Here is a 288,358-nt window from a genome sequence, read left to right on the forward strand (position 1 = left end):
TTTTAAGATTTATACTGGCTTATTTTTGTGAATAAATCAAGTACATCGCTTACTTGTAATAATTCGATGGTACTTTTCAATTATTTGTACCCAAATAAAGAAATTGGTATGTCAACCTCAAATTCTGGTTAAAGCAAGAAATAAGTTTGGACAATAGCACCACCAAAGCCGGGGACACCGCGACCAACGGCTCCTGATGAAGTAACACAATGTAACCACGGTACAAAAACGGTATGTATGTGTTACAAGCTGCCACTCTAGCGTCGCCAGCGCGAAGTCGGCGACGGGAATGGCAGCAGGTTAGGTCGTTCCGTACGTAAGCAGAGACAGTGAAGAGATCAGAGACGTGTGTGGGGAAAAACAAAACTCTAGTGATATTGCAGCACGAGGAATCTAGTACAACACTTAATACCAACTAACAAAAATACATATAAAATCAATAAATCAGCTTACAAGAGAGAAGTATTACAAACTACACAAAACTAACCAACAATAAAACTACAGATGAGAAAGTCCGAAGGTATAAACAGGTGAAGGGATACCTGTGATGACCGGCAGCGTTGAGTCCACGACGATCGGATGCAAGAAGTCAGAGAGAGTTCTGGCACAACTGCGATGTCGGCGGTGTTGCAGCGCTGGTGTTTCCGGTAGGCTAGTGCTTGAAGCCGATCTCGGGCAGGTTGAACTTACTCGAGATTCAAGTACCGATGCCTACGTTACAGACGTTAATTTCGCGTCACAACTAGACGAATAGCTAAGTTTAGGTGGCCAGCCGATACGGAGCCACAACCACTTAAGGGATACTTCTTGATCTCCTTCTACACCATGTTGGTCAGCAACTAGACTGCTTAGCAAGGCGAAATCCTGCGCTTAAATCGACCTCCGTGTCCCCTCATTCTCGCCCTGGGGGAAAAGAGACCTCTACATGGGTCCAATCATGCACGTTTCATTGTTAGAAACTCCACCCTAAAAATATATTGACCGCGTCCCTTTTTAATTAGGAGAGGGTCCTCAACTGAGCGAGAGTGACAACCTGTTGGGGTTCTCTCATACGGCTTGTCCACAAGCAGTTTTGCCCGTGGGAATGGTCAGTTTCCTTGGTTTCAGCCGGTGCGTCTTGCAGTCTACAGCTGGTTCGGGGTGCATCGCGGCCTTTGACGACCCTGCCGACGCCGCCGTAGGTACAAAGGATCAAACATCGGCGACTAACGTTTGAAGAAGAACACCCCGTTCAGTACTTCCCTGCACTAAAGACCAGTCTTTTCATGAGCGAACGGTTCCACCGGTCAGCGGGGGAGTGCGGCGCCCGTTAATTTGCCGTTACGCCGGGTCGCAAAAATGGCAGTCCGTGACAGTATGTATGCAAGCAAACAAACAAGTCGCCCGACATTCCGATCTTCTTGTTACCGTTCGCACATTCTGCTTGCTGGATAGTTTCCTCGTAATTGCGAAAGTATAGAAGGGTTGAAGCTTGGGCTAGCTGGGTTTAGCTTTTAATCGACTCTTGAAACATAGAGGGAAGTTTAAACGAGGAAGTTTTTCCTTCTCGGCAACTTGCAAAATTCTGTGAGGACTTGTTCTGGGGTCACTTGAAGTTCTCGATGGATGCTGAGCAGTGCTAGTCCGGTCAATCTGTCGTTGTTCATATGATTTCGAAGGTAGCTCTTCAGCCTTCTCAGTGTGGAAAAAGTCCGTTCCGGGGTCGACGTCGACACGGGTAAAGTCGCCAGGATAGAAAGTAGGCTGTGGATGTTCGGAAAAAAGTCGCGGTTGCACATCTCTAAGGCCTGTAAAGCACAAGCTGGGCGATTCTTTTCTTCGATCTGGCAGCATTTGTTCACCCACAGTGTGAACTCTGCTTCGATGACATTAGCGGAAGGAATGTCGCCAAGGTAAAACTGCACTGCATCATCAATATCAGAAAGGCTAGCCGATGCGCAGAATTTCGGCAGCAGCATGTTAAGGCCAACCACGACCTTCTTATGGGCATCGAACCGGTCTCTTAATTGATTTTCGAAGTCAGCCAGCAAAGGCAAATACACATTCCTCCGGTAGTACTCTTCGGGAGTAGCAGAAGGTACGTTGCTTCTTTGCATCTGCCTTCCAGTGATGCGTGGTAGGGCCATCTCAACATTTGTGATCTTCAGCAAAGAGAGCGACTTCAGAAAAATCTTATTAAATTCCGTTTCCGCACTAGCCCTTTTTGTGGAAAGAACGTCTATAACATTCTTTACGTGATCGCACGCTTGAGCCAAGTCACAGTCAATTTTTTGAAGAAACTTGCAAAGTGGCAGTGTCAAAGAGAAGAGGTCGCTACAGATCTGAAGCGAAACGACAAACTCGGGCTTCGTAATGGCATTGAGCAGTTGAGAAGCTTTTGATGAAGTATCAGATGACGCGGCCTCTTCTTCCAAATATTCGAGGAATTGTACAATAGGCACGTACAGTTCAAGGAAACACTGAAGTGCATCGTGACTCTCTACCCACCTTGTTTGGCAAAAGGAGAGAACTGATTTTCTTTTTTCTTGTGTTAAATCTTCTACTTTGTCTCGCAGTTGGTTCGTCCTCTGTGGCGAAGCTCTCACAAACGTACAGGTTGAGGATACAGTTCCCAAACAGTTGCGGATGCTGGGGAGTTTGCATGCGTGAAGCAGAGCAAGGTTCAACGAGTGGGCGCTACAATGCACGTACAACGCTTTGGGCGCTGTTTGACGAATGAAGGCTTGAACACCGTTAAGGTGGCCGCTCATTGATGCCGCGCCGTCGTATCCTTGCCCGCAAAGTAGGTTCAGGTCAAAGCCATGACCTCTAAGGCTGTTCAGGATTGTGCTCGCCAGCGCCTTGCCAGTGAGATCGTACACGGGAACGAAATCTACAAAATCTTCTTTAAGTATGGGCACTCCCGACGTGTCGTGTCCAACGTACCTTACACGTAGGGAAATGTGGGCGGTGCGAGATATATCAGTGGCCTCGTCAGCTAGAACTGAAAAACACGAACCTGAGTTGACGTTTTCAACTATCTTTCTTTGTATGATTTTACCACAGAGGGTGATCAACTCATTTTGAATTTTTGGGCTCGTGTACAGCGCATTCGCCGGAGATGTTTCCATGTGAGCTCTCAAGGCGGCATCTCCACATTTTGCTCTCATCCTAAGCAGTGCGCGGAAATTTCCATCATTTTTCAATGGCAGCACTTCAGACATATTTATCGGACCAGAGTCGTCTGTGCCGCGAAGCGGTACTTCTTGCCTGCCACAGAAAAGGATTGTTTCTATTATTGGCAGCAAGTTCTTGCGGTTTTCTTCCGCCTGCTTTTTAAGACCGTGGTCAAGTTGTGTTAAGATGTCATGCTGTGAGCGGGACCGGACTGCTAAAAAGTTCTCCGATAGCGTTGTTGACATGGCGTGATAACTGCTGGATGCGTGGCTCTTAAAGGCGTCCATGGCTTTCTTGTAATTGGTGAACTCCTTAGTTACAAAACAGCCCAAGCGCTGGTGCTCCCCTTTTCCTGCACACTCGCTTGCGAAGACTACGCAATATTTGCATAATGCTCCTTGAAGCTTCTCTGAATAAACAAGCCATGGGTAACGATCTACCCAGTGAGGTTGGAACTTCAGATTCCTTTTCCCTGTGGCTGCATAATCATAGTTAGCCGGAGGGGTCCACGGATTGAGCAGCAGCTTCTCCGTCGTCTCTGGATCATTTACATTATTGCTTTTCGAGACAAACAGTCCCAAGTCCAAAATATTCGCACTCGTCGCACAGAGGGGAGGCGAACCAGAATGTGTAGGTGCCATGCCACTCACCTTCCTTGGGCATTGCCCAGTGGTAAAGGCGTCACTTTGCCCAGCGTTGACTGTAGAACAAAGGTCACTTGGAGTTGCACTGCGGCCACCATCATTTTCCGGCGGCGCATGGGTGTCCTGCTTGTGTTCGTTCTCAGGTGATTCACATAAACCGGTGCATTCTCCTGAGTCGCTACAGAAGTTCCAACGCGCTTGGCTTTCCACCAGTGCTGAGGAGGGCGAAGTTTTATCCTTCGAAGGAGGCGGTTCTTCTCCGTCCGCTTCATCGGTTCGAACTTTCTTGAAGTAAGACGCAAGACTCCTTTGCTTCGTTGTTGCAGAGTGTCTTTTCATTTTGCTGCCGCAATCCTGTGCACGCACACAGAAGTGGCCAGTGGCTCCAAAAAGACGTTTGCGACTGCTTCGACTGCCTGGCGTGAACGGCGGGCGATGTTTTCTTCCTCTCTTATCCACTTTACAGTGGCTAGAATGTAGAAGTGTGATGAACGCGCCGGCTCCCGCGTGGCGCATGTGTTTTCTGAACGCCGCTACAGCTGGTGTGCATGCAGGACCATTATTGTACTCCCGCTGCAGCAAACTGGATTAACGCTACTTAAAGACCTTTTCACAGAAGACTCCATGGGCACTCCATACTCCCCTTAATATACGTGAACCCCCCAAGAATGCACTGCCGAGACATTTGCACTCCCGTGGTACAGTCCAGAAAGCAGGTGTTGCTCCGTTCCTGTGAAAAAGTCACCTTTTCACAGACGGCTCCCTGGGCGCCTGCATAATTCTCTCTGGGCTGCGCTAATTAAATAGCCGTGACCCCCCAAAAATGCACTTTGTAGGCTGTGACGTCAGCCTCTGTACTCCCGCGCGCAGCCCAGCTTGGCGGCGTTTTTTCTCTCCTGTGAAAGTTGACCGCTGGTGCCGGATTGTGTGCCGGCTGTATCCTCGCTTTGTGTGCTTTGTAGGGAGGCGCATATACCTTGTGTGTACAGAAGAGGTAGATTTCCTTGCGTGTGGTTAAGGTTGTTCGAAGTTGCTCGGATATGCCAGTCTTTCAGTAGATGTCATCTTCGATGATTCGTTTCGGTGGCGAAGACTACAGTTTGAGAAAAGTTTACCCTGCAGCCTGCGTCCTCGGAATGCGCCGCTGAGTTTTTCCGCTTAGGGGTTTCGTTCCCTGGCAAATTTGCGCACGTCGTGTTGGTGTTGCCGTTGCTGTCGAACTGTTTACTTTCACAGAAGGAGACGCGCTTTTCGTAGAAACCCAAAGCCGACACGTGCGGTCCGCACAGACGGATAACTTCTCCAGCGGCAATGCACAAGGAAAGCATCTGGAATCAATAAAGGAGCTGCTACGGGGTGAAAGACGAAAAAGAAAAGACTCGAAGGAACGCGAGGGCGAAGTGCAAAGCTGTACAAATAGGGCAGGTGCGCGTGCGGGGGAGGGAGCGCTGAGGTGTTCTGGTAGGTTTGAAGAAAGGAAGAAGAGGGAAGCAATGCCAGGAAAGTTGCAGTGTAACTTTGGCAGCTGGGGGTCGCTGTGAAGGCGTGTAAATATTTTAGTATCACCCGAAAAGTTAAAGCATCAAAAAAATTTCGGGGGGGGTCAGAACCCCCTCAACCCCCCCTAGTTACGGGCCTGTTCGCAACGTCCTACGTTTTGTGGCGCAGACTTCAAACGACCACAGCCATGACTCCTTTCATTATCTCCCTTATACCGCACGGCGAAACCTTTCGTCACTGCAACTGGTGTCCTAGCACCAGAGCCGACTTTAACCACGTCTTGCTTGGGCCCGAACAAACCCAAGCCCCCGTGGCGACGGTCAGAACACCAGGAGTGATGGAAGGCTGCTCTGCGCAGCTCGCAACCGGAGCTACAGCTTCGGATAGGGATGTGCTTCGGTGACCAGAGCGGTCGCCGAAGCACAAGAAGCGTCCGGCTATCCAAGCAGCCTGAGAGCCCATCGTCGTCCTGCTTCCTCCCGCCTCCCTCGATTCCTTCGTGAGTCAAGAAAGTTTTGTAGCGTTAGCTACGCTTGCCTAGCCGGAGCCGATTTCGCGTGGAGGGTCATGAGCCGTGCTGCGCATGCGCGTGTGTCAGTGATGTCACACAGTTGGGTCACCGGAGCTGGCATCTCACGCGCTCTCCGTCACCGCCGCGCGCGGCTCGCCGCTGCTGGTCTGCGCGTTCGGGAGGATTGGCGTCGTAGGCGCGGCAGACACGCTGGCGCCGGCGCGCGCGCAGCTATTCGTCTTCGCTGTACAGTCACCGTCTGACACTGCGCTGGGGCCGCTTGATAGCGCCTCTGACTGGCGTTTGCAGGTGGGTAACGCCATGGAGAAGGAGAGCGCAAATGCTGCTCGACGGCGCAGAAGAGCCGAGAAGCTTATCTCATCGGATCCCGAAGTAGTTGCCTGGCAATTAGCGGTTCAGCGTACGAAGAATGAACAGAAGAAGGCTATTAATCCTAGACAATCCGGAAAGCTAAGAATAATCAGCTGAACCTTTGCTAACGTTACGTATGTCCTGGCATAGCTGAGCCGAGCCGCTGCAAATTGTTTGACCTAGATACCTCACGTCCTCTCACTACGAAACCCTCAGAGCCAGCTGAACTTTACGCTGTTCTAAGGAAAGTTACATGTACATACACGAATAATCCTATACGCAATCTTTTTTCTAAAAGATTAGATTGTAGAACAGGACACCAACACTTCAGGAGGACCTTAGACAATCTGAGACAAACACTGAGTACCTGGCCCCGATCACTTTCGATTGTACGCATGTTGATCTTGCAGGTGCTCGTCAGTAGGGGTAAGCTGCACAGCAGACACCCAAGAAATGACGTCCTGTGGAGCTGCAGTACCGCTTGCAGTGACGTGTAGTCACGTTTTCTCCTTCAAGGAATATTAATTCATGCGAGATGGCCGTTCGGCGCTTCTTTATACCGACCACATGAAGACTCCAGCAGTGGTCTCGAGATATGACGACACCTATCGGTGCGCCCTGGTCTACCAGACAATTTGCCCAGCGATGGATATAGCGTATAGTGTTTCACGCACGCGTTTCCCTTTTGCTGTTGCGGTTTGTTGTACGATAAAACCTGGCCACTTTCTGTAATAAACTTTAGTTTGAAGTGAGCGCTCGTCTCGTCCAGTTCTTCTTGTGTATTTTGTGTGTTTTGCGCTTCTAAGTGCCTTCATGAATAGCGTATTACGTCGCTGGCTTCCGCGTGAACACCGCCACCGCAGATATTTGGGATAAAATATCGAGCCCTTGCGCGACTCTCGACGCCCCGAGCGAAGTTTAGAGGCCGTGCATTAACCATGTCACCGTAATCGCATTAAGCCTAGCTCGAATTAGGCTTAAAGGGGCTTCCCATTTAACCCACCGGCGCGGTTACGTCATAACTTCCCGCTTTTTGCAGGAACTGAATGCACTGTGATGAAGTCAGGCAAAAGTTGACCTTAGATGAGGCCTGTAGCCTAGGGGGCGGGGGCAACCTAGCCCCCCCCCCTTCCGAAATTTTGGTGAAGCAGGTGCTTTTACCAAAAATAAATAATGAAAATAGGTGCTTTTCTCAAATAGTCAAGGTTTTCAGCAAGTGTCCCCCCCCCCTTCCCCCCGAAAAAGATTCCTGGCTACGGGCCTGCCTTAGATGGACAGCGTTTGAATAACTGCCGTGGAGCGCCCCTGCATTTTCGAGCATTCAACTTTTAGCGTCATCTTTTTTTCGCCCTTTAGTGCAGGAGACAGGAAGAAATGATTTTTGAATTAATTTTTGCGGGCTACAAGAACGCCGAGCGATACACTGGCGCGAGCAAAAGCCCGAGGACCGTGGTACCAGCGAAAACAAACAAACAAAAAAAAAGATCTCCTAGAACGGCGCTGTTGGGGTCGAACTTCGTACGTTCGCCGAATACCTCCATATTGTTACCCGCCCCGCGGCCGGCGTGCCTGCGCCAACACGGAGGCGGTGGTACCGGATGGTGGAACGACGACTGTCTGCTGGTCACAAAGGACGCGAAGACCCACGTCTCCCGAAGGGGTCAATTATGGTGCCTTACGGGAGACCGTGGCCTAGCCGGGCTACAGGGACGGAAGGTACACTTGCGCCATCGCTGTGACAGCCAAAGGCGGCGGCAATGATGCACGGCCAATTGTATTGATGGCCCGTCAGCCCAGCATGGCAAGTACGTACCCGGAGGTGCTTTCCTACGACCCGTCAACGCATGAGGCCGAACATTCCGGAAACCGGGTTGAAAGGGAGCTGAGCAGCGGCGGCGAATCGACGAGTGGGCGAGAGGCGGTGGTTCCTGCGAGGAGGTGGCGAGGAGGAATCCGGGCCTGGTGTTTTCAGCGGCAGCCGACCGGGAGACAAGGAGAGAGTTACTCCTGCTTTCCGATTGGACTGTAAGAGTGTTTGAATGGGGAGACAGGGAATAAAAGCAGGGGTGCAGTGACAGGAGAGAGAAGAGAAACGAATAAACGTCTCTATCCAGATGATGCCGGAGCGGTCGTTTCCTCAAGGTGCCAGCAGATGAAAAGTTCTCGTCTTCAGCTTCCTTGGCGGCAGCAGCAAATGTCGCGCAACCAGCGAGGCGAGTAGAACAAACAAGAAGAACCTAACTGGCGCAGTCGAGCAGGATCTGCATGGCTGAACTGAGGAGGACAGCGGGGAGCGACATCGGCCGAGACTGACGACAACCACCTTCAACTGACTACCGCGCTGCGGGACCAACGAAGCAAGGCTAGTCCACCGGATTCCGAGGAGGAAGAGCGCACCGCAAGGCTACTTCAGGCAGGTACCTCTTGATTTTCTGTTGGGCGCAGGCGATGATAAAGCATTACAACTTGCGAAACAGAGAAAGGGACAACTCGGAAATGAACGGGGACGGGGCAGGAAACTTGCAGGCGTTGGGAGTCGCCGACAGCGGCACGGGGGGTCAGGGTAGTGGCACGTCAGATACGGCGTCGGAACAGCAGCTAGCGCTGCTACAGCTTCAACTGAAAATTGCTGAGGCGGAAACTGAGAAGCAGCGCTTGATGCTGGAAAGCCAGCGGCTACGAGCCCGTGATCGGGCGGAGTCCAACGAGGGCGATGACAGCCTATCGCTCGGCGGAAGGTTGGAGGAAGACAGGCGACTAAAATTCGCAAGTTTGTTAAAGGGTGTACTGGCACCAATGCCGAACCAAGAGGCACTTGCGCCAATGTGGTTCGAGGACGTCGAGGCAACGCTCGAGTCGTATGAAGTTCCGAGCGAATGGTGGGCCGGGCTAGTTTTGCCACAGTTAAGCGAAAGGGCGCGTGGGCTGCTGTGCAGGCTGACAGCAGAGGAGCGAAAAGCTTACGTTAAGCTTAAGTCAAGCATTTTGGAGGGTCTCAGGCTTTCGGCGGCGGAGTACAAGAGGCTATTTGCGGGATCGAAAAAGGGAGAAAAGGAATCCTGGGATCAGTTTGCCGTGCGCCTTGAGAATTACTTCGACTATTATGTCCAAAGTTCAAAGGTAGGCACGTTCGAGGAACTCAAGCAGCTAGTGGTCGCGGATCGCTTGAAAGAATGTTTGAGCCCGGAAGCGAGAGCGCACGTCGTTTGTAATCAACAGGAGGCCTTTTTGCTACCCAGTGGTGTGGCTAGGCTCGCGGAGAGATTCGAGGAGAGTGAAAAGTGCAAGGTAGCACAAAAGCAGGCGAATGTCGAGGAATGGCAAAAGAAAGCTAAAACATCTGTAGATACACCCACGGACGGAAAGTGGAAAAGGCGATGTTTTGAGTGCAAGGGAACCGACCACATTGCCAGGAATTGCCCCAATAAGGGCTTAGGTGCAAGGCAAGGCACTAGGCCAGCAGGACGACAACAAAACGGTCCAGTGGTCGCGAGAGTGACGGCTTCTGCATTCGGGTTAGGAATAACAACGACAGACAGGTTGTGGCAGCGTAAAGAGCAGAAACAACCCTCACTGGAGACCGTAACGCTTAAGAGCTCGGGTCGTTCATTAAACGCCGTGGTAGACTCAGGAGCAGAAGTGAGCGTCATTAGAAAGGCAGTGGTACCTCAGTACAACGGTACGGGTTCGCAGATAAAGTTGACGGGAGCGTTCGGGCAACAGGTGACCGCTGAGTTGGCTTACGTGCCGCTCATAGCTACTGAAGGAAATCCTTACGTGATGTCCGAGGCGGTGCAGTCTGCCGTGCTTTGTGCAATCACAGATAAGCTGCTAGACGGCACGGACGCGCTGATCACTCCCAACGATTACGCACAACTTCTCGAGGAAAGGGTTAAACGTGACATAGTGTCAGACGAGTGTTCAGCAGTCGAGGAGACCGAAGCCATGGTAGAGCTGTCAGAGGAGGCATGCGAGGAGCAACGGGCGATTGTGGGCGTCATAACCGCGGAGAGTGACAGCGAAGGTTCCGAGCCGGTCAAAAGCAAACGACAGGAGTTTCGTGAGGCTCAGGAAGCAGACCCGGCTTTGCGAGACGCTTGGGCGCAGGCAAAGGCCGGAACGCATGGTATGCTTGTTCAGGACGAGCTATTATATCATCAGGAACACCTCGCGGGTCGCATGTGCAAACAGCTAGTGCTACCATCGCACAGGCACAAAGAATCGCTGAAAATGGCTCACGATTCACCATGGGCAGGTCATTTAGGAGAGCGGAAAACACTACAACGGGTGAAAAGCTCATTTTACTGGCCGCAGATGTCGCGAGACGTAAAGGAGTACTGTAGATCGTGTCATGGATGTCAGGTGAAATCTCCGACGAGGCAGATAGATAGGGTACCGATAACGCCACTGGCCAGGCCCAGCGCGCCGTTTCAGACAGTAAACATGGACTGCATCGGTCCTATGGAACCCCCTTCGGCTAGAGGTCACCGCTATGCTCTTTGTGTCGTAGACTTACATACCAGATGGCCAGAAGTGGTATGCCTCCGTTCACTAACGGCAAAGGCTGCATGTGACGCGCTACTGCAGATATTTTCTCAACACGGGGTGCCAGAGACAATTTGCTCAGATCAGGGCACCAACTTTACGTCAAGGTTGACACAGGAGATGTTGCAAAGACTGGGGGCAACACCGAGGTTTTCCACACCTGATCACCCGCAAAGCAACGGCTTAGTGGAGCGCTGGAACGGCACATTCAAAAGAATGCTTTCTCACATAGCCAGTGAACACGGGCGCGAGTGGGATAGGATGATTCCGTTTTTGTTATGGGCATATCGTGAGGTTCCACACGCGACTACAGGGCGGTCACCGTTCGAGCTCATGTACGGGCGGGTGCCGAACGGGCCCCTATCCATTCTCAAAAGGACTTGGTCAGGAGACTGGGAAGTTCCGGAGTCTCTGGGTATGCCAGCAGCGGAATATCTTGCGAAGCTCCGAAGTAGTTTGGAAGAAGCTAGCGAAGGAGCCGCCCGTCAAAGTGAAGTCAGTCAGAAGGAGTACGTAGGACGCTATAACTTGAGGGCCACAGACAAACAGTTTGTCACAGTGGACCAAGTATTATGGCTCGAGAAGGAAGGAGAGGGGAAGCTAGTGGCAAAATGGAAGGGACCGATCACTGTAGTCGGAAAACTGCGACCGTACAGTTATTTAGTTGAGCTCGATGACGGTTCACGCAGAACCATTCACGCTAACAAGCTTCGCGCATATCACACCCGAGTAACTGCAGTAGGAGTGATATTCGAGGGCGATCAGGAATTTGGAGAGGTTCCGGTCCCACCATGCGGGCTAGAGGCGCAGGCGACGCTGCAGCCTGATGAAATAGCACATCTTGAGCCCACACAGAGAGAACAGCTGCGAGACTTAATCGCGAGGCATCCAAGGGTATTCGCAAACAAGCCCGGCACCTGCAAAGTGGGAACACACAAAATACAAATCAAAGCAGGAGAGCAACCGAGACGTGCATACCCCTACAGGGTGCCGGTGGCGCTGGTGCACGAGGTAGAGAGGCAGGTAAATGAGCTCCAGCAGTGGGGATTGATATACCCGGTTGAAAGTCCGCACGCGTATCCACTGGTCTGCGTATCAAAGAAGGATGGTGGCATCCGCATCTGTTGCGATTACAGGAGACTGAACGAAATAACAGAGACAGACGCATTTCCCATGAGCGTGGCGACTGATCTGTTATACCAGGTGGCCAAGGCCAAGTACATAACTCTGCTAGACATGTTTAGGGGTTACTGGCAAATACCTCTCGACAAGGACGCGCAGGTTTGTACTGCTTTTGCTACTCCCTCAGGCCAGTACGCATGGAAAGTGATGCCCTTTGGGTTAAAGAATGCCGCCAGCACCTATCAGAGGGTCATCAACGGTGTACTGGCCCCACATAGACATTACGCTTGCGCTTACATTGACGATGTAGCGATATACTCTGAGAACTGGAACGAGCACCTGGAACATTTGGACAAGGTGCTTGCGTCTCTGGCGAAGGCAGGGTTGACGCTAAACGTAAGCAAATGTCGGTTTGCACAACAAGAAGTGAAATTCTTGGGGCATATTGTGGGATCAGGCAGGCACGGGGCCGATCCAGAGAAGGTCAGGGCGATAAAGGAGATCCCGGCTCCCGAAACGAAGGGACAACTTCGGAGTTTCTTAGGGCTAGCCAACTATTATAGGGACTACGTGCCCGAGTACTCTAAAGTCGTTATGCCTCTGACCAACTTAACTGGCCGACGTATTCCGCAGAAATTACCTTGGAATACAGAGGCGCAGGAAGCTTTTGACAAGGTGAAAAACTGTCTAGTGCAGGCGTCGGCGTTGCAAGCCCCAGATCCGAGGAAAGAATTTATCCTCGCCACAGATGCGTCCGATTACGCGGTTGGTGCGTGCCTGGCACAGCAGGATCTGGAGGGCAAGGAGCGCCCTATCGCTTTTCTGAGCAAGAAGCTTAGCCCGACTCAGACCCGATGGGCCACCATAGAAAAGGAAGCTTATGCAATCATTTGGGCACTGGGGAAGTTGGACGCTTGGCTTTTTGGCGCTAAAATCAAGGTGATTACCGATCACAACCCACTCAAATTTCTGACTCTAACCACTCCGCAGAGCGCGAGGCTGACACGCTGGGCGTTGGCGTTACAGAAGTATAACCTGGAAATTGAACACAAAAAGGGGTGTCTAAACGCTAATGCTGACGCGATGTCGCGGTTGGTGACTCCTAACGATGATGCATAAAAGGGACAGCGAGTTAAGGGGGGGTACATGCTTTGTCAGCGCGTGCGCTGGGCAGAGTCAATGAGGTACGAGTGACAGTGGTGCCTCACGTGTCGAGTCAGTGAACATGTGTGAATATGCGGTTGTGTGTGTGTCGCATGTCATAGATACAGTGCAACACAGTTGGAGGGGAGGTGTTGGGGTCGAACTTCGTGCGTTCGCCGAATACCTCCATATTGTTACCCGCCCCGCGGCCGGCGTGCCTGCGCCAACACGGAGGCGGTGGTACCGGATGGTGGAACGACGACTGTCTGCTGGTCACAAAGGACGCGAAGACCCACGTCTCCCGAAGGGGTCAATTATGGTGCCTTACGGGAGACCGTGGCCTAGCCGGGCTACAGGGACGGAAGGTACACTTGCGCCTTCGCTGTGACAGCCAAAGGCGGCGGCAATGATGCACGGCCAATTGTATTGATGGCCCGTCAGCCCAGCATGGCAAGTACGTACCCGGAGGTGCTTTCCTACGACCCGTCAACGCATGAGGCCGAACATTCCGGAAACCGGGTTGAAAGGGAGCTGAGCAGCGGCGGCGAATCGACGAGTGGACGAGAGGCGGTGGTTCCTGCGAGGAGGTGGCGAGGAGGAATCCGGGCCTGGTGTTTTCAGCGGCAGCCGACCGGGAGACAAGGAGAGAGTTACTCCTGCTTTCCGATTGCACTGTAAGGGTGTTTGAATGGGGAGACAGGGAATAAAAGCAGGGGTGCAGTGACAGGAGAGAGAAGAGAAACGAATAAACGTCTCTATCCAGATGATGCCGGAGCGGTCGTTTCCTCAAGGTGCCAGCAGATGAAAAGTTCTCGTCTTCAGCTTCCTTGGCGGCAGCAGCAAATGTCGCGCAACCAGCGAGGCGAGTAGAACAAACAAGAAGAACCTAACTGGCGCCATGGCGTAGAATTGCTTCAATTAATTTTACTGGTCTGACTCGCGCACCCAGGCTTGACAACTCAATTTCTGACAACGTGCTCCAGGTGAAAAAAAAAAATGCGCATTTGGCGGTACCTATTGGTTCCCAAACTTTCGCTCGTGGCTGTGCGAATGTGTGAAAATATTCTGACCGGCGATAACGCTATGGCTGCCTTGGGCTTGGGATAAACAAAATCTGCGGAAATCGATCGGAGCGTCCCGAAATCTTTGTCGTCGCCGCTGCTTTAGGTACAGCCGTCACGTTGTTGGCGACAACTGGTGATGCCTTTAGCGCATGAAGGCCAGTGAGGTCCAATAAATGACAGCTCTTTAAGCTCATCTAGGACTGGCTGAACGATCCCATCTGACCAGCTCGTGCACTGGTGGCTGACTTTCTAAGAATAAAAAAAATAGTCCATTGACTTAAAATAACAGAGAGCTGAGCTAGTTGGTAAGTATTCATTCTAAAAAGACAGGGTGTGCAAATAAGGACACAAGAAAGAAGTCAGGACATCACAAACGCCGTGGTGTCCTGACTTCTTTCTTGTGTCCTTGTTTGCACGCCCTGACTTCTTAGAACGTCTATTGACTCTTTCTTGTGAGTGTAAACTTGTCACGTATATGACTCTCTTTAAAGAGACATGCGAACTCTCTTTGGAGATCATTATACCTTCGTCAGAGAGTCTTAGGATACAGTAGAGAGTTAGCTTGACTCTTTAAAGAGAGTAATATGCGTGGCGAATCAGGACTCATGGAAAAGAGTAACACATGCTCTTTTTTTTCTTAGAGTGTACTTTTACCTTACTCAGTATAAGTCAATTTTATATGTCTCTGTGACACGCTTGGGACCACGACAACAACGTCAACAACAACAACACCTACAACAACAACAAAAACAACAACAACAACAAGAACAAGAACAACAACAACAACAACAACAACAAAAAAAAAAACGCCAGGCCTGCGCTGAAACCGCAGCACAGTCACAGCGAAAGCTGGAAGAGCGGCATTTCTAGAGTCCGTTGTAAGCTCTGTTGGGGCTACAATACAAGTACACTAGGAAGGTACCCACTACGCCATAAATCACAATTTTTGTTAAGTTGGGAAGCACGTACTAAGCCATTATTTGTCATTCTGCGGAGAAGCGAGGCACCAGCTACACGTCTGTAGGCATTATGTGCACTTTGTTGACGCGACGACTGATGACGATGAAGAATTATGGCTCAGCCCTTTGTAATGAGTTGGAAGCTTTAAACGGCCCACTAGTTATGTAATTTGCATTGGGTGACGCCCGGTCTCTATTTCCCTATCCCGTCATGCTGTATAACATACGTTGACGTGGGAGAGAGACGGGGGGGGGTGGGGCGAAGAACTTTACTGAAACCCCAAGGAAATAGATCATGCGCTTATGGGCTTCCTTGGCAACCAATACAAGTGCACTTGCGAGGAAACCACTACGCTATAAATCATTGTACTTTTACTGAGACCCCGAGGAAATGGATCATGCGCTTATGGGCTTCCTTGGCAACCAATACAAGTGCACTTGCGAGGAACCCACTACGCTCTAAATTATTGTAATTTTACTGAGACCCCGAGGAAATGGATCATGCGCTTATGGGCTTCCTTGGCAACCAATACAAGTGCACTTGCGAGGAACCCACTACGCTATAAATTATTGTAATTTCTGAGAAGTAGGGCAGCATGCACTGTGCCATTTTTCGTCATTCTACGGAGAGCCGTAAACGCATGTAAGGCATTATGCGCACTTTGTTGATGCTGTGCCTGATGACGACGAAGAATTATGGCAGAGCCCTGTAATGGGTTGGAAGCAAGGAGGTTTAAACCTCCTTGGTTGGAAGCATTCAACAACCTACTCGTTGCGCAATTCGCATTGTGTGACGCCTGGTTACAGAATTCGCGTTGTGCGACGCTTGGTGCTTATTTTACTCTTCTACCACGCTATATTGCATATGCTAATGTGGTTCCTTCCCGACATGAAGCCTGTATAGGACCTTTTTGCAAAGCAGTTTCAAGCACCGGCATGGCTCAGAGGTTGAATACTTGGCTCCCACGCAGAGGGCCCAGGTTCGAACCTCGTTCCATCCTGGAATTTTTTAGGGACGAAGCTCCTTAAGGCGGCACCCGTTCGTCCCTCGTAGTCATCGTAGTAGTCCGTAACAAGTCTTACGCTTTGACCTCCAAGGTGGTGCCGGTGGGAGATTTCTCCTGTGCGTTGATGAACAATAAAAAATTCGCAGCGTGCGCGTTAGCTAAAAGCCGACTTCTTCTGTCTCTCATTCCCATTAGCAGCCATTGTTTACCTCCAAGGTAGTGCCTGGTGAGATTTCTCCTGTGCGTGATTAAACAATAAAAATTTTGTTCAAAACGCCGTTGATTGATGAAATAAACCAACGAAAGACGCCAGATGTTTTGTAAAAGCAGAACGAAAGAACGCCAGATGTTTTTCTTAAAGTGTAGTAGTAGTAGTTGTATTTAGCCACCTCGCCCGATCGTCAATGGGCGAGGTGGACCGGCAACGGCGCGAGGACCCTGCCGTACGAGAGTTAAATCACACTAAAAGACATACTTTGCGGGCGATACACTCTAGTGAGCTTTCAACTTTTCGTCTTAATGTACATGATAAAGAAATTATTTCTACGAAAAACGCAAGGCACACCTTGAGCAATATATTTGGTTTTGGGACGCTAAATGGAACCATGAGGCGATGCGAAGCCGGAGCACTTGCACGATCGCGTTCCGTTGGCTTTCGTTGGGCATGCTACCGACCTCGCGTCGTGGAACGCGCGTCCTGTCTTCCCTCTAGCCTTGCCTTTAATTCGCACAGGGCGAGCGGGGAATGCGGTCGCTCTTGGCGCTCTTTCGCTCGGGAGCGGACTTCTTCCTTGCATTTCACCGATCACAAGTGATAATGAAGGGACCACGTAAACCAACAGTACAATAAAAGTTTGATGTTTAATATATACACGATGTTTCACACTCTTTATATTATGTACTGGGCGCATTTCACGGAAGAGTTTCACGGTTTACAGATGATTCCCTCCGTAGCTTCGCCCCACTCATCATCATTCACCCCGTGGATATGCTGTGATTTTTTTTCTTATTTCGTTTTTTTTTCTTATTTCGAGCGATACTGGTTACGGACACCGGCGGCGGCGGCGGCGGCGGCGGCGGCGGACAACTACGGCACCAAAAACGGCCGGTGAATTGATCTCATAACAGCTTTCGCTGGAACATACATATGTACTAGAAGAGAAACTTCGACGAGTTGGTGATAATTCATCACTCATAAGCTGCACCGCTAACTATCGACGAAGACAGATGAGATATCTGTCCTCGATTAATCAGCCGCAGCTTGTGAATGATAGCGTACATAGCTTCCATTACCGACTGCTACGGCGTACAGGTGTGTTGCAAATATATTCGTACTTCGGTTAACGCTTTGGGCGTCCGCTAAGGAAGAAAATAAAACACTAGATGGCACGCTCACGAATTCGGCGTACCAATGTGTCCTTCGGTTGACATTTGTCCCTGACGAAGGGCTTGTACGACCAGCAGTACGCCGTGACGTATGTGTACGTCAGCTCATACGTTTTCTTCTTCCCGTCTTCCTGCCAAATTGAAGAAGATAATTAGCGTAAGACCACAGCAGCAGAATATGCTGGACGATTTAAGTTACAAGGGGTGTTCAAATGAAAAGGTACGAAACGTCGTAACAACATGACCGCTTACATAGGTGCTTATGCCGCTATAGGAGAATGTAACGAGATATTTATAGGAATGCGATTGGAGTCTCTGCCGTGGATCGCAGCATGCGCGGGCGCCCGCATGCGCAGTAGAGAGCAGAGGCTCTTATAAAGAGCGCCGTCCAGTTGACGCGGCAGTGCGTGTGAGGACAGGATTGCATTCCCATTGCAAAATTCGATGACTGAGGAGTAGCGGAGCATTAAACGATTTCTGACAGCGGAGGGTGTTAAACCGGCCACCATTCATCGCCTGGGATTTCCACGTGTTTGGTCCCCTGAAAAAAAAAAAAAAAGAAAACACCTGAAAGGGAAGCACTTCAACTATAGGACGACGAACTGAAGGACGCTGCGAAGGACTGAGTCTCGTAACGGCCACATGTATTCTGGGAGCAAGAAATCCTTCGGCTCGTTCATCAATGGGATCGTTGTGATCAGTAACATAGCGTCCACTTTGAATCACTTCTTCATTTATACCCACAGTGTCGTTTCGTACCTTTGCATTTGAACACCCCTTGTAGTAGATTGTTACCTCCATTGCTCCACGTGACGTCATATGGCAAAGAAAAACTCACATGGTCTTTTGTGCATTTGTCTAAGACGACCCGGAGGTTAAAGCCACCTCCTTCAAGGCTTCTCAATCGATTGTCGATAGCTTTCTGAACTGAACGTGGTTTCGAAGTGCCTCCGTGGTGGGCCTACGCTGAACAAGTGGCGATATCATGGGATAACCTCATCCTGCGACGTCACGTTATGGGACTTCATAGCGACGTCAAGATAAGGTCAGCAGTTTTCGTGACGTGTGACGTCACGATTACGTCGTAGGGTAACGTCATCAAACGATGATGATTATTTGCATCACTCGTGTTGACTCTGCCGACGGTTACTTTTCGCGTTCGATGAGGCATCTAAGGCCTTCAAAAATATTGCGCATTCACTGCCGGAGCTATCCACAGCCTGGCGCTGGCTAACACTCCGGGGGTTGCAGATACAGAAATACCTACGAAAGTTCATGGGTGAATGACCGCCGCCGTGCCTCAATCGGTAAATCATCGCAGGCGTAATGGCGAGAAGGTTGTGGTTTCGCTCCGCGTCGATGGCAAGTTGTGTTTTCATCCACTTCCCTCTATTTTCACAATCGTTACAATTCGTTTCATTCATTACAATCGCTTCATTCTCTGTTGATATCAAGTGGTTCGGAAGTTTTCTTGCAAATTTGAGCCGGGTAATTGGTTTACGCCGCTAACCTTGGGATATGATTTTTACGTGCCATGCTGAGCATATATATATATATATATATATATATATATATATATATATATATATATATATATATATATATATATATATATATATATATATATATATATATTCGAACATATGTCGTTTTAGAGAACGACATATGTTCACCAACCATACGCCATAGAAGGAAGTGATTACATGTGCGTGATCCCACGGAGGATCACGCACACCGATCACCAAAGGGTAGAAAGTACAGTAAAAAAACACCATAAAAAATAATCCTCTCCCGCTAAAGGGGACCATGAGGCGAAGCGAAGCCGGAGCACTTGCACGATCGCGTTCCGTTGGCGTTCCTTGGGCATGCTTCCGACCTCGCGTCGTGGAACGCGAAGAGGGACGCTACGCGCGTCGTATCTTCCATCTAGCCTAGCCGTTAATTCTCACAGGGCGAGCGGGGAACGCGGTCGACAGGCGGGCGAGAGGGGGGCAGCGTAGGAGAGGAGAGAGAAGGGGAGGGGACGCGCATGTGCTCGAGCTTATCGCGGCGTTGTGCAGGAGAGAATTTCGGCATGTCTAGCCCGTGTTTCAGAGGAAGAGTGGAAAGGGGGAGGGGAGAGGCGAAGTGGAGAGTGGAAGTGGAGAGGGGAAGGGGAGAGGGGTAGAGGGCATGGGGAATGGTGAGAGGGAGTGGAGAGGAGGTGTGTGCAGTAAGGGTGGAGGAGATGCGCAGTAAGGGTGGTCACGCCGCACACCACCACCACCACCACGACCACCGGATTGAGCTGCGCCTTAAGATACTTCGCATCTAAAATATAAAATAAATAATGAATAAGCAATGAATAACATAAATATTCACGAAGGTAAAATGTGACCTCCCGATTCCAGTTTCTTGAATCCCACCACGCTAAAGTCAGGGACGTACATTCACCAGCAAAGACAGCAGTTGCGCAAGCTCAAAGTGCACCACGTGCGGTATACATATCACTTCTATGTACATACATTCGCATCTGGGGCGGATGCTTAAAATTCCGTAGAATAAACGCTGGAGGATCCTGCACATCGGTCACACAGTTATCGAGGGCATTGCTTTCTTCAGGTACGTGGCAAGGCAAGCATGAAAGTCGGCCTGTTCTTTCAGTCATGCCACCAGAGACACCGAATCTTGTGCATCCGGTACGGTGCACGAATCTCGCGGTTATAATGTGTTTTGATGTTGAACTGAAGTACCACAGCTGCGAATGCATGGAAAGGGTGGCCAAAATTATGCACACGTCACAGCGGTGACACTCCAGTCCGAAACATCTTACTTGAGGCTTCTCTCCGCTCAGTAATATTTAATGCGATCCCTCTTGAGATACCTTTCTGGCCGTAATTAGTATTTGTAAATTAACTAATTTTTAATACGTGTTGGCTATTTACACGTGCAGCAAGCACTAATAGGACGCATAATAATTAAAGACACAAATAGAGAAAAAATATGCTGGGCGGTATTGCACTCTCTAACGTGTAGTTAACGTTGCCCTTGAAATGAATAAGATAGGAACCCGTGCTAATTATCTGCGAAGGTGACTAAGACACGAAAATAAAAAAAAGCTCACCATATACTTTGCGCTCAGCACACTCAAGACGTAGTAGTACTCAAGGCCTTGGTTGCTGACAAAATCCATTGCCTGTTGCGCTACCAACACCGTTGCATTGTCCTTTGGGTCCATTGTCTTCCACGTAACGTTTGAGGCGTCTTGAGCGGCCGAGCAAGGTAGTGTCCAATACACCACGACCAATGCCGGTAGAGTCACCACCATCTCGCTGACCAGTTACTCTTCCAGCGTAGCACACACCCTAAACGCAGAACCATTGAGACGTACTTAAAACTTTTCATTTTGTCGATGTAGGTGCATTTGATGTTTTTTTCTTTTTTTCATGTGTGTGTGTTTGTGTGTGTGGACGCAATGATCTCGGGAATTGTGGTCTAGTGATTGTTATATGCGCGGATGGTGTGTGCCCTCCGGCGGAAGCGCGCAGATCACGTTGGGCTTTTAAGCAAACGTTTTTTTCAAAAATAAATCAGTTGTTAGATTGCGCTTGTCCGTGTGTCTCCTTTCTACATCTCCGTTTGGTTTCGCGCAAGTACTACAATGAAAACTGGCCGAGCTGGTTCATTCTGTTGTCGTTCATTCGTTCTGCCTGTTGCGCGCAGAACACAGGAACGAAAGAGAAGAAGTCAACGACACATGCGCGACCCGCCACGGCGTGTAGTGGTTATGTTGCTCGACCGCTGACCCGAAGGTCGCGGGTACGAATCCTGGCCGCGGCGGCCGCATTTCGATGCAGGAAAAATGCTAGATGCCCGTGTACTTAGGTGCACTTTAAAGAACTCCATGTGGTCGAAATTTCCGGAGCCCTGCAATACGGCGTCCCTCATAATCATATGGTGGTTTTGGGACGTAAAACAACAACAATTATTACATGATTGACATTAGTGCGAGCTCTCAGCCGTGTTGTTCGTGCTGAAGAAACTTATAAAATTCTGAAAGGGCCATCTGGAAGCGGAAGCTGCTTTATAAGAAAAAAAAGTATGAGGAGCGCAGATCCTAGTTTGCACCGTGTGGAAGGTTCAAACGCATCACTTGCAGTAACCAGCGAGGTCTGAACGCTGTCTAAAGGGATGACTTTGACTGCAGTTGATGTTAATGTCAAAGTGCGCCAAGACGGACCGCGACGGCATACATTTTAGCGAACATTTAGGTACATTTGGTGGGCGTGAACTCGCTGCGCAGGCAGTAGCTTTTTAGGCGGGAAAAACGCTCTCGGGAAAGCGCCAGAGGCATAGAAGGTAGAGAGCCCTTAGCGTGGGAAAAGACAAAACGCTGAACTTATTGACGCTTTTCCTGCTCCTCGCAAATGACGCCTCAGAATACAGATATCATAATTTGTTACATAATCATGCAGGTTGGTATACAGACGAAGAAGTGACAAAAAATTTGAAACGCCGCATAATGACGAAGTGATTATGCGGCTCAAACTACTGCGCCAGGGTAACACATGCAGGATGCTTCGCGAACGCGCCTTTTATCTGTCACACTTTCCTCTCGCAGTGCTCTTGGTTCGCGGGATGTGCCGCCATCTGGGAGCAGTAGAGTGAAGTAATGCATGGCCTCCGCGATTAGATCCGGCAACCAGTCGTTGCACCACTGCTACGACCGTACCTTTCGGCGCGTTTCCAAAAGAAGTGTAATTTTTTCAACGCCTTACACCGTGAGGTGGACGATGTAGCCGAAGCCTCGCTCATAGCATCTATCCATATTAAAAAAAATAGCTCTGCAACGCTTGTCTGGCTGTCACACCGCATTCCCCGCTCGAACCTTGAGAAGTTATTGTCACACTAGAGTGGAGACACGACGCGCGTCGCGTTTCCCGTCAGGTTTCTAGCCTGGCCGTAGTGTGATCTTTCTGTTGACTCTAACATTTCGCGGGATGGCCTTAGCTAAAGCTCAGTAAAGAAGCTCAGCGTCCAATAACCGACGTTGTCACGCCGCTTTCTATGATTACGCTCTCCCCATGCGAATGGAACTTCCTGAGCAACACCAATACCTCTCGTACGTCAGTGTATATTAAACCTTCAACTGCTTCTACGAGGACACGTTTTACTTACGTGTTATACGGATTCGTATGACGGAGAAACCAACCATGTTCTTTTGGTTTCTCCGTCATACGAATCCGTATAACACGTAAATGTTATACGGATTTGTGTTGGTTGGTTTTGTGTTGGTTGGTTTGACAAGTCGTGTCACGACCTTTCAGTAATGCTCGTCATGCCCTCCTAAGGCAATTTTGGTACATACCAAGTAAAGGAGGCGACCACGAGAGCACCCAGACGCTGGTGGCTATATATATATATATATATATATATATATTATATATATATATCTATATATATATATATATATATATATATATATATATATATATATATATATAACAACTGTTTATTTTGTCTACGTTTCGACGGGAGCCCCGTCTTCTTCAGGACATATATATATATATATATATATATATATATATATATATATATATATATATATATATAGATTATGGGCATAAAGTATTGTCATTGGCTGAGGTGGACACAAAGTTCAAGGGCATATGAGCTGAATAAAATAAGTTAAGCACTGTCGTCTTGAAGACCACAAGTTCTCGTTATATGTATATATATATATATATATATATATATATATATATATATATATATATATATCTATATATATATATATATTACTATCATACATATATACATATCATATATATATAATAATATATATATTATATATAATATATATATATATATATATATATATATATATATATATATATATAGTCGAGAAAGTCGAGAAAGGAAGACAAAACGTACGAAACAACTTTACTAACGTTTCGGCAGGAGGGCTGCCTTCGTCAGAGTGAATGGTTAGAGATGCCACGCAGGGCATGTATACAAGGCGCTTGCGTCCGTATCGCAAGACTAAGTGATTTTCACTTTTTGGACAAGCGATATTACAAATCAAGATATATACGTGGTTTATACACAATGCACGTGGCAATGTACAATAATAGTATGGCACATCTTAGATTAGATAGAAACTTGTGTGCATTGAACAAAGTATACAAAACAGCAAACAAACTGCAAACTGCGCACAACCAAAAGAGAAGCGCGAAATTCGTACAGTAGTTTATATGGACATAAAGGCAGCAGGATAATCTCGGTCAAACAGGGATGAAAATAATACAAATAAATAAATAGATACAAGAAGCGCGCAAAGCATGTACGTTCAAAATAATGAGTGACACAGGCCGCAGGCGTTGCGTACGCGATGATAGCCAATAGTGAACCGCGCGCAAGCAACATACGTTGTCATAAAATAGTGATTAACAAGGCAAAATACAAGCAAGTGCACCGAGCTCTCGTTCATTCCGTCAGACAAAGTTTTGAATTTATGAATTAGGAATGATTCTCTAACCTCGCGTTCATGATGTGATTTAAAACCTGATTCAAGTATTGTGGCTCTTATATTACTAAGGAATGGCCTACGTCGGTGACATGCCTCGAAACTGGTAAGTGAGGAAGGGCATGCACATGAGCTTTATGATTGTTAAAACGGTACCTAAAGGCAGTTTTCAGTTTGACCTATATACTGTATATGACAGATGGAGCATTCAAGCATATTAAACCACATTCGCTGAGTCACAATTGAAATCGCCCTGATTTTCAACTTGAAGTTAGTCGCTGTGCTGGTTGCCAGGGTAGCCGTTGTCATGTGAGCGCACACTTTGCAACGGGGCTTTTTACAAGGATGGCAACCAACCATGTGGGTGTTGTCATTGCCTTTGGTTTTAGAGGAAGTTAACTAGAGCCCGTTGTAAGCTAGCTAGCTCTCTTGGGGCTACAATACAAGTACACTAGAAAGGTACCCACTACACCATAAATCACAATTTTTGTGAAGCTGGGAAGCACCTACTAAGCCATTATTCGTCATTCTGGGGAGAAGCGAGGCACCCGCTATACGTTTGTAAGGCATTAAGTGCACTTTGTTGACGCGACGACTGATGACGATGAAGAATTATGGCTCAGCCCTTTGTAATGGGTTGGAAGCTTTAAACGGCCCACCAGTTATGTAATTTGCATTGGGTGACGCCCGGTCGCTATTTCCTTCTCCCGTCATGCTGTATACGTTGACGTGGAAGAGAGACGGGGGGGGGGGGCGAAGAACTTCATTGAGGCCCCGAGGTAATGGATCATGCGCTTATGAGCTTCCTTGGCAACCAATACAAGTGCACTTGCGAGGAACCCACTACGATCTGAATCATTGTAATTTTACTGAGACCCCGAGAAATGGATCATGCGCTTATGAGCTTCCTTGGCAACCAATACTAGTGCACGTGCGAGGAACCCACTGTTCTATAAATCATTGTAATTTTTGAGAAGTAGGGCAGCAGGCACTTTGCCATTTTTCGTCATTCTACGGAGAGCCGTGGTACCTGCTAAACGCATGTAAGGCATTATGCGCACTTTGTTGATGCTGTGCCTGATGACGATGAAGAATTATGGCAGAGCCCTTTGCAATGGGTTGGAAGCATTCACCTACTCGTTGCGCAATTCGCATTGTGCGACGCCTGGTTACAGAATTCGCGTTGTGCGACGCTTGGTGCTTATTTTACTCTTCTACCACGTCATATTGCATATGCTAATGTGGTTCCTTCCCGACATGAAGCCTGTATAGGACCTTTTTGCGAAGCAGTTTCAAGCACCGGCATGGCTCAGAGGTTGAATACTGGGCTCCCACGCAGAGGACCCAGGTTCGAACCTCGTTCCATCCTGGAATTTCTTATTTCGTTTTTTTCTTATTTCGAGCCATACTGGTTACGGACACCGGCGGCGGCGGCGGACAACTACGGCGCCAAAAACGGCCGGTGAAATGATCTCATAACAGCTTTCGCTGTAAAACTGTGGTACATGTGAAAGGTGGGTATAAAGTATTGTCATTGGCTCAGGTGGAAACAAAGTTCAAGGGCATACGAGCTGAATAAAATAAGTTAAGCACTGTCGTCTTGAGGACCGGTTACGAAAACACGCCATGCCACAGCGTTTTAGCAATGGCTGCCATGCCATTTTTAAATGAAATGGTGCGTGTGCTGTAGAAGCACGCAGCAGTTATGTCATTTTGAATCGGGGTACTCAATGAGAATAAATATCTACTTACCTTATTTCAGAACTCCGGTGTTCGATGTGGTTCTTTTACTCACACATAAAATATTTTGGATGTTTGTTCTTTGCGCACTAAGTTGTCTTTGGTGTCAATTCAAGCGTAGGGGAAGCTATGACGCCTTAACAGCGATTGAGACCATAACGTGTTTTTCTTTTTTTGCTTCGAATATTAGGATATTCACATGTGCAGTTTCGTTTGAATAGATTTCGCCATATCTTTACTACCAGCTCAGTTTTATGAGAACGATGAAACAGAAGGTTTCATATAAACGAGGAAAAACATTTTTCGCAGCTGTTCGCGAGACGTAATAAAGTCTCTTCGGTGTGGCGTCCTTGCATAGGCTGTTCTTTGAAGTACAACGAGCCGCTATATTTCTAGCGGTTCACGAAAGTACTAGATGTCGTTCCTTCTTGAGAATTGACGTGCATTTTGACCCCATGCATACTGGCCCCAGAGATCATGTCGTGTGAGAACACTGGTTCATGATGGTTCCTCAGCTCCTGTTGGTGTGATAACCTACGCAAGATTATGAATTCGTACCAGATGTTCATAATCACCGGTCTACAATATCTATTGCAGGTAGAAAACGCCTAGACAGTTTTGTAAGAGGAGAATCAGAGGAGAGGTTTGAAGTATTCACTTTCTGCTTCTGAACATGTAAATGATTGTTAAGCAGCTATAAATAAAACGAGAAAAGATTTGTAGAATTTAGAACATTCAAGCCTGCTTGAGCCTCAGGTAAAAAAGAAACGATGTAAAAGTCAAACGCACTCCTACTCTAAGGGTATTCAGGCTACCTTTTAACTTCCATAACAATTCTTCCGTCGACTTTTATCTGAGCCTTGCATCGGCTAAGGCCCCATCGTAATGCGGCCACTGTGGCGGGAACCGAACCAATGCCACCGAGCTTAGCAGTACGACACCTTACGTGCTAACCACCACGGTGGTGACCCACGTATTTTAGTGGAAGTTAATTTCATTGCCCCATAATTTTCACTTTCTGAACTATGTTCTAGCACATGTGGTAATCTCTAGCAGCGAAGTCGAAGAAAAAAAAAAGAGAAACTGTGCTTAAGTAAGAAGAGGAGTTTTTGGCTTTGATTTAACAATGATCATGAAGAATAAGGGGAATAAAAGCGCTGAATATTTTTGTCCGAACAGTATCAAAACAGCAATCAGTGAATCCATGAACGTTAAACTTAATTGTGCGCTTTCAAATGTTCTATATCGTTATGCGTGCTTCGTGGTCTTCCAGTGGCCGACACTGAGATGAGCAGCATATATACATACGAGTCATGACTGAGTGTAGCAAGTGGTGTGGTGAAAGTTGGCCTTCACTCTTGTCTCAGCAGGTTTAGTTGTGTCTATAGTCACATAAAACTTTAGAAATCCGTGGCATATTTTTTCCCTCAAAGGTGCATGCACACAAGCCAGCACCAATGGGCGCGCACTGTAGACTGACGTCATGGGACGGACGGCCGGTGACTCCGCCTTCGGAGGACATTGCCGAGGGCATGATCGAGAATGTCTTTACCCGCCAGGTGGTCTAGTGGCTTTGGTGCTCGACTGCCGACTCGAAGGTCGCGGGATCGAATCCCGGCCGCGGCGGCCGCATTCTCGATGGCGACGAAAATGCTTGAGGCCCCTGCACTTAGATTTAGGTGCACGTTAAAGAACCCCAGGGGGTCAAAATTTCGGGAGCCCTTCACTACGGCGGTCCTCATTATCATATCGTGGTTTTGTGACGTTAAAGCCCAACAAGTAATATTACGGGACTATTTCTTTAGTCGTGGAGGCGATCGGCTGCCGCGCTTCAGTCATTTGGGCGAGGCTTCTCCGGACTTGTTACGTTGTATTCGTTTATAGGAAACACAAGAATAAAAACAAATTACTGCAATTCAAAACACCATGCCTTGTATACTTACGAGACTTCTTTCCCTTTGCAATTTACAACTAAGATTCCCTCAGGAAATTATACGCGATTTCCTAGGCTACAAGACGCGGAAAAATTACTACATTAACATGCTGTGCAGTAGTGGCACATTAAGCGCCACACTGAGGCAGACGCCGCACACCCGCAGGCTCTGTGATGACACATGCTGACGGGAGATGCAAGGACAAACGTGCGATTGCGTCTACCGTGGTGCCCGGATACCCCGCCACAGGCGCCAATTATCAGTATCATCTGTCGACACTAGCTCCATCGGTCGGTGCCGTAACGTTGGCGTTACGAGACGCAGTGCTCCACCGGTTATGTATACGTGGTGACGAAACCTCGATCCCTGGACCATTCGGAGGTACTTGCCCCCTTTCTGGTTTCAAGAATCCTCAGCTAGAGTTAAACAACTCTTGTGAACTTGTCCTGACCTAAACCCTATCCGGCGACGCAACTAGCGAACATTGAGCCTTCATCATATGAGATCACCAGACAATGGCTCTTGTCTCCATGGGCACAACCATCCAGTCCCATTCATCGGTAACCTGCTTCTTCTTCTATGTATACTTGCTTATGCCGATGGGCAGACGCTCGAAAAAACTTCACACGCTCCCTTTTGCATTCGCCTAAGACGACTCAAAGGCGAAATCCATCGTCTTCTTTTTCTTTTCAGTCTATTGTATTAATAGCCTCCGAGAGCTTTCTGCACCTTACGTGGTTTTGCACTGCCTCCGGGATCGCAGACAGTGCAACCTTTCCGCAGTTCACGGAGTTTTGTAGTGCCTCCGGGATCGGCCCAGCTTTGTCCAGACGATGATGCGAGGAGGACTTCTTGCACCACTCTTATTGACGCCGCCGCCGGTCACTTCCCGAGTTTGATGAGGCATCTAAGGCATTGTCCTTAATAAAACAAAATCAAAGAAAATACGCATACGCGGTGAGACAGGAAGTTATTAGAACAGGAAGATTAGGCGCAAAGTTGGCGACTGACACGTGCAGCCACTATTGCCTCACAAATACTATAAAGGAAAAAAAAAAATGTTCATTATACATGGCCACGTGTGCTTTTTCAATATTTCTATCCTTTTTCCCGAGAACAGGCTGTTTTTCAAGAGAAAATGTGTAAATAACTCGAATCGCGGCTCAGAGCATAGAGATTCGAGCGAAACAGCTTCTTCTCTTTTTTCAAAGAGCGAAGCACATTCGTGAATGCTATATTCTTCTGTGAATTGCGACTTGTGGTTTATCTATCTTGAAATAGAAAAAAAGCGTGTCGCAGCCTCTTAGGTGCACATCTCCGGCTGAATGCCCCCAAGATGGGTGTTCCTCAAACAAAGCCTCCGCGAACCCGCGCGAATATAGTACACTCATACCTGTGTTTTCAAATGTCCATCTCAGCGGAGCACGAACGCTGGAAAGGACCATTTATTGCGTCGAGAGTCGGATATTCATTCGAAAAAAAAAAAGTGAGCTTTCTTACACCCAGAATTCAAATTCATCTACCCCGTAGTCGTCGAGATTATAGCGAACATCAGGCTCATACAACTGCGCACATTCACACCGCCCGAAGCTGGACGAAACAAGATCGCTCGTGCCTGAGGTCGCTTGTGACGAAGTGTACGCGTCACGGGCTAGCGCTGCCTCGTTGAAAGGGTCGGTATATACAGCAATATAGGAGTGACATTTGGCCAGTATGCACCATTTCGTTTTAGCGCTCTCTGGGCTGGAATGCTCTGGGTAAGGAACACTTTGAGGTGATTAACGAATGATTAGAAGCGTTTGAGCGTATTCTCGGCTGATACTTTCAATCTGTGGGAAGTGTTCGTTTAGTACCAATGCGATAATAATGAAAAAAAAAAACGCCAGGCCTGCGCGGTAAGCGCAGCACAGTCGCAGCAAAAGCTGGAAGAGCGGCGTTTCTAGAGCCCGTTATAAACAATCTTGTGGCTACTAATACAAGTACATTAGCAACGTACCCACTACGCCACAAATCATAATTTTTGAGAAGTTGGGAAGCACCCATTACGACGTTATTCGTTATTCTGCGGAGAAGCGAGGTACCATCTGTGAGGCATTGAGTGCACGTTGCTATTGCGGTGGTTGATGACGATGAAGAATTATGGCTGAGCCTTTTAATGGGCTGGAAGCTTTAAACGACCAACTAGTTACGTAATTCATATTGTGTGACGCCCACCCCGCTTTATAACATAACTGGAGAAACGGAGAGCGAGAGAGAGAGGGAATGAACTTTATTGAGACCCTGAGGAAATGGATCATAGGTGCCTTTCGGGCTTCCTTGGCAACCAATAGAAGTGCACTTGCGAGGAACCAACTACGCTATAAATCGTCATAATTTTTGTGAAGTAGAGAAGCAGCCACTATTTCATTTTTTCTTCATTCTGCAGAGAACCGTGGTACTCGCAAAACACCTGCAAGGTATTATGTGAACATTGTTGATGCTGTGGCTGATGACGACGAAGAATTATCGCAGAGGCCTTTGTAATGAATTGGAAGCATTCAACAACCCACTCGTTGCGCAATTCGCATTGCGTTACGCCCGGTAACAGAATTCGCGTTTTTGTGACGCCTGGTTGTTATTTTATTCTTTTACCAGACTACATTACATATGTTAATGGCGTTCCTTCCCGGCATGAAGCCTGTATAGGGTCTTTTTGCAACGCAGTTTCAAGCGGCATGGCTCTGAGGTAGAACACTGGGCTCCCACGCAGAGGGCCTAGGTTCGAACCTCGTTTCGTCCTGGAAATTTTTTTCTTATTTCCTTTTTTTTTTCCTTATTTCGTGCGATAGCCGTTACGGACACCGGCGGCGGCGGCAGCGGTGGACCACTACGGCGCCAAAAACGGCCGTTGAAATGATCTCATAACAGGTTTCGCTGTAAAATAGCTTGCGGGCATGTTCACTTTGTACTTGCATTCTTATTCTAATTGATCCTGATATTTCTGCTATGAATTTCAGCGTTCACGTAAAGATTTACGTCGGGTGGATGTGTATACACATTGCGAGAATATCGGCAGTACCTTAAAACAACTCGCGAAACTTCGCCGTTCTAAGCGCGCGTGAGTTGGAGGTGACGGGGAAGGTAATTCTTGCAAACAGGCCGAAAGAAACATTATTCGCGTAACCTTTGCGTCGGAGGTATCATTAGATACGTATAATTATGCAGAATGATAATACTCAAAGCTACTTTTATATACTGCTATATGACGTCATATCCCTGTGCGGCAAAAGTACGGGTACGTAGCTTGTATTGGAACCAACAGTTTGCAGTACTTTACTAATTTAATTAGATGCCTATTTGTTAGCGATGCTAGAGGTTGATAAATACCAATGTACTTCTTAGGTCACCTTTAGCATAAGTACTACAAAAGTACTTCTACTACTTCTTTATTAGAGTGTACGCTGTAGGAGTGCGCAGGCAATGTCGTACCAGCCGACGTTTCGACAAGGGGACTTGTCTTCGACAGGGCAGGAACATACCTCGCTTAGCGGCCTGTTCATGTACGCCTTGCTCACTGTCCCCCAGCATTCAAAATAAGCGTGCCGCACACAAACTCGCTGCTTAGGAAGGCAGTTGCTTTCCTGACGAAGTCCACTTGTCGAAACTTTGGCTCCAGCGACGTTACCTGTTCAGCGATGTTGTCACCACTTCAAGCCACATGTTGCCCGGAACTTTTCTCTTATACGTGTACCAGTACCTTGCGCCGCCAGCATATATACATATATTTCATGGATTGTAAGGTTCGCTCGTATGTCCGAAAAACTTTGTTTTTTTTTTGCATAAGGTTCTAAAGTATGTTTGGTGATTGTTTAGACAGGCGTACGCGTATTCGTATAATGCACACCTTTGTTTCTTACAGGAAGGCATGGGGAAGTACGAGGACCACAATGGTGCACTGCGGTGTCTGGCGCCACTGCTGCTCCTGCTGCTGACGCTGGATGCGGCTCTTTGTGTGGGCCCCAGTACCGATTCAGTCACGGGAGGGTGGGTGAGGCAGAACCCGAACGAGCCAGACTTTCTCGATGCAGCCCGGTTTGCCGAGCGGAAAACTGCTGCGCCGGGTGGCCCTCGATACCGCGTGCTCCGGGTCCTCTCCGCGTGGTCGAAGGTACGGCCGCGCCTTCATTACAGTCTTTTAGCAAGTTACGGAAATACGGTACGCAAATACGGTAAGGCAGTGCGGTAACGCTTTTCCTTTGCCGTTCGTTGGGCTTAACGCGCTCCAAGTTCCAGTGACAGCGCCCCCTCCCCCCCGAACGACAGGTTCCTCGTTAACATTGCGTAGGCTGACAGGCAACAATGAGGCGTGACCAACCTGACAGTAATTTTTGAAAAAAAGCTTTTGTGGTGTTGGGGTAGGGCGACTAGAATACCCCAGTTGTGGTGCCTTCACCGGCAAAAGCACAACGAGCGGGAAAGGAGAAGTGCTACCGTAAGGCCTTACCTTATTTGAGTACCGTATTTCCGTAAAAGACTCTATTGGCAACCTGCCATCGAGTTTTCTGATTGCGACAGCAGCGCTAAAGCGCCCAGCCCAGCGGGCGGAAGAAGCTGACGCACTCGTTGTGCTCGCCTTGCTCCCCGCACTTCGTAATTATCCACCAGATAATGTGCACCAGATAATGTCGCACATTTCCACCGGATAATGTGCGATACGCACTGTCTTCAACATTGGGCCATTGCACTAGAACGTCTGTCCGCTCACGCCCATCTGCCGTTTCAATAACATGGGCAATCGCGCCTTTCGTATATAAGAACCTCGGTATTCCCAATTGGTTTCACCTTGAGGCATTAAATTCCCCGAAGACGACCTTACTTGAAAATTTTAAGCTTAAGTTATGTCACCGAGGATACATTTCCATTATGGCACGTCGTTTTAAATTGTCAAGCCTGTAATCTTCACGATGAGGTAATTTTTTTTCTCTCTCTTGTAGCTCGTGAATGGCTTCAATTACAGAGTCGTCTACATAAGAGCGCTCACGTGCGGACCACGCCAAAACCGGAGGATGTGTATCCAGAATGGGTATAAGGTATGATGTGCATTGTCCTTTTTAACTCTGAGCAATGCAAGTATCGCCACAGGTATTCAGGACACTGGATATATGACCAAGAAGTGTGACCAAAAATGTGACCAGACGGCAAAAAGCAAAAACAAAGAGAAGAAGAGCCATAATTGCCGTAATGCCTTACTCTCCTAAGTTAGCGCATGGCATCAAGAATGTTGCCACGCGATATGGTGTAGATGTTGTGTTCTCCTCACCCAGAAAGCTATCTGGTCTGTGCGCAAAAATAAGTAAACGCCTAGGCACTGGCGCACGGGCTGCAGGATGCGGGGTGATGCATGTGTTTAAATTTGTTGAATGTGACGTGGGAATTGTGTATCAGATACCACTGTCCTGTGGCAAAACTTACATTGGGCAGAGCGGAAAGGGCATTAATATCAGATTAAAAGAACACAAACGATCACTCACCGAAGACCGACCATCTGCCATCGCTGACCGTTGTCATGAGTGCGGCTGTTCCCCCCATTTTGACGACACAATGATTCTAACGCCTCACAGACAGCAGGTCGCCAGAGAAATCGTCGAAGCTTTCCATATCAGAAGGAAAGGATACTCGTGTGTGAGCAGGCCATCGATCACCTTGAGTGACAATGAATTTGATTATCTCACTAACACTTGTAAAAAAATGATTCTATCGAAAGTGCGAGTTGTCTAGTCCTTCTCTGTATATTTATTTACTTATTTTATTCGGTGGTGTCGTTTTGCCGACATGTTTGCGATAATTCCAGATATTTATATTGTTTCTTTTCCAATAAAACTTCAGTTGATGGCCAGCGCCAGTCCTGTGCGGTTCTTCTCTTTCGGCCGTCGTTTGCCGCGCACGCTGCACTTTACGCATGATAAATTGAGGATATTCACGCACCGTCTCAAAGAAGAACCGTTATGCATCCTACGGCGCCTATCGCAATGTACGGCTAGAACGCTGCCGTCTCAGCCGTCTTGCATTTGTTTCTGTGCCCGCATTTTTCTATTACATTTCATATCTTGACCAAACGCCTCAGTTTCTTTTAGAGTACCCTTTTCTCTGTGAGGCTAGAAAGGTATAAATAAATGCGCAATTCATTACTTCATGAAGCAAACAATGCTGCTGGCGTATACACATTTTCCACGCTTCCTTGTTGCCTTGTTTCAGCGTACTCAACACTGCATGGCAGTTGTCCACGTACCGCACAGCACCGGTAGGAAGAACCTGGTTACGCATTCATGTGCCGAAGGTGAAGGACACACCAGGTTGCCAACACGAGGGCCACCACCGCAGTACCGGCCCTAAACAAGGAATAGTTCCGAATAAAGAAATCTTTATTGAAAGGGTGTAACCCTCGCCCATCGCTTGAATGACCTTCTCGTAGCGCTCATCCTCAGTCGACAGGCGAAAGTGGACTGTATGTTTCTAAAGACAACCTCCAAAGATGCAAAATTAAAGACAAAATTTCTCGGAGGTGAGCCGAGAGGGTGAGACCTGGTGCTTCCAGAGATCGTGTTCTGTCAGTTGCGTACTCGAATACACAACAGCTCCTTTCAAGTTTTACACGCTGTACAGAATAAGCTGCCAGCCCCGGCCGTTTACAGCTTTTAATTGAAAAAAGAACTCAAAGTTTATATCCTTTTGCAACCTCTTAGAGCACCGAGATATAGATATATGAAGTCGTGCCACCTCCACATGTGCGGCTTTTAAATTAGTCTTGGGTATAGTATATCTCACATGCTGCTTCATCTGATTTTGGAGTCGCAGCCGGACCACTATTGCGCTTTTGTGCTTACAACTGAACGCCTGCTTTTGCGGTTACGGAGATCACAGTTAGGGTTATGTGAAGTGCGCTCGCCCCAAGCTGCAATGGGCGAACACATTTGCAGCCTACTCACAAGTGACGCTTCTAAAATATGACGAACGCCTGAACGTATTACGCGCCCATGCTTATAGAAGCACTCAACTGTATTCTACTATCAAAGTGTGTCAAATGATAGCGCTAAGGTTACAATACCTTGCAAGATAAATATTAACAGTGTCGCGTGTGTTTGTCAACTGGATGGGTGTGAAAGCGAGCAATACATAAAACATGAGAAACAGAGATAACCTGACATGTTGGCCCGCACAGCCCTTGCGCTTGCACGTTTTAGGGCGTGATAGACAAGCGCAATAAAGTTGTTTTGATCGTTGTAATTTTTATAACGCCGCAAGGCTTTCAAGTATTCAAAATAGTGCTGGAATGCACAGATTCAGCAGTGATACCAAGTGCAATGTTGAATGTACCGGTTCGCACGTGACTGTTTTCTTTTCATTCGGGTTTCAATAAAGACAAAATGTTGTTTCCATAGTGAACATTAGAACATGTTTTTTGATACATGGATCACACATGCTCCTGGAGATGGTGGGCACTGATGAAGCACTGGGAGCATTTTGTTCCTTCACAGTTATCTCCGTAGCGCAGCAAAATAGCGGATGCAGCACTACTGCCCATGTTTGTTTGGTTGCACTCTTCGAGTACAAATTGTTGACTCCTTGTTATTGTCGTGAAGATGCAGCCGATGTGGCGCTCCCAGTGTGGTGCAATCAGGGGTCACAAAAGAAAAGTAATGTTTACACGTGCGGAATATAGCGTGTTTATTAGGACCGACCGTCTCAAGCGGCGCAAGCTCGACGCTGCTGAAGTCAACATAAAAACAGCGCTTGTCGGGGAGCCTATGATGAAGCACTGTCGTCAGCGAAAGAAAGCTGGGTGACTCCATCGTTTGTAACGGTAAGTGTCGCACTTATTTTTCATTACGTTACTTTAATGCTACGTCGAATGTGCAAGTCGCCCTGAGCCAGTTTTAGTTCCGTATGTGGCGATCTAGTTAAGACAACGGAAAATGAAACAGATGAAAAAATGACGGACATTTTATGTTGTTATTATTGGAGAGGTTCTAATTATGACATCAAAGGAAATGAGTTTGAGTGTACACGCACTGCCCGGAGGGCTGTCTTTTTTTCATCCGGTTAATTTCCCGTATGTCACACTACTACGCTATACATTAAAACTACAAATAATGCCCCTACTCTTTCCATATGGCTGCATCACATGTTGTCTTCATTATATCGTGTCTAACAAGGAAAAGACCCCTCGATCTATTTCGCTTTTTTTATTAATTTAGGTAGGTCACAGGCATTTTGAAATGCGAAGAAAATATTTCATGGCTATCTATCGTGATGGACAGAGCATCCACATGAAATTTATCTAGTCTACAAGCATTGCTGCACGTGAGACTATGAGAGCCAAGTTTTTCTTGTCCGGAGTGTAATGGAAACTCGGGGAGGTTCTTCAAAATGTAAGGTGATGTTTAAGAAATTGGGACTAATTGAATTGCGTCAGGTTGGGCCCTTTATAATGGGTGGGGGGAGTGTTTCACTTAAAACTGTTCTGTGAAATTTAAATATAGAAGAAGAGAGAAGACCAACTTGTGTGTATCATTATTTTCGTGTTACAGACCTTACGAGTAGTGTTGACACTTCCGAATTTCAACCGGCTTCAAACGCAGACGTGTATTTTTTGTCCCAAGTATTAATTAAAGTTGTATTAGTAGTTTTTGCTCCTCAGTAACAAATTCTGTTCTAGAATTCATATTAGCGCAATAAAATAATGTGGCATAACTTGCACAAGTACACTATTCGTAGGCTCTGTTTCAGTGAGCATTTTCTAAAATGCTTCAATACGTTTGCCGAGTATCATCAATGAGAAGGGCTCGCGGTATCAGCAGCACCTACTAACACGCAAAGAAATTTGTTTTCGAAGCAATACATACCACGTGCTCACCCTTTGAAAGCCCCAGCATATTTCAACATAATTTTTGATGAGAGATTCAGCTTCAAAGGAGCACTGACACAATATTTCACTGCTGAGATAGCCTGCATGATCGATTCTCGTGAACATACATATATAATCTACCAAATCTCAACAGCGTATATAGCTTGTAAAGCAATTTATATGAATTCTGCAGTTCGCGTGCGCAATCCAGCGCTATACGCCGCACCTCGCGACATTGACATCAGCTGAGGTGACCTGAAGGCGACCCCCAAACTCCCTCGAAGTCACCTCTGCAGCTTAGCTCCGAGCTGCGCAGGTAGTAATGATTACGTCATAGTCGCCATTTTGCTTTTCCTGCGCGTACGCCAGCAGACTACTATACGGGCGGCTGCTCGCGAGTGCGTGCCCGTGGCGAACGTGTGTGAAGTGTGGAAGCCTCAAAATATTCGTTCACACCAGACGACGATGATAACGACGACAATGACGGCAACGAAATCGCGCAGCGTAGGCGAAAGAACGCGAGCAGACGATGCAGGCAGCACGGAAGTGCGTCACAGTTCTGTGTGCCACGTGGTTGAGCTTGTTTATCGCGTTTCACACTCTAGATGGCATTGTCGTTCTCGTAGCTCTCCCAGACCGAAACTGAGACTAGTCGTTGGTAGACAGACGGCAATTAATTACATTTCGCACGCTACAGCAAGCAATGTGACGGGCTGTGACTAATAGGCACCTTGAAGTATATTGCACAGCATAAAAAAACAACAAAAAACAAGACCACATTTTTTTTGTAAATGCCTTAAAAAAGGATCAAGTTCGTGTAGGTCACCTTCGAAACCTATAACAGCGCGCTTTATTATGGTAGTTGTTTAAGGAGACATATACGCTTATTTCTCCAACCCATTAGGGAGCACGGCTCACCGTCATTGAGGCGAGGGCCAAATGGGAGAGAAAGAAGAGAGCGGAAAGGAGAGGCCACCTTTTTGAGGAATTATTACCCACAACACGACCAGTACATACGAGAGCTTTCCCCCCTTGGCCCTTCTCCCCTAGGGTGGCGGTGAAAATAACCATTGAACAGGGGATGCTGCTCGAGCCAACATTTCGACAAGTGGGCGTGTCTTCGTCATGGCGGCAATCCTGAGGAATACTAGTTCACTCGTTGAAGTATTGCCTCCAGCGATATTCCCTGTTGAATGATCCTTTTTAATCACTTCAATCCTCCAGCTTTCTCTCAGCTTCTGTACCCCAGGGCAGAGCAGCTTACTGGATGTGCCTAAAGCCCCTCCAACGCGTCTGCTGCCGCTTTTTTAAACAGCGCCGTCTATCGTTTTGTCGCCGCCGCCCATTTCCGGTTCCGGATCTTCTGGAAGGAAGTACTTGAGCCACTTCCTTCCGCTTTTTCTTTCCATCTTGTTTCTGCACACGCATGTGTACACGCGAGAAAGCAAATATTTCCTCCTCCGTTTCGCAAGTGTTGTTGTTTTGAGGTTCGTCCTAAACTGCCTGCCGCCGAGTGAGTTTTCGCTCGGTGCTTCTGTGTCGCTAGGGCACAAGCGGGCATGGGGCTGGTGCATCAACCGGAAAAGCAGCAGAAACGTCGTGGCGGCACGTCGACTTCGGCTGGGCAGGGAACCGGCGTAAAGGGAGAGGGGGGACCGAGTTGGCGTTACTTGACCTAGCCGGCATAAAACGCATGGAAGGGCTTTAGATGTGCCTACGGTTACTCTCCCGGCCTTTCCACGTTCCTCTGGCTCCCCTCTATTCACGATATGATAACAACTGCATATCCTCGAATGTGCATACAGTGCAAACAGCTATGTCCTCACCGTAGGAGACAAAGCATTAAGACAGGGTGCCTCAGAAACGAGTAGTCCCAAAGTTATTTTCTGAATAAAATGTCGGAAGTTTAATCATTTCACGTCTTCGCTTGTACTCTGCAATAGATAAATTTTGGAGAGATAAACAAGTGAGAAACGTGGAGACGCACAAAGAAATAAACGCTTATTGTTAAATTACAGAAGTGAGATTACCGGCCCGTCTGGTGTGCTCTTCTTAGATACGCAGAGCTTTCGGGCCTTATGTTGCCTACAGGTATCGGGGAGTTACTTCCGGATAGAACGTTCCGTATATACCGATGCGTTCGATGACCACAGCCGGTGTCTTGGAGGTTGCTTAGTACCACCTCACGTGCGCCATTTCCGAACGCATCTTTCAGATTAATAGCTAGGATTTAGTATCATTGCGATAGCAATTATATGGACGGTCTCGGCTGGTTTTTGCCGCAGCCGTCATGCACCATATATATATAATATAATATATATATATATATATATATATATATATATATATATATATATATATATATATATATATATATATTTAAGTCGAAAAAAATAAATTAATTCAGAAAAAATGGTTCCGAAGCGCGGAATCGAACCAGCGACCTCTCTCTACGCAGCGCGTGGCGCTAACCACTACGTCTCAAAGCGCAGATCCTTCAGGTAGCTAACGGCGAGCGTTATATACACACCCTTTACCGCTGGCAGGACTCAGAGACGGCAGGCGCTTATAAGCGTTTTTTCATTACCAGCGAGATGGCGCGAGGAGCGCAACGGGCGCATTTAAAAGTCGTCGGCCAGCTCGCTCGCTTCTTCTAATATTTGCGCAGGGAGAACCTTGCCCTTCCGCTGCCCGCTCGCGTGGTAGTTGCTGCCAGGGGGGCGATATTTTTTGCAGCGTAGCAGCGCGTCCATCACGGGCCGCTTTTCTTGCTATCGCATTCATTGCTTCGCCCTTGCGGCGAAACCGTCACTTTTGTGTAAGTTTGTTCCCTATGTAATCGAGGGAGCCCTACTTGTGTTGGAAAAACACACTTTGCGTTGAGAAATGTCTAAATTCGAACATGCTTGAAGTAACTTCAAGTTACTGTGCGCAACACCAGCTGCAGGTGCACTATTGTGCACCCATTTTCAGAAGAGCGCGTGCTGTCGTTGATGTCGTTTACACGTTATTATTCTAATATATTTTAATGTGCACCACTGTGACTGTTGGTACACAGAGGTGCATGATGTAGCAAACGCAGCAGTATGCACGCACATTTGCACGCGCATTTCGTACAATTTTACAAGTGCTCAATATAAGCCTTGACATTATGAAATTTGGCAGCACGTGGAATATTCATGGATGTGTTAGAAATTCGTGTATTGCAGCTGTTCTATAACAGTTGTCGCCAAATACCGTAAAAAATACACACTGGCCTTCTCGGCATGTATCTTCCCAGGCGGTGAGGGGATCATACCTAGGGCCAAATGACCAGTGGAACGTGAATGTTCTTTCACGTAATCCCCTATGGGATCGAGATAGGTTTTAAGCCTAATGCGGACGTCTTGCCTTATATTTCGCGTAAATGTCTAGTGTAATTTTTAGCTACAGTTTTGCAGGAGCAACAATTGCACTAAATAAAGAACGTTATGATGAAACCGTATAAGTCTTATTTCAATCCGTGAATATCAATGATACACTGTCGCCCACCCCGTCTGTCATAGACAATGTGTAGCTTCGCATCATTCCGATTCTTACTAAAGCAAGCAGCGGTTTCCACAGAACCTTTTCCGACACGCGCTTTCGATTACGGAAGGGGCCTTAAAGAGTTTCTTCCAAAAAAGAAAAAGAAGAAGTGCGTTTAAGGATCACCCAACAGCGGCTTATGGAATTGATGGTTTCTATTTTTAGATAAATAATAAGTATGTGGCTAGATAGATGAAGTGCTGGCGATCGCCTTCATATTGGTGCTACCTGAAGCGACGGCAGCAGAAAGCCTAGTAAGTAATTGTGCTTGTGATGCGAATGATGTCTACATGCACTAGCAATTAAAGAAAGAAGATAAATTCACATAAGACAGAATGAAGCTTAAAATTCACTATCCAACGATTAAATTTGTTTGCCCTTCAGAATGCAATTTTTCCATAATGTTTTCTAAAATCTTGTAGCCTTTATCAGCTCATTCATACCACTGAAAATAGCCAGCCGTATTTGCCACCATGTTGATTCAGAATTTTCTAGTTGCACTTGAGAAAATTATAGCAATAACTATATTCACCGCACTGTTATACAGTGTAAGTACAAAAACTGTGCCATAAAGGATCGAAAATTATTGTCAAAGTTAGCGATAGCTTTCTTGCGTTACATTATATCTATAATGAAACCTTACAGGCAATTAGGTAGACGCACGAAAAGGCAATCTCGCTGCCAGGAACGTTTCTAAATGACACCATGACTCAATGTACTGTGTTTCCCAGCTTGCCAGGGAAAAGCTAATTAAAACAACAGTCAAATCGATACAATGATAAGGCCAACGGTATTTTGTTAGCCTCCGGCTTACGCAATCTGATCACCTTTTTGTTGGCACACGCAATAACACCCGTGTACTTAGATTTAGTTGCAGGTTAAAGCGCCCCAAGTGGTAAAATTCATTCAGTGCTCCCACTGCGGCATGCCACATAATGAAACATTCATTTTAGCACAAAAAAACCCCACAATTGTTGATTATTTGTTCGCACAGTTCACATCATCAAATAAATATCTTGGCCTATATTACTAATTACTTGCTTAAAATAGTAACTCGCTTGTAAATTTAGGCATTACATAAAAAAAAACATCATGTCCAGTTCTTCCCAACTCGCTAGAACCTAAATGTTTCACATGGCCCGCACGGTGGTATAGTGGTTATGGTGCTCGACTGATTACCCGAAGGTTGCGGAATCGAATCTGGGCCGAGGCGGGAGCATTTTCGATGGATGCGTAAATGTTTGAGGCCCGAGTACTTAACTTTAGGTGCACGTTAAAGAACCCGAGTAGGTCGAAATTTCCGGAGTTCCCCACTACGGCATCCCTCATAATCAAATCATAGTTTTGGGACGTTAAACCCTAACAATTGTAAAAATTACATGTTTCACATGTTACGTCGCGAAACGTGCATAAAATATCAAAGAGAGTGCGCACCCACGCGTCGCTTGTACGTGACAGCGGTGCTCTTAAAATGTGCTTGACAGCGGTGCACCTCTGCTGAAAGCTACTTAGCAAAGTGCAATATTGCTAGCATCCGGGCTACATTTTCTCAACAAATAACAGCATCAAGTTTCGTTTGGGGCGTTATGATTGCCGCAATATCAACTATGTTTTCGTTTGACATTGTTGTTAGCAGAGAGATTGTAACATCACATGCCTGCTTTCCTGCCCATACGGCTTCGAGATTCGCGGATGACACGGGAGGCCAAAGAAAAAAAATATAAAAGAAAAAGAAAAAAACCTGAAAAAGGCACCGGGGGTATGGCGACCATCCTTGATGGCTTTGAGCCACAATATTATTGCGTGAGATAAGCTGGCTTCCATCACAAGTGAACGAAATGGAGCTAGAAAAACTTGTCGAACGGGAGCATCATACCGCTTGTGTCACTTTGAACCATCAGTTATCCTTGTATAGTGTTGCTCTGTAACCGAGTTCAAGCTGACTAAGAGTGCCAAAAAAGGAAACGTGTATACCAAAATCACACACGGATGGGCCAAAGCTGGCTGTAAGGTCACATAGCCTTTGGGAAGTGATCTAAGTGTCCCACTGTGCCAGACAGCAGTTTAGACGAATCAGCTCGCGCGCGTAACCAGTGGCGCGTGATGTCTGTCGGTAGGGCAGCCACCAGCACTAAATGGCCCACATTGACTCCTTTTGGTGTTTAATGTGAACATCTTCTGATGCCCTTCGAAAGAGGGTGTGGCCCCTAAAGATGGCTACCGCTCGAAATCACATGACTTCGCACGATGTTCGCGTGAGTGCTTTAAGCGTGCAAAATGATTAGTTAGACAGTCAATGTACTGTCATATTCATTTCTACACGCGGCTGAGTGGTACATATATCAAGTGTATCTCACATTCATGCCGTTTGTTAGAGCTGCACACATTATTATGATTGTAGCCATGACTTGTTTCCAGGTGCCTCGAACCGGATGACTAAAGGTAGGAGTTGCTTACGCTCATAATAAAGCAAAATATTTGGGAACGCATTTTCATGCAGTATTCATTAGCAAGCATACCGAAGTACCCTCGGCATACACCTGTGTGAGTGCAGAAACCAGAATAGGAGGTAACCATAGAAATGAACGAAATATTTGCATACAATATGGAATTGGTAATAAAGTCAAAAAATTGTTTTGGTCAAACTATCAAGCAAACGATGTCTATTTGCTGGGAACTTCGAATCCATCTTTTTACCAGCTGTTCTTTGCTTTCCACCAGAGTGAAATACCACAGGCGTCGATCTGTACGGTGCCGTCGATCGGTTCCTCACCCGGCTGCCCAAGCAGTACGCACTCCCTGCACCGCCGTACAGGCCACTTGTTGCGGGCATCATGACTGGCAAGGCCAAGGCAGCTGGCCTGAACTGGCTGCGTCAGTATGGTGCTCTGAAGTCGTATTGCCACACTGGAAAGCTGCTGATGCAAGCTGACGTCATCAACAAGGGAGATGTCGTCATCTCGGTGCCTTAGAAGACATGATCTGGTAACAGGGGCAGCATAAAGCTGCAGACTCCATTCTCGCTGTTCACTGTTGTGCTGCGCATCGAGGACTACGGATTTGGAAATCCCTTCCTATTTGCCGAAGAGGGGATGCACACCTCACACTCCGTGACCGTGGTGGAACCCTGTATAATAGTGGAGGGCACTGGAAAAACAGTGCAGGCAGTGAGCTCTGCATTAAGTCGCACTTTCTCGAAATGTGGAATGTGCACTTTTTCAATCTTTTCAACGAGGCTACCGGCTGCGTTGGAAATAATGTGATTTTATTTTGTATATAATCTGTTATCTATAAATGTATAGGTTTACTCTTTCGCTTTCTGTACTGCACCTGTTGCGAACCACGGGGGGCAGAGGCCACCCAGGCGACTAAAGCCTTTAGCCTCTGTCTCCTCAGGAAATACCTGAAATAAAGCTGAATTGAAATTGTATGCAATAAAATTACAACGTTTCACGCCCTCTAAGGTATGCCTCAGCACGAATTGTCGAATTGTGATACTTAGATAAAATTCTCTGAAGTTTTATTCAGCACGGGCGTATAATTGTTATATTTGGCCAGAGACCGTAAACCGGCAGCCTACTCCTTCATGAATCTACCGCAATCACCGTAGCATGGTACAATTAAGTATTGCATGTGCCTCTAGCCTGGGGGCGAAATCCGTGGCAACTCGACTGAATAAACACTTTATGCGCGGCGCGATGCATTGTTTGTTTCTTTCCATCAATATCTATCACAAACCAGAACTGTCCCGACTGTACTCAATGTTTCTCTTGGACAAACTCGCGAAGGGTGCGCATTCCTACGAAGCGTCACCGGGTCCCCTTAGCTAACGTTAGGGAGGTCTCAGGCGAAAATCTATGCCCTGCGATGTACTCTTGGTTCACTTGAAACGCCTACACACAATGAAAGCACAGAGAAAATTACTTAAACTTTACGTTATAGAGAAATGAACGCGCTGGAAAAACATAAATTGGCTGCAAGCTGGAGAAGAACCAACGTCTGTGCGTTCGATGTTCTCACCCTTGAGATACCGTGGCGCCGTTCTCCGGACATCTTACCTGGACATTTATGTGTGCTAGGAATAATCCTAAGAGGTTTTAAAGTTAAACCTCGATGCACTCGCTTTGCAGCGCTAAACCACACGTAAATCCTTGCTGATTTATCAGAAAGGAAAACTTCTTGCATGAGAGAGAGAAAGAAGGAATGTAGGAAAGGTAGAGAGGTTAACTAGACAATGCATCCAGTTTGATAACCTACACATGGGGAGGGGGAATGAGGGAGTAAATGAGAGAGAGAGAGAAGGATAGACACAATTCACATCACACACACAGAGCCGAATTTCACAGGCGGTCGCTCAATGAAGTTGCTTTCAAGTACCGCAGGAGGGCTCGTGTGACTTTCTGGGCTGATGTGCTGCGCGACCAGGCTCCTAAGATCTTTCCTTCATTAAAGGTCCGATCATCGAGTCTATTCAAGGCACACTGGAGAGTCCGGCAATCTTCATCAAACTGGGGACAGTGGCACAAGAGATGTTCAATAGTCTCTACACAGTTGCAGCTTTCGCGCATGGATGAATCTGCCATGTCAATGCAATGGCATTCATCGTGGTCTGAGGATGGAACCCTGAATCAACGCCTTGCCGGAGCGGTCAATCAACCAAGTGAGCTAACCAGGAGGCTAGCAATCGGCAGCGCGAGGGCGAATTATTTGACGACTCGGAGCGCTGCGGTACTGAATACGGCAAATCTCTGGAGGGGGAGGAGTGGTCGCCAAAGAGGAAAATCCAGCTGTTGTGTAGCAGAATTAGAGCTAGAAGGAAATCCATAAGAATTTCATAGAAAAGAAAGCTTCTCAGTTGACGAACCATTGGAACCGATTCGCCGTATTCCTAAGAGTGTTAGCCATGCTCTATCAGCAGCAACCGCGAAGGTGGATGCTAAACGTCCTGTGCACTGCACGCGTCACGTAGTCCATGAACGTTTTTCTGAGGGAAGGCTCCCGACTCACACTAGCTTTTATGCATTTGCCTAAGATGACTCGAAGGCGAAAGCCATCTTCTTTTGTTTCTTCTCAGTCGATTATATTCGTGTCTGTCAATAAAGTTGCCTGTTTCTGTACACGTTTTAGTAAGGAAAACAGGCGTCGCACTAGCGCCAGAGAGCAAGCGCATTCAGCCGCACTCACTTAAGTTACATTGTCAAAATCAACCATCAATGAGCTTTGCCGTTATATTTTCTTGTCTATCTGCACAGCAACAGCACGTCGATTACAAGAATGCATTAGGGGCCTCGGTCAGAGTTTATCAATGTGCATAGTACAGACGAGCCTGCCATAGTTACGAGGCTTTCCTCTCGAAAAAGCTTTGTATATCGTGCCTTATAGTGTCGCTATGAGGCACGATGTACTTTTGCTCTTAGATAAAGCATGACGAGTTGATTTCTGCGAGGAGCTGGAAACGCAAGACTGAAGCATTCTTACAGGAGCCTTATTGTTTCAGAACCCTCATTTTTCTCGCTACGATTATAAACGTGCTCAGCAAAAATGAAATTGCCAAAAATTTTGCGATGACGAAGCACCCAGGAAAGCCTACAATTATCAAAAAGGGCATTTCTTCGGCTATGTAACTCGCGATGTGATGACTGTACGAATATTCTTATGGTGTCTTTCTTGCCTTGCATTACAGTTTCGAATGAGAATCGTTTTTGGGGAACCATAGGCACGCTGACCGTACTTGGCCGCCTACGTCTCAAAGTGACTTCGTTATCTCCGTAAATACCAATATTTGCAAGGAACGGCGTAATGCATGTCTATACGCGATGATGTAACTGACGAGATGCCATCGTGATGCCGTGGTCGTCGCTTCGTCACCTTGGTATATGACAGAACGTGTACCGAACGTGTACGTGCACGTGTACGTGTACAGAAAGTGACAAACGCGAGTAGCCTGTCACGACTTGAATGACACCACATGCTGCGGTATTTGTGAGTGCACGAATTGCACAAAGGACGTGACGCATACCCCGTGAAGCCGCCGTGGTTGTTTTATTAACCTCATGTATACCAGAACGTACTACATACGCGTGCATTGGATATCTCAATGCGCATCACATAACAGTGTGTCCCAATTTTGGCCACTGGAGGGATAATGTCAAAAGCAATACGCAAGGTAAAGGGGATTGACACATGCAAGACGGCAGAGACGAGTGCACGACAACACTAAACACTGACCGTTTGTTGCAGGTGCTGAGCATTTATATACTTTGATACAACACGGACAAAAGACAACATGCTGATTGCATTCCATAAAAGCTATGTCAAAGGCAACTACATCAATGAAAAGGAGCTTTTTTCTTGCTTTTTTGTTTTTTGTAGACAGAAAGGATGAGTTCCTCTTAGCACAATGTCTGTATCGCACTTTCGTGTCCGACTCACACTTCACGTAATGCTGCACAAATTAGCCCAGCGCTCCCTATTTGTACCTGATCAAAGCGTGAATGCTCAAGCACCAGTGGCGATGGTTCCAAGTACCTCTTAGCTACGTCAAGGAAACATGAACATTACCTCAGCAATATTCTAAGTGAAAGAGCGTGCTTGTGCACACACAGCATTTGAAATTTAAGGAAACAGTAATTAGTGCTATATGCCAGGTTTGCAAGACCTGTGGTGGTGTAGAACATTATTTGCTTAAGTGTCGTGAACTTGAGAAAGATCGTCATTGTTTCTTTGAAGTACGCCAACGTTTAGGCTCGCCACAGGACAGTGTAAATGATATTGTGTTTCCGCGTAGTCACTGGACACTCAGGAAGGAGGTGTCGCGGCCACTCTTGAAGTTTTTAAATGTTAATGACCTCGCATGTGACTGGTGATGAGTGACAGTTATGTTGGGGTGTGGTGTGGTGACATAGGGGCCCGGTACAACACTGTATGCGGAATAGCTCATCGGCCACCGCTTGTGCGTGGTTGCGTCGCGCTGCGCGCGACTTCTTGGTAGCCTGTCCGCGCTTCGCTGTAAAATGGACATTAGTTCAATATAACCTGAAAGGAAGAGACCGGGCGGGGCATTTGCCTGCAGATTCCGCAAGGCTGGATCCGCCGGCAGCCTGCAACATCCTCATCCTCAATTTTTTTCATATGAAAAGTAGTATAAGTGGGCTGATTGAGTTCATTATACGAAAAGCACTCTAGCAGCGTCTATTCTGGTAGTGCAAATCAATCAATCAATCAATCAATCAATCAATCAATCAATCAATCAATCAATCAATCAATCAATCAATCAATCAATCAATCAATCAATCAATCAATCAATCAATCAATTAAGAGAACTAGCGGCTCAAATGCGCTCACGGCTTCACTCGCGTCGTCGTCTTAGTTCTTCAATAATTGTCACCAGGTTTCTACGTTTTGGTGGCAATTTAAATGCAAATGAACCGTGAAACACACATAGATATGCGCGCCACTTCTCCACTTTAGTGCGAGGCAATGATACTAGGCGATCATCTTAAACCGAACAGAGAACTTCAGCGATGCCTTGCTGCATGTTTTTGACACGTCTTTCTCCAGAGAACCCATCCGTAATGGGTGCGCATCGCAATCTATTCCTAAGAACAGCGAATCGTAACCTATTCTTAAGAACGGCGCTACATGAACTCATACAACAGAGGACTAAATGACGATTGCTGTTCATTCTGTCTTTCCTAATAGATTGCACACAAGGTCTACGGTGATCTTCCTTGTGTCCTTTGTTGTATGTGTTCCTGTAGGGCTGTTAGAATGTGACCAGTCCGTAAAAACTAGTTTGCGTCAGCTATGGATGTGTCCCTCTTGTATGTGTTGCTGTAGCGCTCTTGAAAAAAAAATCGGGGACGCTTAAGCTTCGCCTTTAAGAGTTGAACGCGATACCAATATCCTATGCCCCTAGTGCGCACTTCGAAGACTACGAGTGTTCAACAGAATGAGCGCAATAAGGTGTCTGCCTTATGTAATGGGTAGCATGCTTTAAACCAATAGCAATTATGCGCGAGAACTTTTTCGAAGCTGCGATGCACCCACTACGTGGTCTTAAGGGAATACGCGCAGTAATGTGTGTGCCTCGAAAATTAGCCGAGATGGGAGCTTTTCCAGCATATGAGCCCCTAAAACCCCCATGCCCCAATCATTTACTCCGTGGTAGCGGGGTGAAGTCGGCACATGTCGTCGTAAAACGCCCCTTGCTTAATGAGGGAGTTTATGAACGACATGACCTTGTTAAACTCCCCACGGAGTTTCAGATCACGTGGTTAGAAACTCCCTATGGGAGGTTTAAAAAGTATTTTTGGTCGTGACGTGCGTGCGTGTGTGAATGTGCGTGTGTGTACGGGCATCTGTTTGCAGCGACGATTTGCAGCGAGGATTTGCAACGGCCGGTTGGTTTGTGTAGACGTGTAGGACTATTTTCTCCACTGAACCGTTCTGGTCAGAGACAAGTTCAACTCGCGCCAGCGTCCGACCGCGAACACATCGAGCTGGCTGTCCCGTGTTTATTCTCCCGTCAAGCGGCAGTGCCCATGCACACGAGTGCAAGCCTCCGACACGCCACGGATACCTTGCTTCAACGTGCTGAGTTACGAAGAACTGCGAAGAATAATTTCATCGGCAACAAAAGTAAGCTGCTGCGACCGTCAGCGGGTTGTTTCTGAAGTTTCACCGGCTAAAACTTCGAAGCAGTAAGAAGTAGGCTTCGCTACGTCGTCGGCATCAAGCCGGCCGGCGGCCGGTGTGAGAGCTGCGCCGGCGACGCGCTCGCCCCGACCACCGGCAACGCTTGCTTCTCGGAGTGTCACCGAACCGATGTTTCACCGGCTGCAACTTCTAAGCGGTAAGAAAGCTTCGCTACGTCGTCGGTACCAAGCCGGCGGCGCGTAGCGAACTCGCACAGCCACACCGGTCGCCATGGCGAGCTCGCACCGGCCACCGGTGAAGCAAAGAATATGTTTCACAGAAAATAAAAGCTGCTGGAATGAGTAAGTTTAAATTGTCTCTTTGTCCCATGCAACCACCGTTGTCAAACGTATAGCGAGAAGGCGAGCGCCGATACGAGATAGATTGAACCAACATGCGGCCGCCGCTGCACTGCGAGCAACAGGAACCGCGACTATACGAGCCGTCTCGTTCGTTGTAAGTGCATCGCTCCGTAGCTTAACGCGGACAGCGGACACCTGTTCTTTTATTGTGTGTGTAAAATAACGGCGACGAAAACTGCATAGCAGCAAGCATTTTGTGATCGCGAGCTGCCGTTCGTCGTATAGCCGTGCCGTACTCCTGAGAGAGGCCTAGCGACGCCGTCGGCAACAACGCGGTATACCGGCGGGGCGGCGCGATTCTTCGCCGGTGTTGCTGAATGTGTGCTGTTGAAGCGTTTGTGCACGGCCGCTCGTGGTTCGTGTACGATTAGGTGCATTTTGCGGACTCACGCACTGTACTGCTAAGGCGGATACATCCCATGCGACAGAGTGCCAGCTGATAAACAAAATTCGCTAATTAAAAAGGCGTTGAATGTTAGGTGGGTTTATAGTAAAAGACGGGTGTACCTCAGTAGTATCTATAAGCCCACCGCAAATATACACGTACGCCATGAATGTTTGGTGCATAATTACGCGGAAAAGGAGTGTCCCATCCGAGCTACATTGGAGGTCAATATGTGGTGCCTATATATACTCGGTGACCAAAGTTTGGTTGTGAAGCGCGGGTGGCGAGCGGTTGTCAGTTTGAGTGTTGTATTACTTTGCGAATGTTGTGTGCATGTTTGTGTACGTGTGATCGAGTTTGCGTGTTTCGATGCTAATTTAATTAGATTCTCTGGTGCATGGTGCGACAGCGAAAAGCATTTTTTTTTCGATGGTTATAAAAATTTACTCCCATACGTACCTGGAAAAGCTCCCCTATGGATGTAAATATATACTCCCCTCAGTCCATCCAAAACCTCCGTCCTTAAGGGGGGTAAATTTTTTACTCCCCTGGACGGAGTATATAAAACCCCCATCGGGGCGTGCGCTAGAGGACAAGTCCATTTACTCCCATCTCGGCTCTTTTTTGCTTACAGAGTGGGTGGCTGTCTTTAAAACACCAAGTCGTTATGATATTGACGTGGTGTGACGCCCGATGGCAATGTACGCTTGTACCACGCAATATTACTACCATATTACATCTCGTACTGTGACACCTGTATACAGGACGCGTATTTTTGGGAAGCATGAAAGTTACTTTCAGTGCAGCTCCAAGCAGAGGCGTGGCTGTGTGGTAGAACACCTGCGTGCCACGCAGATGGCCTGGGTTCGATTCTCACTCGGACCCAACATTTTTATTATTTATTTTATTTGCAGCTTTTTCGATTTTTCGGTCACGGACAAGATGATGATTTTTCGCTCACAACCAACGGCGCCGACGCCGACGGCGGAATTTCTGCGATACGAGCTCTTTAACGCTATCGCGTTAAAATGAAAGCTCGCAGCAACTATAGCTCGCGTCAGCGTTAGTGCTTGTTCTCTCTCGCGCCTGTATTCCTGTAGTCAAGGGAGGCTCAGCAAAGGTGGCTGAGAGGGTGCCTGAAATTGTTCTAGCGACGCGGTTAGCACTGGCAGCAACGACAGCTAGTGTGCCTGCTCGACTGCGCAGACGTGCAGCCTACGTATTTAGGAGGTGATCTACCGCTTTGGATTTATCGTGTTATTCCGTGGTATTTTCGAGTATCTGCGCATTGCTCGCATGGTTGCCAGGGAATACCTCTTCAGCTGCGATTGTGTTTACTCTTGGCTAGATTTATAGCGACGGAACGGATACCAATAGATAAGAAATGTAGCCGAAGTTGGCAGCTTGGTATTCGGGTGACGAAATGAAGAGTTTGCATGCATAAGATGAAATCGGCTTGCGCAGTACAGGGCAAATTGCACATCGTTGGGAGATGACCTCGTACTGCAATGTACATAAAAAATTACACCGTCTCCCACTAAAGGGAACCATGTGGGGACACGAAGCAGCGCATGGGTCGGCTTAAAGTTCCGTTCATCACGGGCACGTTGCCCGATGTTAACGCGTCCTTGCAAGTGGAGCACACCATGAATTCACTGTAGCTGCTGTTGTTCGTCCCGAACTTGTTGGAGCACGTCACGCGGGTTCATCGCGCGTCTGCAGAATCTCGTTTCCCGACGCCATCACGTGATTGCTGAAGAAGTGTAAGGGGGAGAGGCCACAGCGTCTTACCCAGCGCCTTACACAGGCCCGAATGCGCTAGCGCGTGCCAGCGCGTTCTGACTAGGTCATCGCGCGTCTGCAGAATCTCGTTCCCCGACGTCATCACATAATTGCTGAGAGTCTAAGGGGGAGAGGCCGCAGCGTCTTCTCCAACCCCTTACACAGGCCCGAACGCACTAGCGCGTGCCAGCACACATGGTTCCCGAGCGGACGGTCGCCAATGGAAGGACGGACACAGCCCCGAGCAAAAGCTGCTTCGCATCTACAAAGGCTGATGAGTGGAGTAGGTTGGGCTGGGAAAATTTTGTGGAAAACATTCTGGATACCTTAAGCATGAGGGCGTTCTACGGTGTCAGCGCAGTGACATGATGCGACGCGCATTAGCAGAAGCGACTGAAATATTCTGAGCACCGGCTCTCTTTATGCTAACGACACGTGTTCGCTTATGCCTGTGCCAGGACAGCTCGCACGCAAGCGTTGCGAGTGACAGAGCACAGCCTGCGAGGTACACGAAGAAGAACAGCTCAACGGAGCTCTGCCCGCCGTCCTCTTCAACGTCGTCGTCCTCAGTTTTGCGGTGCAAACGTCTTCGATGAGGAGTAACCAGCCCAGCTTCCGAGAGGGTTCGAATGATCCGAGTATGGAAGTACCTAGAAGAGAAAGCAAAATGTGTGTTTAGGCTAATGATTACTGTTAGGGCTAATAACGAAGATGTGCTTGTTTTTTCTAACGGCGGATAACTCTTATAACTGATACTTACGTGCCATGTCTTCTGAAGCATTCGGCGTGTTGTTCGCTATTGAAAACCTGTGTAAGCAGAAAATTATATTGTTGAGTTTTTTTTAGCCAAAAGCGACGTTTGGTTATGAGCCAAGATGTTTAGCCGACTAAGGGATAATTTCTACTACTTCATAGCGGCCGTCGTACACAAAAAATTGGCCGCGTATCTGCGTGCTTCGCTGCAAATGTCGTCTAAAGACGATAGAAGAGGCGCTGCTTGAGATATGGACGCCATCTGGCAATACGTCGGGAAACATGAGTGCTGTGTTGCGGGCTGGTAGTCCCGGCGCAGCAGCAGGCGAAGACCGGCGGTGACCAACGCGACCGGCGGGGACGCCAGCCAGCCCGAACACGCGGTTTGGCGCGAAGCGCTGAGGCAGAAGAAGCGTCCGCACTCAACGAGTACTCTTCACACACTCTTTTATTTACACGTCACCTGGTTAAAACAGGAATGCCAGAGCGGCGCCCCATGGCATTCGTACAGTGCAATACAGAACCGAAACCGAAACACAACAATGAGCTCGCACAGAGGGCACGGAGGAAAGAAAGTTTCAGCGCAGTCGCATTTTCAGCACAGCTTAAGAAACTAGGGTCTTTAGAATTATGTATGTATGCATTTTCTATTAAAGAAACACACCACCTAATACTTACCTAGTGATGTTGCGCCTCAGATATGTGTAATATCTACTTTTTGATCGACAACATTCACAAGTATGAACAGCCCTACCAGTTCAAGCTGGGTGGGCGCTAAGCAAGTGGTTCAACTTTGGCCGGGTGGCTGAATCGAGTAACGTGCCGACAAACAGAAAGACAGACAGAAAGAGAGACCAAAATTTCTCCGTTTAAGTATCCCAAGAAAGACTATCGTCTTTAAAACATGGCACGCGCATTGTCTTCTTATTCTGCAGTAAGCTTCAACACATCTGCTCATTTCGGAAAAAAAAGGTATTAAATTCCCAGGTTCTAATCGCCAAAGTCTTTATGACGCACACCGTAATTGGGCGACTGCGGATTACTTAAAAAAACGCAAGGCCTGCGCGGAACGCGCAGTACAGTTAGAGCGAAAGCTGGATGAACAGCCTTTCAAGATGTAGACCGTTATATTCTCTTGGGATGACTACTGCAAGTATAGTTTCAAGGTACCCACTACGCCATAGGTCATCATAATTATGAGCAGTAGGGAAGCACCCGGTACGCTATTATTCATCGTTGCGCAGAGAAGCAAGGCCTCCGCTACGCGTCTGTAAGACAATATGCAGACAGTGTTGACGTTGTGGCTCAGTGCGATGAAGAATTAGGGCTGAGCCCTTTTTAATGGTTGCGAAGATTTAAACCACCCACTCTATACGCAATCCGCATCATTTGACGCTTGGTGTTATTTTGCTCTTCGATCACTCTATATTGCATCAGTTAACGCGATTGAAACTGCCTTGCAAAGAGACCCTGTACAGGCTTCATGTCGGGAAGGAAACACATTAACATAAATTATATAGCATACGTGGTAGAAGAGGAAAATAAGAACCAGGCGTCACACGACGCGAATTCTGTAACCAGGCGTCACACAATGCGAATTGCGCAACGAGTGGGTTGTTGAATGCTTCCAACCCATTACAATGGGCTCTGCCATAATTCTTCATCGTCAGCAGTCACAGCGTCAACAAAGTGCACATAATGCCTTACAGGTGTTTAGCAAGTACTACGGTTCTGCGCCGAATGAAGAAAAATTGCATAGTGGCTGCTTCCCTACTTCACGAGAATTATGATGATTTATAGCGTAATGGGTTCCTCGCAAGTGCACTTCTATTGGTTGCCAAGGAAGCCCATAAGGCTCCCAAGGTCCATTTCCTCAGGGTCTCAATAAAGTTAATTCCCTCTTTTATTCTCTCTCTTTCTATCGTTAGCGTATGTTATATAGCGTGGTGGGAGTGTAAATAACGACCGGGCGTTATACAATGCGAATTACGTTACTAGTGGGTCGTTTAAAGCTTCCAACCCATTACAAAGGGCTCAGCCATTATTCTTCATCGTCATCAACCATCGCATGAACAAAGTGCACATAATACCTTACAGATGGTACCTCGCTTCTCCACAGAATGACGAATAATATCGGCGTGGGTGCTTCCCAACTTTACAAAAATTATTTGTGGCGTAGTAGGTACGTTTCTAATGTACTTGTATTAGTAACCACAAGAGACTTTATAACGGGCCAGTCACAGCGCTGTGACTGTTCTGCGCTTTACGCGAAGGAATGGCGTGTTTTTTTTTTTCGAAGGAGTTTCAAGCACCGGCGTTGCTCTGTGGTAGAATACTCGACTGCTACACACAGTCTCTGGGTTTAAATCCCGCTAGAACCCTGTTTTTTTTCTTGCGCGCGATAGCTGTTACGGGCACCTACGGTGGGTGAGGACAACTTTATATGTAGATAAATATATAAGGACACATAAAGCACTTATCGCAGCATGAACATTGGCAACAAAAGCAGGCGAGCATCACTGTTGAGTAATATGTCTCAAAGAACAATTTACTGAAACTGCTTTTATTCATGTAAATATACAACGATAGCATGTGAAAAAGGGTCCTGAAGCATCGACGAGAGTCCGGTCAACAAAACCACTGACGTCGTGATTATGATAGCGGATTGATGACACCTTCACTTCGGCAACACTTGAGTTTTAAACAAAAACACCTTCATCCAGTGGTCAACATTGCATCGATAGTTCTGTACCACCTTGGCTGCATGAATCTTGGTAATCGAATGATTAAAGGACGAAAAAAAAAAAATCCGCCGCTCATCCAACGTTGCGTTCCTTTGGGGTATTTTTGTCCTAGGTACCGATTATTCAAGAAAATATTCGGTATTTATAACATGCACAGTCAGATTCGAGTGCCGAATCCAGTGAACACTACACTACAAAACGCACACTTGTGGAAAATATGCGTGGACTTTGGCTTATGATGCTTAACGTTTCAAAGTGACTTAGGCTATGGAAGATGCTGTTGTCGAGGGCTCCGAGTAATTGAAACCACCTGAGCTTCTCTAACGTGTACCTTAATTTAAGTATACAGGCATCTAGCATATTGCCTCTATAGAAATGAGACCGTCCCGACCGGGAACCCACGACTTTTGGCTCAGCAGCCGAGCATCGTAACTACTGTACCACCACGGCGGCACCTTCAAATCCGAAGGTATTGGTTTTGGTTTGCTATTATCAAGCGAAGAATTACAAGCAATACGATCGTACATCTGACTCACCTCCAAGGGTTGGTCTTCAGAACAAGTGCCATGCGATTAACGAGACCGCAGCCCTGACCGGGTACTAGGTTGGATCGCGTGGCGACTGAAACTTCGTCCTCTGTGCACAGAGAAAGGGCGATACGTGCAAGCAATACGTCACGAGAAACACCGAAACATTCCGATGGCCACCTAAAGGGGAATTTATTTTTCCTATGTCTAGCAATGGCTTCAACAATGAAGCGCTTATTCGGGAGAGTTCGACTGTGCACGGCATCCACTCCTCTCCAGTAGCCTGTAACGCAGAGTTCTACTTTCCGCTGCTCTACAAGTGTTCTCAGACTTGCTAGGTCTGGGACTCCGCTAGAAGCGACTTGAATGCTTCGAATTGCAATGAGCGTTGTCTGAATGTAGCCGCCGAGAATGGAGGCGCCCAGTGTCCAAAAGACGGTCGCAGCGGTGCGATGCGGTGCGGCATCACCAATCGAACCAGGTGGGCTGCTCCCAAGAAGAGCGGCGATCATGAACTACGAGATCGGCTCCACGGAATCGACAATGCTGAAAAAGCAGATTCGCACAGATTATTGTCAAAATATGCGTGGCTAAACACAACGACAGTAATGCAAGCAGAAAAAGACGTTAAAGAACCCCAGGTGGTCGAAATTTCCGGAGTCCTCCACTACGGCGTCTCTCATAATCATATCTTGGTTTTGGGACGTTAAACCCCAGATATTATTATTATTGAAAACCACGACTCGAGGAACAATACGCGCACAGTGTTGACAGGCAAACTAAATATGCAGAACTCGGCAGGTGGATGGATAACTTCCGTCGGCGAATAACTGCCTCTCGTTATTGAAAAGTGGAGGGAAACCTCGAAGAGTGATATCAGCGGTCTTATTTAGAATGTGGAGCCGAGCATCGAACGCATGAATCAGTTTGGTTGATATAGTCTTGGTCCTATAAACATCCACGGCTGCTATTCCTTCCGGGACATACGCATTGGTGGGGTCTCTTGGCGCGGCAAAAGTCATTCGGTCAATAATCGAGGTGTAAGCCCTTTCAGAGTTGGCCCGACTGAAAAGCTGGGCAGCGGACAGCAGGACTCGGCTGTGGCAGCTTTTGTGACGATCCGCGGGGGCATTCAATCCAGCATCAGTAATGAGCGTCACTTGACAAAGAGCCAAAGCGAAGTCTTCAAGACTTTCCTCGGGAGACGTTGAATAGATGGACAGCCGAACTTGCGGGTTTTCCACCGCACTCTGAAGTTTTCGCTTGGCTGCAACAGTCATGTCTGCGTACTATGGCACGAACACTATAGTCTTTCCGCCGCTTCGAAAGTCAGCGTGTCTCCGGCTGACCAAGAGCGTTTCAAACGTAAGTGTTGTTCCATATTGCCTAGAGAGTCATAGATAAGCTTTACGGGGATCGGTAAAGTCGACGCATGGGAACCCAATGTATGGAACATCGACCGTGGGTAGATAATGATTTGTCTCCCCCAGATGCGTTGGACGCAGCGTGCGCCGAAAGCACGTGCGAGTGAAGTGCAGCGTCAGACAGGGTAAGTAGAGTGAACGCTATCAGATATCCGAGAAAAGGTGACAAATGCTGACACACTGTATTTTCTTTGAAAAGAGCGACACAGAACGAAAATAAGTCGTGTCGTGTTCTTGAGGGTTTGCTAGCCCCACGTAGATAAGCAAGCTAGGAGAATACCAAAATATTTCAGCCGACAGACTAACAACTTATTCAGAAGATGGAAGTAAAAGCAAATGTTGGTTGCCGTCGCTAGCCTAAGTAACTAAGCAATGTAAACGCAGGTAACTTATAGCCAATTACGGTAGAACGCGTTATGGCGGAAGGCACAAAGTTAGCACACGAAGCTTCATAGGCGACACAAGGATATTGCGTTGCCAAACGCAGGCATAACGCCGAATGGCAAACTGTTTCGGAAGAAGTCTTTTCTACGTGTGAAAATGAACCGATAGTGCTTGCAAAATAGCGCCGAAATAAAACCAAGAACAGTACAGACTGCACGCGAGAGATCAATCTCGCCGGCTCATGAGGCACCCGCTTGTTGACGACAGAACGTCACCATTAGTGCGTTCGTCCCTTTGCGTTTTTTAGGAGCTTGGTCCTTATGCTCGCGCCTTGTCCGTTGTCGCCGGCTTGTGCACTTAGTTCTCATTGGTCCCGCCGGAGAGCCGCAGCTGCGCTCTCTCCGGTGATTTAAAGAATGCTCACTAGATGGCGCGCCGCCGCCCAAGGCGGTAAAACCCCTAGATGTTGGAAAGTAGCGGCGCTGTTTTATCCACGCCGCCGCACCCTCGTCGCGCCGTCAACCTCCTCTTTTTTCACCCTCTCTTTCGTGGAGCCGGCGCATCCGCAGCGCTGAGTGGCTGCGACGCGCGATACCTCCCAGTCAGGTGACCTTGACGTCACGAAAAGCGCGCGCAAGGAAACTTCGCGCGCTTTCAATTGCTCGCGCACGCCATGAACCCTCCAGGCGTGTGTGTGCGGGTGCACGCGTGTTTGTATGTGTGCATGTATGCGCTTGCGTGTGTAGGTGCGTATGCGCACGTGTTTTTGCGTGTGTGCGAGTGCATGTGCGCTCCTGCGTGTGCGTAGGTTTGTGTATGAGTGCGCCATGGTGTGTGTGCGCTTGTGTATGTCTCTTCGCGCCTGTGCGTGCGTGCGCGCACGTATGTGTGTGTGCATGTCTGTATTGGCGCGTGCGCATGTACGTGTGCGCGTATGTGTGTGTATGTGTGTGCCTGTGCGTGCGTGCGCGTGTGTATATTCACGCGTGTGTATGTGCGTGCGTGTCTATCGGGACTGTACCCGCGTGTAGATGTATGTGGGTGCGTGTATCGCGTGTGCTTGTATGTAAGGGCGTCCGTGCGTGCCTGTATCGCGAGCGTTTGTATATATGTGCGTGTCTGTATCGCGTGTGCATGTATATGCGTGCGTGTCTATCACTTGTATATGCGCGTGTGTATGTATGTGCGTGCGTGTCTGTATAGCGCGTGTGTGTGAATGTGCGTTGGTTCGTGTCTATATCGCGCGTGTATGCTCGTGTGTATGTGCGTGCGTGTCTGTATCACGTGTGTACGTGTGCGTGCATCGTGTGTGTATGCGCGTGCGTGCGTGCCTGTATTGCGTGTGTACCCGCATGTGTAGATATGTACGTGTCTGACAGCGGCATTGGCCCAAAAAGGCTTCCGGCCCACTCATTTCGACCAATTTAAATAAACCACCACATTTTTTCTTGGCTACCTTTTTGAGCTCATCAAGAGGACAATTAGGAATGAAATTCTCGACTATACTTTATGCTGCATACATTACATGCGCTTAATACAACTCCGCGTTACGGACAGCCGAAGCGGCGACGGAGAAGTAAACCCCCAGTTGGTATACTCATTCTTTTTTTCGAAACGCATGCGCTTGTATTTATCGAAGCGTCTTAAAAATATATATTTGTCAATATGTCACATCGGAAGCCCACTTTCATCACGACGGTTTTTAAGCGACAGATTCTCATTTAATGCTTCAAAGTGTCGAATAAACAAGCGCGCGCAGTGATTCTAATGCGGCTGCGGCGAGCCAGTGGAGGGGGGGGGTAGGTGATTCTTAAAAGGAAGAAGGAAATGAAAATGGAAATTGGGTGTGGAGTGCACGATAACTGTCTCTCAGGTGAGGACACCTCAACTGATGAGGTGTCGTCACCTGAGAGACAGTTATCGTGCACTAGCGTGCCGTGCGCACCGCGCCGGCCAGGGGAGGGGAGAAATCCAAGGAGATTTGAGGAGGAAAACACGCGCGCGGAGGAGAGTGTCGCTACTTTCAAAATGAAGGGGCTTTACAAGGCGGTGCACACCACGCGCGGCGCATGCGCTAGTTAGGTAGGTGATCGCTAGAGGGCCGCGCCTCTCGTTCGGTCGGGAGCACGGGCGCTGCGCCCGTGCTCCCGACCGGGCTGAAGAAATTAGGCGCCTTTTCCTCTTCAAACCACTACCACCACCACTCTTCGATACCGCTTCGCAGCATGAACACCCCAGCCAAGGCTGCAGCGCGGCTACAGTGCGCGGCGGCCTGGCAACGCAGCAGCAGGTCGGGCTCGCCACCAAGACCCTGCGCTGAGAGCCTAGGAGGCCGAAGCGAAGAGGGCTAATGTATATATAACAATGTTGTCGCGTCTATATATGATGGTAGAGGAATGTGTACGAAGGATTCGCGGGTTCCCCGATCATATGCGAGCAAGCTCCTCTAACGTCATTCATTTCGTGGACATTTATTTATTTTATTTATTTATTTATTTCACAATACTGTCAACTCTCTTGCGAGAGTCCTTACAGAGAGGGTAACGTAATAAAAACAGAAAAGAACATCATTCACAATACACAAATACCGGTTACATCAAGGTCAAGCGGTACACTCGCACAGATAGTCTTCCAAGGTCTGTTCAAATTTGGTGCTGACCCGAAGGTTGCGGGATCGAATCCCGGCCGCGGCTGCTGCATTTTCGGTGGAGGCGGAAATGTTTGAGGACCGTGTACTTAGATTTAGGTGCACGTTAAAGAACTCCAGGTGGTCGAAATTTCCGGAGCCCTCCACTACGGCGTCTCTCATAATCATATGGTGGTTTTGGGACGTTAAACCCCAGATATTATTATTATTATTATTATTATTATTATTATTATTATTATTATTGTTCAAATTTGGACAAATCGTTCTGTTCGACAACACACATCGGCAATTCATTCCATATTTCAATTACGTCCGGAAAGAAGGTGCATCTGAACCTATCGGTGTGAGTGATGTACGTTTGGATTGTCCTGTTGTGGTTCGTTCTGGAGCTCTATTTAGCTGGTGGCAGTAAGTATACTTCTTTGTTAATATTTAGTTGACCATTCATTATTTGAAATAATAGCTTCAGACGATTTTTCCGCCTGCGCGTTTCTAACAGATGCAGGTTAGACGAACGAAGCATTTCCGTGACTGACTGTCCCTCGATACCGGGAGCATATAAATCGCACGGCATACCTCTGAATTCTTTCTAATTGTTTCTTTAGATAATTTGATGAGGGCTCCACACCACCGACGCGTACTCAAGAACTGGCCTTACGAAGGTTTTGTACGCAGTAAGTTTCACATCGGGTGTTGCACCCTCGAGTTTTTTTCGCAGGAAACGTAGCCTCCCGTATGCCTTTGAACAGACATTGTTTATGTGTACGTTCCAGGATAAATTTTGCGATATCGTTAATCCTAGATATTTAAATTGAGCAGTATTTATTAAGCACTTATCTCCAATGGTATATGAAAACGAGAGACGGTACTTCTTTGTAGTAATATGTGTGTATGTAGATTTAAATAATTAATTTCTATATTCCATTTCTTGCACCATTCACTCAACGCCTGTAAAGATCTGTTAATTTTAACTTGGTCCTCCTTGTTTCGTACTGTAGAATAAAATACACAGTCATCCGCGAACAGTTTCAGTTTGACACCTGGCTCCATGATAGCAGAAATGTCATTGATATACAACAAAAATAAGAGTGGTCCCAGGACAGATCCCTGCGGTACTCCCGAGAGCACCACCAGTGAATCGGAGACATGACCATCCATTCTTACCTTCTGGTTGCGATCGATTAAGTATGCTTTAATCCCTTTTATAACAGTGGTATTAAGTCCAACTGTTTCCAGCTTGTAAATCAACTTATTGTGGGGCACCTTATCGAAGGCTTTGGCAAAATCTATGGCTATTACATCAACCTGCTCCCTAGTATCAATTGCCTTAGCGAAATCGTGAATTGTCTGTATGAGTTGTGTGATAGTAGAGAGGCCCGTTCTGAATCCATGCTGGTGGGGATAAAGAAAAGAGTTATTTTCCAAGTAGCAAATGATATGCTTAGCTATGATATGTTCCAAAAGTTTACAAGAAATGGATGTATGGGATATAGGCCGGTAATTATTCACCTTCGTCCGGATTCCTCCTTTAAACACTGGAATTACTACCGCACTGCGCCAGTCTTGTGGCAGGGAATGAGTTTTCAGTGATTTTTGAAATATAAGTGTCAAGTAATGCGACGCCCATTCAGCATATCTTTGAAGAAACTGGGTCGGTATATCATCTGGGCCGTTCGCTTTCTTCGCACCTAAATTTAATAACAGCTCAAATACGCCCTCTCGGGTGATCTCGACGTCATCCATTTGGCTACGCGCTGCACATTCTGAATTTACGTCGACGTCATCATGGTTCGCGGTGAATAAAGACTGAAAGAAGTGGTTGAAGTGATCTGCAATATCTTTTTTATTTATCAGTACTTGATTCTCTTTTCTTATTTCCTGTACCTCTTCCTTCCAATCAGCGAAGTATCGCCAAAACTTTTGCGGTGACGTTCTAAGGAAGCGACTAAGCGTGTCACCAAAGAACTTTTTTTTAGAAGAATGCAGTGCTTGCTTTAACTCAGCTCGAAGTCGCGACACCTGGGCAGACCTATTTTTCTGTTTACGCAGCCTTTTGATTTTTCTTTTCTTGTGAATTATATCCCTGGTTATCCAGGGGCTTCGGTGCTCTGTTTTTTTTTACGCGCGTCGGGATATAGCTGTCCACACAGTGCTGTACGATTAACTTAAAGTGTTGCCACAACTCTTCTACTGTTTTAGTATCCAAATCGACTACAAAGTCGTCAAGCGCCGACTCCAGATACTCAAGGATGGAAACGTCATCCGCGTCATAATCCTTAATTCGTACAGGAATGTAGGGCCTTAAACAATCATTGGCTATTACTGCAACAGTAACAACAACCATCTTATGGTCAGAAATACCATCTTCAACGTTAACAGTATGTGCGCTTATTTTATCTGACATAAACGCCAGATCCAACAATGACCGCGATGTTGGCGTTCTTCTTGTGTCTTCTTGCACAACTTGGTTTAGGTTATGCGTGAACATAACTTCCAATAATTTTCCTGCTCCAGACGCATCGGAGCCAACAGAACAAGAGTTTTGCCAATCTATGTAAAGAAGGTTAAAATCGCCGGTCATTATTAGTCTCGTGTTTGCTTTGACATTGGCACACAAAAAGGCGCAAATATTTTCAAGGAATTCAGGTGAGGCAGAAGGTGAGCGATACACTGCTCCGACAACGTAAACAACACCGTGAAAGTTAATCTTACACCAAACTGTTTCAGGAGTATCACAATCAATCAGCACAGCGGATACAGTATCTTTTACTACAATACCAACACCCCCACCACGTGTCTCCCTGTTTTTCCTAAATAGTCTATAGCCGAGAGGAATAATGCAGCCATGAGATATATTTTCATGCAACCACGTTTCTGTTATTACAAAAACATGTGGACTTTGTGACAGGAGCAGAAATTCTACTTGTGTAGTCTTATTCATGGCGGTGATTTTTTTTAACATCGTAGTTACTAGCACCCGGAGTTTTTCGTTTACAGCTGCCGACACACAGGCAGTACGCGTTACGGTATCCACAACATTGCTCTAGAACGCAACAGTGCATTACGGTGTCCACAACATTGCGTGGAAAGGTCTCCGTCGGCACTCATACTAATTCATGTTTGAAATGTGGGAAAGTCCAGACTTTATGATTAAGCCAATGGATCTCTTTAACACGTTTATTGCTTGGCACCACAAAAATGACTGAGAGCTTCGAAAAAAGCACCGTCGAGTCAATCTAGTCGGCGACGCATGCACCACCATGAATGGGCGCTGGACGAAAAGGGCGATTAAGGAGAGAAGGACGGCGTGCAGAAGAGAAATTCTCAAGGAAATCCACAGGCGTGCACACGAGGGGGGGGGGGAGGTGGTTGGGCGACCGCTGCCGCCGCTGTTTACTGAGCATGAGGACATACCGGCAAAAAACAACTCCGGGCCATTCACTGGTATGAAGACGCCGCCCTGGCCCAAGGACTGTTGGTCGCTGTTTAGGCAAGGGCCCTATTCCCTGCGAACTCCGGCGATTCTTCGATATTCACCAATTTCTATAAAATTTTCAACATATGTTCTCTTCGGTACCCTAATGATATGTGCCGAATTATACAACCGTAAGTCATTTAGTTTTTTAGAAAAGGAATTTATAAATTGGTTGCCAATTGCGCAATCACGCCTTTAAATGCGGGCCACCCTGTGTACCGTGACGCATCGCTTTTACCCATTTCCTACCCCGAATCGCGCAACAGACGGACGCAGCGCGCTCTTTCCTCTTCGTTTAACCGCGGCTCGATACCATCGATGCGGGGCACGTCAGCTGCTTCACGCGCCGGCGCATCGAAATCAAAAGACGATGCTTCCGCGCTCAGATAGCTGCACTCATCGCTGAACTCATCACTGGTAAGTTCAGACCAGTTCACGCAGCTTGATTCCGCGCCGGAAAACATCGCCAGCTTGCTTTTCGCGCGATAGAAGAGCCACGTGTGCTATGGCGTCGTGTAATGTATTTCGTGACGACATCGTCTACCCAGCATGAAGCAACTCCCTATTTCGGTTTCAGTTTTGACACATCGTTAACTGCTTATTTAAACTTATTGACGAGTCTCTCAGCAAAATGAAACACTCTAGCTCTTGCAGGACTGTTAATACTATTTGAAAGCGGCATTATATCAATATCATCGAAAATGCACCGGAGTTCCCCTTTAACACGTCTGGACTCTGAATAATGTGACCTGTCTCTCTCTCCAGCAGATGCCACGTGCTGTGGGAATTGACGTTATGCGAAGCCGTCTGGAAGAAGCTGGTTATGGTGCCATGTCTATAGTTGAACGAAGCGTTACGGGACGTCTTGATGTCTTGGTGCCGATTGAGTAGTAGTATGGGTGACGCGGCCTTGCTACATACCACAATGTGATCTACATATTGAGATATAGCAAGATATAATAGCACGACCCCTACGTGCTTAATTAATTTCAACGGCAGAGCTGTTTATGCTAGCCATTGGTCCGTGCGGCATTCGCGAAAACCCGGCATGGCTTTGCATTGCCTAGATAGTCTAACTCAATATTAGTTAAGCCTGGTTAATTCTGGCTGGACATGACTGAGACTAGTTAAGCTTAGTGTAGCAATCAATACCATGTGATAGCCAACCAATAATCAATCTATAGCTAATTGATAACTGATCAATTACCAATACATTCTACAAAATGCTTGGTTGAGCTTAGCCTAGCCCAAAATGCATGGCCAATACCTTATAATGGCCAATCGGTGGCCAATCAATAGTCAATCAATAGTTCATAAATAATCAATCAATAGCCAATAAATTCTACAAAATGCTTAGTTGAGCTCACCCTAGCTCAAAATGTATGACCAATACCTTGTAGTCGCCAATCGATAGCCGATCAATAATGGATAAGTAACCCTCAAGTTCTAGATAACGCTTGGTTACGCTTAGCCTAACCCGAAATGCCTAGCCTAGGGGTGGCTTCATAATGCCTTGCAAAAAAAGCATCAAATAAGCATCCCATCGCGAAATTGAGCAAAACCAAGCATCATCTCACGAAACTTAGCAAAACCAAGCATAACCTCATAAATGCCAGGACCAGCTAGATACCGTCAGCTAGATACACTCATGACATATGGCATTCCAGTTTTAGTATGTTACCCCGTGATCCTTTGGATTAGGTTTTCGCTCTGAATAGAACTGCGGCCGCGCGAGTCAGACAGCAGCCAAAAGACTGATGCTTGAGGGAGTGGGTTTTTCACCAGGGAGCTTGTAATTCTGCAAGAGCCCACGGATTGACCTTCATATATGAGCACTTGCAAATTGGGCACAGCTAAACTGGAATCGAACCGGGGCTAATTTTCAGCGCCGACTAACCATCGCTACCATTTAGCGCAAACGTAAATATGCAGTCTGGTCTCTGGACTCAATAAAATATAGCTATATTTCCAGGTTTAGCACACCGCATGAAGCTAAAGAGAAGTCACCGTACAACAGGTCAACTCAGCTCCCACCGCCTTCTACGGCACCAGAAATTAATACCGTTTGACGTAGCACGTGGTGTGAGAGCTGGCACCTGATCAGTAACAAACCTTCGCAGGCTACCAAAGGCATCAAAATTGTCGGATCAAGGCCCCCGGTATCACAATAACAAAGGAGGGGTATATATCCATCGGCTAGCCCATCCTCGGTAAGATGCAGCGATTTGAACCACAAGGCTGTGGGATCAACCCCACATTTTCTTTTTATGTCATAATTACTAGACTACAACAAAAACGACAAATAATGCCTGCCATGCTTTCGTTAGCTTCATTCTTTGTTGGCTTCGCTATGTTGTGTCTGACTAAGCATATGGAATATTTGAGGATGGGAGCAAGTAGACGAAGTTTCGCTATCAATAACTGATACATGTAGTGTCGAGAGAGCCAAGAACCGAAAGGTGTCGACCGTTTTGAACTGCTTTAAAAATTTAGCGTAGCTTGCACTAGAGGCGCAAGGCTAAAAAGACAACGGAGCTGATGGGCAGCTTCGCAGTAGTGGTGCCGAGCCTGAAGGAAGTGCGGAGCTGGGCGGCGTTCTTCGTTTCTGTTTTGTTTTCGCTTTCTTTCTACCCTCCTTTCTTTTTCTCTCTTCTTTCTGTTTTTCTGCCTTTTTTGTCCTTGTATATTTCTATTAATTTCCCGCTCTCGCTTTTTTAACACGAAGGTGTTTTATGCCGGGGTCCACCAAGACTTCACTGGCGTATTTCCGTCACGGATATGACGTTGATAAAATGCGCAGTAACAAATGATTAAAAAAAAGCTCCCTCACCGCGAATCGACCCCACGACCTCTCGGTCCACGACGATTGATGCCGGGCGTTTAACCCATTGCGCCATCGACGCACATGTGCTAAACTCTACGAACGCGCCCTATATCTCTCACACAATCTCTCTCGCATGGTGCTCTTGGTTTGCGAGGCGGTGTCGTCGTCTGTGAAAGGTGAAATGAAGTACTGCGTCATGACACTAACTAGCGCCGCCAATAGCGAGTGATTGGGCGACGACGAATTTAAAGCTTCCAGATGCCAGCGAGGAAGATGGCCGCGTTAGCATCGAGGAGTCGCCCCAGACGCAGTTGCAGTGGTTGCGTTCTTTGCCTCTCGCTTCGTGTTAGAGGGTGACGTCTCCTCGTCATACTAGGGCAGCTTCCACATGCAGCAACGGCGTTTCTCCGCCGCCTACTGCTTCGAGTGTGATAGCGCCGACTAATAAAACTTCTGCAACAAGCGTCGCAGAAAGGCTAATGCGTCGACGGGTGAATGTCGTGCCTTGGTGAAGCGAGATAGAGGCCAGCGGGACGTGGAACGCCGTCGCGCGTTCACGGCTCAAGCTACGAACCTCGGCCTTCACTGTTGCTGAAGCACAGTGTGGTAGTGTATGCATGAGCACAAGCTTAGGTTACCCTACTACTCGGGAGCATACACCTTGCCGTTGATCTCCCCAATTGAAGACGCTTTGAAGGAGTGCATATCGAGTACCAGTGTTTATTATATGCTTTTTGATACCATATTTGCACGGGATTCACGATATGCTGCGTCCAGGTATATGTCAACAGCTTTAGCTACCACATCGGTTAAATCATGATCATGGGCGTTATTCGTCGGGATAGAGGTGTGCCACTAGGCGCCAACGTGAGAGCATCCACTTCAAACGGTGCTATAGCTGCCGAACACCAGTAGACATAGTACAAGCTCTAATATATCAATGCACACTAAACAATCACTACTTACCTTTGCGGGTTCATCTTCAGCACAAGAGCCATGCGGTTCACCAACCCGCATTGTTCTCCGGGAACGAGATTCCACTGCTTCGCCACCGAAATCTCATCTTCAGTGCACAGAGAAAGAGCCACCTGCGACCCGTCACGAGCCATCTCGTAGCACTCCAAAGGCCACTTAAATGGGAATGCCTTTTTTCGAATTAGAGCGATGGCCTGAATGATAAATTCATTTTCTGGGACGCTTAGCCTATGCGAATGATGGACTGCGTCAACTCCTCTCCAGTAGCCGGTAACGCACAGTTCTACCTTGCCCTGCTCCACAAGATTTCTCAATGTCGCTAGGTCAGGGACACCGGTGGGACTGAGGGGAACGCTGCGAATTGCTATCAATGTCGTCTGAACGTAGTTACCGAGAAAGAAGGCGCCCATTGCCCAAGAGACGAGCGCAATGCTACGGTACGGCTCTGCACCCATCGAACTAGACGGGCTGCGCCCTAGAAGGGCGGCGATCTGGAACAGCACGACATCAGCACCGCGGAAGCGACGATGTTGGAAGAGTAGTTTCACACGGATGCCTATCAAGAAAAGCGTCGCTAATGCAAGTGAGATCAATATAAGGAAAAAGTAGGCCAGCGACAATGTCGACTCTACGAAGGACAATCGCACAGCGCTCACAGGCTTACTGAATATGCAGAGTTCAGCAGGTGGGTAGTGAGCGTCAATGAAGAACCGCCACTCATAGGTTACTAGGGCAGGAAAACCCAGACGGGTGATATCGGCACTCTTATTTAAAACGAGTAACCTATCATCAAACATATGAATGAGTTTTACTGATATATTCTTCGAAGAGTACGCGTCTATAATGGCCATTCTTTCAGGAATATTTATGACGAGGTTGCTGCTTGGGCCCGCCAAGGTCACATCATGAATTTTCGTCGTGGAGTTTCGTTCATAAAGAAAGTGGTTGAAAAGTTGTGTCGCTGAGACTAACTGTCTACTGTCGCAGCTGTCAAAGCGATTCACCGGGGCGTTGAAACCATCCGGCGTTACGATCGTGACTTGACAAAGACATGAAGCAAACTCTCGCAGTGTCTGGTCAGGCGATGATGAGTAAATGAACAGTCGCGTCAGCGGGGTCTTCGCAGCTATCTGAAGTCTTCGCTTGACGGATGCAGTCATGTCTGTGTACCACGGCACGGACACTAGCCTCTCGGTCGCTTCGAAAGTGATTGTATCACCGGGCGACCAAAAATTTTTGTAATTGAACTCTCGATCTATGACGTTTAAAGAGCCTTCAATCAGCTTGACAGGAACGGGAAGTGTTGACGCGTAGGAACTCAATTTCGGCAGCAGACTGTGTGGGTAGATTAGGATTTGTGAAGTTCCAGACGTGTTGGACTCTGACATCGCTGAAAGAAAATAACCAATAAGTTGAGCCGCTGAAGTTTTGAATAAAGGGAACGCAATGAGGTACGCACGAAGACCCACTAGAGCGATGTATAAGTCCAACAGAGTGCTAACGTTTTTTGCCATATTTCGTGGTATGATTGCCCTGAATTGGGTATTGCACTTCTGTGTAAGGATGTTACGTTGCAGGTGAAGGAAGATGCAGTAGCGGTTGGCTGCTTGTAAAACTTAATATCCTTGACTGTTTTTGGTTCAGTTTTGATATATAAGGGAAAAAAAGGGAAATTACTAATGTATCAATCGTGCCTACAATCAGTGGGAACAATCACGACGCTCGCGCATAAGAGGGCGAAAACCAAATGAGTAAATAGATGCCTCGAAAGTTGAGATTACCTTTGGTGAGTGCCTTCCTTTGAGAATGGAAATCGCTCATATATAAAGACGCTCGAACAAGAATCGATCAAGTGGAAAGGTTCTGCTCTAGGAACGCAACACGGAGTGCAGTAACTACTTTCTGTAATTAAAAAGAAATGGGCGAGAAGTATACACCTGTCTATATAGTAGACGAATGTTGTACTGCCTAGTATACAAACGTGGCCAACTCGTCTAGAAACACAGAAGGCTTACTTCGAGACGCCGAAATGACATGCAGCAGCGAAGATATCCTAACCGCTTGCCTGCCACGAGGAAGCAGGGTGTTAGAGGCTGCATTGAAAACAAATCAACCATTAGGAAGGAATAGGGGCGACGTACTTTTCTTTCAAGGAAAAAGTATGAAGATCAATGACGGCACAGCTGAGACAGCGAGGCATCTGTGGAAACGTACTTTCTGGCAAGGCTGAGCTATGCACTTGCAATTTACGCCGCATAATGTGGCACGCCTATGTGCCAAGCTCCAATGTCACGCGCTAGCATTTTTCAACGCCCACGTAAAGCACCCTAATGTATTGTTACACCAATGAGGACGCTCGATTCCGGAAAAAGGAAAGTCGTGACGCCTTTTGTGATTCCGGCCATCCAGCTGCACTCTATTAGCCTGTAATACGCGACGAGTAGAAAAAACAAACAAACAAACAGCAAAAAAAAGGGCTATTCAACTAGTGTCGAGAAATGATAGCAGCCTTTCCGGAAAGGATGCGTCATAAAGGAACAACGCACGTAACATCTACACGCTCGCTTCACAAAGTGGCTAGCATTTTCTTTTGTTGCTGTTCCGTTAAATAAAACGAGCCACGTGGTGCTTTTCCTGAAGAAAAAGAAAACAAACAAAAAAAAAGGAAACTTGCACACACCTGAACTCTGCAATTTATTGCGGTAAACATCAGAATAAACATTACACATTTGACAATCAATAGGTATTTAAAAAAACGTCAATAGATTCTTACTGAGTGAAAACGATTCTCGAATTCGGTTCTGAGCTGCTGTGTTCGAATGAACGCAGAAAAAGCAATGAGACAAAGGAGCAACATGAGGCTAGAAAACGGACTTGTCTACGGAAGCCGACGTTTGCGATGTGAGCCATGTTAGCGATATACGTTCGATGGAAGTACATAGGTAATGGACATGAGGATGCATTAGCGCGATTTCTTCACTGCGCGGCCATGACAGTTAGTGCGTTCAATAACGAGCCAACGATGCAACGCTTCGTAATAAAGGGAGCAAAAGTGTCGATCTGTCGACGCCGCGGCGATCAACTTTCTGGACAGCGAAGACTGCCGTTTCTTAACGAAAGTGTTTTGGAAGCAATGGGTCACGCAAGAACCGTAGGCGTTTCACAGCGCGTACTGAATAATTTTCGTTATTCAGGGCATAGAGCGTGTCTTTTAGGGCGTTTAAAAGCGCTGGTAATAAGACACGTGTCATCGGAAACGGCTGTAATGACTTTTTCAAGTGACACGTGTATTGACTGACCTGTGAAGCTGGTGATGGTGTTCCAAGAAACACTCCTCACCCGCAGCTGGAGCGCACGAATGAAATAATAAATAAAACGAAATGATTTTTTTTCCGAATCCGGGGTTTGAACCCGGGTCCCCAGGGTCCGAAAACCAGTGCCTTGACCTCTAGACCACGCGTACATGCTCTTTTGCTCAATGTGAACTGAGCTGAAGCAAACGAATGCGTTCTGCCGACGACGCGAAAAACAGTTGGAAAGCAGTACACTCGCTATGGATGCCTAATTTCGCCTAAGGTCGATATCAGGATTGGCACATTTCAGGAAAATTGCGGCTCCGAGAAAATTGAATTCCCAACACGCATTTCCATGATCGCGCGATGGTTATTTCGTTAGGCCGTTCTAGACAGGGGCGTAGGCAGATTTTTTTTGGGGGGGGGGGGGAGGGAGGGGAGAGGGCCAAGTCCATGACATGAAGTGGGGGCTGGGCAGGCAGGTGTGGTGGAGTGTCATTTTGTGCTGTGTATGCTATAACAAAAAGAAAAAAAATCGAGGGGGGGGGAAGGGCACGGGCCCGCTGAGCCCCCCCCCCCTGGCTACGCCACTGGTTCTAGAGGCAGACGAACGTTGAAAAGAACATGAAAGACGCCATGCCGATTCCACCCGAAAACAACGTTCCGGGTAAGGCCGCGAGGTATAATAAAACTGAACGCTTACGTTAGGAGGGGGCATTACCCAATGCGTAAGAAAGGGACGAAGAAAAGGAAAGAGAGGAAGAAAAAACCACGCGTTTCCACGAAGTGAATCACGATGAGTGGGCGAATCTCTGGGTATCGTATGGGTGAGTAACCGTACGTTACCCCAGCGCTGCCCCATATAATGTTGAGTGACATAAAGTGACATAAAGGGTCGACGACAAAGCTAGGTCTTAGGGCCCATAATGTCTACGTTTAAGTCGCCGACTAGCATAAAGGGTTTGTGTTTGTAGGTGTTTTATATTGTTCTGTCACAATTATGATTGATGTTCGTTTACGGTAAACATTTTTTATTCACATACACACATATATGTTTCGACTATAGCAGCGGTTTTCTATATACCGCGACAGCGGACAGTGAGAGTTGTGGGAATAGCCGCCGATAAACCCCCTCGCCCCCAATGACTACGACATGAGTCATGCTCCGGCGGCAGTGCGCATATTCCAAGCGTCAGCGGCAAGCTATAAGAAGGGACCGTGGACAGCCACGCGGGAGTGGCCGACAGACTGTCGCGGAGAGCACTCGTGTACGCGACGTGCGCCCCGCCGGGGCCAAGGTTAGGAGCCGGAAGTTTTCCTGTTGTTTTGCCTAACCACTGAAGTATCGTTTAACTAATAAATGTTGTTCTAGTTGCCCAGCAGTCTCCGACGGCGTTCTTTGGGGCGGACGATCACGAACCTTTCAGAGTCGACGACAAAGCTAGGTTCTAAAGTCCATAATGTGTACGTTGTAGTTGCCGACTAGTATAAAGGGTTTGTGCTTGTAGGTTTTTATATTGTTTCGTCACAGTTATGATTGATATTAGTCTATTGTTAAACCTGATGTTTCGATTTTACATTTTGCTGTGCCGTGCGCACGGAGGCCATACGGACAAACCTCGGCCTCAAGGTGCTTAGCCCCTAAAAAAATTAAACAGCTTCGCACCAGTGGCACCAAGCCTGAAGAAAATGCGGAGCTGGGCGACCTGCTTTGTTTCTTTTTAGTTTTCTCTGTCTTTTTCTGCCCCACTTTGGTGGTCTAGTCGTTACGGCAATTGACTGCTGACCAGAAGGTCGCGGGATCGATTCCCGGCCGCGGTGGCTGCATTTTCGATGGAGGTGAAAATGTTCGAGGCCCGTGTACTTAGATTTAGGTGCACGTTGAAGAACCCCAGGAGGTCGAAATTTCCGGAGACTTCCACTAAGGCGTCCCTCATAATCATATCGTGGTTTTGGGACGTTCAACCCCAGATATTATTATATTTCTTTTTCTTTCTTCTATCAGTTTCTCCGTCTTTCTTTCTTTCTTTCTTTCTTTCTTTCTTTCTTTCTTTCTTTCTTTCTTTCTTTCTTTCTTTCTTTCTTTCTTTCTTTCTTTCTTTCTTTTTTTTTATTCATTCTCATTCTTTCTTTTTCTGCCTTTCTCTCTATTTCTTCGTTTCGTATTGCTGGTGTGCTATTCCTTACTCTTTCCCCCTTCTTTCTCTTATGTTCATCCTCACCTCTCTCCTCCTCACCTTCACTTCCTTTTCCCACCCCCTCGCTCTACTGTACTAGGCAAGGCTATGCTAGGCTCTGCTGGCGTACCTGGATAGCCGAGTGGTTACGATGCACGCCTTCGAATCGCGGGAACGCGGGTTGGAATCGCACCTCGCCAAGAAATTTTTTTCGCCTCGAACTTTTCTTCCTTTTCTATCTGTTTCTTCCTTTCTCTCTTTCTGTAGTCGTTCTCTCGCCCACGAGAGTAATGTCATCCTGCGCCGGAGAAATCGGCGCACGTGTTGTGGGAGGGAAGCAGAAGATGAAGACAAAGAAAGCGCGTGCCGGTTCATGATGATCATCATGTCTGTTCAGGAATCACAGACAAACGGCGAGCTTAAACAGCGCCCCTGTTGACAAAGAACGGTCGGTCAGGCACGACCACTTACCCCCTTTTCCCCGATAGGGGAAGGGCTCCTGAATTTTAAGGGCGCCGCTCTTAGGCGCGCGTTCCTGCGTTGAGCGGCGTCGCCGTTGGCGTCGGCGTAACCGATAGAGCGAGCGAGGACGAAAGCAGGGGCGTAGCCAGAAATTTTTTTCGGGGGGGGGGGGGGGGGTCAACCATATTTTATGTATGTTCGTGCGTGCGTTTGTATGTGTGCGTGTATATATACGCAAGCAAAACTGAAAAATTTCGGGGGGGGGTTCAAACCCCCCAACCCCCCCCCCCCCTGGCTACGCCCCTGGACGAAAGAGAGCGAACGCGGAGTCTGTTGATATCACGAGCAACTGGCCTCTAACCTCGCTTACTTCCTCGGTCACGCGCGCTGGCCCGTCGGTCGGATCTAGTGCGCATCCAGGGCTGCACGTGCACTGCGGCTGGCTTCGCTTGTACTTAACAAGGCTGTCGGCGTTTCGCTTGGTTCGCGACATTTGCAATGTACAGTGTGGTGTGCGTAGTACTCGAGCGCTGGCAGTTTCTGTGGCAATAGTTAATGAATGTTAGATTGCTGCAACTGCGGATAGCCGAAGAGTTCCAGCACAGTTGGCTTTGCCCCAACGCCAAGCTGCGCTTAGAATTCGCATTGGGGAGCATCGTAATCGCTGGTGGATTTATTTAGATGCGAAGCAGCTTTTGCTCGGGGCTGTGTCCGTCTTTTCCTCACGCGTCCTCTCCACCACTGCGCATGCGCCAAGTCTCTCCCCCCTCTCTTTGTCTTCTTTCCTACCCCTATTTCCCCACTCCTGTGCCAGGTAGCAAACCGGTTACTCGTACTAGGTCAACCTCTCCAGGTTTCCTTTTCATCTATTTCTCTCTCCCACTCTTGGTAGAATTAGGGGCCATGTTCAGCGCAATGAAAAGCGGAACTCTACATATTTACACCTAATAAAAGCGTTGCAAGTAATTTTTGAGCCCTCGATTAGTTATCTTTATTGACGCGCTATACGTACGAATTTCTGACTAGGTTTCTCCTCTGCTCTGGGTTAGCATAACAGGGGAACTCGTTAATAATGAGGCAAAGATAGTGTACAGGCGAAGTTTAACTTGCGCAGGCGAAATGGTTACCTTAGTCATGTATAGGTATGCAAAGAATGCAGAATGGCACAAGAGTGTTTTACGAGCCCAGAGAATAATAATAATAATATCTGGGGTTTAACGTCCCAAAACCACGATATGACTATGAGAGACGCCGTAGTGGAGGGCTCCGGAAATTTCGACCACTTGGGGTTCTTTAACGTGCAGCTAAATCTAAGTACACGGGCCTCAAACATTTTCGCCTCCATCGAAAATGCAGCCGCGGCGGCCGAGATTCGAACCCGCGACATTTGGGTCAGCAGTCGAGCGCCATAACCACTAGACCACCGTGGCGGGGCGAGCCCAGAGAATACAGTCTGCTTTTCTGTACAAGCAATCAATTAGGTCATGATCATGTTTGGACAATGTCAAAATGCAGCTAATATTATGCAAATACCGAATGTCGCACAAAATGTCGTGGAGCATGGAAAGTTTTTGGTCATCTAGCACATGAAAATATTATACTGCTACGCATTGGTTTGAAATGGCTTGCAGAAGCGTCATCCATCAGAACGTTCTAATAGAAGAGTCAGTGACTTATACTTCTAAATGACCACAAGAAAATAAGCAACAAATGTTTTTGTAGCTCTCGCGCCCTTGCATAAGTAAAAAGGAGTTCTTTTAGATCGATTTACATTGCGAAGAGATGCAGATTGAGGAAGTATCAATAGGTGACACGTTGTCCGCCATCTGCTGCTTCGAAAAATTATTAGGCATTCTTTATTACGCATAACGTGGTAGAACAAAAAATGCATGTAATAAATAGGGCATAAAGCAATCAGAACTTCGCATTCATTTTATATGGCTGGTGCTTCTTAGCTCTTCCAAGCAACATTGTCAAAACTGTGCCGAGCTTTCGTCATTTCGTAATTGAACATATTGCTAGTAGTACTTGTCACCTAGCTGAAACGGTACCTTGGGAACATAATTGCCTGGCATCGAGGCTCATAGGCAAGCTGCCCTTGTGGCCCAATCCCGTCGAATTCGATGGTACAATTGGGGTCAATGCCACTTCTGCCACTTATCATGGACGAATTCTTAACACGCAGCTCGTAATGAGGGTAGGTACCTAAAAAGAAAAAAATTGAAACGAACGTGAGGGCGGCACATGGGTTTCAAATCAACGGATATCGCGGTAAGCGTTAATTACCACAAGCATTGCAGGGTTTCATAACATGAGCAAAGTCGTAGGTTGAACAACGCGGAAGCGTTTTGTAAAATAAAAAAAAAGAGCATACCCTGAGTTAGCGATAGCTCGTTATGTTTGTGAAAAGTTAAGATGTTGCAATATACAATATCCATTGCTTGACGGCCATGTAGTCGTTAGTTCAGTATCTGCGTTCCGTGCTGTCGTAAAGGTACAGTAATATTAAAATTTAGGGCAGGGGCAGAGGAGGCAAGAATACAGAAGCGTCATCCGAGTTGAAAAATACAACAGAGCTTGTCATGAGGACGACAGAAATTCCCGATGTTACAGCGTTCTTTGTGAATACTACACATTCCTGATGAAGCGACAGATATTCTGGTTGTGCAGGGGGCATTCGAGTAGTAAATTCTGTGGCGTGTAAGGTCTAATAAGACAGAGCTGAAGTAATGCACCGATCGTTTCAAGTTCCGCAGAAAAATGTATTGCCACTACAGGTACGGAATTATCACAGATCAAATGTCGCTGAGCAGCGCGAAAAACTTATTATAGTACCACAGAAGCCTGATGAGACAACAAACTCCAACGAGAGCCTCGCATCAGATGACAGGGTAACAGCATGCCATATCCGAAAATACGACATGACATCCGACTTTTCTGTCGTCGTATTCCGTGGTATTTTTCAAATGTTATTGCTGTTGCGATAAGTATCGATCAGCTGCTCTCGTCCATTTTGATGGTCAAAGGCTAAACGTGCGAAAACCACTCCGACAAAGAAGAATAAATAAAGTAAAGACGAAGTGCTGACTTACAACTGAAGTTGGCTGCATTCTTTTTTATTGATGGCCCCTTATGTCATGTTGTCTTTATATTCTCCTACATTTCTGCAATAGATTTCAGTAGCAAATCAGCGCTTCTTTTGCTCGGTTTGTTCCTCTTCTTTGTCTTGGTAGTTTCGTTGCTGTTAGCCTTTGACATGTTTTACCAACTTTCCAAAACAATTTTTCTTTTTCATAGAATTGTTTGTAGCCTTATATAAAAAAGAAAACTAACCAAGGATGAACTGTGGCTGCAGCTTTTGTTGCTTTTGAGGATGGCGACGTATTGATTTGTATTTTTCTTGTGACTTTAGGCAAATCCGACGCTGTAGCAATGTTTACGGAAACTTCATTTTAGGATAAGAAAATAGCTTACACAGATCGAATTTGTTCGTGTGGTCGCGAACATACCAAGACAACAGAAGACGACACCGGCTCCTTGCACAGTAATAGGCATTTGTGGTCATTACTACCCAGGAATTAAGTATTTGATAAATATATGCCTGTTTTCTTAATAAATGACCGACAGCTATATGGTGATTGGCGCTTCATCGGTTCATGTAGAAAAGTGTTATGGCCAAGTAATCAAAGCAATTTATTGAGTGATATTGTGCATGTTGTTCAGAAATATATTTCTTTCTATTTTTACTCATTTATAGAAATACTTAAACTTCGGACGCACCTCATGTCTATTTACCATTTTATAGGCTACCACTTTGAACCGCGGCAATGGCCTAGTAGCTATGGTACTCGGCTGATGGCCCAAAAGACGCTAGTACAATCATTGCCACGGCGGTCGCATTTAGATGGAGGGGAAACGCTAGAGACCCGTGTACTGTGCGACGTAATTTCACGTTAAAGCACTCAGCTGGTCGAAATCACGCGCAGGCCTCCACTATGGCTTGCCTCAAATTGATATAGTAGTTCTGGCGCGTAAAGCTCCAGAAATTATTATATAAATAAGGGCTACCTCTGTTAGTGCTGAAGGTTACTTGCAGGAGATTGTGCAATGTTCTCTACATATAAATAAATGTGTATTTAGGTAATAAGACTTTACAATATTCTCAGTTCATGGTGTCACATCTGCTTAGCTGAAATCGGATAGTAAGCATAATTTTGATAGGCTACCTTATCAAAATTACTAAAGTTTGCATTGTGATCGTTTAAATTTCACAAGCCTCATCCACGATGCACTTATGTGCTGTTGCAGCTGTCCGTCGAAATTCAGCAAGGTATCTAAATATAAGGAAGATGATGACTGCTGGTAGCTTTGATGCTAGTGTCAACATGGAGCGATCTATTAGCGTGTAGTGATAAACCATCGTTAGCCAATGAAGCATCAAAGAAATTTCCTGGACACGTCGATACCTTCGCCTGGAAGCCGCACAACAATTCAAATTACGGAATAGAAGTGCATGTCTATGTGGCGGATGTCGCGCTGCGTTTTACGCGTGTGTCACGCACTTGTTACTTCTTGAGTCAATTCCCATTGTTTTCATTGCTTGTTGCTTCGCGTCAGCGCGTGATTTGCATGTCTTTAGCTTGTGTATCCTTCGGCTTGTGATGCCTTTGCACGTGATCTTATATTGTTAAAGAGAGGGTTTTTTCTGACACCGTCCCCCGTCTCATGTACCTGGCTCCTGGTCAATAAGGTGCCTTAACACCCTTCAGCCAGCCGAACAAGTCGTAAATGCACGCGACAGGATTGTCCGTGCATCCCTTCTGGAACGGAGCGTCCGTACAGTTAAATTCACAAATTTTGACAAGATATAAGAATTATTACTTTAAGCGCAATGCTAGTTGAACAAGGTCGAGATCTGTTCCTACATATGAGTGCATATACAGGGTGTCCCAGCTATCACGCAGCACGATTTAAAAAAAGAGGAACGGCGTTACGCGAAGCAAACCTACTGAATATTGTTCCTAGTACACTGGAGTAGCCACTGCTATTTTTTTTCGTTAATGAGGTTTATTAATTAGTCATAATTATATTTGTAACTCGACAAGTACTCACCTAATTGTCAAAATGCAATGAGGCGTATGTAGGCATGTTGAAATGGCATCTAACTGCGCTACTTTCAATAACGTGCTAATCGCGCGCTCATTTTTTTTCCGCTTGATCAAGAAAGCCCGCGAAATATGGAAAGTGACACGTGACTAGACTGTTGCGCGCGTCGGGAACCAGCGCCCTCAAACAGGCTCCCTATGAGGTAGACAGTATCAAGAAAAAAAACGCAGAAAGAAAAAAAAAACGTATCGCCCTATCTGTCACTCCCCGGCCTAAGAAACGCATCGCTCGGTTTTACAGAGTCAGGCCGTAATCAGAACATCTACCGCGTTATCAATGAGAACAGGCGGCCGTGAGATATGGATTGCGGCGTACTATCGAACGGAATGAATCCCAGCGCAATTGCACGCATATCGTAGGCGCCCGACCTGTACCCTTGCCAAAATGCGGAACGCTGTCTCTCGCAACGGACAACAGGCAAAGCGGTTGTTTGCAGTAAGCTTATTTGAGGGCACTGGTTTCCTTTGCGCGTGGGAGCGTAGTCACGTGTTGTTTTTCATATTTCGCGGGCTTTCTTTATCAGTTGGAAAAAATGAGCACGTAATTAGTACGCTGTTAAATATTGCGCAGTTAGATGTCCTTTGGACATGCCGACATACGCCTCATTGACATTTTGACAATTAGGTGAGTACTTGTCGAGTTACAAATATAGTTACGACTAATTAATTAAACCTCATTAACGAAAAAAATAGCAGTGGCTACTCCACTGTACTAGGAGCAATATGCTGTACGTTTGCTTCGCGTAACGCCGCTCCTCTTTTTTAAAATCGTGCTGCGTGATAGCTGGGACACCCTGTATATGTTTTAAGTTTACCGAGAGAAGCTAGTGACAGCGGTTCGAAGTAGCCATCATGTTTTGCAGTTAGTATACGTGCTTATATCTCTGCCGGGTTATATAACGCAGTGAGAATGAAAACAAAATGAATAAGAAGACGACATATAAAGCACAGTGTGTGTCTTCTCGATATGCTTGCTGTCTTTTATTTCCTTTTGTGATAGCTTACACTGGGTTACATAAACAGAATGAGGTAAATGCACACATACTCAACGAAAAATATGATGGCTACTTTGAACCACTGCCACAAGGTTCCCCGGGAAATTAAAAAAAATTACATATACTTATAGGTAAGAACAAATCTCGAGTCCTTTCGGTTAGCATTGAAATTATTATTCTGTCGTTATATGTCGCCATAGATTGTGAACTGAATTACTGGCACACTCCGTTGCAGAACAAATGCGGTGACAGCAATCCCACCCGCGTGCGTTTTCGGGTTTTTCGATTGGCTGACGGGTGTCAAGGTGCAGGCCTGATTGACCGTGGGCCAAGGACATGAGCCAGGAGACGAAGACAAAGCAAACACGCACTTGGACAAAATACAATACCGCGCCTCGACATCACAAACACAGCAACACACACACTAAAATAACACCCTGACTCGATATGACAAGCAAAGAATGCCACTTGGTTTTCACTATAAAAAATATCAATTACAGTTAGGATTACAATTACGATTAAGACACACGTGCAACATTCTCGCGGCAACACCACCCGGTAATACTATATGAACAGAACTTTCGAAAATAAAGCCCGCGATGGTTAACATAAGTGGGACGTGATTAAAACAAGAGCCCAGGCGTAAGATCTGATAACTTCTGAACACGAATGCAAGCTCCTTTGTGAGCCTTTCCCGAAAGCTCCCCGCCCTGCCCTCTGTACTGTCTAAGACATGTGTGGGCCCTCTAAAAAGCACTGCTTGACAGATAAGATGGAAGAACGCGGAAGCGGCAGGCAAGGAACTCGAAAGTGTTCACGCTGTAAATTTTGTCTGCACTAGAATTGTACGAATTTGCTTGAGCAATAAAAGTGTTACGTTCATCTACTTGTGATGTAGTGAAATGCACTGGCGTTCCTGCAATGAATCTGGGTTCCCTCTGGGTGTCCGCCCTCTGTTTATGTGTAATAATTGTCAATAAATGGTCAAAAGCATTAGGTGAATTGTGTACGAGCGTGTGCCCACTTTGCCTTCGTGTGGAGAATGGGGGCTTCACTCCTCTTACAAAACAGGATATAAATAAGGACAGAACATAATAGACTGTAGCATTGCCTCTGTTAGGGTCTGTTTGTAGTTAGGCCGTCCGTTGCAGTAAATATGCACTAACTTGCAAGCTTAACCTAAACTGTTCTTGACAACGTGGCTGTCGAATTCCACATTTGAACAATACGTATTCCCTAATATTCATATCTGCATAAGCAGCAAGGAAACTTGCCTTACAATAATATTGTTGGCGCAATAAGCAAATTATAACAATAAGGGCATGCGAACATTTTCTATTCATATCCCCGTAGACGTGTCTATAGGGATTGTGGTGAAGAGGGGCAATACTTTCAGAAGTGACCGCTGCTGCAATAAAGGAAAACAAACACGACCATACCCACCGTATTGTTCTGGGATCACCATAAAAATTCCACACGTGTAAGCTTCGTTGACATAAAAGAGTTGTTCTTGTGCGACGGCTAAACCACCTGAAAATGGAGACAATAATTGTTGAAAGCCGCTTACTGAGTCTAGCATGTACAGCAAATCTTTAATTGATCTTTAGTCACGCGACATGGTTTATGCTAGGAGCTTCACTCCATAAGGTGAATTATTAAAAAAGACAGCCGGCGTTCTCCGTACCTAAGCGATATAACAAGGAAACACTTATTAGGTCATGCATCTTGGCAACGACTAAGGCAGAGAGCTGGGACTAGTTGGCCTTTCATCATATATACTAAAGCAATACGAAAGGTTACAAGACATGAATACACAGGAAGAGGACGAAGAGTGCAGACTAGCACGCGATCTATTATAACTTGATGACTGCTTTTACATAGCCTGTTGTTAAGAGAGAATACGCTGGCGCCAGGTTAGAGATGCCCAAGACATTTCAGATGAACGAATGAATGAACTTTATTTAAGATTAGTCCGGCAGTTTCCTTCGGGCGAGGCGGGGGGAACAGGGGATTAACCCCTGTCCCGTCCCACTCTCCGTCGATGGTGATGGCTACATAATTTTCAGAGATAATGCCGAAACTAATATTAAAACACTCGAAATGTACATTTGCAGATGAATTAAATTTAGCGATGAAATGCCTGCTATGCTTCAATAGAGAGGAGCTCTTTTGGATTCACTGTCCACCATGTGATTTGTGGTTTGATCTCTGGTCGAGAATGTGCGGTAATTATGGCTACAGTAACATTATCACGCTCAGCTATCTGCTTTTAACTAGCGAGTGAATTGGTGAAAAGTAGCGTTCTAAGTTTAAGTGATGGCGAAACGAGGAAGCATGCACGTGAGTCGTAGCGGTACCTTTTGGGCCGATGGAAAGCTCATCTTCGAATTCATCACTAAACTTCCCCGTGACAACCTTCGTAGACGTAATGCTAGAAGTTGAAGAAATGAAAATAGGTGAGATGTTGGGCAAAACTTCTTGCTATGAAGAAAAATATCTCACTTGCGTTTCATTCTAAAGTAGGACCTATTGAAAATGATTAGTTCTTCAGTCATGTTGTGCATTACGTCCACTTTGCAGAAACGCCTTCTGTGCGCAGTTGTGTTGAATGTCCATATAGGTTCTGTCGTATTCAAAAACTGTAAGAACAGGAACATAAAATTTACTCTTCTATACATCTTCGAACAAAAATGTCACATCTCAAACAGCACCATAATCAATGCATTGCAGTAGCATATTTTTGTCTTTGCCCTTCACTAGGGCGTGAGTCATCTCACAGGGCTGAAATATGCAGTGTTGTTCGTGTCATCATAATCACCACCATAATAATCATCAGCCTGACTGCACCCACTGCTGCAGCCACCTTATACCTTGCTGCCTGCTTATGCCTTGCCGCATGCTTGCTGCGACCACGTTACATCCGCAAGCTTCTGAATCTCATCTCCCACCTAACTTTCCATCTCCCCCTCGCGCGTTTGCCTTCTCTTGGAATCCGGTCTGTTACTCCTAATGACAGCGGTTGTTCGTGTATTGGCGGGAAAATGTTTTCGCCGACCAGAACGTTGAGGGCGGGCCATCAATTGCCTTGTCGTGGTTTCTGCGCAACACTGAAGCGGACGATAGCGAAGTGTCCTGCTATCCCTGCTATCCCTGAAGTGCCCTGCTATCCACACGTCGCCACTGGGAGAACACCGAAGAATGCATGTGTCCTGCTGGTAGCGTATACATTGGCGCGATCAGGGTCGCCCTGCGTGCGTTGCCTTTAATTACAATAAACCCAACTTTTCTTCCCAATTTACTTCCGCCTTTTGTTGTTGGTGGGGTTGCTGGCGGCGGGTTGTATGTCACATTATTACGCTGACATGTAGGAATTGCGCGCTCCGCATTGCATGAAGAACTGTGATGGCGGGCCGCGGCCTCTGGCGCAGCGCCTGTTACGCGTGCGTGTTCATGTTACCCCGGCATTCTTCTCTCAAACTGCGCCTCCCAGAGAGCGACCGTACTTGCTCTTCCCTTCTAATTTCAACCACTTTCGCACTATGCGAAAATGTTGCAAGCACGATCACCATAGAATGATCTACACGCCATTTTGTTCGTTTGTAATGCCCGAACCCTGTGAGGGGATCTTTTACGAGCTGGGTGATCGGCAAAATAAGCGCGTTATCATGCGTATTCGTAAATATGCCATGAAAAGTGGGGCCACGGGTAGGATTGCGTACAAAGTGCGGTTCTTTTACTGTGCAGAAGTGAACCTGTGTTCTTGGGAGAGCTAGGCCCATATTCACAAAAATCACAGTTCCGCCGCAAGGGCAAAGCAATGAACGCGATATCAATTAACAAATTGGAATGTTATACAAAGTAAAGCTAGCAGCTAACTCTTTTGGATCTTGTGTCGCGTAACTCAACGAAACGCTGGCTCAAGGGAGCACGGACGTTCCAGGGACCGTAGCAGTTTTCATGCTGTCAGTCCTCTAAGCGCGATATGTTGAGAGCATAGCAAGTTTACGAGCTTTCTGCTGATGTCTGTCGAGACAGCGCTTGCGACTGCGCCCTTATGAGCAAAGTTATCAGTTGCTTCTCGAGCGACACGCCTTCGACTGCAGGTATCGCACACGGGGCGATGTTATCGCACGCACCCTACGTGCGACGGAGATGACCGGCTCGTTTTATCTCTGCTTCAGCCGTGTTCGTCCCCAGCGTTTGCATGCTTTTACGGGCGCGTATAACATACAATGTGCGGGGCGACGTTATCGATTTGGGCTTTATGCGGAGCATGACGGCGACGGCGATGCTGACGACAAAAACCCGCAGAGAGTATCGGTATAATCGCTATCGCAAGAAAAAACGTCTTTCGCCAAAAATTTCGTAATAGAATATTTCAGCCTATCACTATGCGAGAAATACCAATAGCGAAGTCGGCTATTAATAAGAAAAACCACTTACGAAAGCAAGGTTTTCTGAATTCGGCCTCTGCAACTGATATTAAGGCTAAATCTTACGAGAATGAGAGTGACGACGGCCGCCTGACTGGTTACGCGCAGGGATAAAATTTACGGTCGTAAAGTACGCCCTCCAATAGGATACCTGACGCGCATCTTACGACGATCACTTAAAGAAAGTTTATCCTGGTAACGTGGCTAAAGGCTGTCGTATGCAAGTAACGCATTAAAAATGTGATTTCTGGAGAGGAAACGAAACTTGTGTAATAGACCTAGTAGAAGCAAATGGCTTCGATAAAACTGGGCCGTGATTCTAGATGCTGTTCTTTTGTGTGACGCGAGGAGCCGTTCGTTTTGTTTTGCTGCTGGAATTTTTTTGTCATTCTTTCACGCGCTTTTTTTGTAATGTATTGTCATCGGGTACATTTTGCATCCTTTACCTTGCCTAAAGCAGCAAAGCTGGCTTTTGGGCCGACGAGCAATGGGAACGGCGATCGAATAGCACCTGCACAAAGAACGGCCGATTGTGCAGTCGTCCGGTGCATTGGAGAGCATTTGCCTTTGTAATGCAAAACGACGACCGCGGCAGAATAAGTGTTCCGCGTCTTCTGCGGCTACCACAGGCATCGCAAGCAGAACAGTTAAGTTAGTGCAGGGTAACCAGTGAAGATAGTACACATAGATCATAGGAAGCTATTCTTCTTTGCACGGGGGGGGGGGGGGGGAGGGTGTACAAATACTGCCAGAAATTCTATTTCGTAGAACAATTTCTGCAAAATAGAAAACTTTCTACTTCGTAGAATAATTTCTACGAAATAGAAAATTTTCTCTTTCGTAGAATAATACTAGCAACTTAGAAAATTTGAGGTCCGTAGCCTAAGCATTACAATTGTAAATGTCTTCGAAGTTCTATCTCCAAGTTTGTTTTCGCAAGTTGAGCAAGGCGTTTAGCTCGATCTTATAGTCACCTTGATCGACTATGCAAGACACTATAATATGTGTAGTCACAAAGCATGCTATGAGTGAATAATGATGAATATTTAATTGGCGTAGTTTACGTAGAGTCTCCGTAGATAATACACCATTAGTAATTGAATAAACAATGCCTCAATTAAACCCATTCTTCCCTAGAGTCCTAAGAGCTCTGCAAGGCACCACGTTCGAATTTGTTAGAACTGCGGGAAACGTTATTGTACAGTGGCAAAATTTCCGCCTTATCCCGGAAGCCGAGCACGTTAGGCAGGTATGGTAATAATGATGGTATACGATGTGCCGTTTCTGCCAACACAACTGCAACTTTTGGGGGTGAGGTCTATCGGTGATACCTAATATAGCTCATTGATACCACAAAGAACGTATCGCTGGTCGCGCAATGGGAAAGAGCTATCAATAATAGGATGGCCTATCAGTCACCCTGCTGCAGGTGCTCCTAAAGCCCGCGAGTAATACTATGTGCTCTCTAATAATGCACGGCCAACAGAAGTACTTTGACCATGCCTTCTTTGCAGGAAGAGCTTTAGAGTCACTGTGTTAGTTTCACTTAGTAGGTAAGATACATTTGAAATATGGCTCAATCACATTCGCAAACATTTTAAAAGCTTTTATGCGTACAATGTATGAAACGCTTGCGTGGCCTCCGCCGCCAGTACATCGCTGGTAGCTTATATATTTCTTGTTCAATTGGCAGTCTCACATGTTATATATAGGTGACACATCTTATGTTTGTTATGCAGCTTCATATTGCGATGATAAGGACAAAACCATCAAACGGAAGCCATTATTATTCATTTAGGATGCAATTATAGTGTCATTCAGTCAGAACCGATGTTTATCTTGATTCGCAAAAACCACAAAATTCGTTATGCAAACGAAGAGTGAATCCAGATATTATAAAGTGAAAGATATCAATTTGTCACCTCTGTAAACAAGATCACGGAATCAAAGGGAGACAGCTCTGTTCGGTTTTTCAGGATAATTTTATTAATCGTTTTTTTTTGTCCTCAGGCTGCGTAGGGTAACTGGAAAAGGTGACAACGTTGCGCCACTGATCCCGCACGAGAGAGAGCACTCTCACTCTTACATACTCTGCATACAACAGACTGTCTGCGGCGGTGCGACTTTGACAAACTGGGAAGACTTGCTCGAACCGATCCGTTCACTTGCTGTCGAGACTACAATTGTATGACACAAAATACTCATGATTAGTTATTTATGCCATTCCATCGCGTTAACTTAGTGGCCCTACTTAAGCAAGCCATCAGGACTACTGTGGGTCGCTTTATTTGGAACAACTGTTCCCACTACCGGGCAACTTGCTTGCTAGCAATAACCGTTCCTCGCAGGAAACATCCTTCAATATGTTTGGAGGAGGCGGTGGCATTTTGGTGCGTTTAGCTTGGACAAAGGCAGTATGTGAGGGTTGTATTGAAGGAAGTTCACACTTCAACCGCAAAGCTGGCCGCGTTCAAAAGAGAGCGTCGTACTTTTTAATGGCGTTTTTATTTCTAGAACTGCTTTGTTTACAATTCTCTCGAAGAGCCGCCGGCGTCGTAATACTGCCTGCGCATTCGAAGCATCCCGAGATGTCGCAAGTGTATCCGGAAAAACGAAGCGGGGTATTGCTGTGGTGTCGCAACGAAAGCGAAAACTAGACTAAAAATATCTCAAGAACTGTCGCGGTCAGGGAGCGGATTGTTTGGACACAGAGCGACGAAAGAAACGCACGAATGCGTGAATCACAACTACCATCTGTTGAGCCAAAACACTTGAAGAATATCAAACCGTTCGGAGAGCAACATGGGGATTGGACGATGATACTGCTCTCTTGGGATAGACAATAGAGCTTGAACTACCGTGATGAATACTTTCGTAGTAATCATGCTTGTGATGCGCTGTCGGTGGACACGCACCAGAAAGAAAACGAGGGCAACACAGGGTGATGCGCAAACTCACAACTACTTTAATGCGGTCGTGTACCAACTAGCCGCTATTGCCGCCTTATTACTTTCATGGTAAGCTGGAGGACGGCAGAAAACAGTTTAAGAAGCCTATATTCAGATCCTTTCAGACTCCTCTACTGGAGCCCTCAATGAAATAAATCGTGGAACGAAAAAAAAAATTCACAGCATATCCACGTGGTGAATGATAATGAGTGAGGCGAAGCTCCTGACGGAATCATCTGTAAACCGTGAATCTCCCGTGTAACGCCCCATCGATCATCATATAAAGAGTGAGAAACACTGTGTGTATATTACGAACATCCAACTTTTATTTTTCCTAATTAGATGATGCTTGGCTTGCGTTGTCTCTTCATTATCATGGCTTTATGGTCCGTGAAATGAAGGGATAGCGGTTCCTGTACGGGTTGCAACTGAATTTGAAAATACCAGGTCTATACACGTCCCTCGGATGGTCGGTGGTTTCATATGATCAAAGGACGTGCACGTGGAAGCATATTTGGCTGCCATATGTTGTATTAACCACTCATTGTTCTTTTCGGTAATATCGACATCCAGGTCACCAACTAACACAAGTGGTCTATTCTTGTACTTGTCATAATTACACAATGCCATGTCAATGAATGTCTTGATACTCCCACTCGACAAATTGGGTGCAAGGTGCATGGTCATGATGATGCATCCGTCAAAATCGATGGCAGCATATTCACCGTTGTGGCTCTGTGTCATTGGTAGTAGTTTCAGATCTTGTGCCTTTTCTGTTTGTTTGACGTATACGGCCACACCACCTGCAGGACGCTCTGCATCATCGATGCACACGACTGGAACGTATCCTTTGATATACGGTCTTTTGACGTTCCACATCTCGGTAGGACAGAAAACGTCCACCGCAGTAAGTATGGGGTCCCGTTCCACATCGTATACGTGGGCATGCAAAGATCGAACGTTGAGGAGGGCAATGGTAAACTCGTTGGTAGAGTCAACGTCTTCTTGCAGGGCTCGGAGGTACCGCTGCGTCAACGTGGGTAGACGATGTTAGTCTAGACGTTGAAATTCGTTCAGCATTGCGCGTTACTTCCCAAATGTTGTCTTCGGGCGTCGTTGAAAACACGAGACGTAGTAAAGAAGAAAGAACGCCACACAGGCGAACACTCACGAGAGTCTCACTCGTCAACGTCACCTTCTTCTTCTACTGCATACCAGAACGCGCACTGAAGAAGAAAGAACGACACACAGGCGAACACGCAACGAAAGTCTCACTCGTCAACGTCGTCTTCTTTTTCTACTGCATACCAGAACACGCACTTGTCACGAACTAGAGGTGGCTACTACAAACAAACGAACCTACAAACGGAGGATGGACAGACCCACGACATAAGGAGCTTCGCCCCTAAAACATAACACATAATCGACATCAAACCCCAATTCCCAGTACTTATGTGTATGCTTCAGTTATTCGTGACCTTTGTCTCTATAACACTTGTCGATCCGCTTACGTGCAATGTGAGCATGTTAACACAATCAACAGCTCATCAACACTCAGCAGGTGCATCAGCGTCGTAACAACGCTGCAACGGTACTATAACCGGCTATTTTAGGTTCGTGCTTCAGTTGTCGTATATGTCGTATTTACGGAATTGTAAGTCGACTAGAATGTAAGTGGACCACCCTGAAGTCGCGCCCCAAAAAAAGAAAAAGAAATTGGCGAAGCTTGCACTAAGTCGAGCAAGGCTTGAAACGGCTAAACTGGACGATTCTGATGTCTAATGTGGTTGTTTCTAGGTTGTTGCTAGGCTTTAGCTAGGTTAGTCACGACGCGGATGTCCAAACTCCAGAAGCAAGCGTTCGCACCTCTCACAGATCTACGGGCACGTCGTCGTTGGCGTAGGGCTTCCATCGCTTCGAGCTCTTCTCGCAGCCGCCGTTGCCTTTCCCGTTCCCTAGTATGGCATCTTCGCACTAGTCGTACCAAGTCTCTCTATCTTTTAAAGTCTTTATTCCCATTATTTTTCTCTATTTTAACACGAAAGTGTTTTATGCCGGGGTCCACCACGGCTCCACTGACGCATGTCTGTCACGGATATGACGTTCTAAAATATAAAGACTAACATATGTCAAAGAAAAAAGAAGAAGTTCCGTCACCGGGAGTCGAACTTACGACCCCTCGATCCCCAGCGCGCGGCGTGAAACGACTCTGTCACAGGCGGCACGTTCTTCGACATATTAACGGCGTGCTATTTATATACAATATTTGGCGGTGGCTGTACTCAGAGATCGCGGTACATCAGCGTGTTTTCGTTATCACTAGCGAGATGGCATGAAGGGCTCGAACGGCGTGCGTCGCCTCACGCGTTGAGATGAGCGTGTGCCTCTACAGGAGTTGGTCGATCCTGCTCGCGCACTTATCTCGTACGTCTTGCGCTGAAGTTACAGAGAGCACGAACGTCACTTCGCTCACTGCAGCGGCCGCTTTTGCGAAAGTAGCGCGTCGCTCACAAACAAATAAGGTACAACTGTGACAGTTCGCGCTCATCCTGTGTATACTTGTGCGTTCGTTTCGTGCGTCCTCCTTTGTATTTCACCAGCGGGCTTTAACTGTCGAGCTGGGACAGTTGTTAGTTCGCGCTCATCCTGTGTCTGTTCGTTCCGTGCGTCCTTCCTACTTGAGCAGCGCCTTGAAACTTTCGAGCTGCTTGCCGTTCTTCACGTGACATTACAACTTGTTGCTATAGCATTCATTCCTTCGCCCTCGGGGCGAAACAATCCACAACAGACGCTCAACTACGTCTGTGAAGACACGTTTTACTTTCGTGTTATACCGATTCCTATGACAGAGAGATCAACCATGTTTTTTTCTCTCTCTTTCTATATCTTTCTCTCTCTCTTAGTGAACAAGTGGTGTGTAGTGGGATTTTCTTCTCCTCACCCTCCTCCTCGCCATCACATCTCTCCTTCTCGTGTTCACTTCCCTTTCCCACCCCCTTGCTACACTATATTATACAAGGATGTGCAATTCTCTGGTTAGCTGAGTGGTTAGGACGCTCGCCTTTGGATCGAGGGTACGCGGGTTCGAGTCCCGCCTCGTGAAGAATTCTTTTCGGCAAGAATTTTCCCCTTTCTTTATATCTTTGTTTCAATCTGTCTGTTTGTTTCTCTCTTTTTTATCTCTCTCTGTACTCGTTCTCAGGGTTATTTAAAGGCCAGGCCGTAGCGATGTGGCCTGTAAATAACCCGTTCATGAAGATGATAGTTAGTTTTCTGATAGGCCGCACATTACGGCTAACTTAAACAGCTTGGCTGTTAAAAACTCGTCAAAAACAACGTTTTAATCAGTTACCAGTGCTCCCCGAACAAATCGCCGTTGAACCGCTGTTCGTCGTCAGGAGTGCCGCTGCTGATTGGAATAGTGGCTCTCCCATCAACGGTAAACACCTCAAAGATAGTGCGCTCGGCTCTTATGGAAGTGTCGATCGTCGAGGCAATAGCCGCTCTTCCAATCAGCAGTGGCACTCCTGACGGGGAACAGCGGCTCTGCAGAAGTTGCAAAAGAAATATTTTTCAAAACAAGCGTGCGAAATGATTACCATATTTTCTTACGTGTAACCAACAGTGAAAAAAGAAGATACAGAAAATACGTAGCTAAAGCCAAAACGACAACGCGAATTCCGGTGCACAAAGGTGGCGTCACGGCGTTGCTTCACAGCTATGCAGGAAAGCTAATTTTGTGGCAATACGTGGGGATCATTTTCAGAAAAATTTCCCCGAATCATTGCCGAGGGGGCGGGTTATAGGCGAGAAGATACGGTATATGTTACAGGTAGAGCAGGAACGTGAACATATTGTCGTAACTATGCCACAGCATCCCTGATTTCAAGTTTGTCCCGCCGTAACTGGTGGTACTAGTTTCGGCTTCGATTGTAAGTCGACCCCCCACTTCAAATTTCAAATTTAAATAAAATGGGTAAATACGGCACGTGTCAATACGGTACGTTGCATGTCCCAGGAGCACACGAACTTAAGTATCAATTTTGTGCTACGTGGAAATAAGATACCGGATTCAAAGAGAAGGCAAGCACACCAGTGGGAGGTGGAAATTTAGGTGTGCAGATGAGAATAAGAAGTTTGCTGAGAAAACGTGGTTGCAACAAGCACAGGGCCGGGTTCATTGGACAAACATGGGAGAGGCCTTTGTCCTGTAGTGGGCGAAGTCAGGCTGATGATGACATCAGAACGAATGCTTCCCACAGAAACCGATCACACGGTTATAAACGTAACAAGATCAGCGAAAATACGTATAGGCCGAATGCAGTGCTACTACTACCGAAATAAATTGCGTCTCTCATGGCAGACATATTTGTGGAGACAGCAATAGAAAGGAAGAGGCGCTCATGACACCAAAGAAAGTACGCATGAAGAAAAAGAATGCTAGCGGCGGTTAGTGAAATTTCTCACTTGACGATCACTAAAAGTGCAGCATATTGAAAGGAATTAGTGTTTACAGAACCCGGTTTTTTGTGTTGGATGAGTAAGAATAGCGAAAGGAAAGAGTGTAGTGTATTTTGAAGCATTGGAAGCGCCATGCGTCCGGTGCGTTTCATACTTGAAAGCCCAATGAGCTATACTTACATAGATGAAAAATGCGCACTTCAGCGTACAGAATTGCACTTTTCGTAACCGAGAATTTGAGCAACCTTTGGTGAATAGCACCCGACGAGGAATTTGAGGACGACACGCTGGTCAGGAGCCAAGGAGATCGCTTGCAACGAGACCGCCAGGACATTTATTGCAAAGGCAAAGGCTTTCGGCGCAAGAGAGTAGAAGTTTTGCATGGTAAACATGAAATCTTTTGGGAATTTTCCTCATAGTCTTATCGCTCCGTATTTACAAAACTCACATGCTAATAGCATTTCTAGAAAAACGTTCAACCAGTCTTGATGTTTGACTTAAGATCAGCGACGACTGTTGAGCTGTCAGCTCTTGCCTACGCAAAAAAACAAAAAACAAGGAGAATAATGAATTCGCTTACTGAACTTCACGTAACGACATTGGGTTTTCTTCAAACTGGGAAAACCTGCCGTAGCTGTGCTCGGAGCATTGTACTTTTACTACAATGAGCACACATCTTACAATAAGACGTTCACCAACTCGCCCAACAAGAAGTTCTTGAAAAAATCCAGTATACTAGTGCCATCTCTGATCCTCATCAAGCTAATCCAAAAGACCAGCCGAAACCGGTCCTTCAGATTATTTCGAATTGCTAGACATGTTCCTTGAATAATTGCCGATATCATTTCCGTGAATCACTCGGCTAGCATACCTACTCTGAGATGAAAAATTCTTGAACGCGGTGCGTCGCTGGAGGTAAAGTTTCGGCAACTAGTCTTGCTTCCTTCAGGGCTGCATCAAGTCGGCTTGTCGATACGTTGGCTCCAGCGGGCACCATTTTTGCGCTCGTTTTAAGAGAGACGACTGCCGTAGTTTACAAGCGTATGGTTGCGTTCACGCTGCAGGTCGAAGATGCGGAAGCGGCAAAACTGCAAATATCGCCTGAAAGCGTAGAAACTAAAGAGAGGCGGTGTACAGCGATGAGAAGAAACTGGCATTCATCGCGACGTCAAGTACGTTATATCATAGTTGGTGGATATCGACACTGCTGTAATGCATAGAAGAGACGTCAATTTGGATGCACTAAGGAATGATAACTTTAGGAACACCCGATGTTATCATCATCATCATCATCATTTAATAGCCCTTAAATGTCCCTGTTGGGGTATTACATAAGGGGGGGGGGGCATACGTAAGAAAAAGGAACGTTGAAGCAGTAATGAAATAACTAAATACAATGAAAGAGTTATTTAAAGGGGAACAAGCTGTGAATGCCAGATGCTGCTGGAAATATGGAGTAGGATCGTAGCTGAGACTGGTCATGGAATCGAGATTTTTTTTTTCATTATTTGTACAAAGGGAACAAGTTGCACTTCTTATAACTCCACGTAGGTAACATTCGCTGGCAAACATTGGGAAGAAATACAATGATTTACCTTTTTGATGTCGTAGTCTTCAAATTCTTGGTATGAGAAGCTTATGAGTAAAGACTGTCGAACAGTCATAAATAGGGTAAATATTATGGACGTGATAAACCTCATGTCGCGATACTGTGTTAATAAGCCCTGCTTGGGAAAGAGAGCACTGAGTGAATATCTCTAGCGCTAGTCCAGCGATACATGTAGTGCCTGCGCATCTGGAGCCAGTGCTTTTGATATGCCTTATTGTACAGCATATGCGGCAGCTGGCCACGCAGTATTTAGCTGTCAGACGACGCTGCGCATCCGCTGAGCACGGCGCTATTAAAGGTTTTGCCAATGCAGCCTTTTCTGGAAACAGTGCGAGAACATAAAGCGTGACGCAGTTGGAAGCACTCGATAAAGAACCAGTTATGTGTCCCATGACGTTACCGTTGCCTTTATATATTTGAAAGGTCTTTCAGGCCACAGCGTTACGCAAGTGATCTCAATAGGTGGGTGTATAATAAGAAGAAACAATAACCTCTTGTATAACCTCCTTCGATGATGTTGTTTTTGATTCTGCCCTGACTTCTAGTATAGCCTTTATTTTATGTGCGGAGCATTTAGGGGCTCGGGCTGCCGTCTCACGTCTCTTGTCAGCTCCTGTCGGCTCATGTCGTTTAGCATCACGCTGCAAAAACCGTGCATGGCGTATCTATGTATAGTATAGTATAACAACGGGGCGGGAAAGGCAAGTGAGGGTGATGGGGAAGGAGGAGAGAGAGGGTGAAGCATAGTATAGCCATGTATGGCGTCACGCAGGCAAAACCTCGGTGATACGAATGTCGCGGGGTTGACAAAAATATTCGTATCATCCGAAATTCGTATCACCAGCAAACATGGAAAATTAGTATGCGACAAAAGAAAGTTGGCATACGTTCTGATTCAGTGTTTCTCAGGGCCGCAGCGACGTCATGAACCGCTCTGAATGATTGCCAGTAAAGTTTTTAAACGACAGCTATCATACTTGTACTCGTATATAAGGTGCATGCGCGCGTGTGTAATTAATGAACCAAATGTGTTGTGCCCCGTGAAGGCTAATAGCCGCTTCCTAGTTCCTTTTCTGCATGACACCAAAGTAGTGAGGCGAAAGTAACTTAAGAAGCGCTTTGCACACGATAGATGGAGGCCAAGCTCCTTCGCCAAGACCGTCCGCTTCGTGTCTTGGGGTCTTCGTCCACCTTTAATTTCATGGCAGACCCTCAGCCCAAGTTTCAGTCTTGTTTCATAGAATGTCTGATTGCGGGGATATGGCTTGCATCGACGTGGCAGGCACGTGTTAACATAGTACAAAGACGCTGCTGCCTCGAGCATAGGAGCACGCGTCAATGCGTCGAAAAAAAAGCGCGACGTCAACGTCATGTGTAACCTAAACGCGAAGGTGCCTAAAGGCCTCCAATATTCGCTCGCACTATCTCGGAGGCAACCGTACGCAACGTTCATGGTCGCGAAGCGCGCATGCCCGCGCCCGCGCCTGACTGCCGCGGCTTCCGCGACAGCGCGGGCCGCACCTGTTCGTACCTGTGCGCTAGCGTACGTTCGTATCAAACGTCGCGGGGTGCAAATCGGTTCGCAACAACTGTACTCCAATACATTGCAGGCTAATGGGCCTTGGCCGGGACCACAGAAAAATTCGTATCACCGCGAAATTCGTACGAGCCGGGATCGTATCACCGAGGTTTTACTGCATATAGCATAGCCATGTATCTTATAGCATAGCAAGGGTTGGGAAAGGGAAGTGAAGGTGAAGAGAGGGAAAGTAGGAGGGAAGAGCCGGCACTGCATCAAAAATGAACGTTTCCTTTCTCGCCATGGACGCCGAGCAGGTGGCACGTTTGGAACGCCAGCGCTTGCTTGCCCGTGAACGCCAGCGCCGCTGAAAGGCAGGCGAACCGCTGCTCCGCACTTCTTGCAGCTCTCGCGTTCAGTGCAACTGCATAAATTTTTCACCTTTTAAGTGATGATGACGTTTACACGATTGAAAGCACCCCCCCGCCCCTCCAACACTTCCCTGGCTTTCTTCTAGGATGGAAGGATGTTATAGACAGGGTAAAACCCCCTTAGGAGTGTAAAGCGGTGTGCATGCTGTATAGCACAGACACAAGGTGGACCTGAAAGGGTAAAATAAAACTCCGGGTGGTCACGTGTTAGCGATAACGGCGACTATATACCACATCGCATAAGCAGAACAGAAACTCTCTCTCTAGAAAATTTGTTCTTGCCTTGCCAGCCTTATTTTAAAATCAGTAAATCCAGCAGCATTCTTCGTCGCACGAAGACGATCTGTAACGTGCGTGCGTGCGGTGATATGTGAAAACCTCTTAAATGTTATGTGGCTTTATGAAGTTCTGGAGGAACGTTAAACAAGCTTTTCCCTAAATGTGAGAATAATTTTCGCAATAAAAGTTCCAGTTTTGAGCCAGAACCGCGTTGGCCTTACCTGCCTTGTTTGTGCTCCCTTGTGTTCACGCTGATTTTGCAAAACGGAGCTCGGACTGCGGAATGCAAAACCTCGCTGGGCGGGAAGAGAGTTCTTCAAATTAGAGCTTCTTCAAAATTATCGGCTAGGAAAAATCTGTTTCCCGTAGGTCTTTGAACATCGTGGACTACAACCACCCTAGCGCTGTCTGGCAGTCTCACCAGCCCTTCGGGCAGAGTACCCCAATAGTCTGTGACTGTGTGAGCATGCCATCACCGTGGTTCATCATTAGGGACGGCCATACTTATGGCAATTTGTCTAATGCCTCCACTTACTCTCTGCCGCAAGCCCTACGAAGACAGACGCTTATAAAGAGGCGAACTCAGATAAAAGCAGAACAGGAAACAAGGCTGTGTTTTGAAACCTCTAAGCGCACGAAGACTGGAAAAAGAAGACGACACACAGAGCGCTACTTCCAACTGATACTCCAAGTAGCGCTCTGTGTGTCGTCTTCTTGTTCCCGTCTTCGTGCGCTTAACGGTTTCACAATGTGAGTATAACAACTAGCTCGGACCCAGCCTCTGATGCAGTATGTGTTGTTCAGTCGTTGGGACTTGTGTTGGTGCCGATGTGCACTATTTTAAATTCGCAAACAGTTATATGCCGACTCGACAACAAAACTCTGCATAATCGAAGAGGAACAACTGAATAAAACGAAACAGATTGCATGCGTAGTGGGCTTGGAACCAAGGACCGCAAGCTCCGAAGGCGAGCGTCTTAAATGCGGCCAACCCCCCTTCCCCCCCCCCCCCCCCGCTTGCACAACATGAATATATTGCATGAGGTTGTACCCGCGAGTGAGTGAAACAACTTTATTCGGTCTACAATAGACGCGAGTAAACTCATCGTCACCTGGCTAGGCCCACTCGGGGACCATCAGGGTAAACCTGACGACCCTCGCGCGGGCCCTCTGGACGGCCAGGATTTGAGAGGTCTGGTCGTGGGCCCTAATGAGTCTCTTCAGTTCCTCTAGAGTGAAAGGGGGACCGGCAGAGGCGCAGCCCCAGAGGACATGCTCGAAGTCCGCGTAATCACCACACAGGGGTCAGTCCGGGCTTGGGAACCGTTCAGGGTAGATTGTGTGCAGTGGGGCAGGGCTCGGGTAAGTGCTTCTTTGTAGCAGTCTTAGAGTAACAGCTTGGGCCCTGCATAGCGATGAGTGTGGTAGAGGCAGCACTCTTCTTGAAAGATAGTGGTGCTTGCATATCTCGTTGTACGAGCAGAGAAGCTCGGGTCGCCCAGGAGATGACGCGTTACCCGGCACACGGTCACTCAAACCTCGTGCAGCCGAGTGCGCCTCCTCGTTGGGATTGAGTGAGGCACCCTCAATGGTTCGAAGGTGCGCAAGAAACAATACAAATGAGTGACTTTTGAGGTCTTTGACTTTGTGAATGATCTGTAGGACCTGGGGAGCCACCATGCTCGTCTGAAAGGCCTTGATAGTGGCCTTGGAGTCCGAATAAATTGTGTCATGTACACCGTCCGTCAGTGCAAGAGCAATGGCAACCTGCTCTGCAACGCTGGAACTAGAAGTGCGGATGGTAGTGCAGCTGAGGACTTTGTAATCACGGTCGACGACCACTGAGGAGAAGGCTTCTTCTTGAGTGTACGAAGCAGCATCTACGAAGCAGGCTCGATCCTTGTCCAAACGGGCACTGGCGAGCAGAGATTTACCCCTGGCTCGTCTTCATGCTTCGTTGTAGATTGGATGCATATTGCGCGGCATCTGGGGTATGGAAATCTGGGATCTTACGTCGTTGGACAACTTCACAGCGCCAGGACCGACAACCGTGGCGTTGCGTCCCAGCATGCCGAGTATGCCTCTACCCACTAGGGTGCCAGACAGTCCGACAAAATGTGCGTGCCCGCAGTTAAAAAATATTGTACATGGACAAGCTTTACGTGGTCAATTGGATGAATTTTTTCGTGATGATTGAATAACAGCCATCTGTAGAAGAGCATCTAGAGGTGACGTGGTGGATCACGCAAATAAGAATAATTCTGACTGCGCGACAGTTGAACGTAAAACACGTTTCGGTGATCGAAGGATGCGTTGTGTGTTGGGCTGATGGAGACTATGGCAAACGACAGAAAGACGATGAAAGATGTGCCTATGGAGCCTGAGAAGAACGCTCCAGGGAAGGCCGCAGCCATAGTTTCCTTCAATGAAACACCGCGCTTACGCCTTTCCCTACTCCCGGTACAAGCCGAGAAAACGCCTTCGTGCGTGCGTTTACCCTGCAGTGACAACGGAAGTAAACTCCAGCAAGACGCTACGCGTGTCTGTTTATTGCGCAGTTTAAGTGCCACATCGCAGGAGCTGCAAATCTGCTAAAATGCCTCTTAAGAATGAAATGAAAATCACACACACAAAAAAAACGACGTATACTCCATCTCACAAGTTCCCTTCAGCAGTGTGAAGGCTACAGGGCCCCTTAGCCAATCGAAAAGGTGATTAGCCCCTCCACATGTATTCATCCGCGTCGCGTCGTCTGCTCAGCGTCTCCCTGGCGTCTGCTCCAACGCGTAGGGCAAGTAAAGCGTACAGACGGCATCGCAAAAAAAAAAGGCGGCACCCATCGCAGCTGGTGCCCTGCGCTTCGAAATTATCATATCTTCATCGTGCACTGTGTGACCCGTAAGCTACAAAACTGACGCTGGTATTTGCTATAGATTAATGTGATGTTGCTGCGACAGCAATGTATCCGTGACACTATTGCGCTAGTTCTAAAAACAATTATCAAATTCTCGGCGCGTTAGGCTTGTCTGGCGTGGCTAAGCAAACGACTGATCTCGTAAATAACGACAAGATGTACCTGACGCTTTGTCCTCAGCGTGAGATGGCACAAAATGATGGCTCATTTTACTATTTATTTGTTGCTGCCAGCGCAGTGGTCGAACAGCAAGCGCAAGTTCGGATCAAAGCGGGCGGTCGCCTCTGCACGGACGCTGCCATGTTGCTTTGTAACCACAGTTACCGTCGGTTACTGATGCAGCAATTAAAGGCACACGACATTGACGCGAAGAAGAATAAACATATCACGCATCGATGTGACGCAACACATGCCAAACAAACGCAAATGTCTCAATCCTGCCAATTGTAATGTAGTTATATCTGGAACTATGTTCTGCTGCGGAAGCGTGTGGCTTGCTTCCCAACTGAAAAACGACCTCGGCTCTATGCTGGCCCGACGTGAATGGCCGACCTAGCCGGCCATGGCCCGAGCTTGGCTGAGCTTGCATTGAGCCAACAGAGTTGGGCCGAGGTTGGGATTGGTTAATGGCCTTTCACCGGCCGACCTTTGGCTGCTAACATAGGCCAAAGGCCGTAGGCCGTCCTTGTAGACGTCAGACGCCGCACAGCTGGATCAAATATTCTTGTGCGAATAATGTAGTGAAAAAAATGACAGGCGACGCTCAACGCTGATACAAGAAATTTTTGGCTGACCGAGAAATAATGCGCGCGGTGTAGGAAAAAATATTTGCGCCCACAGATATGAAGCAATGTCGGCTTGTCGCTGGCTAATAGTACCGGGCCAACGTGGTAGGTAGCAATGCATGGCCCTACGGAGGACCATGTATGGTCGCCCGAGCATTGGGTGCCGACTCTTTCCCTATCATTTACCGACCGTTGGCTGAACGTCTTCGGCTAACTAACAACCAGCGTAACTGGTGCCAATCGGGGCCCGACTTTGGGCCGCCATTGCTCGGCCAAAAATGCCGGTTGCAGAGCGCTGCCTATTTGTTTTCCGATCATCGGCTGTCGGCCGATTTCAGTAGGGTTACACCCCGTAGCCTTGGTAGTGCTGAACGTTAGCGGTAAGATGGAGTATAGAGTATGCAGAGTACAAAAGATGTTCTTGGCGCATATGATACGTTACCACAGCAAAACAGGCAATGGAATATCGCATACTTTATACCATAGTCATTACGTGTATATTATCGGTATATTTACTTTTATGTTTATTCGCACAACATCGTTTCTATGCTGCTGTTTTGTATGTTGTTGTATGCTGTTTGTAGATTTCTATTTTGAGCTTGCATTGTGCTGTTTGCATATTTGCTTTCAGTTTGGAAGCTAACTTTCCCTCTCTGAAACATTCCGAAAGCGCTCACAGTATTGAAAATAATAAATACCTTCTCTACGTACGTAATCTTTTATGGAGGAACTTAATAGTCAAGTAATAGTTTAGTTTTGTCGCACAACAGGTAAACATACCGCAGAACTTCTACAGAAGAGTCAGTTCATTAAAATGCTCTTAAAATTACCTTCCTTTTAGCTCCGAAAGTAATAACAACATGCATAAATGAAGCTACCCCCAATGTCGCACGTTCTGTTCATGTGGCTTACTTTTTTTTTAGCCTGGGCTGTTCGATTGAGATTTTCTTTAACTATCGTTTTCTAAACATATTAGAAATATAAAACAATTTTATCTCTAAAATAAGATGCCGCCCGTTTCATGGCCGATCCCCCGCAGTGGGTTGTGTCAGGTTGTCAAGGAACAAACAACCAACCAACCAACTTGAAATGGAGGTTGCAAGGTGTTGCCATAAAAATCCGCACGAAGCAAATATAGCCGAACAGAGACTGTTAAAAAAGGAAACAAAACTTCCACTGAAATGCATTACGCAAGTCTGGCAGATACGTCAGCCGTAGCGTTTGCTTGCGCCAAAGAATCGATAACACTTCTTGCTGTAAAAACAACTTGTTTCACCACGCAGCTGGACACGTCATCGCTTATATTGTATCGCTTCGATTCTTTGCGTGAACAAAATATATACAAACACGCTGGCGAACACAGAAAACATGTAACTTTCCTAAGACACTGTCGCTGTAGCCGATGCGGCCTAAAAAAGGTTACGTGCGGGGGCACTTCGTGTATCCTGCATGTTTTTTTCTGCGTATGACCTTCCTTAATACAACGTAGTTGTCAGGTTCCTGAAAAAAGAAAGAACGCGCGCACGAGTAATTCTGGCGTTTACTATTTCGCATCATCTACGTATCTGGAATTTCCTTACCCACATTTTTGTTTCATTTTACTTGTTCATTCTAAACCGACGACTCGCGTGTTGTCCGTACTGCTATCAGTTTTGGTTTGCAACGAAAGCGAATACGCGGCATAGTGGTCGTCCTTTTTTTTGCTTTTTTTTTCTTTCTATCATCTTTTCTTATTAACGCTTTTTTCTTGTGTCCTTCTTCAACAATACTGGACTGCTGATAGGCTTGTCTATAGCGTTTCCTAAAATGAACTTGAGGGGACTCTGGCGCTGCGATCGTTCAGCCACCATGGGAATGATGGGCAGTAGGCTAAACGGATTCGCCTAATGTGGGTGCTTACGGCTTCGAGCGCACTTGTGGCTTTGTTTATTGCTGTGTTCTGGCATTTGTTTCGGATAAAAGAATAGATAATTGTGAACTTCGCGACCAGATTTGAATTGCTGAGCCTAAAAAGGATAAGTGGTGAAGTGGAACTGCTGACTTTCGCTGAACTTTGCGACAAAGCGGATGCGACAAAGCGGATGCTGGCGACGCGGAGCCAAACGGAGCCAAAAGAACAAAGTTTAGGCAAATCCGTGTACTACCCATCATTCCCATGCTGGCTGAAGTGCCATGCATTGCAGCTCCCATAGACACTAGCGTCAGATTTCCCTCTAGTAATATTGTAGGAAACTCTATGGGCTTGGCTGCCCATGGCAATATGTCCACAGTTGTTCCTTACGCGGTTGCTATCCTTTTTCTTCTTACACTACCACGTCCTCCCGCCTTGAGATCCTATATCGCTCGACATCGTGGACCGAAGCTTGCCGGACTCGTTATCACATCCAATCTCATCCTCGCACTGCCTACTTCCTCTTCACCGCGTGGTGCTCTTTTACACGCACCGAGCCTGCCTACGCACGTGGTGGCGATTACGTTCTGCAGAAAATGCTGTGCCTTTTCCAGAAAAACGTATTCTAGGTCGCTCAGGTAGAGTTTGAAGATGGCATGCAGAGTTATTTCAATTTGAGGTTATTCTAGATGCCGACAAATTTGTTGATAATGTTCCGTACGGCCAAATACAGTTTTTAAAACTCGATCGAACGGAACATGATATTAAGAAGTCTGACCAAGACATTTCGATTCCACAGGAAATACCCATAGGCCTCAGAGTCGTCATCAATCCGAATTAACGAACTAGCTTGGTCACAAAACTCGATACATCGAAGTTTTTCCAGAAATAACAGAGTAATAAAGCGGCGATTTCCTTCAAGTTTTGCAGAGAGGGGTTTTTATTCGAGCGTGCGCTCTAACGCTATCGCATTAAAACGCCTAGGCGCTGTACTCACAGCCCTGGATTTGGCTTGAGGAGGCTGGCCGCAGTGCCCATGCATGCAGCAATGACGGCGGTGGTCGGTTTCCTGATTTTTATGGCACTAATCGTCTCCTTTGTGGGTCTGCCTGCTCGCAGAATCATTTCATTCGTTCTCTGCGACTCCGCTTATCGTTCGCCCGTCATTGCTTCATGCAACCGCCTTTCTGGCTTGCATCGGCCAGGCATGGTGTCCCCTATGTTTGGGCGACATGAGAGGCTCCATGTCAGGGCCCGGACTATTCACCTGCGCAGCGGCAGATGGGTGGCAAGAACAATGGCCTGGTAGCTTTCGGTTGTCGCTACGTTATAAATTTAGACTTGGAGGTGCCGAAAAATCTTTTTGCGGACTTCCCAATTTAATGAAATATTTCGATGGTCCACATCACTTGGTTAGATCGAGTTTCAACTGTATTATTGAATATTTTCTTCGACTCCTTCGTCAAATATTCTACGTCAAATATATTCTTTTTTTTGCCATACTGTCTCAATAAACTAACAGTACGATTTCGGCGTTCTATGCGGAACTTTACAGCTTTTGAAAGGCAAATGCACAGCTGGAAAAAATGCGCAGTTGAGCAGGCCACGCGCATAAAATATCCGAAAGTGCCCCAATTTGCTCTACTAGCGCAAATCTGGCAATGCATGCGATGTAACTAAAGGTAGTAAAGGGAACCAAATCGTTTGATTTTGATTGTTCACAACCACATATAGTGAAAACATCACGAAAGCAAGGAATGCATTGAGTAAGTTATTGGTAGTTTTACTTGAAGTGAAACCAAAAAAATTTCGAAAATTTTACAGGGTTTGCACTAAACACTACGTATTTAGCCGTTGTTTGTGCGTTCACTTGAAACCGTCTTATCACATACATTTTGTCTACTTCAAACTGATCTCGTGAGCTCTTTTTCACTTGCTGGTCGCCTTTCGTAGAGAACATTGTTTGTTTCTCTCTATAAATATATTTTCTTCTGTGCCACTGTATCATGCTTGAATATCGCATTGTTACTATGAGAATCCTGCAGTGTTATTGTTGTAGTTCACTTTTTTTTCTGTTCACTAAAACATTGCAGTTGTTTGGCGCCGCGAGGCAGCGCCATCGAAGCTTTATGCGACTCTGGCCCCATACACGGCATCGTACATTCTGATAACATTTTCTGCAATAAAGATTTATTTTCATTATTAAACACTACACCTGCAGCGTGAGCAACATAAGGGCTGTATAGATAGTAATCAGCCATTTTGTGCTATGAATACTTCCAGTGATAAAAGCCTTTTACAAACAGTTGACCCGAAACAGCTAAGCCTTGCAGAAATTATCTTGCCCTATGCATAATTTATATCATGAGGGTGTACTCCCACGTGATCTCTTGTTGACGTTGTTTTTGAAACTAAACAACGTTTTTGTTCTCTACTATTGGTGTAAAGTCTCTGTTACGTAACTACTACGTAAAAGTTGGATTTTTAGTTACAAGCGTGCTGTTCTTACGGCGTGAAATAGTGTTGTAATGCCGCAATTTTATTTTGCAAGTACACAAACTCGCGTCTGATAACTCCATGTTATGAAACGGCAGTCTTGTGTTTTATACTATAGTGGGATCCCACCAGGAAATTTAAGTATGGCGCGTAGACGGGCGATGGGTGGGGGGAATGTTTTTACTGCAAGATGGGGCGTGATTATCGCAGATGGTTCTTTGTTTGTTGAAGCAGTTCTGCTGCATGTAGCGTCGTTATTGCCTAAAGCTACACAGTCGCGTCGTACTGTGGCCTTGATACGACGGGAGGTCATGCAAGCGCGTTACTAAAAGCTGTAGCGTTACAAAAGAAGGTAATTAGTGACCACAGAGCGTGTGCGTGCAATGAAATATTCTGTCGTGTTTTTGAACTGGCAATCGATCACGCTCAGCAATGGTGAGCGTACGCGAAACTATACTAAAACACAGGTTGGCGTGTGGCGTGATTGTGGAGTTGCTACAAATAATTATATCGCAAAAGAGAGCCGGGCAGAGACAACACATCTTTTTTTGTTGTTAAACAACCTGCATGGCATTTCAATAGGGAATATAATATGCGCAGTAGTGAGTAGAGGCCGGATTCTTAGGCATTAAAAAAGCTCGTTTTAGGCGCCAAAAATAGGCAGGCAATGCAACGTTTTAGGCTTCCAAAATCCTAAATACAGGCACAATAAATGTTCACACAAGTGCAAATAATTTCAAGCGAGGACATGCGCGACCTCCATCAACGACAGGAAAACAAAGATCAGCAGTTGTTCCGTGTACAAATACAACCGATGAGCGAAGCTCTGTAGAAATGGGACGCAAACGACATGTACGTTTTCAAACAATTTATTGCGCCGCGCGCGTTGGTGTTTGCGCAACGCGCGCCTTGTTTTTTGTTTTTTTCCTTTTCTGGCGCCACGCGCGCCATTGTCTTCTTGCGCCGGCGCCGCATCTATGTTGCAGGAAGCTTCGACGGCGACGGTGGTGGTGCGAGCCTAAAGAGCTTAGCTCCTAAATATGTTATTGCTTAAGAGTGCACAAAGGCGCCAACAGTTGAACATAGCCGTGCAATTATGCTTTGTCTCGCTCGGTTCCCAGAACACGGTCTCTCCCGTGTTCTGCACGGTGTCGAATGAACACACTACTGGGTGTCTTTTTGGCATGACTGATAAGTGCAGGGCAGGAGAATACAGCCAGATAGCTAAAAGACCAGAAGGGAGGGATGCTTCTTATTGGCCGAGTCGAATGCCCCTGGCAGCGAACCACTGGCGTAGCCAGGATGGGGGGGGGGGGGGGTGGTTCTCGGGGTTTTAAGCCCCCCCCCGAAACTTTTCATACATACGCACGCACGAACGTACATGATGAAAAACATTGACGCCTACGCTACTACAGTGAACACCTGACAAAGTAAATTACAAACAAATGAAAGGCCGCTTGCGCATCCAATTTTTCTTTCTTTTTTTGCTCTTCACTCGTCTCCACTGACGGCGCTCCGCGGTCTCGCATTCGTGAACCACTCGCGCCATGTCTCTGCGTCGGTGAATGCTCGCCGGCGTGTCCCGCTTCACTGCTGCTAGCGTTTGTTTCCGGCAGGTAGTTGAACTAGAGGACTAGGTTAAATGAACCCCATAGTTGCGAACGGCCAGTGTTGCGCGGTAACATGAATAGCGGTCTCAAACTGCAGCCGGGAGCGAAACTTGGGGCTAAATAATGTTCATATCAGCGCAAATTTAGAAAATATGCATTTATAAGCACTTACAGTCATTTAGGCACAAACGTGAAAAGTAGGCGTTTATAGGCACTATAAAAGCACTATAAAAGTCCTTCTTAATGTCCAACTCATGCTCATATATCAAAGTGGCGCGATAGGAGCCAAAGGAACAAAATAGGCATTTGCCTATAATTCGTTCTCTAGTAATGACGCCTATAATCGAAACGAACAAATGCGGTCGAGTACATCAAAAGTAAAGCCTGCTTCATTCATGTTGTTAGCGTGGACCGTCTCTGTTGTGCTTGATTATTGACGCCAAGAAAAAAAAGCGCCAGGCCTGCGCTGAAACCGCAGCACAGTCACAGCGAAAGCTGGAAGAGCGGCGTTTCTAGAGCCCGTTAAGCTCTCTTGGGGCTACAATACAAGTACACTAGAAAGGTACCCACTACGCCATAAATCACAATTTTTGTGAAGTTGGGAAGCACCTACTAAGCCATTATTCGTCATTCTGCGGAGAAGCGAGGCACCAGCTACACGTCTGTGAGGCATTATGTGCACTTAGTCGACGCGACGACTGATGACGATGAAGAATTAAGGCTCAGCCCTTTGTAATGGGTTGGAATCTTTAAACGGCCCACCAGTTATGTAATTTACATTGGGTGACGCCCGGTCGTTATTTCCCTCTCCCGTCATGCTGTATAACATATGTTGACGTGGGAGAAAGACGGGAGGGGGGGGGCGAAGAACTTTACTGAGACCCCAAGAAATGGATCATGCGCTTATGGGCTTCCTTGGCAACCAATACAAGTGCACTTGCGAGGAACCTACTACGCTATAAATCAGTGTAATTTTACTGAGACCCCGATGAAGTGGATCATGCGCTTATGGGCTTTCTTGGCAACCAATACAAGTGCACTTGCGAGGAACCCACTACGCTATAAATCATTGTAATTTTTGAGAAGTAGGGCAGCAGGCACTGTGACATTTTTCGTCATTCCACGGAGAGCGTTGGTACCTGCTATACGCATGTAAGGCATTATGCGCACTTTGTTGATGCTGTGCCTGATGACGATGAAGAATTATGGCAGAGACCTTTGTAATGGGTTGGAAGCATTCAACAACCTACTCGTTGCGCAATTCGCATTGTGTGACGCCTGGTTACAGAATTCGCGTTGTGCGACGCTTGGTGCTTATTTTACTCTTCTACGACGCTATATTGCATATGCTAATGTGGTTCCTTCCCGACATGAAGCCTGTATAGGACATTTTTGCAAAGCAGTTTCAAGCACCGGCAGCATGGCTCAGAGGTTGAATACTGGGCTCCCACGCAGAGGTCCCAGGTTCGAACCTCGTTCCATCCTGGAATTTTTTTCTTATTTCGTTTTTTTTCCTTATTTCGAGCGATACTGGTTACGGACACCGGCGGCAGCGGCAGCGGCGGCGGCGGCGGACAACTACGGCGCCAAAAACGGCCGGCGAAATGATCTCATAACAGCTTTCGCTGTAAAAAAAGCGTTATTATCTTGAACCCGTCACCTTACTCCTGCGTGTTGACCAAAGAGAAGAGAGTTTCTGCGTGTTATGTAAGATCAGCAGACTGTAACCTGCCTCGCTTCCTTCATGCTATGGTAATAAAAAAAATCATACTGCTCCCACCTGATCACCTACGTCCATTGTTCGATATATGCCGACGCTTTTTATTGCGATAGCAATTATATGGACACTCTCGGCTGGATTTTGCCGTCGCCGTCGCCGTCGCCGCCGTCATGCACCGTATATGTATAAGTATGTATATATATATAAAGGCCCCAAAGAAAAACAATTCAGAAAAATGCTTCCGAAGCGCGGAATCGAACCAGGGACCTCTTGTTCCGCAGCGAGCGGCGCTATCCACTACGCCACGAAACGCAGATCCTCCACGTAGCTAACGGCGAGCGTTATATACACACCATTTAGCGCTGGACGGACTCAGAGACAGCGGGCGATAATAGGCGTTTCTTCATTACCAGCGAGGTGGCGCTAGGAGCCCGACGGGCGCATTTAAAAGTCGTCGGCGAGCTCGCTCGCTTCTTCTTATATTTGCGCGTGGGCGAAGCTTGCCCTTCCGCTGTCTGCTCGCGCGGTTTTCTCGTGGCGAGGGGTAGAGGAATGTTTCACGCTCTCACCTTGATGTCCGCGCTCATGTTACGGCGCGTACGAATGTCACTCGAGCTCAGGGATGCCGCTAAACGAACAAACAGAAGATGAGCGCGAACTATCAAGTGTCACAGCTCGGCACTTGAAGAACGCTAGTTTCCTTCGCTGATTCGGCCGCCTTTGCAACAGAAGCGCTGTTCAAACTGAGAGTATCCATTGGCGAGCCTCACTTCGTATAGCATTAGTTCCTTGCTATCGCATTCATTGCTTCGCCCTTGCGGCGAAACTGTGACTTTTTTTTAGCATCGCAGGGTGGTACGTACAAGGGCAGCGAAATCGTTCAGCTTTTTTAAACAGCCTCGACAAAAGCTTTCAAAATGAACTATGCACTTAGCTTACATTACAGTATGGTTATAACCGACGTACAGCTGAATAGGAAGCCGGTCTGAAGGCCCGGAAAGCGAAAGCGTCCTTTTTCAAACTACGCTTTGCTTGCTTGCGCACATCTCAACATTGACTTAAAGGAATGAAAATTCTCACGGGGCCGGCCCTTTTATAGGGTTGCTTTCTGAGCACGTCGTCAAATAATGAGTAAATTACCATCGCTAAGGAAAACCATGACTGGAAGAAGAGTAAAATAAAGTGGGGACGCCGAAGGGTGAAAACCATGGGGCATTTGTTATTTATTCAATGTTTGTTTTCTCGTAATAATGTCCTGTTGATAGCGACCGCCATGTGGCGGCGTCTTCACTTTATTGCTCATTGTATTAGAGGTCCAATAAAAGGAATGTTTTTTTTTTTATTTCGCGTGCTAAAGCAACAGTATGATTCTGGAACAACCCGAAGGAGGATAACCTAAAACGGTGTTGGGGACCTATAACGGAATGCAACACCGTGAATGCTTTCTTGCATATTTCGATGTATCATACGAATACATTGTTACGCATGCGCGCTCTCGTTTCATCGCGATCACGTATCGCCGGCTGAACAGGGCGCAAGCGTCACGAGAATGTATGGGAATGTTCACGATTGTTTTCGAATGTTCCAATAAGATTGTACGCTCGACGCGAGCAGCTCAACTTATTCTCGAAATCATGCGAGTAACAACAGCGTTCTAATGTTCGATCACGCAACAATCGAATGTTCGATCACGCGTATAAAAGCCGACGTGTTTAACTAAAGATCAGATTATCGACAACCCAACACCGTGCTCACTGCTATCATTGCAAAGCTAGTGCTGCTTGTTCGTACTGTGTGTGTTCCGTTTGATGGGCGCAAGTTCGCGTAATAAATAACTAAATATTTGCCGGTTGAACTTCACGCTTCTGCAACGTCGAAACCACGTGTGAGTGACATGGTACAAACAACTGAGTTTGGGTATAGTTGCACCGAACTATACTTCATGAGAAACCATCTTGCACGGGACGTTCATTGAGACCCTACGAAATACTCCGAAATACTCCGAAATACTCAGCCCCATGCTTTCCACGTATAGCGTTTAATGCTTCATACAAGCTTTGCCAGCTGTGGGATTTCACACCCTATTTGGTTGTAGTATGTCTGGATTCACGCCGTGTACAATTCATTTCGGACAATCGGTGATGTTTCTTTTTCTAGAGCTGGGGCGTTGCAGGGCGGCATTGTTCTGTTTTTTTAAAGGGGATCGCTTTTTGCCGATTAAAGTGTGTTGTTAAGATTCACCTTGGCGCCAAACAGTATTCAAAATTACTCAGCGTTCTCACCACGGCTGTCGACTGTACATGATGTCGTGCATTTAGAAATATAGGCAGCAACAATAATTACATTAGAATGTACGACGAGTCAATAGAGAGGACATTTTAATGTGCTAGCATTCTTCGGTTAGATGTCCACGGAAAAGCACACCTGTCTGCAACAGCGTAACAAAAGATAAGGTGATACCAGGAACGATTCTATTGGGCTTACAATAGGGAATAGTAAAGAACATTTGATGCCGCCACAATAGCCGGCTGGAAAAGGAAGCATATCGAGACAGCTTTGAGAACAGGCAACTATGCCATAAAGCTATCGAAGACAAAGAGTGGGCCGACAGAACTCTACCGACAGAACTCTGCAACCGGACTATGCTTACACTGTAGTGTCTTCCTCGAAAGAAATAATTACAGTACATGTACCATAACAAGTGCGAGTATCATACAGTTCGCGTAGGAAAGAGTGGGCGACTACAGTGTCGTCGCAGCTATTAACAATACCATATACTCGGCGCCGAAAGAACACAACCCACAACAGTTTCCGCATTTAACAAGTATGTCATACAGCGGTATAGTATAGTTAGGCAACACGCTTTCTTCAGCGAGTAACCATATTGTAAAGTTTGAGGAGAAAAAAAAAAAACTACAGTTTTGCCGGAACTCGTATCGTACTATACAGTCGGCGCCAAAAAAGAGACTAGCGCACTACAGTGGCTGCAAGCGAATATATAATATGAGCTGTGCAAAAAACAGCAGCTTTGGCTGGCCCGATGGACGGGCCAGCAAAGATTTCAAGGCCCGCTCATGTTGTGCATTGTGTACAGCTGCCGCAAGTCGTGCGGCTCATGCTCCGTTATAGATGGCAGCGCTTTCCTGACCTATACGTATCGCCTGCAGTTCCATAGATGTTGTCATGGTGTGGGTTGGCAGACGCCATTTCTGCGCGTTGATAATATAAATGAGTGGTGTTATATATCCACCCCGTCAACATTCTTTTTGTCATTGCATAAAGTTGCGAGTAGATAAACACATCATGTATAGATATGTAAAATCGCGTTGGTAAACCGGTGTACACTGCACTGAAACACTGTGTATCGCTATCATATAAAGCCAACAGAAAATGAAACAAATGCAAGCATAGGTAGCGTTATTTTTAGCACCGAACCAAAGATTCTTATAAAATGGAATCAGTAAGCGAAAAAAAAAGCATGTTTCCGAAGGGGGGATACACACGCACAATTTCTGCATTACCCATCATCGCGTAATTATGTGTTAACTTAATGCAAACAGTGGTAATCGGCATGCCTAAATGTAGCAAATGGGTTTAACTAGAAATGCAGAAAAATAATAAAAAGCATAACGATTTTTCAAGCCCTGCCAAAACGCGCGTTAGCGCCAGTGCACGAAGTTCTACGGCTATGCATATTAGCCGACAATGTGCTAACAGATTAAACGAAGATGTTTACTTGGCGGAATTATCGTCTATAGCACCATAATAATATTGTCACGAAAAGGTCAAGAAGCACACTTTAATTAATAGTATAAAATGGGCGAACTTGTGCCCTATAAACAAACAAGTTAGATAAAAAATTCGGCAGATCCCACGTACCGTGGGAGTCGATGTTATGCGAAGCATGGGGTGGGTAGGGGACTGTGGCGTAACTTTTTTTACTGAGCGACACGTTACAAAGCGATAGGAAGAAACGTGTCGTAGGTATACCGTACATTCATTGCGTATCTCACAGGCTAAAGAAAGTAGGAAGTAGATACGGCGTTAATGTTGTTTTCACGGCTGCCAATAAGCTCGGTAAGATTTGTGCCGCTGTGCAGAGGAAGAATGAGCGAGTAAAAGACAAGAAGCGGACCGATATTTGTTTCGTAAAGCACACCAACAAATTCACTGATTGCCGTACGAGTGTGGTGTATAAGGTCCCTTTCAGCTGCGGCCGCTTCTACGTAAGACAAACGGGCCGATGCATTAACCAGAGATTGTTGGAACATAAGAGATCGCTAACAGGAGGCTCACCTTCTAATCTATCTTTACATTGTCGAGATTGTAAGTGCACGCCAAAATTCGATGAATGCGCAGTGTTGTACCGTCCTAGAAATGAAGAAACGCGCCTGATGATTGAAGCATGGCATATAGAGAAAAGTGGTAGCACATGCGGGAGCCAACCGTCGATTAACTTGCATAAAGATGAAATCAAATGTTTTAACAGTTGTCTTCCACGTAGACCGCCACGCGTGCCGGATTGATAGGTTCGCCTGTTGCATGGGCATGCGCAGATAAGTTTTCGTGCCTTCTTTCTTTTCAGCCGTTGTGCGTCTCTTCAGTTGTTAGTCGGCGTTTGTGGTGTCCTGACTTCTTTCTTGTGTCCGTGTTTGCGCGCCTTGTCTTTTTAGAACGTTACAAAATGACGCTAAAGATTTCTATAAATTTTATACGCACACATATATATGTTGCAGAGCCTCATATGTGTTATATAACCAGTTGTTTACGGTTACGTATGCAACGTGGGTATTACCAACACCAGTAGCGGTAAGCTGATACGTAGTGCTTATACGTGTCTCGAGAACGCACGCACGTTTCACGAACCCGTGTACATGTGTGCAAGAAGTTCTTGACAGTTCTTGAACAAGGTCGTCATCCCTCTGATCAGTGCGCACCAGCAGCTAGTCATGACTTGTTATCGGATCATGTCGTGATCGCGGTGACGAGGGGTCCATGTGTAGTGAAGTATGTGGTATAGTAGAGCTGTTAGAATTTGTGGATGCCTCGGCCATTTCGTCGACAAATTGTCTGTCGACAGAGCCGGCGACATGTCGGAACCTGAAGCCACCCATCGCATTGGTGAGGTATAGGCCGTCGAGGCTGGGCCTGGATAGTGCTACGTAGACCAACATCAGTGGATGGTGTTTGTCGTATTCGTAGACTACCTGGGTGTGTGTGGCCTACGTAGCCTAATCTACAAAGTGGCTGTCAATCAATCTGGCATCATCTTCGGTCAGCAGGAGGCCATCACCCAGCATCGTAAGAAATGAAGAGGACACTGCGCCGTTCTGGTGGACGAAGTGCACTTTACGGTGCGGTGATGTGGATATCATATGTAACCTTCGTTAATGTATTCCTCCGGGGTCGAGCAATGCTTCAATATAGCTTGCTGAATCATAGGAATACAAACGTAATGTTTATTAGATTGCTATAAAAGCGGAGCCGACACGTTACAGACGTTAATCTGATATGACGCCTGTATCGTAGGAGTACATATCGTATAGGAGTATCATGTAGCGTTTATTGTTTTCTTGTAAGATTAGATAGCCAGCACCACAACCACAATTGACGTTGCACCGATATTACGCCTTCGTAGGCTGTTTTTTCAAACCAGTTTATAGATCTGGCGTGGCTCAGTGGTAGAATACCTGATAGCCACGCAGAATGCTTGGGTTCGATTCCTGCTGGGATCGTAATTTTCATTCTTTCTATTCGTTGAGTCAATGCTGCCGATGTTGGTTTTCCTTAACGCTTTAGCATTTAAGTAACCAATGTCTGTTCTCGCCGTTCCTGGGTAGATATAAACTGTCAATCACCTGTGGCGCATACCCGTACACCGCGGCCCATGGTAAACGGGTATGTGCCACACGTGTCTAGTGGAAAGGGTTTGACGACGTACGCGACAGGATTTTAACGTTATTCATGTCATGACCCGGCAGTCATACTCGTCAAATCCTCTTACCCTCCCATGCAAATTTTAGTCTACACCAAGTTAAGGAGGCGATCATGAGAGCACCCAGACGTAGGCGGCTAGATAGATAGATAGATAGATACGTAGATAGAAACGCTCAAAGTGCCAGTTTCGCTAAGAAATGCTTCGCATTTAAAAATGGTTATGTATATGCTGCAGGAACGCCTTTCTCTCCTTCACCAGAATTCGGCACCTCTTCTTCTTTTCTTGTCCCGTGCAGTTCCACGTGCCTGAGTTGTCAGCGGTGAACCTGGCGTGCTCCATCGACGCTTTGTTTCCTCTGTTTCGCACGCACGCCGTAGACAACGTGGAGGCCGTAGCAACTGCTGGGGCGCGTAATTTGAATGTATCTTGCGTCATTATTCCCCTTCCTAGAATACATCGTCCCGATGCTTGTTTTGGTTGCAAGCAGGCATTCAAAGTAATTGCCGGTAGAAGCAGGCATCAACCAGCAGTGGTGCTTGATACATTATTGCCTTTCGTAGTGTGGCTTCATTCGGACGACGTGCACAATTACTGTGCGATGCCGCCGTCTCGCTGATGTTACTTGCTCTTCTGGGACAACTTCATAGTTCAAAGGACCAAGCTGGCGAAGTACCTTGTAAGGACCAAATTAACGTCGATGTAGCTTTTCGGAGAGCCCACGTACGCGTACGGGTGTCCATACCCATACTTTATCACCAGGAGCGTACTTGACGTCTCTTCGTCGCAAATTATACCGATTGGCATCGTCTTTTTGTTGCCGCCGAATGCGATGTCGCGCAAGCTGCCTTGCTTCTTCAGCTCTTTGTGTGAAGTCGCTGGTATTATCGTCGTGGTCGGAGTTGTCATCGACCGGTAGCATTACATCCAGGGGTGGTGGTAACAGTTCTGCCAAAAACAAGTTGAAAAGGTGTCATTCGCGTCGTCTCTTGCACAGCGGTATTGTATGCGAATGTTGCGTACGGTAATATTTTGTCCCATGTTCGGTGCTCTACGTCCACGTAGATCGACAGCATGTCAGTCAACGTTCTATTCAGCAGCTCTGTCAGTCCATTCGCTTGGGGATGATACGCTGTTGTTTTTCTATGGGTCAATTTCATATTGGAATTTGTCAACTCAGCTGTAAACGCTGTTCCTCGGTCCGTGATCAGCACTGTAGGAGCGCCATGCCGCAGTACGATGTTGGTCACAAAGAACTCGGCTACTTCGACGGCTGTTCCCCGAACAAGAGACGCTGTCTCGGCATATCGCGTTGAATACTACGTTGCAACGATGATCCATCGCTTCCCTGACAACGACGTGGGAAATGGGCCAAGTAAGTCCATTCCCACTTGTGCGAAAGGGGCTTCTGGTGGCTCTATAGGTTGCAGGAGACCTGGTGGCTTCAGTGGTGGTGTTTTACGTCTTTGGCAATCCCGGCAAGTTCTTACGTAGTGCTGCACAGAACTTTGTAACTTTGGCCAGTAATATTTCGTGTGAATACGTGCCAACGTTCTGCTCACTCTTAAGTGTCCTGCTGATGGGTCATCGTGGCATGCTTCCAAGATCTCGGATCGTAACACTGCAGGAACGACAAGCAGGAATGTCTCTGTGCTATGCTCAAAATTTCTCTTATACAAGACGTCATTTCGGAGGACTAACGAGGACAAGCCACGGGAAAAAGCACGAGGAATATCGACCGGCTGTCCCTCTAAGTACTTGATAAGGAGCACTAATTCAGGGTCAGATTTCTGGTGCTGTGCCACTTGCGACGATGTCACGGCTCCCCAAAAAGGAGCGTCTAGTCCAATTTCCGTGGAGGCGGCTTCGGTGCATTCAACTGGTGCACGTGACAAACAGTCGGCATCACTATGCTTGCGACCGGACTTGTAGACAACCGTTATGTCGTATTCCTGCAGTCGCAGGCGCCATCTCGCAAGACGTCCTGACGGATCTTTAAGATTTGCCAGCCAGCAGAGTGAATGGTGGTCACTGATGGCTCGGAAAGGTCTGCCGTATAAGTATGGCCGAAACTTACTGATGGCCATACTTATACTTACTGACGGAACCACCGCGAGACATTCTTTTTCAGTCGCCGTGTAGTTGACCTCGGCCTTCGAAAGTGTACGACTAGCGTACGCAATGACCCGCTCTACACCATTCTGCCACTGAATGAGCACGGCCCCGAGACCTAAGTTGCTTGCGTCTGCGTGAATATCAGTCTTGGCTTTCTCGTCAAAATGTGCGAGGACTGGGTGGCTCTGAAGGCCCTGTCGCAGCTCGTTGAAGGCTGTTCCTGCTGTTCCTTCAGCCAAATGAAAGGCACGTCGTCCTTTGTCAGCCGCGTTAGTGGTTCGGCAATTTTCGAAAAATTTTTGACAAAGCGACGGTAATAAGCGCAAAGTCCCAGGAACCGTCTAACCGCTTTTTTGTCCGTTGGTTGTGGAAAATTTTCTACTGCCGCTGTCTTCTCGGGGTCCGGACGAATGCCTTCAGCACTGACGACATGGCCAAGAAAGAGGAGCTCTTGGAAACCGAAGTGACATTTCTGGGGCTTTATCGTCAGATATGCCGTACTAATGGCTTTCAGCACAGATCGCAGTAGTTCTGCATGCTGCTCAAAGGTAGCAGAAAAAACCACAACATCATCAAGATAAACGAGACAGGAATACCACTTTAGACCGGAGAGCACACTGTCCATCATCTGCTGAAACGTTGCGGGAGCTGAACAAAGGCCGAATGGAAGTACCTTGAATTCGTATAGCCCGTCCGGTGTCACGAATGCAGTCTTCTCGCGATCTCGTTCGTCCACTTCGATCTGCCAGTATCTGCTTTTTAGGTCTAGCGAAGAAAAGAACTTCGCATCTCGTAGTCTATCCAGAGTATCATCAATTCTCCGAAGAGCATAAACATCTCGCTTATTGATGGAGTTCAGGTTGCGGTAGTCAATGCAGAAGCGTAGGGACTGGTCTTTTTTCTTACAAGTACCACCGGCGACGCCCATGGACTGGCCGATGGCTGAATTACGTCGTCTCTGAGCATTTCGTCGACCTGATATCCGATAGCTTCCCCTTCTTTTCGTGACACTCTGTAGGGGCGCTGGTAGATAGGCCTGACTGACTCGTCGACAATGATGCGATGTTTCGTAATAGGCGTTCCTCGGACTTTGAATGACATTGAAAAGCATGCGACGAATTCTCTCACGAGGTTCTCTATTTGTTCTTTCTGGCTTGGCAATAGTCGTTGGTCGATGTCAGTAGACTCGAGTACAGAATCCACGTCTTGGAAATCAGGTGGTGACGTCTCAGAGGCGCTCAGGTCCGCAAGTTGGACGAAGTCATGGATGCTTGCAATGACGGATCCCTTTGCTAGGTGCTGTACCTCATTTCCAAAGTTTGTGAGCAAGACGTTAGCACATCCGTCACGAAGCTGGACCAGGCCTCTTGCCACGCAGATTCCCTTTTTGAGTATGAGTCCAGTGTTGCTGTCGGCGAGCCCTTTATGATCACTGAACGCATTGCTCCTTACTGTAACAGCTATGCTGGACCTCGGAGGTACCGCCACGTCGTGGTCCGCAATGCAAAGATCATTCACTTTTTCTTCTGTGTCAAACGTTGCAATCGCGTGCCTCGTAGAAAATGAGACGCACGATTCCGGCAAGTTAATTACAGCGCCGTTAGCCTTCAGGAAGTCTATACCAATAATTAAGTCTCTAGAGCATTCCGGCAGCGCAACGAAACTTGCGACGTATGTGAAGCCCCTTATTCCGATTCTAGCCGTACACATTCCCTTCGGGTCGATCAGGTGTCCCCCTGCGGTGCGAACTTGCGGTCTATTCCAAGGAGTCAGTACCTTGTTCAGTGTTCTGGCAAGCTCGCCACTGATTACTGAGTAATCCGCACCTGTATTCACTAGTGCGTTCACTTCGTAGCCGTCGACGAATACACGCAAGTCGGAAGCGACGTCGCGATCACTGCAGCGGCTTCTTAGTCCGTCGTCGTCGTTCCGAGTCAGTGATGGAGGTTCTTATGGTTAAGCGTCGGCAGCGGCCTTACCTCCACAGGTCGCTGACTCTAGTTTTCCCGACGCGGACTTTGTGAACGGCGCCTTGGAGTGGGAGAGGCTGATGATCGACGGGGGCTCGGTGACCGATATCTCAATGGCGCTGTGGAGCGAGGCTGATGTTGCTGAAGGTCATGCGGGCCCTGACGAGTTGACAGGTATTGCTCAATTTCGAAAGGACGCTCACCGTTTCGAGGCCGAGGTGCATTCACTGCGAAACCACGAAGCCCCGCCTGGCGATATTGGCACATTCGATAGAGGTGGCCGGCCTCTCCACAGTGGTAGCAGAGAGGTATTCTGTCAGGAGTGCGCCATATATTTGTCTTCCTTGGTATCCTATCCGGGGGCGGGGGCATGCTCGATGGCGCAGTGCTGTACACCGAAGTGGCTGCGATGTCCATACGGGCGGGAGGCCCTTGCAGTAGAACGTCGGCATATGAGGATCCCTGCGGTCGCTGCGGTGGCGCTTCTGCCTGGGCGTAGTGCTGAGGTCCCCGAATGGGTTGGGGATCCCGATCCCGAACGGCCATTCTCACTTCTTCGCGCACCACGTCGGCCAGTGACGACACAGCTGGAGTGCTATGGTCCAACCGCTGCCTCTGGAGCTCCTCTCGCACTACAGATCGCACCAGTTCACGTAAGAACTCTACGCTGTTTCCGAATACAGCCGGCACTGAGTCTATGGAGGCAATGCCCAGATCCCGGTTTTACATCCTCGCTCGTTGCTGAAGCGTTCTTTCCATTGTGGCTGCTTCAGAGCGGAACTCAGCAACGGTAGACGGTGGACTCCGAACTAAACCAGCAAACAGCTCCTGTTTCACACCTCGCATTAGATGGCGAAGCTTTTTGTCGTCGCTCATGTTCGGATCTGCTCGGCGGAAGAGACGGGACATGTCCTCTACATACATGGCCACACTTTCCTTATTCCGCTGGTTTCTTGCTTGTAGAGCAGCTTCGGCTCTCTCCCTGCGATCAGTACTCGGGTAGGTGGCGAGCAGCTGCCGTCGGAAGTCATCCCAGGACAAGATGGCAGCCTCGTGGTTTTCAAACCACGTTCGTGCAGAGTCTTCCAGCGCAAAGTAAACACGTCGTAGCTCGCGATCCACATCCCAGCCGTTGACCTTCGCGACGCGCTCAAAGCGTTCGAGCCAGTCCTCTGCGTCTTCGTACGCGTCGCCGTGGAACGGTTCGGGCGTCATCGGCGGATCCACTACAATTTGTGCTGGCGTGACATGAGAAGTCATTTTGGCAGCGTCTTCGCTGGCACCTGGTGCTGTTATCGTGCAAATCAAAGGTGAAAACTCGGGGACCTTACCGCGTAGGCGACGACTGCTGCGCCGATGAACAGGAGTCAGCTCGTCGGGTCCAAGTCTTCTTTGCTCCGGGCTGCTTCCTCCAACTTCAGAAGAGCTTGGGTTCATACCCCGCACCTCCACCAGATTTGTCACGCAAAGGTCAAGAAGCACACTTTAATTAATAGTTCAAACTGGGCGAACTTGTGCCCTGTAAACAAACAAGTTGGATAAAAAATGGTTATGTATATCCTGCAAAAACGCCTTTCTCTTCTTCACAATTCGGCACCTCTTCTTCTTTTCTTGTCCCGTGCAGTTCGCACGTGCCTGAGTTGTCAGCGGTGATCCTGTCGTGCTCCATCGACGCTTTGCTTCCTCTGTTTCGCACGCACGCCGTAGACAACGTGGAGGGCGCAGCAACTACTGGGGCGCGTAATTTGAATGTATCTTGCGTCAATATGATAACTAGAAACTGGCAGACCTACATGTGAGATATTTGAACGGAAATACAATTATCCAGAAGAAAAGGAATAACAACATTGCTCTGCGCGTCGCTTCTGTATTAAGTTGTTTGCGTCTATTGGCTGTAAAGGCAGTAAGATGGTCATTATGGTGGAAAAAAATTGACTATAGAGACAATAACTTGACAACTTTTGAGAGCCTCCAAAGGGTTTCTTGATAATGTTAGCAGTCTATAAATAAAAGAAATTTAAGCCAGGTTAAATTGTCACGCATTATGTGCAATAAACATAGCTACATGTACATTCAGTAGCTGCAGTTGTGTACCGCAAGGCTTCATCACCAAATTTTTAGAGTTAATCTCTTGGTGTTCAACCAGCACACGTATACGTGAAATGACCAGTGAGTTCAAGAATCTTACACCATCGGTACTTTGTCTTTGTTTATGTTGTTTGTTGTGTAAGGGTTGATGTGCCTAGAAATGATCGAACTTCGGTATGTGATTTAATTAGCCCTGGCTGTGGTAAAGAATAATACGCTTGGTTGAAAACACCGTTCTTCCCCTCGGGTGTGAACCACACTGATGTTTTTTTCAAAATATAGCACGCAAAACTTCTCACAAACAAGTAAAGTGTTTATAAAGGCAGCGATATAGTATTTTGTGGCACTTTTTCAGGTCTGGCAGCACACACTTTTCTATTAGAAAGAAAGCAAGCATTAAACTAACTCATATGCAGGGACGTAGAAGAGGTCAATACGCAAGTACGGTCTTTGCTAACAGGATACTATTGTTTGTACACAAGAAGGTGCATGCTGAATTAGCAGTTGGACGTAAACTGCGGGCTCCATTCTTTTCTAAGATAGTTAAGGGAAAGGACATGCTTGACGTTATCATTGTTTTGTTGCAGCTGCTACACTTGCATATACGCATGCCGACCTAAAACCATTAGCGTTAAACTTTCTGCTCGTCGGTACGCATTCATGCAGGTTCTCTGACGCAGCGTCAATAGTGCGCTAATGAAGTACCTAAAAACACAGGCAAATAGAACCGAATGGTTCTTTGTAGTGTTGAGAATGCTGAGAGTGTGGGTAGTTAGTCACGCATGCTGGCTATTCCCACGACGCTGTTTTACATGCGAGATACACGACAACAATGTTCGCCAAATGAACCGCGGGCACGTGGCCCTTCATTGTAGCACGTGTGACAGCACAAACCGCAAACCCCTTTTAGGGGCGAAGCTCCTTATGCCATGGGTCTGTCCATCCTCCGTTTGTTTGTAGCGTTATAGTAGCCACCTATAGTTCGTGAGAAGCGCGCGTTCTAGTATGCAGTAGAAGAAGAAGACGGCGTTGACGAGTGAGACTCTCGTTTGCGTGTTCGCCTGTGTGGCGTTCTTTCTTTTTTACTACGTCTCGTGTTTTCAACGACACCCGAAGACAACATTTCGGAAGTAACGCGCCATGAGGCTCCCTCTTGGCACGCTTTCTCTTTAGCTCGGAGTCGCCAGATGGAAGACAAAGCTGCGGAACGGAGGGCACGGAAGGCGGCGGCAGCGAGCGCTCGCATACAGAATCCTGAGGTGAGAGCCCGCGAGGCCGAAGCTGCACGTCGACGCCGCGAAGCAGATTCCGCCGTTCGAGCCCGCTAAGCCGAAGCTACTCGACAAGCTGCACGGCTGCGGGGAGAAGACCCCGCCGTTCGAGCCCGCGAGGCAGAAGCTGCTCGACAAGCTGCACGGCTGCGGCGCGAAGACCCCGCCGTTCGAGCCCACGAGGCCGAAGCTGCACGGCTGCGGCACGAATCGGATCTTCAAAATGTGAAGGACCGTGAAGCGGCGAGAAAGCGCGCGTACCAGCAGGCAGAGCCCGAGGCTGTGCGAGCACGTGAAGTGGCTGCAAAACGCATCAGGCGGGCTCTGCCCGAAGGCGCCGACGCGCGCTTCCAGCAGGACTTCCTTGCATAGTTGCGGTGTGTGCAACAGATTGTGGTTCTCAAACAATCTAGTCACAATATCTTCCACCAAGAAGGACCACGCACGCGCCAGTGCCTTCGCCGTGCTGCAGCGCGAGTTCGCTTCGCCCCACTCATCATCATTCACCACGTGGATATGCTGTGATTTTTTTGATAAGTGCCGAGTGATGGGGCGAACCGGATCCCAGTTAACGCGCGAAATAATTGAGGCGGCGGAAATGGTCACATTATGTACTACAGTCGGGCGCGATACGAAGGTTATCGCGCGAGCGTCGACCGGCCCAGCGCCCAAGGGGTCTAGCGGCAAGTTTCGGAACAGTGAAAATCAAGAGTACGCATTCTTCTAGCCATGGTTGGCTGTTCCATGCTTCAACAATCGCCCCTAAGACGAACTCTACACCCTTTCTCTGTATTTTAATTTTTCCATTCGTTGCGATCAAGTGTATTCTTCGTTGGCTCTTATCTCCGCGGGCGATAGCAAACTTGATGAGAAAGGTCTGGGCAAGCTGGTGCTTAGCACTGCTTCGTTTAAACGGCTTGTTAAGTTGATCAAAATATATCGCGTTTTCGTAAGAAAAATGAACATGTGTCTTCCTCAAACGGGAGTAATCGCAGCTTAAGGAACATAAAAAAGAGTGAGTGAAGCTTGCCTGATACCTCCCTCTCCTCGAAAGGGTATTCTGGGACGTGCCTCTGTTGCAGTTCTTGGTCGACGCTCGCGCAATCACCTTCAAATCCCGCGCGACTGTACGAATCGCGAGAGGGTGCCGTCCGTTGCCCTGACGGAAAACGAACTTGGATATTGGTCCCGTACGCAGCACCTGCACAAGTGTTTTGCTATTTTTGAGATCATTTCGCTGCTTTTTACGTCTCGCTCGCTTTATATACTTGTCCACTTCTGCAGTAAACTTCAGTTCAAAGCACGGTATAAGAATATACTCAGGTGATGACACTCTTCCCCCAACGCATGGGAAACCGCAATCCACGCGCGTCCAGATAATGTTCGGGTTCTTATCAGATGACCTGCAGTTTCATCGGCGCCGTCTTAGAGGGCGCTACGAAAAGCGGGGCAGTCGTCTCCATAGCAACGCGCATGCTGCTGATAACGTGCATTTTTCTGTGCCATTTTGCTGGATAATGTGCATCCGCCAAGCGGCGTCGAGGGGCGAAATCTAGAGAGGAACAGGAGAGGGCACGGCGAGCGCGGCGGCGATGACGCAGCACAACCGTGATTCGGCTACTCGCGGGCGCATCTCCGCCTCAAGCCATTAGATGGCGCACCGCTCAACGGACCGACGGCCGAACATTTTCTGGCCGCCTAGGCGCGCGCAGTGTCAACACCTGAATATTCTTACACCGTGGTTCAAAGTCAGCGCCTTGTCTGTCGTGTTGGTTCCTCTCCCTCGCCCTTGTCGTTTCTTCGCTGTTAAATATTAGCATGTTGCGTAACAATCAGTCAGCATTAGAGTGCGTGAGGCATGCACAAGAAAGGCTAGCCAAGAATGACCTCTGAAACGAGCTGTGGATTTAGAAAGCGGGCGATGAGCAAAATGTGCACGCCTTGAGGACGTGGATGGCGCCTATAAAAGCACTTAAGCTTTTAAATACCGGTGATATCGTACAACGAAATTACAAAGTACTACTACATGAAGCGTAGCCATTTTCCGTTGCCACACCTAAACTTAAATAGACCACAGGCGGCCAGTCTGCGGTTAGTGCAGACGGGTACCTACCCGGCACCGTACAAGGCGAATAAAATTTATCTGGAGCTGGAATTAAGGACTGTGTGCGATGCATGTAATGGCGTCATGGAAAGCAGACACGTGTTGGCGGGATGCCCCGCCTCTCTCGCCGATCCCGACCGGGAATGGGAGAAGTGGATGCGGCTCATCAAGAGTGACGAACTCGACGATCAATTAAGGGCTGTCCAGAGGGCCCACGACGCCACCACCCGTCTCGGACTGGTGGTGCCGACGTGGACGCGGCCCGCCTCGGCCTAAAAAACCGAGCTTCAGGACTGTTTTCAATAGTTATACAAACAATGAGTCGCGCCCTTGGCGACGCCAACGCTGAGCAGGTGCACAAGAGATGTTATACTTCTAAATTAACGGAAGTGACTCCAACAAACGAAAAAGAGGAGCCTCAATGCCATAGGACGTGCGTAAGTTTTTGCGGGTTCTTGGGGATGGTCAAGCGGTCCTGAGCCATTTAACGCCACTTGCCCTCCGCAACACTGTTTGTGTTTTGTGGAAAATGCATAATACATGGATCCAGAAATCACGGCAGCGCAGAGTGACCACCACCGTGAGGTTATGGTTCATGATTTACCAGTCAACTTATCTAGAAGCTCAAGGAAGAAGCGGCATTTTTCGTAACGGATACCGAACTACCTATACTTATGAGAAATTGTCGTTGAGGGAATATGACCAATAACCGAATTTATTGTTTTCCTAAGGAACGAGAGCGTCAAGGCACGCACAAGCCGCCTATTCTACCCACAGAACACGGGAGTCCGAGAAGAAAGCTCAGGCTACAGCAGTGATTCGTCGTGGAGATATTAGCCGTCGTCCGGAACTGTATCATCAGAGATGCATTTCAAAAGATGGCACTTACATATCACAAGAGTTTGGAGAAAATGTGCTGGTTAGCCAGTTGAAGAAACCGCGTTTACTACCACTATTTCAGTAATGATGAAATGCAAGCTCGTCAGCGTTGATGGACACCTGGATGTGACAAACCGGAAAAACTACGCATCCCCGAACGAAGCACAATCTGGCGTCAAAGATGTGCATGTTTTGCGCAAATACCATACCTTTCTCCGTGCATAAAAATGTTAACGCAGATCGTAGCAGTGTAAAACATGTAGTTGTTATGACATACAGAGTGGTCAGACCACCGGCTCCGGCGCCGCCGCTATTGCCACCACTACCGCCTCCGCTGGGGCAACTGAAGTCGTGGCGGAAGGAGCGAGGAACCAGAGGTACGCCCACTGCTATGCCGAAGAGTTTGCGGCCACTTTCCACGAGGTGCTTGGGCGCTATAGGAAAGACCCGAAGAAATATCCGGAACCCCACGTGCGTCTGGACAGGTCGCAGGCGGTGGACCTGAGGCGGCTACGGACGGGAACACTCACCAACCCCTACTACCATGGGCTGTAGGATTGGTGGTAGGGGTAGGGACGGGTGCACCGCCTGTGGCCCGCGCTGCACCCGTCGCCTGGCTGCCCATGGTGTGAGCACGGACGGGCCGATATGGCCTATGTACTTTGGGAATGCGCAAGAAACGAAGTAAGGCCACGAAGAAGCACGACGACAACGGAAGGACCCTCTGAAGTGGGGCGCCTTGCTGAGCGATGGCGAGCCGCCATGCTCAGCGAGGTCCCCGAAGACCAGGAATCGGCGACTGCCCTGGCCGTACAGCGGGCCAGGGCAGTCGCCGAGAACCTCGGAAGATATTCCTCGAGCGGTGGATCCCTGGCAGCCAAGCCCAGCGCACAGTTATAAACGCTGGGGCAAATAAAGTTGATTCAACTCAACAACCACAGTGTATGCTTACCCACGTTTACAGGTAACTCAAGGTGTCGCATATAACCAAGGGGTTCTTTGCACCACAGAATTGTCGAAGGCTATATGCAGAGAGGTCCTGTAACTGTTCCGTATTGTATCGCCCTCAAGCGCTTTATAGCGTTTGAGCGAAGTCGCAAAGTCAGCCTCCAGGCTAAAGTGAATAGCGGTCTAATGATGGGTTGGTGCTATTGTCCGCGCCTAGTGTTAGCGTTTTCCCTTGAAATTCTGCTTTTGGGAGCTTTATGCTGCGTTTCAACTGTGTTACTCGTCGTATGATCTTGGGGGAATCTCCGTTCCGCCATGATGTGCCGCGCATGCATACGGAGTTTTATTTGGATGCAGTCATCCGAAAGGGAGTGTTACTGCGCAGAAATTGACTGCCTGGAAGAAAATGAAGCGTCTGGAGCTGAATAACAAACTGCGCGACAAATGGTAAGGAGGAAGCACGTGCTCCACGGGCGCAAAACGACGAGACAGGCCGAGCACCGGTGGAGGTTGGGAGGGCGGAGCGAGACAATCGTAGTCGGAATGAGATAGCCAGGACGTAGGAAGTCTGGACAACCGTGTACCATGCTCGAAGTCGCTGTAAGACCTCACCTGGGATCATACACCTCATCAAGCTTCTTTCCCTTGTTTTGTGTTTACAGAATGTTTCATATTAAAGAGGTACTGACACAAAATTTCGCGGGCGAGATAGCCCCATGGAATCGATTCCCCTTAACATGCTTATATCATCTGCAAAATATCAACAGCGAATATGTCTAGGAAGGCATTTTAGTATATTGTCAAGTATAGTGGTCGTGACGTCGACGAAGACCGCAGCGACGTGTCCAAGATGAAACTCTTTATTTAGCCGAAGTTGTGGCCGAGAAACGGAAAGTTGATTTACAGCAATACACACTGTATGCACTGAAGCGGCGAACAGAGCGTCGACCGTCGATCAACTGACAAGCGCTCAAGCGCCTTGGCTTTTATACAAACGCTATCAAACTTGCCAGCGATATGGCTGGTGGCGGCGTTATCTCTAGACAAAGCTGGAGCATTCGCGTGCGGCGCGCAATCTTAACGGGGAACGTTTTAACACAATCTCGAAGCTTCTTACACATCGCGGCGCGGCCTGCGCAGCGCGTTGCCCACAGTTTTTGTGGGTGAAGCTTCAAATGAAAAATAAGACGCGCGGCAATGACCCCCTCTGAGAAAGCATCGTCCCGATGCTTAAAAACAGAACATGAATACATGCAATACTAAAGAAAACTAATAAAGTAAGCAAACATTAGAGTCCCCAGGTGCGTTAACGAGCATAGTACGGTTTAAGGCGCACCACATGCATGACCTCAGGTCGAGCTCGGCGCCTCTGAGAGTTCGTGACGCCGTCGGGGACAACCTCGTAGTCGAGTGCGCCGGGACGTCGAAGTACCCTGTACGGGCCGAAGTATCGTCGAAGAAGCTTCTCGCTCAGTCCGCGTCGTCGTATTGGCGTCCAGACCCAGACACGGTCGCCGCGCTGGTACTCCACGAAGCGTCGTTGAAGATTATAGTGACGGCTGTCGACCCTCTTCTGGTTCTTGATGCGCAGGCGGGCGAGCTTTCGAGCTTCTTCGGCGCGTTGCAAATAAGCAGTGACGTCGAGATTGTCTTGGTCGGTGGCTGTTGGCAGCATTGCGTCGAGCGTCGTTGCCGGGCTCCTTCCGTAGACCAGCTTGTACGGCGTCATTTGTGTCGTTTCATGAATGGCCCTGTTGTATGCGAAGGTCACATACGGAAGGATGGCATCCCACGTCTTGTGTTCGAAGTCGACATACATGACCAGCATGTCGGCGATGGTCTTGTTTGGCCGCTCGGTGAGGCCATTGGTTCTCGGGTGGTAGGCGGTGGTGCAGCGGTGGCTCGTCTCGCTGTACTTCAAGATCGCCTGAGTTAGGTCCGCAATAAAGGCGGTACCTCTGTCTGTGATGAGGAGCTCTGGGGCGCCATGACGCAAGACGATGTTCTCCACGAACTTGGCTACCTCGGCGGCACTGCCTTTGGGCAAGGCCTTTGTCTCGGCGTAGCGGGTGAGGTAGTCAGTTGCTACGACGATCCACTTGTTGCCGGAAGTCGACGTCGGGAACGGCCCCAGTAGGCCCATCCCGATTTGCTGGAACGGCCGGTGAGGTGGTTCGATTGGCTGCAGAAGTCCCGCTGGCCTAGTCGGCGGTGTCTTCCGTCGTTGGCAATCTCGGCAAGTCTTAACGTAGTGGGCGACGTCGGCAGCAAGGCATGGCCAGTAGTATTTTTCCTGTACTCTGGCGAGCGTTCGGGAAACACCGAGGTGTCCAGCCGTCGGGTCGTCGTGTAGGGCCTGGAGGACTTCTGGTCGCAATGATGAGGGCACGACGAGAAGGTAGTCGGTTCGAAGTGGCGAGAAGTTCTTCTTCAGGAGAACGCCGTTCCGTAAGAAAAACGACGGCAGTCCTCGCTTGAATACCTTCGGAACAACGGCGGTCTTGCACTCGAGGTACTCCATACGGCCCCCAGGTTCCGCGTCGGCTCGTTGCCTTTCGGCGAAGTCGTCGGCACTTATAGTTCCGAGGAAGCAGTCGTCGCCGTTTTCTTGCGGCGGCGTGTCGACGGGGGCGCGAGACAGGCAATCGGCGTCAGAGTGTTTTCGCCCGGACTTGTACACGACGGTAATGTCGAAATCTTGAAGCCTCAGACTCCATCGTGCGAGACGACCTGAAGGGTCCTTCAGGTTAGCTAGCCAACATAAGGCGTGATGGTCACTGACAACTTTGAAGGGCCTGCCATAGAGGTAGGGGCGAAATTCTGACGTAGCAAAGACGATGGCAAGGCATTCTTTTTCTGTTGTGGAATAGTTGGCTTCTGTCTTGGATAGTGACCGGCTAGCATAACTGATAATCCTTTCAAGCCCGTCAGTGTTTTACACAAGGACGGCACCGAGCCCTACGCTGATTGCGTCGGTGCGTGTTTCCCTATCGGCGCAATCGCCGAAATGCGCAAGTATGGGTGGCGTCTGCCGGCGTCGTTTAAGTTTTTCAAATGCTTGCACTTGCGCCGTTTCCCACCTGAATTCCACGTTAGTCTTCGTGAGAAGCGTCAGTGGTTCGGCAATCCGTGAAAAGTTTTTGACGAAGCGTCTGTAATAGGCGCATAGGCTGAGAAATCGGCGCACGGCCTTCTTGTTGGTGGGTGGCGCGAATTCGGCGATGGCAGCTGTTTTCCGCGGGTGTGGCAGCACTCCAGACTTGCTGATCACATGACCCAGAAACAAGAGCTCGTCGTACGGGAATCGGCACTTTTCTGGCTTTAGGGTCAGTTCAGAAGTCTTGATTGCTTGAAGTGCAGCCTCAAGCCGCTGGAGATGCTCGTCGAAGGTCGAGGAAAACACGACAACGTCGTACAAATACACAAGGCGCGTCTGCCACTTCACTCCGGCCAGCACGCTGTCCATGACACGCTCGAACGTCGCAGGTGCCGAGCAAAGACCGAAGGGCATGACCTTGAACTAAAAGAGGCCGTCGGGTGTTATAAAAGCGGTCTACTTCGATCTGCCAATAGACGGTCTTGAGCTCCATCGACGAAAAGTACATCGCGTTGTGAAGTCGTTCCAGGGTGTCGTCTATCCGTGGGAGGGAGTAAACGTCCTTCTTCGTGATTTTGTTCAGGTGCCGATAATCAACGCAGAAGCGCAGTGTCCCGTCCTTCTTCTTCACTAAAACCACGGGTGACGCCCACGGACTCTTGGACGGCTGGATGATGATATCGTCGACTTGTTTCTTTATCGCGTCGCGCACTCGAGTTGAAACTCTGTATGGGCTCTGACGGAGGGGCCTCGCACTGTCCTCCTTTATAATTCGGTGTTTCGCCACCGGAATTTATCGAATTCATGATGACGACGAGAAGAAGTCCTTGTATCGTTGTAGCAGGGATTTGATCTCGTCTTGCTTGCGCTGGGGAAGACTTGGGTTGACGTCAAAAGCAGGCTCCGGCCCTGGCGTTTTCGCAGAAGCTTCGATTACATCTGTGAGGGTGAAGGCATTGCTGGCTTCCACAATTTCTTCAATGAAAGCGACTGTCATACTCGTGTTCTCGCGCTTGTATTCGTAGCGGAAATTCGTGAGCATCACATTTGTTTTTCCTCCACGAAGCTCGGCTATTCCTCTTGCGACGCAAACGTCTTGATTGACCAACAGGTGCTGGTCACCCTGGATGACGCCTTCCAAGTCGGTGGCTCTTTCGGTGCAGAGGGAAATAATGACGCTGGAGAGAGGTGGTATGGTGACTTGCTCGTCGAGCACACTTAAGGCCTGGTTTCTTGGTGTCGTGGGGGGTGGCAGAGCTTCTTCTGAGGATAGCGTTATGAACTCAGATCTCAGGTCTATTACGGCACCGTGTTCACTTAGGAAGTCCATCCCAAGTATCACGTCCCTGGAACAGTGCTGCAGGATAAGAAAGATGGCAGGATAAGCTCGGTCACTGATGGTGACTCTTGCTGTGTAGACTTCAGCCGGCGTTATCAAATGACCTCCAGCGGTGCGGATTTCAGGTCCTTCCCAAGCAGTCTTAACTTGCATCAGTTTCGCGGCGAATCACCCACTGACGACGGAATAGTCAGCCCCAGTGTCGACGAGAGCGATAACGTTGTGTTCGTCGAATAGTACGTCGAGGTTGCTAGTGCGCCGTCTTGCGCTGCGGTTGGGTCGCGGTGTCGGGTCACGGCTGCGTCCGTTTGTTCCGCTGCTTCCATGCTGCGTCGTCGGGTCGTCAGGTCTTCTTCGGTCCGCGAGGTATCGTCGGCGGCCGCGGAGGATCTTCGGCATTTCGTGTTACAGCAACCCCACCTTCATTGGTTGCTGCCCTTAGTTTCCCGGAGACGGGCTAGGCGACCAGCCCCGGTTTAGGCCAGTGTACTGCCGGCTGTGCAATGACATGCAGCGGCCGCGCGTCGGCGAGCGGGAAGGTCGTCTTTCTTGCCACTGTGTTCCGGAGAGGTAGTCATCGATGTCGTGAGGCCATTCGCCTGGCTGCGGGCACGGCATGTTGACGGCGAATCCGCTTAGCCCCGTCTGTCGGTACTGGCAGCGGTGGTACGTGTGGCCGGCCTTCCCGCAGTGGTAGCAGAGCGGGCGGTTGTCTGGGGCGCGCCAAACGGCGGTCTTCCTTGGCGCGTAGCGCTGGCCGAAAGGCGGACTGTAGGGCGTCTGGCGACGGTGCTGCGGCGGTGTGGCGTCTTGGCGTGGGCGTGGAGGAGGAGCATGACGGCGGGCTGCAGCAGCATAGCTTATCGCTTCCGGCTGCGGCTCTGCCAGCCGAGGCGCGCCCAGTGACTGCTGGATCTCCTGGCGCACGACGTCGGCGACGGAATCTACTTGAGGTTGCGGTGAAGGTAGAATTTTTCGCAGATCATGTCACGGATCATGTCACGGACGTGCTCGGATCATGTCGCGCAGGTCGGCGGATCCTAGTGCTTGAACGTCGGCGTAGCTTGGGGCCGAGAAGCTGCGTGTTGTATATGAAAGAAGATGAGATGGTCGCGTGGGGACATGAAATAAAGAAGATGATGTTCAGGCAATAATAATAATATCTGGGGTTTAACGTCCCAAAACCAAGATATGATTATGAGAGACGCCGTAGTGGAGGACTCCGGCAATTTTGACCACCTCGGGTTCTTTAACGTGCACCTAAATCTAAGTACATGGGCCTCAGGCATTTTCGCCTCCAATGATGTTCAGGCATCGGAGGCATCGTTTCTCTCTGTTCTAAATACAACATATTGGCGACGAGATTTCGACCCATGCAAGAGCAAGAGTCCTGGTGATTTCTGCTGCATCACCACAATGAGCATTCCGGGATTGCAACCGCCACCGCCTTTCCTGCCTTCGCCTGGTCATCCGGCTGTCCCATGGGACCAGTGGAAGCAGGCCTTTCAGACGTACATGGTGGCTTCTGGAGCTTCAGAGCTTCCAGCCGAACGCCGAAAAGCTATCCTGCTCACATGTCTTGGTATGGAGGGGCAGCGAACTTCTCTACACTGAAGCCAGCGGACTTGCTGTCTGGCTCTGCTTCCGCCGCTAGTCCTTCGAGCACAGGTGTCGCCGGATCGACGAGTGACGCGTATGACTCTGCAATCGCCCTGCTTTCGGACCATTTCAAGCGTTCAGTCAACGTCATCGTGGCTCGACAACGGTTCAGTCGCCGTGCTCAGCATGCAGGTGAGACAGCGGAAGAATACGTCGCTGCTTTACAAATCCTCATTGCCGACTGTAATTTTGGAAGCCTCGCTGATGAGATGCTACGTGATCAGCTTGTCTCGAAAACGACGAATAATCATTTACGTGCGCGGTTACTTTTTGAAGGCTCCTCACTGACGCTCTCACGAGCTATAACAATTGCTAATCAGTACGAAGAAGCCGTGAGTCATGCTAAGGAATTTTGCGACGATGCTTCTGTTCGTCACGTTAAAACAGCGCAAAGCTCTTCTCGGTCTTCTGAACAACCAAAGGAACGCACAACTTGTAATAAGTGCAAAGCCAAATCATCTGAGCATCCCGTACAAGGTACCACGAACCTTCGAGCTTGCTATCGTTGTGGAGCGACTGATCATCTTGCCAACAGTCCTGCATGTAAGGCCCGCAAGCGCAGATGTCGTCGCTGCGAGAGGATTGGCCACTTAGATTTTATGTGAAGGTCGTCTGGATATTCAGCTAAAGTTCAACAAGTTGATGACGACGACGACGCTAGCTCCCAGAGTAGCGGAAAAGCAGTTTGTGTTGTCAATGGACGCAAGCATGGCATTTACGCATCCGTCGCTGTGGAAGGTCGCCCTATCTCGTTTCTAGTTGATACGGGATCTTCTGTCACTATTCTGGCTGAAGAACTCTATCATCAGTTTTTTGCAAGCACTTACCCTTTGAAACCTGCCTCAGTGCAGCTTTTCGACTACTCCAAGTCAAAGATAAGAGTTCGAGGATGCTTTGCCGCTTCAGCTGCGTTCCAAGACAGAACTGCTTGTATTCTTCTATATGTTGTATCTGAAGGCACCACTGCACTGGGCTTAGACGCCATTGCGGCACTACAGATGAATATTGAAGGTAAATCGCGTCAGTGTCTTGCATTGTCCTCCAGCACTCCTACATTGCCAGCTGAGCTACGTTCAGAGTACGAACACCTCTTTGACAGACAGCTCGGACTTGCCAAAGGATTCAAACACAAGGTTAAGGTTCGTGATTCCGTTCCACCCGTTGCCAGCAAGCTACGACGGCTGCCGTTTACCCTTCGTGAACAAGTGTCGGCTGAACTGCAGAAACTTGAAGCCCAAGACATAATCGAGCGCGTTGACGCCTCCCAGTGGGTTTCTCCTATAGTGGTTGTTCGCAAGAAGGATGGTTCTATACGAATGTGTGTTGATCTGCGAGAGCCCAATAAAGCTATAATTGTTGATAGCTTTCCACTACCACAGACAGACGAGCTGCTGCGCAGCTTAGCTGGCGCCAAGCGATTCTCGAAGCTGGACTTGGCGTCTGCCTACCATCAACTAGAGCTCGATCCTGAGAGTCGTGATCTGACTACCTTCATCACGCACGACGGGCTTTTTCGCTTTAAGATAGTATGTTTCGGCTTGGCTTCAGCACCGTCAGCATTTCAAAAGATGATGCATCTCATACTGAAAGGGTGCAAAGGTGTACTTTTCTACATCGACGACATTATCATATATGGTCGTTCTCGAGAAGATCATCTTTCAAATCTCCGCATCGTTTTGCAACGACTTTCTAAAGCGGGCCTGAAACTCAACCAGAAGTGCGTTTTCGACGTCACGGAACTAACGTTTCTGGGATATGTTGTGAACGGCAAAGGACTCTTTCCACTAGCGTCATCTATCCAAGCGATGAAAGAAGCTCCGGCGCCTTCAAACATCAATGAACTTCGTTCCCTGCTTGGTCTGGCGGGATTTTACTCCAAGTTCGTTCCCCATTTTTCGGATGTTGTGGAACCTTTACGGGCATTGCTTCGAGGCAACGAGCCATTTGCTTGGACGTCAGCTGCCGAAGAGAGTTTCGTCCGCTTGAAATCACTGCTGAAAACTTGCAAAGTTCTACATTTCATTGACCCGAACCTACCCGTCATCGTCACGACCGATGCCTCCGGGTACGGACTGGGCGCTGTGCTGCAACAAGATAACAAGGGGATTCTACAGACGGTTGCCTTTGCCTCCCGTACCTTGAGCCCACAAGAAAGGAAATACTCTGCAGGCGAACGTGAAGCCTTAGCATGTGTTTGGGCCTGTGAACATTGGCACGTGTACCTTTGGGGTCGCCCCTTTGTCTTGCGAACCGACCACAGTGCTCTTGTCACCTTGCTGTCAACCAAAGGTGTTGGACATCGGCCATTGCGAATTTCACGTTGGTCAGCGCGACTTCTTTGTTACAACTACACCGTAGAGTACCGTAAGGGAAGCGATAATGTGGTGGCTGATGCGCTCTCTCGACTGCCTTTGCAAGGAGAAACCAATCAGGTTGCCGAAGATGAGTTTGTTTGCCTTCTTTCTCCGATGCTAACCATTGCAGAATTACAAGCGGAGAGTGCATCTGACAGTACAATCGCAAAAGTCATGGACTTCGTTTTGTCATCTTGGCCTGATAAGGCATCTCTGGAAGCGGAGATAATGCCATATTTTCATGTACGTGCAGAACTATCCATTGTACACGACTTGCTTTACCGTGGTGACAGGATCGTAATTCCAAGTACCCTTACTCGTCGTTTGATGGAAGTCGCACACGAATCACATCCGGGGATCAGTCGTACGAAAAGCCATTTGAGAGAGTTGTACTGGTGGCCTCGAATGGATAACCATGTAGAACAACTGGTTAAAACATGTGTTGTTTGTCAGTCATGTGACAAATCAGCACGGCCAACCGCAGCACCTATGCAGCCAGTAGCTTTCCCTGACAACCCTTGGGAGAAGATTGCCATTGATATTATTGGCCCATTTGAGCAAGCTCCCATCACTTGCCGTTATGCAGTGACGCTTATTGATTATCACAGCAAATGGCCAGAAGTTTTTTTTGCAAGACAAGTTTCTACGGCGACGGTCAAGAACTTTCTGCTACAAGTGTTTTCTCGTGAAGGCTACCCGAGTGAAATGGTTTCCGACCACGGACCGCAGTTCAGCTCAGCTGAATTTGAAGAGTTCCTTCAGGAACGTGGCATACGCCATTGCTTTTCTTCTGTTTACCATCCGCAAGCAAACGGGCTTGTAGAAAGGTTTAACAGAGTCCTCAAATCTGTTGTCCAGATGGCAGTATACGAGCGGCGTGATATCCGTGTCGCCGTGACAGATTATTTGGGGGTCTACCGCTGCACACCTCATGCCACAACGGGAGTTGCACCCGCCGTTTTGTTGCACGGACGACTGCCACGAACACGCTTAAGCATTGTTGAATTACCGGATTCTTCATTTCACGAAAATCCAGCACAGGCGATGAAATGGCTGCGTCAGCGTGTCAGACACAACCAATCTTCTTCCAAACTTTACACAGACTGCCGTCGCCGAGCCCGGACAAGACACTTTGCCGTCGGCGACTATGTCCGCGTGAGAAAGTCGTCAGTTCACGGGAAAATATCTTCGCGCTTTTCAGAACCGAAGAAGATTATTGAGCAACGAGGGCCAGCTTCATTTCTTTTGGATGACGGGCGAGTGTGGAACGCCTCCAAATTTCAAGCGATACACCCAGAAGCTGCGGAGAAGTGCACAGGCAATCGACCGGGTATTCTAGAGTGGACTCTACCACTACCTGACGAGTCTCTTCAAGGTGGTGCATTTCCTGCGAGTGAACAACATGCTGACTGTCCACCTACGTCACGTCAAGAAATAGCAGCACAAGTCAGCAGTGAATCAAGTACTCAGCCGTCTTCACTGCAAGACAAAATGACCGGCCAACCACCACGGAAGAGCGCACGAGTTAAAAAAAAAAAACGCCGTTGAAGCTCAGGGACTATGCGTTACGCAAGCGATAGTTTTTTTTATCAACCGGGGAAATGTTGCATATGAAAGAAGATGAGGCTGGTCGCGTGGGGACATGAAATAAAGAAGATGATGTTCAGGCATCGGAGGCATCGTTTCTCTCTGTTCTAAACACTGCGGTTGTATTGCCGCGTTCGCAGCTCAAGCGTTTTCTCGATTGTTGAAGCCTCGGCGAGAAATTTGGCGACCGTCGTGGGCGGGTGGCGGACAAGTCCCGCGAACAGTTCTTGTTTTACACCCCGCATAAACAGGCGAACGTTTTTGTCTTCCGGCATCGCAGAGTCGGCTTGGCAGAAAAGTCGAGTCATCTCTTCCGTGAAGATGGTGACGTTTTCATCTGGTAGCTGCACCCAGGTCACCAGCGAGAGTTTCCTTGCGGACAACGCTTTCGAACGTGTGCAGGAATGAGCTGCGGAATAGGTCCCAGGTTTGAAGTTAGGACTCCCGATTCTCAAACCAGGTTCTTGCCGCGTCTTCCAAGTAGAAGTAGACGTGGCGCCGCTTGTCTTCGGTGCTCCAACTGTTAAAAGCGACGAAACGGTCGTACGTTTCAATCCAGGTTTCCGGGTCCTCGAATGATGAACCGCGGAACGTTGGCGGCTCCCTGGGTTACCGGAGAGGAATAGGTGCAGGCGGCACAGTGGCTGTCATCGTCGCTGTTGTCTTCGTAGCTGTGGCTCTTGGCTTGTCCGGTAGGAGTCCAAATTGCGGGGGAAGTCCTCTCCGTCTGCGGCTGTCTCTACTGTCGCTGATGGTGTCGGTGTCTTCTTCGCGACGTGGGCTAGGTTCACGGCTTGACGGGGGTGTCCGGTGCATGAAAGAAGCAGCACCTCCACCAGATGTCACGTGGTCGTGACGTCGACGAAGACCGCAGGTGACGTGTCCAAAATGAAACTCTTTATTTGGCCGAACTTGTGGCCGAGAAACGGAACGTTAATTTACAGCAATACACACTGTGTGCACTGATGCGGCACACAAAGCGTCGACCGTTGATCAACCGACAAGCGGTCAAGCGCGTCGGTTTTTATACAGACGCTATCGAACTTTCCAGCGATATCGCTGGTGGCGGCGTTATCTCTAGACAAAGCTGGAACATTCGCGTGCGCCGCGCACTCTTAACGGGGAACGTTCTAAAACAATCGCGAAGCTTCTTACACATCGCGGCGCGGCCTGCGCAGCGCGTTGCCCACAGTCTTTGTGGGTGAAGCTTCAACTCATGAAAAATAAGACGCACGGCAATATGAATTTTGAAGTTCGCGTGCGCTATCTAGCGCTATACGCCGCACCTCGCGGCATTAACAACCTTGAAAGTGACTCGATGGTGACCCCGCTGCTTACCCGACGTCACCACCCCGCAGCCGGTACATCAAGTTATGATGATGTCATAGCCGCCATTTCTATTTTGCCACGCCTGTGCCAGCAGACTACTTTTCGGCGGCTGCTCGCGAGTCCGTGGCCGCGGCACAGCGTTGAGAGTTTTATGTTTGGCGACACTGCTTTCCGTTTCCTGTTCAAAAGAACTTCTTGATGGGGACCGCGCGGAAGTGCGTCACAGTTCTGTGTGCTGACATGGTAGAGCGCTGCACACGCTACGTGGTGATAGTTTCGCCGGGCGGATTGTCGTTTTTGGAGCTCTCTAAAACCGAAACTGACACTGGTCGCACACCGCTTCAAACAATGTGCCGTGTTATGACTAAAGGGCCACGAGCAACACATTGCGGGAAAAAAAAAAGAACGCGAGGCCATAAATTTTGCGTCAGTACTCCTTTAAGATGCCGTTATAGCTTCCTTTACTTTTGGCTCTGCCTTTTTTTCTTGCCCCGGTAACGAGGACTAGCAGGCTAGAGTCACGCTCTCCAGGCCGACCTCTTATTTTTTTTCTCTTCATTATGTATTATATTCTTTTTCTTCTTGCATGGAAGTCCAACCGAGGTGAACTCGACATTTTCAGGACAATGCTCCAGCTATGGCAGGGGAACGCCGAAAGGACGTGCAGCCGTTGCCTACCACTGTGCTCGGCGTTCAAAGCACTATTCATTTCATCGTTTACGCAGCGCTACCTCATCATCGGTCGTTGCTACCCGCGCTTGCGCCTGTTGTCCAGCGCCTGTGCCACTACGTCGCAACCGCTGGGACTTTTTAAGCGAAGCTTTTATAACACATATTTCGGTGGCGTCGTCGAACGGGAACACACCGGCTTCGCACGCGAAAACCCTGGCGCCGGCGAGTGTATAAAAACGCGGCTCTTGAAGGTGTGCAGGTCACATGCAAATTTGCAAGGGCGTGCGCAGGGTTTCCCTTCAGGGGGGGCGAAGGTTCGTCGCAGCGCCCCCCCCTCCCAATTATGTCAATGTGTGGCGCTGACATTCCCCCCTCCCGTGTCGCAGCGCTCCCCTCACTATTATGTCAATGTTAACTACAAAAGAAGCCACAAACCATCGAAAAACGGAAAACAGCAGAGCGGCAGAAAACAGAGACAGAGCGCAGAGACATGGCACTAACAACTGGCGTTTATTTCGGAAAAAAAACCTTCCCCCCTGACCGTACGACGCATGCGCAGATGACAAACAAAACCAAACACCCCAAAAAGCACACAAAGCTAATCTAAGCAGATCACCTCTGTGCTAGAAACAAAAATTCTTTCCTGGTAAGATAAACAGAAGCCGCACTAACGCATTTGTCTGGACCAAGTTTCCAAATATGGAATGCCTTAATAATCTCCCGTTCTCGCTGCGTCTTAGCCTTACCTAAAATTGTCACCTTAGCAAACAGAGGCTAAAGGTTGCGGCCAGGAGCGATGTAAAACTGGTCTGTTCTGCACCGTGCAAACTCGCGGGTCTTTGGAAGAAGGTTGTGCAGCGTGGCACGATGAGCAGCATTTGTGACATAAAGCATGTCAAATAATACTGTGCGTGTAACACATGTGTAGTGTATTGCATCCCTTTAAGTTGTGACAAGTTTTACGTTGGACAGTCGGGTCGATGTGTCAATGTTAGGTTGAGGGAGCATGAAAATCTTCTACCCACGGGCACCGGTGGTAACTTGCCGCTGCACTGCAAGTTGTGTGGTTGTTCGCCTCTGTTTGCTAAGGTGACAATTTTAGGTAAGGCTAAGACGCAGCGAGAACGGGAGATTATTGAGACACTCCATATTTGGAAACTTGGTCCAGACAAATGGGTTAGTGCGGCTTCTGTTTATCTTACCAGGAAAGAATTTTCGTTTCTAGCACAGAGGTGATCTGCTTAGATTAGCTGTGTGTGCTTTTTGGGGTGTTTGGTTTTGTTTGTCATCTGCGCATGCGTCGTACGGTCAGGGGGGAAAGTTTTTTCCGAAATAAACGCCAGTTGTTAGTGCCACGTCTCTGCGCTCTGTCTCTGTTTTCTGCCGCTCTGCTGTTTTCCGTTTTTCGACGGTTTGTGGCTTCTTTTGTAGTTAACTAAGTATGTACCAACTTGCCCAACAAGCAACTCTCCTGAACGTGATTATGTCAATGCTTGGGGATGACTTTGCGCCCTATTATGTGAATACGTGGGGCGCCCCCCCCCCCCCCCCCTGCGCCCCACCCCCCGTGCGCGCGCCGTTTTCCAATAACTGATGCTATCCCGACTGTGGGCATGTTGGCGATCAGTCATTTTCTGATATACGGCAATGTGATGGTCGCTTTTCATTTCACATCGCCACATATCATTGTTGCCTGTATATGAACGCATGACCGTCGTTTTTGACTGTGTCAAGTGGAGCGTGGTGCTGATAAGCACGTGGATGAAGATCCAATTCCCGGAGTGAAGAAGGAAGGAGCATTTGTGCAATGCGATGCAAAAAAGAAAGAAAGAAAGAATGGAAGGAAGCAGCAAAGAAGGAAAGAAAGAAAGGACAGCAATACTTTAGGCACGCACGCTCCAAGCTTCGCTCGCCCCTGATTTTCTCGGTAGTGGAAGGGCTCCTGAATTTTTTCTGGTGAACATACCGTCACTATAAGGGTTACGCTTGAAGCCTGACGTTCTCCCTTTTCCCCTTCTGCTACTTCGTCATGATATTATTTTAAGGCGAAATGCTTACATGACTCAACGGTCAAAAGAGCCGACGTCCGGCTGCGCCGTGAACACCAATGATAAAAATTTTCGCGGTGTTACGTAAAGATGTCATGGTGCCAAATGATTAAGAGGTCGCTTAAGCTCGCTTTAAATTCACTTAGGTGAATTGAAGCGAGCTTAAAGACAATCAACGTAAAATAATGTATTCAAGATTGAATCAACGTGTATTGATACAGATCAGGAGAGAATTAACGTGTGGTAATATCAATCAAGCGTTGGTCAACCTAGATAAAAGAGAAAAAAGACGCCCGCATCTTCCCACGGGGGGAACTCGAGTAAATGCGTCGCAGAGTTGTGGGGGTATCGCGTGAATGTTGCGTAATTGGGTATGGTTTGGGAATGCTTAATTGTTACACGATGCGCACACCAAGTACGACTTGAACGGCTCCAGCGTGCACGAAGTTCCGGGTCCGCAGCTCGCTTAAAACGCTTGCGTTCAGCGTCGTATGCTCGTCTCTTCGCAGCCTTGTCTTCTGCGTTGCTTGCTGTTGTTGACGCCGACGACAGTGAGCGTCGGGTAACGTTGCCTTCAACGAGTGGTGGGACGCTGATTGAAGGTACTGTTGCTTCCATCGCATCTACTCGACAAGTCAAGCGAAAGCCAAGTAAAGACGCCCTTGACTGAATTCCGAACGCGCGCTCCGCCGCTTATATACACACCGCCCGCGTTCGAGGGAGAGCAGGGAAGAAGGGAGGGAGAGGAGAGGCTTGCTGCCGGCACGAGACGAGCCGAGCATGCGCAGTGGGTGTGTGGACGGCGCCGCCGACGCCGCAGGTGCGACTAAGAAATGCTCCGCAATTAATAAACTGAATCAACAGTGATTCAAGTCACTTAAGTGTAAATGAAGAATGAATCGAGCGAGTTGAATAAAGTCGCTCGATTCATTTTCGAATAAAGAGCAGAACAAGTGATGATTTATCAAAAAACAGATCAAGTAACTAGAAGTGTGAACAAAGAACAAATTAATTGACTTTATCGAGAGTGACTCAAGTGACTAAAGTGTGGATCAGCGTACATTAAAGAGACTGAAGTTGTGAGAAATGCGAGCGCGGCTGGAAAATGGGCAGCTGGAAGCGCGTAGAGCGATACTGAGGAATAAGCAGCAACAATTTTTTTCGTGAATGCCCAACGTCAACGGCTAAGTTGCACCACTTCGCACCACTTCCTTTTCCCGCATGCAAGTGATAACATTCGAAAAAACTTGACGCTTGAGCTTCACCTTTAAAGGCACGTTCACACCGAGCGTGGATATGGAAAGCGGAGTGGTGGATCCGGAAAGCGGACGCGGATTATCCGCAAAAGCGGAAAACCCGCGGCCACTTGCCCGGATCGCTCCCGGACCGTTTTTTTCCGCGCGGGAATGTTGGCCGCGTTGGCCACTGCCAATCAAGGCCCGAGGAGCGCGCGCTCAGTATTGCGTAGTGCCGCGAGATGGAGACACGTCCGCCGTGGATTGCTCCATCCCCGCGGCGGAGCGGGCAGAAGGCAACGCGGTCGTTCTGAACAGCCGCACGGCCTCGCTGCCTCTCCGCTTTGAAAATCCGCTTGCCCGCTTGCGTGCTCCGCGTTCGGTGGGAACGTGCCTTAAGAGTAGAATGCAATAGCGTAATCGGGCCCCGTGAGCATCGCCTTTTCGTCTGCTAGCCTGGCTTCGGTTCTCGGTGCACGCCTCAACCTTGCCGCTAGGAAACGAACGTCTGTGCGCGTAACATTGGCCGTTACAAACTATCCTAGAATGCCTACTGCGAGTGCAGATGCGCAGTGCCCATTTCGCCATAATTATTCCTTTTGCAGATCAGCGAAGGGCCCACTAGGCGTCAGTAAAGCTACACGCGAGCCCACGCAGCTGCTCACTTTGTGGATGCTTTTGCTGCTGATGGCGATTAAATATGTCGGAGCCCTTTGATACGGGCGGGCGTTTAAAACACCCACTCGGTGCGCTGTTCACATGTTTCGACGCCTGGCGCTATTCTACGCTTCTGCCAGGCAATATTACATGCGTTAAGAAGACTCCTCCCACTACAAGACATTGATATAGTTCTTTTTCGTACTATAGCCGTTTGAAGCAATGGCATGGCTCTGTGATAGACCACCTGCTTGACACGCGGAAGACCTAGGTTCAATTCCCACTCGAACGAAACGTTTTAACTACTTATTTTATTTGCATCTTTATCGATTTTTCGGTCATGGACAACGCTGATCTTTTTGCTCCCAACCAACGACTGCGACACCGACGGTGACACCGACACCGACATCGGAATTTCTGCGAAACGAGCTCTTTAACCTTTCACGTTAAAATGGTGACAGATGGAAGAGGGTGTATCGGCTACTGCTGTGGAGCCCTGAGGCCGCTACATACTCAATCGAGTCTGATGTGAATGAAAAGTGCCTCACACAACATAGGCTTTTATCTCTGATCTCCTCAGCATTAGCTAAAGGGACCATGCGATGTTTCTTGTTTTTTGTAAATACAATGGAAGCGACATCTCCTCTGACGCACATATTTAGTTTCCTTGTTTTTCACCAGCAAAGAGCGCCTCATTTTCGCGGGCACCGTTTTCGATGGAGACTGTTCGGACTAGTACAGTCGGCTATAATGTGGTTTCAACAAAAACCAAAGGGTGCTTACTGTGCGCATTACCAACGCAAAAAAAAAAGAAGAATAAATGAAGGCAGAATAAACTTGAAGTTTAATGTTTGACTGAAGCCCGTCTGGTCGGCATGATACATGGTGAAGGCAAAAAACCTCAAGGCACTGCGCCGACCAAAGTGAAAATTAAAACACACAGAAAAAGACGTTTCGGCTCCCACACGGGAGCCTTGTTCACAAGTGAAAAAAAAATCACAATAAACTTAAACAGATAATGCACAAAAGTAGAAATAAAGCGTAATAATAAGACACACATTGCGGTGCATCAGTATCAATAATCGTAAACGTCAACATAAGTTAAAGGAATCCTCAAGCTATTTTGCGAAATGTGTAAGTCCTTCCGCTGATACAGATCGCAGCTCACCGCCAACCGAGCTAAAGGCATCTGCGGGGCACCCTTGAGGTCTGCCGCCTGAAGGTCCGGCGCCAGGTGGACAACAGCCGCCTGTGCTGCGGCAAAGAGGCGACAGGAGGCCGCCGTACCGATTGACGGCAAGGAGCAGGCGGCTGTGGCCGAATCTGTGGCTGGGAGTAGTGCGCCATCGATGTAAATGACAAGCCACCCACCCTGTTGTTCCTACAGTTTGGAGGCGAATTCCTGATGGAGAGCGTATAGCTGAGTAGACCTTCGAGTGTCGTCCCTGGTGAGTGGCGACTTGAAAAAAATGTCTGATTAGGAGAGTTGGTGATTCGTTGTAGTAGAAATAGGAGCGTGTTGCTACAGAGGGACACAGGAAGACAGGGATCTGTCTTCTTGCGTCCCTGTGTAGTTGCGTGCTCGTATTTCGAGTGACCACTTCCACGGTTTTCTCCATCGCGCATGCGGTGTGATAGAGGAAGGCACCTGTCCTAAGGCGTCTGCAATCACCCGGAGCAGCTAAACCAACAGAAATGTTGACGGCCTTTCCGGTCGGCCAAGGAGTGGCCGCTCGTGAAGTTGCATTCGTGCTTCGCCTTTAAAAAAAGAAAATTCTCATCAACTTTAGTGTGACCCAATGCCACAACAAAACACAGACGGGTTTCTCGGAAAGGATGCTTCGTAGGTTAAGGAACTTTCAGTGATGATTGCAGGGACTAAGAAAGCATTCCGGCCTAATCTGAAGGTTTCTGTGAGTTTTCTTTTTGAAAAGCCAGCCTCAGCTTCCTAGTAGCGTTCTGGAAAAAACTGGGAACCGATGATTTATTCAATTTATTTTCTCTTCAGTTTGCATATAAATGGATTCATCCATCATATCGGACATTGTAGAACAAGAGACCTTCAGTTGTCAAGCCTGTGAGACGGATTGTCTGTAGGAAATAAGAATGAGAAGTATTACTGCACGAAACCTTGTGCCACTTGAGAACTGGTTGGTTGTGATGCTTGGACACTGAAGACCTAAGCAATGTGGCCGCCTATTCACAGCTTTGCTAATTTTGGCTGTAATCGCTCAGCATGGGCGTCAAGGATTCAATCTCTCAAGAACGCGCTTGAATTCTACGGATATCAAGCAGGTCAGCTGTTTTATTTACTATGACTAGGGTAGCACGCAAATATCATTGCTATATGCTTATGGCAGTGCAGGTCACTGGACATGTAAAGCCATGCGCATTATGTTTCTTAGGCTTACTCTTTGAGACGTCTTGTTTTGCTGAAATGCTACATTTCTGGGAAACGCCATTGGTATTTTTACTGAACGGTGACGTGGCTCTTAAGCACTTGCGTCCCAATTACCACTTTTCGAACTATTTGCGAGAGCACGGTAAACCTCAGGCTTGCGATAGCGTCGCTGGAACATGATCAGCCTATTGCGACTGCTTCACAAACGGTACATTTTCATGAAACTCTTTTCACGGGGTAAAAGTTTCACGCATAAAGTCGACATTCTGGTCAAAACATTAAAGTAAGCTGACCAAGGCCAACAGTGCTTACTAACATAGTTGAAGTTTAAGGCGCGAATAAGACACGGACGAAGATAAGGAACACACGCACGGAGCGCCTTGAGTCCGTGTGTGTGTTCGTTATCTTCGTCCGTGTCTTATTCGCGCCTTAAACTTCAAATATCTTAAACCAACAAGCCCAGTCTGCCGTTATTACATCGTGCTTACTGACGTTTCGAAGTGTGACGAAGGCGCGCGAGTGGGAGCTGAAACGTGAGTATGTATTCTTCGCCTTGGTCGGTGCTCTTTATTGTTTTCGCCAATGTTTCTTCCTAACCAGACGGAAATTCGTCAGACCCTCAACTTCACCAAGCTGACGATTTACTTGAGTTTGAACAGTCGATGTTCACGCAAAGAGTTGTACACTGAGAAGCTCTTACTTACAACTGGTCGTAGTTGGCACGGATTATGAAATGCCGCTTTCATGAAGTAAATTGAGATAATGTTACTGTCAGAGCCTGTTCTCTCGATTGAAAATGCACATAGAACTATTTGAATGTCGTTGCTGGTAGTAAATAATAAACAATATTCAACACTGCCTCAAGGAAGAAAGGATCACAGACAGAGCTGATCTGGCCCACTTTTTTATTGCGATAGCATTTATATCGACAGTCTCGGCTGGTTTTTGCCGTCGCCACCGTCATGCTGCGTATATGTATAAGTATGTATGTATATATATATATATATATATATATATATATATATAAGTCCCAAAGAAAAATAATTCCGAAAAAAGCTTCCGAAGAGCGGAATCGAACCAGCGACTTCTTGATCCGCAGCGCATGGCTCAAACCACTATGCCACAAAGCGCAGATCGCCCTGCTGGCTAACGGCGAGCGTTATATACACACCCTTTACCGCAGCACTCAGAGATGGCAGGCGCTTATAAGCGTTTCTTCCTTACTAGCGAGTTGGCGCTAGGAGCGCAACGGGCGCACTTAAAGGCGTCGGCCAGCTCGCCTCGCTCCTGCGAACGCCGTTTCTCTTCGCCCTACAGGGCGTGAGGGCGTGGTCGCATTAGTGCGCTTATCCGAGAAAGAATGGGGCGGGCGGGGGGGGGGGGGTGTCTGTAATGTGCTTTCCTCGCGATGTCCGCGCTAAGACACAGAGCGTGAAGGTAACTTCGCTCGCTGAAGCGGCCGCGTTTGCGAAAGGAGTGCGCTGTTCAAACAGAAATAAGTAACAACTGTGACAGTTCGCGCTCGTGGTGTGTGTACCTGTTCGTTCGTTTCGTGCGTCCTGCTTTATGTTTGAGCAGTGCGCTCCAAGTGTCAAGCTGTGACGCATGATCGCGCTCGTCCTGTGTGTGTTCTTTTCGTGCGTCCTTTTCGCTTGAACGACGCGCTGGAAATTTCAAGCTGGTTTCCGTTCTTCGCGTTACATTCCAATTTGTTGCTATGGCATTCATTTCTTCGCCGTTGCGGCGAAACTGTGCCTTTTTCCTTAGTCTTTTGCGTAAGCGTGTTGTTAAGGCAAGAGCCTTAGATGCCTTATCAAAAGCGAAAATTCACAGTCGGCGTCGGCGGCGTCAACACGAGCGATACCAAAAATTCCCCATGGCGTGATGACGTCACCATATGACGTCATCATGACGACACATATCACCACGATTTGCGCAGTGATTACGACGCCATCAGGAAATCACTGGGACGTCACGTAACGAAACGTCACATGATTACGTCATCACATGAAGTCGTTTCCGGGTCAAAGGTGGGCCGATCACGGAGGCAGTGCAAAGCCAGGTGAGGTGTAGGAAGCTTCGAAGGGGGGGGAGGGAGGATCAATGCATCGACTGAAGAAGAAGATGGCTTTCGCCTTCGAGTCGTCTTAGGCGGATGCATACGGACTCTGTGAGCTTTTGTTTTACAACCGATTTCTTGAAGCAGTTTTCAATCAAGGCAGTGTTTGCTGTCATTCCTCCTAGGAGGCTCGAAGTCACGGGGTAGCGCAGACCGTTGTCGGTGCAAAGCCACGCGGCTTTGGACCACGTTCTGGTGTAAACGGTGCCAGAATGTAATCAACGAATACGCCTTCAAGCCACAGGCTATGGTGTGCTCACTCGGTCGTTTTATTATTTATTAATTTTTTGTCGAGTAAAGTGTAGCGCTCTTGCAGCATTTTCAACGTTGCCCTGTCTCCAGCACCGGGTCAGTTTACACGGATGACGAATGCATATACTGATACAGGAGAGAACGCTAGATAGAGAGAGAGAGGGTAATCCAGTAACGCGTGGATGACTTCAGCCACGTAATCGCGGCTCCAAGGTCTTCTTTAGCATTAGCCCTGCATAGAATGGCTTTGAAAAACGAAACCTATCCGGTTTAGCTAATTTACCGTCCACTTTATATCCAAGTCCATCGTTTGCTAATTTGCTATCACTATTAACTGTCCCTGATGCCACCGTCACTAATTAAGACAATACTCGCTTAACTTGCTCTCATTGTCATCATACAGTTAAAATCCCGAATTAAGCTTCACTGCTTTCGGGGTCGCTATTTATACGTTTAACTTTCACGAGTTATCTCACTACTCACTTAAACTGCTTTGACTGTGAGTTGAATGTCACAGTTTTTCTTTCACTCGCATTTGTATGGCTTTCGCACCCCTCAGTATGCCACGTCACAGCACCACCGCTTTTTGTAATCTCGAAGCGGCCTGCGGCGGTCCGCGAAAGCTTTCCATGCCACCTGCAGCGCGAGTAGCAGACAAAGTGAGAGTCATGAGAACTCCGGTTCTTTTATTTTGTTGACCGCACTAACGCCTTAAAGACAACGAGAACGCGCAGCAAACACCTGGACGATGGGTTACTTTCAAAGAATCAAAAGCATGCCCCCTTCAAAGCATGTGCAACATGAACACGGCCTGTAACTAACATTTACTTTCCAAAGACAACGTAATGAAGACAGCCTCGGGACGCGTTAACCGAAGGTTGTTGGTTCGGTCTCTGCAGGCGGCCAGTTGCTCCCGCAGCAAAGATGTATATGAATAGGCTCTGTCTGGGTGCGTGCAAAAACACCTAGCGCAGGTATGTGTCGCCGAATATCGACAGACCCCACTACTCACTACTGGTACAGTAAAAATGAAGTCTTCCACAGGCAAAAACGTATGCGGCACTGAAAGTGGGGAAACCCCACTATTCACTTTGTAAATGAAAAAAAAAAAACAACGCGAAAGGAGACGTAGCACAAGCGAAGGGACACACAGGACGAGCGCTGTTTCGACGAGCCTGTTTTCCCGTTTACAAATCACCAACTAGCCTAGCGAACCACTATTCAGCTCTATTCCACAAAAATGAAGGGAACACTCGGGCGGCAAACATTGACATATGTTACAAACAACTTGGGCGAACCCCACTACCCACCACTGGTCAAGTAAAATTGAAGAAGAGAACACAAAGGTGACAAAAACAATTAACTCGTTCCGGCGTAGTGGTGAACCCAGGCAACTACCTTTTCTTCATTTTTTTTCTCTTGAAGCACACCAGCCCCTCGCGCCAGATTTTATACGGCACGTTTCTAAAGCTTTCAACATAGTGACAGAGATAATGCCACTTTGTTTGGACTTCAACGTTACGGGTTACGTCTGTTTTCATCCGGCTGCCGTCGTCTTGAAGGCGCGCTACACGAGGGACACGAGATATTTTTACAGAAATGATTGTATATCCGGTTCTGATTACGTTGATAGCTTAGGACAACACGTTGTATAAATAGTTAATACCAAGGAATCCAGAATTTAAGAGTTGTACTTAGCACAGCACATAGCACTGTGTCGCTGAAGTTGGTGGCCACCTAGGGGGACCACCGTGCATGAAGGGTCTTAGAGGGCTGGCAATAGCGAGTTTTAGTATAGCGGGAAGCGCTTACGTTAGCGTTAGCGTGCGGCTCAACGCGAACGCTAAAACGGAACGCGCTGCGTGCCAACTGGTGGTCCTTTAGTACAGCGGAAGGCATTCCCGCTAACGCTAACGCAAGCACATACGGCCATAGCATACGGCGTCATCTAGACATAAAACATCTAGACGCGCCACTAAGTCGAGCTGATCCAAAGTCACCGTTGTTGCGCCTCCTTGTCGCGTTTGCAGAAGTGCTTTGTAGAAATGAAACGCACACGCATCGACCATCAGATTCGTGCACTGCCGCGATAAACATGAAGGGAAACGAATCTTGACATGTCTCGGCTTGACTTGTGGCCGTATCTTGGAAAGAGGCGACTGAAGACAGCGTCGCCATCTCTGCGCGGTTCGATGAAAAGTCTAAAAGTTCGGACTTATATTTAATAGACCCTGACATAAAACTATTCATTCCATCAGACTTGAGAGAAAATAGTAGATTTGAAGCATTAGTCCACCGCCTACGGCTTGGCACAGCATTTACACGCGACACTTCCTACACAGGATAAAGCGTGCGTCTAGTACAGAATGTTCCTGCGGCCACCCTGACGAAGATGTACATCATCTACTTATCGAGTGCACAAAATATGACTCACAACGAAAAGTATTACGAGCAAGTCTGCTACTTTTAGATAGAAGGCCTTTCACATTGACGAAAATACTAGGTCCATGGCCAACGGCAAGTCTTCAGAAAAGAGCGCTTGTCGCCTTCAAGAAGTTTCTTGAAGAATCGAATATTTTATGGAAACATTGACCTACTGCACACGATGTCGACTTCCCCTTCATACTGAAAGAATTGTGTTATGTTTGTGATAGTGCGTTTGATTTTATGTGTCATCATTTGTGTCAGTGTGTTTTCCTGTGTATGTCAAGCAATACAGAATATTTGAGTTTGAACGTATACAGGTGAGCTGAGTTTGCCATTTGAACCTATTAGACGTATATGAACTGACATGTGATGTTCGGCTGCGTGTATTTTGTACATATGAACCTATTAGACGTTTTAGACGTTTATGAACTGCCATGTGATGTTCGGCTGTGCGTATTTTCCTATGTGTTCTACTGTATTGCATTTTCTGCCCTTATTAATCTTGTTACTACATATTCTGTCTTCTAAGCAAGAAGGAGTAGCCGGTGCCACTATAATAGCACCAACCTCTCCTATTTCATCATTTCAATAAAAAAAAAAAAGGATGGGCTAGAGCGCACATGTCAGGCATTCTTAAATCATGACAGGCAATCTGTCGCTTTTTTTAAGGCAAAAAGTGTACCATCATTGCATGCCGTCAGTTTTAGCATGTCCGGCAGAACCATAGAGGATCACAAATAAACCCGACAAAAAGATAAGGGCCACGTTTAGAGGATAGAAGACACATCAGGCGCTTTAAAGGATTGGGAGGCAGCCGAATGAGCCGGAGAACAAACACGGATAGCCGATATTCTAGTTGACATTAGGCAAAAGAAAAATCCTTGGCTGGCCACATAATGGGCAGGGCAGACCATAGAGTTTCCTACAATACTTACTAGAGGGAACTCTGGCGCTAGTGTCTATGGGAGCTGCAACGCATGACGCTTCAGCCAGCATGGGAATGATGGGTAGTACACAAATTTGTCTAAACTTCGTACTTTCGGCTCCGTTTGGCTCCGCGTCGGCTGCGTCCGCTTTGTCGAAAAACGAAGTTCAGCAAAAGTCAGCAGCTTCACTTCGCCACTTTAACTTCTTTAGGCTCAGCAATTCAAATCTGGTCACGAAGTTCACAACGATCCATTCTTTTATCCGAAAGAAAGCCAAAACATAGCAATAAACAAAGCCACAAGTACGTTTGAAGCCGCAAGCACGAAGACTAGGCAAATTTGTGTACTACCCATCATTCCCATGGTAGCTGAACGATCGCAGCGCCAGAGTCCCCTCTAGTTAATTTTAGGAAACTCTATGGGGCAGACAACCAGTGATCATTTGGAGCAACGGAATGAGCACCAAGGGATGGGATACACAGCCGAAGACCGCAGCAAGTTAGATAGAGTGACAAATTCGGAGACATAGAATGCAATCAGCTCGCACAATATACGGTAAATAGGAGGTCATTGAGAAGTCCGTTCGTCCTCAAGTCAAGATAAAATAGGCTCGTAATGATGATTCTTATGATAATGATGCCGCCACACGATTAAAGGGAAAGTACTTGGCGTACGTAATAAAGGGACACTAAAGAGCAAAACGATTATTCTCATATTAGTAAAGTACTCTTTCACGATACCAAAAACACCACGATTGTTGCGAGAAGACGCTTAGTAAGCGAGAAAACTTTGAAAACCGTGATATCACAGAGATTTTGGCGCTAAATTTAACAATGAAACTTTGAACTTGATTTTCTCCTTTATTATTAACCTATGATGGAAAAGTTGACGACATTAGATTTATCAGAGCACAATTTATCGATCTAAACCGATTCATTGTTTCTCTTCAGCGTCCCTTTAACTGGTTCAAGGTGTCGTAGCACAATTTGATTAGTAGTTTAGTAGTATCCTTAAGCATATAGAGATACGTCTCTAGGGGCATATTTACCGTTTACGTCAGGAGAGTGTTATGAGGTGTATGACGCCTTATTTGGAGGACACGTGAGACGTTTGGTGGTACTTTTCGCAGACTATCCATTTATGAGGAATGTCGTTGGTGTTTTCGCATACTTTCCAAGTTCGTGCAAGGCCGTAAGACCTCCGCTACAGTTGTTCTGAACAAGGATATTTTTATGTTGTGAGCGAGTTTGTGCGGGTATGAAACTGTGACAAAGTTTCTTCTGCCATCGAAGGCAGGTGCTGCGTAAGCGTGAAGGCTACGAAACGGTTTTATATGTACAGTGTCTGTGAACAAGACTATGAAGAAATACATGCTGCTTATTTAGCAGCATCTTGCAGTATTCATTGTTTGGTTCTACTTGAAGGCTGTTTCTTGGTACGTAGGTACAAAGACGAAAATCACGAGACTGGACAGTGAGTCCGCAAGTAATGATAAGCTAGGCTGTGGCTCTGTTAGCACACGTTCAGTATATTTAGGGAAGACAATGTCCGGTCTTCGCGCCTCCGTAAATGCTAGCGCATGCCTCGATTGTTTCGTTGCATGAGTAGAGTCGTGAGCGAAAATTTTAGAAGCACGGGACACGCGAGAAAAAGAAAAATAAACATTTCCTCTAGCCCAGCTCCAGGTTGTAGAATTCCTTCAGTACTGTATGGACCAGAGACGCACGCCAAAATCATCCAATTTCAGCTAACATATTAAGGATACAGAGAAAAAGCGACATTTGCAGCATCAAATGGTTCTAAATCATTTACTTGTGGCTGTGTAATGTGATTGATTTGAATTGCATTGAAAACAACTTTATTTGGAGACGCTTCTACGCAGCCCCGCTCCCAAGGATCAGCTCACGGAGCGGGCCCGCGAGGTGGCCGGCAGGCTGTGCAATGTGATGCCACTTCCAATAAAACACGGATGGAAGTAACCACCATGTGCGCTCCTTCTCATGCCCATTTTTCACAGTTCCTGCGCTAGACTCTAAAAAAGACGTCGCACCATGAAGGCCGAAAGTTAGTCTTTCCTAAGTTTAGTAATGCTGATCGTGTTATAGCATCATGGAAATTGCTGAGTGTAAACGCTACTTTACGGAACACCAAAGAAAAACTCTGAATCACCATACATCAAAGGCATTTTTGTTTGGGAGCTATGCTGTCGGTAATTTCGCGATAATAGGTTGTGTATTAGAATAAAAAAATAAAGGCCCAAGATAAAATTTTGAATTTCGGCTGACAGTCAGGTTGGTAAACCGGACTCCAGCCTCTTCTTATATATTGGCCCCCTTGGGAACTTGCCGTGTTAGGTCTGCGGCTGCATTTGAACATAATGGAACTCATTTTACAGACAGATAACTATGTAGGCCAGAGCAGACGCTGCTAAATCTCTGTGACGGCATGGCGAGTTCGTGCGCGTACTTCAATCTGGCACCCTCCACTTTTACTAGATGTTTGCGTGTTTTCCGGCTCTTCAAGCGTCCTAGAACGATAAATGTAGGTATTTTAACCTCGTGCTAATTCGTGGTAATAATACAAGCAAAATTGGTTTCGCATTCAGTGTACGTTTGAGTTTCAAAACAGAGTTGTTGTCGCCGATAATAAGCAATTCTTCATGCTTATAACTTGATTCCTCTTTTGTTTTTCAGCGTCTTTGCAGTAAATATTTTTAATATGACGATTCTAATATGAAGGATGTTAACCCGCAGCCAGCAAACCATATTCCCTTATCGAAAGACGGTATTCTGACATGGGGTTTTCAAGTGAGACGATCAGTGGCTTTAGCCTGAACCGGCCTGAAGAAGCACGACCTCGAATATTCATTGCAAAGAGGGACTATACAACGGCCTTTGCAAAAATATTTTTGAACTAAATACAGACTGTGTTCATAATCCAAGACGCAAGATTCTTTTGCAATGCCAAGACAAACGCGTTTTTTTATATTATTGTTCGGGGTCTCCCTTGTACGCTTTTCCAACATGTGCAATCGCTGGCACAGGCAGCTGCGAACGCACCAAATGACGCACAAGGCGCCAGCTAATGCTAGCTCCCGCCGGAGCTTTGTCGTCATTAAAGCTGCAGAAATAGAAATGTGATGTGGTGGCTACCGCCGGCAACATCTGTTCATCTTGTGTTGTTAGATCGGGCGGGTGTTGGCAAGTTATAATAATTCATTGAAATTAAGAATATCAGCAGTGTTCCAAATGATTTCTACTAAAGAGGTCGGGCGTTGCATTCACGTAGCGTGTTTCGCACATTGTTGACGCATTCAATGCTCCTGCGTTTAGTGGCCGCTTTCTTGCAACTTTCTTTCGTGAGCTGTTAAGCAGAATTGTGTGGGTGCTATAAATGAAATGCAGAATAAGGCTTTCAGAAATCAGTAGTGCTAATATCGTTCGCACTTCGTCTTCTGAATTACTTTGCATTAGTTTTTCCGCGTGCTACGATGCAAGGACTATTTTTCTAACGAAAGAAAGTGGGTCCTTGTCGTATGAATGCTACATTTTACTTTCATGACTATGTAGCCTGTCTGATTTCAGATTTCATTAGGCAAAATACAATTTTCAAATAATAAAAACGGACAGATCCCATTTCATAGGGGGATAAGTTGCATGCGAAGCATTCAACGAGTAGCGCACCATGCTTTGAGTAGCACCCTATGCTTTGAACCAAGCACTGAGGAAGTCTACATTGATGAACCATTAGAACAACGTTATTCTCACTAATTTCACCATAATAGGTTGAGTAGGAAGACAGAAATTGGAGCTAGAGTTTTCATATTATTTACTTTCGCACTGAAATTCGAATGGCAATCTAAAATCAGCATCTAGAAAGTATTTTTTTTCGTTAATTGTCCTCTTTGGGTTCATAAGATTTCCCGCAACTGGTTATCAAAGGTCTCAGGTTTCTTTAGTGCGCACTGAAAATTGTTTTCTAAGGGGCGAAGCACCTGGGTGTCTCGGCTTGTCGGCGGTGCATCATCGTCTGCTGTCGCCACGTGCATCGACGTGACCCATTTGTTTGGTTGCATCGTCGTGTCCTGTCCATTTCCTTGAGCGCAAGAGGGGCGCCACCGCCTCAGCGCTCGCTGTGTGGCGAGAGAGAGTGAACGGCGCACGTTGACTATGGTAATGCTCTTTCTGCGATGAACGCTGAACTACCAACTCGCGAAGAGCGAGAGACAACGCCGACGCAGGCATCGTCTGCTGGCTAGTTTCTTGATTGAAAAAACCGACAGCGGTGCGCCACCATTCACCGGACACCCCGAATATAGAGGCACTGGAACTTGACCTGCAATGTAGTGCCGGTGGGAGATTTCTCTTGTGCGTAGTTGAACAATAAAGATTCGCAGCGTGCACGTTAACTAAAGGGGAATGCGGGTCTCTGTATCTAATCTTTCTTCTTTCTCTCATTGCCCATTATCAGTGATTTTGCTGTGGGAAACACCGGCGCACACAGCGTGCCTCGCCCCTCCACAGGTTTCACGTTAGCGGAGCTGAAACACCCTTGCTTACATGCTTTGCCCCTCCCCAAATTTTTTTACCGAGCAGACGTCGTCACATAGAGTTGGTGCTGGAACCTCGGCGCTGCGTCGTCACTTGCATTTTCTTTTTGCCCCTTTTTTCGCTTAGACGCACTCTTGCGGCATGTATTGTGCTTTAAGAATTGTGTAAGAGTGGTTTAATAATATGGCAAAAGTCGTTTTGTCTTTAGTACACCGTTAAAGGTCGAAGAAAAATAGTTGCGTAGCGACTGGTGTAGTTTTAAATCCTGCGCTAAACGCAGCTCCACTACCGTGAAACCAAACGAAGTGCGTAGCACGGGTACCCAGTGATTCCCGTTAGTAGTGTACGAAACAGCCAACGAGGTCAATGTATGGGGTAAGCATGTAGGTATTCCCCAGCACAAGTAGAGTCTTTTTAGGGAGATTCGCAAACTCGGTGGGCCACATGCGCTCTAGTTTCTGCTGCGCTTTATCGACTTCCTGCTTCGTACGGCAGTTGAGCAGTGTCGTCTGCAGCGAGTTCGTCAGGTTGTTTTCCCTTCAGATGTAGCGACGAAGCGCCGAGGAAGCGCTAGTGGGATGAGCAAAGGCGGTGGCGCCCTCTCTTGCGCGATGTTGGAGTCAGCCACTTGTTTTCGAAGCATGTTTAGCAATTTAATGTTAATTATTTCGGTTACTTCTTGGTTATTTGTGTTAATTTTACTATTTTACACCTGGCTCTTTTAGTTTGACGCGGTTTTGAGCATTCCTAGCCTTGTTTTAGCCCTGTATTTTTCACTTGATTTAGGGCGAGATCACACCACATGAGATCTACGGCTGGGTGACAGGCCGGGCCTCTAAAGTGTTACGGACTTAAAATACAATGCCGAGTGTTTGAATGCCGACATAGTTTAGCCGAAATGTCGAGCAATGCATAAACGTGGTACTTAGTCCGTGTCTTTTCATATATGTACGGCTTTTTCAAACACAAAAAAGTACGGTGATGATGAATATCTTCTGCAAGAAATCAAAGATATATTCAACGAGTGAATGCTCACCGAGTTAAAGCTACGATCGACAATATTCCTCCTAGGTTGTTTTGCACGGCGCTAGCCAAACTATCCCTCAAATACCTGCTGACCTAGACAAACACAGTTGAGTTTCTTCGTTTTGTGCTTCCAGGTTTGGATCCGATATGGGTCGAACGACTGATATACAGAAGTGTAGACTGTTCCTGTGGTCTTCTCAAGATCAAACCTGTGGTGCAACGTATGTTGGCATTTATATGTTCTAAAGGTTCTCTTGCTACCGTTTAACTTTGATGTTGTGAACTTAATATTTAAATACCTCATCTTCAGTTTTCCAGTACCCTTATTTAAAGAGAAATAGAGTCGAGTAATTAGAAGATTCTTGATCAAGTGACGTACGTTTTAGATATATATTAAAGAAATGGTCTTCTTTGTGTCAGAAACATAATGCAGATAAAGCATTACAAAACAGAAAGGGATGCAAAAACTCCATCCTAGAGCATTGTGAGCTAGGGCATAAACATTATTTCAAGTCGGACCATTGAACCAACATATGGTCATACTTATCGGTATTACCTGTCAGCTCTAGCTAATATTAGCCGTCATATGCTACTGGTCAGCACAAGGCACCATTCTAACACCAATTGCCAGCAGTAGACGGCATTAGCGTTCCTTTAGTAAACACCTCTTAGCACTATTCAACAAGATCGAGCCATAGTTTTTTTCATCAGTAGTATGCAATAGTCCCATCTTTTAGCCAAATTAGCTTCACTTCGGCAACAATAGCCGACATTACCAAGGGCTCAGTACCGCTGGTTGTATGGACTGCTGGTTGTATGCTGGTTGTATGGTAGGTCAGACGCCGGTAGTATGCAAATGATACGATAGCCTGGACTATACGTCATTAGACTGCGCTCTGCACTATCTACGGTATCGGCCTACTTATTCTGCAAAGCATCTTAGGGTACTTTCCAGCGATTTGCGGTTCTCTGCGACTGGATAGTCTGCACGAGTTGAAGAATCGTCTAGGCGTAGCAGAATGGAAGCATGTGAACCTAAATATACCTTAATACTGAAATACATCGCTGTTTTTAAATTAGTGCTTACGCACTAAAGTGGCTTTATTTAGGTCGCGCTTACTTCATCCGCTTTCCTTAATGCCTCCACTCAAGCATCTCTTCCTGTATTGTTCGCCGTGCCATAAACAAACGTGAGTGTGCGAACGTGAGAGTAGACGTCAAACGTGCATCATGGATAATTCATAGTGCGATGCCTCGATTCACGTCTTGAGCCGTTGACTATTTGCGGCAAAAGGAAAAACAGAAGTGGGAAATGCAGAAACAAATAAAATAAAGTCGAGATTCACTTCATTATTGTGCCCCGCCATGGTGGTCTAGTGGTTATGGCGCTCGACTGCTGACCCGAAGGTCGCGGGATCGAATCCCGGCCCCGGGGGCTGCATTTTCGATTTAGGCGGAAATGTTTGAAGCCCGTGTACTTAGATTTAGGAGCACGTTAAAGAACCCCAGGTGGTTGAAATTGGCGGAGCTCTCTACTACGGCGTCTCTCATAATCATATCGTGGTTTTGGGACGTGAATCCCCAGATAATATGATTATAACTTCATTATTGCCTCATTCGCACTTAATTCTTTAATATATTGGCCCGACAATAATGAAGCTGCCAAGATGCTTTGAGAGGCGATGAATTTGTGCATGACTACGGTTATGGAGTGCAGTGGTCCAAGCGTCAAGCCTGACCAGTACAGTCAGACGCTAACTCGAAAAAGGTGAACCCCACTACTGTGATGGTTTTCTGGATCTAGTTCCAACTGGCAAAGTTGTCTGTTTCTCTGCTGTGGTTGGGTATTGTCCCGGCACCACTATCTCTGGGCGGTTCCTGAGAAGAAGTGTCTCCAGGCGCGGTACCAGGCTATCACACTGGAATTGTGATTTCGACGAAATTACGACTGTATGTTAACAAAACATTGACGACAGCATCACAAGCACATGGTGGCAAGTAATAAGAATATTGACAACTATGGCACGGAAATGAAGATGAAACAACTGGGATGACACGATGATGAGCCTAAGACATAATCCAAACTACAATAGAACGGTGATAGTAGGACCACCACTGTTGGACTCTTGCTGCGTGATGACGATATGACGTATGACATGATGACGATATGACATGACATGGCAATAAAACAGTGAAGGCGAAATGACGGCTACATAGTGGACAGTGTAGTAACGACTAAAATGGTATGTAGGCGATGAAAGCATGATAAAATAAAATTTACCTGAGCTAATTCCTTCTTAGCTAATGTGTTAACTGTTACACTGGCCGAACATGCTCTGGTGATGACAACATGACTGCGACAAAGTCTAATCTGACAGCCACACTTACAGGCATCGCACGCGACTTTGTGACATCCCTGTTTGCAGGCACCTGTTATCTGTAGGTCCGGTACTAACCATTTCTACGAGGCAGCACCAAGCAATGATAGTAGCCAGTGGCGAAAACATGAAAAGTGATCACTCTCTTGTGATGGCAGAACGAGAGTTTGGGCATGTTGGTACTCCATATTAACACCTATAGCGCACAAAAGGAAGAAGACACAGCGGTAGCTGTGTCCGTGTCGCACCGCTGTGACTACCATTGGTAGTCACAGCGGTACCAATTGGCAGCAGGTTTTCAGTAGGTACGAATTGGCAGTAGGTTATGAGTAGGCAAAACCATTGGCAGTAGGTTTTCAGTTCCTTTTGTGCGCTATAGGTGTTAACTTGTGATGGCGTCGTCATCATGCCGCAGTCGTCAGTGGACTGAGAGGATCGTGTTCAAACGTAGGCTTCGCACTATGGACCACCCCACGTAGTGCTCAGCAAATCCTGTCCTTGTGAATACACATAGATTGAGCCGTTTGAGTGCTTCGGCAGTCGTGCCCACTCGGGATCCATCGGTGCTGCGAGGATCACGCTGGGCGCCAGTGTGGGAGGTGTGCAATGATCCATGCTAAGGCAGAAATGAAACAACCTTTAATGGCCAAGACGCAGGACTAGACTGCCCACTGTACCGCCGAGCGCGAGCGCGCCAAGGCCGAGAGCGCTGTTTGTGATCTTCGTAGCAGCCGCCACAATCGCCAGTGCGCCCACACTATCCCCCCAGAAAATTAACCATAATCGCAGGCTTCACTTTCGCTAATTGTTGCTAAAGAAGGACAGCGTTGTCCGCCAACAGCAACGTATGATTTCCTTGTACTAATTACTGAACCGCTTGGCATCCGCATCTTTCGTTGGTTGTGCCATTTGTTCCCTAATGCAATTCGTCCGCTTGCAGCAGCAATTTTGTGGACATCGCAGGCATATTTTAATGATCGTCCTGGTAATGGAAGAGATGTTCTGTATAGATGACATGGGATAGGGCAACACGATGTGATAGCTGGAGCACGTAGGGACGTCTGAGGCGCGGCTGCTTGTCTCACTCTCCTGCTGTGGGGGTTCGAACGGGTTTTAAAGAAGATAGTCTTTTTGGGGGGAACTTCAACGCAGAAATTTTGGTTTGTCTGTCACCCAATTCAGCCGTGTCCACCTGATCCAGGGGTGTCATGGTAGAGATGAAGAAGCTTTTGAACCAGGGTGGGTGGTACATAGTACTTTCCATTAATAAACTGCAGATCTTCTGTACCTTCCCACAGCTTAATATGATCGATCATTTCTGGATTTTCACTGGACCCACGAACAAGCAATCTAGACAGTGCGTCAGCATCGGTTAGAAGCGGGCCAGGACGGTGCGAAACGGTGAAATCAAACTGTTGCAGATAGTTGACCCATCTAGCAATGCGTCTTCTTCGTTGTGCCACATTCAAAAGTTGTGTCAACGCCTGATGGTCCGTGAATAGCATGAACTTAGCCCCTTCAAGGTAAGTTCGGAAATACTGAACTGCTTTTAAGACTGCCAGCGCTTCCTTTTCTGTGGTAGAATAATTAAATTCAGCTGGTTTCAACGTGTAGCTGTAGTATCCCACCACGTAATGCTTCGTTTGATCGGCCTGTTTTGAGGGTTTCTGATACAAAACTGCACCGGTCGCGTAGTGTGATGCGTCCGTATTCAGTACGAAAGGCAGAGAAAAGTCCGCTATGCGCAGGGTGGGATCCGATGATATTAGCTTTACGAGCTCACAATAGACAGCTTCGCACTCCTCATTCCATTGGAAGGGCGCGTCTTTCTGAGTTAAACGTGTGAGGCACCGTGTCTTCAGTGCGTAGTCCTTGATAAACGCCCTGAACTGTCCTGCGAGGCCAAGGAAAACACGTAGAGAGTGCACATCATAAGGTTTTGCCAGCTGAGAAATTCTTTCTACTGATTCCCGTTTCTTGCTTTTAGTACGTCCTTCAAAGACTCTTCCGAGAAAAACAACTTTGTCTTCAAAGAAAGCACTTTTCTTGAAATTTACTTTGAGTTGAGAAAGACTCAAAGCTTGAAGAACTTGTGAAAGATGATCCCGGTGCTCCTCTTTTGTCTTTGAATACACGATGATGTCATCAATGTAGACGTTACAGAATACACCCAAATAAGGTTTCAGGATATCAGTCATAATTTTCTGGAACCATGCCGGAGAATTTTTCCAGCCAAATGGTAGGCGGTTGTTCTCAAGTAAGTCAAAAGGGATTATAAATGCGGTGTACTTTTTCGTTTCTTCCGTGAGTGGGATTTGCCAAAACCCCCTGCAAAGGTCTATTCTTGAAAAACAATGGCAACCACCAGTCTCGTCATTGATATCGTCGATCCTCGGCATTGGATAAGGTATCAACTCTGTTTGGTGGTTAAAAGCCCGGTAATCTGTGCAGAGTCTGTATGTTCCATCTTCTTTGGGGGCAATAGTTATGGGAGAAGCAAATGGAGAAACAGAAGGGCGGATAATACCAGCGTCCAACATTTCTTGCAACTCTTTTTTCAGCCACACCTTATTATCTCTAGACATGCTGTAAGGAACTCTGCGCACAACTGTTTTGTCACTAAGTTCGAAAGGGACGACGTGAGATTTCATCGCCGGAGGGCAGCTGCCCATGCATGTAAGTTCTGGGTACTTTCGTTTAATGTACTCCTGGTCGAAAATCATCCTTGTTTTGTTAGGCGCCCCATGGAGATCCTCTGGTCCGACGTTGTCCTCAACCATTAGTCTGTCATCCCAATAGATATTTATCGTAAGCTTCTTCATGTCTGGACGGGACAAAAAAAATCGTAGCTGACGTCGGGAATGACCAATACGTCAGTGGTAATTGACTGTTCTTGAAATTCAATGGTTAGCGTAATCCATTCGTTATGCGTGCTCACGGACCCATCGTAGGCTTGCACTCGCAATGCTCTACCAGTATGCAGGCGACCGCCATCCACTCGACTCTTATTGATGATAGAGACAGAAGCCCCACTATCAAGGGCCTTCATATCAGTGCCGTCTACGCTAATAGGGGCGTAAAGTAAGTGTAAAGCTGGTGAACACATCCGCGATACTCCTTATCAGGCTCAGACAACAGAATGAACGCTTCATTGTTACTTTGGTTGAAAAGATCATGGCCTTGTTTACCACCTTGCTGATCCCGCGAAGAAAATATGGTCACAGAGGTCTGTATTCATCGCAGAAGTTCATCAAATGATCGCGGATCACTTATTTGTATTTGACTGCGGATGTTGACAGAAAAACCTTGCGTTACCAAAGCTACAACTGCAGATGACGGGAGCTTTGGTTCTGCAGAATGCAGTAGGCGGCGCTTCTCAAGACAGTACTCCAGCAAAGAGCCAGTCGTGTACGTGAAGTGTAGTGCCGCATCCCATCTTTCTACAGCATTGCCTTGGAAACACGCCAAAAAGCTGCTCTTCCACCTTTCCCAACACATTGGTGCTCCATCCATAGGATGCAAATCGTACCACTTTCTTGCGATGGCACCCAAATAACGGCGCATGTTTACAATCTTCGTGTCGTCACTTTTCCACATATTCCTTTCGCATGCATACTCACAAAATCACATCCAATGACCCTCATTTTTTCGAGTCTCCATCAAAAAGGTCTGGTTCTACAATTTGTCGTTGTGGCTTTTCCTGGCTAAGCGACTTGACCAATGATCCCATCATTTCAGCCTGTTGCATATTGCACCATTGTTGTCGCTCAATGGCAGACAAAACGCTGCTCACCTCCTCGGAAGCCGTTTCCTGCTTGAAGGTGCCACGGCGACTGGGTTCCAGAATGAGTTCGCTCAGTGTCTGGAGCTGCAGATTCGCTTTCACCGATCCTGTTTGCACAAGGGCTTGGCGGCTCATCGAAGCTTCTCGCAGTACCGTGTCGATCAGTCCGGTCGAGCTAACTTCGCGAGGAATGTCCATCGCTGGCTCACCGTGGACTTGGTACCGTATGAAAACAAGAGGCTCCGATGACGCCTCGTCGATGAAAAAGGTAACCCACATTTACGGTCTTCGCAAGCTGACGGCTGCGCCAAAATGTAGCGTTCCTTCTAGGAACTAATACATAAAAGACATGGCTTCGATCAGACGGGTGTCGTCCGCCATTTTATTCAAAACTTCTCCCCCCTTCACTTCTACCGCTATTCCACTTCATCTTCTTCCGTGCGCTTATTGCAGACTGCTTCATGTTATGTGCACTTTCTCCTCTTCGTTCAACCTATTCCATTATGGTATATGTTACGTTATATGATAGATATGCGGCAGTATCAAAAGATTGAGAGAATGAATGAGTAGCCAGCTTATTTCAAGCACAGCGCTGGCCATACGAGGTGCGAAACGGCGGAAGGAAAAAACACCAGCTAATTAATTATGCAATTTCTGTCTGCCTTGCAAGTTCCAGGAGGGTGAGGAGACAAGACTTGATCGCTCGGCGCTAAAGTGAGAATCTAGCAGCACGCAATCGTCTCATTTTTTCTGTTTTTAAATTCCAGCCAGTCCTCCAGTGACTTCATGTTGGGCAGCGCTACTGAACGCAGGGAAGTCAAAAAGCAGATATCTTGTGCTCGGTAATGTTGGCTTGTTGCAACAGAAGCACTCAAGCACAGCGGGTACGACGGTTGTGTGCGCATGCTTCTCCCTGTGCTTTTGCCAATGGACAATAAAGTAACGTACTAATATGTCGTCACTTTACATCGAGTTGTTAATCATTCCGACTTTACTGGGTGTTCTTTAGACAATAGAAATCTCTAATAAAGGTTCTCTCAGAGACAACCTTGTCCCAACCCCCTCTCAATGAAGCCCTTAAGGTCAGAACGCTGCGTAAGGACAAGAAAGCATGGCGAGTCTCGCATAGATGAAGCCCGACATTTATGCCACTGTCGCTGCTGCTTGCGCCCTTATATAGCGAGGCTGTTTCAGTCGACCAGGCGCCCGCGTAGGCGTTGTAGCTTGCTATTGAAGATTTTTTTTTGCAGCGGCGGGCGCGGCCATGTTTAATCACGTGATCGTAACTGGCATTCCCTCAGCCAAGGCATTGGATCAGAGAAGCGGCCGTGGCCGTACCACACAAGCTGGTTGCAGAAGGGAGTAAGAAAGTCACATGCTAGCGAAGCATATGACTACACGTTCTACACGTAATCGCCCAAAACGTTGATAAAGATAAGACATTTGTGTTTGTTTGGTACGTACTACGCCACAGCAATACGTGATATGTTAACTCTACTTCGCATTTATGCGGTTGCCTTCAATCGTTGCATTCGGAATCACCAGTAGCTGGGGTTACAAGCCAACATGGCAGCGCCAATGCAGACGCGACCGCCCGCTTTGATCCGAACTCGCGCTTGCTGTTTGCCCACTGCCCTGGCAGCAATCAATAAATGGCGAAATCGGCCATCGCTTTGTCTCGGCTCACGTTGGAGACAAAACATCGCGTATGTTCTGTCTTTATTATTGAGATCAGGTGTGTTTCTTTAGTTACGCTTGCTAAGCCTTGTCTCTGTGAAATTGAGAATGAATCTTGGAAACACTGCAAAATACCGACTAATACATTGCCCTCGAAACTTCAGGACGCAAATATAAAGCAAACAAGAGCGTAGATACCAAACCAAACCAAACAAGAGCAAACAACACGGGCGACACAGTGCATGCCGACGACGTGATACATTCGAGGTTGAAGGAAACCGCGTCCACAGGTGTCGCCATGTTAACTCCTTTCCGAGCTGCCATCTGCTCGTTTTTACTTGTCCAAAGCTTCCTAGAGTAGATGCCTGCGACGTGAGCCGATAATCTGGTTCGCAGCCCTTTCCTGTTTTCTCCTCCGCTCCACCAAGCAGTGTCAGCTGCGAGCGCTCGCTGCAGCGGCCACTTTAAACCTCCATGCCTCCGAGGTTAAAGCAATGTCTACCGGAGGCAGCGCTCGCCGAAGCGGCCGTGCCATCGGTTGTGGTGGCGTGACTTCTGACTCCAGCGGAAGTAATGTCGGCTTCGAGAGCTCCTTGCGGAGAAAACACTGAACTACGAGGAACCTCCCGTTCCAATGGGAAAGCGAACAACGTCGCAGGCACCTTTCTAGAGGAGGCGTTGACTTGCCCAACGCGTGCGGGCGGACGCTGTGGGGACACCAAGCAGACGACGAGGCGCGGATGGAGACATACTGCCAAATGCCACGGCTCGGGGAAGGTCATGGGGAGGTGGCGCCATCTAATTTTGATTGAACAAATCGGCTGAGGAAAATCGTCAATATAGAGACCTGAGGGGTGAGAATGCGGCTCGGTGGAAAGGGAGAAAGGGCTGCACTCCACCGAGAGTGGCGAGAGAGAGACTCCGTCAGAGATGCAGAAGGTGTGGAGCGCTGTTGCACGCTCACTCGGGCCAAGACTATGGCATAGTCTTGCACTCTTTGAGGCGAAACTCAATTGTCCTCATGTGGTTTTAGGGTGTCCGTGCTCACGGCACACCACCGTGTAAAATCCCCTAAAAAGATTTAACAAGAGACTAATATCAATCATAATTGTGACAGAACAATTTAAAACACCTAGAAGCACAAACCCTTTATACCAGTCGGCGACTTCAATGTACGCATTATGGACCTCAGGACCGAGCTTTGTCGTCGACTCTTTATGTCACTTTATGTCACTTAATTTACATTATATGAGACAACGCTCGGATAACATATGTGAGACACGAAAAAAGGTTGAACAGTACACTGATAATAATCATAACTGTGACAGAACAATGTAAAACTCCTACAAGCACAAACATTTTGTACTAGTCAGCGACTACAACGTATACATTATGGACCTGGGAACCTAGCTACGCCCACTCGTCATCATTCACTTCGTGGAGATGCGTTCCAGTTTTTTGACGGCAGTTGTATGATCTAGCGATCACAGAGGGCTACAAAATCTTGCGAAAAAATTTTCTAGCTTTAGCAGTGTCAATTACACGTACTAAGGCGAGAGCAAACAGCGCTAAACACGGGACCGAGACGAAGAACGACAGACACAAGCGCTGAAACCAATCAGCGCTTGTGTCTGTCGTTCTTTGTCCAAAATCAATCAATCAATCAATCAATCAATCAATCAATCAATCAATCAATCAATCAATCAATCAATCAATCAATCAATCAATCAATCAATTAATCAATCAATCAATCACCGCTGCCTCAAATTTCGGTGAATGGAAACATGACTGCTCACAATGGTTGCTGGATAGGCTCTGAGCTTGGGTTTCTAAGTGATTATTGATTGGCTTTTCTTCGTATGTCCTGGAATTGCAGTTTCACGTCAAACACTCCTTATACGTACAGACTTCGTTAGTAGATGTGTTGGTGGATTTATTTCAACAGATTTCATGAAATCGTGGCTCTCCCCTGGTTTATGGTTTTCCGGCCTTTCCTAGTTAGACAGATTATACAGGAGTACCTTCATCCTGAGGATATCGCTGCGCATGGAGTGGACCTTGACAAATCGACTCATGAATGATATGTTCTCTTTGCACAAGCTTCGTGGACTGTTTAAGACATTTTTAGTGAAAGTCTTGGATAAATGTAGAATTCCTGACACGGAGGTCATAATGGGATGGGTAACCAACGAAGGGCAAAGATAGTATTAGGGATCTTCAAATTATGACGAATTCAGCACGTTTAAAACAGTAATGTAGTTTTTCGCAATAACAAGCTATGATGATATATAAGTGTAAGTAACATTCTCAATGGAATAAATACAGTTAAAAGTCCGTCTAACGAAACTCGATCTTTCGAAGTTTCCGATCTAACGAATGAATTTATATTGCCCAGCAGGTACCCATAAGGATCATTGTGCCATCAACCCGAATTAACAAGGAAGCTTTAGAAGCAAACCCGATTTAACGAAGCTATTCCTGGGCATTTTATATAGACGGTTTCAAGACTGCGATAATAGCAGCACGTGTTGTACCTCAACAAACTTCCGGTTCTCTATTTATCACTCTCTAACACCGAAGCGGAAAGCGTGTTTTTAAGTTATGTCAGAGTAAGGAAAGACCCTTTTTCCGCCTGCAGATAAAACGAAGGCGCATAAGTCAAGGACAAACTCTCACAATGTTGGGTATAGATTAGAAGCATTTTTATTTGAAATATTTGGCTAGGTACGGGGTGAGAAGTGTTGAAAATCTGCGGGCTACCCTCCAAGGCTTTGTGCCACGACAGTGCTACGTCAGTGCACGAAATCGGAAGCCATCCAGGGTCTGTGTTTGTAAACAGCGAAACCGTCTATAATTTTGGCACAGGAGGGTTTATCTTCGGGCGTCCGCTTTCGCGCTAAAGCATCTAGGTGCCCTAGTCACGGCCCTAACTTTATTTTGACGATGCTTCAAACTGCGCGAATGCACGGAAAAATGTACTCGGCAGTCGCTAGCGTTTATACGTACCAAATGACGCTAGGGGCGGCGCTGGTTGTTTTCGTGATTTTACGATTTGTGCCACAGACACCACTGGTCGTCTCCTTGGAACTTTGTCGCTCGGTCTACTTGCGTAATCACCACGTTCGTTCGTTATCACATTAAAAAGGGCACGGAACGTACTAGTCACCCATCTATCTAACTATTCAATAGTAAGTCTACTTGTTTTCATTTGATGCTTTCTTAGTGACGTAGCCGCTGTGCGCATGCGCTGAAGTTGTCTAATAAATGCGAAGCATTTCTTAGGGAACCTGAGGCACTTTGGCCGCTTCTATCTATCTATCTATCTATCTATCTATCTATCTATCTATCTATCTATCTATCTATCTATCTATCTATCTATCTATCTATCTATCTATCTATCTATCTATCTGTCTGTCTGTCTGTCTGTCTGTCTATCTGTCTATCTGTCTATCTATCTATCTATCTATCTATCTATCTATCTATCTATCTATCTATCTATCTATCTATCTATCTATCTATCTATCTATCTATCTAATCTAGTCGCCTACGTCTGGGCGCTCTGCTGGTCATCTCCTTAACATCTATTATACCAAAATTGGCATAGCAGGGGACCTGTGCGTGACGAACACGATTCACTGGTCATGACATGAATAACGCAAAATGCCTGTCGCGCACGTCATGAAACCCTTTCTCTCAGTCACGTGTGGCACATACCCGTATACCAGAGTTCATGCTATGCGGGTATGTGCCACAGGTGATACAGAGTCTAAAAAAAAAACACAGTAACCGCGAAAACACACATTGACATGTAAGGAAAGTGATAATAAGAATTGTTGGGGCTTTATGTCCCAAAACCACGATATGATTATGAGAGACGCTGTAGCGAAGGCCTCCGCAAATTTTGACCATCTGGTATTCTTTAACCGTGTACCGAGATCGCACAGTACACGGGCATCAAGCATTTGTCTCTATCGAAATGCGACTGCCGCGGCCGGGATCGAACTCGCGACCTCCGGGTCAGCAGCCGAGCATCGTAACCGCTACACCAACGCGCCGGACGCAAGGAAAGTGAAGAAGCTGATAACAGAACACCTCTGCAAGACGCTCGACTATCGTCGACTCGTCCACGTGGTCCGCAACGTGGACCACGTGGATTAAGCAAAAACCGGGGTGAATGCTTCCTACAATGAATTTGCTGAGAGAACGAGGCCTCTCTTCACTACCGGTGACTACAATATTGATTTATCAAGACCCAACAACGCTTCGTCCTTATGCTGCGTGAAAGACGGCTTGGATGTGGACAGGGCATCAAAAGACCTCGCTGCCACGTCCACGACAGGAGGCATCATAGATCATTTCATCGTAAGTGGCATCCAGGATTTCTCCCAGCTGCACTATACCTCGTACTTCACTACACTTAGACTCCTCACAGCCGCCATCACGAACGGATCCGATTAACTAGTCCAGTCCAGCTGTTGGGGCTCACTGATCACGGTGATGGTGACCTTATGCACGAACTGGGAAGAACCCCTTCTACACAGAACCACCGGTTCGTGAAACGTGCGTGGGTTCTCCGTCATAACGGTCAATTATAAGCATAACAACTGTAACTGTGACTATAACGTATGCGCGGTACGACTGCGACTGCATATATCTAGGGAAACATTCCTGAATCAACCTTAGTTGCGAGTAACCCCTTTCCTGTGCATCTATGTTCCTTCTTTTTCGTGTTCGGATTCGCGCTATCCGGTATTGAAGAAAATAAGCACTACATATCAGCTTACCGCGTCTGGTGTTGGTAATACCCATGTTGCTGTTGGCATCGTTACGCATCTGTAAAAAACTGGTCATATAATAGATATGCGACTCTTCGACATATGAGTGGACGTATACCACTTCCACATTTCTCTAGCGTCATTCCGTAACGTTTCGCTCAGTGTGGAAAATCCCGCCACAGTCTCCATCCCGCGCATGCTTCGTGTAACATCGATTTCTACGGTACGTGGGATCTGCCCAAATTTTTTTTCCGTGGCATTTTCTGAAGCGGACTCGGTCGATGTTTAGCGCTCACCCCGTGAACCGTCTTCTTCTGTGGCCTAAAATTCCTTTACTTTGTTTTCGTGCGCAATAAATGCAGGTATGAGAATCGTATATGTCACATCCAGAAAAAATGGCAACAAAGCTGACCTGATATCACAATATCTCAAGCATAGCGGACACTTGCTGCGGCGGGCGGAAACTTGACTGCTAAGCGTTGCTGCTTTAGGGGCTCTAAGGGTGTGGTAGTGGATAATAATTGACTGACGTTTCTTCTACACCGAAGCTTTTATACGCTAGGCTAGTTTCCAGCGGATAGCTGCGTGCGTAGTCCGAAACCTCCTAGCGCCTCCTAGGAGGCAGTGATGCATTTCGAAGCATTAAAGTCTATCCTCTTGTACATTAAGTGGAGCGGCGTAAAAAATGAAATCCTAGGGAATGAAGAAATACATGAACAAAACAAGGGACATTTTCTTGGCAGGGATGGATTCGAAACCTTGACCGGCATGTCCCCAAGGCGAGTTTCCTAGACACTAGGCCATACAACCGAGCTTTAGGAAGTGAATATTTCTGGATTACATGAATGCGTTGTATCCCTAGTGCAAAACAATTGTAAAAATTGAACACTTTTAATGAAGGCCTTGTTGACTGCCGAGGTGGTGTAATAATAGCCCTCTGCACGACAACCTACAAAGCCGACATTGAAAATGGTGCACATCGGGAAAATTGATCCTTTGCGAAAGTGGTATGTGAAACGTGCGGTATTTCCCGCCCACTTTAGGGTGCTACTCAAAGTGCTGACGAGCATTACAAGAAGATGCCGTTGCCGCACGAGAAAAGTGTGCTGGGGAATGCCTCAACCTAAATGAATTTCCGTGCTTACGCCACCCTTGGAAATATTGCGACCATCAGCTCCGCTAGTTACCAACCTTCACAGAGTGGAAGGACGCTATGTCTCTGTGCTACCGAATTTATTCTTGCATGAAACACCGCTTTGAGGGCTTTGATATTGTTTCCCACATTTCTTTGAAACTGCATGTATAGAGGGTTTCACTGTTTACTAACACAGGCCCTGGACCGCTTCCGGTTTCCTACGCTGGCGTTGGCAGGACTGGCGGGGAACAAAAGTCTTGGCGAGTAGCCCGTAGAGTTTCAACACTTTTCTCCCTGTGCCTAGCAAAATATTTGAATTAAATATTCTTCTAAGCTATACACAACACTGAAAGTGTTAGTCTTTAACTATAAGCGCCTTTCTTCTATGTGAAACTGGAAAAAGAGCATTCCCTTACTCTGACAAATCTTAAAAAAGCGCTTTATGCTTCGGTGTTGCAGAATAATAAATGAGGTGACCGGAAGTTTCTTGGGGTACACCACGTGCTCCTGCTATCGCAATCTTGAAACCGTCTATAGACTTTACGACACATGGCTGCATTGCTTTGCTTGAACATTTTCTTGCCTTTGATTCCTAATATAATTAAAAGAAGCTTTGTACTGGCTCTACATTACGCAATGAGAAGACGCTGGCACTTCGGCTCATAAATGTCGTGCCCTCTTCCACCGTGTTTCATGAACCGTGTAGTACATTTGATATGAGTACATTTGATTTGATGTAACCGTAGAATTCCAAATACGGAGCTCAAAATAGGGTGGGTAACCTGCAAAGAGGAAAGAAAATGTGAGGAATATTCATAATATTGCGATTCACGCAGGCATGAAGCAGTAATATAGGTTTAAAGCTGAACATTTTGACAGAGTTGCTTTTACTATACTAGTGGTACGAAATAATGAATACTCTTAATGTAATAACCATAATAACAGTGCGATGAGCAGCGAATTTCGAAAACAAAGAACGCTCCGACAGAGATAAAGACTTTTGTGCTTGAAGGGGCACTAAAGGTACACATTAAAGCGACACTAAAGGCAAATATTAAGTCGACGTTGATTGTTGAAATAGCGGTCCAGAAACCTCGTAGTGCTGCTTTTGTGCCAATGATGTGCTTATTTTGAAATAAACTCACGTTTTAGTGGTCCGCATCGCGTTAGCGCACTTCAAATCACCCGCCTGAAAGCGGTCTTTCTCACGTCACTGTTGCCGTGACCAAAGTTGCCCGCCTTTACTGCGCGGCGACGTGCACTGGCGGCGTGCACCATTCGGGCATCCGGCAACATTACATGCATGCGGCGTTTTGTCGAACTTTCTGTCAGAGCGTCTTTCACGAGCACGCAAAACACACTCGGCAGTACGCGAAACCAAAACTACCACTGTGACGCGATCGCGTGAGCGAAGCAGGGCGCGGAGCGAAGCGCAGCTCGGCGAAAACGGAACCTTTGAATTACGCGCGCCGTTCCCCATGGCAACGCCAAAGAGGTTCTTTTTTTCCTTGAATCAAACAGAAACGAAGCAGCATTTTATTACATCTATTGATGCCCGGAAGGTTCTTTTTTAATTGCAGCCAGTCTGATTATGAGTGATTAATTGTAGTCGGACTCTCTCACGTCATCGGGATCATCTCCAAAATGTCCCGCTCGTGGCTAGAGTGACGTAGAATAGGGGGAGTGTCCAAAGCGCCGGCTCCCGCGTGGCCTTGTACTTACAGCTATGTACTTACTAGGCACAACTTGGGCAGCTCCTTCAGTATCGGGCCTGTCGTCCGCATTCGTTGATGCCTCCTGCCGCGGGTTATTAGCAGTGGTCGTGGTTTCGTCTGAGGGGCCAGGTGTTGCGGCTATGTCGGTGCCCTGTACAATTCTCTCCAGTAGGTCTGCAGCACTTTGAGATGCGTCGTCACAACTTGCATCTGCGCTGAGTGGCTCTGGGCAGTGGGATACAGTAGATGGTGTTTCAATCACACAGTTTCAGAAGCATTGCTCCTATTCAACATTTACTTCACAGGGGCATATATGTGAAGTGCAATCATTTACTAACGTTAGATTTGCTCTTAGTACTTAATGAAAGCTGCGAAACCATGCTATCAGTAGATAGTAGCGAAAAGCGTGCACAGGAGCTACCCCTGTGCGTACTTACCTTTCGCATACGTACATTTTCCATCACTCACACAGCGCTATGTATAATGACTGACGTTATAGATAAGCGGCACAATAACATTTCCCAGAACATATGACATTTGCATCACCATCGTCAGCCCATTATATGTCCAAATCAGGACGAAAGGCCCCTCCGAATAATCTCCCTGTCCTGCGCGTGCTGGTTGAATATTGTGCCTACGAACTTAACTTCTTCAACTCAAAGAACTCTGTCGTTCTCAATTGCATTGGCCATCCTTTGGTATTCATCCTGTTGCTCAAAATAGCTACCGGTTGTCTGTGTCATTACGTACCGAAGGCGACTTGCAACGCTGGCACCAACGTAGCAGCGGCAGTGTCGCGGGTCACAGCCGCACTGACCCTCTGACCCACAGAGGACTGCGCTTTGCGGCTTTTGACCTTGTAGCCGAAGTCTTTTGCGAGGCTGCATATCTCCTGTAGCAGCCTTTCTTTTTCCTCGTACTCTTCTTCGGTACCAGACCTAGAAGTAACACAGTCAGCTGTTAAAATTTGAAAAGACCGTGGAAACGTCGAGAAGCTGATCAGTATGAATTCAATTTATGCGATTCATGAACAACCTGAAGATCCGAATACGTAGACATCTTCATCTATTTCTGTGTATTTAATAAAGCTATGCGTCCTTTGTACTGCAAAGAGCACAGCTGTACATAGGGTAACCTACATATTCGGCGCCCATTTCGATCAGGGCTCTGACGGCCTGTTTCACATGGCAACGATTTCAATCTAACAGCGGAGCGGCATCTGAGACGCGAGCCCGGAAACCTGCCTTTTAAGCGGCGCGCGCAAAGCGCCTGACCAATGGTGGAGCCTCCGCGAGCACATGATAGAGGCACAAGCATTGCCTACGCGTGCTTTACACGAATCGCCGCGACGGGCTTCGCACGAAGGCAATACCTTTGACATGAAAACCCGCCTAATCGTACAAATAGACACGTAAAAGGGTCGTAAAAAATGACTGTGGCTTAGCTCGGCTAGGCCCGGTTATGCAAGCGAAAGCTTTAAACCGAAACGCCAATGGTAAGGTTATAGGTCTGGCAAGAGGCGCTGCTCTTTTTTTTTTCGTTTTGTTTCCTAGATTTAGCCGACGAAGCCGCATCACGGTGTCCTGTCGTTCTATGCGAGAACCCACGCACGACAGCAACTGAACAAACTGCTCTCTTGACACTCGCAGCAGCCTCCTGTATTCTTCGGTGTCGCTAACGGTACAGTTGGTGTTGCATACCCAGATGCTTGTCAGTGATGTATTCCTTTTGCCAACAAGGTATTTTTGCAGGAAAGAAGAACGCGTCATCGTCTAATTCTGATAAAGCAACAGCCATTGCAGCTAATCGTCGCTTTCTTTCGAACTCCATCTTCAACTTAACAGAAACTCTACGCCATAGACGGAAACATAAAAACCTTCAATATTTTTGCTAGCAATAAATGTGTTTTCACAGGCTTTCAGACTGCTCACGCCATCTAGAGGAAAAAGGAACAAGCAAGCATTCGCACATTATTATGACCTCTGAGATTTGGTAGCTATCGCAGATCACCGAGCTTATGTTCTGCCAATCCGCCTCGTGCGCTGCTGCTTTCAGTGGTACTGGTGGCGCCACCAACGGCGGGCGGTGGCGATAGGTGGATATGCGCGGCTCAGAGAAGCCGTGGGTAAAGCGCCTGTTACTCTCCGTTTTTCTATTCATGTTTCATTCTGGTTTGATATTTGTACTGCCGACGCTGCTCCACTAGACAAACCATGCCGTCTGTTACGTCCATTGTTGTATATTATTTGTTTTAAAATGACAGGCCCGTTTTTTTATGCGTGCGCGCGATGTACTGCGTACGTTTCTTACGTGCATGTGTCGAAGTTGTTTGCGTGATCTGTTAACACAGATGAAATAAAAATTGTTGCAGTACAAAACAGCATTCTTGTTTTATTGAACACCCCAAACAGTACAACAATGACTATTACGGCTGTATGCCTGCTTAAGAAACGCACAAAAGACACGCGATTTTATCTTCGCCCAACACTCGTAGCACTCAACTAAGCCAAGAAAACCAAAATCTAACTTGCTGAACGTTTTAACAGCCGTCACACAGCTGCATAATAATGCGTGAAAGTACTGTAGCAAATAACCAACAAACATTCACACAGCGTTTTTTTTTGTTCACAGACCGTATTAACATATGAGAAAGTTCTAACTGCATTGCAATCACATATTTCGGAATATCTAATCACTTTCACCATTGAAGCCACAATCCTCTAACACATGCGCTTTAAATTGAGCATGGCATTACTCAGACTTATATAGGAAATGCGTACGCGTGGCATTACTCAGATTTATATAGGAAATGCGCACGCGTGCAATGTATCTCGTATGCTAGATTCTCCTTTGGTACGTGCAGCTCAAAATAAAATGCGATTCTAGAAGTAATGTTCGTGGAGTAGCGAGCATATAGCAGGACAACTACTTACAGCTTCACTTACCTTTGCAAAAACGGTATTCCAATTGCAATTCAATATTAACCGACGCAACAACGATAACAACACACTTGTTGCACACAGGCGTACCAGGTTGACGCTCGAGGCCAAGCGCGGTATTTTAAGTGTAGCACAATCGTGCGCGTACAGTACGCTAGAATATCCTGGCACAATGTCGTCAAGCTTGCAGTCACTTCAGCGGTTCCCACGATGTAGCACCAGTTGACGTCCTCGCGTCATCAAACTTCCACGACGCCGAGAACTACGCACACAGCTGACTTGGAAAAACGCGGTCTTGCAGGAGGCCATCTTGTCCCGCAACCAACGGACAAAAGTACACAAGTGAGGCGTCTGAAACATTGCCGTTGATGAGATGGCAGCTGAACGAAATCAGGGCTCATCGTCCGACGTGTGGCCACCCCCTTAACACAATATTAACGTTGCAACGTTCAAGGAAGACGCGACGAAAGCGACGAGCCCAGCCGGTCTTGTCGGGTGCCCTACAGCACAGTGCACAGCGCGCGCTCTGGCGCGCTCTCACGGCCACCGAAAGAAATAAAAGAAAGTGGAGAGAGGAGTTAGCTTGGAGCATGGCCAGTCGGTGGAAGCAAGAGGACGTGTTGCGTCGTCGGTGTGGCGTATTGTCGAGAGATGGCGCTAGTTTGTTTTTGCGCAACGAAATCGCAAACTTGATTCAAAATGCATGGGATCCTATGGGGGGTTGGGAGAGGGTACAACCGCCTTAGCCAAGCGGTGGCGCCACCATACCGATGCACGAGGTAGTGGATATAAACAGGGAGGTGCACAGGTGGGGCGGTTTCCAAAGAGACAGAATTCACTTCGATAAGAGGCTTGGTCATGAGGTGGGCTGGCGACTGGCAGGACGCGCGGTAGCTTTTTTGGGGGGCACGCGGGCGCTTCGGTGCCCACGGTAGCTTGTAATGAGGAAAACAAGCAGGGGGACTCTTTGACAGGCAGTATAGCGAAAAACCAGAGAAAAGGTAAAAGAAGGGAGAAGGCGCGTGTTGCAATTAGTTACATAAACATGCAGGGTGGCAGAAAAAAGGCAAAATAGTTAGAGATTGAGGAGCAGTTAAGCAAGGAACAGATAGGTGTTTATGCGGTTACAGAAACACACCTTAGAGACTTGGAAGAGCCACCACATATTGACAATTATATTTGGGAAGGATGTAACAGGATCACCTCAGAAAGGAGAGGTGGGGGTGTTGGAATGCTAATTCATAGCAGAACAAAATTGGATAGAGTGAAACAAACGTGTTCAGAGCACATATGGGTTTCGGGCACAGTAGGTGGAAAGAAAACATGGCTAGGTGTAGCTTACTTGTGGACAGGCAATAACTGCAGAGAAAAGAATCTGGAGATAGTGAAATGCATAAGCACCGATATTAAAGAACTTGGTCATGATGCCGAAATAATCCTTCTAGGGGACATGAACGCTCACATTCATGACCTTGACGGATATTCAGACACCAATGGCAAGTTATTGCTAGATCTCTGCGAGCAACGTAGTCTTGAGATAGTTAACGTGGGGCCTAAGTGTGAGGGGCAGATCACGTGGGAAGTCGCAAACCGGCAATCGAGCATTGATTATTGTCTCATGACAGAAGGAATATATGACAAACTTAGAGATGAGAATAGACGAGGAAGGCATTAACAGCTTGGGTAGTGATCATAAACGCATAATATTACAAATGGGATATAAAACTGAAAATAAGAACATAGAATCAAAGTTTGGCAGCTTGTATCCAAATGACAAACAAATAACAAATATAGCCGCAAGAGTCGAGGAAAAAGTAGACGAACTACCAGGCAAAGACTGGAAGTATAGTGAGCTGCTACATGTAATCACGAAAGAAATGGAAAAAGAGAAGAAAACTATTTGTTGGAAAGGAAAGAGAAAGCCAAAAAGTTGGTGGAACAAAGAAATCCGGGAGGCGATCGAGAAGCGACGTGAGGCATCACGGGAGCACAGACAAGCAAAAAGGGAGAAGCGGCCACAGGACGAAGTCAACCAAATATGGGAAATATATTTAGAGCAAAAATCCATTGTGCAGAAATTAGTCGAGGCAAAAATTAAAGGTGAAAGTGAACGCTGGATGACAGAGATTCGCGAAAAGAAGAAGGCCGCGCCTAGGATATTTTGGAGCCACCTAAAAGTGCTGGGTAGGAAGTCTGGCACAATGCAACAACATATGGTAGATGAAGGAGGAAATTAATTGGAAGGGTATGAAGCGCTAGGTTACATCCGAAAGATAACAGCTGATTCGTTTAAAAAGGTCGCCCCGGGGATTCCCCCAGTGAGTAACAGTACGCAAAGGAGTGCAACCGACGAAGATGTAGTACTAGAGAATTTCAATTGGAAGAAGGCCGAAGGAAAAATTCCTAAGCGCACTACTCCGGGCTTAGATGGGGTTCCCGTCAGCCTCATTAACGAACTCGGACATAACACTAAAGAAGCACTGCTGAAAGCCGTAGAAAAGTGCTTACAGGAGAGGGAAATACCAGACAGTTGGCGAAAAAGTTGAATGAACTTAATCTATAAAGGCAAGGGAGAAAAGGATAACATTCGCTCGTATAGACCGCTAACCATTACATCGGGGCTATACAGGCTGGCGATGCAGGCAGTAAAATTAAAAATAGAAGCGTGGGTAGAACAAAATGATATTTTGGGAGAACTTCAGAATGGATTTCGAATTGACAGGCGGTTAGACGATAATCTGTTTGTTCTTACCCAGTGTATAGAAATATCGAAAATAGAAAACAGGCCCACGTAGCTTATCTAGATATTACCGGGGCGTATGACAACGTTAATCAGGAAATTTTGTGGGATATACTGAAAGAAGTGGGCATAGGTGACGACTGTATACAGCTTTTGAGGGAAATATACCGAGAAAATACAGTTTGTATAGAATGGGAAGGAATAAGTAGCAAGGACAGCGTTGAAATTAGCAAGGGGCTGAGACAGGGATGTCCTTTGTCCCCGCTGTTATTCATGCTGTACATGGTGAGGATGGAAAAAGCGCTAGAAGGCAGCAACATTGGATTTAATTTGTCACACAAGCAGGTCGGCACGATGGTTGAGCAGAAGCTTCCAGGTCTATTTTATGCTGATGATATTGTCTTATTTGCGGACAGTCAAGATGATATACAGCGACTGGCAGATATATGCGGAAGGGAATGTGAGGCTCTAGGACTAGGATTTAGTGCAACAAAATGTGGATTGATGGTATTCAATGATCACGAAGACCATGTGGTCTTTATACAGGGCCAAAAAATACCGAGGGTAAGCGAGTACAAGTACCTCGGAGTATGGGTAAATGAGGGGGATAGATATATGGAGGTACAAGAGAAAGCATCGGTAGCAAAGGGAAAGAGGAATGCTGCAATTATGAAGCACAGAGCTTTATGGGGATACAATAGGTACGAGGTGCTTCGAGGGCTGTGGAAGGGTGTGATGGTCCCGAGGCTTACATTTGGGAACTCAGTAGTGTGCATGAAGTCAGAGGTACAATCCGGAATGGATGTAAATCAAAGGACGGTGGGCCGCCTCGCGTTGGGCACTCACGGGAAGACGACAAATGAGGCTGTAAAGGGTGATATGGGATGGACAGGCTTTGAAGTGAGGGAAGCTCAGAGCAAAATGAGATTCGAAGAGAGGCTGAGGAAAATGAAGAACAGTAGATGGGCAGAGAAGGTTTTCAGGTATTTGTACAGAAAAAGCGTTGACACGCAGTGGAGAAAAAGAACTAGGAGGCTCACCAGTAAATATACGGCTAGCAGTGCGGGCGATATGGCAACAAGGAGCATTAAGCGGAAGGTCAGAGAGGCGGAGAGGACTTATTGGATGGCAGCGATGGAAAAGAAGCCGGCTCTGAGTAACTACCGAAAGGGAAAAACGAAATAAGGAGGGAAAGGTTTTATGATAATTCAAGGGGAAGCGCTTTACTGTTTGAAGCAAGGTCGGGCTGCCTTAGAACGCGTAGTTATAAAGCGAGATTCAGTAACGAAGAAGAACAATGTACATGCTGTGGGGGAACTAAGGAAACGATGGAACATGTACTGATTGAATGTGGCGATATTCACCCAGGTATACGTGTGGGCACGAGTCTACATGAAGCCTTGGGTTTTAGGGACAACAATGGAAAGCTGCACACGTCCGCGATAGAAATAAGTAAGAGACGGTTAGAGTATTGGTGGCAGAAAAGTAGAGATAAAGAACAAAAATAAATAAAGGGGGAAAAATAAGGTCATTCTGCCTTAAGAAGCAGAGAGATGGACCGTGAATTTATATTGCTTTGGTATAATAACATAGATTTAATCAATGTAGACAAGGTATTAGACCAACATGAAACAAGGAAGCTTTTCTTTTTTTTTTCTTCGAGCCTGGTGGCAGACATGTCACCGCCCCGTTTTAAAGGGGACGCTCATAGCATCCATCCATCCATCCATCCACGAGGCGGATAGAGGCAGTCGCTAAGCCTACAGCTCTCAGAAAACGAGTACGGCGCTCGGAAACAGTACCAAATTGTCATGAATACGTTGCCGGCGAAGCTTGAGGACACAAACCTAAAGCCGACACAATCGTCAGGTTGGGACTAACAGCCCACGCAATGCGCGACGAAGAGCTTAAAGATTCGAAGCGGGCAGCTCTCGCTTCAGACAGTGCCGCCATGTTTTTTTTTCTCCGGCGCGTCCGTGGAAGAGATTTCCGCGGAGAAGTCCGTCGTGTGTATACACGCTTCAAACGCTCGCGCTCGCGTACACTTCTGCAACGCTCCTTGCGTTTCACCTCGGACGCTGAGTAAAGACATTCGAAGAGGTTTACACAGAGGAGCCGACGAACGCGCTCGTTGTAGTTTCGCCCAAAATTGCAACGCCACAACTAAGTTTCCCGCGGCATGTCACGGGGTATCCGTTCTTCGCTTCATCGCAACGCAGAGATACACAGCAAAACTCGCTCGTCTAGACCAGTAAAGCCACAGCCGTGGTAAAGCTTTCGCTTTAAAAGTACGCACGCGACATACGAAGCACATCGTGAGGTATCAAAACTTGAGTACTCACTTTCTGAGGCTGGCGCGGTCGTTTGCGATGAACTGTGCCAACAGGAGGTCCAGCCTTTCGCGCAAGGCGCGCGCACTAACACTTTTCCCAGAGCAAAGTTCATGTTCTTCACAATGCCTTCCCACCGCGAGGGATCTTGAAATGGGTTGTGCGCGTTTACTTCGCGCAGAAGTGCCAAATCATAGGTGATGGAAAAGTACAGCCGGCCGGTGCTCGCCTTTGATGCCGCCATTTTGCGAAAAGAAGTCTCGCGCTGTCGCGAACGTGTTCGAGAGCGGCGCGACCACCTCATACGTACGCACGCACGCATCGCAGGCGTGCGTACGTAGCGGCCGCGTACGTAACGCGATACGTGCGCGTTGCGGTCTGCGCATGCGCACTGCGCAAAACGTGGCGTCCTTACGTACGCAACGCCGCCACGTACGATACGTACGCAGTAATAAACTCTCTATTATTATACAGTAGGGGTGTGCGAATATTCGAAAATTTCGAATAACGAATCGAATAGCATTCTATTCGATTCGGTACTCGAATCGAATAGTACATACTCGAAATACCGAATATTTTTCGAATAGTTTTCGAATAATTAGCGCCGACGGGAGAACCCCAAAACAATGAAACTTTGGAATATTTAAAGGCCATTTTTCTTCTTTTAATCTCTAAATTACCAGCATGCATGCAGCCCAAGCTTTTACGAAACTACCGACGCTATATTGATTACCGGATGAAGGCGATTTTTTTTTATGAAAGCTCCATACTCGCTCAGTTTTTACTATGCTGCCCCTGCATCGCATTTATCAGTTCCTGTCTTCATCTTGTAAGAACTGAAGGTGCACCTGCATTCAGCTTCATGAATAGCAATAGATGCAAGGGGTGTGTTTGCGTAAATTGTTTTTGGAGGTACAGCTTTCAACATCGATGTCTACATGCCTTCAGTGCCGAGGACCATGTTGCGATGGCAGGTTTATGTGTTTCATTACCGCCTTAGCTGTATGCGTAGTCTTCGGTTTAAAATTGTTTAGATTTTATGTCTCAGTTTTATTTAAAAGCAGGCGACAAAGCATCTGCAGTCACTGCTTTATTTCAACCTACAGTTAGAAAATATTTCGAAGGTTGTGGTCGCTGCTGTATACGAGCTTACCTCAGATTTCATAACTGTGGTATTTTGTGTCTGTTAAAAGTAAGCGCAACGCTCTTGGGTGAAAGTTCGTGAATATTTCTTTCAAAAAAAGAAAAAAAGACGCTGCGGAGTTGTAGGACCGTTTTGAGAATGGTTGTCTTACTATTCGAAAACTATTCGAAAAGTATTCGATTAGTATTCGTATTCGATTCGGTGTCATCACTATTCGATTCGTATTCGATTCGGTTCCAAAATTCACTATTCGCACACCCCTATTATACAGGCTTTTATGTGCCGTAACCACGATATGATTATAAGGCACGCTGTAGTGGAGGGCTGCGGAAATTTTGACTGCCTGGAGTTCTTAACGTGCACTGACGTCGTACAGTACACAGGCCACTTGCGTTTCGCCTCCAATGAAATGCAACTGCTGTGGCTGGTACCGAATCCGCGACTTTTGGGTCCGCAGCCGAGCAACGTAACCACTGTACCGCCGAGGCCCACAAGGCCGCAAGTTAGCTCTTATAAGTTCAGCAATGTTGATCGCGTTCTAGCACCATTAAAATTTGTGGATATGGACGTAGGTATCATTAAAAGGAGTTTTCAATCAGTTTACATAAACGAATTATTATTTGGCAGCTTTGCTGCCGTTAACTGCGCGAGGATAGGTTGAGTATTAGAAAACTAGTGAAAGCCCAAGAGTCATTCTTGAATTTCGCTGACAGTGAGTTTGAAAACCCGGATTGCAGTCTATTCTCGCATATTTGCAACATTGGGAACTTGCCGCACAGGTGTGCGCCTTGATTTGAACACAGGGGAACTAATTTTTTATGTAGGGCAGAGCAGGTGCCGCTAATAGTCAGTGACGTCATAGCGAATTCATGCTGCAAGGTGGCGCAATGTGGCGTTCTGCAAGGTGGACTCGGCCATATTTATTTGATATCTGCGCGTTTCCGGCTCATCAAGCGCCCTATAACGGTAAATGCAGTGATTGTATATTTGTGCAGGGTCATTTTAACAATATAAGTGAAGTGGTTTTCGCAGTCAGTGCCCTTTTTAGTTTCAAAATAGGAAGACTGCTGCCGATGATAAAGGAACCTACATGCTCATAACTTGAACCTCTTTTGTTTCTCAGTCTACTTACGGGAATTGTTTTCAATGTGGCGGTTCTGTTATGAAGGATGTTCGTCCGAGCAAGGAAAAGATATTCCAGCAGTGGACAACAACACTCTAACATGAAAAATTCATAAACAGAGAGTTTGCTCGAGCGGGGAATTTTTATTCACAATTTTCCGCATACTCTTGCCTTTTTTGACATTCTAACATGGCGTTTTTAAAGTGAGACGATCAGCGGCTTTAACCTGAGCTGCCTTGAAGAAACACAACGTCGAATACTCAGTGCGATGGAGGACTACAAACGATTTGCAAAACTATTTTTGGACTACATACAGATTGTGTTCTTCATCGAAGACGTAAGATGGTTTTGCATTGCCTAGACAAAAGTTTTCTTTTTATTATTGTACAGGGTCTCCTTTGTACGCTTTTCTAACATGTGCATTCGCTTGGACACACGGCTGCTTATGGAACAAAATGACACACAAGGTGCCAGCAAGTGCTAGACACCGCCGGCGCTTTGTCGACATTAAAACTGCAGAAATAGAAATGAGATGCGGTGGCTGCTGCCGGAAGCATTTGTTCATCCGGATGAGATGGGGCGGGTGTAGGCAAGTTTCAATAATTTATTGAAATTGAGAATATCAACAGTGTTTCAAGGTAATTTCTGCTAAAGAGGTCGGGCGTTGCATCAACCTAGCGTGTCTCGTATGTTGTTGACGAATTTTATTCTCCTTGCGTTTCCTGGATTACGACTTTTTTCGCAAGTTGCTAAGGAGATTTGTGTCGGTTTCAGAAATGAAATGCAGCACAAGGCTTTAAGAACTCATTAGTGCTAGTCCTGTTCGAGCTTCGTCTTCTGAATTACTTTGCACTAGCTTTTCCGCGTGCTACTATCCAAGGACGTATTTTTCTAACGAAAGAAAAGAGGTCCTTGTGGTCCGATTACTAAAGTTTACATTCGTGAACATGTAGCCTGTCTGTTTTCAGATTTCGTTAGACAAGATAAAATTTTCACATAAAATAAATTTAAGCAGTTGCGCTCAACGTGAAAGCTATAGGATGTTCGGAGCAGTGATTAACCTGTCCTTCAGCGACGAACTCAAGGAGCGTGTGTTTGGAGGGGGGGGGGGGTAATTGGTTGGACATTATTATGTAAACTGAAACTGCGCTTGGGACAGGACGCCAGAGTTTAAGTAGACAGGTGGAAGGCAGCCTGAGAGTGTCGCTGAAGAATCTGCGTTCCTTCAGCGACGCTCGTGTTCACGGGCAAGCGCGGCCTGGCGTTCAAACCATGCAGCCAGCTAGGCGTTCATGGCGGGAAAGGAAACCTTCATTGGTGATGCAGTGACGCCCCCTCCCCTCCTCCTTTCTCTCCTCCTCTCTCTCACATCCCTCCTCCTCACCCTCATTTCACTTTTGTGTCTGATTGTTATACTATACTATGCTACAGTATACTACACACGACTATGCTATGCTCCACCCCATCCCCTCCTTCGCGCACCCTACCTGTAACGTACTATGCATGGCTATGCTATACATGATTTTGCGTGCGTGACGCCAAGAGATGACATGAGATGACAGCATACTCCCTTCCTCCGCTCCTTGACATACATGGCATAGGTGCCCAGGCAGCACGCCTGCATTGGACCGATCTCGGCCCAACGTCGGCAAATGTCGGCAGCAATATAGGTCTCACGTCGGCAAATCTCGCTTGCGCTACGATCGGCCCAAGGGCGGCTAACCGGCGTTGGGCCGATCTGGGCTTTACGGCTTTGGACCGATGTGGGCTAGCCAGCGTAGGACCGAGAAGGGCCTACCTTACATAAGCCGATGATGGCAAGCCGTCATCGGCTTATGTAAGCTATCCGAGCTTGCTTAGTGTCAGCCCCTTCGGGCGTCGGGAAGCCGCCGGTATGACCAATTGCCCCCTTTATTATGGTGCTTTAGCAGTGGTTGTTTGCCGTGCGGTAATAATAGTACTGTCGTAATCTGCATGCAGCTAGTTTATATGGGGGAACCGGCGTTAGTTGCTTGATGCATGCTCCTTTGCAATAATAAAGTTTTTCATCCATTCATTCATTCGCTGCATGCAATAACTTGATTACAAAGGCTGATACGCGTGTTAGAAAGTAAAACGGCTGCATGCCGACCACGGTATTTGGTATTTCTGTAGTTACTGTACTGTAAGTCAGCTGTACTAAAATAGTCTATTCGCAGCCCAACGGCAGTTGTCGACTACCGTTGGCGCCGTATTCAGAAAATACTTCGTAATTAGAACCCCAGCTCCACTGGGGTCTTTGTGTGCCACCATTGAGACCCAGAATTCTGTGGAACCGTGCAAGGCCGAGAAGGAAAGTCAATATTGTCTCCACACAACTAAAAGGATGAAATTCCTGCTGCCCCAACTCTGCATGCGTCAGGGTTTTGAAGGAGCGACACATTTGCAAGGTGATAAACAAAAATTTATTCACACATATGAACGCACGCCAGCAGTTCCGAAATAATTACGCCATAAAGGATTACCTAAACATCTCCACACACCATCGCCAACATCTAAAACGATCCCACAGCAACCATATTCCTCAACAAAGGCAGGAAAATCCTTATCGAGAATGGGGTCAGGCGAAGAGTTACATGTTATTCACGGCACATTCAAAATAAATATTTAAAGAACTAGAATGGGAAAAAATAGGAATAAGGATTAACGCAGAATAGCTTAGCTACTTGCGTTTTGCGGACGATATCGCGCTTTCAGCAGTGACGGTGACGAATCACGAAAAAAATACTGGAGATGTAAAGAAAAGGAGCGTTAAAGTAGGATTAAAGATGGACCCGGAGAAAACAAAGCTAATATTAGACGGCGAAAAAGCGAGCTTAAGAGGGGCAACCAGACTAGAAGAGTATGTACACGCGTGGACTAATTACTATCAGAGGAGCCACGCTCGCCCCTCCCCCCGATATTCATTAAATTCACCAAAAAATAAGGTTGCCTTGGTTCGCAAGTGTTGGCATTCCTAACACATGACTGGCAAATAAATTATCGCTATCTTTTAAGCGAAAAGCAATCTTTTCAGTGATAACTTACGGGCCACAAACATAAATAAACTACTGCACGCAACGTGGAAAACATTACCAGTGATACCACAAGATCCCATGAACTCAACATCTAAACAAGGTAGACACGCACCAGTGGCGTAGGCAGAAATTTTTTTCGGGGGGTGCACACGCTTGATCTGACGTGGGATCCGGGCAGGTAAGTGTGGTCGAGTGTCATTTCGTGCTCGGTAACACATGGCAGAAATTTCGCGCTCTGTAACACATGGCCCCCTGACTGCGCCACTGCAACACACCTACACACTGCTAATCTCAAGGTAAGATTGTAACGGAAAGGAATCGTGCATAAAACATCTCACATGTGCCCGTTGGATCGGTGAGAACACGAGCGAATAAAAAACGCAAGCGCACCATAGTAACAGAATGCATAAAAAAGGATGGTCAATAGTAAATGCACGATAGGAAGACAACTAAAATCTAATGAGACGTAAGAGCAGTGAACACGTGGTCTTATATTAGGTCAGCGAGCCCGACTGGCCGCGAGATCGAGCGGAGTCGCCGCCTAGCGGCTTCTGGCTGAACCGCGCCTAGTGTGGATTGCTCCATGCGTCGTCTGCTAGCCCCGTTGTGTTTGCATGTGCGCGTACGTCATGCAGATCCTCAAAAGGCGGTTTGTTCCGTTGCGTTAGTGCAGCTTTAACCGCTCGTATGTATGCCTAACAAGCTGTAAAGAAGCATTTGGCCTTTATCGGCTGTATATGTACTGTAATAAGAGCAGAGAGTGCACTTGTCGAGAGTGCTGTGTGTGGTCGTCGTACCCTTCGTTCACGAGAGTCATATCAGTGTAGGTGCCGCTCTGTGGGTCAAGCGCATTGCAAAGTGCTCTTGACGTTGCCCTAAAGATGAGAAGTATTAAATCTCGTGTGAATATAGCCTTTTAGCGGCGCGGAGGTAAAAAAAAAAATGCTCGCGTGTACTTGAGCGTTGTGGTTAGGTGTTTATATGTTACGCGACGAGCTTTAGTTCTGTGCGGTCCTGGTCTCACTAGAGAAATATTTCTGTTAAGTCACGTCTGACACTTCGGTACTTAAATTGTCCCCTAAAAAGAGCAGAAAATTAAATGACACAGAAATCGCAAAACTGAGTTGCCTTGCGCAATTTTAACGTGTGGCAAAATTTATACGAAAACACCCGTGTACTTAGATTAAGGTGCGCGTTAAAGAGCGCTGATAGTGAAAATTAATCCAAACGGCTTAGTTTACATTTATGTCGTAGTAATTTCACGCTAAGCCACATCTTTTTTTCTTTACATTATCTTGAGCGTTTGTGTTGCGTTGTTTAGATTGACGGAAGGCAGCGGACATTAATCGTATGAAAAAATGTACTTTGGTCCCGTGAAATAACCGGACCTTTGTTCCATTACTGTCGTGCAAGTAATCAATCGAAGAAATTTCCGTGCTGTACAGTTACCTTTGTGTACTGTTTATGGAATAAAAACAAGCGTGTGCGTGTTAAACGTCTCCGTAGCGCTAAAGCGCTGTCAGCCACATGGCTTTCCTCAGTAAACCTATCAACTGTCCTACATTTCATGGAGAACTGAATAAGAAATTCGGATGAATATTTGAGCACACAGTGCACAAAGTGCTCTTTCAAATCATCGGGCAGGAATACGGGCTTTCTTGTTGTTGAGGGACATCCAAATGAACACGAAGTAAATAGTTAATTCAGTCGCGCTATACAGCAGTGCGTAGTAGGTGGCACACAAGCTAAACATGTACAAATAAAACAACAAGAAAACGTCACCCATTGCGAGAACGCCGACTGTCGCCGAAGGAGAGCAATCCACGCGTTGGCAGAATGCGCTTCTCTCACAAGTAATTGTAACGTTCGGCGCACTTCGTGCGTTAATTAGGGAATGAAGAGCGCACATATTACCACAAAGCTGCAGTCAACGCATTTTGTTTGCCGGAAATCGGGTCACATCGCTCACAACGAAGCGCTCGCTGCTGTGCACGTTTGTATACGCGCCGACAAGCGCCTATCCACACAAGCGCGGCGACGGTGCTGCCACCTGAAGCCCGATCTCGCGGCGAATAGGGAAGCACGGGCCACTGGTTGCGCGCTGTGGTGAGCTCTGCCGAAACAGTGCCGATATTGTGCCGCGTATCCGTCTCGCAGACGATTTCGACTTTCTGCAACATATGTCCACACACCGACTCTTATTGAAGAATTCTGCTGGTCGGAGCGAGAAAACCGGCTCCCGCAGCCACGATTATCCCGACGTCGGAACGGCTACCCTGCCCTGCCTGGTAAAGGGGGTTTCGGGACAATGAGGGGTGGCGGTGGGGAGGTAGGGGTTGAAGACGAATAAAATGCTCCCTTCTTCGAAGCACGGCTCAACCTCCGACAATGGTGTGCGTTCCACCCTGCATGACGTCTATGGGCATGCCGTTTGTGGAATTGTCAATGCATCGTTTGTTGCAACGTTTCGCTACATGAAAAATTTGCGTGCACCACGTTGGAACCGCATTTTTAACACGAAAGTGTTTTATGCCGGGGCCCACCAAGACTTCAGTGACGTATTTACGTCACGGAAATGATGTCGAAAAAATTTACACGATCAGATGGCAAAGAAAGAAAGGTTCTGTCAACGGGCATAGAACCCACGACTCCTCGGTCCGCAACAACAGATGCCGGTCACGCTATCCACTGCGCCACGGTCACAGACTCTAGAGGCTTTACAAACGCGCCTTTTATATCTACCACTCTCCCGGTCGGCGGGGTGGTGTTGCTCTCTAGGAGGGCAAGGTAAAGTAATTTGTCATTACTAAGGCCGCCCTGATTAGCACCTGCAACGCGTTACACGTCCTACCCATGCGGCGCGTTTTCAATAGAAGTTCAATTTTGTCAATGCCTTAACGCACCACGGGGTGGCGACATTAGCCCAAGCGTCGTAAAAGCGTCCAGAGTAGGCCACTCAGTCCAAGCTGGCGGAATGGACGGCGACAGCCGCGGCTCCTTGGGCCCCGGCCTAGCATCCCCCCATGCCCTGGCTCCCTTTCCCCCTTCCCACTACTCAATAAAGTTGTTTCCTCCTCCTCCGTCGGCCTCGCTCATAACATCACGCAAAGCCAAACCAAAAATAGCTCTGCGACGCGCGCCTGCCTCACCTGGCTGTAACACCGCGTACCCCGCTCACGCGCTCGCCCCAAGAAAAGTCGCGGCCGGGCCACCGGGGCGGCACGACGTGCTTTGCGTTTCCCTCTAGTCCGGCCGTGGTGCTCAATCACATTTTAACATGCCGCGGGATGGCGACCAAGTTCTGCGACCAATATGCGACGCTCTTCTGGCTTTCACATCTCGTTCTCTGATAACGCTTTCACCGTTAACTACTACAGCTACCGCAAGGGTTTGTTTATTCATTGAACACGGACGTTAGTCGTCGGGATGGAGATGTACCACCAATCATCAAAAGGGGTGCATACACGTTAAACGGTGCCATTAGCTGCCAGATATCAATATACATTATGCAAACTCTCTTATATCAACGCACAGTAAACATTCAGTTACTTCTGTAAGGGCACGCTTTAAGGTGCGTATTTGGGCCGGTTGGTACATGTTCAACGATACGAGAAACAGCGCGACACACAGGACAGGACACAGAACCAAGGTTTTATTTCGTACATGGGGGCATATATAGCACACGCAACATGAAAGGAAGGAGAGGAGAACAGTGACGTGGAACTTTTTTCACGAATTCTATGAACGCTTCTGAAAAAATAATAATACCATCATCCACTAGACAGATAGGCAATTTCCCTGGTGAGGAGCTCTAACGAAGGCACACTCACGCACGTATCACCTTTTTTGTCAATGCAGAATGCCTCATAAATCTCACGTGCTCGTTGATCACTGTATGGCCGAAGTACCTTACTTTGATCGAGCATTGCATGACAGCCGCATACGGAGCTGTGCGCAGCTAGGTGGCTGCCCACAGAACCCCTCATTAGATTGCGGTGTTCCCTGAGGCGGTCATTTACACACCGACCAGTTTGGCCGATGTAGCAGCGACCGCATGAGAGGGGGATTTCGTATACTGCGTTATGACAGCATTCAACAAACTTTTTGGCGTGTTTCTTATCACACACGCGAGGCCCTCTGTCTTCTCTGTTCACCTTATTGCACATACCAGTGAACTTATTTTTTGCTGAAAAGACAACTCTGATGCCTGCTCTTTGTGCTACTTTTTAAAACAATGCGACATCCTATGCAAATACGAAATTACCGCTGTTTTTGAAAGTGGGCTCTTTCCCTGACGCCTAATCAGTTTTTTTGGCTGTTTTAAGCCTTCTAGAAGACCTTCGGCAATGGAACACAGTAGGTTGTCCGGGTAGCCTGCCATGCGCAGTCTGCGCACCTGCGAGTCAAAGCTAGTGCACATAGTGTGATGGCATGATCGCGTCAACGCTGCCCCTAGGCAAGATTTTGCAATCGCTCGCTTGACAAGTTTGGAATGCGCAGAACTGTAAGGTAACAAGCTTTTCTTGGAGCGGGGGGCATACTGCCAGCACACATGGTCAGATAAAAACATTTCAAGGTCAAGAAACCGAAGTCTGTTACCAGTGGGAAATTCAGTGGTTAGTTGCAGTTTGCTCATGCAAGAGCGAAACACTTCAACAATTCCATCAGCACATTGCTGTGTGTCAGAGTGGTTAGAGCTGTAAAATATCAAAAAGTCGTCCACGAATCTAAACACTTTTACAGCGGTTGTCTGATGCAGGCATTCCATGAGGGATCTGTCATATTTGGCTAAAAGGATATCACTTAGGATCGGCGCGAGGCACGAACCTATGCAAACACCTTCTTTTTGATGATAAAGTTTGCCATCATGCTTTATAAAAGTGGAACGTAAATAAAAGCTCAGCGTTTCTAAAAAGTTCCTGACGCTGATTCCACACGAGTCCTGAAACGTAACGCTCCCATAGCGGTCGATGCATTCGCTCACCTCTGCGCAGACCTGGTCCAACGGCAAGGAATAGTATAGGTCCTTAACATCTACTGAAAAGAAGCTCACTTTTGAAGGACACCCTTGCTGAAGATAGTCGGACACTTCTTGTGGCTTTCTGGTGAGGCAGGGCTCCTCCACATCAAGGACAGATAGGGAACGTTGCAAGAACCTTCCCACAAGGCGCTGCCAAGTGCCCTGTTCCGACACAATGACGCGGAAGGGAATCTCCGGCTTATGCGTTTTTGCCGAAAAGAACACCGAAAGGTTCAAGCGCTTCGCCGACCGCACTGACGACGCTAGTTTCTGAAGTCCAGCCTCTCCACAAAGTTTGGCCGCCGTTGCCTTGACCTTGGAAGGTTTGACATTCGTGACCTGGAAGTTGCTTGTGACAGCGGCATTCGCCTTCTCTCTATAGACGGCTGTCGGAGCAAGGACAAATCCACCTTCCTTGTCTGCTTGAAGCAGCATCTGCGGCGCGTAGCGACTTGATGGCGGAAGTTTGGCGTGAGCTCCCGGCTTGCTTCATCGGTAACAGGCAGACCACTCCTTCTTGAATGCACCTGTCTCTATCTTCAACAGTCGCTCTTGCCGCAGTGTTCCATACCAAGCTCAAGAGCTCTACTTGGTCCAATTTCGGTGGTTCGCAAAATTTTGGACCCTCTTCCAACGCGCATTTTACGCCTGGTGGGATGCTTCCATTCCCTAGAATCACGACTTGATGCCCAAATTGCTGTGTCGGCTTCTTTCTTGGTAAGCTTGGAAACAACTTCTTCCATAGGAACTCTGCCGTCTGGGAAGCAATACGCAGGTCTCTGTTGTAGGCCCTCAGAGCTCTGCTCTGCGATGCATTTTCGTTAGCGCTCCTCACCAGGGAAATTGCCTATCTGTCTAGTGGTTGATGGTATTATTATTTTTTCAGAAGCGTTCATAGAATTCGTGAAAAAAGTTCCATGTCACTGTTCTCCTCTTTTTCCTTTCGTGTTGCGTCTGCTTATATACCCCCATGTACGAAATAAAACCTTGGATGTAAGTCAGCGCTTGGTCCGTCTCTTTCACTGTCCTGTGTGTCGCGCTGTTTCTCGTTTCGTTGGGCCCGCTTTACTTTCGTGTTATTCCGATTCCTATGACGGAGGGATCAACCATGTTTGTTATCGTATTTCACGTGCAATATAATCATAATAAATACGACTGTTTCTAAAAGCACGTCGGAAGGGTTCTTTGAACGAGATTTTTACTTGAGAACGATAGGTATGACACAAAAAGGTTGGAGACGAAGTGAAAAAACGATCTGGCAAACACGTGGCAATCACGTGTTTTTCAGTTCGTTAAAGATTGTCACATTCTAACGAAGAAACGCGCCTTCACTTTGCCCCGGTGTTTTTTGCGCCACACCTATTTTTTTCTCAAGGAATGAACCAACTAGCTCAGCAGCACGCCTTGTTGAGCTTTATACTGCTTTCACACGGCAAAATTATGTGACATCACTAAAGAAAACGCGCTTGTTACGGTCGACCACTACACGCGCGTGTGTAACTACGTTTACACACACAGATGTGAAACTATCTGTGTGATTTATGACCACTCGCGCCTCACAGTCAGCGGCTGAAAGTATGTAAAGGATATACCGCATAAATATGATGTCAGATTCGGTTTATACTCAGAATTAGAATTCACATAAAACCTCTTCCGCTAAATGCCTTTGTGCGGGAATGGTTAGCCGAATCCTGATGCTGGATATATTAGGGAATTTGGCCGACCAATGGCAAGACATTTACGAAATAGAAGTACTTCGAATTGGGCCCATGAAGTTAATGACGTGTGTTATAAAGTTTCAAAATTTTGATAGCGTTGAACAACTGGTCAACGAAGTGGCCATCTATTGTGAGTCAGTCATTCTTCTGAAGGTCACCTTTTTAGGTATAAAAGTGAATGTGCTAGTGATAACGGTTAGTCATTGTCATAGCAGAAAATAACAACAGAATGCAAGCTATTCAGTTGGCGATAATTCGAGCCCAGAATCGTACGTGCGGCATTAGCACGATACGATACATGCACTTTCTTATTTACGCTAGTGCACAGATCCATGTACCGGCTTTCTGCAGCTCCGGCGACACACATTAAAGCACGTAATGCTCTATTGCATTCCAAGTGTATCCCGTATTTAAGAAAAAAAGCACATGAACTAAAACTACTCAGAAGCGCGCACGCGTGATGTTTGAACAATGAAACGCGTACGTAGAGTTAATGCTCAATGTCTGATTGATACATAATATAAATGAATGGAATTTCGGTAATGCTTATATTGATCGAATTAATTATCAGGTCGAGCGCACATGGGCGGCTAAAAGCGTCGAATATTCACGACAAAAGACTGTGACTGAGGTGTACACTGTCTGAAGGACGCAAAATGGGCTCAATATTAGCCGCTAAACCAACGGCTTAGCCGACGTCGGCTGAAGAACGGCATAAGTGGCCCAATATTAGACGGTGAAAGCCACCGGTTCACCCGACATAGGCTGAAGAACGGCAAAACCGGCCTAATATTCGCCAATGAAAGCCATTGGCCCAGCCGATATCGGTGGGACGGCGGCAAACCGGGCCCAATAATCCCGGTGAAAACCCAATCTCCGATGCAGGGCGGCAAAACCGGTCCAGTATTGCCAGCCATATTCAGCAGCTCAGCCAATAATGGCTCACTTCCGGCAACAACGGGCCTTGATTGGGCCTCGCATAGCCGCCGTAAAACCATTGTCGGCCCGACGTTGTGTGCTGCCTGGGTGGTTATGCCATACATGGTTCTGACTGCCTAATGCCATACAGAACTATGCTATGCCTCACAAGCTGAAGCGAAAGATGACATGCATGATTCACCGCATTCGTCTTGGTGTGGCATTCACAAGACGCTATGCCCACTTGATAGGCTGCAGTGACACAGGTCCCGATTGCGGTCATTGTCGGATACCAGAGACAATTGAACATATATTTTGCGCCTGTCCAGCGTACGCACGTGAACGACAGAAACTGATCTCATCGATTGGGCAATATCATAGTAGGCCATTAACCGATGACGTTGTGTTAGGTCCTTGGCCTGACGTCAGCAGCACAAGTGTGGTTATAGATGCAGTCGTAGCCTTCTTACAAGCCACTGGACTGGATGCACGTCTGTAGGTTTGCCCCGGCGTCACGAACTATGTTCTCATCTTCCTACCTTACCATCGTCATTCATCACTCTTTCGCTCCCCTGTCCCACCTCCCTAGTGTAGAGTAGCAGGCCAGAGCAAACTATAGCTCAAGCCGACCTCTCTGCCTTTCTGTAAATAAATTATCTCTCTCTCTTCACCCGCTCCCCTGCTCTTTTCCCTATCACCTCCTTGTTTTTGTCAGCGTGAGGCCATACATGGCTACACATTGCCTTACCCTCTCGCTTCCCCCTTTCCATTCTCCGTATGCTCCCTTCTTTCCAGCCCCCTCGCTATACGCGACGTGATGCGATGTGATGTGACGTGATGCGATGAGGAGGCGACCGACGTGGCCGTGCCGTTTTCTCGCCACATTATTGCAAGGCTAAGCGGAGCGGCGGCGGCTGCAGGTGTCCAGACTGCCAGGAGCGTGATTGCGTTCTTAACTGGCTCGAGCTCTCGGCAGCAGCTGTGCGAGAAGCGCGGCGCGATGAATGGGAAATGACGATGATGATGAAGGGCTATTATGTTGACGCCACAGATGACGCCCAGAATTGGCGAAACATGAAACGTATTTTTGGCATGAGGCAGTTACCTACAGTGTGACGCACAAGCAAATTTCGGCTAGTTTCACTGCAACATACACCAGACGGGTTTCAACAATACGCATTTATGAAATATCATCAAACGAAATAAGTACAGGCATGTAGATTGCTGATTTATTAAGACCAGTAAGGGCCCTTCGGTATTCATTCGGGCTTGATTTTCGCCTTGAAGCCCTCAGGGCAAATTGACTGATTTATTAACAGGGACATTCTTCAGGAAGCGAAAGCCGTCTTAAGATGCTGTATGCTGCTTTGATTAGTCCTGGTGGTGGTGGTGGTAACAACTTTATTCAGAACTCCGGCAAATTCGTGGCCTGGGCCTAGGCCGCCCCCGAGGAGGACCGGAGACCCTGTCTCCTCGCCGCCTCACGGGCTTGCTGGATGGCCCACAGTTGATCTTGCAGGTTTGAGCTGCGCAGCGCGGCCGTCCACCGCGCCGCAGCTTCATCTGGGGAGACTGCATGTTCTTCGCCTATAACCGCGCATTCCCAGAGAATGTGCCTAAGAGATGCGTGAGTCCAGCCGCATAATTTGCAGTTATCGTCTGAATAGACGTCTGGGTATATCCTCCTGAGGTGAACGGGGTTGGGGAAGGTCTGGGTTTGTAATTGCCTCCAATCTACCGATTGGGCCCTGTCGAGTTTGGGGCTTGGGGGTGGATAAATACACCTGGATTTTTGATAAAATTTTGTAATGTCACAGTATCTAGTCATTCTGTCTCTCTCTGTCCAGCCCTCCTCTGGATTTGCATCCCCTGGAGAGGACCTTTCTACACGAGCGCGGAACGTGAGACCTCGCGCTACGCGATGGACCTCTCCATTGAGGTTGGGTACGGGGGTGTGGGGGGACGTATGAGCCGGGAACCATATAATGTGTCGTTCCTCCGTCTCTTCAGAGGTGATATAATTCGCGTTCGCTTTGAGGATAGCCGCGGCCTCTGGTGAAATTCTGCCTTGTGCATAATTTCTGACCGCCGCCTGCGAGTCACTTATTATATACCTGCAACCGGGGCAAACGATGGCTAGGGCGATCGCCACTTCTTCCGCTGCCTCAGGGTTTTTTCCGCGTACACTACACGAGCTGACCAATTGTTTATCAGTGTTGAGGACTGCCACTGCGAATGCACGTTGATCCGCGTATTCTGCTGCGTCTACAAACAGCGCTTCCTTGTCCCTACCGAATGCTTGTAGTAAAGACCTGGCTCTACTCTCTCTTCGACCCTGATTGAGTTCGGGATGCATGTTCTTAGGTAGGCTAGCCACCTGGAGCTTTTCTCTGATCGAGCTTGGGAGGGATGTCTTGTCGCCGTGCTGCTTGTGATAGGCTATCCCAGTTTGTCCAGGATGCTCCTGCCCGTTCGTGTCCTGGTTAGTCTCTCGAGTTGCGAGATCTGTTGAGCCTCTATCAACTCTTCGAGCGTATTGTGGATGCCCAGCTGTAGTAGAAGTTCCGTGCTTGTGCTATCAGGAAGGCCCAGCGCCATCTTGTGTGTTCTTCTAATTAGAGTGTTAAGCTTGGCCTTTTCTGCAGTGTACCAGTTGTGGTAGGCGGCCACGTAGGTTATGTGACTAATGACGAAGGAGTGTATGAGTCGGACGACACTGGCCTCCTTCATACCGCGATGTCTGTTGGTGATTCTTCTGATGAGCCTCATCGTGTTCGTGATTTTAGTCTCCAGATTCCTGATCGTTGCTCCGTTGGCGCCGTTGGATTCTATGATGAGTCCGAGCACCGTTATCTGCTTGACCTTGGTATTTCGTTTCCTTCTTTGGTGCGTACGCAGATGTCTTCGTGCTCGGCATGCCGGATGTACACTTGGGGGGCCTTCCCTTAAGCGTCGGGCGGTAGAGGAGAAGTTCAGATTTTTCTGGCGAGCAGACAAGACCGGTTCCTACGAGGTACTGTTCCACTACCTCAACCGCGGTCTGTAGCCGCTGCTCGATTTCTCCGTCGCTTCCCTCGCATACCCAAATCGTAATGTCGTCTGCGTATATGGCGTGATGCACTCCCTCTATGGCGTTTAGGCGTTCGGGGAGGCCGATCATAACAAGATTAAAGAGCATCGGCGAGATGACAGAGCCTTGTGGGGTGCCGACGCTGCCCATACTCCTGTCCTCTGATGCGAGTTTGCCCAGCGTTAACGAGACACTCCTGTTAGTGAGGAAATCCTTAACGTAGTTGTACGCTCGCTTGCCTAGATTTAGTGCGGCCATCTTGCATAGTATGGCTGCGTGAGCTGCGTTGTCGAAGGCTTTCTTGAGGTCTAATCCTAGAATGGCCCTGGTACCTCTTGTCTTGTTGTCAAGTACCTGGTGTTTGATTTGCAGCATTGCATCCTGCGTGGAGAGATGAGCTCGAAACCCGAGCATGGTGTCCGGATACGCTTCGATGTCGTCCAAGTGTGCGTTGATACGACTGAGGAAGGCGTGTTCCATCAACTTTCCGACGCACGACGTAAGGGATATAGGGCGAAGGTTGTCAAGATTTGGGGGTTTTCCGGGCTTGGGGATGAGCACCATTTTCGCTCTTTTCCATTGGTCAGGTATGGATCCTCGGGTCCAGCATTCGTTGATGTACTTGGTCAGTTCGGAGATGGTCTCTTTGTCTAAGTTACGAAGGGCCTTATTGGTTACGCCATCCGGTCCCGGGGCCGATTTGCTATTGAGCTTTTGCAGAGGCGGCCCAGATTTCCGCCTCGTCAAAGTCTCTGTCCAGAGAGGGGTTGGGTCTTCCCGTGTATTCCACGTGTGGAATAACTGGGTTCTGAGGGGCGTATCGGTCGCAGAGCTCGGAGAGGATTTCTTCTTCGGTCTTGGTGTGTGTGTGTATTATCCTGCGCATGGTTTCCCTATGTGTTGTCGTGGTCTTGGTCGGGTCTAGCAGATGTCGGAGCAGGCGCCACGTGTGACCGGTGCCAATCCGTCTGTCCATCGTGTTGCAGATCTCGTCCCATTGCTGTTTACTAAGAGTTCTGCAGTGTTCTTCAATTTGTTTGTTGAGTAATGCAATGCGTTTCCTCAACTTCCTGTTGTGTCTTTGTTTCTGCCACCTGGCCTGTAATGATCGTTTGGCCTCCCACATGTGCACCAGGCGGCTGTCTATCTTATCGATGGGAAGTTCTGGCGCCACGGTCTTTGTAACATCTTTGACGTCAGCCATAACTTTTTCGGCCCATTGTTTGATGTCCGTGATGGGTTCGTGCGTCATTCCGGCCCTATTCTGACGGAACTTATCCCAGTCTGTCCATTTGAACGTTTTGTTGGTTTCTCTTTCTAAAGTATCCGATAATTTAGTTTCGAGAATTCTGTGATCGCTACCAAGGTCTTCGAACGTGTTTTTCCAACTTGATCCTCTCGTGTTCTTCACTAATGTTAGGTCAGGTGTGGTGTCTCTTGCCAGCCCGGTTCCCATTCTTGTGGGGGAGCTGGGGTCGGTGATGAGAGTAAGGCCTGTCTCCTGTATGTCTTGCCATAATGCCTTGCCTTTGGCTCTCGTGTAGGCGTAACCCCACGCTCCGTGCGGGGCGTTAAAGTCTCCCCCGATTAGTAAAGGGTGCGAGCCCGCAAGGTCGGCGGCCCTCTTAAATAGGGTTAGGAAGCGCTGTCGTATGTGCGCAGGGTTGCTGTATAGATTGAGAATGAACGTGCTGGATTGGTTTTTGCTTTTGGGTATAATTTCTACGAATACATGTTCAACTTGCGCTACTGTAATGTCATGACGAACGACCACTAAGCCTTTCCTGACCAAAGTAGTTACCGCGCGGTTCTCCCCAGAGGAGGGACCGATGGCTTGGTAACCTGGAAGTTTGGCTAATCCGTGTGTCTCTTGTAACATTATTACGTCTGGTTTCGATTTGCTTTTAATGTATTGTTGCAGGATCGGTTTTTTAGCGGCGTAGCTCCTGCAATTCCACTGCCAAATCGTCAGCTCGCCTCTTTTACCGCGTTTGCCTATTTTGTTCTGTTCGTGAGGTGGAGGACTGGGGAGTGGTGGACTGAACGACCCCAGATACTGCCGCAGTGCTTGTAGCGGCGTTTGGAATTGATTAGATGCGACCCCAGTTGTGGGGGCCCCTGCAGTAGTAACTGGCTGCAGTTTGGCTACCCTGAGACTTAAGGTGGCTACGTTATTTTCGAATTTGTCAAGTCTCGACATTATGGTCGAGATCGCCAACGTGAGATTACCGACGGCTTCTGCTTGGTCTTTCAGTGCACTTTGCATTTCCGTTAATTTCTGCCCTAGATCGGTAAGCTGTGATCCGGTTTGGCTGATAACTGCCGGAGCCTTTCTCTTAGGTGGCGGAGGGTTGTCGTCTTCCTCCATGCGATTATCGGGGGTTTCTGCAGCGGCCCCTCCATGTGAACTACTTGGGCGGGGGGATACGTCTGCCTTTCGATTATTCTTAAGCTCCTGAATTTCTCTCGTGAGATTTGCGATTAATTCCCGTAACTGCGCATTTTCCCGTCTCATTTCTGCCATTTCTCTAAAAGCTGCAGTCTCCCCAGATCCGCCGCGGCGCGATGAGCCTTTGACCACGTCTACCCAGCCCACCTTGTAGGTCGCATCTTCCGCCGCCAATCCGCTTCCTCTGCTGCGAGACTGCGATCGGGAGCGTTGAGGTGGTGGTCCGGGCGTATGGCTCCTGGATCTGGGTCGGGCCGGAGCGGGTGTGCGGCTCCGTGATCTGGACTGTCTGGTTCTTGAACGGGCCCTAGAGCGCGAACTGGATCTGGCCTCCCGGAAGGGCGTCCAATTGCTTCCCTCGTAGCTTCCGAGGCTAGGAGTTCTTCTTCCCGTTGTCGCTGTCTTTCCCATCGTCTTCGTTTGACTATATACGGCAACTTGAAGCGAGCCTTGCATTTCCTGTCGGCCGTTAAGTGCTCACCCCCGCAAAGCTGGCAACAGGGGTTGCATTGGTGGTCGGGACCATGGGTTGGCCGTGCCACAGCCTCTGCAGACCCGGTCCTGCGGGCTGGGGCACACGTCCATGCGATGGCCTAGTCTGCCGCACTGGTGGCACAGGTCCAATTGTTTTCTGTATAACGCGCACTTGATCAGTGCGCCTCCGTAGCGGACGAAGGTAGGAACTTTCAGTCCGGAAAGAGCACGATGACATTGGTGGTATTGCTGAGTCGTTTCGCAGCAATTGCCGTAGGATTCTTAGGGGTAACAACTTGGGCGGTGATATCCCGGGGGAGTCCTCGAGAGGTATCCCCCGGATGACTCCCTGGAAGTTAGGTCTGGTGCCGATTCATACGCATTGGTCTCATAGGCCTGGCCGTTGACCACGAGACGCTCGACTCTTTGGTATCTATCTGCGTGGATTCACTGGGGGTACTCACTACGATAATGTTCTGTTGTACGTTCAGGCACACAGTGTCGTCTTCCCTGTGCTCAGCGGGTATACCAGCAGCCTGGTAGACGCACGACGCCACTCTGGCCGCTCCTAATTGGGCAATGTTGAGTCCTCCCTTTGGGCGAATGATAATTTTGAAATCACCCTTCGGTAGATATGGCATACGGCTGGCCTTGATTAACTGCTGTTTTCAGCTTCTGCTCACGCTGCTGCTTCCTACTGCCGGTGGCAGGGTGGGTGCCGAAATCGCTGGTAGCGGGTCTCTCCGTGGTTCGCTTTTTCGAGCCGACGGTACTCCAGCCCGTGCCGGCCTCAAATTCTTCTTGGGAAATGTTCTCTCCTTGCACGAGAACCTCCATTTCTTCCGTCTAGAGCGAGCGCGGGCGCGCGCCACGTGTATTCTTGTTCTTTTTTCACGTGCGCCGAGGCCTAGGCCCAGGCCGCCACCGCGGCTGCCGGTGTGCCACAGACGAAAATTTGGCGTTAAAGTCCGAAAAATGGAACTCCCACCTTGAAACTGGTATCAGGAGAATCCCGGCAACTTGCTGCATGAGACGGTTGCAAAAGCTCAGTGATCCTCTGAGATTTTCGCTGCGAAAACGTTGACGAAACACGGAGCTGACGTGAAGTGCGTCTACTCCTCTTTTCTTCTTCGTCTTCTGGGTTTCTTTGTTTTCATGCACAGGGATTGTCACTCTGTCTTCAGCTCTGTTTACCGCAGCTGTCAGGACTTCTCGCCTTCTATAGCGCCGCGCTTATGCAGGCCCCCACATGCTTTCTAGATCTTCCCCACTGACACCTTCGCGGCATCCTCGAATCTTTCGAAGTCTGAACGTGCTTCTCGCATTTTCAAAGGCAGCTTGTCCGTGCATGTCTTGGCGACGTATCTTGCAGTGTCGACGGCCAGAGTTCGCGATCAGCACTATCGCCCCACAGTTAGGCTTGAGCCCCAGTACCTTCCTCCTTCAGGGCAGTTGAATGATGTACCTGTTTCGAGCTTTTTCAGTAGTAGTAGGTTTTCTGTGATATTCAGACTATTGAAGAATTAGGAAAGCGCAGCTGATTATGCAGCACTCAGCTCAATTGACAACAAAGGCCACGTCTAATCCCAAAGATTCAAGGAGAGCTATCACATTTTGCGGCGGTCCCTAATTTGACTGTAGAAGAAGGCTGGGTCAGATGGGGAAGTTCTTGAACGTATTTGAAAACAACTGTGCAAATAACCAACACGGGCACAAGAAGTACAAGGAACACACCACGACACTGTGGCGTGCTTTTCTTTGTTTTTAAATGCGAAGCATTTCTTAGCGAACTTCTGGCCCCGCCACGGTGGTCTAGTGGTTATGGCACTCGACTGCTGACCCGAAGGTCGCGGGATCAAATCCCGGCCGCGGCGGCTGCATTTTCGATGGAGGCGAAAATGTTTGAGGCCCGTGTACTTAGATTTAGGTGCACGTTAAAGAACCCCAGGTGGTCAAAATTTCCGGAGCCCTCCACTACGGCGTCTCTCATAATCATATCGTGGTTTTGGGACGTTAAACCCCAAATATTATTATTATTAGCGAACTTCTGCGACTTTGAGCGTATCTATCTATCTATCTATCTATCTATCTATCTATCTAGCCGCCTACGACTTTGTGCTCTGCTGGTCGCTTGGTTCATCGAATGTGCACCAAAATTGGTATGGCGTAACGTGACTGTACGACGAACATAAATGACAAGTCATAACATGAAAATCATGACACGCATGTCATGTACAGCATGATTTACATGCTACGCTCATGGTGCGCTGGCGGCCGTTTCGCTAGTTTGATATACACCAAAACTGGTATCTTGCGACGTGACTGTTTGACGAACATAAATAACACGAGTTAACATGAAAATCATGTCACGCATGTCATGCACAGCATGACTGACGTGCCACGCTCATGGAGCGCTGGCGGCAGTTTTGCTAGCTTGATATACACCAAAACTGGTATCTTGTGACGTGACTGTGTAATGAACATAAATAACACGAGTTAACATGAAAATCATGACACGCATGTCATGTACAGCATGACTTACGTGCCACGCTCATGGAGCGCTGGCGGCAGTTTCGCTAGCTTGATCTACCCCGAAATTGGTATTGCGCGACGTGACTGTGTGACGAACATAAAAACGCGAGTTAACATGAAAATCATGACACGCATGTCATGTACAGCATGACTTCCGTGCCACGCTCATGGAGCGCTGGCGGCCGTTTCGCTAGCTCGATCAACCACGAAATTGGTATTGCCTGACGTGACTGTGTGACGAACATAAAAACACGAGATAACATGACAATCATTACACGCATGTCATGTACAGCATGACTTACGTGCCACGCTCATGGGGCGCTGGCGGCAGTTTCGCTAGCTTGATCTACCCCGAAATTGGTATTGCGCGACGTGACTGTGTGACGAACATAAAAACGCGAGTTAACATGAAAATCATGACACGCATGTCATGTACAGCATGACTTCCGTGCCACGCTCATGGAGCGCTGGCGGCCGTTTCGCTAGCTCGATCAACCACGAAATTGGTATTGCCTGACGTGACTGTGTGACGAACATAAAAACAAGAGATAACATGACAATCATTACATGCATGTCATGTACAGCATGACTTACGTGCCACGCTCATGGGGCGCTGCCGGCGGTTTCGCTAGATTTATATACACCAAAATTGGTATCTTGTGACGTGACTGTGTAACGAACATAAATAACACGAGTTAACATGAAAATCATGACACGCATGTCATGTACAGCATGACTTACGTGCCACGCTCATGGGGCGCTGGCGGCGGTTTCGCTAGATTTATATACACCAAAAATGGTATCTTGTGGCGTGACTGTGTGACGAACATAAAAACACGAGTTAACATGACAATCACGACTCGCATGTCATGCACAGCATGACTTACGTGCCACGTTCATGGGGCGCTGGCGGCGGCTTCGCTAGCTTGATCTACCCCGAAATTGGTATTGCGCGACGTGACTGTGTGGCGAACATAAAAACACGAGTTAACATGAAAATCATGACACGCATGTCACGTACAGCCTGACTTACGTGCCACGCTCATGGGGCGCTGGCGGCCGTTTCGCTAGCTTGATCTACCCCGAAATTGGTATTGCGCGACGTGACTATGTGACGAACATAATAACACGAGTTAACATAAAAATAATGACACGCATGTCATGTACAGCGTGACTTACGTGCCACGATCATGGCGCGCTGGCGGCCGTTTCGCTAGCTTGATCTACCCGGGAATTGGTGTTGCGCGACGTGACTGTGTGACGAACATAAAAACACGAGTTAACATGAAAATCATGACACGTATGTCATGTACAACATGACTTGCGTGCGACGCTCATGGGGCGCTGGCGGCCGTTTCTCTAGCTTGATCGACCCCGAAGTTGGTATTGCGCGACGTTACTGTGTGACGAACATAAAAACACGAGATAACATGACAATCATTACACGCATGTCATGTACAGCATGACTTACGTGCCACGCTCATGGGGCGCTGTCGGCGGTTTCGCTAGATTTATATACACCAAAATTGGTATCTTGTGACGTGACTGTGTAACGAACATATATAACACGAGTTAACATGAAAATCATGACACGCATGTCATGTACAGCATGACTTACGTACCACGCTCATGGGGCGCTGGCGGCGGTTTCGCTAGCTTGACCTACCCCGAGATTGGTATTGCGTGACGTGACTGTGTGACGAACGCAAATAAGACGAGTTCACATGAAAATCATGACACGCATGTCATGTACAGCATGACTTACGTGCCACGATCATGGCGCGCTGGCGGCCGTTTGGCTAGCTTGATCTACCCGGGAATTGGTGTTGCGCGACGTGACTGTGTGACGAGCATAAAAAACACGAGTTAACATGAAAGTCATGACACGTATGTCATGTACAGCATGACTTGCGTGCCACGCTCATGGGGCGCTGGCGGCCGTTTCTCTAGCTTGATCGACCCCGAAGTTGGTATTGCGCGACGTTACTGTGTGACGAACATAAATAATAGGAGTTAATATGAAAACCATGACACGCATTTTCCTCAATGACATACAAGACGATGTATGAAGTCCTTTGCTGGCTGCTTCGCATTACATCGATTCCCAGATTGCGTGGGATCTGCCGGCTTTTTTGTGCTGTTGTTTTCAAATATGTCTAATATCTAACTCCACCGCTCATCGTAGTTGCAATGTGAGCTCCCTACGCGCTTTAATGAAGAAAAACTCAATGACGTTTCTTCTATTGGTGCCAAATTTTATTTTTTTTCACAAAAGGGTGCTTTTATAGTCTCATTCTACTTTTCGCTACTTCGCTGAAATTGCACACAAAGACATAATCAGATGGTCACACTGTGCTGCGTCATTATTTTCTTGCCTTTCCTTCGTCATAAAGTTGGAACCTTAGCCTACAAAAACTTAGCTGTCGTCGATTCTTCCTGTTCCTTCTTGTGTCTCTGTCTTTTGTGCAACTTGTTCCATATGAAGAACCTTAGCCCTTCTTATATCGGTACTCATGGAGAAGACGCTGGCACTGCGGTTCATAAATGTCGCGCCCCCGGTCACCATGCTTTAAGAAGCGTGTAGTACATTTTATGTGAGGGCCGCCCATAACAGTAGAATTCCAGATACGGAGCTCATAGTAGGGTGGATAACCTGCGAAGAGGAAAGAAAACGTTAAGAATGCTTTAAAGGGCCCCTCACCAGGTTTGACAATTTTGAGCTAACGAGCGCAATGCATACACTGGGCGTTCACGATCACGTCTGCCAAAATTTGCAACGCTACGCGCCGCGGAAATGGGTCAAATTTCAAGGTGAACGCTGCTTGCCCTTCCTCTCTCGCGGGGGCGCGCTTTAGAGAATGAGGGGATGATGTACCAGTGGTCCAAGGCGGGCCTTGGACCACTGGTTCGCTTGCAAGACAAATTCAACGCTGCGGCGTATTTCGATATAATCGAAAGCGTCGTTGTTCCTTATGCTTCGATGGGCTGTTCTCGGACGGCCTCTGCTTCTTCCAGCAGGACCGTAATACCATCCACATGGTGAAATCAATAGAACGCTTAATGGAACAGCTGGGAAGGATGCTCTTGAAGTGGCCTCCTCAAGGCGCCGACATGAATATGTGCGAGAATGTGTGGGGCACAATGAAGAAAGCACTCTTACGGCAGCCAATTGCACGCGGCTCTCAAGACGCGCTGTGGGCTGCCATAAAAGAGGAATGGCAGCGCCTGCGTGCAAGCGATCTTGTGACTCGGCTCTTCGACAGTCTTCCTCGAAGAATGGCAGCCGTTGTGGCAGCTGGAGGTCAATCCACTAAGTACTAAAATTCAGTTAGCAGATAAATTTACTCGAGGCAAGCCATCGCACCTTCTCCTCGGCAAAGTCTCGCTGAAGAGTGTCATTGAACCCGATGGCTATTTTTGCAGATTTCTGCCGTCGTCTGCAATAAATGTTTTTTCATCTTGTCTAGTCCTTCTTTGTTCGTTTATTCATAGTAACTTAAACCTTTCTAGTTAGGTCAGCTTTGTTTCCCAGAGAGAGAGAGAGAAATGTAATGCGGGAAGGCAGGGAGGTTAACCAGAAAACATTGTAATTATAGTGCGCACGGCTTCACTGTTGCGACTTCGCACAGCAGTTAATTTTGATGGTCGTGATCTTCACCAGTCAGATTCATTCTTTCTTTGTATCATGCCCAGACGCCGATAGCGCTGCAATGCTGTATTAGAAAGCGGAGCGCCGCCAGTAAAACGACCAAAAGTGCTCGGCATGTTCATGCCGGTAACCGTTTGCGGCTGCCAGCCATATACCACGATGCACAGGCTTGTCGATCGAAAGCATGAATGTGGCGCACTAGCGGGAAATTGTATGATTGCATCTATCTCTAGTCATGAGGCTGCAAAATGCTCTATGCGCTACTCCTATTCACGGTTCATCTGGCACCGACAGCACTCATGGTTGTTGGGGAACTGTGCTACAATGTTCGCCGTCAGTTGCAGTATTTTACCATCTGTTTTCTTGTTTTTCTTCCTTTCAAATATCAAAATTGAAACACAAGCAAAAAGAGACGAAATATTAGAGAAGGAAAGACAGGGAGGATAATCAGTTTAGGAAAACCGGTTTGCTACCCTACACATGAGAAAAAGGGGGAGGGGGGAGGTTGGATGATGGAGAAGAAAGATAGAGAGAAAGATGGCGCATGACATCAGCACACACAGAGTGAAGGCCTAGATATAGTTCGGCGTAGCGTGCACGCGCGACCACGCGCGACGCTAATTAAGCTGCGCCGGCCAAAAGCGGAGAACTTATAGTCTGGAGTCACGGCATAGCTGGCGCGCCCGGCGACATTCAGCGCGCTCTGCGTGGCCGGCGCGGAGACAGAGCGTGCTCCTATTTCACGCGCTCCACGCGGCTGGCGTAAGACCACAATGCACTGCGCGCGGCAGCGGCGGTCGGCAAAATGGCGGCGAGTGGCCCGCGTTCGGAATGTGCGGCCGTGTTTTGCTCCACATTGATCGACGATGACACGATTGTGCGCCTACTCGAAGGGATTATAAATCCCATGTGCGTGTAGACCAGCAGCAGCATGGACTGCTGCTACACAGGAGGGGAAAACGAACGCCTGGGTAGCCTGCGGAATTCGCTCTCGTGTGTACGTACATACATGATCCGCTTCCGTTTATGATGCAAGAAATGCAGCTATTTTTTGGCACCCAGAGCGTTGAATGCCATGCTTGTGAGGAAAGTCGTTTCCGATGCAAAGTCAAACAGTGCACATAGCGAGAAAAAACACGACGTGTGTCAACCAAAAAGCGCGCGCAAAAACCAAGAAAATCACAGCATATCCACGGAGTGAATGATGATGAGTGGGCGAAGCTGTGGAGGTTCATCGGTAAACCGTGAATCTTCCGTGAATTCTGCCCAGTACATCATCACCGACGTGAGATCGGGCGCGTTTATACGAAAGGTTCGATGAGAGTTATGACGACTTGCAGCTCACTTTAATTTTACATGTACGCTGTGATTTTTCGTTGTTTAATCACGCACAGGAGAAATCGCACACACGCACTACCTTGGAGGTCAAAATCCAGTGCCTATATATAGGGGGTGGTCAGTGAACGGTTGTGTAGCGCGAGCGGTCGGTTTTTTCAATCAAGACGCTGCCTCGCGACGCTGCCTGCGTCGGCGCCGCTGCGCCGCGAGGCAAGATAATGGGGAGGGGGGACCGTAGGAGAGGAGAAACATCTGGCGTCTTTCGTTAAGCAGCTGGCGTCTTTTCGTTTTGCTTTAGAAATATCTGGCGTCTTTTCGTTTTGCTTTTAGAAAACATCTGGCGTCTTTCGTTGGTTTATTTCATCAATCAACGGCGTTTGAACAAAATTTTTATTGTTTAATCACGCACAGAATAAATCTCACCAGGCACGACCTTGGAGGTAAACAACGGCTGCTAATGGGAATGAGAGACAGAAGAAGTCGGCTTTTAGTTAACGCGCAGGCTGAGAATTTTTTATTGTTCAACAACGCACAGGAGAAATCTCCCACCGGCACCTCCTTGGAGGTCAAGATCTGGTACTCGCGTTAAGACTGGTTACGCACTACGACGGGGACGAACGGGTGCCGCTTTAAGGAGCTTCACCCCTAAAACAGTGGGCCGGCGGGGCTGCGGGAGCAGAGTCAGGTGGAAACTGCGCATCAGCAAGGTGGTTTCTGCGTAGCGCGTCATGTATTCTGGGGCTACTACAATCCACTTGTTTCCGGATTGTGACGTGGGAAATGGACCAAAAACGCCCATGCCGATGTGCTGGAAGTGCACTGATGGCACGGCGATCGGCTGCAGAAGTCCGGCGGGTCTAGTCGCCGGCGTCTTCCGGCGCTGGCAGTCACGGCAGATGCGGACGTAGGAATGACGTTCGATGTGAGACGGGGCCAGTAGTACTTCGTCTTGATCTTTCCGAGCGTGTGTGCTGTGCCGAGGTGCCCTGACGTTGGTTCGTCGTGGAACGCTGCCACAATTTTGTTGCGGGGGCCAGCGTAGATGAGAGAAGATACTTAGTTCTCGTTGCAGGGTCGAAGGTCTTCACGAGCACCGAATTTTCAGGCAGAATGCAGCGGATTGGCGCTTAAAAGCCCTTGGCACGGTGACGTTGTGTACTTCGAGGTGGTCGATCATGACGAGCTGCTTGGGCTCGGCACACTGCTCGGCGGCAAGGTCACTTCCCGTCACGATGTCAAAAGACGCCGCGTCTTCATCGGAGTCCTGTGGCGGTGGGTGGACGGGAGCGCGTGATAGGCAGTCGGCGTCCGAATGTCTCCTGCCAGATTTGTAGATGATGATGACGTCGTATTCCGGCAGGCGCAGGCTCCATCGCCCCAGTCGGCCAGAAGGATCCTTCTAGCGTGCGAGCCAACACGTCGCATGGTGGTCCGTTACTCGCTGCCGTAGACGTACGGACGAAATATTGAAATGGCCCATATTATGGCAAGGCATTCTTTTTCGGAGGCCGAGTAGTTGCTTTCTTCTTTTGATAGGCTGCGGCTGGCATAAGCAATTACTTTTTCCAGCCGTTCTGCTGTTGTACGTGGACAGCACCCAGCCTACGTCATTTGCATCTGTAGTGCGTTTCTTTGTCGGCAGAGGCGTTGAAACGTGCAAGCACAGGTGGGCTCTCTAGGCGATTTCGCAGCTCACATAACACGCTCTGTGGCGCTTCCTACCAGCAAAACTGAATGCTGTCATTCGTCAAGCGCGAGAGCAGTTCGCCGATTTTTGCAAAGTTTTTACGAAGCACCTACATACCGACGCTTCGATCTAACCACGGTATTGTTCACTCTCCCTATCAAAACAGTCTCCATATCAAAAAAGAGACAGCTAGTGCGACATACGGAAGAGAAAGAAGGAAACATGCACTTTGCATAAAACATAGGTAGGATGATCGGGCGCGGCCAGACGCTGGCCACAAAACAGCTAAGAGAACAAACGATCAGGCATAGTTCGTGGCAATATATGCTGCCTGAAAGAATGAACGATTGGTTGTTAGTCAGCGTTGGGGTTTGCGTTCTTTCGTTTAGTCCCGTCCTATACCGCTGTTTGCTTCATATAAGTGTGTGGCCGCTGCTGTGAAGTGTGAGTGAGAAATGAAATAACGTTTGTTTTGGCAACCGGCAGACTGGTGCGGTTGGGGGGGGCGGTGTGTCCAACTCTTCTTAAAATGCGGCCAGGAGCCCTTGGGGTCTGGCGGCATCCTCAGGCGAAGTGCTCAGCAGCACATTCTCCCATTGCTTCCGATCCTGAATTTTTTCTGCCCTGTCTGCGTGCCTGTCGGTCGGCCCAAATAATGTGATCTAGGTGCAGCATTTCTTGATGTGAACTCAGCAATGAAATTTCAAAATTCAGATGTAAAACAGCCAAATGAAGCACAAGTGAGCACAGGCGAGCTGCGGCATTCAATGCGGTCATGTTTCTCTTAACAAAAAACAAACACTTCTTAGACGAGACACAAATTTGGACCTGGAATTGAATCGCAAGGTTTGGTTGTAGCGTTAGACCACAAAAAAAGCGCCTCCTTCAAGTCGCCTAAGTTTTTTCACTTCCTTAGTTTGGCCAGCAGCCAAACCCTGCGATGAAGTACCAACTAGCCTATATCGACACCCTTGCTCTGTAAATGAAGGAGGTTAAACGAAGACGTCTTAGCATACACATTAGCTACAGATATTTATTGGGCAACGATTGTACTTTTCTGCCATGTAGTAGAAACATACGTCCCGACGAGAATCATACGACCATTTAAGCACCTCACGGCGTTGCCCTCTCCGCAGCATGAAGGAACGCAGTGCTCTCTAGACGTCAGCCTCTGGTCAGGCGGTGCTACGAGAAACACCGCCCGCAGTGCCCTCATCACAGCCCTTGCGACAACTGGGTAGTGCGAAGAGAGCCGCCCGCAAGCGAATGTGCATAGGCTACAATAGAACCCTCTCTTTCGTTGGTTTCGAGGCACGGCTTCCTGAAAATCAAAGACCTCGAAAGCTTCTTCCACTAATCCGTGCTTCAGAAAAGTAGAAAGGTCATCAAAGTGAACTGCGGGTACAATGCAAAACAGGTACATGACCTTGACGGATATTCAGACACCAATGGAAAGTTATTACTAGATCTCTGCGAGCAACAAAGTCTAGAGATAGTTAAGACGGGGCCTAAATCTGACGGCCAGATCACGTGGGAAGTCGGAAACAAGCACTCAAGTATTGATTATTGTCTTATGTCTGAAGGAATTTACCACGAACTGGCAGAAATAGGAATAGACGAGGAAGGAATTAAAAGCTTGGGTAGTGATCATAAACAAATACCATTACAAATAGGATAAGAAACTGGAATAAGAGCATTGAATCAAAGTCTGGCAGCTCGTATGTAAATGAACTAACAAATCATAAATATTGCCGCAAGAGACGTGGAAGAAGTAGGCAAATTACCAGACAAGGACTGGGAGTACAGTGAGCTGTTACTTCTAATGACGAAAGAGATAGGGAGAGAGAAGAAAACTATTCGCTGGAAAGGAAAGGGGAAGCCAAAAAGTTGGTGGAACAAGGTAATACGGGAAGCGACCGAGAAGCGACGTGAGCATCACGGGAGCATAGAAGGGCACAAAAGGAGAAGCGACCGCAAGACGAAGTCAACAGAATATGGGAAATATATTTAGAGAAAAAATCCATTGTACAGAAATTGGTTGAGGCCAAAATAAAAGGTGAAAGTGAACGCTGGGTGACAGAGATTCGCGAAAAAATGGAGGCTGCGCCTAGGATATTTTGGAGGCACGTAAGGCGCTAGGTAGGAAGTCTAGCACAATGCAACAACATATTGTAGATGAAAGAAGAAATCAATTAGAAGGGTACGAAGCGCTAGGTTACATCGAAAAGTAACAGCCGATACGTTTAAAAAGTGCGTTCAGGAGATTTCCCCGGTGAGTAAAAGTGTGGTGGAGAGAGCAACCCGAGGAAGAGCTAGTACTGGAGAATTTCAACTGGAAAAAGGCTGAAGGAAAAATTCCAAAGCGCACTGCCGGGGGTTCAGATGGGATTCCCGTTAGCCTCATTAACGAACTAGGAAATAGCACTAAAGAAGCACTGCTGAAAGTTGTATAAAAATGCTTAAAAGACAGGCAAATACCAGATAGTTGGCGAAAAAGTAGAATGAACTTAATCTATAAAGGCAAGGGAGAAAAGTATGACATTCGCTCGTGTAGACCACTAACCATTACATCGGTCCTATACAGGTTGGCGATGCAAGCAGTAAAAATGAAAATAGTGTGAGCGCAGTCACTGATTCTTCTTTGTCAACTGGACATATCATCATCATTTGTACAACTTCCTCATCTGTATATATCATCATCAGTGTGTGTCAGCTCGAGCTACACTCGAATACAACGGTTCCTCATAAGTGGTGGACGATGCTTTTCGGTCCCCCAGACCTCTCGCTCAATCTCGCTGGAGCTACACTCGGGTCGTCGTGTACTACAACCTGCCATGCCCGCTCTCGAAAATCCTGGTACGTCCGACGCCACCGGCCCACTACAGCCTCCGCCTTCAGCCTCCGCTCTGGCCAGTAACAGCCGCCAGCGTGATCCGCCGGTCTTCTCTCGTCTACGAGGGGATGACGTTGAAGACTGGCGACAAAACTTCGACCTTGTCAGCCACTTGAACAGGTGGGACAACCCACAGAAGTTGCGGAACGTCCCCTTCTACCTGTGTGATGTCGCCAAAACCTGGTTTTGGAACCATCAACCAGATCTTCCCGACTGGGACAGGTTCACGCAGCAGCTTCGTCAGATTTTCGGTGCCGCCACATTTCGTGCTGAGGCAGCGAAGAAGAAGCTGGCTGAACGCATTCAACTGCCCGGTGAATCGTACACCTCGTACATTAAGGATGTCCTTGCATAGTGCAAGCGTAGTAACTCCGCCTATGTCCCAGACCGATCACATACGCCATATTATTAAAGGCATAAACACCGTCGCCTTCAACGCCCTTGCTACGCAAAATCCTGCCACCACTCAAGACGTCATCACCATTTGCCAGCGACTTGACAAACTCCAGTCTCTTCGCCTATGCTACGACATCTCGGACGTTCGTCTTCCTGCGGCCCTAGACTTACGTTCGCTGCTAAGCGACATCGTTCGTGAAGAGTTTCATGGGCGTCGCTCTTCCTGCGCTCCGCAATCTCTCTACCTTCAGCTCCAACCAACTTACGGGACATCATTTGGCAGGAGATAGCCGCCGCATCACGTCTACCGTGTTACGACGGTCCCTGCGCGCGTCAGGTGCCAACGTACGCCGATGTTGCGGCGCTCTCTGCAGCCACCCCCGTCCCTGCGCCTACACCAGGAGACCATGCACCTGTGGCTTCGTTCTCCCCACCGATGCGTCTACAGCCTTATTCTACCGCACAACTACCTCCTCGACCCATCTGTTATTACTGTGGCTACCGAGGACACATCTCTCGGTTTTGCAGACGGCGCCAACAGAACGAGCAATGTGGCTACGCTCCCGAAGAACGCACGGGCGTCCGTCCAACCGCGAGCTATCAACGAACGCCTTACCGCTCTTCCTTTCGCCGTCACCTTCTCCTCCTTACAGTGTTGACATGTCTGGGAATTCTCGTCAGTCTCGCCGCCGGTCACCATCTCCACGTCGCCGTTCAGTGTCCCCTCTGCGACCCGCCTCCCAGTTTTCGAACGCCCACTCGGAGAACTCCCCGATGCAGTTTTAGGAGGGGAAACTGCATCCACCGGACAGCCAACAGTTCCTCCAGAGCGACCATCGAACTTTTTAGCTAGTGTTCGTAGAAGGTGTACGTGTGGAAGCTCTTGTGGATACTGGCGCTGTTATTTCGATTATTCGCGCTGACTTTTGTTCTCGCCTCCGAAAAGTGACCACGCCTTACTGCGGCCCATCTCTCCGTGCAGCGACGAACTCCATCATTCGCCCACTGGCACAGTGTACGGTTCGTGTATGCATAGATGGCATTCGTCATCATATAGTATTTGCCGTTTTGCGTGAGTGCACTCACGCACTCATTTTGGCGTGCGACTTCTTGTGTTCTGCATCCGCTTCTATATCTTGTCGTCAGCGCCTCATACAGCTCAATGCCACTGAATCTTCTTTGTCTGAACACGAGGGGCGCATTCGCCTCGTCACCACCTCAGATTATGTGCTTTGGCCATCTAGAGAAGAAATAATCAGCGTTATTTCCAACAACATTGTGGGTGGTGACGTGCACGTGCTACCTTACGGTCATAGCCTGCATCGAGGTATTTTCATTATTCCAGGGCTTATTCGATTCTCTCACGGGTCTGCCTTGCTTAGTGCCCCAAATCAAACCCCCGAACCCTTAATGCTGCCCTGTGGATCAACAGTTACTTGCGCGGTTGACCTTCATCCCGTTGCAGTTTCCCTTGCGCGTCAAGAAGAACTACCAAAGTCAAGCTCGCCGCCACTCAACCCTTCCACACCTTTGTCGACAACCATAAACCCTGATCTGACAGCAGCCCAGAGTCAAGATTTACTCACCTTATTAAACCGGCATCGTTCTCTGTTCGACATTAATTCGCCCGCCCGTATTATTCACCGGCGCCCGTATCGCGTGTCTCTGGCAGAGCGCAAGATCCTCGAGGAAAACGTCTCAGCCATGCTTCGACGGAATATTATACGTCCTTCCTCGAACCCCTGGTCTTCCCCAGTTGTTTTAGTGCAAAAGAAAGATGGAACAGTACGTTTTTGCGTCGATTATCGTGCGCTGAACAAGACAACGCGCAAAGATGTTTACCCCCTGCCACGGATCGACGACGCACTGGATTCGTTGCATGGCGCCGAGTATTTTTATAGCCTTGATCTGCGATTGGGCTACTGGCAAATACCGATGTCCGAATCTGACAAAGAGAAGGCCGCTTTTTCCACCCCAGATGGGATGTATGAATTTAATGTAATTCCTTTCGGACTTTGTAATGCGCCCGCTACCTTCGAACGCATGATAGACAGCGTACTGCGCGGTTTGAAGTTGAAAACCTGCTTATGTTATCTCGACGACATCGTAGTGTTTTCGTCCACGTTCCCGCAACATCGGCAACGTCTCGAAGAAGCCCTAGCCTGCCTTGCAAAAGCTGGCCTGCAGCTGAATACAAAAAAATGTAGCTTCGCCAGCGAGACCATCAGGGTTCTCGGGCACTTAGCAAAGAAGCGATTCGGCCGGACCCTGAGAAGCTTGCTGCTGTCCTTGAGTTTCGCCGCCCGCTGCGTCAAAAGGACCTGGGCAGTTTTCTCGGCTTGGAATCCTATTTCCGGCGCTTCATACGCGACTTCGCAGAGCTTACGTCGCCGCTCCAGCAACTGCTCGCAAGTAACGCGCCCTTCGTTTGGTGCGAAAGCTGTGAAAGGGGTTTCTTGGCGTTGAAGCAAGCCCTGAAATCCGAACCGGTATTGTGCCACTTCGATCCAGGCTCACCAACCAGCCTCCACACTGACGCTAGCGGCCATGGTCTCGGTGCCGTTCTCTTGCAACGGGACACCAACGCGCGCAAACGAGTCGTCGCTTACGCCAGTCGTGCTCTGACTACTGCAGAGAAGAATTACACAATAACAGAGCAACAGTGCCTTCCTGCTGTTTGGGCAGTACAAAAAATTACACCATCTCCCGCTAAAGGGGAACATGAGGCGATGCGAAGCCGGACCACTTGCACGATCGCGTTCCGTTGGCGTTCGTTGGGCATGCTACCGACCTCGCGTCGTGGAACGCGAAGAGGGACGCTACGCGCGTCGTATCTTCCATCTAGCCTGGCCGTTAATTCTCACAGGGCGAGCGGGGAATGCGGTCGACAGGCGGGCGAGAGGGGGGCAGCGTAGGAGAGGAGAGAGAAGGGGAGGGGACGCGCATGCGCTCGAGCTCATCGCGGCCAGGGCTGGGCAGTATAGCGATACAATAGTATCGCGATAGTATTTCAGAGATACTTTTGAGTATCTGTATTTCTGTATCGAGATACATTTACGATGTATCGCCTGTATCGTGATATTATGCGGGACACGGGTATCTCGTTACATTGTTTTTTTGTGTCGGAAATGAGTTGAGGCGTGTTTCCAATGGGGAAATGGCGTTTTTTTTCTTTTTTTGCCAAGACAAGCAAAGGCGCGCCGCCGGTCGCCGACATATAGGGCGGCGATGGTTTCGCTCAAGCACAGAATGGTCCATGTGGTAAAGCGCGCGACACCGCAGACGGCAGAATCGCTGGGGCAGTGTTGTCGGCCTCTGCCGACGAAAGTCGCTGTCTCTCAAGGTCAGTGCAGCACGCCTAATTTTTTTCGGGTGGCAAGCCATTACTTCTCGAACCCCCGCGCGGATACCGACTTGGAACAGGCTTTTCAATGTTCGCGTGCGTTCAGTTCTCAAAGCGGCGGCACTTCCAAAAAAAGTTCCCGTAGTCGCGGCGGAAGTGACTAGAAGATCGCTATCTTTGACGCGCTTTCAGCCACCTCACCAATGTCAGGGTGCGTTCCTAATTGATTACATGCGTGAAACGGTCTTTTGTGGTAGCAGGCTCTCATACCGCCGGAGCCGACTTCGCCTGTTGCGGCTTTCTGAAATGGGTGCTGGTAGCGTCGGTGGTGATGACAGCTTCATTGAAGCCGACAGGGTCTGATGGCTTAGGATTCCGAAGATGGGGACAGACTTCGGATTCTGAACAGTCAGAACAACCCAAGTGAGGGCGGAAGCGTTTCGGTATCTAGATGACCCGAGAAGAGATATCGCCACGCTGCAGGGCAATCCGGCTATGAAGGCGATATTTATTCACTATAACACGAATTTGTGCTCGCCTTCTGCGGTAGACACTTTTTTTCTTTCGTGAGTCTTGTGCTAGGCTGAACCGACGCTGTTAGAAGACAGCCTATTTGAGATGCTCACACAGCAACCTTCTCAGCAAAGCAGATCTTATGTGCAAAGTAAATGCATACTTTTTCTCAATTCACTGGTGTTCGTTAGTGATTCGAGTGATTTGCTTAAAGTGTGCTATTTATAGCATAGCTTAGTTTTTTCGCGAAGTATGTCAATTTCGGTGTCCAATCCTTGTTACTGTTGCTGTGAAATAGTGTATTTTTATTGCAATTGATACTTGTAATTATGTCATTACTGCTAATTATGTACTTTGTCCACCCCCTCCCCTGCCATGTCTTAATGGCGCTGAGGGTACTGTGATAAATAAATGAATAAACTGAACGTTTCGATGCACTGTAACTTTAATTACAACATTATGCTGCACTAATAAGTGTCCTTGCGTAGTATGAGCATCCTTCAAATAAAAGAAAGTATTCCAGTATCTGTATCTCTGTAACTGTATTCTGGAATACTTTTTTCATCTTATTGCAAAAGTATCTCCGAAATATCCCGTTACGCTAAAAGCAAATGTATCTCGGTATCTGTATTTTAGGCTTCCAGTTCATGTATTTCGATATCTGTATTCCGGAATACGTTTCTGAGTATCTCTGCCCAGCCCTGACGCTGCGTTGCGCAGGAAAGAATTTCGGCATATCTAGCCCGCATTTCAGAGGAAGAGTGGAAAGGGGGAGGAGAGAGGGGGAGGGGAGAGGGAAAGTGGAAAGGGTATGTGGAAAGAGGGGAAGTGGAGAGGGAGAGTGGAGAGGGGAAGGGGAGATGGAAAGTGGAGAGGGAATGTGGAGATGTGAACTGGAGGGGAAGGGGAGAGGGTGAGTGGAGAGGGTATGCGCATGCGCAGTAAGGGTGGTCACGCCGCACACCACCACCACCGGATTGAGCTCGGCCTGAAGATACTTCGCATCTAAAATTTCGCCCATATCTCCATGGCCGCCACTGTACAGTCGTTACCGACCAAAATGCACTGTGCTGGCTTTCGTCCCTAAAGAACTTATCAGGTCGCCTTGGTCACTGGGTGCTTCGCTTGCAGGAGTATAATTTCCATGTAGCCTACAGCCCTGGAAAGAAGCATCAAGACGCTGATGCTCTCTCTCGCTGCCCTCTTCCCAGCCGTGATAACTCACCATCGCCATCATCCACCGAGACTGCTCTACCCATCTCAGCGCTCAGTTGGCTAGGATCCGGCAGCCCATCTGTGCTTGTGTCGCATCACTGCGTCGACCCTTACTGCAGCTCTATTCTAGCACGCATGGAAGGTACTTCTGCTCCACTGAACGCCCGACTGCGTCGATAACTTAACCTATTCAAGATACACAGTGGTGCTTTACATCGCTACGTTTATCACGTCGATGGAAACAAATGGGTCCCAGTTATACCACGTTCTCTACAACGTCAGATTCTTCATACATTTCATGTTGATCCCACCGCCGGTCATCTCGGTACCACAAAACGTACGAGAAAATACGAAGTCGCTGCACCTGGCCTGGCCTCTCTTCAGCGGTAGCCAAATATCTTGCATAGTGCGTCCACTGTCAAAGCCGCAAGCGACCCGCCACAGCTCCTTCTGGTCTCCTGCAACCTCTTCCTTGTCCCGCTTTGCCTTTCGAAGTTGTCGGGATAGACTTGTACGACCCTTTTCCCGTGACCTCCAATGGCAATCGTTGGATTGTGTCGGCTGTTGACCATCTAACCCGCTACGCGGAAACAGCATCGCTACAAGCTGGGACTGCCACTGAAGTCGCCGATTTTTTATTTTGACGCCATGAAGCTCCACACGTGCTGCTCAGCGACCGCGGCAAAGTCTTCCTTTCTTCTATTGTTGCTGAGGTTCTGCGCGCCACCAACACCATTCACAAGACCACTTCTACTTACCACCCGCAAACCAACGGCTTGACAGAACGCTTTCACCGCACCCTCTCTGACATAATTGCCATGTACATCAACCCTGACCACACGAACTGGGATTCAATTCTGCCGTTCGTGACGTTCGCCTATAATACGGCTACGCAATGCACCACCGGCCTTTCTCCCTTTTTCCTGGTCTATGGCCGCTCACCGAGTTTCGCTCTGGGCGTCTCGTTCCTTTCGGCTCCCGCAACCTCAGCAAGTCTTTTATCCTGTAGGGAAGCATTGGAACGCTGTAATGGGCCGTCCTCTCGAGCGCCTTCTAGTGGGTCACCCTCTTCGCCTCTTCTCGGGGAGCACGCCCCTCGTGCTCTTGCTCGTGAGGGTCTGCGAGTCTGCGCTCTGTCGTGACTGTCGTCGTTGTGCATCGTTGCCGTCAATCCCGCCGTCAATAAACGCCTTTACAAAGTGGCGGAGAGTGCTGTACCGTCCCCACAACTTCGGTCTCCATTCGATGCACCTGGAGCTTCGATCCCGTACCGTGCCATCTATCATGCCGCAATACGCCGCTCAGCAAACGCCGCCTCCTGCCCTGACCGCTTGTCCCAGTGTCCCCCTTATCCGCAACCCTCCTATCTTCACCGGCGCGGATGGCACATACGTGGAGGACTGGCTCGCGATTTATGAACGGGTGAGTGTCCCCAATAAATGGGACGAAGCCGGCAAGCTGAGCAACTTGGTTTTCTACCTCGCGGGTGTGGCAGGCATGTGGTAAAACAACCATGCATCCGATTTCCCGACGTGGTCTGCTTTCAAGACCGCCATCGTCGACGTGTTTGGCCGCCCTGCCGTTAGTAAGCTGCAGGCCGAACAGCGTTTGCGAGAACGAGCTCAGCAGGCCGGCGAAACCTTTACCAGCTGCATAGAAGACATCCTCGATTTGTGTGAGAAAGCCGACGCCACCATGTCGGAATCTGACAAGCTGAGGCACATTATGAAAGGCATCGACGACGATGCCTTCACGTTGCTGCTCGCCAAAAACCCCAGCACAGTAGCCGAGGTCATAACGCTCTGCCAGAGCTACGAGGAGCTGCGCCGGCAGCGGTCGATGACCCGTCGCTAGTGATGCAGAACTATCGGTAAATTGACTATCGATAGTATCGATAGCTTTTTTTAAACTATCGATAGTGTATACAAACTATCGATAGTGCTACCATCGACAAACTATCGATAGTGCAATCGGAAACAGGGTGTTGGAACGAAATGTTTTCCGTTTCGGTTTTAGTTTCGTTCCGACACGAATGGTTCCGTTCCGTTTCTGTTCTGGAACAAAAAAATAAATGTTCCATAACGGTACGTAAGTTAAGGTATTCTTAAAAAGCATTGGATTTGTGATGTAGTTACTTGCCATCTTTTTAAGTAAGTGTGACAAGGGTAAAACACGCTCTTCAGAGGAGCGGAAGTAACTGTACCACGAATTCCTACCAAATAGCACAAACCAGTATTAATTTCAAAGTCATAGTATTTATTTTCTCAAAAGGCAAATACAAATTTTTTTAGTGGGCTCAATGCTTTGTGTCAAGGGAGTGAGCACGTTCTCAGAAGCAGCACGTCAGTGAGTGTACTCTTTGATGTGCGAGACCGCTGTTCTGATAAAAAGATCGCCAGGCCTGCGCGGAACACGCAGCACAGTCACAGCGAAAGCTGGAAGAGCGGACTTTGTAGAGCCCGTTGTAGAGTCTCTTGGGGCAACTAATACAAGTACACATAGAAGGTGCCCACTGCGCCATAAATAATCAAAATTTTTCTGATGTAGCGAAGTTCCCACTATGTCATTTTTCGTCATTCTTCGGAGAGTCGTGGTACCCGCTATACACATCTGTAAGGCATTATGTGAACATTGTGCTGTGGCTGATGATGATGAAGAATTATGGTTGAGCGCATTGCAGTGGGTGGGAAGCAGTGTTGCGCATGGGCGCCTCTATTCTATTCAAATGCCATTCCGGGGAATTAGAACTTGCCGCAATTCCATTCCTTTCAATTCCTGGGGATGAAAAACCTAGCCCATTCCCACTCCTGGAATAGCCTAGCAGTTCAATTCCATTCCTGTAATTCCTCAACGTAGGAAAGGCACCTTGATATATCTATCAAGTTTAGAATGAACGCCCCATAAAGCTGATGTCATCAGATGCATTTAGAACTGCAAAAGTACGCGAAACACGTTACCAAAGCCGAGGGATAGTAGCTTGGTGACATATCTCGTGCGCTACAACCACCCTACTAATTCGCTATAAGGGTACTTGCTTGGGCCAGTTAGTATGTATTCATTGTTACGTTATTGGGCACCACTTTGAGGACGAAGACTGAACCACACGAACACAAACGCATTGCGCTTGTGTTCCTAGATATGTGTTTCTCATTTAATATTTTTCTTATTTCACGCGATAGCGGTCACGGACACCGGCGGCGGCGGACAACTATGGCGCAAAATTCTGCTGTTGTGATCTCATAACAGCTTTCGCTGTAACGAACTTCTGCGCCGACGATGCTCCACTTTGGCCTGCTTGACAGGCGTGCAAAAGTCCACTTGCGTTAATATAAACATCTCTGGTTGCCACTGTTTTCGTTTTTCGCACAATTTCAACACATTTTTGCTTCGAAATTCCTGCCTGAGGTACGCGCTAATACTGTATTCTGAGATATGCTCACAATGCATGAGCTCAGTTGTCCCGGATTGCGAAGTTTTCTCGTGAACCGAAAAACGATTGAAAAAATTTCGGTTTCACTCCGGAACGAAATAATAAAGTTTCGGTTACGTTTTCGTTTTCGGTTTTCGTTCCGTTCCGACACCCTGATCGGAAATACCATCGTTAATATTACTTTAGCGATATTACTGCCATGCGTGTTTATTGCATTGTTTTGACGTATTCGGGTTTCACCCACAAAAAGACTGTTAGCAACGTTTGACGCAGACCGTGCCGTAATATTTGAGAAGCATGCTCGATTGCACTCATTTGACCCTACCTTAAGTCTTCAAGTCCCATCGAGCCTTCGCCGAGTAGACGCGACTCTTTTGTGTAGACTGTGGTTGGGCGTTGCGTTTACCAACGCCTATGCTTTCCGCATTGGGATGGCCGACACCGCAGCCTGTGACCACTGTGCAATGCAGAAACAATTGGACATGTTTTTTGCGACTGCCCACAGTATTGCCACGCCCACTTCTTGTCTTGTTTTGATGTATTCGGGTTTGACCGGCAGGGACGGTTATCAACGCTCGACGCTGTCCGCGAAGTAGTGTTCTAGAAGCGTCGCGATTGTAGTAGATCGGTTTGTTAAGATTGCGCCCCGCACGCGAATGTTCCAGCTTTGTCTAGAGATTACGCCGCCACCAGCGATATTGCTGGAAAGTTCGATAGCGCCTGTATAAAAGCCGACGCGCGTGACCGCTTGTCAGTTGATCGACGGTCGACGCTCTGTTCGACGCTATCAGTGTATTGCTATAGTTTGACTTTCATTTTCCCGGCCACAAGTTCGGCCAAATAAGCAGTTTCATCTCGGACGTGCTGACTGCTGTCTTCGTCGACGTCACGACCACGTGACAGTATAGTGCACAACGATTATCCCTTTGCACCCCGCTCCAGAGTTGGATGACCGACCTTTCTCAGAGGAAAGAATTCTACGCCATCGACAAGACGCAACGTCTCAGAAGAAGGTCATGCAAGCGCTACTGCGCTTCTTGCGATCGACCGGCCTTTCTGAACAACTGTAACCAGAACGCCCTTCTTGTGTGTGTCGTTGTGTTTTATCATGTGTGTGTACCGGCGTGTTTTTCCTCTTTTTTCTCCCCTCTCCATCTCTCTCTATAGACCCTCTTTCTTGCCCCTATTTCCCTACCCCAGTGCTGGGTAGCAAACCAGATGCTAATATCTGGTTAACCTCCCGGCCTTCCTTTTTTCATTTCTCTCTCTCTCTCTCTCTCTCTTGAGAAGCTTCATGACTGTTTGAGATCATTCTGTAAGATTACGCACCGGACGCGAATAGTCAAGTTTATCCGAGAGATTACGTGAGCACCAGCGATAACGCTGCAAGGTTCAATGCCTGATGTATAAAAGACGAAGTGTTCCACCGTTTATCAGATTACTGGACAGCCGATGACTGTTCTCGCCGCTATCAGTGCGGAGCGTTTATCGCTTGCATTTCGAGTTATGATTTTCTGGGCACAAGTTCGCCCAAATAAAGAGCTTTGTATTTAAAAGTCTTGCTGCAACATTCTTTACCGTTACAACCACGTCACAAACTATTTATAGCGGTGCGAATAATGATGCTGTTGCTGGCTTTCCATATTGCCAAAATATTTGTGATAGCCTGCTACCGGCTTCGCTTAATTTATGAGCAGTTTCTGGCAGAGAAAATATTTCCGCAGTGAAAATGGCGCAATATGTCTATCAATAAATTTGTATCCAAATGTAGCCAGTTACACCTTAGAATTAACTTCTTTGTATTTTTTTATTTTGAAGTCATAAAATGCAATATAATTTGAAGCTGCGCAGTCCCACCACATGTAACGCCTTCCTTTCCGCTACCGCTGAACAGTCTGACTTTATGGTCATGTGTCAGCAAAGTACTCTGGTGAAGAACACAATCATGTCAACGTTCTTGCCATTCAGTCTGCTCCTCCGGCTGCACTATGTACCACGTGTACGGTGAACCAAGCTTATTCTGCAGTGAGTTCGCGCTGTTAATATTTTACTATCGATAATGCCATCGAATTTTTTACTATCGATAGCGCTATCGATAGTATTTTTCACCACCGATAATTCGATAGTGTCTCAGCTATCGATAGTATCGATAGTACCATCGATAGTTCTGCATCACTACCCGTCGCTCTACATCCCGCGACGCCGAGCTCGCTCGCTTGTCGACCATATCCGACCACTCCGCCTTGCTAGCAGAGGTGAAGTCATTCGTGCGCGAGGAAATCGCGCGCCAGTTATCTGTGCTGGACTTTGCTCAACCTCAGTACGTTCAACAGCCGTCAACCACTCTTTTCTTCACTGCGCAGGAAATCGCGGAGGTCATGCCTGAGTACCACCAGCACCATCCGGCTCCTGCACCACTGAGTTATGCCCAAGTTGTCGCAAGGACGTCCCCAGTAATACATACGGCATCCCCACACAGTTATGCCGAAGCCGCCGCTAGACATCAGTCCTTCGAAGCGGCTGTGCCGGCTACCTACGCCGATGTCATGCAGAGGCCACGACCGCTGCCCACGATGCAGTCATATCAGTCGCTACCACGTCAATCACGTCCTGCGCCATGGGCGGGCCTTGGTCCAGCAAACCGATGGCGCACTTCCGACAACCGCCCCATATGCTTCGCATGCGGTTACGCCGGCCACGTGGCGCGTTATTGCATACGAGAACGGAAATCTGGGCGAGTTTGTAAGAATTCATCGTAGAGCATGTAGCGCAAAAATTACGGGGACACAAGAAAGCAACATAAACACGAGACGAGCGCTAGGCGGGATTCGAGAGAAGTAAGTGAGAATCGCGTCTAGCCGCCTCAAGTCGTGTCGCCCGCCACCAGCCAGTCAAACCGCACATTTTACGCCCCACCTACGCCTCTGTCACCGTCGTCACGCCAAGCTCCATCTACTCGGCGCTCTCCGTCTCCACGACGTCGCTCACTGTCGCCGATGCGCCCACGTTCGGTCGCACGCGACCAGGAAAACTACTCGTCGCAGTCCACGAGGCAAGGGCCGAACTGCGATGCTATCGAACTGCGAAAGCCCTCAGCGAAGCCCAGCGAACGTGATGGACGTGCTTGTTGACGGTGTTCCTGCATCTGCCCTTGTCGACACTGGAGCCGCCGTATCCGTTATGGACCAAAAATTGAGCCGATTACTACGAAAAGTGAGGACGCCATTTTCTGGGATGTCTCTCCGTACAGCCAGCTTCCAGACTATTCATCCTTCAGCAATATGCACAGCTCGCGTCGTCATTCAGGACGTTCTGTATGACGTCGAATTCATTACAATTGCTGCATGCTCTCGTGACGTCATCCTGGGATGGGATTTTCTCTCCCACCACGACGCCGTAATTCATTGTGCACCAGCCGAAATCGAACTCTCCCTGTTCTCAGATTTGAGGCCAGCAGACACTTCATTAGTATCGAGCAAGATCCTCGTCAAAGACAATACCAAAGTACCTCAAAACTCGTCGACGGCTGTGTCAGTCGACTGCGCCGGTCTCTCCAACACCATTGCACTCATTTCGCCATCTGACAACGTTTCCACAAGGAAAGCCTTGCTGGTACCTTTCGCGACCACCCAAGTCACTCAGGGCAGCACCGCTATTTTTGTTAACAACCTATCTCCATACAATGTTACGTTGGTGCGAGGGGAATGTCTCGGTAGAGTGGAACACCTCGAAGACACACAAGTTATGGACACACCCGATGACACGCACTCTCCCAGTTCCCGTACGCTCAGTGCTGTTTCCACGTCTGATTCGTCGCCTTCTGATGTGTTTGGGTCCTCCATTGCTGACAACCTCACATCGGTCGAGCGTTCCCTACTTTTGTGTCTGCTGGAAGAATTTCGTTCTTCTTTCGATGTCGGGCAAACATCTCTCGGCCGCACTTCCGCCGTTTTGCATCGCATCGACACTGGCGCCCAACCACCACTGCGGCAATGTCCATGTCGCGTGTCTCCCGCAGAACGTCAGGTCGTTAACGAGCAAGTCGACGATATGCTTCGACGGGACGTTATTGGGACGTTAACGGGCGTCTCCCGTTGTTCTCGTTGCGAAGAAGGGCGGTTCTGTGCGGTCTGTGTGGACTACCGACGGCTCAACAAGATCACTCGCAAGGATGTTTATCCGCTGCCGCGAATCGACGACGCGATTGACAGCCTGCAAGGAGCCGAATTCTTTTCATCTCTTGATTTGCGCTCGGGGCACTGGCAAGTACCCATGGCGGATGACGCTCGACCAGAGACAGCCTTTGTCACGCCCGACGACTTGTACGAGTTCAACGTCATGCCGTTTGGTCTGTGTAATGCGCCTGCAACCTTCGAGCGCATGATGGACACCTGTTCTGCGCCACTTGAAATGGCACACGTGCTTGTGTTACCTGGACAACGTCGTGGTTTTTGCTCCGGACTTCTCCACGCACCTCCAACGTCTGCGGCATGTTTCGACGCGTTTGCGCAACGCCGGCCTCCAACTGAATCTGAAGAATTGCCGATTTGCAGCACGGCAGCTGACAATCCTCGGCTACGTCGTTTCCAAGGACGGAATCCTTCCCGATCCGGTCCAAGCTCCGGGCCGTGGCCGAATTTCCCAAACCTACGTCCGTCAAAGAACTGCGCAGTTTCGTTGGACTGTGTTCGTACTTTCGACGCTTCATACGAAACTTTGCCACCACCATAACGCCGCTAACGAAGCTCCTTCGAAGTAACGGACCCCTAAATTCGTGGTCGTCCGAGTGCGACGACGCGTTCGCAAAGCTCCGTCGTCTGTTGACATTTCATCCCATACTACGCCACTACGATCCTACGGCCCCAACGGAGGTACACACGGACGCCAGGGGTGTAGGCCTCGGCGCTGTCCTTGCTCAGTGCAAACCAGGGTTCCCCAAATATGTTGTGTCATAAGCAAGCCGTACGCTTACTAGAGCCGAGACCAATTACACTGTCACAGAAAAAGAGTTCCTGGCGAGGATCCGGGCCCTTACAAAGCCCTGACTTTATTCGTATGGTCGTCCATTTGATGTCGTCACCGACCATCATGCACTATGCTGGCTGTCGTCATTGAAGGATCCCTCAGGCCGTCTCGCCCGCTAGGCACTTCGCCTGCCAGACTACGACAACAGCGTGCTGTACCTCAACGGACGCCAGCATGCTGACGCCGGCGCCCTCTCGCGCTCTCCCTGGCCTGACGACAACGCCCCCTGCTCAGTATCTCACATAGCTGTTGCTTCAATCGACGTTCACACCATCGCTACCGAACAGCGCAAGGATAAATGGATCACCTCGCTCATCGACTTGCTCACTGATCCGTTGGCAACACCATCCACTCGCGCGTTGCGTCGTCAAGCCCACCATTTCGCCATTGGTGACGACCTACTGCAGCGACGCAATTAAAACGCCGACGGCCGCCAATGGCTACTAGTGATACCCCGCAGTCCGCGTTATGAAATATGCGAGGCCTTCCAATCTGACCCGTAATGCGCGCACTCTGGGGTATCCAAAACTTACCACCAGATTCGACAACAATACTTCTGGCGAAGGATGTACCGCTACGTGCAGAAGTTCGTTCGCTCCTGCCTCGATTGCCAACGCCGAAAACCTGCAACGCACGTGTCGCCAGCAGGTCTACAACCATTACCTTGCCATAACCGTCCGTATGGGCGCGTGGGCATCGATTTGTATGGACCACTTCCTCTGACTTCGGTTGGTAACCGCTGGGCCATCGTCGCTGTTGACCATCTAACGCGATACGCCGAAACCACCGCCCTCCCAGCGGCTACAGCGCGCGATGTAGCCTCCTTACTACTACACCGATTCATGCTGCGCCACGGTCCACCCCAGGAGCTGCTCAGCGATCGAGGCCATGTCTTCCTGTCGGAAGTCGTCGAAGCCACCCTCAAAGAGTGCAATGTTGTTCACAGCAAAACTGCTGCTTACTACCTGCAGACGAATGGCTTAACTGAACGCTTTAACCGCACGTTCGGTGACGTGCTCTCAATATGCGTCGCCGCCGATCACACCAATTGCGATGCCATTCTGCCGTTCGTCACCTACGCCTATACCACCGCCCCTCAGAGCACTACTGGTTTTTCGCTCATCTTCTTACTGTACGGAAGGCACCCGTCGCACACGATCGACACGATACTTCCGTACAAGCCGGATACATTTGAGTATGCGCCTATTTCTGACACAGCCAGGCTTGCTGAAGAGTGTCGCGAGCTTTCCAAGACATTTACGACGCATGAACAAGAGCTGCGGAAGAGCATTCGTGATGGGACCACCATTCTGTGCCCACCTTCCTCACTGGAGCGCTCGTATGGCTCTCGGTCCCTACTACAGCAAGTGGCCTCTCTTCAAAATTGCTGCCGAAATACGAAGGCCCCTATCGTGTCATCGAACGCGCGTCGCCGGTCAACTACCTCATTGAACCCATTGAACCATCTTCGGACATGCGCTGTCGAGGGCGCAACATTGTAAACGTGGAGCACCTCAAGCCCTACCATGACCCGCTCATAGTGACCAGCTGTTAGGTCGCCGGGCGGCTCCCTTTTCGCACCCGGGGTAATTGTAGAGAAGCGTTGGAATGCTGTAATGGGCCGTCCTCTCGAGCGCGTTCTAGTGGGTCACCCTCTTCGCCTCTTCTCGGAGAGTACGCCCCTCATGCTCTTGCTCCTGAGAGTCTGCGCTCTGTCGTGACTGCCGTCATTGTGCATCGTCGCCGTCAATCCCGCCGTCAATAAACACCTTTACAATCCGAACAATTTCTCCCTCGCCTTGCACACTGCCGTCACCTTGCCCGCATTACCAACGGCATCTCCCAGGAAGCTCGGAAGTCTCGCTACGACTCACCGTGCTGTCGCTTTCACCCCTGGCGACGAAGTTCTTCTTTGGACTCCGGTGCGCGTTTCCGGCTTATGCGAAAAATTCATGAGTCGCTTTATTGGACCTTACACATTCATTGAGCAAACATCCCCCGGTAATTACCGTGTTTCACCGCTCAGACGTCCTTCCGATCACCGTGGCGGTGGGACAGAAATCGTGCATGTTTCTCGGTTGAAGCCATATACACAACGTACCTCCTAATACTGTCGCGCGGCCAGGCGGCCGCATCCAGCGCGAGAGGGAATTAGTGTGAGCGCGGTCACTGATTCTTCTTTGTCAACTGGACATATCATCATCATTTGTACAACTTCCTCATCTGTATATATCATCATCAGTGTGTGTCAGCTCGAGCTCGACTCGAAATAAAGCGGTTCCTTATAATAGAAACATGGGCAGAAGATAACGATATTTTGGGAGAACTTCAGAATGAATTTCGAGTCGACAGACGGTTAGATGATAACCTGTTTGTTCTCACTGAGTGTATAGAAATATCTAAAATAGAAAATACGCCCTTGTACGTGGCTTTTCTAGACATCACTGGGACATACGACAACGTTAATGAGGAAATTTTGTGGGATATATTGAAAGAAATGGCCATAAGCGACGACTGTATACAGCTTCTGAGGGACATATACCGAGAAAATACAGCTTGCATAGAATTGGAAGGAATAAGTAGCAAACAGAACGTTGATATTAGCAACGGGCTGAGACAGGGATGTCCTTTGTCCCCGCTGTTATTGATGCGGTACATGGTGAGTATGGAAAAAGCACTAGAAGGTAGCAACACTGGTTTCAATCTGTCACAGAAACAGGCTGGCGCGATGATTGAGCAGAAGCTTCCAGGTTTATTTTATGCCGACGATATCGCCTTATTTGCGGACAGTCGAGATGATATAGAGCGGTTGGCAGATATATGTGGAATGGAAGGTAAGCTCTTGGATTAGGATTTAGTGTAACGAAGTGTGGATTGATGGTATTCAATGAACCCTGTGATCAGACGGTGTCAATACAAGGCCATGAAATCTCGAGGGTAAGCGAATACAGGTACCTCGGAGTAATGGTGAATGAGAGTGATAGACACATGGAGGTACAGGAAAAAGCCTCGGGAGCAAAAGGAAAGAGGAATGCTGCAATAATGACGCACAGAGCGTTATGGGGATACTATAGGTACGAGGTGCTTCGAGGCCTGTGGAAAGGTGTAATGGTTCCGGGGCTTACTTTTGGGAACTCAGTGGTGTGTAGCAACACTGGTTTCAATCTGTCACACAAACAGGCTGGCGCGATGATTGAGCAGAAGCTTCCAGGTTTATTTTATGCGGACGATATCGCCTTATTTGCGGACAGTCGAGATGATATAGAGCGGTTGGCAGATATATGTGGAATGGAAGGTAAGCTCTTGGATTAGGATTTAGTGTAACGAAGTGTGGATTGATGGTATTCAATGAACCCTGTGATCAGACGGTGTCAATACAAGGCCATGAAATCTCGAGGGTAAGCGAATACAAGTACCTCGGAGTAATGGTGAATGAGAGTGATAGATACATGGAGGTACAGGAAGAAGCCTCGGGAGCAAAAGGAAAGAGGAATGCTGCAATAATGAAACACAGAGCGTTATGGGGATACTATAGGTACGAGGTGCTTCGAGGCCTGTGGAAAGGTGTAATGGTTCCGGGGCTTACTTTTGGGAACTCAGTGGTGTGCATGAGGGCAGAGGTGCAATCGGGAACGGATGTAAATAAAAAGACTGTTGGACGCCTCGCGTTAGGTGCTCACAGGAAGACCACAAATGAGGTTGTAACGGGTGATATGGGATAGAGCTGACGCGCTGGAGTTTTGAGTACTGTGGCGGAGACTGGCGGCGTGCGCCGAAGTTGCTTGGGCTAGTCAAAAATGGACGCCGACCGGCGAGTTACGCAGTTCTCAGTTGCTTTGAGCGTTTTACTTAATTTTGCGCCTAGTTTTCAGGCTCAAAATGTGCTTAAAACGTACGCAGGAACTTGTCCGCTATGCCTTCAGAGTCTGAGATGTTTGACGAGCGATCCCTGCTTCAACAAACCGTGCCGAAAGCAGTTGGTCCGGGCGACGGCTCTGAGCAGCGCGCGGTCGCCGCCGTTATTGTTGCGTGGTTAATTGCCTCGAAAGTGGGGGTAAGGATCCTAATGTGCGGTTTTACTGGTTCCCCTGAAAGCCGTACGAAGTGGAGCAACGGAACCGCTGGATACGTGCAGTCCGACGCGTGAAGTGAGTACGCGAGCAAAACGTGGTTTGCAACGCAACGTGCTGATTACTTTTCGTACGCGCGTGCACGCGTTTATATATGTATATATTCCCTGTGTGCAGTCCAGACGGCACGCCGTGGCTGCCGACGGCGATCACGAGCCGGCATTTCGTGGGAAACGAGAAAAACGATGCCATTAGTCACCCTACGTATGTGCCTACGATTTTTCCGGCAGCTTACAGCCGGCTGTAAACATTGCGCGCCGTCGCTTCTCGACCGCCACCGCACGCTCACAGAATTTGACGAATTCCCTAGAAGCAAATGTTGAAAATTACGACCGTGCATGGGGGAAAAAGTGTGTTTGCGACTGAATGCGGCAGAAAACGGCACACGGCGCGAATGCGCTCATTCGGGCCGCCGACGGCTAGCCTTCGTCACTGGACCTTTCTTGATTCCGTTTCGTCGTGTAATGCAAATCATTTCGGCTTTCTTAGCAGCAATCTTTTCGTTTATGCACTGTCGTTAATCGCGCGAGCATGCCTCGTAAAACTTAACTCGAGTTCAACGTTGTATGAGATTCGCTGCACTTGCGAGTTGCAGCGCGCCGAAATGGTTCCTTCAATCTCCTGCACGCCGTAAACATACTTGACGTTGACGAGCTTCTTGCTTACGCAGATTGCTTGGCTTGAAGAACATAGCCACGCCAGAAATTGGCCGAGATCCAAAGCGCAGCACAACCGACAGCGGCGGCTCCATTGCGCATCTGAGCTTAGTGCTGCATGCGGCCGCCAGTCTGACTACCCGAAACCAAAAAAACTTATCGTAGGGGGCGCTTTTTAGCACCGTTTTCGCAGCGCCGCCTGGGCAGCCAGTCAGGCCTATGGGAAGAATTAGAGGCGATCTCCACGCGAACATGTGTTTTGCTCGCGCTGTGCAACATACGCAGCTTTATACCATGTCACGTGGTCGTGACGTCGACAAACACAGCAGTCGGCGTTTGTAGGATGAAACTGTTTATTTGGCCGAACTTGTGGCCGGAAAATGAGAACTAGAACTACAGCAATGCACGCTGTACAATGATAGCGGCGAACAGGGCGTCGTCCGTCGATCAACTGACAAGCGATCAAGCGCGTCGGCTTTTATACAGGCGCTATCGAACTTTCCAGCAATATCGCTGGTGGCGGCGTTATCTCTAGACAAAACTGGAACATTCGCGTGCGGGGCGCAATCTTAACAAACCGATCTACTACAATCGCGACGCTTCTAGAACACTACTTCGCGGACAGCGTCGAGCGTTGATAACCGTCCCTGCCGGTCAAATCCGAATACATCAAAACAAGACAAGAAGTGGGCGTGGCAGTACCAGGCTTGCTAGTACATAACGCATGCGTACGTAACGCAGTTTAATGACGTTGGTTGATAAATAAAAGTAGCCTGACGGCAACAGCCTCGCGCTGCTGCTCTAGAAGTGACAGTTTCGCATTCCACAGGGTGAGGTATGCCGGTGTGTGCCACACGTGAACGAGGGAAAGGGTTTCATGACGTGCGCGGCATGCATTTTACGTTATTCATGTCAAGACCTATTAATCGTGTCCATCATACACTCATGCTCTGCTGTGCCAGCTTTGGTTTTCACCAACCAGGCGACCACGAGAGGGCCCAGACGTTGGCGTCTAGATAGACAGATCGATAGTCTTCAAAGTGCTTTTGGTTCGCTAAGAAAAGCTTAGCATTTACATTTCAATGTTATTCCAATTTGTGAAGGTGAGTGATCAGCGGAGTTCACGGAGTTATAAGCGACGCTTAAGCGTAGACCTTCATTGTAGGTTGCGGCCTTCCCCACAACGCTGTTTTCGGGTGGAATCGGCGCTTTCTTTGCAATGTTCTTCAGCATTTTGTGTAGGCACTTAATATAATTAATTGTTCGTGCTTCATAACTCAGAACACGATATGATCATGGAACCGCTCATGGAACACGCGGACGCAGTGGGTAACGAACACACGAAAATTTATTTGTAACTTTTGCAATTCTGAGCTCGCCAGCCCTATCTATAAAAGAAGTGCTTTATTATGAGAAATAACTCAATGGAACGCCAATATAACACACGAAATGCACCGCGCATGCGGCGTCGCCGACGTTCGCCTCACCACGGGAGTCCGTGATGCCGAGTTGCGGAATCATTGCCACGAGCCTCCCGCAAGAAGCGACAGTCCACGGACATTGCCAAATTCCATAGGAGAGCGATTGCTGTTCCCCAGGCGCCCGCCAACCTCGAAGATAGGGCACCACCACCGCAGGAGTAGCACCATATCTCGAACGGCGGCGTGTATGCTAACTACGCCGATCCGCCGGACACGCGTGCGCCAAGAGACGAAAACGACTTTACAGGGAATGATAGCACCCCCACAAGTTCAGGAAAGTTAGAGGGCATAGATAATGCAGGAATATCTGGTCGCCATTCAAGTTAGAAAGGCGGATATAAACAGAGCAAGCCAAACGCTTTCTAACGTTATGAAAAGTTAAATATACGAACCATGCACAGCAGGTTCCACCTTCATCACTGCGCAATGATAAACGTGACTGTAATAAAGAAGTCTCTCCTTCGCAAAAATACAGGACCTAGAAAACACAGGAAACATAAGGGTCATTTTCGCAATTGAACTTCAATTCGAATATTTTGTGCGACGAATGTGCTTGGTGGGAACATTGCCGCACATCAATAAGGGCAGAGACATGATGACATCGTTTGTTTTTGCTCATTGATCGCCAATTGAAAGAAATGTTTCAGATGCCTTTCATACTCTACTGCATACACGGTCATAGGCAAGCAGAAAGTTAATAATCAGCTAGACGCACCAAGACCCTTATCGTCGCCTCACTGCCTGTCAACTTGCCACCACTATATAAATTTATATAGTAATGATACCTAACTTCCTGGCCGCGGCGGTGACATTTAAATGGAGGTGAAATGCTAGAGGCCGTCCACTGCGCAATGTGAGTGCACGTTCAAGAGCACCAGGTTTTCGTTTCGAAATTTCCGGAGCCCTCCATTACGGCGCGCCTCACATTCATATCGCGTGATATCAGGGCTACAACAATTGTGCTTGAAGTGTTGGCTATGCGTATTTATAAGGATTTCATAGGCATTGTATATTTACTCCTATGTCTCAGCAAGTCTGCTCGATCTCTGAGGAACACGCCAACGACCACTTCTCATGATTTGCCCATCATCGCACCGTAGAGTGCACTTCGTTTTAGTGATTCACAGGCTCCGTTATATCACTCTCCAGCACAAACCCGACAGTAATCAGTGATAGTACAACATACGAAACACTTAAAGAGCTGAAAAAAGCAAGACAGTCGAAACATGAGACAAAAGTCCAGTGGATACCTGGACATTGTAATATTCCTGGTAACCCAGCTGCCTTTCAAGCGTCACGACAAGCACTTCCCAAGGATGTTACGGTTTATCTGCATATTTCTAAAAATGCATTGTGCGGTATCATAAAGGCAACATCTCTCCGAATGAGTAATATTTTTTTGGTTTGACCAAAGTTCAAAGAGTTGTGATACATACCATATTGAACCGCACATTGAATTCAAAATTACGCTATGTCTAGATAGAATCATGCAAACACTTATTCATCGGTTAAGGCTAGCCACCGCATACATGAAACATTTTTTACACAGAATTCGCAGAACTGAAGCCCCCGAATGTGAATGTGGATTGGCAGATGAAGATGTATGTCACCTACTTATGGACTGCCCACATCATGACACACCGAGACGCCGTTTAAAATCGGAATTAATGACACTAGACCGCAGACCACTGAGTATGAAAAAACTTCTGGGCTTGTCACCAACCAGAGGTTTACAGATGTACCCTTTGAAAACGTTAAAACCCTTTTTAGAAGAGAGCGGCATTCCTGGCAATTATTAAGAAATTTATGTTCATATTACATTAAGTCAATTATTATATATATCTCCTACTTATTGTGTGTATCATTACATGATACCTATCAGTGTTGCTGAATGGGCGCCTCCATTCCAATTCCATTCCGGGGAATTATAACTTGTCTCAATTCCATTCGTTTCAATTCCTCGGAATGAAAAAGCTTAGCCCATTCCCACTCCGGGAATGGTCAGGCAGTCCAATGCCATTCCGTAATTCCTCAGCGTAGGAAAGACACCTTGGTAGTTTGATCGATTTAAGAATGAACGCCCCAAAAAGCTGATGTCATCAGATGCATTAAGAACTGCAAAAGTACGCAAAACACGTTACTATGGTCGAGGGACAGTAGCTTTGTGATATATCTCGTGGAATACAACCACGCCACTCATTCCTATAGGGGCAGTTGTCCCGCTGCCTATAGCATTTGCATGGCAAGCATGTTTGAATGAATGGCGATGTTTTATATTATTTAAGCTTAATGTATTACCGTTAAAATGACGAAATATCCCATTGTGATGCTGACAAAAGCGGTGTTCAAGAAGACTAAGCAGTATTGCCACGCGTCTGGAGCGGTCGTGATTATGGACAAAACTAACATTTGGTTAATGGGGAACAAAACCTTCTCGATCTGCTGGTATTAGTTGGAACAGTGCACCGCTCGGGCACCTTGTGCCTTTGCATCGAATAAGGAACACTGGGCCGCACTACTCGTCAGCACTAACGCTTGTCAAGCGCACCTCGCAAGCATGGATGTGGTGAGGAGAACTTTCTGTCTCCGCGTGTGCGCAGGTAACCAATGTCTTCCTTATCGCAAAGGATATTTACGTGTGTCGCGTACTAAACTGCTCGTGAGATAAATATCAGGCTATGCATAGAGTATTCGTCACTTTCGTATGGGGGTATCAATGGGAACCAACGCGCAGGGATAATGTGTTCCTCCCTTCAGTATCTGCTGGGACAATGCATTTGATTGTACACTAACTTATGTCTCGGTTTGTAGTAGGCGCGTTGCTTATAAATGTACCGTGCTTGTAATCAGCCAAGCCAATTTTAAAATACTGCATCATTGTTAATTTCGAGGCTCTGACTCACAAGTGTTTGAAGTTTGAAAAAAAAAACAGCACGTAGACGAAAACATGCTCTATTTTCGGAAGAAAGGCATAATTCAATTCCCATTCCATTCCGTGCAAAAGGCGCTAAATTCCATTCCCATTACATTCCTCCAAGCGTTGTCCCCATTCCATTCCGGGGTCGCGAAAATGTGGAATGATTCCGGAGTGGCAACTCCGCAACACTGATATATATTATATGTGTGTGCTGAGGTCCTTTCTGTCCTCACTCCCCTCCCCTATACAGAGTAGCATGTAGGCGCCTTTAGGTACGCTGGCAGAATTCTCTGTTTTTCATTAAAGAGCTTTATCTCTCTCTCTCTCTTTCTCTGAGGTCTCCTATGTGTTGACTGTTATGTTGCTCACGTGTATGGATTCATCCCCATAATGACCAGAAATGTTGATTGGTATGTTGCCCGAATGTGCCGATTCAGTTTATAGCTGACCAGCGGCATTATCACAGACATTATTAATTGCCTTTCGAACATTTCCTTTTGCGTTGCGATGGTGGTGTTTGATACGTGTGTGGGAGTGTGCTTTTCCATACGTGTGCTCGTGTGCTTATTTTACATGTACTGCTGTTTGTATGCTATTTCCATGTTGTATGCTCGATCTACACTGAAGGGCTAAGGAGCAGCCGGCGCCTTATTTGTGCGCCAACATCTCCTTTTACATTATGTCAATAAAAAACGCTGGAGCTGTTCAAACCGAGGTCCGTGGCGCGCGACAACAAATGATCATCACGAACAGGCACGCACTCTCTTCATCCTCTTCTTCTTCATATTCGTCGCCTTCTGCTTCGCTCCCAGTACACGCGCGCCGACGAGAACAGAGGGAGAGAAAGACGAAAAGTGGTAGAAAGAGAAAAAGAGAAATTCCTGGCGAAAAAGTTTTTTCACGAGGTCGGATTCGAACCCGCGTACCCATTATCCTAGGCGAGCGTGGTGGCCACTCGGCTATCAAGGCACGCTAGCAGAGCATAGCACAGTCTTGTATTGTGTACCATAGCAAGGGTGTGGGAAAGGGAAGGGAGGGTGAGAATGGAAAAAAGAGGGGAGAGAGTAAATTGTAGCACTAAAAGAAAAAGATTGAAAGAAATAGAAAGAAATGCAGAAGGAGAAAAACAAATATAGCATGCAAAAGATAGAAACAAAGAGTAACCAGGCGAGAAAGAGAGAGAGTGAGAGAGAAGAAAGGAAAGACATGGAAGAAAGATAGAAAAAAGAAATAAATAGCTAGAGATATACGCCTAGTGCGCGCCGACGGAAGCGCCATAGGCGGCGAACTCAATCATTGCTCTCAGGAAAGCAAGCACACGGCCGCCGTGGTTTCCTTCGTCGTTGTACGTGTGTATCCGCGTTGTTCGCGTTTACGTAGTGAAATAAGCAACGTTCGTCGTATGTGTGGTGGCCGAAACTTCAAGGGATGTCGAATAACAATTGCTGTGGAGTGGAGTGCTCAAACACCTAAAAAACGCGCCCGGAACACGGTTTTACTCACTTACCGCAAGGCCTCCTGAGCAAGAGCGACGGAAGCAATGGATCGCCGCTGTTCGTTGGCAAAGACGAGCCGCTTCGTCATTGTGCGGGTTAACACGTCGCTTCTTGTTCGAATGCTTTCGTTCTGCCATATCGGTGCTCGCTGGATGCACTCGATCATGTTGACACTGGTAGACGACCAAAGTTATCAGCCTGAGCATGCGTTGGTTCGGTTCGACCGCCGTGCAGGGCACTTCGCTCAAACGTTCTATATTTCAGAAGTGTTGTAGTTCGGTCGAGTTGGCCATCCATGAACTTAGCTTGTACTAGCGCGGTACATGTACCGCGCTATTACAAGCTAAGTTCTATATTTATTATTTACGGAAACAGAAATGCAGCAATAGTTGACTTCAGAAAGAACAAGAAGTGATTGAGACGTCACCCTTGTAAACAAAACAAAGCGGATGTTCACCACGAGCTGCACCTCATAGCTGGATCTTGTTACGCTGGTCTGCGCGACGCACCTTCGATATTCACCGGCATGACGATTCACTCCACGCGGACGTTCGTTCTCCTCCGCAGTCGGTCATCACGTGTCTTCTCGGCAACCCTCTTCAAAACTTGTCACTGTCATCTCTTGATACTGTGCGATCTTGTACGCGTTACAAAATAAACACGGAGGCGTGGCATGACAACCAGCCGCACGTGACCGCACGCGATTGGTCAATGCAGAGCCGTGACGTCTGTCGCGGTTCAAATGGGCCATTCGCGTGCGGCATGTGCGGTCACGTGCGGCTGGATGTAATGCCACGCCTCCGTGGTTATTTTGAAACGCGTACAAGATCGCACCATAGATCATCAAACAACACGTTTTCTGCGGTCGAGCGAAGGATGCTATCACTAGAACGACATAACTTCATCGCCGACTAACTCCTCACTGACTGACTCTGCCCCCGCGCGCTTGCTGCGCTTGCATTGCCTGTATCTGCTCACGCCTGGGTTCGGGAAGGTGCGTATGATTCGTCTGTGCGTAGCACAGCGAAAGCTAGAGAAAGGGCGAGATCCTCTCACCGATTCTTCTGCGGAATCAGACGGGGCCGCTGGCTCGGCTTTGCTGGCTTTGCTTTCTCGAATATGCCGATCTTTCGCGTTCGTTGGCTGTGTCGGTGGCGTCTTCTGCGGAGAGGGTAAGAGGCGCGCGGGCGCGCTTCCGGCGCCTTTTTATGCTTGTTTTTTTGATGCGCGCGCTCTGTCACGCACGAACCGTCGGCGCCAGGCTTTCATGCCGTCGTTCGAAATCGGCGACGTGCGCTTAGTTAAGCGCTCGTTCATGACAAACATCGTGCACAAGTCTACTTTCGTAGAGGCCCGCGCCTTTCCTGCAGCTGCCAGTGCAGAATTAGTTGCCTGGCACCCGCACGAAGGGGAAATAGCAGCCGCGAACTTCATTCATTTCCTCACAGCAAAGCTGTGCAAAGCGCTGTCGTCTGCTCGGCTTACCGCTCGTACTGTCGGCGGCGCCCGCTAGGTGGCTATCAGTGGCGCCTCTATAGGCGGTGCACAAGGCGTATAGAGAGAAATAAACAAATAGAAATAAAGAAATAAAAATAAACAGAGAAAAAAAGACAAAAAAATTAACCGACGATTAGGATACTGCCTAATGCGAATTCTCAGTCCAGCTTCGCGTTGAAGCAAGGACAACTCTGCTTGAAGTTTCGGCTTTCCACAAGGTATCGACAATGCCATTAATCACAATTTCCGTGAAGTAGGACAGCGCCCACTACGCCATTATTCGTGTTTCTGCAAATAAACGAGGTACCCGCTACACGTCTGTAAAATATATTGTGCACCTTGTTGATGCTGCATGTGGCTGACGACGATGAAGTATTATGACTGAGCAATTTGCAGTAGGTCGGAAGCATTAAACCACACACTCCTTGCGCAATTACCATTGTGTAATGACTGGCTGTTATTTTACTCTTCTGCCATGCTATATTACAAAGGTTAACGCAATTCCATGACCGCTATGACGCCTGTATAGGGTCTTTCGCCAATGAGTCTCAAGCACCAGCGTGGCTGTGAACAAAGAAAAAAAACAGCGTGGCTCTGAGGTAGAATGCTCGACTGCCACGCAGACGGCCGGGGTTCAAATGCCATTCGATCCTGGGTATTTCCTTCTCGCATTTTTTTCATGTCTATCGGTTACGCCTACGACGGCAACGGCGACGGCGACGCTGCTCAACGCAGGAACGGTCGCTTAAGAGCTGCACTCTAAAACAGACAGATGAGAGATAAATAGAGAGGGATTAAGAAATAAATGAAAATCTAGAGAGATATAAGGAAAGCCACACAGCTGTGCACTTCCTTCAGTCTCGGGATCACTAGTGCGTGTCTGCCTCGATTCTTTTTTATAAAACTGACATCTGTGCTCTAACGTGAGCCTCCACGTTACGATGGACTACAAGCCACCCATTAGTCGACATGTCTGGTAAGTCCTCGACAGGGTCACATCTATTCAATATACAGAAAGGTGTCGATTCGCCTGGTGATGCTGGGTCCAGAGGAACAAATTGCGACATAGACAGCTACTGGCTGACGGCTTCGCATGCAGTCGGTTCCCACATTACATGAGATCTGCCGGAACTTTAACAGCGCAGCTGCTTATGGCAGCCATTGGTTGTAATCCGCGAAGAGAAAACTATCATCATCGTGAAGAGCAAGCGCTATGCGCGTCCTCTTCTTCCTCTTCATTTTCTGCTTTGCTCCTAGAACACCTGTCCCGATTTGTCCAGCGTGCGACTATAATGACTCCGATGTGTGGAGAACTAGCACAGAGAGAAACAAGAGAAAGAAATAGAAAGAAAGAGAAACACACCAATGTTCAGCGAGAAAAATTACTTCGCGAGGCGGGATTCGAACCAGCGTACCCATGTGTAGATCGGGGTTCTCCAGGACCAAATTACGTTCATTTCACCGTCACTCACGATCCGAAGGTGAGCATGGCAACCACTCAGCTATCCAGGCACGATAGAAGGGGATGGGAAAGGGAAGTGAGGAGGAGAGATGTGAGGAGACGGTAAGGTGGAGGGAAAGGAGGAGGAGAGAGTAAAGCATAACAGAGAAAGAGATGGAACGAAAGAGGAAGCGAGAAATAGAAAGAAATACATGCAGAGAAAAGGAAGGTAATAAAAACAGAGACAAAGAAGACATAGGAAAAATACAGAGAAGAGAAAAAAATGAAAGAAAGAGATCAAGAAAGAAAGAGAAAAATATAGAGAAAAAAATTAATGCCAGCCAGCTCCACAGTCGGTTCAGGCTTAGCACCACAAGTAAAAGATGACTTAATTTTTGTTAACTTTTTTTTTATTCTGGACATTGAAGTTCCTTCATGCTTGACGCCACAAATACGAAGCTGACTTAACTTTTTGTTTTATTCATTTCATTCTTGACGTTGAAATAAAGAAAACCCTGATGTGGACCACGTATCTCAGACGATGACAAAAGTTTCGACGTGGCTGTAATCAAGTTACCTCACCGGGATCCGATGACACCCACCAAGCACGATTCGTTACCACTGTGATCTACTACCAAAGAACGTGCCAGATATACGCTGGCACGAAAAGTGGACGCGCACGAATCCGTGCTGTTGGCCAGCGAGACATTATTAGCTTCGGTCAACACCATCGGCGCGCCATCTTGTAGGGGAACTAGAGAAGAAATGCTGTACTATGATAGATGCAATGCCGTGAAGGGGACGTCGCGGAGCGTTCTACGGCTGTGTGAATAAGCACTCAGGTGTTGCCCTGCTGTGCTCCGACATACCGTAAAAGATGACAGTTTTATAGTCCTACTCTGCAGTAAAGGGTGCATAGGGAATCTATAAATAATTACCATCCAGAATATTATAAAGAAAAAAAGTCACAGAGTCCCTTATGCATCAGCCTCACTTGAATCGAAGGCGAATCTTATTTTTCTTCTAAATGGATTAGTGAAACTTCCGCGTCCCCTTTGGATAGCTTTCTTCACCTCACGTTGTTTTTCATTGCCTCCTTGATCGGCCTACCTTTGACCAAGCAGTGACGTCATGTGAAGTCGTCACCATGTGACGTCATGTGATTTCGTCATAAAATATGGCTATCTGTGGCGGTACCACGACGTCATAATGTGATGATGACTCTTTGCAGCACTCGCGCTGACTCCGCTGGCATGACACGTCGGTTGATTTTCGCGTTTCATGAGACATCTAAGGCTCTCACCTTAAAATATTTCAACATGTACGTCTGGCAGGTTTGCCTGTCTGACTAATTCTGAGGTTCGCTAAAGGCTTGATTTATGTGCTAGTGGAACTGAATGGATAGATCCATGTCATAGTGCATGAAAACATTATGCAGCACGGGCTTTCTTCCCCACTAAAGAATGCTTTGTATATGGAGAATTCGAGAGGGACGTCCACAAAAAAAGGTAATCTGCATAAATTCATATGTGCACTTACTATGAAAATTAGATCTGCGAAGTTGCATGAAATTTGCTTGGTCCCTTGGAAACAATCCCTCATAGCCTTTAACAATCGGAACTCTAAAAAAAGGAATGATTAATTTCAGTGCAGATATTTTTTTGCAGGAATCAGAAAGGGCTTACCGGTCAGAGAGTGTAAAATAGGTTCTTGAGAAGAAAATGGATCCATGAGTCAAACTCCGCATTTCGTCCACCTTACAAAAAAAATTCTTCCTACTCGTGGTTGTAGTATAGGTCCATACAGGTTGCCTTGTACCTACAAACTACAATATTGAACGATCGTGCAGCAATCGAATCGCATTTTCCTCAGTCGGATTATCAAAACACAGAACTGATTAACCTTATCAAAATGACACAGCCGTGAGGTTTCTTATGCGCAGTAACTCTGCCCCTTTTTCGAGAATTCATACGTGCGTCACGAAACTAACGTGCACTAGAAGATGTACACTTTAGAAACGTAAGTGCGCACCCCATTTGCAGCGAATCGAGCAGGTACATGAAGGTAGCTTTATTATACGGATAAAAATAATATCACCGCTTTTTGAGGAACTTGCGAATGGGCAGTCTCTATCCAGCAGAGTAGCAAGGTAATGTTACGGCATTTTATTGCGACAGCGTTAAATAGCTCGTTTTACAGAAACTCCGGTGTCGACGTTGGTGTCGTTGGTTGTGAGCGAAAAATCAGCGTTGTTCTTGAGTGGAAATTTGAGATAGATGTAAATAAATGAATAATAAAAATCTTCGACCCGAGTGAGAATCGAAACCAGGCCTTCTAAAATGCAATCAGACGTTCTAGCATGGAGCCACGGCAATGCTTGTAACTTCTTCATAAAGAAGAAAAAGCTGTAAGGAAGTCACGTTTTGCCTGGAGCCTCCTTAACGCATGTACATTGCGTGGCAGAATTGTAGAATCGCGCCATGTGTCAAAACGAGTGAATTTCACAACTAGTGCTTGCTTTAACGCTGACCATCCGCTACAGCGTGTGCAGATGCGCAGGTGCGCGTGGCACCTTATGGACCAGTAGGGGGTACTTCGCCCAATCGCAAAAGGAAGAATTACGGCGTAGTGGGCACTTAGCGACTGCACATGCAGTAGGCACTCCCGGATAGCTTTAACGGCCAATGTTACGCGCACAGACGTTTCTTTCCTTGCAGCACTGTTAGGTGTATAGCGAGAAGCAAACCCAGTTTAGCAGTTGAGAAGGCGATACTCACGGGTCCCGATTGCGCTATTGCAGGTCATCATTTATGTAAAAGTAACTTCTTTAGCATGCACACATCACAAAGCTTGCTTTTCAGTGACTGCCACTGCCGAAATGGCTCAGTTCTCGAACACGCCACATTAGAACACCACCGCTTTCTACAAGTATGACAGATAGTCCACATTAGAACACCACCGCTTTCTACAAGTATGGCAGATAGTCTTGTCCATTGCACGGCCTCAACTCTTCGGAATTTTCCAGTGGATGGATTCGAAGTACTCCGCAAAGCTGCTTCCATCATGGTTTTTGTCGCACCTTTACTTCACAATAGGCTCCCAGTGCCGTAGGCCGGCCAGTCCCTGCTGTCGGAGCGAACAGCAGCAGCCCGACATTGCCCTTTTCGTAACTGCCTCTTCGGCCACGTAGATCACTCTGATGCGTACGTGACGTGTGCAACGGAGGTGCGCAGTAAAGCACAATATGTGCTAGAAACTTTTATATAGTAAAAAAGATCAGTGGCGTACATCCGGATCTTGCGCAAGCCTTTCGCGCGACGAGCCGAGTCCAATAAACAACCGATTGCTCTCCTGCTCATCTGGCGAGCTGTAGCTACGGAGTACAAGCCGTACATGGCCATTCTGTTAAATCGCCGCACGTAGGAAACTAGGCTGCCCTGCCGCTCCTGGAGGCCTTTCGGCGGACTGAAAGAAGCTGTACTTGTGCAAAAGCAACACACACGTGCTTACTGAATACTGAAACACTTGCACAAGGCAACGACACTGTTTGATATTGGTTCTGGCAGTTTCCACGGACTATGTAACATGACCGCCAAATGACGCTTCGGCGTTTACCTCGAATGCACTGAGAAGCACAACGACTCGAGATGTAGAGGCGTTGTTGACAGCGACACAAGAATCGAAATTCACGAATACTGTTTCAGATCACTTCGCCGAATATCGACTGAGTGAATTCACAGGAAACAGTGATGGAAACTGGAAATGAAAGTTTCGTAAAGAACACAGAGTTACAAATAACCTCAATAATTTCTTTTTCACTTCTTATATAAGCGAAAAAAAAACCGGTTAGCTCACTTTGAACGTCACATTAAATGTGGTGCCGTTTGTTTTTATACCGTAATATGTACTTCTCAAAAGCCAAGTCTTTGAAGACGGCCACGGAGAATCCTAGATTCCAGACGCGGTGGTGCAATTTAAACAACAGGTATATAGTTATGATGACGCTCATATTTGCGTTTTGAGAATTTATGCTGTCTAGTTTCTCGCATGTGTTTAAATAGTAAATCAGTATTGAGAAATGCATTCTTTATATGCGAAAATTATTGCCATTCATAGGGAAATAGTCCATTCGCTGCGCACAGACATGCAAAAAAGCGCAGTGAGGGCTCGTGGGTAGAGCTTATATTTATTATTAGGTTATAAGCCGCAATACTTGCAATCTTATTTGTGCTTTGTAGGACACGCCCGTTGTCCACAACACACCGAGTGTTGTGTGCGCCGCGTGTGCGATTGGAGAAGCTTCAGATACAGAAGAAAACTCTACAAGATATGACAATGCTACCATGGCTGTTTTGGAAACGTGTTAGTGAATTCACTGAAGGAAAGCAGAAACTTTGTTACATATTACTAGTGAAAATAAAATAGTCACAAAGAAAGGCGCGCACAGGACGACCGCTAGATTTTATCTGAATTTTTATTTTTTGCGGAACTAAAAATTGACTTAAAAGTCTAGCGGTCTTCTGGCGTGCATCATTCTTTGTGCTTGTTTTATTTTAGCTAGTAATATGTATTCTGCTCAAAACCAACTAGCACTACTTTCAGCTTTGACAGAAACGTCATTGCTAAGTACATAAAAAAATAAAAGGTTTCACTGTGTCGTTCTCGTATTGTGTTGCTGCAGTGACTGTAAAACAGTTCAGCAGAAAAAGTTCAATATTCTTTTCCGCTTGTTTTTCTCGTGCGAGTTTGTTGGTCACCATGAAAAAAGGAAAACACGCAGAAAATTATTTAGCTATTGCAAAGAGTAACTGGTTAACATCATCTAACCTGGCTAACTGGTTAACAACTCCTTATCTGTTAGAGCCACCGAAGGATGACTGATGCATTTCTTTGCACACCTATTGATAAGTGTGCAAAGTGCTCGTGTGTCTCTTTCATGTCCTTGTCTTTTGTGCGCGCTAAAAAAAGTTTAAATATGGATATTTTTATCGTGTTTCATTTCAAGAAGAAGTTGACAACCCGGAAAACCGACGTCATGCAACGTGACCATTATTGTGCATCTCTGACATCGATTCCAAATTAAAGATGTGTTGAAATTTTGCGAAGAACGAAAAGAGCGGCTACCGTAGCTGCTTATATTAACGCAAGTGGTCCTTGAGGTGGCAGCTTCATGGGCGAGCATGGAATGGGCATTCAAAGCTCTGAAGTTTATTTTATCAGAATAGTGGTCTCGCATATTATTCGATGGCGTGATGACTGAAATATGATGCTCACTTTCTGACGCAAAGCATTGCGCTTGCCCAGATAATTCGTAATAATATGATAGGAATATAAATGACATTATCGATCATTATTTTCATTGCGAACTTGTTCTATTGAAATAAATACCCTAGCTGTACTGCGATGCGGCCTAGTTGGAATAAATTCATCTCGAAAATATTTTTACGCCCGAAGTGAGGGTTTGGGGTTTATGGACAGAAGGCTTGGATGGCAAGACCGCACAGGACGAAGATGATGATGATGACGATGTGCCTCTACACATGGCTCATACCCACACTGGGGGATTGGCCAAGAATTGAGAGATCTTCTTTTCAAGCCCCACACACTTCTTCCTCTTCTTGGTCCGGCACATACACGGCGTAATATTTCCCCCTTCGCAGACGAAGCGCACGGCGCGTGTTAGGAATCGTCCCGTCGACTAAAAGGTTTCAGGCGAGCCACATGGGTGACCTCAGTCTTTGTAGATTGTCTCCCACTAACTGTCAGTCGTGCTATTCTACAGTCCACTGCACTGAGGCGCTCAAGGACAAAGAATGGGCCGGCGTAGTTGGCGAGAAGTTTTTTGGACAAGCCACGCTTGCGCAGAGGCTTCCATACGAGCACAAGGTCTCCCGGTTCATAAGTGACGTGCCGGTGCTTGCTGTCGCAGCGGAGGCTTCGATCGGTCTTGTGATGCTATGGTACGCAGGCGGGCAAGACGGCGAGATTCTTCAGCGAGACAGAGAGTTTCGGCTAAAGAAACATCGTCATTATCAGAGAACGAAAAGTTAGTATCGAGGGTATAACGAGGGGGTCGAACATAAAGAAGAAAGAAAGGGCTGTAGCTGCTGGTCTCCTGTTGGGAAGTATTGAAAGCCTACGTGATGAAAGGTAAAACGTCGTCCCAGTTATGGTTAGACGCCACGTACATTGACAACATATTCACCAGTGTCCGGTTTGTTCGTTCGGTAAGGCCATTCGTCTGTGGATGGTAAGGCGTCGAATGTCGAAGTTCTGAGCCACACATACGGAGGAGTTCCTCGACAACGTCTGCCGTAAACTGACGTCCGCGGTCACTTATTATGACGAGAGGAGCTCCGTGGCGCAGTATAATCGAGTGCAGAAGGAAGGAGGAGACTTGCCCAGCAGTCGCAGATGGCAGGACGGCCATCTCGAAGTAGCAAGTAAGATAATCGGTGCACACTACAATCGATATCTTGCCTTTCGATGAGCGCGGAAAAGGGCCCACGAGTTCAATGCCAACTTGCTCAAATGGAGCACTGGGAGGCGTCACAGGCTGTAGGAGTCCGGCTGGCGCTGTCGTGACTGATTTGTGCGCCTGGCATTGAGTACAACCGTCCACGTCCTGCTCAACTGATTGGCGCATGCGTGGCCAGTAAAAGCGCTCCTGTGTACGATGGAGTGTTCGCGTCATTCCCAGGTGGCCCGAAGTTGCGTTGTCATGCATGGCGCGCAGGACAGAGGAAGGTAGCGTATCCGGAACCACGGCAGGAAGCGGGAGCCCATGGCCGAGAAGGTCTTCTTGTAAAGCAGTCCTTCACGAACGCAAAAGCGGCCTTCCGAAGTGGAAGCTCGAGCGTCAGCAAATAACGGCTCCAAGCTGACGTCGTTCCGCTGCTCAATTTCAAAGGTGGCCTTGTCGGGGAACATTGTTGTCACTGACGCAATTACGTGATTGAAATTGTCGGCATCGCAAACTGTCGCATCAAGCGGCGTACGGGAAAGGCAATCAACGTCAGCGTGTTTCTTGCCGCTCTTGTACAATACCGTAAGGTCATACTCTTGCAAGCGTAGGGCCCAGCGTGCAACTCGGCCGGATGGATCGCGAAGGCTTGCAAGCCAGCACAAGGAATGATGATCCGTGACCACTTGGAAGGGACGACCGTACAGGTATGAGCGGAATCGCTGAACAGCGAAGACAAGTGCCAGACATTCTTTCTCAGTCACTGTGTAATTGTGTTCCGGCTTACTTAAAGTTCTACTGGCATATGCAAAGACGTGTTCTTTTTCATTGGAGCGTTGTACTAGAACTGCACCTATGCCAATTCTGCTGGCGTCAGTACGAACTTCAGACGCCACAGAAGGATCAAAATGCCGGAGAATAGGCGGCGACGTGAGTAGGAACTTCAGTTGGGTGAAGGAAGTCTCGCAGTCATGTGTCCATTCAAAACTAGCACCTTGACGAAGCAGGCTGGTGAAGGGGAAGGCAACTTTAGTAAAGGCAGGAATAAATCGGCGAAAATACGAGAACAGGCCTAAGAAGCTAAGAAGCTCCTTCGTTGAGCGAGGTGGTTTAAACTCTTTCACGGCCATTGTCTTGTTTGGGTTAGGCCTGATGCCATCATTGTTGACGAGGTGTCCAAACACCAAGGTTTGTCGCTCGCCGAAACGACACTTCTTCGCATTAAGAACCAGGCCCGCTTTTCTAATGCATTCCAGAGCAACGTCCACTCGTTCGTTATGTTCACTAAATGTGCGCCCGAAAATCACAATGTCATCGAGATAACACATACAGATGTTCCATTTTAGGCCACGCAGAATAGTATCCATGAACCTTTCGAATGTGACGGGAGTGTTACATAACGCAAACGGTATCACGTTAAATTCATAGCGTCCGTCCGGGGTTCTGAAAGCTGTTTTTCCTTGTCCATTGAATGCATAGGTATCTGCCAGTAGCCTGAGCGTAAATCTATAGACGAAAAGTGGGACGCCGAATGTAGACAGTCCAAGGCGTCATCAATTGATGGGAGAGGGTAAACATCTTTCTTGATGACGGTATTCAAAAGGCGATAGTCGACACAGAATCTCCAGCTACCGTCCTTCTTTTTCACAAGAATCACTGGAGTTGCCCAAGGACTCGATGGTTCTTGGATGACGCCCTTCTGCAGCATTTCACGCACTTGGTCGTCTTTTATCTTGCGCTCGGACGGCGATACTCGGTACAGTTTTTGTCAGATTGGCTGTGCTTCTCCTGTATTTACCCTGTGGCTGTGCTTCTCCTGTATTTATCCTGTGGCGTGTACGAGACGCGGGGATCGAAGGCGAATCGTCACTCTGTGAAAAATCGAAAATCGGCAAGTACTTTAGCAGAACGTCTAGAAGTATACGGCGCTTGTCGGGAGTCAGTGACTTGTCGACCATAGGTGAAATTCACAAATCGTCTGAGCAAGCGTTCACTTGGTCATCACGTCGAACGTTACTGAGGACAGCTACTATCGTCGGCGAGTATTCTTTGAATGAAGCGAGCTTAAGTCCTCCTGGTAGTAACACCCGTTCATTTGAACAATTTATGGTCCTATGTTCCGTACACCCTTTCCTCACTGAGACTATGCAATGGGGTACCAACGTGTTCTTCTTAATGCAACCTAAATGGAAAGGTTCCACCATCGCGTCGAAGCTGGTATCGTTGCCGTAAATAGGCGAAGGAACTGCGGGAACGCATACAGCACAGAATGCCGGGAAAACGATATCTTCGTAGACTCGGAGCGCACCGTGTTCCCTGCCCGAATTCTCCATAAGTCCATCAGGAACAGTGTCACTTATGAACACCTCGCCGTTTCTAGAATCAACAGCGGTCACACACATTCGCAGGAAATGCCAAGAATTATGTCGTGCGGGCTCCGTGAAAGAATCGTGAATTCTGTCGCAAACACTTGGTCACTCAGTGACACTGCCGCGGTATAAGCACCAATAGGACACGGCGAGTTGCTACCCACGCCGCAGAATGTTGTCGCTTTTTCCCACGAAAACATCACTTTGCGTCCCAAACGACATTTGAATGCAGCACTCATGATCGACACGGTCGCACCAATGTCCACCAAGGCCATTGTATCTACACCGTCAACAAAATCTTGCACTTTCTTCTTAAACAGAAACACCGGTAGAGGTATCTCTTCTTGCAGCAAGTCACCAGCGACCTCACCCCCATCGGCCGTGCTGTCTAGTTTTCCTGATGTGGTGACGAGGAGCGGCGAGGAGGCGACGGAGTCCGGCGCAGTCGAGGTGCTGGAAGTGGTGTCACACTGCGGTCGGAGGCAGGAGAACGGTTGCGAAAGGGTCCCTGCCAAAAGCTGCTCTTGGGTCGTGGTTGGGAGGTCCAGCATTCCTCAAAAGGTGGGATACCAGTCTGCTGCGTACAGGGTGGCGGCCGTTCATAGCGTGGTATTCGCGAGTGATCGCAGTACCTTGATATGTCACCGGTCACACCTCAGTTGTAGCACACGGGAGCTGGGCGTAGTCGTCGCTGCCCTTCGACGTGTTCCGGCTCGTTGGCATGATCATTTGCGTAAGTTCGACGCTCCACATAATCGTTCGTTGGTCGGCGGTATGGGCGTTCGGTGCGGAAGAGCTGAGGGTACAGTGATCTCTGGTAGTAAGTCGTGCTTGAGCGATGGATAGGCCGGGATTCTGCAACCTCCGCTGCGTTGACGGACGGATTCTCGAAATCCTCAAGCTGCGGGATAGCCACATCTTGTGGGAAATAGCATCGAGAGGTGCCAGCCACTTCACGCGTCATGCTTTCATGTTTGCATAGCTCTTCCCGAACGATCTGACGGATGGTTGTAGCAAGGTCAACAGCTGGTGTAGTTTCTCCACTGGCCACCCTGGTGGCATTGGCCAGACGACCAAACTTTGGCGTTATTTTGCGCTGCTTCAACGTCTCAAATGTCCGACAGTGGCGAATGATATCTGACACTGAAGTTAGGCTTTCTTTGCTTATGAGAAAGATATAGACATTCTCTGCAATGCCTTTCAATAAATGTCCCACCTTGTCTTCTTCGGACATGCTGGAATCTGCTTGCCTACAGAGCCTCAAAATCTCCTCTGTATACATTGTACATGTCTCTCCGGGTAACTGAGCCCTTTGTGCAAGAATCTGCTCAGCAAGTTTCTTTTTCACAGGCGTGTTACTGAAACACTTCTCTTCAACAAAGCGTTCCCATGTCGTCAATAGGTCTTCATGGTTCTCGTACCAGACGAGTGCAACATCGCTAAGGTAAAAAACCACGTGAGGTAGCTGGGAGGCAGCGTCCCATTTGTTGTAGTGCCTTGCCCGTTTGTAGTGCTTGAGCCATGCGGCCAAGTCTTCGTTAGCCTTCCCGGAGAAGGGCCGCGGCTCTTTGCGATGCGGCCAAGAACTGCTGGGGGCTGGTTCCCGAGTGTCTGTGTCGTCAGTCATGATGGACATGCAAGGAGGCAGGCCGGCGAGGCGACAGCTTCGGCGAAGTCCGAAGGGTAGCAGTTCCGTCGTTGGTTGTCTTACCCAGCACCTCCACCACTCTGGTACGCCCGCAGAAGGGTTTGGGGTTTATTGACGGATGGCTTGAACGGCAAGGCCGCACAGGACGAAGCTGATGATGATGATGATGACCTTTATAAATTGCTCGCACCCACTCTGGGGGATGAAGCTGCCGAGAGATCTTCTTTTCAACCTCCACACACTTCTTCCTCTTCTTAGTCCGGCACATACGCGGCGTAATAATATTAGTGCCAAAAGAGAGAGACAAAGCGCTCGTCTTCTTGTTGCTCTTGGCTATCCCTGTGTTTAAGCGCATATATTGTAAAGATAAATAAAAAGCATTACAAACCATTTCGGAACAATTTTTTTTGTTCGGCAAAACGAGCGGAACGGAACTTTTTTCGGTGTAACGAGGCTAAAATAAGATGAAAAACATCCCTTTCCAAAACCGTGCATCTTAAGAGGTATCTCAGTGGGCTGAATGTTCGACTGTGAAGGCGAAACTTTAGGGACCAACATTTACCCGGTAAGGTGTAAATGTGGGCAAAATGGTAATCAGTTGAGGTGTGTCTGTGGAGACTAATAGCTAGCTTGTAGCAATAACACCATGACGGCTAACTGTTAAACCAAGAGCCGTCATTTCTAAAAGAGATTAATGTTCGTGTCAGCCCCATTAGTCTCCAATGGGATGAAACACATACTTTTAACGCCATTTTCGCGTGGAGTGCGCACACCAAATGTTCTCTTCGACGGTACTTACAAAACTATCGTGGTGTTCACCCATAACGCAGCTAGCAATGCGCTTCATCGCGCCTTAGGTCTCCTTAGACTCAGTGCTAGTAGTCATTTGGTAGCTGTCAGCATTTCAAGTTGATGCTACGCTCCGGAAACCGCGTTCCCTGCTCGAGTATAAAAGCTGATTGCCAGGGGATACTGTAAGAGCGGCAAGCATACGAGGAGTTCGCGTGCGGTGGTGTACCTTGCGATAGCTCTGAGTGCCATCACGTGCAACGCATAGCTGAAAATATCTCTTTTCTTGGCATGATGTGCCATAATAGTTTTCATCGCACCTTCGGTTATGTTTTAATTCTACATCTCCATAGTGATCCTTTTGCAATATTTATTACAAATAACGTCCCGCGACTCTGACTTGTGAGCGCGTTGCGTTGACGCTTCGGAGCAAACATAGCAGTAACGAGATCACTATAGAAGCTCTGGCAATACCAGAAATAAGCCCAGTGATAAGTCCACCAGCAAATGGCGAGCTCGCCACCATGATGACACGGCAAGGTATGCTCCCGGCTGATGCACGTACAGAAGCGACAACATTCTGGGAGGACGAGATCAGTGTATTAATAGGATCAGACATCTACTGGGACGTGGCAACCGGACAGATAACACGGCTTTCCCCTCGGATAACGGCGGCAGAAACCCTTTCTGGATGGACCATTCAGGGTACTCTGAGCAACCTATCGCAAGGATCGAGAACGCGAGCTACTTCTCTCTTCATTGCTGTCGAAGAAGCCACCGAAAGCGATACCGCCCTGGACATGCGAATTGCCAACTTATGGTGCATCGACTCTTCAGGGGTGCAAGACAGTCCTGACGGCAACCAAAGCGACAGCATCGCCGTTGAATTGTTCGAAAGTGATGTGTCCAAGAAAGGAGAGCGCTACTAGGTTCCCCTTCTTCTTCGGGAGCCAGGTCTGGAAACCGGGCAAAGCAACTACGACCTCGCTAAACAGCGGCTCCTGATGCAGCTCCGTCACTTCCGACAGCAACCAGATCTTCTGGTTCGTTATGACGACACCATCAAGGCATACTTCAACGAATCCCACGCAGAACGAGTTCCAGACAACGACACGGTGCCCAAGCCCAACACGTACTACATGCCGTATCATGGAGTAATTCGTCGTGATGCCGTCACCGACAAGCTTCGAGTTGTTTTTGACGCGTCATCTCACGCTCCCGATCAGCCATCCTTGAACAACGTGCTCACGAAAGGGCCCAAAATGAATGCCGACTTACTCAAACTTTTGCTCAACTTCAGAATGCATGCAGTAATTATGGTGGCTGACATTAAGAAGGCGTACCTTCAAATCAGCATTCGCCCGGAAGACAGAGATGCGCTGCGCTTCCTATGGGTTGCTCATCTCCCGACGGAACACGAACCATTTCCGCCAATCATTCACTGGCGAATGACCCGCGTGCCCTTCGGCGCTAAGTCCAGCCCCTTTCTCCTAGCAGCAACGTTACATCACCATTTCCGAGTCTCCGAAGAGCGATTCCCCGACACAGTGGAATGCCTCCGACAGTCATTTTACGTCGATGATTTAGTGGTCGGTGCGGACAACCTGCAGACGGCTCAACGGATTTACTCGGAGGCGAGAATCATTCTAGCGGACGCCGGCATGGAGCTTTGTAAGTGGGCATCAAACAGCTCCTTGCTAAGAGAACAGTTCCAGACGGACCGATTATCATTGGAAGATGAAGGCGGCGATCCACGTACACTGAAGGTCCTCGGGCTTTGCTGGGAAAGAGACAATGATTCCGTTATCGTGAGCACCGACCACGTCATCAAATTTGTATCAACCATGCCCACCACAAAACGAACAACGCTCCAAGGATTCGCTAGCTTGTACGATCCTCTCGGCTTCCTCACGCCGTTCACTGTTCGAGCTAAACTGATTTTCCAAGATCTCTGGAAAATGAAGCATCCTTGGCATGGCCCACTACCGCAAGAACAGCTAACAGCATGGAACGCCTGGTGTTCCGAGCTCCCGACGCTAAGCGAGGTTCGCCTGCCACGACAAGTCAACAGGGCGCTGGGGCATCCAATTAAAACTACTGAGCTACACGTCTTCGCAGATGCTAGCATGCGGGCGTACGGTGTAGCTGTCTACGTGTCTGCTGAGTCAATGCACTCGCAAGAACGCAGTACTTACCTTCTTATGAGCAAGGGGCGAATTGCACCACTCAAAGCTATTTCTCTGCCTCGGTTGGAACTGCTAGCCTGTGTTACAGCGGCCCGCGTCTACAACCACATCAAGAACATACCATGTTTCCAAAAGACAAAACCGTTTTTTTGGACTGACTCCCAGATTGCCATCCATTGGATGTCACAAGATCCAGGGCGGCGCGACGTCTACGTCAGAAACCGACTGGCAGAAATACAGCAGCATACAGCGGGCCACAAGTGGCAGCACTGCAAAGGCAAGGAAAATCCGGCGGACCTACTGACAAGAGGTATCGCAGCGGGCGCGCTTCTTCGCTCATCTCTATGATGGAGAGGTCCTTCATGGCTCTCTATTCCCAAGCACGCCTGGGAGAATGACGGGAGGTGCCCATAGCCCATCTTAACCGCTGAAGAAGTAGTACCTGAGGCCGAATGCGTCGTCAACCTCGCCCAACAACAAGCATTACTCAAGGTCACCGACTACAGCCGGTACTCACGTCTTCTTCGAGTAACGGCGTGGATCTACCGTTTCATCTCGGGCGTTACCATCACCGCTCTTCGCGACCACGCCGCGCAACGGTTCCTAACGCAGCAACACGGCGAGCGTCGACAGTCGGACCGCTAAATGCCCAAGAAATCGCACGAGCTGAACATTACTGGATCAAGCAAGTCCAGCATTCGCACTTTCCTGACGACCTTGCAGCACTGTCGGCTGGAAAATCGGTGCCCACTTCCCCCCATCTCCTGCTTCTGCGTCCGTTCATCGATGACGACGGACTCGTACGCGTTGGAGGGCGCCTCCAACTTCTGCCCGGCACCATGTCTCTCCGCCACCCTATCGTGCTTCCTGGTGGCGACGCTGTCATTGAGTTGCTGATTCGTTCCACTCACGAGCGAATGCTTCACTCAAGTGTCGAGCACACACTCACCGAATTGCGTGAGTGCTTCTGGGTGCTGAGAGGTCGCAGAACCGTAAGGTCCGCATTAAGAGGCTGTCTGAGGTGCCGACGACGCAAGATTGCCCTGGAATCAGCACCCACAGCGCCATTACCAAAAGACCGAATTACTGAAGCAAGCCCATTTGCGGTTGTCGGAGTGGACATCTGCGGACCACTTTATTGCCATGCAGCGAAGCGGACTGGCTCTAAAGCCTACATAGTCATCTTCTCATGTGCTGTAACACGGGCTCTACACCTAGTACTCAAAACGGACACGACTGCCATCAGCTTTGTCGCAGCATTCCGGCGTTTTATCTCCCGTCGTGGAATACCGTCCACCATATACTCGGATAACGCACTGGTCTTCCATCACAGCGCAAGAGAGCTCGGAAATCACGCAACTTCCTGTCTGGAAGACTTCTGCAGCGACCATCGCATCGAGTGGAAGTTCAGTGTCGAGCGAGCCCCTTGGTGGGGTGGATGGTGGGAGCGACTCGTACGCATCACCAAGAACACGTTGAAACGAGGGCTGGGTCGCAGCCATCTGTCCTTCGAAGAAATTTCGATGGTCCTCTGCGAGGTGGAAGCGAACATCAACAGCCGCCCGCTGACTTATCTATCTGCTGATCCCGACGACCCAAGCCCACTGACACCTTCCAACTTCCTGCTCGGCAAACGTGCAACATGCTTGCCGCAAGATTTCGGCGCCGCAATCCCTCAGTCAACGGCCGTCAATTTGCGACGTCGAGTTCTACATCGACAAGCGCTGACAGACCATCTGTGGAAGCGCTGGCGAAAGGAGTACCTGTTGCTTCTGCGACCGGCCCACGAAGCGGCACCCAAGACACCACCACGGCTTCAGGTCGGCGACATCGTCCTGGTACACGACGACTCACCACCAATAATGTGGAAGATGGCTCGAGTGACCGAATTGCTACCGGGTCGCGACAACATCGCACGAGGGTGCTGCCTGAGGTTGGCGTCGGGCTCCATAATTAAACGTCCCGTCCAGAAAGTTTACCTGCTCGAAGCAGGCAGCGCATCATAAGTTTGTCGGCCGCGGGAGTGTGTTACAAATAAAAGAGAACGAAGGGGCGAGGCTCACGAGCAACTGCCACGGGCGCTGGCACGCTCAGTTGGTTCTAATCCTTCGATACAACCAGACGGCCGGGTTCTGTTTCTCTCTTCGTCTATTCGTTGCAATATTTTTGACGCTTTGATTTTCTCTTCTTGCCTCTGAGCACATGCTGTGCACTATTTTAAACGGACTACTAGAAAAAGTTCGGCAGATCCCACGCGTTGTGGGAATCGGTTTCATACGAAGCAGTCAACGAGTACTTCTATGCGGTATTTTGTGGTTTTGAGCCAAGAGTTACGAGGTGGATCGACGTGTTCTTGTAAGCGTATTAGCTGTGTGTGCATCATGGGATTTCCGGGCATGTCGACAACGCTGGCGTTTAAAGGGCAACTCGTGGTGCTACGTAACGTCAGCACCAGGCCTATAGCCAGGAATTTTTTTCGGGTGGGGACCCACTTGCTGAAAGGCTTGAGCATTTGAGAAAAACGCCTATTTTCATTGTTTATTTTCGCTAAAACACCATGTATCATAAAAATTTCGGGCGGCCCCCCCCCTGGCTACGGGCCTGGTCAGCACTCACGTTTGAGTACATACGTCAGTATTATCGAAACTAAGTGCACTTTATGGCGCAATCATGTGAATATCAACCGTAACTTTCGTTAATGTATTCCTCCGGGCTCGAGCAATGCTTCAATATAGCTCGCTGAGTCTTAGGAATACAAATGTAATGTTTATTACACTGTTGTAAAAGCGGACCCAACACAACCACGCGTCCGATTTTGCGACCTGGTCCGATTTTAAGACCGCCGTCATAACAGCGCTCATGCGAACGAGCTCAGCAAGCCGGCGAATTTTTCACAAGTTATATTGAAGACGTCCTGGACTTGTGTAAGAAAGCCAGCGGAACCATGTCTGAGTCTGACAAGATCCGCCCGTAATGAATGGCATTGACGACGATGCCTTCACCATGCTGCGCGCCAAAAACCCTGGCACAGTGTCCGAGGTCATAACGCTGTGCCAGAGCTAAGAGGAGCTCCGCCGGCAGCGTTCGATCACTCGTCGCTCCCCATCACGAGACGCAGAGCTTGCTGGCTTGGCGGCAGTGTCTGACCACGCCGCGTTGCTGGCAGAAGTCGTCATTCGTGTGCGTGGAAATTGCACGCAAGTTCTCTCTCCTGGCCTTTGCTCACCCGCCGCGCGTTCAACATTCGTTGACCACCCTTCTTCCTCCACTCCGCCAAGCGATTGAGCAGGAAATTGCAGAGGTCGTGCCTGAGTACCACCCGCAACCTCCGGCTCCTGCGCCCCAGAATTATGCTCAGGTTGTCGCAGGACGCCCCGAGTAATTCCTGCGTCTGCCCCAATGAGTTACGCCCAAGCCGCCGCTAAACCTCCGTTTTTTTAGCGGGTATGCCGGCTACATATCCTGACGCCATTCATGGGTCCCGACTGCAGCCCACCATGCAGTCATTTCAGCAGCCGACCCGCCAATCGCGCTCTGAGATATGGGCGGGACCTACCCCGGCGAACCGATGGCGCACCCCCGACAACTGGCCCATCTCCTTTGCTTGCGGTTACGCCGGTCACGTGATACGTTATTGCCAACGCGTGCAGCCGCCTCGAGTCGCGCCACCTGTGACCAGCCAGTGAAGCCGTGCGTTCTACGACCCACCTCCACCTATGCCACCGACGTCGCGCCCACCACCATCTATTTGCAGCTCTCCGTCTCCACGACGTCGCTCACTGTCACCCATGCGGCCACGTTCAGTCGAACGAGGGCGGGAAAACTAGTCGTCGCAGTCCAGAAGGCAAGGTCTGCGACGTTGTCGAACTGAGAAAGCCCTCCGCGAAGTCCATGGAATGTAATCGACGTGTGTCTGAACGGTGTTCGCGCATCAGCCCTTATCGATACTGTAGCCGCTGTATACGTTGTGGACGGACAATTTTGCCGCTTACTCCGAAAAGTGAGGACGCCACTTTCAGGGATGTCTCTCCGTACTGCCAGCTGTCAGAGTATTCATCCTACAGCACTATGCACAGCTCGCGTCGTCATTCAGGACGTTCTGTACGACGTCAACTTCATTATAATTGCAGCATGCTCTCACGACATCATCCTGGGATGGGATTTTCTCTCCCGCCACGACGCCGTAATCCGTTGCGCACCAGTCGAAATCAAACGCTCATCGTTCTCACATTTGACTCCGGCAGACAGCCCACCGGCAGTGAGTAAGATCCTCGTCAAAGACGATACCAAAGTGCCTCCAAACTCGTCAACGGCTGTGTCGGTCTACTGCGCCGGTATCTCCGACGCCATTGCACTCATTTCGCCATCTGCCCGCCTCTACACTAGGAGAGGGTTGCTGGTACCTTTCGCGACCGTGCGAGTCACTCAGGGCAGCACCGCTATTTTTCTTACCAACCCATCCCCGTACATTGTTACGTTGGTTCGACTTCAACCAGTTGAAGACGCCCAAGTTCTGGATGCACCCAATGACTCGCACTGTACCAAATCCCGTACCATCAGTGCTGTTTCCACGTCTGATTCGTCACCCGCTTATGTATTTGGTCCCTCCATTGCTGCAAACCTTACGTCGGTCCAGCGTTCCCAGCTTCCATGTTTGTTGGATGAATTTCGTCATTCTTTCGATGTCGGGGAAACCTCCCTCGACCGCACGTCCGCTGTTACGCATCGCATCGACACTGGCGCCCACCGATACTGCGGCAACGTCCATATCGCGTGTCTACCGCAGAACGTCGGGTAATTATTGAGCAAGTGGACGATATGCTTCGACTCGATGTCATTCGGCCCTCCGACAGCCCATGGGCGTCTCCTTTTGTTCTCGTTGCGAAGAAGGACGGTTCTGTGCGGTTCTGTGTGGACTACTGAAAGCTCAACAAGATCACCCGCAAGGGTGTTTAGCACTGCCGAGAATCGACGACGCGATTGACAGCCTTCAAGCAGCAGGATTCTTTTCATCTCTCGATTTGCGCTAGGGGTACTGGCAAGTACCGATGGCTGATGACGCTCGACCGAAGACAGCCTTTGTCACGCCCGACGGCTTGTACGAGTTCAACGTCATCCCGTTTGGTCTGTGTTATGCGCCCGCGACATTCGAGCGCATGATGGACACCGTTCTGCGCAACTTGAAATGGCACACGTGCCTGTGTTACCTGGACGACGTCGTCGTCTTCGCTCCGGACGTCTCCACGCATCTCCAACGTCTGCGGCATGTTTTGACACGTTTGGGCAACGCCGACCTCCAACTAAATCTGAAGAAGCGCCGATTTACGGCACGGCAGCTGACAATCCTCGGCTACGTTGTGTCCAAGGACGGGGTCCGTCCCGATCCGGCCACGCTTCGGGCCGTGGCCGAATTTCCCAAACCTACGTCCGTCAAATAACTGCGCAGTTTTGTAGGACTGTATTCATACTTTCGACGCTTTATACGAAACTTTGCCACTATCATATAGCCACTGACGAAGCTACTTGGAAGTAACGGAACTCTAAATTCGTGGTCGTCCGAGTGTGACGACGCGTTCGCAAAGCTCCGTCGTTTGTTGACGTCCCTTTCCATACTACGCCACTACGATCCTACGACCCCAACGGAGGTACGGACGGACGCCAGCGGTGTAGGCCTCGGCGCTGTCCTTCCTCAGCGCAAACCACGGTTCTCCAGATATGTTGTGTCATAAGCGAGCCGTACGCTTACTAGAGCTGAGACAAATTACACTGTCACGGAAAAAGAGTGCCTGGCGATCATCTGGGCCCTTCCAAAGTTCCGACTTTATTTGTATTGTAGTCCATTTGATGTCGTCAACGACCATCATGCACTATGCTGGCTGTCGTCATTGAAGGATCCCTCAGGCCGTCTCGCCCGCTGGGCACTTCGCCTGCAAGACTACGACAACCGCGTGCTGTACCTGAACGGACGCCAGAATGCTGACGCCGAAGCCCTCTCGCGCTCCCCCTTGCCTGAGGACAATGCTCCTGCTCAGTATCTCACATAGCTGTTGCTTCAATCGACGTTCACACCATCGCTACCGCACAGCGCAAGTATAAATGGATCACCTCGCTGATCTACTTGCTCACTGATCTGTCGGCCACACCATCCACTCCCGCGTTGCGTCGTCAAGCCCACCATTTTGCCATTCGTGACGACCTACTGCACCGGCGCAGTTACAAAGCCGACGGCCGCCAGTGGCTGCTAGTGACAACCCGCAGTCTGCGTTCTGAAATATGCGAGTCCTTCCACTCTGACCCGCAATGCGCGCACTCTGGGGTATCCAAAACTTACCACCGAATTGGCCAACGATACTTCTGGCGGGGGATGTATCGCTACGTGCAAACGTTCGTTCGCTCCTGCCGCGATTGCCAACGCCGAAAACCTTCAACGCACGTGTCGCCAGCCGTCCTACAACCGTTAACTTGACCCAACCGTCCGTTTGGGCGCGTGGGCATCGATTTGTCTGGAACACTTCCTCTTACGTCGCCTGGCAACTGCTGGGCCATCGTCGCTGTTGACCACCTAACGCGATACGCCGAAACCGCCGCCCTTCCAGCGGCTACAGCGCGCGATGTTGCCTCCTTCCTGCTACATCGATTCATGCTGCGTCACGTCCACCCCAGGAGCTTCTCAACGATCGAGGCCGTGTCTTCTTGTCGGAAGTCGTCGAAGCCATTCTCAAAGAGTACCATGCTGTTCACCGCAAAACTACAGCTAACCACCCGCAGACGAATGGTCTAACCGAACGCTTTAACCGCACGCTCGGCGACATGCTCTCAATGTACGTCGCCGTCGATCACACAAATTGGGATGCCATTCTGCCCTTCGTCACCTACGTCTATAACACCGCCCCTCAGAGCACTACTGGTTTTTCACCGTTCTTCTTACAGTACGGAAGGCACCAGTCGCACACCATCCACACGATACTTCCATACAAGACGGATCCATCGGAGTGTGCGCCTATTTCTGACACAGCCAGGATTGCAGAAGAGTGTCGCGAGCTTACCAAGACCTTTACGACGCTTCAACAAGAGCGGCAGAAGAGCATTCCTGATGACACCACCACTTATGCGCCCACATTCCTCCCAACGTCTTGTAGAGATCCTACTCTCAACGGAATGTCCATTATTCAGCTACGCTTACACACAGCTAGCTGATCTGAGGCTTCCCGCTGCTGAAGGCCTTTACGGGCATATTGGCCACATTTCTGGCAAATATACTGTTTGTGCCAACCTTCGTCACCTTTTACGTCTTCCAACCTCTACTGTTATCCAAGTTTTGAGATTTGCAATGGTTGTTCTGCCTCCAGTGGTAATGGAAGTCTAATCGATGCGCATTTATGTGCAACATGATATGTAATATGTCTTAACGTTCTCTTTATCGCGACAAATACTGCCAGACTGTACCGTAATCTTATGACATTAAATAGTTGACCACTGCTACTGCATATCCCATGATACAGACGCTTTGTTCAATAAACACTAGTGCAGGCACATGCAAATGAGTGACGCTTGTGCAGGTGCAATTCAGGAATGACGTAATAAAGTTACCTGTCTTATATCCGGTTTTGATGACCAGAGCGGCCGTTTTTGAGAATGCCGTTAGACATTGTCACACTTGCCAAAAGGAAAACGAGCACAAACAGCAGCTTTTCCGCCATGTCTTTGCTAGAATATTCCTAGCTGCTAAAATAAACGCAGAGTTTGTCGGTCGTGTATCCCGCAACTTTCGAAATAGGACGTATGAACAGCGGCACGATATTCACGGATTGTTCAGAAAATATAAGAGACGTTTTAGCCGTGGCCGAGTTATATTTCCAACGACACAATGCAATGCGCGTTTATTTAAAGGAAGCACAAGAACTCTGCGGTATGTCATTGTCCAAAAGCTGTTGACAAACAGCTTTTACATGTTGCGATATATTGTGTTTTTCATGGCTTTCATTCCATATGAATTTTCTCCAGGATGCATTTTCTCCAGGAGAACAGAACAAGGAACTAGAGCAAACTAGTGCTTCCAACCACTCGGTGCGAGGTGCTCCTATGGCTGGCTGAAATATCTGCACATGTAATATGGTCAGCACTTCGACAGAATAACATTCTAACAATAATGTGTCGACAGAATAACATTCCAACAATAATGTGTCGTATGACGACGACATTCTATTTTACGTCATACGTGTTGGGGTTAATTTATTAGCGAATCAAGAATGCCTGATCTTGTGCCTGAGTTTCTGTAATGTTTTAACTGCCGGCTACGCTTTCAAGCCGCGAGGCTCAGTACCGGCTTTTGGCCCTGTGGAAGCTGATAGGCTTCGTATCGCATGCCTAAGCGAAAAGTCCCTGAAATGTGCTCCTACGCGCCTAGTGATCTTCTCGGCATTGATCCCTCGTCCTGTCCACACGTGATCCCCCGGTGCAATGATGATAGTGGCATTTTGATGTTGCAAACGAAAGCTGCTTTACATGAATGCGACAGTGAATTGTACACGTTCTCAGATGTGGCTTGAGGTCGTTTTAAGAAGCCGTGCGGGGTGAACTCTCCTCTAAATCTGTTCACCAACGTCCTGAGGAACCATTTTAGGACATATTATTTTGTTAACGATGCAGCGACTAACAATCTATATAGGCACCGTCCACTGACCAGAGCGAGCTGCGTTGCTCGTTGTGGGCCGTCTCAAGTTGGCTGACATTAACCGCTAGGGGCAGGTAGAAAACAGACGCTCACACGCGTCCCTTTTCTGGCCCGGCCGCAGTCTGCACACTCATGCAGAGGCGGAGAGACGCGCATCGCATTTGATTTTGTGCCTGGGCCGTCTCAACGTTGCTTTCTTTATCCGCTAGGCTGTGTGTTCTGGCGCTGCAGTCACACGTGGGAACTCGACTGCACGGTGCTTATTGAAACGAATACTGAGCTCTGGATGTATGCTCGATTGCAAAGAAAGATGTGCCGCTTGCTTGCAATTGTTAAGGGCCCCTAAACCACCCTGAAGTCGAAATTTAGTTGCGGCGTTGCAGTTGTGCGCGAGTCTACAGCGAACGCGTTCGTCGGCTCGTCCGTCCACCTCTGCGAATGCCCTTCCTCAGCGTCCGAGGTGAAAACGCAAGGAGCGCGCGTATCTGCTAGCAGAGGAGAACGGGAGCGCGAGTGTCTGTTGGTGGTTTAAGGGCCTGGCGTTTTATTTCCACAGAGACGAAGGTATAGAGCTTCGCGGTAAAAGCTCATTCAAATTACCCCAACAAAACGCATCTGATGCTTTGGCCAGAGCCTTCGATGACTCGAAGTGATGGCTCCCATTTGCTATTGTGATATCAGTTATATGAACACTCTCGGCTGGTTATTGCCGCCGCCGTTATGTCCCGAATTTGCATATGTATATTTGCATATATTAAATGAAAGCCACAAAAAATCAGAACAAAAAAATTCCGAAGCGCGCCACCGAGATTTCAACCTGCGACCCCTCGCTCCGCAGCCCGCCGCTGGCACAGTGATGAAACATGCTAGGAGGCTAGAACTACTTTGTATTTTTGCTCACATACCGTTTGTACTTAAACACAATTGTGGATTTTTTACAGCCTTAATAATTTTGCGCTGAAGATTGCATGTAAATGCCTGTATCGCAGCTAATCATGCCACCCAGTAATTATAAACTAAGAAGAAATAAAAGAATAAACAAAAATTCTAAAACTATGTTCGAGTAAGCACAGTCTGTGGATTGCAATAAAGCAAACAGCATAAAAATCGGTCTAGCCGTAGTCGTGCTATGCTTTCCTCAAGCGAAGTGGCAGGCAAAAAACACTCTGTTGAGAAAATGGACAACAACGTTTTGGTTGCAATTGACCTTATGCTAAAGTGTGCCAGGACAGTAACAATTCGTGTCCTTGCCAGGAGGCAATCTTTTGGGCCTCCACTTCTTTATTTCGCCCGATTAAGGAAGTTTATTCTGTCTATCATTTACCGCAGACGCGTTTGTGCAGCCCCCTAGAACGCGAAAGCGCCAGGCTGCGTTTAAAAATCGGGCATGTTGGACTATATCGGTACCTTTGCGGCCGCGGAACATATCGTCAGGAGGCCTAAATAGTGGTGCATTAGTGTTTTGATGCTTTGCGTTCACGCCTGTCAACTACTAACGCCTAAAGATTCCTTTTCTTGTGCGATAGACCACACCCACGCCGCAGAGCCGACGCCTTCTATATAGTCCGTAGCTCACGGCGACTTCGCATCGAACTATACCGCAGACGAATTTTATCGCACTAACTTTTTCTAAGTGAAACGAGAACGCTCTTCCGCTAGTGGGGACATCAGACGCTCTTTTATCGAAACGGGACCAGGAACGCGCGTTCACGAAGCTCGGGTCTGAGCGGAGCGGCGCGAAAGGAAGCGTCGGCAGATCGTATCCGAAGCCGGTAAAGCGGCACTCGCGTGTCACCTGATATGTAGTAATCGTTTAATGATAGAGCACGATGGATTACACGGCTCTCGGTTTATTACCGTCCTGTGTGCCAGACGTGTGGTGTAGGCAGTACAACACACGTCTGGTGTAGGCAGTACACCACACGTGTGGGAAGCAGTACATTTGGCAATACGGGCGATTCCTCAATGACCGGCTACGTGAACACCACAATAATGTAAAAAATGGCACCGGTGGGTTTCCTTCCTTTGCTCTGTGTACGGTTGCTTCACGCGATCTCCCTTCCTTTGCTCTGTGTACGGTTGCTTCACGCGGAAGAACGCAGCTAATTCGCGAAGTGACAGAGGCAGAGGCGATTATAAAATTAGGTGATTTGTGCGTTAGTTCACCATCACTGGCGCTCACCGATAAGGAGCTTGTGTTCCTGAGATCTTCTAACGCGTAACTATTTGTTTCACTCCATGCGCGGTCCTTTTCGCGTCGCGTTCATTTGCGCGCATGCGTGATGTATACTGTGGTGATATATGTGACGGTTCAAGGATGAATGGGGAAAAGGAAGAGGAGGAAGACGAGGAGTTAGATTAAACTGGTGTTCTGACTGACGCCATGTCTCGTCCGTTACCCCCGAGAGAGCGTCAACTTATTGGGACAATAGTAGAGGCGCAGTTTGCTGACGTGCACAATGTCAGTAGTTCTGCTTAACGGTGCCACGCATCGATCTATCTCATAGTTCACAGGAGACACTCTACGAAGGATCGTGTAAGGCCCTTCCATGGCGGAGCTGAGCTTTCCTTTGTTTGGGTGCCAAGGTGTTTCGTAGAGCACCAGTTCGCCAGGTTGAAGATCTTGTGGTAGGAATTTTTTGTCGTAGATGATCTTGTTCTTCTCATGGCGTGTTCTTGACTGCACTTTTCCTTGCTTCTTGCACACTTTCCATCGGCGTGTCTAAAATGGTATCGTATGAAGGTATTCCATACATCAGGTAGGATGGTGGATATCGGGTTACTTCATGTGGAGTTCTATTGTATTCCTGGACAACGTCCGAAAGATGTTTGACCCAAGACTTGTGCGGCTGCTCATTCATTTCGCACTTCAACCGGGTTACAATAGTCTGATTCGTACGTTCGTTCATGCCATTACATTGAGGGTGTTGTGAGGACGTGAACAATTTGTGGACATTGTTGCGTTTTAGGAATTGCTTGAGCTTGCCAGCAGTGAAAGCTGGCCCACGATCAGAGAGGAACTTCTTTGGCTTCTCTGCAGCGAAGATGGTAGCGAGGCACGAAATGTATGCGTCACAAGTTTCATTTTCGTGGGGAAACGCCCAGACATACCGCGTAGCGTGGTCGATTTCCAAGTGAATAAACTTCTTCGTGGAGCCGTATCCAGAAAAGCCACCTATAGTGTCCATTGCTACAAGATCGAAGGGCTGTTCTGCAGGTGGTGGCGACTCGAGTGATCCGAATCTCTTGGCTTTAGGCTTCTTGCAGCGCTGACATATGTCACAGTGGCGGACGTACGACGAAACGTCTGTGATGATTTCCGGCCAATAGTAGTACGGTGACAACAACCCGAGAGTTTTCTTTACTCCGACATGTCCGAACTGGCAGTGTGCTTTCTGCAGAAGGCCCAGTCGGAGCTTGTGAGGCACGTACACTTTGCGAATTCCTTTACGTGTCACGATATTGACCCCGTTTTCAGTGGTGTACTTGCAGCGAGGACGGTCATCCTGGTAACCTTGAAGTTCTGGTAATGAAAGGAGTTGAACCACAGGACTCCAAGAAAATGCATCCGCTTCGATGTTTTCGCTGCCTTTTTGATGTCGAATGTTGACGTCATACATAGACAGCTTCAGAGACCATCGAAAAAGACGGCCCTGGGGATTTTTTATGTTTTTGAGCCATTGTAAGGCAGCGTGATTGGTGACAACAGTGAATGGTCTTCCATGGAGATAGCAGTGCCATTTCTCAACAGCGTCAACTATAGCGACACATTCAAGCTCTGTGATGGCATAATTTAATTCGTGTGTGAGTAGCTTGCGCGAGTGATAAGCGACAGGGTGTTCTTTACGATCACTATCTCGTTGCTTCAGGACTGCCCCGATGCCGACGTTAGATGCGTCGCAATAAAGAATGCACGGTTTCTCGCACGAAAATATTCGTAATATTGGCTCTTCGGTGAGACGATTTTTCATTTCCTCAAAAGCTTGTTCGCATGAGGAATCCCATTCCCATGGCGTGTCCTTCTTCAACAGTTTTGTAAGTGGGTAAACTATGTCACTGAAATGCGGTATAAACTGGCGGTAAACGTTGGTGGTGCCAAGAAAACGCTGCAGCTCTTTCGGAGATTTTGGTCTTGCGAATCGCAATACTGCTTCTATATTGCTTCGTTTTGGCGATACTCTACCGTTCGACACTCTGTGACCCAGATATTCAATAGAAGCTTGGGCAAAGTGGCACTTTTTCAGTTTCAGTTTTATGTTCTCCGTTTTTAGAGCTTGCAGTAGAGCTTGTAGATGCAGTAGGTGCTCAGAAAATGTGTCGGAGAAGACTACGATATCATCAAAGTAATTAACGACATTTTTCAAGTTACGTTTTCTGATCACTGATTTTACAGCTCTTTCGAATGTAGCGGGAGCATTTCTCAAACCGAACGGCATAACAAGCCATTCATAATGGCCGTTTGGCGTGACGAAAGCTGTTTTTGGGATGTCCTCTGGGTTCATTTTAACGTGCCAATAGCCTGAGGTAATATCCAATGTAGAAAAATATTTCGATTTTCCCAGGTAGTCCAGCACATCATCTACGCGCGGAATAGGTTGGTAGTCGGGCACAGTGACAGCATTAAGCTTTCGATAATCAATGCATAAACGCGTACGCCCTTCGCCTTTTTTCTCCGCAAGAATGACAGGAGCTGCGTATGGTGAAAAAGAGGGACGCACCACGCCTTGCTTCAGCAGTAGGTCCACTTGCCCGACAATTTCCTATTTGTCTGCCGGGGAGCATCGATATGGTGGTCTGTGAATAGGGACGTTGTTGCTGAGGACAATGCGATGTTGTTCATCCGCAATACATCCGAAGTCCATCTGAGACTTTGAGAAAATGTCCTCGTAACTGTGAAGGACATCTCTCAAAGCAGCTTGTTGTGACGGTGAAAGGTAGTACGTGACGTCAATGGACTGGAGCGGGGTTGTACCAGCACTGAAGACACACTTTTGATTTTCAAAGGGGTTGTGTAGAGCTTCGTCGTCTTGAAGCAAAGTCATGGTATTCAAGTTGAGCGAAAGGTTGAAAAAGGAGGCGTTGTCCAGGCCTAGCAAGAATTCAGTCTTCATGCCTTGGAGAACGTGTGCTTGGACTGCCCGCTTTATCTTCCCTATTTCCAATTGTATGTGTACGCGGCCCAAAGTTTTTGTCGTTGAGGACTTGTTGGACACTGATGCATGGATCCTTGAGCAATCGCAGCTTGAGTTCTCTGAACACAGCGTCACTGATACAGGTAATAGTGGCTCCTGTATCTAGAGTTGCGTTCACCAAGTGTCCGTTCACAAGCGCACCAAAACGTATCAGTGCAGCTTTGGGCCGCCCTCTTCGTTTCCCTGGTCGTCAGCTAGAGCAGACACCATTTCACGACGAGGGCACTCATTGTGCCAGTGAAACTGATTTGGCAAACCAGCAGATGAACACCGTCGGCACTCACTGCGCGGGGTGCGCGTCGATCCTGCAGTCCATCGTCGCGTAGGATGAGGCTCCCGTTGCACGAGCTGCTGTTCGACGACCGTTGGGAAGCATCTCTCTGGACAGAGTCTTCCGCTTGGAGCGCAGCAGCAAGCCACTTGGCCGGGGTGGCGAACGACATTCCAGCGAGGCGCCTTTCAATCTCCTCAGGTACACCATCGGTCAAGCCTGACACTATGTGAACGTCCTTCAACTCTGCAAGGCGACCAAGGCGCGTCTTCTCTTCGTAATAGTGCATCATGCGCTGCTCTCTTTTGAGTCTGCAGTGTATGAATTGGCGGAAGGGGTCGCTGACGGGGGCTGCAAATCGCGCTATCATGCTTGTTTTGATGCCTTCTCACGAACCTTCGGAGTCGAATATCTCGGTGACGCACCAGCGGAATGCCTCACCTTCCAGGTACTCGCTTATGCAGTTGATGCGATCTCGTTCGGACCAGGTAGCGTTGCTCGCTTTCGTTTCGAAGAGACGCAACCGCTTGTCCACAGGGACGTCGTCTTCAGCTCCAGTGTATTTCGGCAGGCTGATCATCTTCTTTGGTGGGCTCATGATGCTGTTGAGGTAGATCCTGTCGACTTGCTGTAACGGACGAGACATGGCGTCAGTCAGAACACCAGTTTAATCTAACTCCTCGTCTTCCTCCTCTTCCTTTCCACCATTCACCCTTGAACCGTCACACGTTGTGACGGTTCAAGGGTGAATGGGGCTGGCGTTTGGCTGGCGTCCCAGCCAAACTATGCACTTCTTGTTTCTGAAGTTGTCTTGCACGGTTTCTTGGATTTACTTTGTTTTCCTTAAAAAGCTGTCTTTGGCGGAAGTCTAAAAATTACCCTCATCATCGTGAGCGTTCTTTCCTGTCACCGCTAGAGAAATAAAGCCTCTCCCGATGATCTGGTACGCATTCTGTCCTGCGCGAGTTGATTCTATTTTATGCCTGTAAATTTCTTAAAATTTCATCTCTCTTTCGAACCCTTCACTGTTCTTGGCCGTGTTTCCCACCTCTTGGAATTCATTCTGCCGTTATTAACTTGCCATCTGTCCTGACGACGTAACCTTTCCAGGTCCACATTTTCTCTTAATATCTATCAGTATATCGGCTACCCCTGTTTATTTCTCGGTGCTTAGAAAAAAATTCAATTTCATATGGGAGTGCCTAGATCAAGAACTTCTTGGAAGCGCATGAACCGCATTGACCACCTTGTCTATGTTTCTATTTTTTGCGGGAAAGCAATCGCGTGCGATGAAACAAAACCAAAAAAAGCAAAACGAAAAGGTTTGGTATTTATGTGCCGAGAGATGTCGCATTTGCATATAAAATTTTTGTTCACATCAAAACATCCCTGGCATCCCTCTTGGTTTTCTAGCCTAAAGCAACGCGCGATTGATGAGTAAAAGAAATAATGAATGTAACTAAATATTGTACAGTGCATACTTCTATTGGTAGCGAATACAAAATAATTGCACAATGTGTAATTTCATGCGCATGTAAGAGTTTCCTGATTTACGAGGCTTGGAATTTCTTAATACACAACTTTTATTCGCCTTAACATTCGCTTTTCGCCGTCATCGAAAAGCTGTCATTACTAAACCTTTATCGACCGCTGCTGACTTTAGAGTTAGCGAGAATTGGGGACCCAAAGCACTGGCCCCCAGGCTGCATTGGGAAGGCTGCTCTTGCATTCAGAGGATCAAGCAGAGTTTGAAAATTGGGTCAAACGCAGGCTGCGCTTAGTCAAACGCACGGGGCGCCCCGCGTGTCAAAATTAAAATTACGCGAGACGCTGGCCATACTGCGTCATGGCTCGCCCCTCGTCTGCGTCGTCTGACTGGCGACCCGAGGCGCCTTGAGGCCCCAAACTAGTTTTCCATTTCTGGGTCTTGGGCCAACGCGAGTGCAAGAGCCCAAGAATGGCTTGGGTTCTGCGCATGCACCCTTGCTGCTCGCAAATTTCTTGGGTCCTCAAGCTCCTTGGGGCCCCAATTCTCAAACTTTCGATTATCATTCACCACTCGGCAGTGATTTGCCATAGCAATGCGTACACACACACACACACACACACACACACACACACACACACACATATATATATATATATATATATATATATATATATATAGGTATGCGAGGTCGTACTTTATCCATCGTGGCTGTGTAGTCATGTTTCGTTTCTTCTTTTGGCGCATGAGTGCAGGCTTCATTTCAGTAGCACAATGCCATAAGAGGTCGTTCAACTCTCTTTTTTCTTAATAATGTTCACAGTGCACTTGGAGCGCCGACCTAATGCGTAGACCAGAAGACCGGTGGTCAGTTAAAGCAACAGAGCGGACACGAATTGAAGGAAAAAGAAGCCGGGGACGCTAGTGAGTTAGTTGCATCACTGAAATAAAGAGGTTTCATCGAATGGAATAAGCGCGCGCAATATATGGCAAACTGAAGATCACTGGCAGAGGCCTTCGTCCTGCATGGGACATTAAATAGGCTGTGAGTGATGATGCCGATGACGATGGGCAGCTGTAGTACTTTCATCATCGACAGTACCTTTTCCTATACAAACTGCTCGCCTTATTTCGTTTCTTCGTAACCGAGCTGATAGTATGTAAATATTGTATGCTTGCAGTCGCTGCGTTTGCAATTAACAATGCAGCCCCCAAAATAGAGTGCCAGTAGATAAGCCGGGCTAACATTTCCAACACAGGAATAAGGCTTGCATCTCTCTTTCTGGAAACGGAACGGGCGGATTGCGAAATAACGCAAAGACAATGTATGTTGTTCGCTATGCGCTGACCTTCCTCGCAGCAGATGTATTCGCAAAACATGTGTGAGTGTGGATTTCGATTAAAAGGAAGCAAACTGACTTGAACCGGACAACCTGTGCGTCGCGATCAAACAAACATGTGCGCCGTGATCATGGTCAGCGATTGCGGGAGCCGAAACGGCTCTTGCTATAACTGAAATACAGAGCCGCTCAACAAAAGTATGATATGATATATTGCCGCTGCAGAAGCAGATGTTTATTATTTTTTCTTCCTCTTGCAAGAACGTTCTTCCGCAGTGCATGTGTTCCTTAGAACATTCAAGATTGTTTCGTTTATTTATTCATCCATATTTTTTTGTGTCGGCGGTCGATTGTTTGCACAGACCAGAGCACGGCATTTTTATTTCTCGATTGTCTCATGAAAATTAAGTGCGCTTCACACTACTCGTGCCAAGCCTGGAGAAAGTGCGGAGCTGGGCGGCATTTTTTGTTTCTCTTTATTTTCCTCTTCCTTTCTATTTCCCGTCTCTTTTTTTCTAAATCTCATTTTTCGGTGTTTATTTCCATTTCTTTCTTTTTCGATGGAGGAGAATATATTTGAGGCCCACGTACTTTGATTTAGGTGCGCGTTAAAGAACCCCGGGTGGTCCAAATTTCCAAAGGCCTCCACTACGGCCACGCTCATAAGCATACCGTGGTATTGGGACACTAAACCCCAGATAATATTATTATTATTATCATTATTATTAATTCTTTCTTTCTTTATTTCTATATATGCAGGTATTTATATGTGTCGCTCCTTCTGTCTATTTCTCGCTTCATCCTTCTGTCTATATATTTTGTTCTATTTCGTTGATTACCTCTATCTGTATTTCTTTCTCTGTTTTTCTTTCCTTTCTTTCTCTCTTTCTTCCTGTGCTATACTTTCGTCTCTTCCATCCCCCTCATCCTCCCTTCCCTTTCTCATTCGCTTGGTATACGATACTATATAAGGCTATGTTATATCCTGATACCCGCCTGGATAGCCGAATGGTTACGGTGCTTGGCTTTGGAGCGTGGGTCCGAAGGCGAACAATCCCGACTTGTCAAGAAATTGTTTTCGCCACGAATTTCTCTCGTTCTCTTTCTTTCTAACTTTATTTTTCTCTCGATTTCTTTCTCTCTCTCCGTACTTGTTCTGTCACTCATCAGAGCTATTCCATCCCACACCGCAGAAGTCGACGCGCGTGTTCCGGGAGCTAAGCAGAAGGTGACGAAGAGGACGAAGAGGAAGGAGGTAATGAATATACTGCGTTTCGTTTCATGATGATGATAGTTTTCTGTTGACTGATTACAACCAAGGCTGGGCATAGGGAGCTCCGCTGTTAAAATAGTATTCATCATCATCATCATCATCAGCCTTCTACGCCCACTGCAGGGCAAAGGCCTCTCCCATGTTCCGCCAATCAACCCGGTCCTGTGCTTTCTGCTGCCACGTTATACCTGCAAACTTCTTAATCTCATCTACCCACCTAATTTTTTGTCTCCCCCTCACGCGTTTGCCATCCCTTGGAATCCAGTCAGTTACCCTTAATGACCACCAGTTATCCTGCCGACGTGCTACGTGGCCGGCCCATATCCATTTCTTCTTCTTAATTTCAACTATGATATCCTTAACCCCCGTTTGTTCCCTGACCCACTCTGCTCTCTTCCTGTCTCTTAAGGTTACACCTATCATTTTCCTTTCCATCGCTCGCTGCGTCGTCCTCAATTTAAGTTGAACCCTCTTTGTTAGTCTCCAGGTTTCTGCTCCGTAGGTAAGTACCGGTAAGATGCAGCTGTTATATACCTTCCTCTTGAGGGATAGTGGTAGATTACTATTCATGATTTGATAATGCTTGCCGAATGAGCCCCATCCCATCCTAATTCTTCTAGTTATTTCACTCTCATGGTTCGGCTCCGCGGTTACTACCTGTCCTAAGTAGACGTACTCCTTTACAACTTCCAGCGTCTCGCCACCTATCGCAAAGCGCTGTTCTCTGCCAAGATTGTTCCACATTACTTTAGTTTTATGCATATTAATTTTCAGACCTACTCTTCTACTTTCCGTATCCAGTTCAGTAATCATGAGCTGTAATTCGTCTCCCGCGTTACTCATCAATGCAATGTCATCAGCGAATCGCAGGTTACTGAGATACTCTCCATTAACTCTTATCCCTAATTCTTCCCAATCTAGGCCCCTGAAAACCTCCTGTAAACACGCGGTGAATAGCATTGGAGAGATCGTGTCTCCCTGTCGTACGCCCTTCTTTATTGGGATTCTGTCGCTTTCTTTTTTATGAAGGACTATAGTGGCTGTGGATGCGCTGTAGATGTCTTCCATTATCTTTATATAGGCTTCGTCGATGCCCTGATTCCGCAGTGCTTGCATGACTGCTGATGTCTCCACCGAATCAAATGCCTCGGTTAGGTTCTATTTGGTTCTTCCACTCGCCTCGCTGGTTTCGCGACATTTGCTGCTGCCGCCAAGGAAGCCGAAGACGAGAACGTTTCATCTGCTGGCACCTTGAGGAAACGACCGCTCCGACATCATCTGGATAGAGACGTTTATTCGTTTGTCTTCTTCCGCCCCATAGTCGCTGCACCCCTGGTTTTATTCCCTATCTCCCCATTAAAACACTCTTACAGTCCAATGGGAATGCAGGAATAACTCTCTCCTGGACTCCCAGTCGGCTGCCGTTGAAAGTACCAGGGCCAGATTCCTTCTCGCCACCTCCTCGAAGAACCACCGCCTCTCGCCCACTCGTCGGTTCACCGCCGCCGCTCAGCTCCCTTTCACTCCGGTTCGCGGAATGTTCGGCACCAGGCGTTGACGGGTCGTTGGAAAGCACCTCCGAGCACGTAATTGCAATGCTGGGCTGACGGGCCAGCAATACAATTAGCCCGTGCTTGATTGCCGCCGTTGCCGCTGCTTTTTGTTGACACAGCGGAGGCGCAAGCGTACCTTCCGTCCCTGTAGCCCGGCTCGGCCACTGTCTCCCGTAAACCACCATAATTGACCCCTTCGGGAGATGTGGGTCTTCGCGTCCTTTATGACCAGCAGACAGTCGTCGTTCCACCATCCGGAACCACCGCTTCCGTGTTGGCGTGGGAACGCCCGCCGCGGGGCGGGTAACAATATGAAAGTATTCGGCAAACGTACGAAGTTCGACCCCAACACCTCCCCTCCAACTGTGTTGCACTGTATCCATGACATGCGATACAAACACAACCGCATATTCACACATGTTCACTGGCTCGACACGTGAGGCACCACTGTCACTCGTACCCCGTTGACTCTGTCGCGCGCACGCGCTGACAAAGCATGCATTCCCTCTTAACTCGCTGTCCCTTTTATGCACCATCGTTAGGAGTCACCAACCGCGACATTGCGTCGGCATTAGCGTTTAGACACCCCTTTTTGTGTTCAATTTCCAGGTTATACTTTTGTAACGCCAACGCCCAGCGTGTCAGCCTCGCGCTCTGCGGAGGGGTTAGAGTCAGAAATATGAGCGGGGTATGATCGGTATTCACCCTGATTTTAGCGCCAAACAGCCACGCGTCCAACTTCCCCTGTGCCCAAATGATTGCATAAGCTTCCTTTTCTATGGTGGCCCATCGGGTCTGAGCCGGGCTAAGCTTCTTGCTCAGAAAAGCAATAGGGCGCTCCTTGCCCTCCAGATGCTGCTGTGCCAGGCACACACCAACAGCGCAATTGGACGCATCTGTGGCGAGGATAAATTCTTTCCTCGGATCTGGGGCCTGCGACGCCGACGCCTGCACTAGACAGTTTTTCACCTTGTCAAAAGCTTCGTGCGCCTCTGTATTCCAAGGTAATTTCTGCGGAATACATCGGCCAGTTAGGTTGGTCAGAGGCATAACGACTTTGGAGTACTCGGGCACGTAGTCCCTACAATAGTTGGCTAGCCCTAAGAAACTACGAAGTTGTCCCTTCGTTTCGGGAGCCGGGATCCCCTTTATTTATTTCACAATCCTGTCAACTATCTTGCGAGAGTCCTTATGGCCCGGACCTTCTCTGGATCGGTCCCGTGGCTGCCTGATCCCACAATATGTCCCAAGAATTTTACTTCTGGTTGTGCAAAACGACATTTGCTTACGTTGAATGTCAACCCTGCCTTCGCCAGTGACGCAAGCGCCTCGTCCAAATGTTCCAGGTGCTCGTTCCAGTTCTCAGAGTAAAGCGCTACATCGTCAATGTAAGCGCAAGCGTAATGTCTGTGTGGAGCCAGTACACCTTTGATGACCCTTTGATAGGTGCTGGCGGCATTCTTTAAGCCAAAGGGCATCACTCTCCATGCGTACTGGCCTGAGGGAGTGGCAAAAGCAGTACAAACCTGCGCGTCCTCGTCGAGAGGCATTTGCCAGTAACCCCTGAACACGTCTAGCAGACTTATGTATTTGGCCTTCGCCACCTGGTATAACAGATCAGACGCCACGCTCGTGGGAAATGCGTCTGTCTCTGTTATTTCGTTCAGTCTCCTGTAATCGCAACACATGCGGATGGCACCATCCTTCTTTGATACGCAGACCAGTGGATACGCGTGCGGACTTTCAAGCGTGTATATCAATCCCCACCGGTGGAGCTCATTTACCGGCCTCTCTACTTCGTGCACCAGCGCCACCGGCACCCTGTAGGGGTATGCACGTCCCTGTTGCTCTCCTGCTTTGATTTGTATTTTGTGTATTCCCACTTTGGAGGTGACGGGTTTGTTTGCGAATACCCTCGGATGTCTCGCGATTAAATCTCGCAGTTGTTCTATCTGTGTGGGCTCCAGATGTGCTATTTCATCAGGCTGCAGCGTCGCCTGCGCCTCTAGCCCGCATGGTGGGACCGGAACATCTCCAAATTCCTGATCGCCCTCGAATGTCACTCCTACTTCAGGGTGTGTCCAGATAAGATCGAACACGAGGTCCCGGTCACCATTCCCGATTTTGATGAAATTTACTGTAGGTCTAGGCATTACACCCAGAACTATGGTTTCACAGTTAGTTTTGCGAAAAAAAAATTTGTTCGCCTGAAAAAAAAATATAAATTTTGGTCGCAAAAAACACTTTTCCGTCAATCTCGCGATTTCCGAATTTTGAGCTCACCTAGGGAAAAAACGGTGCACTTCTTCGTCACAATATTTATTCCCCTTAAAGAACAAGTGAAATACAATCTTATGAGTCTTTTATTTACCTTGCTTGTCGAAGCACTTTTGAAGAAAAAAATCACAAACGTGGCAAATCGCACAAAACACCTTTAATTCGGGAATTTATTGCTGCATGTAAGTTAAAGTGAGGATAATAAAACTCGGTACATATTAACTTTGATACTTTCGCTCTCTTTTAAAATAATTTGCATGGTTTTATCGCCTTCTGTTTAACTTGATAAGTGGGCTGAAACGTGAGTGATTTACCAAAAACGCCGAAATTTGAAAATGATTTTCTCAAAAAGGCCATTTTTAATTTTTTTTAAAAATCTCTCTGATTGAAGTCAAGGACGCCATCTACAATTCTGCAGAAAAAAACGTTGCATTATTTTGGTTGCTAACAAGTTATAGTCCGTCGAATGTGACCATGCCAGCCTAGCGCCCACGTTGTGCGTTATGTGCTGAAACTCGGACATAAGTTGCTAAAAATACTTGTACGTGATATAATCACAAATCAGCAGCTCCACGCCAACAAATGCGCAGCCAGGTGCCATGGTTCAGCAAGCATAGTCTTGCGATCAGCCGCTTGACAAACCCGCAGCAGCGGCCGTTCCATGCTGCAGGCGCTCACTTTACATGAGTGCCGCTTCGAATGCGGATAAGCTCCGCTTGCGCGCCAAGCTACGCTCAGAGGACGAACGAGAGAAGTAATGCATCACTGTGAAACTTAAAGGCTGTAAGTGCTAACAAATGTCACCGCATGCAACGAAAACTCTGCCGGCAATTTCCCAGTCAGCGCCTCCAGTAGTGCGCTCATGTGTTGCTTTCTCTCTTCTGATGGCCTAAAGATAATTAGGTTCATTCTATGAGCAACATATGACACAAAAGAAAGCCATTGACATCTAAAGAAAACTGTCATACGTGCTTCCGATGGTCGAACAACTCAAACTGCAAAGAAGTGTGTCCAAGTCCTTTGCTTGATTAAAGAACCGCTTTTACAATACTGTATTGTTGCGCGTCCGCAGATAGAATATCCAACGCAAGTCGAGCGTTTACACGATATTTTGCGGCTTCGCGATTAACAGCAGGGAAAAAAATACATGCGTCCTTAATGAAGGCGCTCACTGGGAAATTGCCGGCAGAGTTTTCGTTGCATATTATGACATTTGTTGGCACTTAACGGCCTTTAACTATCACAGTGATGCATTCCTTCTCTCGTTTGTCCTCTGAGCATAGTTTGGCGCGCAAGCGGAGCTCATCCGCAGTCGAAGTGGCACTCATGTAATGTGAGTGCCCGCATCATCGAGCGGCCGCTGCTGCGGGTTTATCAAGCGGCTCATCGCAAGACAAAGCTTGCTGAACCATGACACCTGGCTGCGCATTTGGTGTGGAGCTACTGATTTGTGATTATGTCACGTACAAGTATTTTTAGCAACTTATGTCCGAGTTTCAGCACATAACGAACAACGCGGGCGCTAGGCTGGCATGGTCATATTCGACGCACTATAACTTGTTAGCAACCAAAATAGTGCAACGTTTTTTTCTGCAGAATTGTAGATGACGTCCTTGACTTCAATGAGAGAGATTTAAAAAAAAATTAAAAATGGCCTTTTTGAGAAAATTATTTCCAAAGCTCGGCGTTTTTGGTAAATCACGTACGTTTCAGCCCACTTATCAACGTAAACAGAAGGCGTTAAAACCATGCAAATTATTTTAAAAGAGAGCGAAAGTATCAAAGTTAATATGTACCGAGTTTTATTATCCTCACTTTAACTGGCATGCAGCAATAAATTCCCGAAATAAAGGTGTTTTGTGCGATTTGCCACGTTTGTGATTTTTTTCTTCAAAAGTGCTTCGACAAGCAAAGTAAATAAAAGACTCATAAGATTGTATTTCACTTGTTCTTTAAGGGGAATAAATATTGTGACGAAGAAGTGCACCGTTTTTTCCCTAGGTGAGCTCAAAATTAAGAAATCGCGAGATTGACGGAAAAGTGTTTTTTGCGGCCAAAATTTATATTTTTTTTCAGGCGAACAAAATTTTTTTTCGCAGAACTAACTGCGAAACCATAGTTCTGGGTGTAATGCCTAGACCTACAGTAAATTTCATCAAAATCGGGAATGGTGACCGGGACCTCGTGTTCGATCTTATCTGGACACACCCTGAAGTAGGAGTGACATTCGAGGGCGATCAGGAATTTGGAGATGTTCCGGTCCCAGCATGCGGGCTAGAGGCGCAGGCGACGCTGCAGCCTGAAAATAGCACATCTGGAGCCCACACAGAGAGAACAACTGCGAGACTTAATCGCGAGACATCCGAGGGTATTCGCAAACAAAGCCGGCACCTGCAAAGTGGGAATACACAAAATACAAATCAAAGCAGGAGAGCAACAGGGACGTGCATACCCCTAGAGGGTGCCGGTGGCGCTGGTGCACGAAGTAGAGAGGCCGGTAAATGAGCTCCACCAGTGGGGATTGATATACACGCTTGAAAGTCCGCACGCGTATCCACTGGTCTGCGTATCAAAGAAGGATGGTGCCATCCGCATGTGTTGCGATTACAGGAGACTGAACGAAATAACAGAGACAGACGCATTTCCCATGAGCGTGGCGACTGATCTGTTATACCAGGTGGCGAAGGCCAAGTACATAAGTCTGCTGGACATGTTCAGGGGTTACTGGCAAATGCCTCTCGACGAGGACACGCAGGTTTGTACTGCTTTTGCTACTCCCTCAGGCCAGTACGCATGGAGAGTGATGCCCTTTGGCTTAAAGAATGCCGCCAGCACCTATCAAAGGGTCATCAAAGGTGTACTGGCTCCACATAGAGATTACGCTTGCGCTTACATTGACAATGTAGCGATATACTCTGAGAACTGGAACGAGCACCTGGAACATTTGGACGAGGTGCTTGCGTCACTGGCGAAGGCAGGGTTGACGTTCAACGTAAGCAAATGTCGTTTTGCACAACCAGAAGTAAAATTCTTGGGACATATTGTGGGATCAGGCAGCCACGGGACCGATCCAGAGAAGGTCCGGCCATAAGGACTCTCGCAAGATAGTTGACAGGATTGTGAAATAAATAAAGGGGATCCCGGCTCCCGAAACGAAGGGACAACTTCGTAGTTTCTTAGGGCTAGCCAACTATTGTAGGGACTACGTGCCCGAGTACTCCAAAGTCGTTATGCCTCTGACCAACCTAACTGGCCGATGTATTCCGCAGAAATTACCTTGGAATACAGAGGCGCACGAAGCTTTTGACAAGGTGAAAAACTGTCTAGTGCAGGCGTCGGCGTCGCAGGCCCCAGATCCGAGGAAAGAATTTATCCTCGCCACAGATGCGTCCAATTGCGCTGTTGGTGCGTGCCTGGCACAGCAGCATCTGGAGGGCAAGGAGCGCCCTATTGCTTTTCTGAGCAAGAAGCTTAGCCCGGCTCAGACCCGATGGGCCACCATAGAAAAGGAAGCTTATGCAATCATATTGGCACAGGGGAAGTTGGACGCGTGGCTGTTTGGCGCTAAAATCAGGGTGAATACCGATCATACCCCGCTCATATTTCTGACTCTAACCCCTCCGCAGAGCGCGAGGCTGACACGCTGGGCGTTGGCGTTACAAAAGTATAACCTGGAAATTGAGCACAAAAAGGGGTGTCTAAACGCTAATGCCGACGCAATGTCGCGGTTGGTGACTCCTAACGATGGTGCATAAAAGGGACAGCGAGTTAAGAGGGAATGCATGCTTTGTCAGCGCGTGCGCGCGACAGAGTCAACGGGGTACGAGTGACAGTGGTGCCTCACGTGTCGAGCCAGTGAACATGTGTGAATATGCGGTTGTGTTTGTATCGCATGTCACGGATACAGTGCAACACAGTTGGAGGGGAGGTGTTGGGGTCGAACTTCGTACGTTTGCCGAATACCTTCATATTGTTACCCGCCCCGCGGCCGGCGTTCCCACGCCAACACGGAAGCGGTGGTTCCGGATGGTGGAACGACGACTGTCTGCTGGTCATAAAGGACGCGAAGACCCACATCTCCCGAAGGGGTCAATTATGGTGGTTTACGGGAGACAGTGGCCGAGCCGGGCTACAGGGACGGAAGGTACGCTTGCGCCTTCGCTGTGTCAACAAAAAGCAGCGGCAACGGCGGCAATCAAGCACGGGCTAATTGTATTGCTGGCCCGTCAGCCCAGCATTGCAATTACGTACTCGGAGGTGCTTTCCAACGACCCGTCAACGCCTGGTGCCGAACATTCCGCGAACCGGAGTGAAAGGGAGCTGAGCGGTGGCGGTGAACCGACGAGTGGGTGAGAGGCGGTGGTTCTTCGAGGAGGTGGCGAGGAGGAATCTGGGCCTGGTACTTTCAACGGCAGCCGACTGGGAGTCCAGGAGAGAGTTATTCCTGCATTCCCATTGGACTGTAAGAGTGTTTTAATGGGGAGATAGGGAATAAAACCAGGGGTGCAGCGACTGTGGGGCGGAAGAAGACAAACGAATAAACGTCTCTATCCAGATGATGTCGGAGCGGTCGTTTCCTCAAGGTGCCAGCAGATGAAAAGTTCTCGTCTTCGGCTTCCTTGGCGGCAGCAGCAAATGTCGCGAAACCAGCGAGGCGAGTGGAAGAACCAAATAGAACCTAACTAATACTATTTTAACAGCGGAGCTCCCTATGCCCAGCCTTGGTTGTAATCAGTCAACAGAAAACTATCATCATCATGAAACGACACGCAGTATATTCATTACCTCCTTCCTCTTCGTCTTCTTCGTCACCTTCTGCTTAGCTCCCGGAACACGCGCGTCGATTTCTGCGGTGTGGGATGGAATAGCTCTGATGAGTGACAGAACAAGTACGGAGAGAGAGAAAGAAATCGAGAGAAAAATAAAGTTAGAAAGAAAGAGAACGAGAGAAATTCGTGGCGAAAACAATTTCTTGACAAGTCGGGATTGCTCGCCTTCGGACCCACGCTCCAAAGCCAAGCACCGTAACCATTCGGCTATCCAGGCGGGTATCAGGACATAACATAGCCTTATATAGTATCGTATACCAAGCGAATGAGAAAGGGAAGGGAGGATGAGGGGGATGGAAGAGACGAAAGTATAGCACAGGAAGAAAGAGAGAAAGAAAGGAAAGAAAAACAGAGAAAGAAATACAGATCGAGGTAATCAACGAAATAGAATAAAATATATAGACAGAAGGATGAAGCGAGAAATAGACAGAAGGAGCGACATATATAAATACCTGCATATATAGAAATAAAGAAAGAAAGAAATAATAATAATGATAATAATAATAATATTATCTGGGGTTTAGTGTCCCAATACCACGATATGCTTATGAGCGTGGCCGTAGTGGAGGCCTCTGGAAATTTGGACCACCCGGGGTTCTTTAACGCGCACCTAAATCAAAGTACGTGGGCCTCAAATATATTCTCCTCCATCGAAAAAGAAAGAAATAGAAATAAACACCGAAAAATGAGATTTAGAAAAAAAGAGACGGGAAATAGAAAGGAAGAGGAAAATAACGAGAAACAAAAAATGCCGCCCATCTCCGCACTTTCTCCAGGCTTGGCACGAGTAGTGTGAAGCGCACTTAATTTTCATGAGACAATCGAGAAATAAAAAATACCGTGTTCTGGTCTGTGCAAACAATCGACCGCCGACACAAAAAAATATGGATGAATAAATAAACGAAACAATCTTGAATGTTCTAAGGAACACATGCACTGCGGAAGAACGTTCTTGCAAGAGGAAGAAAAAATAATAAACAATCTGCTTCTGCAGCGGCAATATATCATATCATATACTTTTGTTGAGCGGCTCTGTATTTCAGTTATAGAAAGAGCCGTTTCGGCTCCCGATATCGCTGACCATGATCACGGCGCACATGTTTGTTTGATCGTCAGTTTGGTTCAAATCAGTTTGCTTCCTTTTAATCGAAATCCACACTCACACATGTTTTGCGAATACATCTGCTGCGAGGAAGGTCAGCGCATAGCGAACAACATACATTGTCTTTGTGTTATTTCGCAATCCGCCCGTTCCGTTTCCAGAAAGAGAGATGCAAGCCTTATTCCTGTGTTGGAAATGTTAGCCCGGCTTATCTACTGGCACTCTATTTTAGGGGCTGCATTGTTAATTGCAAACGCAACGACTGCAAGCATACAATATTTACATACTATCAGCTCGGTTACGAAGAAACGAAATAAGGCGAGCAGTTTGTATAGGAAAAGGTACTGTCGATGATGAAAGTACTACAGCTGCCCATCGTCATCGGCATCATCACTCACAGCCTATTTAATGTCCCATGCAGGACGAAGGCCTCTGCCAGTGATCTTCAGTTTGCCATATATTGCGCGCGCTTATTCCATTTGATGAAACCTCTTTATTTCAGTGATGCAACTAACTCACTAGCGTCCCCGGCTTCTTTTTCCTTCCCTTCGTATCCGCTCTGTTACTTTAACTGACCACCAGTCTTCTGGTCTACGCATTAGGTCGGCGCTCGAAGTGCACTGTGAACATTATTAAGAAAAAAGAGAGTTGAACGACCTCTTATGGCATTGTGCTACTGAAATGAAGTCTGCACTCATGCGCCAAAAGAAGAAACGAAACATGACTACACAGCCACGATGGATAAAGTACGACCTCGCATACCTTTATTGATATATATATATATATATATATATATATATATATATATATATATATATATATGTGTGTGTGTGTGTGTGTGTACGCATTGCTATGGCAAATCAGCAGCAAGGGCGCATGCGCAGAACCCAAGCCATTCTTGGGCTCTTGCACTCGCGTTGGCCCAAGACCCAGAAATGGAAAACTAGTTTGGGGCCTCAAGGCGCCTCGGGTCGCCAGTCAGACGACGCAGACGAGGGGCGAGCCATGACGCAGTATGGCCAGCGTCTCGCGTAATTTTAATTTTGACACGCGGGGCGCCCCGTGCGTTTGACTAAGCGCAGCCTGCGTTTGACCCAATTTTCAAACTCTGCTGATCCTCTGAATGCAAGAGCAGCCTTCCCAACGCAGCCTGGGGGCCAGTGCTTTGGGTCCCCAATTCTCGCTATCTCTAAAGTCAGTAGCGGTCGATAAAGGTTTAGTAATGACAGCTTTTCGATGACGGCGAAAAGCGAATGTTAAGGCGAATAAAAGTTGTGTATTAAGAAATTCCAAGCCTCGTAAATCAGGAAACTCTTACATGCGCATGAAATTACACATTGTGCAATTATTTTGTATTCGCTACCAATAGAAGTATGCACTGTCCAATATTTAGTTACATTCATTATTTGTTTTACTCATCAATCGCGCGTTGCTTTAGGCTAGAAAACCAAGAGGGATGCCAGGGATGTTTTGATGTGAACAAAAATTTTATATGCAAATGCGACATCTCTCGGCACATAAATACCAAACCTTTTCGTTTTGTTTTTTTTTGTTTTGTTTTGTTTCATCGCACGCGATTGCTTTCCCGCAAAAAAATTGAAACATAGACGAGGTGGTCAATGCGGTTCATGCGCTTCCAAGAAGTTCTTGATCTAGGCACTCCCATATGAAACTGAATTTTTTTCTAAGCACCGAGAAATAAGCAGGGGTAGCCGATATACTAATAGATATTAAGAGAAAATGTGGACCAGGAAAGGTTACGTCGTCAGGACAGATGGAAAGTTAATAACGGCAGAATGAATCCCAAGTGGTGGGAAACACGGCCAAGAACAGTGAAGGGTTCGAAAGAGAGATGAAATTTTAAGAAATTTACAGGCATAAAATAGAATCAACTCGCGCAGGACAGAATGCGTACCAGATCATCGGGAGAGGCTTTATTCCTCTAGCGGTGACAGGAAAGAACGCTCACGATGATGAGGGTAATTTTTAGACTTCCGCCAGAGACAGCTTTTTAAGGAAAACTAAGCAAATCCGAGAAACCGTGCAAGACAACTTCAGAAACAAGAAGTGCATAGTTTGGCTGGGACGCAACAAGCTAATATGCGCACTTTCTGGCAATTTTTTTTTCTGTGCTTATTATGGAACACGTTGTACATGCAGGATATTTTCTACGCATTTTCGGTGGAGGTAAAAATGTTTGAGGCCCGTGTTCTTAGATTTAGGTGCACGTTAAAAAACCCCTGGTGATCGAAATTTCCGGAGCCCTCCACTACGGCGTCTCTCATAATCCTATGGTGGTTTTGGGACGTTAAACCCCAGATATTATTGTTATTATTAGGATACTGTCTACTTTGTAGCTCTGTGTGTATATTTGGTGGCGGAAATTCGAGAGCCCAATTCCAAAAGTATGTCCGCTTTCACAGAAACTTCTCCACCGTCGTCTACTTTCCTAGGTTACGTGCTATCTGCGAAAACGTGTTGCGGTGTTTTGTTCTTAGTACAAAATGAAGCGCTGAGCAGTGATGTGCCTGTGGCGGTGCCGACCGCCCCAAAGTTATTATTTTAGAGCGTTGTGTCTAGCGAGTATCAAGTTTAATTTGACTTGTCTTCTCTTGGTGCCGCGATATGATGCACATTATGAAGAGCTACAAGAAATACCACATCAGATGTTCCGGAGAAAATTCAAAGATGTTCAGGAGTTATTCAGAGAAAACTCTAAATCTGTGTCCTGCAAGTCATGGGTGGAATAATTCTTCAGTCGTGATTTGTAACGAATCTATACTCTCCTGTGATCTGGGGTGAGTTTTCACCACAGAGCTATCATAAAAGAGTAACAGTTTCGCCGCAAGGCCGAAGCAATGAATGCGATAGCAAGAAACTAATGCTATATGAAGTGAGGCTCGCCAATGGATACTCTCAGTTTGAACAGCGCTCCTGTTGCAAAGGCGGCCGAAGCAGCGAAGGAAACTAGCGTGCTTCAAGTGTCGAGCTGTGACACTTGATAGTTCGCGCTCATCTTCTGTTGGTTCGTTTAGCGGCGTCCCTTGAGCGCGAATGACTTTCGTACGCTCCGTAACGTGAGCGCGGACATCACGGTGAAAGCGTGAAATATTCCTCTTCCCCTCACCACGAGAAAACCGCGCGAGCAGACAGCGGTAGGGCAGGGTTCTCCCTGCGCAAGTATAAGAAGAAGTGAGCGAGCGAGCCGACGACTTTTAAATGCGCCCGTCGCGCTCCTAACGCCAACTCGCTGGTAATGAAGAAACGCTTATAAGGGCAGCCGTCTCTGAGTCCGTCCAGCGGTAATGGGTGTGTATATAACGCTCGCCGTTACCTACGTGGAGGATCTGCGTTTCGTGGCGTAGTGGCTAGCGCCACTCGCTGCGGAGGAAGAGGTCCCTGGTTCGATTCCGCGCTTCGGAAGCATTTTTCTGAATTATTTTTCTTTGGGGCTTTTATATAAATATATATACATATACATATACGGTGCATGACGGCGACGACGGCGATGGCGGCGGCAAAATCCAGCCGAGACTGTCCATATAATTGCTATCGCAATAGAATGCTGTGTGAAATATTGCATGACCCTACCTCAAATTTACTAAATTCTGGCACTTTCAGACAAAGGCAGGCTGACCTTTGTGCTTCCGCACATTTTTATAGTTTGACGGCTCAACACAAGCCATATGGACGTACGATAAAACCTCAAGTGAGGCTGTTTAATGTAAAGTTGAAAATTCTATTTTTTTTTTCAAACGGAGATATTACGCTGACTAGAAATTATAAGCTATTCGTATTTGTTTAACGTGCTTCTCGATAATGGTCATTTGTTGTTCTCTCTTAGGCAGCTTAAAAATGACGAGGCAATATTTCCGATTCGCCAATGAAACGTAATGCAACTGCGAAAATCGGGTATTAAACGTAAGTTCATGCTTTTCGCTTATATTCTACAGCTCTCCATGTAGCGATGAAGGCGATCAAAAAGGCGGCCACTTCAATTTCAGCTATGAACAAAAGCACGCGGGCTCTGCCCTCTTGCATGCCCTAACATGTGGGCCTCAATTACGATAACGTTGAATCTTTTGAAGAAACGTTATTGCAGGGCTATTTCCCTCCAACTGTCAAACTCCCGACTTAGGACGTTATGTACGTCCGAGCTAGCATAGGAACCAATTAGCGTACAATGTTAAGGTTGAAGACGCATTGGTTTTGTTATTGTGCCCCAGGAAGCTGCCCCTACAAAGAATATGAATCGAAGCGAAACTGCTAGCCGGCCTAGTTCGAACGAATTCATTGCAGTACTTCCGCGAAATCAAAGGGGGACGAAGAAAGGAGACACACGGAATAGCGCAATCTAACAACCGATTTATTTTTTTAAAAATACGTTTGCTTAAAAGCCCAACGTGATCTGCGCGCCTCCGCCAAAGAGCACACACCATCCGCGCACATAACAATCACTAGGCGACAGTTCACGAGATCATCGCGTCCACACACACAAACACACACACCAAAAAGAAAAAACAAAAGAAACCATCAAAGGCACCTACGTCGACAAAATGAAAAGAAAACGTCATTAAAGATACGCGGACAGCAGCGAAATCTCCTTATCTAATAAAGCAACAGATGTTATCATGTTATCATGCTCCTAGCTGCGATGCGAACAGAGGGCGGATAGAATAGCGAAGCTCCAGTGCACGTGCGTTCAAGTCACCGGAGAGGCGTTGTTGTTTCGAACTCAATCGGTCTGAGGACGCGAAAACGAGCTCTCACTGCGCCGTCTCTTACAACGAGCATCTCGGGTGCGCGCGCGCCTGCTCGGTAGCCCCGCACTCGTGGCCGCTGCAGTGACCAAATAATTTCAAAATTAACGTCTTCAGTGCCGGCGACACCATTTTCGGTACCTGCTGGCCTTTTAATAAACAGGCAATTCAATCCTGCCTGCATTTTATACACTTGCTGGGCAAGAAGTGGGAATTGCCAAACCTTGCCCAAGGGTTTCATTGGGGGGTCGTAACTATTAGTGCAACGGCATTATGCAACATATTTTCAATGATTATGAAAGCTGATGTGGAGGACACTAAGTGGACAAAGTTTAAGAAATATGAAAAATGTTTTTTTAATTGTTGTCAGAAGTTTTCATTGTCCGGTGTTTTCTTTAACTTAGCCCGGTCATATCTCTTTACTGAAAAGTCATATAAATATAAGATTCGTCAGTGTGGTAGATAAGCATGCGAAGAACGTAATGCGCAATTTTTGTCGCTCTGCTACAAGGAGTTTTCGAGATAAAGACCTTCAAAGTAAAGAAAATAACGTCTCCTGGGCCAATTTTGAGGTTTTTTATAAAAACATCTACACTACACATCAAAACTAAAAATACCTGAGCAGAAGCAAAAACATGAATATATTTAGTTAAAGAAATCTGAGCTACCTAACTTTAATATATTTGTGCAATGCATAACGAAAGTTGGCCAAAACAGCAGAGCGGATGAGTGCTCTACTGCACGTCTTCGTCATTATTGATTTCCTGTGCTTCGAAAAAATTTTTGGCGGCAAAACAAATTGCGGATCTGTTCTTTCCACTCATCAGGCAATAATATATAAAATTTTGAAATAAATTTGAGAGGTCGACCAGCCATCGATTGTTCGATCTTACGTGGAATCACCCTGTTGGACGTTCGTTCAGGAGGACTTGTACCGTTTCGCGATGACGCAGGTTTCTCTCCAAAAACTGCACTGGTTAGTTTCCGATCGCTGGACAGTGAGTTGATAGACTGGCCGAAGCGGCGAAACAGAGCGCCGGAGGAGCGACGGGGAGCGTCGTCTGGAGGCACGTGTATTGATGGTCGTGTTGGAAAAGTCTACCAACCATGGCGATCGGCGAGTGAAAACATTGTCGGCATAACGGTGGGAAAATCGAGATGGTGCGTCGCGTTTAAAAGCAGCCTAACCACAACGTTCGTCTTGCTGGCGGCATCGACAAACCCGGGAGAGGTGTCCCTGAATGCCGCAGTAATAGCAGATAGGCCGTGGGGCACGCCAGGCAGAATGGTATGGCGGGTTCGGTGCTCGGCCCACAAGAGGTGTTATAAGATCATGAGCAGGCACAGGTGGCGTGACTGGAGGTGGTGAAGGTTGCATTGCAGCGATGTGTGCGTACGAAGCCGGCAGGGGGCATGTTGGAGCGTTGGGATGGCGTGTGCTCTGAAAGGCTCTCATTTCCTCTTTGATAATGGCTCGCAGATCAGTGGAGACGGGATGTGTGTGAGCGTTGTTAGAAGGTGGTGAGCCGTAGGCTTGCGATTTCTCACGAATTATGGCCCGAATGATGGATCGGAGCTCCATACTGTTTGCCAAGGGGTCAGGGGCGTAGCTAGAAATTTTTTTCGAGGGGGTTCAACCATACTTTATATATGTTCGTGCGTGCGTTTGTATGTGTGCGTGCCTATATACGCAAGCAAAACTGAAAAATTTCGGGCGGGGGGGTTTGCACCCCCCCAACGCCCCCTTGGCTACGCCCCTGCAAGGGGTTCTCAGAAACGTCGGGTCGCAGGCGGATGGATTACAGAGATGACGTCCGATTCCGTCGAAGGGTTGTTCGCGGCGAAGGCATCGAAAGCGGTAGGTCCTATACCCTTCAGAAGGTGTCGTACGCGATCAGTTTCAGCCATGACGTCGTCGATGCTGCGGCAAAGCGCAAGAACGTCTTCAATGTACGAGGTATAAGACTCGCCGTAATGCTGGACGCGTTCAGCCAGTTTCTTCCTCACAACTTCAGAACGAACTGTCGGCGTTCCGAAAATCCGCCGTAGCTGGTCCTTGAAGGAAGACCAATCACGGAAGTCTCTCTCGTGATTTAGGAACCATGGCTTAGCTACTTAGGACACGTAAAACTGTACGCGGGCTAATTTCGACGCCTCGTTCCAGTTGTTGTAAACACTTACACGGTGATAGTTGTCTAGCCAGTCTTCGACATCTTCTCCAGGCAGACCGGAGAAGATTTCGGGGTGGCGAGAAGGTTGTTGGTAGTGTTGGGGGCGGCGGGCGGTTGGACCGGATGAGTTGGTGTTGTGGGCTCATCTTGTGACATGGTGGCCTGCTGGCATAAGCGGCGCCCGGAACGTAGCTCCAGTAGAGATCTTAAGAAGAAGAGAGGTCGAAGGGATCGCAAAGCTCCCCCACAACTTGGAACAGTACGGTTCAAGCGACGCTTTATTACACGAAAGGCAAGATAGCGCCGACGACGAATACGCCCGAGCGAATGACTGATGTTGGTTATTTACAGATGAGGAAGATCAAGTCCAATAAATGGGTACACTATATATATATATTCTGACGAAGGCTGGCCCACAAGCCGAAACGCTAAGAAAGCTACATTTCGCACGTAAGTCCTTCTTTTCACTCATATATCGTACCGGACCCATCGATCTTCATACCCAAAGTGTACATATATATATATATATATATATATATATATATATATTGTAATGACGAAGAACGACACCGGGGCTGTGGCGCGAGAGCAGGATGCGCGAAGAAGAGAAGAACGAGGGTCAGAATAGAACAGCCCGCCTAGCGTACGGGCGAAAAGGCTTCGGCGAACCCCGGCTGTTAGCTTAAGGCAACTCGTCTTCCAGAGGAACGCCGTCACGCTTCCTCGCTGATGGAACCCGCAAGTAGACCACCGCGGCAAGCATCTATCCCACCACCAGCGGACGGCGTCCAGGCCTCCATTGTGGTTCCGGGGAACTACTTGTCCGGTGACGCGCTACTTCGCGGCAACAATGCGCACGGGCTCCTCTCGCCCAGGGACGGCGTACATGCCTCCTCGCCACCACCTGCCAATCTGTCGGCGCTTCAGGCACCGTCCGTGGACGGCGTCCAGGCCTACTCGGCGGCTCAAGCCTCCTTCATTGACGCCGCAGTGCCAGTTCACGACAAGCCATCGCACGGGTACCGGTTACCTCGGAACGCGGTTGACGCTTCCAACGGCAAGGACCCCGGGAATGCCGTCCACGCTTCCCGCAGCGACAACGGCTTACTGAGTACTCCATCGGCACCTGAGCCGCTTAGGGGTGCTGTGCAAGCTCCCTCGGACAAGGGTCCCTCCTCTGTGCGTACGCTGATGGTGTCCTACTCTTCAGACGTCACCACTGGCTCCACGCGCGGATCGCCCGAGAGCGCCGCCGAGCTTACCGCCACCATCGCGCGACTCCGAGTCACGGTGAACGCCATGGCAGCGTCAATCTCCGTGCTGTGTCCTACCGCCTTGCCAGCACTGCACTCGCTCAATGCCGCGTTGGCCGCCGCCGCCTCGCAAGACCATGAAGAGAGCTCACCCGAGAGCCGCAGAGAGCTGCGGTATGCTCTCACGCAGCTCTCTTACCAACTGGCCTGCTTAGCGTCGGCTCACTCTGGATTTTCACCTGGCATGTTACCATCGCCGGCTGCCTGCGAAATACCGGAGTTCCGCGGCTTTCAGGACCACGTCGGAAATTGGGTGGCTACCATCAGCGCTGTGGGAGCACGCGAAGCCTGGACAGACCAGCAGAAATGGTGGGTGGCCATCGATCACCTTCGCGATGCCGCCAAGGCATGGCATGCCTACGAAGGCGTCCGGCAAGGATCTTGGCCGGAATGGTCAGCCAAGCTGTTGAATCCTTTTCGCCCGCTATCTCATGCCTGCGACCACCTAGCTCAAGATCCACTGTCAGCCCCGGATGGGAGCTGTCAGACCCACAGCCTAGACAGTGCAGCTCAAGCCTTTACCGCCCTGCCCTCCCTCAATGACCGAGATCCTGAAGGGCATCATCCCGACGGTGCAGGTGCGCCCTGCACCAACGTGCTCACTCTCATGTACCGAGTTCCTGAAGAGAACTGCCGCGATGGTACAGCTGTGTCCTGTACCTCATTCACAGCAAGCTTTGCGGAACGCACCACCACAGACACTGACGCAATCCGCAAGGCGGGCATCGCAGTCCAGACCTCAGACTCCGCGCCTGGACACACCTTACGACATACCTTGCTCCAGACCAAGACCACCTGCGGGCCACCGAAGCCGATGACGGGGACCCCAAGCTCATCATCACTTGGAAACGTGGAGACTCCGGCTCCTCTAATGCCTGACACGCGTGCAGTGCACAAGCCGAACGAGCCCATGACAGAAGATGGTCACCTTGCGCCGAGTGGGAACCGGGGAGACCCCCCGGAGGCCGGGAGGCCCATGGAGGCCAGGGAGACCAACACAGCTGCAGACATTGAAGACATGCCTCTGCTATCTAAGTGTTACGCTCCCGCGACGCCAGCGCAAGACGTTTCCTTGCATACACATCTGTCACCTCTGTGCGACGCTAAAATTATGGACACTGATGACTCGGCAGCGCTGAACCTTCTCCCAAGGTCGCGCAACAAGGGTCATCCACTAGCGTCATTTCCTGCCGCTCAGCCTGTTAAGTCACAGCGTGACCAAGGCCTTCAACGACCACCCCGACGCAGCCAATGTCGCCCTCCGGAATGCTCGGCAGCTCGGCAGGACAAGTCGCGGCGTATACAACGCCGACCACCACGACACAGTCAATGCCGCCCGCCTGAACTACGTTTCACACCTCATCAAACCACGGCACTGCGTGGCCGCGATCGGCCACCTAGATGCAGCCAGTGCCGCCCACCAGAGACACTGTCGGCAGCTGCGGCCGCTCGCAGTCGTGGCCGAGTGTAATGACGAAGAACGACACCGGGGCTGTGGCGCGAGAGCAGGATGCGCGAAGAAGAGAAGAACGAGGGTCAGAATAGAACAGCCGGCCTAGCGTACGGGCGTTGTCTCTGTTCTCTTCATTTACAATATATATATATATATATATATATATATATATATATATCCAATGAACTGTTTATTTTACTACTGTTTTTACAGTGTGTTTTACAACTGTTTATTTTAACGTAGGCAAAATAAACAGTTGTTTGTATGAAGGCGCATATACTTTTATACTTATAACCATATATATATATATATATATATACATATATATATATATATATTCTGACGAAGGCTGGCCCACAAGCCGAAACGCTAAGAAAACTACATTTCGCACGTGAGTCCTTCTTTTCACCCATATATCTAAGGCCGGAACCTCAGGCAAAATGCCTATTTTTTCTTGGAGTCCGTTTCGAGCCTATTTAACATATAAGCATGAACTAAGGGAAGGGAAACGTTTTAATCACACATATATTGTGCCTATAAGTGCCTATTTCGAGGTTCGTGCCTATATCGGCTTTTGAGCGCGTAAAATGCCTTTTCGCGTTCGTGAGTACACGTTTTTCTTAAATGAGCTGTTCATATGGACGAAAACAAGAAGCACTTACTGTGGCGATATTAACTGCAACACGCGCATAGCGCGCTAGTCATGTTTTTTTTACAGCGAAAGGTGTTATGAGATCACTTCAGCGGCCGTTTTTGGAACCGTAGTTGTCCGCCGCCGCCGGCGGTGTCCACTATCGCTCGAAATAAGAAAAAAAACGAAATAAGAAAAAAATTCCAGGATGGAACGAGGTTCGAACCTGGACCCTCTGCGTGGGAGCCCAGCATTCAACCTCCGAGCGTGCTTGAAACTGCTTTGCTAAAAGGTCCTATTTCATGTCGGGAAGGAACCACATTAACATATGCAATATAGCGTGGTAGAAGAGTAAAATAAGCACCAAGCGTCGCACAACGCGAATTCTGTAACCAGGCGTCAGACAATGCGAATTGCGCAACGAGCAGATTGTTGAATGCTTTCCAACCCATTACAAAGGTCTCCGCCATAATGCTTCATCGTCATCAGGCACAGCCTCAACAAGGCGCATAATGCTTTACATGCGTTTAGCAGGTACCACGCCTCTCCGTAGAATAACGAAAAATGGCATAGTGCCTGCTTCTCTACTTCTCGAAAATTACATTGATTTATAGCGTAGTGGGTTCCTCGCAAGTGCACTAGTATTCGTTGCCAAAGAAGCCCATAAGCGCATGATCCATTTCCTCGGGGTCTCAGTAATGTTCTTCGCCCCCCCCCCCTCGCGCTCCCACGTCAACGCTATGTTATACAGCATGGCGGGAGAGGGAAATAACGACCGGGCGTTACCAAATGCAAATTGCATAACTGGTGGGCCATTTAAAGCTTCCAACCCATTACAAAGGGCTGAGCCATAATTCTTCATCGTCATCAGTCGTCGCGTCAACAAAGTGCACATAATGCCTTACAGACGTGTAGCTGGTGCCTCGCTTCACCGCAGAATGACGAATAATGACTTAGTAAGTGCTTCCCAACTTCACAAAAACTGTGATTTATGGCGTAGTGGGTACCTTGCTTGTATTTATGGCGTAGTGGGTACTTGTATTAGTAGCCTTAAGAGAGCTTACAACCGGCTCTAGAAACGCCGCTCTTCCAGCTTTCGCTGTGACTGTGCTGCGGTTTCAGCGCAGGCCTGGTGTTATTTCGTTCACGTTTTTAGCTCCTGTTAAAGCGCGATAATAGCGCGACGTAGGGTACACGCAAACATGCGCTGCGTCACGTCGGCGAAAACAGACCATAGTTCGGCGCAATGGCACAGCCAACGTATAACTGGACTCGGCCGATGCGCTCCGACGCATGTGAC

The 288,358-nt window shown here is 47.9% G+C and overlaps 1 protein-coding gene and 2 long non-coding RNA genes across 5 annotated transcripts; 1 reads left to right on the forward strand and 2 right to left on the reverse strand.

Annotated features, from left to right (window-relative positions):
• Positions 1-74,756: 74,756 nt before the first annotated feature.
• Positions 74,757-228,391, reverse strand: LOC119373801 (uncharacterized). Of its 3 annotated transcripts, XR_005179982.2 has the most exons (6): positions 92,548-92,871; positions 81,613-81,749; positions 81,468-81,541; positions 80,554-80,640; positions 76,043-76,114; positions 74,757-75,155 (listed from the first exon to the last, which is right to left on the reverse strand). XR_005179982.2 is itself a non-coding variant. In XM_049410735.1 (5 exons), exons 1-5 carry the CDS (start codon positions 228,320-228,322, stop codon positions 74,986-74,988), a joined length of 471 nt encoding a protein of 156 aa, XP_049266692.1. In that variant the 5' UTR covers positions 228,323-228,391; the 3' UTR covers positions 74,759-74,985. The 3 variants fall into 3 exon arrangements, 2 of the variants coding, with proteins under 2 accessions (XP_049266692.1, XP_037499785.1); XM_049410735.1 differs by lacking the exons at positions 76,043-76,114; positions 92,548-92,871 and adding an exon at positions 228,320-228,391 and having other exon boundaries at positions 74,759-75,155; XM_037643857.2 differs by lacking the exon at positions 76,043-76,114 and having other exon boundaries at positions 74,759-75,155; positions 92,548-92,865.
• LOC119373988 (uncharacterized) lies at positions 141,640-167,242 on the forward strand. The gene is made up of 3 exons (XR_005180046.1): positions 141,640-141,788; positions 153,329-153,415; positions 167,140-167,242. It is a non-coding gene; the product is annotated as an uncharacterized LOC119373988 (long non-coding RNA).
• An 8,430-nt stretch (positions 228,392-236,821) lies between the features above and the next one.
• Positions 236,822-256,583, reverse strand: LOC125760396 (uncharacterized). Its single transcript, XR_007417973.1, has 3 exons — positions 256,324-256,583; positions 236,964-237,103; positions 236,822-236,900 (listed from the first exon to the last, which is right to left on the reverse strand). It is a non-coding gene; the product is annotated as an uncharacterized LOC125760396 (long non-coding RNA).
• Positions 256,584-288,358: the final 31,775 nt, after the last annotated feature.

This window comes from Rhipicephalus sanguineus, chromosome 11, assembly GCF_013339695.2.
Source record: "Rhipicephalus sanguineus isolate Rsan-2018 chromosome 11, BIME_Rsan_1.4, whole genome shotgun sequence".
Classification (NCBI taxonomy): Eukaryota; Metazoa; Arthropoda; class Arachnida; order Ixodida; family Ixodidae; genus Rhipicephalus; species Rhipicephalus sanguineus.

What these genes read in the sequence shown, in the direction of transcription:
- LOC119373801 (XM_037643857.2), bottom strand. Translation starts at nt 92,652, where the DNA reads ATGAGGTTTATCACGTCCATAATATTTACCCTATTTATGACTGTTCGA. An exon ending in AAGACTACGACATCAAAAAG is followed by an intron (nt 81,750 to 92,547) that starts GTAAATCATTGT and finishes CTGTTCTTACAG; the next exon opens with TTTTTGAATACGACAGAACC. An exon ending in TACTTTAGAATGAAACGCAA is followed by an intron (nt 81,542 to 81,612) that starts GTGAGATATTTT and finishes TTCAACTTCTAG; the next exon opens with CATTACGTCTACGAAGGTTG.